The sequence below is a fragment of the Homo sapiens genome, chromosome 17 (assembly GCF_000001405.40).
Source record: "Homo sapiens chromosome 17, GRCh38.p14 Primary Assembly".
NCBI lineage: Eukaryota > Metazoa > Chordata > Mammalia > Primates > Hominidae > Homo > Homo sapiens.
In genome coordinates, this window is record NC_000017.11 from 76,653,585 (window position 1) to 76,927,053 (window position 273,469).

Here is a 273,469-nt window from a genome sequence, read left to right on the forward strand (position 1 = left end):
CAATGTCCATCTAGTTGCCAACATAAAGAAATGGCATCACATTTCACGTGTTATGTCTAGATCCAATTTATCCAAACCTAGGAGCAATATGAGGTTTTTACTATTGCAAAATTTAGTTTAATTTAATTTTTTAAATTTTTGTAGAGACAGAGTCTCAGTATGTTTCCCGAGCTTGTCTGGAGCTCCTGGGCTCAAACAGTCCTCATGCCTTGGCGTCCCAAAGTGCTGGGATTACGAGTGTGAGCTACCACGCATAGCCGCAAAATATTCTTTAGAACTGTGACAAATATTGCACTGATTTGGGAGTACCTCCAGAATCAGGAACTGGACAATCAATACAAGTGGGAAAATGTGGCCGGTCATGGTAGCTCACGCCTGTAATTCCAGCACTTTGGGAGGCCGAGGTGGGCAGATCACCTGAGGTCAGGAGTTCAAGACCAGCCTGGCCAACATGGTGAAACCCCATCTCTACTAAAAATACAAAATTAGCTGGACGTGGTGGCGCAGGCCTGTAATCCCATCTACTTGGGAGGCTGAGGCAGGAGAATTGCTTAAACCCAGGAGGCGGAGGTTGCGGTGAGCCGAGATTGCGCCATTGCACTCCAGCCTGGGCAACAAGAGCAAAACTCTGTCTCAAAAAAAAAAAAAAAAAGTAGCCGGGCATGGTAGCAGGCACCTGTAATCTCAGCAACTTGGGAGGCTGAGGCAGGAGAATTGCTTGAAACCGGGTGGCAGAGGTTGCAGTGAGCTGAGATCGTGCCATCGCACTCCAGCCTGGGCAACAGAGCGAGACTCTGTCTCAAAAAAAAAAAAAAAAGAGTAGGGAAATGTGTTTTGTTATGCAAAAATCAATTGTATTTCTGCTCTCTGAAAGTAGGAATTGACAAGCTAATTAATTAGTCCTTTTTGTTACCAAGCACCTCTGCTGCTCAAATTCTTCCTGTATCTTGAGTCACTGCTTGCCTCTGAAGAACCCACAAATCTAGATAGCATCCAGACACTGTCATCTTTGATTTTGAAGACACAGGGCAAGTGATGTGGAGAAGCCTTTCTCTGGGGCCTGAACAGTGTGAGTCAGAAATGCCAGTGTTGAAGGCTCTAGATTGTGCTGCATTATCACTGTTCACCAGATCCAAGCAACATAAATGCCTGTTGTTCTTTTTTTATTTTTTATTTTTTTGAGACGGAGTCTTGCTCTTTCATCCAGGCTGGAGTGCAGTGGCGCGATCTCGGCTCACTGTAAGCTCCGCCTCTCGGGTTCACGCCATCCTCCTGCCTCAGCCTCCCGAGTAGCTGGGACTACAGGCATCCGCCACCACACCCAGCTAATTTTTTGTATTTTTAGTAGAGACGGGGTTTCACCGTGTTAGCCAGGATGGTCTCGATCTCCTGACCTCGTGACCTGCCCGCCTCGGCCTCCCAAAGTGCTGGGATTACAGGCGTGAGCCGCCGCGCCCGGCCCAACAGCTGTTCTTTCAGGCAGCTGAAAAAATCAGATAGGCCCTAATAGACTTGTTTGACAACATTTCTTTGGTCTCTGAATACAACTGCCATATTTCTTGTTCTCCTAAGGCTCTAATAATGACCAAAGAACCCTAGTTCATTTTCTTTTTTTTTTTTTTGAGACGGAGTCTTGCTCTGTCACCCAGGCTGGAGTGCAGTGGCATGATCTCAGCTCACTGCAACCTCCACCTCCTGGGTTCAAGCGATTCTTCTGCCTCAGCCTCCCAAGGAGCTGGGACTACAGGCACATGCCACTATGCCTGACTAATTTTTGTATTTTTGGTAGAGACGGGGTTTCACTATATTAGCAAGGCTGGTCTTGAACTCCTGACCTCAGGTGATCCGCCCACCTCAGCTTCCCAAAGTGCTGGGATTACAGGCATGAGCCACGACGCCTGGCCTCATTTTCTTTTTTTTGAGACAGAAGTCTCGCTCTGTTGCCCAGGCTGGAGTGCAGTGGTGCCATCTTGGCTCACTGCAACCTCTGCCTCTTGAGTTCAAGCAATTCTCATGTCTTAGCCTCCCAAATACCTGGGATTACAGGCATGCACCACCACGCCCAGCCAATTTTTGTATTTTTAGTAGAGAAGAGGTTTCACCATATTGGCCAGGCTGGTCTCGAACTCCTGACCTCAGGTGATCCACCCAGCTTGGCCTCCCAAAGAGCTGGGATTACAGGCATGAGCCACCATGCCCGGGCCCTAGTTCATTCTCTAAGATTATAGCCAACCATTTCCTGGGACATGGGAAGTCCTTCCACCTTCCCATGTACTCTCCTTTTGGAGGAATGAGTTTGATAGCAAGGGAGGCCTACACCACAGCCCAGTATTGTGGTAACAGGTGCAATCTAAAAGAAATGTGACACAAACTCAAAGGTTTTGCCTGTGAATTAATTCAGTTCACATTTCCTAAGAGTTTACTATATACTGACTCCTGGGGTAAGTACTGTAAACTGTCGTGTCAATGAGTGACAGAAAACACACGGGGCCAATAGAGAGACACAGAGGAGGGGCACTTGGCCAGCTCAAGTACTGGAAGGTTCCCTATCCAGTGTTCCCTACCTGACCAGTGAGGCTCACGGAGTAACACAGGGCATCAGCACACAAAAGGCAGAGGATGAGATTCTAGCAGGAAAACGCTACCCTGGCCACCAGTCCCCAGAAAGGAAGGGTTGAAAATTAATGGCCACATTGCACTTAGTCAGGCTGCAATATTAATAACCTGTGCTGTGCCTGCTTCAGCAGCAGATATACTAAAATTGGAACGATACAGAGAAAATTAGCATGACCCCTGTGCAAGGATGACACGCAAATTTGTGAAGTGCTCCATATATAAAGGTAGTAACAATACTAGCTGTTGTGCTGAAGGCGCCTTTGTGGAGAAGTTTTCTGGAGTAGCAGGAGACTTATTTTTAATGATTATTTCTCCAGCACCAGGCTCTATTGGTGCCGTGGACATAGTGATGAGCAAAATATAGCAGTCCTGCCTTCATTGAGGTAAGCTCCTAGAACAGAGACAGTGGAGAATCAATTAAACAGATAATAATCCATGCTATGAAGAAAAATGTGGCAGGGCGCCAAGGCTCACGCCTGTAATCCCAGGACTTTGGGAGGCCGAGGCAGGAAGATCGCTTGAGTCCAGGAGTTTGAGACTAGCCTGGCCAACACAGTAAGACCCTATCTGTACATAAAATTTTAAAAATTGGTTGGGTGTGGTGGCTCGTGCCTGTGGTCCCAGTTGCTGGGGAGGCTGAGGCAGGAGGATTGCTTGAGCTGAGGAGTTGGAGGCTGCAGTGAGCTATAATTGAACCATTGCACTCCAGCCTGGGCGAGAGAGTGGGACTCTGTCTAAATAAATAAATAAACAAATAAAAATGAAGCATAGAGTAAGAGCTGTGGTCAGGGAAGGCCTCTCTGAGGAAGTGACCAGGTAAAAGGAGGAAGTAAGCCATGAGAAATTTATAAAGGCTGGGAAATGTATAAAGAAAAGAGGTTTAATTTGCTCATGGTTCTGCAGACCGTACAGGACCACCATGACTCAGGTGGCTTACAGTCATGGCGTAAGGCAAAGGGGAACAGGCGCATCACATGCAGAAAGCAGGAGTGAGAGAAGGGGGAGGTCCCAGACTCTTAAACAACCAGATTTCTTTTCTCTTTTTTTTTTGAAACGGAGTCTCACTCTATCGCCCAGGCTGGAGTGCAGTGGCGCGATCTCGGCTCACAGCAACCTCCACCTCCTGGGTTCAAGTGATTCTTCTGCCTCAGCCTCCCGAGCAGCTGTGACTATAGGTGCCTGCCACCATGCCTGGCTAATTTTTGTATTTTTAGTAGAGACAGGGTTTCGCCATGTTGCCCAGGCTGGCCTCGAACTCCTGACCTCAGGTGATCTGCCCACCTCGGCCTCCCAAAGTGCTGTGATTACAGGCGTGAGCCACTGTGCCTGGCCAAAACATGTGTTTTGAGGCCCCTAGTTTGCTATTGTCCTGGACATACTAGCGTTCTTACTGATTTTAAAAGGGGTATAAATGATTTGGTGTGTCTTGATAGGTCTCATTCTATTTTGCTTCAAAGGCCACAAGCTATAATTATCATTGATTTTTGTTCTGTTGAAAATGTCTTTGTCAATATTCCCGGAGATATACAGCTTGTGAAAATCGTCCAAGATGAAAAGAATGTCTGCCCCCTTGATATTTGCTTAGGGAGTGAGGATAATGATCTCTTTGCAACTGATATTCTGCTTCAGAATATCATTTCTACCCAAATCAGACCAAAAAATCATTTGTTTTTTTCTTCAGGCTTTCCATCTGGGCTCTTTGTACCCACCTCTTTTTCTATGAGACGATTTGCCAGTAGAATACTCCATTTCAACAAACAGGTCTATGGAAAGAAGCAAACTAATTACATGCAGCTTCTTTTATGCTTGTGGCCCAGATTTAAGAGTTCCAGACCAGCCTGGGAAACAGATTTAGAAATGGAATCAAGTATTGACAGTGCTGTGATTGCTGAAGGCGGTCTACCTCTCCACCAGCACTGCCCATATGCTGGCAGGGTTCGAAAACCTTGTCTGAGTTGAGGAACAAGAAGAGGGCACCCCCAGGCCATCTCCCATGACCTTTGGAAGGTGCAGAAAAGCCTCGATGTCTCCATAGGAGGAAGCACAAAGTTGAGAGGAAGGGCAGGGCTCACACGCTGTCCAGGTGGCCTCTGAAGCAAATAATAGGGCCCTCCCTCTGGAGATTGGAAAGTGGATTTCCTGGTGGGGCCAGGGAAGACTAGGCTGGGTTTTCTGAGCAGGGCTTCGTTAAAGAGGGGACACCATCTATGCAGAGTCTACCCTATCCTCAGAGGTCAGCAGCAATAGATGGAACCAAGTCCAGCTGGATCTGGGGCCTCCTCACCTTGGACCTATAGTCAGCTACATTAAGACACCTCTGCTGTCTTCTTCCGTGTCCTGACCACTTCCATTTCCTGCTCTCCACACGAGGGCAGCTAGGAAGCGAGGCCTTGTAAAGAGAGGAGGCAGCAGGTATCACAGAACTAGACCAGGCCCACTCCCCAATCTCCTCATTCTCCCAGCAAGCAGTGTGAGTGCCCAGCTTGTGCTGGGAAGAGGAGGTGAAGCACTGTGAACCAGATATGCGAGTGGGGCTTGAAACAGGGCTGGCCTGAGCTTTACCAGGCTAAAGTGATGAATCTGCCCAAGATATTGCTAAGGGACTGAAGGGAGTTGGCATAGAGTGGAAGCAGTGATTAGAAAATAGAAAATGGGCTGGGCACCATGGCTCATGCCTGGAATCCCAGCACTTTGAGAGGCCAAGGAAGGCAGATCGCTTGAGCACAGGAGTTCAAGACAAGCCTGGGAAACATGGCAAAACTCCATCTCTTGTTTTTTTTTTTTTTTCTTTTTTGAGACAGCGTCTCACTCCAATGCCCAGGCTGGAGTGCAATGGTGTGATCTTGGCTCACTGCAACCTCTACCTCCTGAGTTCCAGCGATTCTCCTGCCTCAGCCTCTGGAGTAGCTGAGATTACAGGTGCCTGCCATCATGCCCGGCTAATTTTTATGTGTTTAGTAGAGATGGGATTTCACCACATTGGACAGGCTGGCCTTGAACTCCTGACCTGAAGTGATCTGCCCACCTCAGCCTCCCAAAGTGCTGGGATTACAGGGGTGAGCCCCCATGTCCGGCCAAAACCCCATCTCTACAAATACAAAAATTAGCCAGGCATGGTGGTGTGTGCCTTACTACAGGTACTCGGGAGGCTGAGGTGGGAGGATGGCTTAAGCCCAGGAGGCGGAGGTTGCAGTGAACCAAGATCACCCCACTGCACTCCAGCCTGGGCAACACAGCCAGACCTCATCTCAAAAAAAAAAAAAAAGAAAAAAGAAAAAGAAAATGGTTTCATGTTGATACCTCAATGAGGTGAGGCTTCTCAAGAAAACAACTGCACTTACACTCCTGTCTGGATACATTTCCCCCTCTCCTTTGATGTCCCCAGTCTGCCTCTTCTCTGACACTGGCAGTTCTGCCCTGAGGCCCTCTTCTCAGACAGCCCTGCAGCACTTTCTGCTACCCTTCTGTTTGGAACACTCAGAAGCCAAAGGTGCAACAACCTGTTGTTGACCTTTTCCTGCAGACTCCCCATTTCCTTGGGAGCTGTAGCCCAGGAATCCCGTAGTGGTAGGAGTCTAGCCCCAAGACTGTAGATCACTTAGGAGTTTCTTCTGTGAGAACATTCACAAAAATCAGAGGGAGGATTTTGCCAGTGAGTGCAGCCATTCCCTGCGAGTCAGTAACCCTCTGCCCTGCATCCATCCCTGCAGGAAGGACCGGCCAAGAACAATCGCCTCCATGGATGAGCAGCCACCCGCACCGCCCGGGACAGGGCAAGTCCTCTGCGGCACGGTGCATTCACCATGTAATTAGAGTCTGAGTTGTTTTGCTGAGTCACCCTATGTTTATCACATATTTTGACACTTCCTTGACAGCAAGCAGATGCCCCAAATTTTGTGTTTGCCCTGCTGGCGGTTACAGTAAATCAATAATAGTAGATAAGAAAAACAAGTAAACATCTCAAGCCCTAAAATGCAATAAAATCTGTCATTAAAAAAAACGGCTAGGAGGAAATTTGAGGGTTATCCTGCATGAGCCACACCCAGAGCCATGCAGGGAACGAAGTCTGCAGGTCCCCCGCTCTACCTTGGTGTCACCCAGGCATCTGAGAAACTCATCCACAGAGTCCAGCCCGAAGTTGCCATTCCCCAGAATGAGGAGTCTCCAGGGCTGGAGGAGAGGCAGTCCCAGGATGCTCAGCTGGTTGCAACCCCTGTCCCCACTTGCATCTCACCCCAATCAATAGCACTATCATCAGGATTCACGTCCCTTTTTTTTTTTTTTTTATTGAGACAGTGTCTTGCTCTGTCACCCAGGCTGGAGTGCAGTGGTGTGATCTCAGCTCATTGCAACCTCACCTCCCAGGTTCAAGCTATTCTCCAGCCTCAGCCTCCTGAGTGGCTGGGATTACAGGTGCCTGCCACCACGCCCAGCTAGTTTTTGTATTTTTAGTAGAGACAGGGTTTCATCATGTTGGCCAAGCTGGTCTCAAACTCCTGACTTCAGGTGATCCGCCCACCTCAGCCTCCTGAAATGCTGGGATTACAGGTGTGAATCACCTTGCCTGGCCTCAGGTCCCATTTCTTTCCCATGCAAGAAATGGTGTCGAGAATCAGGACCAGGAAATGTATATGGGTGTGGGCATCCTGTTTTGTCAGAAAGCAACGAAATTATCAAAGACAAATTTGTTCCAAGTTCACAGATCCTATTAAATAACTGGCCTGTACTCTTAGGAAATGTCAAGGTCACAAAAGACAAAGAGACTGAGGAGCTATTCCACATTAAGTGACACTATAGAGACAGAGGTAAATGCAGTGTTTAATCATGGATTAGATCCTGGAACAGACTTTTTTTTTTTTTTACATTAAAAACATTGTCGGTCAACTGGCAAAGTATGAATACACTCATAGATTAAATAATAGAATTGTATGAATATAAGTTTCCTAATATTGATCATTGCTCGCGATTATTTAACAGTATGTTCTGTTCTTTACTACAATATTTACAGGAAAAGGACACTGTGATTCATTCTCAAGTGGCTAAAACGATATATATATGTATGCCTATATATGAGAGAGAAAAATAATTAAACAAATGTGGTAAAATGCTAACTACTGGGGAATCCGGGTGAAGGGCAGATGGGAGTCTGTTGTACTAGCCTTGCAACTTTTCTGTAAGTCTTATTTCAAACTAAAGAAAAATTACCAAAGGAGGCTGAGCGTGGTGGCTTACGCCTGTAATCCCAGCACTTGGGAGGCTGAGGCAGGCGGATCACCTGAGGTCAGGAGTTCGAGACCAGCCTAGCCAACATGGTGAAACCCCATCTCTACTAAAAATACAAAAATTAGCTGGGTGTGGTGGTACATGCCTGTAATCTCAGCTACTCAGGAGGCCAAGGCAGGAGAATTGCTTGAACCTGGGAGGTGAACTTTGCAGTAAGCTGAGATCGTGCCATTGCACTCCAGCCTGGGTGACAGAGTGAGACTCCAATTCAAAAAAAAAAAAAAAAATCCAAAGGAAAAAGAAGTTCCCAGGAGCCAACACAAAAGCTCCCCTTTCCATACAAACTATATTTTAGTGAAACCACATAACCAATGAGGGAAAGTTCTTTATAGAATTTATACAGTTCATTGCAAGAGGAATAATAGAATCAGAAAACCATCATTTTACGAACTCCTACGACAATGATCATAAATGAACACTAAGACCTTGAGGCAGAAGCTCAGGTTGATGGAGGGAACAGGCTGACTTCATTGGCCAATCCCAGTGTCATCAAACTTGGGGTGACAGATATAGCCCTGGGAAGAATTCTGGTCACAAATTTGAATGCATTTGCATACAGTCCAGCCTTTAGAGCTCAGCGCAGGAAGTGCATCGCATACCCCCTCAGCCAAATCCAGGTGAATATTCTGTAAGACCTGGCTTCTCTAGCAAATCAATGTCAGTTTTTAAAAAAGATGAGAAGACTTAGCTGGGCGCGGTGGCTCACGTCTGTAATCCCAGCACTTTGGGAGGCTGAGGTGGGCGGATCACCTCTGGTCAGGAGTTCGAGACCAGCCTGACCAACATGAAGAAATCCCATCTCTACTAAAAATACAAAATTAGCCGGGCATGGTGGTGCGTGCCTGTAATCCCAGCTACTCGGGAAGGCTGAGGCAGGAGAATCGCTTGAACCCGGTAGGCGGAGGTTGCGGTGAGCTGAGATCGCACCATTGCACTCCAGCCTGGGCGACAAGAGCAAAACTCCGTCTCAAAAAAAAAAAAAAAAAAAAAAAAGATGAGGAGACTGTTGTGGAATAAAAGAGACTTGGGGGCACAACTAATTGCAGTGGGTGGCTCTTGTTTGGATTCTGATTTGAACAAACCAACTAATTTCTTATTTTTTAAATTAAAAATTTTTTTTTTCAGACTGTCTCACTCTGTCACCCAGGCTGGAGTGCAGTGGTGCAGTCTCAGCTCACTGCAACCTCTGCCTCCCACGTTCAGGCGATACTTATGCCCCAGACTCCCAAGTAGCTGGGACTACAGGCACGCGCCACCATACCTGGCTAATTTTTGTATTTTTAATAGAGGCAGGGTTTTGCCATGCTGCCCAGGCTGGTCTCGAACTCCTGAGCTCAAGTGCTGGGATTACAGGTGTAAACCACTGCGCCCTAAACCAAGCAATTTCAATAATCGGATATTAAATAACATTAAGGAATTATTACATGTATTAAAGGTGACAGTGATATGGTGATTATGTTTTTTTAAAATGTTCTTATTTTAGAAACAGGGTCTCACTCTGTCACCCAGGTTGGAGTGCAATGGCTTAATCATAGCTCACTGCAGCCTCAAACTCTTGGGCTGAAACAATCCTTCCCCCTCAGCCTCCTGAATAGCTGGAACTACAGCAACGCCACAACGTCCAGCTAAATTGTTTATTTTTTGTAGAGATGAAGTCTCACTTCATTACCCAGGCTGGTCTCAAACTCCTCTGCTCAAGTGATCCTTCTGCCATAGGCGTGAGCCACCGCAATTTAGATTATCTTATTTCCTTTTTTTTTTTTTTTTTTTTGAGACAGAGTCTTACTCTGTTGCCCAGGCTGGAGTGCAATGGCGTGATCTCAGCTCACTGCAACCTCCACCTCCCGGGTTCAAGCGATTCTCCTGCCTCAGCCTCCCGAGTAGCTGAGATTACAGGCCTGTGCCACCACGCCTGGCTAATTTTTGCAGTTTTTAGTAGAGATGGGGTTGCATCATGTTGGCCAGATCTTGAACTCCTAACCTCAAGTGATTTGCGTGCCTTGGCCCCCCAAAGTGCTGGGATTACAGGCATGAGCCACTGCGCCCAGTCTAAATTCTCTTATTTCCAAACACGAATTCGTTCCCTTTTTTCCCACCAGTCAAGGCTTTAGAAAATACGGCTGTCATGTCCTTCTTGTCCTTGCCTGGTGGTCTGGTGTCTGCTTTGACCCCCACCACCCCGCCAAACCTCATCACCTGCCCTTCAACAAAAAGTAACTCAATATGTGGCCAAGACCTCCAGCTTATATAGCATGGTCAAAAAAGACCAATAAAGTTGTAGGTAAGAGATAGGACAAAAGTAAGTGGCTGTAGGCTTTTAAGGGTGGGAAACTGGGAGAACACTAAAGGAGGAAGGAAGGTTTGTAGATTCCTCTGGTGCCCTCTCTGGGCTGGTAAGTCTCGAGTGGTCTCCAGTAAAGCAGAATTTCTATGCCTGCCTTTAGGCAAAAAAGGGGAAGGGTAGAGAAAGCTTTTCCTGTGTTTGCTGCTTTTGTTTTTGTTTTTGTTTGGAGATGGAGTCTCACTCTGTCGCCCAGGCTGGAATGCAGTGGCGCCATCTCGGCTCACCGCAAACTCCACCTCCTGGGTTCAAGTGATTCTCCTGCCTCAGCCTCCCGAGTACCTAGGATTACAGGTGCCCACCACCACGACCAGCTAAATTTTTTGTATTTTTAGTAGGGATGGGGTTTCACCATGTTGACCAGGCTGGTCTCGAACTCCTGACCTCGGGTGATCCACCTGCCTCAGCCTCCCAAAATGCTGGGATTACAGGCGTGAGCCACCACACCCAGCCTGTTTGCTATTTTTAAATTGCCTTTAGCTCAAAATAATTTTTATGCCACAGTGGCATATTTTGGGGCATAATATTCTGGTTTCTTACACTTGCAAGTGTCGTTCCCAAGTGCATGCCCCACTAAACTGCTTGTGCACAAATCTCCATAGGACCTGTTTCCAGGTGACTCAAGCTCAGGCAATCAGTCCCAGGAGTGGTCCTAACAAACAGACTCTAACATGGGATTTGAAGCTGGATCACCCTCTGACAGTGAGGACCCCATCACTAACCTATGTAGGGTACTGATAGCCCAAAGTTGTCAAAACTTTCCCTGAAGGTAGCCTGGATGGAATCATGGTGGAACAGAACCGACTATCTCCAAGGCCTCCAACAGGAGAGGGTCATTTTATACCTCCTTATGCGCCAGTGTGGAGTGGAAGAGTCAGGACACATTCCAGGGTAGGGGGAGAGGACACGGTACCCTTGAAATTTGTTTATTTTGATGACTGAAGGAAGACAGGATTTATATTCTCAGGGCAAAAAGTTCAAACATTAGAGATAAAGCTAAAGCCTTTTCCTTCTCTCCCTCCTTCCCTCCTTTCTTTTCTTTTCTTTCTTCTTTCTTTTTCTTCTTTTTGAGACAGGGTCTTATTCTGTTTCCCAAGCTGGAGTGCAGTAGTGCAAACAGGGCTCACTGCAGCCTCAACCTCCTGGGCTCAAGGGATTCTCGCACCTCAGCCCCCTGAGTAGCTGAGACTATAGGTGTGCACCACCACACCTGGCTAATTTTTAAATTTTTCTTTAATTTTTACTTTATTTATTTATTTATTTATTTATTCGTATAGAGATAAGGTCTTGCTATGTTACCCAGGCTGTTTTTGAGCTCCTGAGCTCAAGTGATACTCCCATCTCAGCCTCCCAAAGTGCTGGGATTACAGGCATGAGCTACTGAATCTGGCCTTCTGATTTTTCTGTAGAGACGAGTCTCACCATGTTGCTGAGGCTGGTCTCAAACTCATGGATTCAATCAATCCTCCCACTTTTGTTGCGGTAAACTGAGGAACGGAGAGACCAATATGGCCTCCCAAAGTTTAAAGTCTTTCTTTACTATCACACTTGTCTTTAAGGGCGGAGGGGAGAGCCTTTCTTGGCAACCATTTCAACCCCACTGTTAGTAGTATGTTATATACCCCTCTCTATAGAACTCTCTAGGTAATATTTATGAGGGTGTAACATAAATGAGATCATATTACACCACTGCTGTGCAATTGCTTGTTTTACTTAACCATGTGTCTTTTTTCTTTTTCTTTTCTTTTCTTTTTTTTTTTTTGAGACAGAGTCTTGCTCTGTCGCCCAGGCTGGGGTGCAGTGGCACGATCTCAGCTCACTGCAACCTCCGTCTCCTGGGTTCAAGAGATTCTCCTGCCTCAGCCTCCTGAGTAGCTGGACTTACAGGCACCCGCCACCACACCCAGCTAATTTTTGTATTTTTAGTAGAGATGGGGTTTCACCATGTTAGCTAGGCTGCTCTCAAACTCCTGACCTTTGGATCTGCCCACCTCGGCCTCCCATAGTGCTGGGATTACAAGCATGAGCCATTGCGCCCGGCCGACCATGTGTCTTAAGGATCTTTCCTTGTAGGTAGGTAGCATGGCTTCATCCCTTTTAACTGCTGCTAACTGCTGCATAATAGCCTGTAAGTTAGGCTGTTCCCAATTTTTCTTATCACACAGATGTTGTTGTAAACATCCCTGGACATATTTCCGTGGACTCCAAAATGTTTCTCTAGGGCAGATATATGTAGGATTATTCCATCATAGCGTATCTTGTTTACATTTTAATAAATTATATAAAATTGCTTGACCATTTATTAAAGTTAATACAATTTTAATAATTATATCATATTACTATTAGCAGAGTGTAATATGACTTTCCCTATACCCTTGACAAAATATGACATTATCAACCTTTCAATATTTTGGTGCTCTGGTAGTTTAAGAATTTTTTTAAAAGATTATTGCTTTCATTTGCATTTGTCTGATTACTGAGGTTGAGCATCTTTTTTCATATTTATTGACCACTTGCTTCAATGAATTTTCATACCCTTTGCTATGTTCTTTTCTTTCTCTGCAATTTAAAATAGAAAATAAAACACCCAGGTAAACAAAACCTAGACATTCTTGTGTGTGTATAATTTTTTTTTCCCGTTGTGATAAACTGCAACTGCAGTTTCTCAAATGCCTTCAACCTGAAATAATCAATTTACTAAATCTGCATTTTTCTTTTTTGAGACAGGGTCTCGCTCTGTCACTCAAGCTGGAGTGCAACTGATCATGGCTCACTGCAGCTGTGTCCTCCTGGGCTCAAGCAATCCTTCCACTTCAGCCTTCCCAGGTAGCTGACACTACAAGCACGCGCCACCACGCTCAGCTAATTTAAAAAAAAATTTTTTTTTGTAGATTTGGGGTCCCTCTATTGCTCAGGCTGGTTTTGAACTCCTGGGCTCAAGTAATCCTACCACTTCAGCCTCCCAAAGTCTTGGGATTACAGGCATGAGCCCTGCACCTGGCCCCAATCTGCATATTTTCAGGTTGATCATCCTTAATTCCTTCAGTGGCTAACATACATTCACATTGTTGTGCAACCATTGCCACCATCCATCTCCAGAACTTTTTCATCTTCCCCAACTGAAACTCTGTAGCCATTAGACAATAACTCTCCAGGCCAGGTGCGGTGGCTCATGCCTGTAATCCCAGCACTTTGGGAGGCCGAGGTGGATGGATCACTTGAAGTCAGGAATTTGAGACCAGCCTGGCCAACATGTTGAAACCCCATCTCTACTAAAAATACAAAAATTAGCCAGGCGTGTTGGCACGTGCCTGGAATCCCAGCTACTCTGGAGCTTGAGGCACGAGAATGGCTTGAACGCGGGAGGCGGGGATTGCAGTGAACCGAGATCACACCACTGCACTCCAGCCTGGGCAACAGAGCAAGACTGTGTCTCAAAAAAAAAAAAAAAAAAAGGATAATAACTCTCCAGTTTCCCCTCCTCTCAACCCCTGACAATCACCCTTTAACTTTCTGTCTGTATGAATTTGTCCAGTCTAGATACCTTGTATGAGTGGAATCACAGAATATCTGTCCTCTTGTGTCTGGTTTATGTCGCTGAGCGTAAGATGAGGGCTGCTTGCTTTTTGGCATGTCCAAAGCCTTGTGGGTTGTGGAGGATCCACTGGCCTGATACCTCTAGGAAGTGGGCAGTTGTCCCAACCGGGCCATGCTCCAGGGACCCCTCACTCCCAGCTGTGCAGCCCCCGTGGAGGGGGCAGTCCTCTTCAGTATGCCTGGACAGGGGTTCCCTTCTTCATGCCTCTCAAGGACTCCTCAGGGTGGAAGCAGTACAGCCTCAAAGCTAAGAGCCCCCAGTTCTGCACCAGGCAGAGTGGATTTGAATGCCTCCTGCTTCTTATTCACTAAGTTGGGCTAGTTACTTAGCTTCTCTGTGCTTGGATTTTCTCACCTGTAAAATGCAGAGGTCGGGTGTGGTGGTTCATAACTGTAATCGCAGCACTTTGGGAGGCCGAGGTGGGAGAATGACTTGAGCCAAGGAGACTGAGGCTGCCGTGAGCTGTGATGACGCCACTGAACTGTAGCCTGGGCGGTAGAACAAGGTCCTGCCTACAAAAAAAAAAAAAAAGGCAGATGCCAGCACTAATAATCATAGTGGATACTTTGCTGTGCTACCCTTATCTCTCATTAGGAATGAAGGATCTTTAAGGATCTTTCCCCCAGTTCTTGGAGTGCTGCTGCCGTCAAAAAGCCTCCACTGTCATCATGTATGGGGGTGGGGGTGCTACTTCACTGGGGAGAGTAGCTTCACAACTACTCCCCACAGTGTCTGCTCAGCCTCTACTGAGACTGCATCACAGCTCTCCCTCCTCCCTGCGCTGAGTCCTCTCCCTTTCCTCCTCCTCCTGCAGGTCTTGACCTGGGAGCACCCCTAACAAACCTCTTACGTGCCGACCTCCACCTCCATTGGCTTCCTGGAGACTCAACCTGCCACGTATCATGTTTCTCACAAGGACTAAATTGCATAGAACATAAAGTTCTAAGCTGGGCGCTGTGGCTCACGCCTGTAATCCCAACACTTTGGGAGGCAGAGGTGGACAGATCACTTGAGGGCAGGAGTTCGAGACCAGCCTGGCCAACATGGTGAAACCCTGTTTCTACTAAAAATACAAAAATTAGCCAGGCATGCCTGTAATCCCAGCTATTTGGGAAGAGGATGCATGAAAATTGTTTGAATCCTGGAAGGCAGAGGTTGCAGTGAGCCAAGATTGCACCACTGCACTCCAGCCTGGGCGACAGAGAGAGACTTCATCTCAAAAAAAAAAAAAGAACATAAAAGTTTTTATCCCAGAGCTAGACACAGCGAACAATAAACATTAGTTGGTATCATTATACTTTCTTTTCTCTAATGGTTACAAATGAAAAAATAAATAAAATTCCTCTCAAAAGGCCAAAGGGGGCTGGGTATGATGACTCATGCCTGTAATCCTAGCACTTTGGGAGGTGAAGGCAGAAGGATCACTTGAGGTCAGGAGTTTGAGACCAGCCTGGCCAACACAGTGAAACCCTGTCTCTACAAAAAATACAAAAATTAGCCGGGTGTGGTGGCACGTGCCTGTAATCCCAGCTACCAAGGAGGCTGAGGCTGGAGAATCGCTTGAACCCGGGAGGCGGAGGTTGCAGTGAGGGGAGATCACACCACTGCACTCCAGCCTGGGTGACAGAGCGAGACTCTATTTCAAAACAAAAACAAAAAGTCCCAAGGAGAGACCACAATATGTGCTCATGGTGCCATTCTGACTGGGATCTTTTATCTTCAATGCTATATATATATACATAGGTATATACATGCTTTATTGAGATATAATTAACATACCATACAATTCATCTATTTAAAGCATACAATTCAATGGCTTTTTGTACATTCAGAGTTGTGCAACCATCACTAATCATTTTAGAACATTTTCATTACGTGTCCTCCCCCACCAAAAACCCCTGTACCCATCAGCAGTCACTTCTCTTCCCTCCTCCCCACCCCCAGCCTCTGGCAACCATAAATCTACTTTCTGTCTCTATAGATTTGGCTATCCTGGACATTTCATGTAAATGGAATCATACACTATGTGGTCTTTGTGTCTGACTTCTGTCACTTAGCGTGATGTTTTCAGAGTTCATCCAAGTTGCAGAATGTATCAGTACTTCATTCCTTGTTACTGTTGAATATTCCGTGATGTGGATAGATCACATTTTGTTTATCCATGCATCCAGTTGATGGATGTTCTTTCCACCTTTTAGCTTTTTTTTTTTTGAGACAGAGCCTCCATCTGTCACCCAGGCTGGAGTGCGGCGGCGCAATTTTGGCTCACTGCAACCTCTGCCTCCTGGGTTCAAGTGATTCTCCTGCTTCAGTCTCTGCAGTGGCTGGGATTACGGGCATACCATCACGCCCAGCTAGTTTTATTTTTATTTTTGTATTTTTGTATTTTTTTAGTAGAGAAGGAGTTTCATCACGTTGGCCAGGCTGGTCTTGAACTCCTTACCTCAGGTGATCTGCCCACCTTGGCCTCCCAAAGTGCTGGGATGACAGGCGTGAACCACTGCACCTGACCACCTTTTAGCTATTATTTCCGCTTTTTGGCTATCATGAATAATGCTGCTCCAAGCATCCATGTACAAGTTTTTACGTGGACATATGTTTTCATAGGCATATGCCTAAGAGTACGTACATATTCTTTCGGTTATACACCTAAGAACGGAATCGCTGCGTCATTTGGTATCACTTTAATATTGGGAGAAACTGCCAGTTTTCCAAAGCAGCTGCACCATTTTGCATTTCCATGAAGAGTGTGTGAGGGTTCCAATTCCTCCACTTCCCCACCACTTGTTATTATCTGTCTTTTTTATTATAGCCATCCTCGTGATGTAAAGCGGTGTCTTGTTGTTGCAGTTTTTGATTTGCATTTGATTGACATGTTGAGCATCTTTTCATGTGCTTATAGGTTATTTGTGTATCTTTTCTGGGAAAATGTCTATTTAGATCTTTTGCTTATTTATTGAGTCTTATTCAATGTTTTGAGTTTTGTTTTCTTCATCTGTAAAAGAATGTTACAGCCTTCATAGAGCAGTGATTAATGAGAACATTTATTTGCAAGGCACACAGCACAGTGCTCTGCAGGGCACTTGGCATGCACTCCAAAAAGTTATCAAAACTTCCTGTCACCTTGCCTTGCAAGTAGAAACCAAGTGGAGTTCGTTCTGCATTACGTCACCTACCATAGTGTTTTGCATGAAGACAGGCTCAATAAATGTCTGAGAGTAAATGGACCAATTCACAACATTCAATATTCAAATCTGAATCCTCTGTGCTTTGCCCCCTTTCTCCCATTTCTCTCATTGAACCTTTTCTTCCTGGAACAATTTTCTTAATTTTATTCCCCTTGCCAGCTGCCTCCTCTTCTGAAATTTAACTTGCAGTATCATTGAAGCTGAGTACAAAGAGAACCAAAGACACCACCTGTGGCAGTCCCGAGGTGAATGTGATAAACCATTGAAGGAGCTGAGCGTCTGACAGCCTGTGAGCATAGCCTGTCCCATCTTAGTAAGAGCCACAAAAAGTAATTAAAGTACTGAAAAGAATGAGAAAAGGGAGATTTTCAAAAACGCTGATTGCAGACTGAGTTATTTAACACGGTTCAGCAACCGTGGTCTGAGGAATTTTCACTTGTAGAGGACTCAGGCCGCCATCAGGCCCGAAGAGTCCAGGTTGGTGGGGCCACTCCCCGCGGTGTGGAGCCTGCAGGGGGCCACGACTGGGTGCAGAAAAGGAATGTGATCATTCAGCCGAGTGGTAAGTCCAACCCATTTCACGCGCACTCAGCCTGCACTCTACGTGCTCTGGTAAAGCCCAGCTGAGGTGCCTGGGGCAGGACTTGAAAGGGCAAGCACAGGTGAGGGAAGGTGTGACTGTCAGCCCAGTACCAGACACCACGGTGAGATGTGAAGCTGGGTGTGTACGGAACTGCTGGTTTTACCTTAGGCCTGGGACAATAGGGAATGTGAAAAGCAAGGGTGTGTGTGTGTGTGTGTGTGTGTGTCTTGGCGCCAGCTGCAGTACCGCCGTCTGAAACCCCCTGAAACCCTGGGCCACCCTCTGAATCTGCTGCTCGAGGGCAAGCCTGGGAGCGTCAGGGGGAGGAAGGTGGAGACACAGGTGTCCCAGAGGGCAGGGACTGGTTTCAGCTCATCTTGGTATTCCCGGGCCCAGCTTGGTGCCCAAGGACCGTTCGTGGAGCTCATGAAATGCTCCCCCAGGCCCGGCACGGTGGCTCACGCCTGTAATCCCAGGCCGGGCTGGGCCGCATTCTCATTGGACGATGGCCTTTGTCAATCACTGAGGGAAATAGATCTTGAGTGTGGCCGGACATCCGGGGCTTTCCACCCTCGGCGTGGGGCGGGCTTGAGGTGGGGAAGATGGAAGGATGCGATACCCAATGGGGATCAAGGCCTTTGGCTTCGCGGCAGATTGGCAGGTGCTTGAACCACTGAAATGCCGCAGAGGGATACCGGCGCTATGGCAGTGATTGGTTCACTTCGCGGGTGGGTGGTTTTCTCCGTGCGTTGGTCCCTACAGTAGATAAAACGGGCACAGTAGCTAAAATTAACGCCTAAGTAAAACCGCTGCCGGTGAGTTTTGGGAGTATTTTCGCTTTTTTGAAAGTTAGTATTTTGGCTCTCACAAAGCCTCCTGATTTTAGTAGGCTTTCCCTGGAATGACCCAGATTCCTTTTCGTTACCTTAGTTAAGGCACCCCCTCCCCGTGCAGGGTCAGGGTTGGAAAACTACCGCGCTGAGCCCAAATTACCGCGAAGATCGTCGGAAATGTGCGCAACTCAGCTAAAGCGGAGATTTAATGGATGGTATTCAGTAGAAAATGGGACAAGACATGAATGGACAGTTTACAGGAAAAAAAAATGCAAGGGGCCCCTAAACATTTAAGTGGGTGCTCAGCCTTTTTCATAATCAGAAGAATGCAAACGAAAACCTCACTGAGCTAAGGCTTCTGATCCATCAGATTGTCAAAAATCCAAAAGTTTAACAAGCGAGGTACGCTGTTAAGGACAATACAGGAACCTGATCTGTCCTGCATTGTTGGGAGGGAGTGCAAATTTACCTTTGACCCGCAATCCACCTCTAGAATCTACTCTGAAAGTAAACTTGCACAAATATGAAAACAGCATACGCGCAAGGTTTTATTTGTAGTGGCACTGTATGAATTTGCAAGACTGGAAACCATGCAGATGTCCATGAGAGGGGGAGTGGCTGAGTAAACTGGTACATCCGGGCTGGTACTACAGCCCAGCTGACTCTGTGGCGTTAAGAAAAATGAGGAAAACTACAATATTTTCTATGGCGTGATTTGTCTCCAGAGATGATGTATATTGGCTGCTACCGTTAGCAAAAAGAAGCACTGAAACGATAAAACCAAAACTGATAAAATTGATAGCGTAAATGGTGGAGAATCCGGTGGAAGCCCTAGAGGGGTTCCACCAAAAGAAAAATAAGGTGACAATAATAATAGTAAAAAGAATCTGTGGCAGTAGGAATCTGCCAGGCTTCCTGTTCTGGAACCCAGCACTAGACCCGGAAAGGCATGTTTGGCTGGGTGGGCCTCAAGTTACTTATAATTGGTGGCCATGCTATAGCCTGAGTGAAGGATTTCTGGTACCCTGCCGCTCTCCAAAAAGACGTCTCTTTGGGAACTCTAGAACTGGAATGGTCCATCAGCACCTGCCTTTTGGCAGAGAGGGCAGGCCTTTGTACCCCACTAGTGACTTGGTTTGGAGGTGGGCTGCCCCCAGAACAGGATGTAATCTTGGGCAAGGCAGCTGCTGTCAGGCTGGGCACAACCTCCCCCTCAAGGCTGTGAGGAGGGAAGAAAGGAAACAACTTCTACTTTCTTTAAAGTAGGAAACCTCCTCATCTGCCACCTCTCCTGCAGTGAGAAGTAGAGACTAGACGTGGATACTCCCACATAGGATACTGGGGCCTAATGGATGACTGTGGGCCTCCACCAGGCGCAGGTGACCCTGCAGATATGATTCAGAGGCAGCCTCTCGCTGCTGTTCATCAGCAGCCTGATTCCATGTGGACTATACTGTTGCTTTCAGAAATCATGGTCTGCCTGGACCTAGCCAGGCTCACTGTTGAAGTCTTGTTGTGTGCTCTTCCTTCCAGGCCCAGAGAGCTGCCCAGTAGATCAACTTGGGCTTTCTATCAGGCTCTAAGTACAGGCAGGTCCTTAGGACAAATTAGAATAAAACAATCTCAGAGTGATCTGGTCTTAGTATAATTACTTACATTTTCAAATTAAAAAAAAAAAAGGAAAACCAGTAACAAATCAGCCACGGCAGAGAGGGGTACTGGGAGTTGATAGAAAATTTGTCCTCAGTTGTAGGTTACTCTTAAAGCAGCTTAGATTGCATGTTTTCTTCAGGGTCATTGGAAAAGGTGGTTACCGTCAGTCCAGGAAGTGGGGAGCCAGCTAATTGTATCCAGATGGAGGTACAGTGGACGCTTTGAGGGAAGGAGGCCCTGAAACGTCTCTAGCAAGCAGGCTTTGGTAAACAGAACTGCAGATACTGATGAGTGACAGTCCACTGCTATTTGTGTCATGTAGGCAGGCCAGCCTGGGGCAGGGTTCTCAGCAGTGATGGAGGGCAGGGGAGAGATGTAAAGGCTTTGAGACTGGTTCCCATCGCTGGAAAGAGGCTCTGTGCAGCTGAATGCTTTAGGTTCTCTCAACCCCCACACCCAGAGAGAGTTCCATTGGGATTGGCTTCTGTAGGCCTCTGTGGCTCTTAGGTTCTTGGTGGCAGTGACATACATACTGGTGATTCTCTGACATGGCTGCCAGGTAGACATCTTTCTCTCGGTGTTTGCGCTCTTTCTCCCACACTGCTGTTTCTTTCTGCCCTCCTTTATGCTTTTTAGCTTAGATTTGGTTCATTCACTGAAATGAATCTCTGTGAGCTGATGAGAACAATCTCAGATGAGGTAGCAGAAATGGTGTCAACAGAGGCCAGCACTTACGGGGAATAGATAGGAGCCACCCAACACCACAGCAAATCAGCAGTGTTTCCATGAAGTGTCCAAGGCCAGGGGTGGGGCCTGGGCGGTGGACACCCACCACCGAGGAAGAGGAGGATGCTGAGCACTTCAGACACTGGCTTCCGAGTGCCCACCAAGCCCTGTCCTGGACCTCATAGGAAACCCAACTGGAACAGGTGTCTCCCCAACACCCATGCTCCCTTTTATCACAGATCCCCAGTGAAATTCAGTTACCTTCTCCTCCAGATGGCCATGTATTCAGGGGATGCTGGGCCCAGCCCCAGGCTCCAGGGGTCTAGGCCAATCATGCTGGTCCCATGTCCTTGCCCATGATTGGTTGAAACATGGGCACGTGCCATATTCTGGCCAATTGGGATCTGAAGGGATGTGGGGCGGGGACATCTGGACCAGTTCCCTTACGCCTAGAGACGCAAGCAAGACATGCCCTTTTCTTGCTTCTGGATGAGATACCTGAACTCCTGCAGCCATCTTGCCACCATGAGGAGAGCTAGTCTCCAATAAAAGCCCACAGTACGAGGAAGACTGAGCTAAGAGAACTGCAGCTTGAGCTCCGACCATTCTGGGCCTGGAGTTGTTCTAACTCTTGGCTTCTCACGTGAGAGAGCCCTGTTCTTGTTTAAGCCAGTTGAGCTGGAGTTTTCTGTCGTTGCAGTCAGAACATCTTAGCTGGTACAAGTGTACAAAAATTCCTTCAGTTTACTTTTCCCAATGCCATCAGGATTTTGACTCAAGTACACGAGTCATTCCTGTTTGGTATAATCAGAAAAGAAAGGAGAGGGAGAAGAAAGTGGGCAATGGAAACACAGGAGCTTTGCAGTGCAGCCTTGGGAGGGATAAGGGCACCTACGGGTTTGCCCTGCCCACCGATGTGCATTTAGGGGACAGAGACATTAGCTGAGGTAAGGGGTCCCTAAGACCTGAGACAGAACAAATAATTTTTTTTTTTTTTTTTTTTTTTTTTTGAGACAGAGTCTTGCTCTGTCACCCAGGCTAGAGTGCAGTGGCGCGATGGCTCACTGGAACCTCCGCCTTCTGAGTTCAAGCGATTCTCCTGCCTCAGTCTCCTGAGTAGCTGGGATTACAGGCGTGCGCTACCACGCCTGGCTAATTTTTGTATTTGTAGTAGAGACAGGGTTTTGCCATATTGGCCAGGCTGGTCTTGAACTCCTGACCTCAAGTGAACAGAGAATTCTTAAATCATAACATGGTTAAATGCTTTTGACAAAACACATTAAAACAATTTCAAGAAGGAAAAAAGCACTGACCACAAAAAGAAAGAAAAACACTCGTATTTGGATCCAACAACAGACACAGAGAGTGAATGGTCAGCAAGAAACAAAAGGAATCAGAGTGGAACAGAGAGGGGCTCCCGAAAAACCCCTGGCAGGCAAGAGGCGACGGCGGGAAGTTAACCTCATGATGGTGAGCATGAGGCATGGAAATGCCACTGCTCCACTTTTTTTTTAAGGTAGTGTGTTGATTGAGCTTTATTTCAGCAAACAAAAAATATTTCTAAGAACTTGCATAGGTTCTGTCGTTAGCATACCCTCCCTAACTCAGTTTGCTCAAGAACTGTGAATTGTCCTGCCAGTGGGGTGATCAGAAATGGGACCTGCATGGTATGAGGACCAGTTATCCCCATCATTGTATGTTCACTCACAAAGACAGAACAATCCCCTCCGGTGTCACAGGCACTGTTCTGTAAGATCACTTTGGCATTTTATTGAATACTTTCTGGTGAGGTTCTCTTTCCCTGCACACAGGCTTTTCTTCCCTAAAGGCCTCTAACCTGCTGGAAGATAGGGACCAAGTTGAGTATTTTATTTCTTCTGTCTACAGCATCCAGCATAGTTCTAATTAAATACAATTAGGCAAGTACTCAAATAAGTCTTGCCTAATTATATTTAAAGTAAGTATCCTGCTTAAGTGAGAGAAATTCTTGGCAGATCTTACCTCTAGTACTATTGTTTAGTGCCAGGATGGAAGGTGAGTCTCTGAATTAGACTTTTTGCTGAAAGAACGCTCCCAGCTGGGCATGGTGGCTCACGCCTGTAATCCTAGCACTTTGGGAGGCCGAGGCAGGTGGATCACCTGAGGTCAGGAGTTCGAGACCAGCCTGGCCAACATGGTGAAACTCCATCTCTACTAAAAATACAGAAATTAGCTGGGTATGGTGGTGCATGCCTGTAATCCCAGCTACTAGGGAGGCTGAGGCAGGAGAATCACTTGAACCCAGAAGGTGAAGGGCACAGTGACCAGGCGCCAGAGTGAGACTCTGTCTCAAAAAGAAAAAGAAAAAAACGCTCTCCTTTAGCTGGATGTAGTGGTACACACCTGTAGTCCCAGTTACTCAGGCTGAGAGGAGGATTTTGTGCGCCTGGGAGGTCAAGGCTGCAGTGAGTCATGATGGCACCACTGCACTCCAGCCTGGGTGACAGTGAGACCTCGTCTCAAAAACAAAAACAAAACAAAAAAACCATGCTCCCCTACAGCTTTCTTCCCTACAGTTACAGAAGCTTCCAGAAATCCTCGTAAGGCAGAATAAGAGTGTAGTATTGGCCGGGCATGGTGGCTCACGCGTGTAATCCCAGCACTTTGGGAGGCCAAGGTGGGCGGATCACCTGAGGTCAGGAGTTCGAGACGAGCCTGGCCAGCATGGCAAAACGCTGTCTCTACTGAAAATACAAAATTAGCCAGGTGTGATGGTGCATGCCTGCAATCCCAGCTACTCGGGAGGCTGAGGCAGGAGAGTCGCTTGAATCAGGGAGGTGGAGGTTGCAGTGAGCCAAGATCACGCCACTGCACTCCAGCCTGGGAGACAGAGTGAGACTCCATCTCAAACAAACAAAAAAAGATTTGGATCAGGAGAGGGCCTCAGAGCCCAATAACAGCTGGAACCTCACCAGCAAGCAGAAACCAGAGGGGTCAGGGACTTTGTCTTCTGAATAAAACAATTTTGATTCCTGCAAAGTAATATACACACTGCAAGAACTCGGCAAGTACCTATAGAATGTACGCCTGCATCTATGTTTATAAGGGAAAATTAGGCCTACAGAAGTCTGGAAAGAACAAGGGCATGGGGCAAGGGTGGGGACAGCATCAGGCATGGCCGCTGTGCATCCCGTGGGCGCAGTCTACATGTCGTAGAGCCGGAGCTGCTCCTGCACGTCGCCGTCGGACATCTCGCCAAACGTCTCCTTGTTGTCTTTCATGAGCTTGAAGATGGCAGCCAGCTGTTCCTTCTGAACTCTGTCGAGAAGAAAGGACAAAGAGGAAGAAGGTGCTCCTAGCCCACTGGGGAGAGAGGGAGCCTGTGTGCAGCCGGCGGAGTTGGGACTCTCCTCTCTCTTGTGTGACTGCGGTTGCTTTTCAGAACAAGAAGAAAATGAAAATAAAACCCACTTAGAACATCGGAGCTGGTTGGGTCTGACACACGCAACTTTTGAGGGCTCTAAAAACTGGGATGCGAAATCTCAGGTTTGCCGGGGAGGTTTGGGGACCCCAGGTATCACTTAGGTGCTCTGTGCCTCAGTTTCCCTTTGGGCCTCATTTGATTGTTGACTGCATGTCCCACAGTGATGTAATGAGGAAGAAGATAGGCTCCATGAAGCAGCTTGAGGTAGTGCTATGAAGAAGTAGGTTAGAAACAGCCTTCGTTGAGAGGAATGAGCCGAAAGTGGAGAAAGAAAAAACATTATCAGCTGGGAAATCAGGGAGCATACAAGTGTGTGCAAGACGGTGCTTGGCAAAGGAGCGGGGAGGGAAGCCTGTGGGGTTTCACTGGCCAGAGAAAGGGGGGTGCCTTTTCCTAATTTGCACAAGATACCCTATGGCAGGTGGCGGCCCTGCCCCTTTTATCAAGGGATGGGTGTGGAGGAAGACTGGCCTAAATGTTTGCTCCACGCGGGTTCTGTGCTGGGAGCAATGTCTTGTTATCTTTATGAGGCTCAGCTACACCATCTGACCAGCACAGGACAACTTCTGCAGCACAAACACCTCAGGTGGGGCGAGGCGGCTGCCGAACCCAGGGAGCCATATGTTTGTTGTTTGCTCCACTCTGGTGCCCTGTGCTCCTCAGCCCAGCCGGGCACTGCATCCTGGCTGCATCTCACTCTTCTGGTTTCTGCAGTTCCTGCCCCCCACACACCACGGGCTCAGTGCCTTCAGAGAACGTAAACCACATCACAGTGTCGGACCTCTCAGCCCTGCTCTGCAGCTGGGTCGGCTGTAAGCACGTTACAGGCTCTGCAACCGCAGGACCTCAGCATAGCCCTGGGCCACTGGCATCCCCCACACTGCCTGGAGGGGTGGTCTCCACGTTCGCTCCCATACTTTTGCTACCATATTCCTTTGCTTCACCCTTCCCTCCTCTCCTCAGCCCCGCATCTTCCATCCTGCAAAATTTTCTGTCTAGAGCAGCATCTAGTAGTTGAAATACTGAAGTCCCACTTCCCAGCCTCCCTTGTCCCCTGGGAAAGCTGTGTCTACAGTCGGTTCCCCTGTCTGGTGAAGCAGCAGCCTATGATGTGTGCTTTGTGCCCTCCTGTAAGAAGAAAGAGGGTCAGGTGCAGTGGCTCATGCCTGTAATCCTAGAACTTTAGGAGGCCAAGATGGGAAGATCACTTGAGCCCAGGAGTTCAAGACCAGCCTGAGCAACATAGTCAGACTCTGTCTCTATAAAACAATTAGCCAGGTGTGGTGGTGAGCACCTGTAGTCCCAGCTACCTGGGAGGCTGAGACGGGAGGATCACTTAAGCCCACGAGGTCCAGGCCACAGTGAGCTGTGATTGCACCACTGCACTCCAGCTTGGGCAACAGAGGGAGGCCCTGTCTCAAAAAAAAAAAAAAAAAGAAGAAGAAGAGGAATTCCCGTGAACAGAAAGGATGTGCTGAGCTCTGTGGATGGAAGCACAATCCATATGTCCCTGAGTGAACACAGATCATGTCATGTGGTTTTGACAGCCATGGTGACTGCATATTTTTTAACAGGGTGGATGTATGGCTTTGTACTCTGCTGCAGAGTAAGAGGCATCAAAATGAAAGAAAGGTCAAACTTCAATGGGTTCAAAAGGGATTTTGTTTTAAAACAAAGCAAACTGAAAAAACACACAGTAATTGAGATCATCTACTCAAAGTTTATTGGACTGAACAAAGGCTGAATACAGAGATCCAAGCCATGAGGAGTACATGAGGTGTGGTGCCTATAAGCCAGGGTCGGAAACTTTCCAGACAAACCTAGATAGCTCTACTAGGAGGGAGTCAACGACCTATTGTGTCAATTAGATCCCAGCCTGGACAAGGGCATGACTATTGCTGTTTGGGGACACGTGGCTCTGTGTTGAAGGCAATGACTGTGTGGCTGTTGCCATGTGGCCTGTTCTCCCCTAAGCCCTGAACCAAAGGTTCCAGGCCCAGATGAGAAGGCCCCTGGGAATGCATGCCATAGGGGTTGATGCTGGACATTCCCCAGCCTTCCATTAAATGAAAACATTTTCTATAAACTTACTGCTTTAAAAAAATGTTTTAACCAACAAACCTAAGAACTGCAAATGAGTTTGGTATAGTATAAATATTGTCAAATATAAAATTCCAAGAAACCCATTTGAGACTGATCTGATGATCTGAAGTTCTAACTAATCTATCAAACTTTCTAAGAAAAGGCATAGGTCAAGAAATCTTTTTAAAGCAAACATTATTGCTTCTGCTATAGCAGAGTGGAGATTTGGCTGAGCTGGTAAGAACCTCAGTGAAAAGGTGTCTTAGCAATGAAAGGGCTGAATCCGAGATTCCTCTAGATGAAAAATAAGGGGAATGGTCAAGTAAATTCCTGGTACTGGTTCTTTGCTGCCCTGTAATCAATATGGCATCTCACCCCCGACAACCAAGCCAGCCACAGAGAGAAGTGGGGTTCCCAGGGAAAGGGGTCGGCTGACCACCCTGACGGAGCTGGTGAGCACAGGTGAGCTCTACCTCATTTGTCTCTCATTCCTCAAAGTCTTCTGTGGTTTGGCTTCAGTGAGGGCAAAAGAGGGGAGACTGGAGTGAAAGTGAACTCTGCTTTTAAAATGTTCTTTTTATCTAAGGTGTGCAGGGTGTGTGGATAGCAAGTTTGAGTGGTAAGAAAAATCCCAGTCCAGGGTCTGAGCTCTACCTCTTAAAACTCTTCAGCTTAACAAAGTGACCCACAGGAACAGACATGAACATCTCTACACAGGGCAGGGCCAAAGGTGTTCCCAGGATCCTGCTAGCCAAGGGACAAGTCCTGATTGAGGGTCTAGAGCTCAGCAGATTTATGGAGGCAGCATGCACCCTGGGAGCCTGCCCAGACTCCTCTCTGGGGTTTCCGTTTTATCTCTCAAGCTTTTAAGATGCCAAAAGGAAAAGCCTTTAGGAGGACGCTAAGGATAACTTCGTTATTCTTCAGTTCTGTAAAGAGAAATGGGGAGAAAAAGATAATTTATTTTACTCATTCCATCCTGCACCATGGGCAAGGAAAGGGGGAAATGGGGACGAGGAAGGAGAATGTTTGGAATTGCAGAAGCTGCGCTAGACTCTGGTTTCTCAAACCACTGCTGATTTGCTTCTCATCGCTTGCAGCAAGACAGTCTGTGCCGCCAAGCCGGCCAGAGCTTGCAGAGCTCCCCTTGATCCCGCACAGAACCTGGCAGCCCACAGACCCTGTTCAGCCTCTGCAGGGTACTTAAGGAAGGAACTTGGGCATTTGAGTTGCCAAGGGCCTTTCTGATCTTGGGTTGTGTGGTTGTGCTGACAATATTCCTATCACCCTAGATAATTTCCCATTCCCGCTGGCTGAGTTTTGTCCCCTCGGGGGATACTGGCACCCTAGGATGCACGCTTCCAGATGGAGCCAACTGCATGCCCGTCTTTTATGAACCAAGACACACTGCCAGCCCTGGGACCACTGAGAACCCAGCAGGTCTGATCTTGTCCCTCTGACGCCCTCTCCTGGTGGTCACAGTCAGCACGCATTTCCAGCCTGAGCTGGAAATTCACACTGGCAGGTCTATTGTCTGTAGTTTCTTGCATACATCAGATGGAAGAACCAGAACTACCCCACAGCTGGGGTTCCTTGGCCTCCTCCTCCCCTTCCCTGTTTTACCACACTAGCACCTTCCTCTAGAGTCATGTCCATTTCCAGAGGAGTCAAGACAGCCCTGCAGACCTCAAATGGAGGGGTGGGTCCTGATCTATCAGAGCCAGCCCAGTCTATAGCCTGGGTTCATTTTCCCTCTGAGACCACAAGGTGGGAAGAAGTGATGGAGAGGAGCTGACAGCCGCGCCTGTTCTTTCTCCTGCCAAGCTGTGAAGCCAGCCAAGCCCTGCCAGCTTCCCTAGCTCTGGGGGAGGAGGAGGAGGCCTCTTGCTCAGGGGAGCTGTCACCAGCCTGCAAGCCCACTGTCCTAGCCACACTGTGAAACTGGAGGTGGCACTTCCCACAGCAGCTTCAGCGGAACCCAGGGACGCCACCAGAGGCATGAAGTGTGTGAAACTCCGGCCCGAGGGGAGAGCTGAGGAGGCGGGCAGACAGTGGCAAGCAGGATCTTAAGCAGCAGCTGCCTCTGGATTTACAGACCTGACCGCTTTCTGGCCCCAGGCGGAAGGAATTTGATCTGTGAGTAGTTCAAGGATGAGACTGACCACTTCAGCATGTCGGGGAACTAATTGGGGGCCTTCTGCTTCCAGTCCCACTTCCTAATTGTCATGAGAGCCTGTGAACTGAAGCTCCTGGGGAGTGCTGGAACTGGCAACCACTAAAGCTTCAGGTTCTAGATGCAGATCTGTTGGCTGAGCTAGTAAATTTAAAGTTAGGGGACGTGCAGCTTGTAGCTGCAACTCGACTGGACCCTGAGAGCTGGGAAAGGCATCAGAGGCATGGAGGCCGGGAGGGTGGAACCTGACAGGCGGAGAGAGAGCACCCTGCTAGCTGGCCTGTGGTTTTAGTGGTTTGATAACAACAGGCATGTTATTTTTCATACTGATGATTCTAGGGCGGTTCCCTGGACTTGGCTGGGACCAGAACTGTCTCACAGCTGCCAGCGCTCCCCACCCCCATGAGAACCATCGTGCTGAAGATGAAGAGCCAAAGCCAAACTGACCAGCCTCTGCAACCCCAAGCATCACCGTGTGAGGACAGCGTGATGTGGAGCCGCGGAGACCCCACGCAGTGCTGCGAGGGGCAACCACATGCAGGGGGGCAGAGGTGTGGGGGAGCAAGCAGATGCCACCGGCATGCCTAGGAGCCACAGGGAGCATGCGGGCTGGGCAGTGATGGGAATGAACGTGAACTCCAGTCCTGCCCCAAGAAGTCCTCCGGCCCCTCCTTCTCAATTCAGGGCACAAAGTGGTAACTGCAGCATGCAGAGGAGTCGAGGAGTCTTCCCTCGTCCCAGGAGCAGCACCTCGGGCACAGTCTCGGTCCCACAGAACAGCCAAGTGTGGGTTGGTGGTCTAGAGACCTCCAAAGATCCAGTGGGGGAAGGATGGGCAGCAGAGGGTCTACTCTCTGAAAATAAGGGGAAGGGATTTTCCCTCCCCACTGCCAAGGTCCCAGCTCTGGACGTGGGTGGCAGTGGCAGTTTCACCCCCAGCCGGAGGCCTGGTCTTTCTTGTTCTAAGAGGCCCTCCAGATCCATCTGCCTGAGCAGCCTCTGTCCCCAGGGACCTTCAAGGGCTGGCAGTTGTGTCCAGCCCCCTCTAGCCTCTGTCCAGGGACTGCAACCTTTTTCTGCAAACAGCCAGATACTACTTAGATTTGGGGGGCTGTGTGGTCTCTGCTGCAGTGACTCACCTCGGCCACTGCGGCACAAAGAGGCACAGACCACAGGAAAATGGGTGAGTGTTGCTACTACTGCCACGCTGGATTGGCACAGGCAGGTGGGGGATCAGATGTGGCCCGGCCGTTGTCTGCTAACCCTTGCCCTGATCCTAAGAACCTGCCTGTCTCACAGCTTGGGAGCACGGACCGTTCTCAGAGTATCTGCTGTGCACTGTGCAGAAGCTGCCTCATCTTCTCAGGGTGAGACCCAAGGCTGCAGGGTGACGACATCCACATTTCCGAAGCCTGAGGTCCCAGGGTGACAGTTCCCCCAGCCTTGCGAGGGGGCGCTAGCACCCCAACCTGCCGGCCCATTAGGCCCCCTCCAGGAACTCAGGGACTTAACTCCCCTCCAGGAACCTCTGCCCCCAGACGGGGCCTCTTCTGCCAGAGATTCCTCGTGCTTGAGAAGAATGAGAAGGGCTCAGGTGGGAAATGTATTAATCGGTTATGAAGGCGATGGAGGAGGGGAGGTTGAGGCCGCGTCAGTTGTTTGGGGGCACGTTAGCACGCAGTAGAAGGGGAGCACCACTAGTCTAAGAAATCAGTGTCCTTACCAAAAGGATTTGCAAGAATATTTGTGGCTCAGGACCTAAGGAACTTGCTACAGGGAAGTGAGGTCAGAGGTCAGCTCAATCCTGAAATATAAATGCAGCAAACCTGGTCATGCCAAGCGGCAGCATCCTCAGCACCTGAGGACTCGGGGCTCCTGCCAGGGCTCTTCCTCCTGGCTGTGCTTACACTGCCCGCCCCCCACCCACCCAGGGTGAAGAGCTTTCCTGCTGAGGGTCGAGAGCGCTGATGCCAGCAGCGGGAGGGGAGACAGGGCCTGTCACCGGCAGAGCAGCTGTGAGGTTAGAGGGCTGCCCGGCGGGTGGCTTGGCATGCAGCCATGAGAGGGCAGTTGAGTTCTGATTCCAAAATCATAAACCACCCCTCCTGCTCGGACCCTAGACCGCTGGTTTCTGCTGACAAGTAGGGGGTGATTCCCACAAGCTGCTCTGGGTCGCCAGGCTTGGAAAATGGCACAGCTACCACCTAGACTTCTGCTTTAACCAAAGGACTCCAGGCCACGCTGCAGAAGGGCAGCAGTGTGGGTGAGCACCAGGAGCCTGCTGCGCCTGGTGCAAAGGACTGTCCCTCTGCTGAGACCTCCCCAGCTGTCCCACTGTGCCCAGCGCACCCCTTCCCCGCCCAGCAGGATGGTGTGGAGGGAAAAGGTGGCGGGGTGCCCAGTGGCTGTGCAGGGGGTGTCCAAATGGGAAGGGGGAGCCAATTCCAACAACGAGAAGCCATAGCTGCACTGCCCGGAGCTACAAGGCGCTGCTGCAGGCGCCGGCCTGGGAGGCCGCTGAAGGATGAGCACCAAGAATCCGCTGTGTCCCGAAGGAGAAATGGAGAAATCAGCTCTGTTGGGGACTGTGTGTGTGAGTGACAGCCAGGTCTGCTCCAGGCTCTTTCCTGGCATCTCATTTCTTTAGATGGGGGCAGTGGGGTGTGGAGGGGGTGGGGGGGTGCAGTAAATGGGCTCTGTATCCCCCATCACCAGTGGCCTCCTTCTGGTCAGTGCCAGGGAGGGGTGCCAGGGGTGTGCGAGCCTGGCTGACCAGGGCAGGAAAGAACTCCTAAACTGGGAAGGTGGGGCGGTGGTTGGGCAGAGCGTGTAGGAGCCCCACCTCCTTTCTGGGCCCTTCTGCCAAGGGGCAGGAACATGAAGGGCTCAGAGGGGCACCCCCCTCCCCCAAGAGCCCGCCAGGCGCCAGCGAAGGGGCTGCAGCCTACCTCTGCTCCTCCTCCAGCTCCTCTTTGGTCATCATCTTCTTGTACTGGTTTCCCCTCAGCTTCCCGGGGCTGTATTTGAAGGAGAAGCCTTCTCCTGTGGAGGGGGGACCCAGTAAGTGCCAGGAGTGCTGTAGAGGCTGGCCCCACAAACCCCGGCCCCCTTTCCCTAGGTTTAAAAAGAAACACCTCAAGCAGAGGCCACATCTGGCTATCAGAGACATCTCACCCCAGCGCCTATACCCCCTCTCGTTCCATAGCTTTCCCTTAAATCCTACAACGAGACAGCCAGAGAGAAAGCAGTCCTACTCCTAGTCCACAGCTGTCTCCAGATGCCACATCCCTCCCAACATCTGCAGTGCTCTGCCTTGCCCTGGCCCTGCCCAGCAGGTCCTCTCGGCTACTGAGCTCAGAGGCGACAACTCCGGCAAGCAGAGCACAGCTCATCTTGGGACACACACCACGCCTGCCTGGGCTTGGGGAGGCTTGTGTCATCCCCCCACCCCCTGTGGCTATTGGAAATCTGAAAACACGCATCCAGGCAGCCCACAGTGGCCAGGCCAGGGATGCGGGATTTGCTGCAGCAGGTTTGACGTGTGTACCGCTGAAGAGGCAGAGCCCGATTTGCCAGTCCCCGAGGGGAGACCCCCCATTGCTGCCTGCAAAAAACGGACAGATCTCGAGGCCTGAAGAGGGCACATGGATGGGTAGGTGGTGGGCACAGAGGAAGCCAGGACCTGTGGCCTGGAGTGGACACAGGCTCCGGGCACATGAGCCACGGTGAGGAGAGAAAAGCTGAGCTTCCAGAGGGAAAAGCCCCATGGGGGAGCAACCTCTTGGTTCCTGAATCCAGCAGGTGTCGGGCAGAGCTGGCTGGCCTCTTATCGACCTCCACTAACTAAAGGACCCAGTGAGGGAGGCATAGAGAGATCCTCAGCTGCTATTCTGGAAGTGCTGCCCTCTCTGTCCCTCCATATCCTGTCCAGCAGCCCGAAAAGCCAGGCCCCTCCCCTCTAGCTTGCAGCCTTCATGCTACCGGATAGGCTGATGTGGACCGATGGGGAGGCGGGGGGGCTCTCAGGGTGAAAGGAAGAAGGTTCTAGATGCGAATTCAGAACCCAAACATCTGGTTGGGTGTGGTGGCTCATGCCTGTAATCCCAGCACCTTGGGAGGCCAAGGCAGGTGGATCACTTGAGGCCAGGAGTTCGAGACCAACCTGGCCAATGTGGCAAAACCCCGTCTCTACTAAAAATACAAAAAATTAGCCGGGCGTGGTGGCAGGCGCCTGTAATCCCAGCTACTCAGGAGGCTGAGGCAGGAGAATCGCTTGAACCCGGGAGGCAGAGGTTGCAGTGAGCCGAGATCGCGCCACTGTACTCCAGCCTGGGCAATAGAGTAAGATTCCAGTATCCCCCTACCCCCCAAAAAAAGAAAACATACAAAATCCTGCCTTGGTCCCAGTCTTAGGTTTCAATTTATGGGGCAAGTCTGATTAGTTTTGTTTTCTGAGCCAGACAGAACAAACGACTTGAAAAGGATTTCGCTCAGTCACATGCAGTGCACCAGGCAGCGCATCCAGTTTTGCTAGACCAGAATTCAACGTGACAGCCTCCGAGGGACGGGGGAGGTTTCTTCCTCCAGTCTCCTGTGAATTCACCTAGTCGCTCAGGGAAGTCATTTTAGCGACACTAATAATTAACCTCTGAGGCTGCCTCGTACTGCAGAGGGGCTGGAGGTGCTCACACATTCTTCCAACAGCTGGAGCCATAAACCTTTCCTTTCCCTGCCTTGCTAGAGATGGCAGGAGGCTAAGATGGCAGGAGGCGCTGGGGGTGGGGGATGTTCAGGAGCAGCGGTGCAGATAAGGGGGGAGGCTGGTGACAGTGCTGGGGGACTGTGCCCTCTGGCAGCTATGCCAGGGAGAGGGGTCTGCGAGCCTCTCTCCTTGTCCTTGCCAAAGGGCCTCCCTCCCGTGTCCCCAAGTCACTAACAGGATCCCTGCATCCCTTCAGCTGTCTCAGGCCACATGGCAGGGACAGATGCCAGGGCCATGGCTGCGGTGAGTCCCCAGTCCCCAAAAGCAGGGAGCAAGGGTCCTTCCTGGTAAGGGACTAATGTCCCCACCTGCAGCCCACCGCCTGCACCCAAGCTTCATTCTCCCCTCCTGCTTCAGGCTGTGCTGATGGAAACCAAGGCACTGCCTCAGGGGAAGCTCTGCACCCCAGCCCAGCCTGCCCGCAGGAGCTGGTTCCTACATTCCTGAAACCTTCTCTTTCCACTGCTCCTGCCAGCAGCCGACTTAACATCACAAAAGCAGACTTGCTTTTTTAAAATTATGAAATATTTCAAACATACAAAAATGCAGAAAGCACTAATCCTCCCTGTGCTTGCCACACAGAGCCAACAAACGCTGACATCTTGCATGTCTGCCTCCGCTTTCTTTTTTAGAGAAATAAGTGGATGGACCCAGCAGAAGCCACTCCATGTTTGGTTCCGCCTCTGTCTGTCCTGGCCGGGTCCGATCTGGCAGTGTCTCCCCTGTTCTCGGTCACTCCCTTTCTCCTCTCAGTCTCATGGCTGGGGCCTGTGGCCAGTCAGCCAGAGCTGCTTAGAAAGCAGGCGTGTGCCCTCCTGGGGCCTTCGTTCTGAAGAAGGCACGGGGGAGGCCGTGTGAGTGGTTTTCGTCTCAGTAAAATAGGTCAGAGATGTTTGGAGAGAATCGTGAAATGTACAGCGCGGTCACAAAAGGGGAGTTAGGAGGCAGCGCAGGACAGAGCCAGGCAGGGCGTGTAGTGTGTTCCCAAGAGGGGCCCCGGGATGGGAAAGCCAAGCCCCAAAGTGCAATGGGGGTGAGGGAGGGCTACAGGCAGGCCAGGGCAGGACATCCATGGCGCCAGACTCTACCTCTCATGCCCCACTCAGGCCACTGTCCCACCCCATCCCTCCCCTCGGCACTCGAACCCCAGCTCCTGTGATCCCCAGCAGGACACAGACCACCCCCGACACTGTCAGGCCCCCTCATGAGCGCAGAGGTCCCACTCACCGTCCTCCTCCTCAGGCCCTTCCGATGATGGCCCCTTCTCACCATCCAAGTCCTGCTCCTCTTCCTGCAAGACAAGGACAGGGTCAGTGCCCTTGGCACAGACTGGGTGATGGGAAGTGGTGGGGGGGCAGAAGGTAGGGGAGACAGAGGAGGCCCTCGAAGGTCCAGCCTGCCCACGCCCTGTGGCAGCGCCTGCCCTGTGGTCATGGTCAACCAGCAGGTGGGGGCTGTGTACAAACGATGGGCCAAAGTGACTCGGCTCACAAATGCTGAGCTGAGGCGTGTTCTTGACTGTGCACCCCAAGCCCTCGGCCTTGGCCTTTCCCAGGTGGGTGCCTGTTGAGGCTTCTGTGTGCCATTTGGAGAAGTGGGCCCAGGACTCCCACTGCGACGCTGCGGCCAGCAGACAAAGGGTGCAAGAGGAAAGCTGGCTGGGGTGTCTGTCTGGGACCAGGGCCAGGCAGCATGGCCATCGCAGCCTCTGGCTTTGCTTCCTTCTATGTTGTTTTCCATCCCCAACTCTCTCAGTGTCCATGTTCCCAAAACTGGAGCCCCACCTCTTCAGCCAGTTCTCTCCCACACAGAGACACAATAAACAGATGATCAGAGGAATGGCCCGGGATGGCCTTGGTGGAAGGAAGAAGTGACTTCAGCTTGCAGGAATGTCAGAGGATGAGAGCGACGTGCCGTGCCCATGGGCTCTGTGGGATTGAAGGTCATGGGGAGGGGACATGGGAGCCCCAGGAACTTCAACTTGGAAGCCCAGTGGGTAGATGTGGAAATGAATGAATGAGCAGCCCCAGCTGATCCCATGGAGCCCAGCCAGCGTCGGCCGCTCACGGGAGGCTCCCTAACAAAACACTGAGCTGTGCCGGGAGGCAAAGTTTTTACAAGCCCCACAGCGGGTCGGAAGTGGCAAACCCAGAGGGGCCTTGAGCTCCTCTGAGTGACTTTTTGTTTGTTTGGTTTCTGTTTTTTTCTGAGTGTGTTTCTGAGACAGAGTTTTGGCTCTTGTTGCCCAGGCTGGCGTGCAGTGGCGCGATCTCGGCTCACTGCAACGTCTGCCTCCTGGGTTTAAGCGATTCTCCTGCCTCAGCCTCCCGAGTAGCTGGGATTACGGGCGCCCGCCACCCAAGCCCAGCTAATTTTTTTGTGTTTTCAGTAGAGATGGCATGTCACCATGTTGGCCGGGCTGGTCTCGAACCCCTGACCTCAGGTGATCCGCCTGCCTCGGCCTCCCAGAGTGTTGGGATTACAGGAGTGAGCCACTGTGCCTGGCCTGAGGGACTTCCTTGACTACACAAAATGCTGCCTGGGGGGAGCTGCGCAGGCAACACAGCGTCTTCCCTGTTGGGCACTTTGTACACACAGACTTAGTGCTATCTATGGCGAAGTGGTGCCTGTGTGTCCTGACGTTTCCCAAATTTTGCACAGCAAAGTATCTCTATGGCTGAGGTCGGAGTGGGCAGGCCTCTTCCGGGGGCAGGAAGAGGAGCCGCTCCATTTGACACAGCAAACCCACTTCTAGGGATCTGCTCCAGACTGGAGAAATGTCCATCAGGATTTTTATATAATGACTCTGACCGCGTGCAGTTGAAAAGACAGAACTGGGGACCGGGTGCGGTCGCTCACGCCTGTAATCCCAGAATTTTGGGAGGCCTAGGTGGGTGGATCAGCTGAGGTTGGGAATTCGAGACCAGCCTGGCCAACATGGCAAAACCCCGTCTCTACTAAAAATACAAAAAAAAATTAGCCGAGTGTTGTGGCAGGTGCCTTTAATCCCAGCTACTCAGGAGGTTGAGGCAGGAGAATCGCTTGAACCCGGGAGGTGGAGGTTGCAGTAAGCCAAGATTGCGCCATTGCACTCCAGCCTAGTGACACAGCAAGACTGCATCTTAAAAAAAGAAAAAAAAAAAAAAAGGAGGCGTTGATAGGTGCTGACATGAAAAGTACATCAAGATAAATCGAGGGAAAAATGCAAGCAGCAGCCCCACGTGAGCAGCGCAGTCATCTTGCTGTAAATGGCAAAGTGGAAATGCACGCATGTGCTCGAAAATGCAGAGAAAAGGTTTGTTTTTTGGAAGGGCCCACGAGAAACTGTCAGCAGTGGCTACCTCTTGGGAAAGGAGCTTGGGGGGCAGCTTTTCCTTTCCGTCTTATAGAGTTCAGTATAATTTGGACTTTCCATTAATATGCATGAATGACTAAATATATTTTTTAAATGCTAATGGTGTCTTTGGACAGTCAGATCCAAAGACCCCATTTTTTCTTTATTTATTTTCTTATATATTCTAAAAAAGAAAAAAAAAGTAAGAGGCCAGGTGTGGTGGCTCATGCCTGCAATCTCAGCACTTTGGGAGGCTGAGGTGGGAGGGCTGCTTGAGCCCAGAAGTTCAAGACCAGCCTGGCAACATAGTGCACACCTCGCCTCTACTGAAAATTTAAAAATTAGCTGTGCATGGTGGCACGCACCTGTGATCCCACCTACTTAGAAGGCTGAGGCAGAAGGATCACTTGGAAAAAAAAAAGTAGAAAGAATGTAACATCCTAAATATATATATATTTGGTTTCGGCCCCCAGTTCTTGACACAGTTTTTATTTTGTTTGTTTTTTGAGACAGGATCTTGCTCTGTTGCCCAGACTGGAGTGCAGTGGTGCAATCACGGCTCACTGCAGTCTTGACCTCCAGGGCTCAAGCGATCCTCCTGCCTCAGCCTCTGGAATAGCTGGGATCACAGGTGCATGCCACCATGCCCAGCCCTGACACTGAGCTCCTAAGTCCCTTGAATTTCCTAAGTTACAGGGGTGCTAGCAGCATGTTTTGTTCTAACATTTGGTTTTGATCCCAGTCCCTGGCACAGAGCTCCTAAGTCCGTTGGAATTTCCCGGGTGACAGGAGTGTCTTTTGTTCTAATGAGGTAACTCCTGGGTGGGCTGATCACCAGAGAGATCAAGCTGCAATGAGGAGCTTGGAACTTTCAGCCCCACCACCCCCCAGCTTCCTCCAGAGACTGGAGAGGAGCTGGAGATTGAGTTAAGAATCGATGACGCCTATGTGATGAGGCCTCCGTCAACATCCCGATAGGGTTTGGAGAGCTTCCAGGCTGCTGAATGCATTCCCGTGCGCAGGGGGTAGCGTACCCCAACTCCATGGGGACGGAAGCTCCTGCATTCAGGACCCTACTGGACCTTACTCTACTTAGGTACCTCCATCTGGCTGTTCATCTGTAGCCTTTATCACTTCCTTTCTAATAAACCAGTTAACATAAGTGCTTCCCTGAGCTCCGTAAGACGCTGTAGCAAATTACTCAACTTGAGGAGGGGTTCATGGAACCCTTGATTTGTAGGCAAGTAGGACCAAAGTGTGGGGAACGAGGGGACCTGATACTTGTGATTGGCCCCTGAAGTAGGGGGCAGTCTGTGGGACTGGGCCCTAACCTGTGGGGTCTGCACTGATTCCAGGCAGTTAATGTCAGAGTTGAACGGGAGGACACCCACTTGGTGTCTGGGTGGCTGGAGAAGGTGTTGGTTGCAGGGGTGGGGCTGGCTGCATATTTGGTATCAGAAGTGAAGGGTTCTGTGGAGTGTTGTGTGCATGGACAGAAAAACAGTTGGTTTTTCTCATGGTTGATGTCTCTCTTTAATGACAGGCAAACAGTCACTGACCTATTCAGGGCACGGCCCCGGAACTAAGCCCAATATCAAGAATAGACAGGAGGCCAGTTCTCCTATTATGTGCAAAGGACACAAAGATTAAATGAAAAACAACAGCAACAATGAGCACAGTCCCTGCCTTACGGAGCTCGTGGTCCAGTAGGAAAGACAAACAAATAATTGCACTCCAGGGCGAGGAGTCCATGAGCCAGGGCAGATCCGTATCCCCAAAGGACCCAGTATCAGCTGACGTGCCCAAGCCCTCCTGAGCACAGAGAGGCTGGTACACATTTAGATTCTGGGCCAGGCACAGTGGCTCACACCTGTAATCACAGCACATTGGGAGGCCGAGGCAGGTGCGTCGCTTGAGCCCAAGAGGTTGAGGCTGTAGTAAGCCATGGGGGTGCCACTGCATTCCAGCCTGGGCAAGAGTAAGACCCTGTCACCAAAAGAAAAAAAAAATTGTACTTGACTTTGGAAGTCTGATTTTTTCTTTTTTTTTTTTTGAGACAGTTTCACTCTTGTTGCCCAGGTTGGAGTGCAATGGTACGATCTTGCCTCACTGCAGCCTCCACCTCCCAGGTTCAAGCGACTCTCCTGCCTCAGCCTCCCGAGTAGCTGGGACTATGGGCATGTGCCACCACACCTGGCTAATTTTGTATTTTTAGTAGAGATGGGGTTTCTCCATGTTGGTCAGGCTGGTCTCGAACTCCCGACCTCAGGTGATCCGCCCGTCTCGGCCTCCCAAACTGCTGGGATTACAGGTGTGGGCCACCGCGCCCGGCCTGGAAGTCTGATTTTTAAAAAGCTGTGGTCATGACCCATTGATGGGTCAGGAAAGCAAATGAGAAGGCCTTACTAGTATTGTTAAAAAAAAAAAAAAATGGGCGACCAAAGTCTTGGTGAAGTTTGAGGCTTTAATAACTTCAGAAGTATAGATACTACAAATGTACCAAAAAATGACATTTGAAAGGTTATTTACATTTAAAATACCTTGATATCTCTCACTCAGATTCTTACAGTACCCCCTCTAGTGCTATACATGGCTCTAGTTGTTCAAACTTCGAAAAACCTTTTATCGACTGTTGGTCAGTGACGGGAAAAGATTGCACTGGTGATTCCAGCTTCACCAGGTTCCAAAGAACTGGATTTTGTGCACACGTGACCTCAAGGGAGGTCAATTCAGCCCAGGAAAGGGGTCCTTTGCCTGCCTGTCCCTCCAGACACTAGCACATGCGGAGAATTAAAATGAAAAAATCTAGCACTTGACTGTCAGGAAACTAAGTGGAAAAGAAATTTAAATAAGTAAATATTCAACTGATGTTTTGTAGGTTTGTACATTTAAACATCTGAAGTTATTTATTAAAACTGCACTAAGACTCTGGGGACACCCCTGTATCCCAGAATGAAATAAAAGACAAGGCTGGGCGCGGTGGCTCATGCCTGTAATCCCAGCACTTTGGGAGGCCGAGGCGGATGGATCACGAGGTCATTAGTTCGAGACCAGTCTGGCCAACATGGGGAAATCCCGTCTCTACTAAAAATACAAAAATTAGTTGGGTGTGGTGGTGCACGACTGCTTCAGCTACTTGGGAGGCTGAGGCAGGAGAATCGTTGGACCCTGGGAGGCGGAAGTTGCAATGAGCTGAGATCACGCCACTGCAATCCAGCCTGGGCAACAGACTGGATTTTTTTTTGAGATCTGTCTCAAAAAAAAAAAAAAAAAAGAAAAAGAAATTAAAGACAAACAGTGTTTTGTGTGTGGTAGAGTTAGATACTGGTTTATAAAACTTCTGGGGCCAGGTGAGGTGGCTCACGCCTGTAATCCCAGCACTTTGGGAGGCTGAGGCAAGTGGACTGCTTGAGCCCAGGAGTTTGAGACCGCCCTGGGCAACATGTCAAACCTCATTTCTACAAAAAAATTACAAAAATTAGCTGGGCATGGTGGGATGTGCCTGTAGTCCCAGCTGAGGCTGAGGTGGGAGGATCACTTGAGCCCAGGAGGTCAAGGCTGCAGTGAGCCGAGATCACACCACTACACTCCAGCCTAGGTGAAAGAGTGAAAGCCTGTCTCAAACAAAAGAAAACAAAACAACAACACAACAAAAAACTTCTGGTGTAGCTGTGTGACTTTATATACAGGATGTAATTTAAAATTTCTTTCTTATTGTGACACCTAATTAAAAAAAGCTTGAAAACACTGCTCAATTGGCCATTTATTTTGTTGTCTGTGCAGAAATCCCCTGTTCTTTTGGAAGTTGTCCCTTGAATCCCGTGGCCCCAGTTGGGGCGGTCAAACCCTCCCCCTTCCATCTACTTATCTGGATGGGCGGGGGCATAGGCCCAGGAGCCCAATTTCTGCTTGGGGGACAAGGACCCTCTGGGACCAGAGCAGTGAGCTGCCTAGAGTGGGCCCGGGTGGAGAGACTCGTTGGAGAGCCCCCTCCCCTACCATGTGCTTGTCCTGAGGCCATTCCACCCTGCCTTTCCCTGCCTGAGAACCGCTCCATTCCAACTCCCACAGCCCCTGGACCACGGTGTCCGCCATCCACTGACACCTCTCCTGTCCACCACTCACCACACTCAGACTTTGCAGGCCAAGAACATCTCAAATTTGCCTGCATCAAATCTCAGCTCTGCTGAAGTCAAGGGTTGGATAGCCATGGAATGTTTTTTTGAGTGGTTATCAAACTGCACCTCATAGAGGCATCCCAGGGCCTCACACCTGGGCTTCTACTGGAAATAACATCCTCACTTTTATCTGGGTAACTTGTTAGGCTTTTAAAGAATATACTAATAATAATTGAATGAATTCCAATTATTATTATTGTTATTATTGAGACAGGGTCTTACTGTCACCCAGGCTGTTGGTAGAGTGATGCGATCTCGGCTCACTGCATCCTTGCCCTTCCAGGCTCCGTCAATCCTCCTACCACAGCTTCCCTAGTACCTGGGACTACAGACATGGGCCACGAGGCTTGGCTAATTTGTGTATTTTTGGTATAGATGAGGTTTTGCCATGTTGCCCAGGCTGGGCTTGAACTCCTGGGCCCAAGGGATCTGCCTGCCTCAGCCTCCCTGCTTCTGGCTGTGGTGTTTTACTTTTTTAAAAAATAACGGGGGCCGGGGGCCTGTAATCCCAGCACTTTGGGAGGCTGAGGTGGGTGGATCACCTGAGGTCAGCAGTTCGAGACCAGCCTGGACAACATAGTGAAACCCTGGGTCTACTAAAAAATAAAAAAAATTAGCTGGGCATGGTGGCAGGCACCTGTAATCCCAGCTACTTGGGAGGCTGAGTCAGGAGAATCGCTTGAACCCGGGAGGTGGGGGTTGCAGTGAGCCAAGATCAAGCCATTGCACTCCAGCCTGGGCAACAAGAGCGAAACTCCGTCTCAAAAACAAAACAAAACAAAATAAAACAATAAAACCACCAGTGTTGACTGCATTTTGCCCTGATTTTATAAAAGTGTGGACACAACAGAAAAGTGAAAGTGCTGACTCCAGTAGTAAGAAGTGCCGGTTTCAGACACAGTGCAATGGAGACAAAGACACAAACCCTTCTGCAAGGGGTGGCTCTTTAGCTTCAGGTGTGTGTGTGTGTGTGTGTGTGTGCAACGGGATGGGAAGGGATAAAGCAAAACCTTGTGCGAAATACCAGAGCTCCATCGTCTAAGGCTGTGCTCAACAGAGAGCTGGCACTAAGGATTTTACCTTCGTGCCTCCCTCATAGCACGCCCATCTTTCCTTCCGCTTTGGCACAATCAAATTTGCAGCTATGTTTTCAGGAGTGTGCACGGTGGGGGCCTGGAGGAAAGGGAGCTCAGCTGTGTCTGCAGGGAGCAAAGAAGGCCTCAGAGTGGATGAGAAAGCCACGCTGGGTCCGAGATGGGCTTGCCAGGCAGATGTAGAGAGAAGGGCATCTGGGCAGAGTGCACAGCCCATGTAAAGGCATGGAGGCACGGAACACCTCGGCTCTTCCAGTGGCTCTACAGACTTGGGTATGATTGCAGGGTGGGTGTGACACAGTCAGAAATAGTGTGCAGAGGCTGGGTGTTGTGGCTTATGCCTGTAATCCCAGCACTTTGGGAGGTTAAGGCAGGTGGATCATTTGAGGCCAGGAGTTCAAGACCAGCTTGGCCAACACGGTGAGACCCCCTCTCTACTAAAAAAATACAAAAATTAGCTAGGTGTGGTGGCGGGTGCCTGTAATCCCAGCTACTTGGGAGGCTGAGGGAGGAGAATCTCTTGAACCCAGGAGGCGGAGGTTGCAGTAAGCCGAGATCGCACCACTGCACTCCAGCCTGGGTGACAGAGCGTGACTCTATCTCAAAAAGAAAAAAAGAAAGAAAGAAACAGTGTGCAGAAATGCAGGGTCTGCAACCACAGAGATCATATACAGGACACTAAAGCGTTTGGTTTCATTCCTCAGGAAGTGAGAAGCCACCTGAAACTTTCAAACAGGGATAAACAAGGCTGGGCGCGGTGGCTCACACCTGTAATGCCAGTACTTTGGGAGGCCATGGTGGGAGGGCTGCTTGATGCCAGGGGTTTGAGACCAACCTGGGCAATGAAGTGAGACCCCCATCTCTATAAAAAATTAACAAATTAGCCGGGGGTGGTGGCATGTGCTTGTAGCCCCAGATACTTCGGAGGCTGAGGTGGGAGGATCGCTTGAGTCCAGGAGTTTGAGGCTGCAGTGAGCTATGATGATGTTACTGTACTCCAACTGAGTGACAGTGGGAGACCCTGCCTCTAAAAAAATAAATAAAAATAAAAAATAAACAGGTGTCAATACAAATTTTTTAAACGAAAAAAATAAACACGGACAAACAGAGTGAGAGCTGCACTTGGGAGGCTGAGGTGGGAGGATTGCAATGGGGCAAGAGAAGAGGCAGGAGGAACTATGAGAAGAGGGTACAGAGCTCAGGGGAGAGATGATAAAGGCCCAAACTGCGATGCTAAAGGCACCTGGCCTTCAGCTCAGCGTTGAATGAATCCGTGAAGGTGCGGCCAGCCAAAGGCAATCTCTCCAGGGTCTCATGGTCTGAGTCCTCCCCACCATCAGGCAGCTGTGCCATGGTGGGTGCGACCAGGATCATTTCCTGGAGGCGGCACGAACCCAACAGAGTACGCAGCTGATTCTTCCTGAGGTCTCAAAGGAAACGGAACAGAGCAGCTGCTCGAGCGCTGACTCAAACCTCACCCAAGGCCATCATCACCGCGGAGTTCCTGTCCATGCCCTTGGTCCCAGGAGTGTTCAGGCTACTCGGCTCATGGGCTGAACTGTGTTCCACGCCCCAATTCATATGCTGAAGCCTTGGCCCCAACTACCTCTCAGCCTGACTCTATTTGGAAACAGGGCCTTTAAAGAGGTGATTAAGTTAAAATGAAGCCATTAGGGTGGGCCCTAACCCAAGGACTGCTGTCCTTATAAGAGGAAACTCGGACACACACAGAGACATGAGAGTTGTGAGTGCACAGAGGAAAGACCATGTGAGGAGGCGGAGAAGGCGGCCAACTGCAAGCCAGCGAGACAGGGCTTAGGAGGACCCGAACCTGCGGACACCCTGAACTTGGCCCTCCAGTCTGCAGAACTCTGGGAAAAGAAACGTCTGTTGCTGAAGGTGCCCGGTCTGTGGTGTTTTGTTATAGCAGCCCTGGCAAATGAATACATCATGTTTCTGATGAAAGTCAATCAATTTCATGGAAACAGTGAATTGAGACAGGCAGCTGGCGTCACCCTGGCTGGTCCCCAGGGCAGGCTGGGCTGAGCCCAAGCTCCATCACTTCACTGATCAGAGTCTCAGCATTTTATGACTGAATAGAGACCACATTTTAATGTCATGTTCTGGGATAATTTTCTAATTCAGCTTTTCCCTCCAATGGAGGAGGTGGAGGCGGGAGGGGGAAGGCAAACGGGACGTGCCTCCTGACAGCCTCCCCAGTGCTAGGAGCCTAGGACCAGGGTGCCCCGGAGGCCAAGCTGAGGGGCCCGGCCAGGCTGCAGTAGCTGGGAGACACAGTGAACCAAGCTCACGCCCTGCAGGCTGCACGCTGCCATTTATGGCTGCCCTGGCTGATTCAAGCTAATTCAAGCGTGATGCAAAGTGCTGAAGTCGGGAGAGGGAGAGAGGGGAGGGGAGAGAAGAGAGGGATAGATAAGGCGGGGGGAGGGGAGAGAGAGAGAACACTAACAGAGGGAGAGAGAGTGATAGAGACAGATTTCTGCCTGCGTGTCTGCTGCCCAAGGAGATGGTTCTGCTGTGGGGCAGTGCAAAGAAGGTCTCTTGTGGCCCTGTGGCCACCAGAGCTGCCGCATGCTGTGACTGCACCAATCCCACTGGCTAATCCAGAATGACTTTAGAGGACAGCGGCTCCAGGAGGCAGGCCGTTCCTAACTCCCAAGGGGACACCTGTCCCTCCCCTGCCTGCAGCAGGCAAGGATGGAGATAACAGGAAGGCGACAAGGGGCCTGCCCAGGCCCCCCAACCCCAGAATGGGCCGGGCCCAGGGCTGCCTCCACAGTGCCTGACAATGCTCTCACTCCTTCCAGAAGGACTCCATTAGCCAATCAGCTGCTCATCTTTTGCAATGGGCGGGGGGGGAGCAGCAAAGCCCAGCTGGCGCCAGCTCCGGGGGCTTGGTGGTGGGCAGGGAGGGCAGGCTGGGGCAGGGGTCACCTCTGTTCCTCCATACCCGGCAAAACAACTCAGCCATCTCCCCCTCCAAACTACAGCTCCAGGCTGGGGACACGCAGGCTCCACTCTCTAAATCCGTATTTGCAACTGGATGAGGCATGTCCCAGGAACTTCTGTCCAGAACCTAGTAACCCAAGTCTCAAACTGTCCCCCTCTCACTTGTCCAGTTTTTCTTGGCAGCCACAGCATCTCTGACACCTTAACATGGCCTGGGAATGTTGATTCCAACCTGACTTCCTTCCTTTCTGTTTTTTTTTTTTTTTTTTTTTTTTTTTGAGATAAGAGTCTTGCTCTGTTGCCCAGGCTGGGATGCAATGGTGGGATCTCTGCTCACTGCAACCTCCGCCTCCCGGGTTCAAGAGATTCTTCTGCCTCAGCCTCCCGAGTAGCTGGAATTACATGTGCATGCCAGCATCCCCGGCTAATTTTTGTATTTTTAGTAGACAGGGTTTCACCATGTTGGCCAGGCTGGTCTTGAACTCCTGACTTCAAGTGATCCGCCCACCTCAGCCTCCCAAAGTGCTGGGATTACAGGCGTGAGTCACCGCGCCCAGCCCTGACTTCCTTTCTATTCTGAATTCTAGAGTCTCCCCTTCACTCCAACAGGCTTCTGGCTTCACCCCTTTGTTCTCCTGCTACAACCATTCAATGCCTTCAGGTGGCACCTACATCTGCTCTCCTCCAATTCATCCTTTTTGGGGAGACGGACTCATTCTGTAGCCCAGGCTGGAGTGCAGTGGTGCAATCATGGCTCACTGCAGCCTCAACCTCCCTGGGCTTAAGCAACCCTCCCCCCTCAGCCTCCTAAGTAGCTGGGATCACAGGAGTGTGCCACAACACCCAGCTAGTTTTCTTATTTTTTGTAGAGATTGGGTCTCACTATGTTGCTCAGAGTGGTCTCAAACTCCTGGGGTCAAGCCATTCTCCTGCCTCAACTTCCCAAAGTGCTGGGATTACAGGCAGAAGCCACCACACCCAGCCCTCATCCAGCTTTAAGAACATCTTCAAATGCCAACTTCATAATGTGTTTCCTGCTCAAAACCCATGCCACCTGCCTACATTGCCTGACCTTGTTCAATTTCAATAATCTCTGTTTCTCCAAGTTCTACTTCCAGATTCTCCTGCCATCAGATTGGGTGAGGTCTCTCTCCTCGATGGCTAAGAACCGAGGGTGCCACTGGGTAGGGGTGGTGGGCTGGGACTTGGGGTGCTCTTTGCACCATGGCCTCAGGAATGTGATCTGTCCTTCCACATTCACCTCTGCACACACCCCTCTCCTTCCTCTGTCTGGGCAGGGGTCCCCCAGGGTCATAGGACCTGATTTGGAGGCCCTTTAATTCTACCCTAGGTTTGCAGAGACTGCTGCAAGGAGGAGGGGACAGAGTAAAAGGGGCCTAGACTGCCACCCAGAGCAGCTCTGTTTTTGCTTTATGTCCTGGGCTTCCATAAGACACTGAAGAGGCAAGAAGGGATCCAGTGTTTTATTATTATCATTTTTTATTTATTTACTTTTGAGACTGGGTCTCACTCTGTCACCCAGGTTGGAGTGCAGTGGCACAATCTCGGCTCACTGCAACCTCCACCTCCTGGGTTCAAGCGATTCTCCTGCCTCAGCCTCCCAAGTAGCTGATTAGTCCCAAGTAGGGATTACAGGCATGCGCCACCACACCTGGCTTTTTGTATTTTTAGTACAGACTGGGTTTTGCCACGTTGGCCAGGCTGGTCTCGAACTCCTGACCTCAGGTGATCTGCTCGCCTCAGCCTCCCAAAGTGCTGGGATTACAGGCGTGAGCCACCGGACACAGCCAGGATCCAGTGTTTTAGAAAATGTTAGAAAACCACTGATCTAGTGTGGCTTCCGCCTAAGGAAAAACAGTCGCTGATGGAAACTTGGATGAACTGCTGGTATCCCGTCTCTGTCTGAACGCTTCTGGCACAGGAAACTCACTACCTTACAGAGCAGTCTTCCTCTCTGGGGCATAACATAACAGCACGAGGGCAAGAACTGCAGGCGGCTGTGCAGGGCGCTGGGCTACAGGCCTGGGCAGGGACAGAAACAAGATACCTTCCTGCTGCCCCAGGTGGGAGACAAAGAGACAGGACCTGCCTCTAGGCAGGAGCCCACAGCGATTTCTGTTCTTTCTTTTTGTGGCATTGTGGCGTATTTATTCAACAGGTGCCTACTGCGTGCGGGCCTGTTGCAGGAGCTGGGATGTGGCGGGCAAGGGCCCTGCTCTCCGGAACAGGCGTTCCACTGCGGCAGACAAGCCACACTGAAATAAAAGATGACCTCAGACCGGATGAAGTGCTATGAAGAAAGCCAAACGTGATGATACACTGGAGAGAGAGAGAGAGTGGGCGGGCGGCAGGCGGGGGACTTTACATCTGCTCACGGGGGCAAGGACATAGAGAGGAGAGAGGTGAGGACCGACTGCGCGGAGGCTCAGGCAGGGAGGGGTGTGCTGGGCAGGGTCCTGATGTGGGCGCAGGGCTGGCAGGTCTAAGCACCAGAAAGGAGTCTGTGGCTGTGGGGGGCTGGGAGCAGATGCCGAGTAGGCAGGGTGCTCCTGGACCTGGGGCTGTGGGAAGTTTGGAATTGCACGCGGAGGGCTGTGAGCAGGGGCCGGGGGGTGTGCTCTCTGCGCTAGGAAGGTCATGCTGGTTGCTGGAAGAGCCTGGCAGGGGTGGGGAGGACGGGAAACAGGGAGACCAGTGAGGAGGTCACTGAACAGCCACCGAAGCAGGAGCCAGAAAGATGAGAGGAGGGAGGGCTGCTCTCGGAACACACTCTGGAGAGAGGTGACCAGAATTGCAGACAGCAGGTCTTCAGGGCGTGAGGGAGGCGGGGACAACAAGGACATGTCTGGGCTTTTGGTCTGAGCAGCTGAGCGTCGGGGGGGTGGATCCGGGATGAGATGAGGAATGCCGGGTGGAGGGGCAGCAGAAATGAGGCACTTGTCAGCGTGTTGGGCTGAGGTGCACGTAGACAACCCACAGGCCAGGGAGCTCAGGGGAGGCGAGAGCTGGGCGTATAGATGTGGGCACCATCAGCTATTGATCAGGGGGATGGGGGCGGCAGGTGTGTTCTGGAAGGCAGCAAGGCAGGCCTGGTCCAGGAGTCCTGCAGTTGATATTATGGGCATGAGCTCTTCCAGCAGGGCAAAGAGCAGAGGGAGTGTGCTGGGTAAGCCGCAGACAAGGAGGGAGTATGTTGTGGGTGGGGGGTGTCTGGGGAGAGACAGGATCACTGTTCCTGCGAGGAGCCGACCCCATCCGGGCCCCAACCCCTGCCCAGGGCCGACTGCTGCGTTCCAATGTCCAGACCAAAAGCATCGTCCTGCATTCCAACCTCACATCCCGATCAAGGGCACATTCACAAGCCCTAAACAAACTCTTGCTCAGATGACTGGAGCATGCCAGATTCAATCCTATCAGATTTAACAGTTTCTGGCAAGTTCCTACAAAGAGGATTTAGAGGACACCAAAAGCTTCATTTAAAAAACAAAAAAGGAAAACAACAATAACAACAAAACACTCTTGGGCAGCAATCTGTACTCTCCGCAACCCCTATCAGGGAATATCAGGTCGAATTCTAGGTGCTACATTTTGAGATAGAGAAAATATAGGACAGAGAAGAAAACTAAGAGATGAATAAAATCTGATGGAAGAGGGTTGAAGAAAGTGACTTAATTTTATGGGGGAAAACCAGGTTGAACAATTTTGACCATGACCAGCTTGAAATATAGTAATAGAAGATAAGGGCTGGGCACAGCAATTCACATCTGTAATCACACAGCCTCAGGAGGCAGAGGCAGGAGGTTGGATTGAGGCCAGGAGTTCGAGACCAGGCCTAGGCAACATAGCAAGACACCATCTCTACAAAAAGTTTAACAATTAGCTGGCTGTGGTGGTGTGCACCTGTAGTCCCAGCTACTTAGGAGGCCGAGGCATGAGGATCCCTTGAGCCCAAGAGGTCAAGGCTGCAGTGAGCTATGATTGTGCCAATGCACCCCAGCCTGGTTCTCTAAATAAATAAGTAAATAAATAAATAAAAGAAGAAGAAGAAGAAGAAGACAAGTGGTCAGTTTTTAAAATCTCTTGAGGGCCGGGCGCAGTGGCTTATGCCTGTAATCCCAGTACTTTGGGAGGCCAAGGCGAATGCATTGCTTGAGGGCAGGAGTTTGAGGCCAGCCTGGCCTGTAACACGCGAAACTTCATCTCTACTAAAAATACAAAAATTAGCTGGGTGTGGTGGTAGGTGCCTGTAATCCCAACTATTTGGGAGCCTGAGGCAAGAGAATCGCTGGAACCTGGGAGGGGTAGGTTGCAGTGAGCCAAGATCGCGCCACTGCACTCCAGCCAGGGTGACAGAGCGAGACTACCTCTTAAAATAAATATATATATATACGTATATATATATATATATCTTGAGGAGGCCTCACCATAGGAAGAACTTCCTGAAAGGCTAACGGCTGACTTGACTATGGAGTAGGGTTTCCTGCTGATCTCCAGCAGAACACCACTGGGCTGGGGGCATTTTCTTCTCTTGAAGTGGGAGGATGGCTTGAGCCCAGGAGGTGGAGGTTGCAGTGAGCTGAGATTGCACCACTGCACTGCAGCTTGGGTGACAGAACCAGACCTTGTCTCAAAACAGCAAGATTTATCTCAGACTCTGAGTCCTCAGCAAATAAGAATCAGGCCAGGAGAAAAACGATGAATACCAAGGACATCACACAAGAAGGCCCTTGCTGAGAATCTGCCAGGGTTGTCTCACCCAGAGGTCAGGTTGGTCAGCGGGTTATAAATGTGCGCAAGGAGTTCTCACTTGAAAACATTAAATACACACATACACAGGCCACAAAACTGGAGCTGAAGGGTTGGGCACAGTGGCTCGCACCTGTAATCCCAGCATTTTGGGAGGCAGCGGCTGGCAGACTGCTTGAGCTCAGCAGTTTGAGACCAACCTGCAACATGGCGAAACTCCATCTCTACAAAAAATACAAAACTTATCCAGGCATAGTGGTGCGTGCCTGTGGTCCCAGCTACTCGGGCGGCTGAGGTAGGAGGATGGCTTGAGCCTAGCAGGCAGAGGTTGCAGTGAACTGAGATTGTGCCACTGCACTCCAGCCTGGGCGACAAAGTGAGACTCTGTTTTGTTTTTTGTTTTTTAAAGCCAGTTAACTTTAGCAGTAGGGGGTTGTATATCAAGTTTAGTGACACTAATGTTAACAAGTTCTGATAACCCAACACCATTGGACCAGCTGAGGTCCTAGCTCAAAAAAAAAAGAATACATTGAAAAAAACAAAAAACTGGAGCTGATGCCTGGAAAGTGGACAATCACTTCTGTAAGTTCTATGGCAATTCAGAGGCAACATTTGAAGATAAACAACTTCCGTGAGTCCTGCAATGGGTTTTCTCTGGGCCATCAAATCTCATGCAGACATTGTTTTAGCCAATGTAACCCTGTGTCCAGAAAACAGCATCATAGCCGGGCGTGGTGGTGGCCACCTGTAATCCCAGCTACTCAGGAGGCTGAGGCAAGCAGAAGAATCACTTGAACCCGGGAGGCGGAGGTTGCGGTGAGCTAAGATTGTGCCACTGCGCTCCAGCCTGGGCGACAGAGGGAGACTGTCTCCAAAAAAAGAGAAAAAGAAGATAGCATTGCTTCTACCACCCCGCAGCAGGGAATAGAATGACTAGAATGACTGCTGCAGCACCCTCCAGCTTCCTTCAGATTTTTTTTTTTTTTTTTTTTTTTGAGACGGAGTCTCACTCTGTCGCCCAGGCTGGAGTGCAGTGGTGCGATCTCAGCTCACTGCAAGCTCCACCTCCCGGGTTCACGCCATCCTCCTGCCTCAGCCTCTCGAGTAGCTGGGACTACAGGTGCCCGCCACCACGCCCGGCTAATTTTTTGTATTTTTAGTAGAGATGGGGTTTCACTGTGTTAGCCAGGATGGTCTCGATCTCCTGACCTCGTGATCCGCCCGCCTCGGCCTCCCAAAGTGCTAGGTTTACAGTCGTGAGCCACCGCGCCCGGCCAGCTTTTTTTTTTTTCATGCCTGTAATCCCAGCACTTTGGGAGGCCGAGGCAGGCTGATCATTTGAGGCCAGGAGTTCAAGACCACCCTGGCCAACATGGCGAAACCCCGCCTCTACTAAAAATACAAAAATTAGCCAAGCATAGTGGTGCATGACTGTAATCCCAGCTATTTGGGAGGCTGAGGCAGGAATACTGCTTGAACCCAGGAGGTGGAGGTTGCAGTGAGCTGAGATTGCGCCACTGCACTCCTGGGCGACAAGAGCAAAACTCCGTCTCAAAAAAAAAAAAAAAAAAAAGAATGCTGGAAACAGTTCTGCATGAGGTCCCCTTAGAGAAGGGGCTTCTGAACCTGACCTCCTCATCCTGTTCCATACATCTGTCCTTAACAGTGGCAAGCCCAGTGTGGCCAAACGCAGGTTGTTCCAGAAATACTCCTAACCATCAGGGATCTGGCATTTCTCTGGAAGACGGTTTACCAGAGGCCCAAGCTGGTCTCCCTCCTCCCACAGTGTGGTTTGAGCCGAGTGGGAAAGAGCGGGGCTACAAAAAGGAAACTGTCTGCATGCTCACCATTTCATTTCTAGCTCTCCAAAGCTAGGTGGCTTTTTTTCTCAAGACATATTCTTTAAAAACATACTCCTTCTTGCTAAGCAGAAAATTCTAGCTGACATTAGTCTGTAACCAAGGCTCTTTCTCTCTGAAAGAACAAAGTTTATCTATTAGGAAAGCCCCTGGACTTCTTTCATATATGGAAAAAAATTAAGTTAGGCACTCAAACAACTTTACAAAAAAATACCCACTGGAACTACTGAACAGGGAACTCTACTTACAGCCCTCCAAGGCATCTTCTATTCAGTTGCTCTATATCGTTATAGTTATTGTGAATACAATATTTTATGTTCTACCTTTTTACTTATTTCATACTAATTTGCTAATGAATCCAATGTGCTAATTAATGAACATTTGGATTATTTCTAGTTTTTTCCCCAGTAAGTCACTGGGCCTGTTCTGGACTAAATATTTGTGTCCCCTGCAAATCTATCTGTTGAAGTCTTAACCCCCAGTGTGATGGTATCTGGAGGTGGGGGTCTTTGGGAGGTGAGATTTAGACGAGGTCACGATGGTGGAGTCCCTACAATGCTATGAGGGCCCTGATAAGAAGAGGAAGAGACATCCCTCTCTCTCTGGCATGTGAAAGTACAGCAAGAAGGTGGCTGTCTGCAGGCCAAAAAGAGAGCCCTCACCAAAACCAGAATCTGCCAACACCTCCATCTTGGACTTCCCAGCCTCCAAAAGTGTAGGAAATAATGCCTGTTGTTTAAGCAACCCAGTCTGTGGTATTTTGATATATCAGCCTAAGCTGCTTAAAGACAAGGACCTAAAGTGATATAAACAACTGGCAAATATCTACTTGGCCCTCCACTACTTGGCTTCTGAGATTTTGCTAAGAGAACAGAAAGTAGGACCACACTGCCATCACAAAGGCCCACACTGCCATCACAGAGGACCACACTGCCATCACGAAGGCCCACTCTGCTATCACAAAGGACCACACTGCCATCACAGAGGACCACACTGCCATCACAAAGGCCCACGCTGCCATCACAAAGGCCCACGCTGCCATCACAAAGGACCACACTGCCGTCACAGAGGCCCACGCTGCCGTCACAGAGGCCCACGCTGCCATCACAGAGGCCCACGCTGCCATCACAAAGGCCCACTCTGCCGTCACAGAGGCCCACTCTGCCATCACAGAGGCCCACGCTGCCGTCACAGAGGCCCACGCTGCCGTCACAGAGGCCCACGCTGCCATCACAAAGGACCACGCTGCCATCACAGAGGCCCACTCTGCCATCACAGAGGCCCACGCTGCCGTCACAGAGGCCCACGCTGCCGTCACAGAGGCCCACACTGCCATCACAAAGGACCACACTGCCATCAAAAAGGACCACACTGCCATCAAAAAGGACCACACTGCCATCAAAAAGGACCACACTGCCATCACAAAGGCAGGAGAGATGATGGGGAAGTTCACCTGCTCCTGGGTCATTCTGGGAAGGCTGGGGTCTCTGTAGCTTCCAGAGCCCACACCTATGGTGAACAGGTTGGTGAGGGCAGAGGACACAGGTGGACCTGACAGCAGGGTGACTTCAGGGGAACCAGGGCCAAGTCACATGGTTAAGACAGACAGATGAAGGCTGTGCTACCCACTCAGACCACCACCTCCAGAGTGTCTGAAAAACCAACCCCTTTCCCAAGAAATTTCCCAAAGAAGAATGTTGGCTTCTTTGTTCCAACATTCTCTTTTGAAAAATTCCAAACCTACAGAAAAGTTGAAATAATAATACAATGAATACCATACACCCTTCACCTAGATTCACCAATGGTTAACATTTTGCCATCTTTGCATTCTCTCTCTATACACACACACACTGTGTGTGTGTGTGCATGTAACTATTTGAATCATGACATGTCATCCCAAAATGTTTCAGCCTGCATCTTCCTAAGGATAAGGACATTGTTTACACAGCCATCTGCCGGTATCGTACACAAAAAATTCAGCGTTGATTCAATAAGCTTACCTAACACAGCCATTCATTTAAAAAATGTCTCAATTATCTCCAGTATGTCCTTTATAGCTCCCTTCTCTGATGGAGAATCCAATCAAGGATCAAGATTGTATTTATTTGTCATATTGCTTTAATCTCCTAAATCCCAATTAAATCTAGAAGAGTCTCTGTGTGCTTCATGACACCGGCCCACTGCCTTGCAGGAAGTCCCTACTCTTTTTTTTTTTTTTTTTTTTTTTTTTTTTTTGAGATGGAGTCTCGTTCTGTTGCCCAGGCTGAAGTGCAGTGGCACGATCTTGGCTCAACTGCAACCTCAGCCTCCTGGGTTCAAGTGATTCTCCTGCCTCAGTTTCCTGAGTAGATGGGATGACGTGCACGCCACCATGCCTGGCTAATTTCTGTATTTTTAGTAGAGACGGGGTTTCGCCATGTTGGCCAGGTTGGTCTCGAACTCCTGACCTCAGGTGATCCTCCTGCCTCGGCCTCCCAAAGTGCTGGGATTACAGGTGTGAGCCATCGCGCCCGGGCTCTAGTCTGTCTATGAGCAGAGCTAGGCCCCAAGTACCGAGATACTTGAGTCCTGGCACAGACAAGAAATTTAACTCTAGTGCTATTCAAATGACCCTTGACGCTTTGCCAATTACCAATGTTTGGGAATCCGACCATCCAGCCTTGCTCCAATCCACAAGTCCATTAGGTAAGAGGCCTGGCAATCCTAAAACCCCAACCTACACAGGAGCACCAAGAAAGCCCTGAGTCCTGGCCTGAAAAGAGGCCGGCTCCTGTTCTTGACTTCGTTGGCTCATGATTCTTTGCGTGAACAGGCCTTGCCTATAATGCTTCCTCACAGCCCACCCTGTGCTAATCCTTAGGAGAGAAAAGAGGTTCTAGCAGTATCATTCCGCTTCTCCTCAGCCTCCCTGCCCTGGCCTGTGCTGCCCTGGGGAAGCAAGAGCTGCACTGATCTCATCCCCATTTCTTTGGTCCATTTCCAGGGTCTCGGCCTATAGTAGCCCCTCCCCACTACTTTGTCCTTGGCCAAAGAGGGCACCGTGCACTAGGGGACGCTCCTGAGCGATCCCCAATAGCAGCTGAAGGCTGCTTCCCGGGGCGAGAGATCCTTCTCAATAATCAGCTTTGTAGTCAGAGGCAGCAGCTGCCCCAGCCCGCCCAGGCCTCCCTGGGAAGGGAGAGGACTGGATTAGAAAGGAGGCAGTTAATGGAAAATGAAGAGGGAGGGGAGAGGTGAGTTACACGCTGCTCCCCAGGGCAGTGACTTCCGAGCTAACAGCAGGTGGAGTTGCCCTCCTCCCTCGCTGTTGGTGGGGTTCGCTTAGGGACGGAGGGAGAAGGAGGCTGGCAGAGGGCATAGCCCCACTTCCCAACCCTGATTTGAGTTATCTTCCCCAGGGGGCCTTTCTCCCTATCTGTCCTCCAAGCCCCAGCAGTGTGATCATCAGAAGAAAGCACTGGAAGCTCTTGGAAACGCTGGAGTCCACTTCAGGACAATTTGTTTTCCTTTCTTTTTTTTCTTGTCACTGACTCGAAGCTCATCAAGACAATTTCTAAGCAGCTTCTTAGGTTAATGCCACCACTGGGAGTGGGTGGGATGACACAATATCTGTGTCCCCACAGCACCTGGCTTAATGTTTGCAGGCAGGAGTTTTGGGGGAGCTTTGGCCAGCTCAGGAAGGCCTGGGGACTTGAACCCAAAGGGGAAGGGCACTGACTTCAATTGAATTCTCCTGTGGGGTGGGTTCTCTCTGGAGGGTGCCTTAGCGGGAGGACAGACACAAGCCTCAAGTCATCCTCACTGGCACCTATGTCATGGGGGCTGCCTGGCACGCGAACCCCCATACTGCCTTGTCCTTCAGAGCACCCATTCAGCTTCAGAGGACGTGCATTCACCCAGACAGTGGCAAATTATGCGAGTGGCCCTATTTAAACACCACTGAACCTATTCCTGTAGGTACCATGTGCTGAGAGCCGAAAGCCTTGTAGAAAGTTCTTTAAGCGCTGTGCCCCACAGGATTGAGCTAAGACAGGGCGCCGCTAAAGGACATTTTGCACTTCAGTCCAGAGCCTGGTGTGGGTGATAAAGGGCCAGCCCTGTAAGGCCAGGACTGACTGAGTGTGCATGACGGCTCCAGAACTGTCTAAAGGCCTCTCCTGCTCCCGCGAGACCTCGATGGAGGCAGGAATCCCAAATATGGGAGCAAACACAACAGATCAGCACATGTCCAAACCGCGCCCCCTCCACCATCACCGCGTGAGGTCTGGAAGCCCACCCCAAGCAAGAACGGCAGGGCCTGCCCCTGCTCCACCCCATTAAATGTGGCTGGTTAGAATCCTCTCTAATGACACAATTAGTCACCCACTTGTCAAGCAAAGCGCCTGCTCAGAGGGGGTCTGGCGCACTTACTCAGCAAAGAGAAATGCCTCTGAGCACAGCCTGGCTGCCTCCTCCTCCCCCGAAGGGCTTCTCTCCAGGGTAAACCATTGTGTCCAGCACAGGACAGAGTGGGCACGCAGACACGCAGGCACGCTGACAATGCGCATCCCGGCTCTCCTCCCTTCCAAGAAAAGGAGCTCAGGGGTAAGAACAAGGGATTACAATCCGACTCGGAGACCCTGGCGGTGGCCTGGACCGGCCAAGCGTGGTGAACTCCAGGGAACATGGGCACACAGTGTAGGGGCTGGGATGAGTGGATGAGGGAAATCCGACTCCTCTCAGATATCCACAGGCAGGACAAGGTGGCCAAGGCCGAGCTGATGGACAGCATGGCGGGAGGCCTGGGGCAGAGGCAGGGAGGGCCGCTTTGGGGTGCTCACTGGTGCTCCAGGAGGGCTTTATCCTGCATCTTCACTCCATCCAGGCCCAGCTTACCTACAACCCGGGGGAGTGGGGGTAGGAGGGTGTTAGATGTGTAGCTTGAAAACGACAATAAAAAGGACTGCTGGGATCGGGTGCCTTTTCTTTCAGTCCCAGCCCACGGGCTTCACAAAACGCCACAGCACTGACTCTGAAATCTGGACTTCAAATTGGCTGAAAAAGAAAAGCCAGCTTTCCTCCCTCGCCCCCCGAAAGTCCTACTTTTTAAACATCAAGATAACTCTCATGGCAGGCCTGGAAATAAGCCACAGGCACGTGGATTTGGGAACCGGTGGGCGGGAGGGGTCAGAAGTGGGTGAGGAGCAAAATTCCAAGCCCTGGTCCCGAGGCCTGGGAGCCAGCAGCTGCGGAGCACGCCCTGGGCTGGGAGAGGCCGAGGGGAGGGGAGAGCAAAACACCTCCAAACAAACTCCTTCGGGCTCGCCCCTCGCCACACTTTCTGGGGGAGGGCGGCGAGTTTGCGGGGCTGCGGCTTAGCATGGCGGGACCTGCATTTCCTGCGGGCCGCGGGTTCTGCGCTTCCTGGGGGCAGCCTGGGCTGGAGGCCGCGGCCCCGCTCCCTGGCTCGGCGGGGAACGGCAGCGGCAGCCGGAGCCCCGGGGGTGGGGAGGGGGCCGCGAGGGCCCCGGTGCGTACCTGCCTCGCCTCCACCGCCTGCTCCTCCGCCTCCGCTGGCGCCGCCGCGGGATCCCCTGGCCCTTCGGGCTCCCCCGGTCCCGCAGGCTCCCCGAGCTCCCCCAGCCCCGCGGGCTCTCCAGGCTCCTCCGGCCCCGCGGGCGAGGCCGCCGGCTCGGGGGCGCAGGGGCGGGACGGCGCCGGGGCCCCGGTGGCCTCGGCCGGGGGCGCGGGTTCCGGGGGCGCGCGGGCAGGCTCCGGGCTCGCGGCCGCCCCACGCCGCACCAGTAGCCAGGCGAGCAGAAGGGCCAGCGCGGTGGCCAGCGCAGGCAGCGCGGCCAGTAGCTCGGCCGGCGCCTCCATCGCGCCGCGGCCGCCGAGTGCGGGCCAGCTGGGACCCCGAGGGAGCCCGCCGCGCCCCGTCGCCGCGCCCGGTCGCCGCGCCCCGCCTCGGGGCGGAGCCCCCATCGCCGCGCCCCGCCCCCGCCCCCTCCGGCCCCGGGAGGGTGACGCACAGGCTGCGGGCGGGGGTGTTGAGGGGGCAGAGCCCTGACCACCTGGGAGGCACAGGAGGGCCAACCCCTGCCCGGCCTGGGCAGCCTTGACGCTTTGGGGCACAATTTAGCTCAGGTTCAATTTGAAATACTGTATGAGGTGCCCTTAGGTTGTCATCTTTGGCCTTAGTACGGCGGTTCGTCTTAGAGCATTTTGGAAATGTGGGAATGCAGAGAGACAAGCAAACCCGGGAAGCTTCATGGAAACGGCAGCCTGGATTGGCTTGTAAAGCAATCATAATGCCGGATTACGTTCAGCCACTGCCGTTTTTATAGGCATGTCAGGAGTTGCTTTTAATCCTCAGGGTTGCCTTAATGCACTTTCACAGAGGACATCTCCAGATCCCGGCCAGTGAATGCTCCCTTCGGAGCTGAGGCCAGCAGCCTTCAACACAGGCCTCCCTGTTAACAGTAACATGGCTCCCCCGCCCCTAGACCTGAAATTCAGCTGCAGGTCCTTGGTCAACGCTATTCCTCTTACCAGACTTTCTTCTTTGCACAATTCCAGAATGCATGCAGGGTGGGAGGGTACAATGAAGGAAATGAAGGCTATTGTTTTTGTTTCTCCAGATCCTCCCAGGCCTCTGTTGCTGAACAGTGGATTTTGAGATAAACACGTTGTAACCAAAAACATACTTTCCTACCACTCCCCACCCACTCTTTAGTTATTTTAAATAAACACAGGACGGGCATGTCAGGTATCACGCCAAACATAAGGCCTAATGTTAAAAAAAACACGGTTCCAGTTTTTGCTGAGGATGCCTTTAATACTTTTTTGGGAATATTACAGTGCCTGAGCTGATCTGTGATATAAACCAGATATTAGATGGAGTGCTTCTTTTTAAATGAAGATACACAAACGAGACCCCTCAGCAACAGGGAGAGCTGAATTCTGCTGCACTGCACGATATTAAGCGGGCCATGCACTTCCTTTTAGTGGTGGTTGATGAAAAGAGCCTATAAACTATAAAATGTGAAATAGGCTTTATCTACGGGCGACTAGCTTTTAACCACTGTGGAAGTTTCAGCCAGTGTATGGGCCTATTTTTTTTCTTTTGAGATGGAGTCTTATTCTGTTGCCCAGGCTGGAGTGCAGTGGCGCAATCGCGGCTCACTGCAACCTCCACCTCCCGGGTTCAAGCGAAACTCCCACCTCAGCCTCCTGAGTAGCTGGGATTACAGGCGCCCACCACCATGCCCGGCTAATTTTTTTCTGTTTTTAGTAGACAGGGTTTCACCGTGTTGGCCAGACTGGTCTTGAACTCCTGACCTCAGGCAATCTGCCTGCCTCAGCCTCCCAAAGTGTTGGGATTACAGGCGTGAGCCTCCGCGCCCAGCCAATTTTTTTTTTTTTTTTTTAAAGAGACAGGGTCTTTCTTTCTTTTTTTTTTTTTAAAGAGACAGGGTCTCACTATGTTGCCCAGGCTGGAGTGCAGTGGCTATTCACAGGCATGATCATAGCTTTCTGCAGCCTCGACATCCTGGGCTCAAGTGATCCTCCTGCCTTAGCCTCTTGGGCAGCTGGGATTACAGGTGTGCATCAATGCTCCTGGCCCAGGGCCTTAATTTTGTGCTCCATCCCATTGTTTTAAAGTGTAAATACATTTTTTTAAAGTCCTGTTCTGCTGACAAAGTACATTGTTGACTTTCAAATGAGTAAGAAAGAAAATAAGGACAAAACAATGCCAAAAACACAACTCCAAATCATGTTGCTTTATTTAAAATGATGAACAAGTTTCACCCAAGTGAAAGTTTAAAATACCAACCCAATAGCAGATCCACAGGCTTTCATGGCAGACCCCATGGCTAGACGGACGCAGAACTAGGAGACTGCTCAGTGTTCTGACAACTCCAGGAGGCACGAGTGTGCAGAAGACAGTCCCAGTTCTTCTGTAGCATCCAGTCACTTTGGAGACAGCTGGCCAGGGCTAGCTCTCCTCCCAGGAGGTTCACTGGGGCTTAGATGACATTTCTTTTTTTTTAAAGACAGAGTCTCGGTCTGTCACCCAGGCTGGAGTGGCTTGATCTCAGCTCACTGCAACCTCTGCCTCCTGGGTTCAAGTGATTCTCCTGCCTGAGTTGACCAAGTAGCTGGGACTACAGGCATGTGCCACCACACCTGGCTAATTTTTGTATTTTTAGTAGAGACGGGGTTTCACCGTGTTGGCCAGGCTGGTCTTGAACTCCTGACCTCAAGTGATCCACCTGCCATGGCCTCCCAAAGTGCTGGGATTACAGGGGTGAGCTACGGCGCCTGGCCGAAATTTCTGAACAATGAGACAAAGTTGAGAGCCACCGCCTGGGGGTGCAAGCTCACCTAGTTTTGCTGCATAGGATGTCACATCTTGACACAAGCTAGTGGGAGGGGAGTGTGGAAGAAGCCGCCAGACTCCACTTCAAATCTACCAGCAATACCAGTACACACATCAAAAACAACTTACTCGTGGAAATACTACAGACAATCTAAAGAACCTACAGCTGGGGCATCCTTATACGCCTTCCTCCTACACAGCATTTTTTACATTTACTGCAAAAATTTTGTTCCATCCTATACTCGTCTAAAGTCCTAAATCCAAGGCTCAGTCTCTAGTAAGCTTATAAAGCATTTGCACCAGCAACCTTCCCACAGATCCTTAGTTTTGCTACTTTATGAAGAAGCTGTTACTACCTTAAGTATACATTGGTGTTAATTATGCTCTTTCATGTAGATCCGTTACACCTGCATTTAAGAAGGTCTGCACTTTCTTCTACCTGCCCTCACCAGCGGCCCTGTGAACAGCCGCAACAGCCGCACATTCACTGTCCATTAAGCTTGTGGAGCTTGTCAGGGACCTGGGCTTGTCACCGTTATCTCCAGCACCTCAAGAGCAGTGCCTGGCCCTCAAACACCTATTGAACGCTTGAATTATTAAGACACGGACAGCTGCAAGAATACAGCAAAATGTGAATGTCCCTCTTTTCAGTGGCTCTCCCCTCAAGGATGTCACCCTAAACATCCCAGTACCACTAATGGCAGAGGCATGTGTGTGAAGCATGGATTCTTCCAGCTGATGGTGAAGCCTCATCCCCAAAGACCCAGGGTCCTCCTGATGTTCTAGGTCCCCAACTCTTCTCTCTCCCACTCTGGTCCTTCCATCAGAAGTTAATAATCCAAGATCCCTTCTTCCAGGACCCAGCTCTTTGGTTTTAAGATCTGCTGTCATCTTGGAGAATCATCCCTGAAAATAATCTAACATTATCTCCTTCACTTTACTGTTGTTGGCACCATTCAATGGAGTAGCTCACGCCAGATGGGAAGAGGAGTTAACTTCTGAACAAGTGGTCTCTGGGTACCCACTCTTCCTAGTCTACCTTGGCCACCCGCCACCACTCCACTCCTTTTCCACACACGGTTTCCCCACCTTGCCCCTGTTGTGCTTACATAACGGACAGCCTGGCTAGCCCACAGAGACAGTAACGGGGGTTGGGGAATAGGGCTGCTGAATCCCTGGCCTGGCAGGAATAAACAAAGCATGTCCCAGGAGCACAGAATCTGTACTATCCAGACACTGTACTATCCAGAGCTGACTTGGGCCTATCAGATATGTTATTCCCCTCATTTCTGGAATACTGTTATCAAACAGGAATCAACTTTAGCATCTGGAGAAAGAAAACTGGGTGGCTAATCTTTATTTTCTAGATTATTATTTTTTTGAGAGATGGGATCTCACTATGTTGCCCAGACTGGTCTTGAACTCCTGGACTCAAGCAATCCCCCTGCCTCAGCTTCCCAAAGTGCTGGGATTACAGGTGTGAGCCACTGCACCTGGCCTTGGTGGCTAATTTTTAAAATTCAAAATTTCTGCTCCCCTATCCAGACCACTGGCAACGTGTCCTACCACGCCCCCTGGTGGCAAAGAGCCTTTTTGGGCTGTTTTTTATTTTAAACTGAAGTTTAGAGGAGTTGTTGATAGAAAACTGAAAGGAAGGTAAGGAAAAAGGGCAAGCGTGGCAGCACAGGAGCAATGCTGGGAAAAAGAAAAAAGCTTTTTATAGATGGCAAGAAAAGTCTTTTTAAAAAGCAGGAGTAGCAACACCACTCAGATATTACTACCAAGAGATTATACATTCAGAGTTTGACTTTACTCACACCCAAACACATCCTGTGCCCACCACAGAACCAAGGGGGCTGTGGGCGTGGGGGTAAGGAGGGAGAGCAGCCCCCATGGCAGGCAGGCAGCACAGTTCTACCTACCCAGCCACATACTGGGGTTGGCATTTGAGGATGCAGAAAATTGAACTAAGACAAAAATAGAGAACCAGCCTCCTAGAGTAAAGCCACATGACCCAATGTCAGGAAATGACAGTCTGTTAATAACAGTGAGCAGAGACCTGTATTTTCCTGGTTACACCTGTTTCTAGTGGATATTTTGAGAGGCAACAGCACACAATTCTAACACATCCACACACAGCCTCCCTGCCTGTGAACACTGCAGTGAGAGCTCCTTCCCACCTGCCTGCCAATGCCTCCAACGCTCCAGCCCAGGCAGTGCTTCCAAGTGCGCCCCATGGCCTTGACAACCCCTCTTATTGAAGTTTAGTTGAATTTAGGGACAAATTAAGGCAAGCAGGTGAATCAAGAGGGCAAGAGATGGCATCTGCTGGTCAATCCCCAAAAAGTCATCCAGTTAGTTATTTAGAAGTATCAACAGACTGCAAAGACTACAGGTGCCATCTCTGAATTTACTCCCCGTGTGTAACACAAGTCACCCACTTAACGTCTGTAGGTCAAACAAATGGGGAACGCTAATCTCAGAGTACCTCGCAAAGTGAGCACTTCTTATGGATCCCATGGTGCGGAAGAATGGAGCCTATTCATACTTTAAGTTCTGTGGTAAGAGCACATTGCACACCGTTCCCACTCTATGCAAACAAAAAACCCCAATGTATCACCCCCCCACAAAAAAATACACTGTACAAAAACACCCCTGAAATTTCAGTCTCTATGATGATGGAGAAAAAGATAAGGAATCCTAAGACAGACTGAGCAGTGGGTGATGGTGATGGTGCTGGGTCACTGCCACTGAATGCATTTGTGGGCTGATGATGACATACAGGAAGAAGGGCAGACTCCAAGTCCTTCCGACACATAATTGGCTCACAAAGTCCACTCACCACTCTCAGTCTCTGTGGTACACAGCTGGCTCTGTGGAAACTCCTTACCGACATCCGTGAGGTAACAGACACAAGACGTTACAAGGATCACACCCTGCCAGCCTTGTGGTTGACTGGCTCGGTTTTCAATGAGACAGCACAGAACCTTCTTACCCAACATCCCATTAGCTTCAGTGTTTCACTGAGCTGGCCGAGCTGTTAAATTTCTTGATAATCTATCCTTAGGAAGCAGTAAAAACAGCATTTGACCGAAGATAGGAGCTTGGACCAGGGAAGGAATATCCAAATTCAAAGAAGACAGAGGAGAAGGTAGGAGCAGAAGATGCGAGAACTGAGTTGGGTGGCTGCCAAAAGCTTACGCTGAAAGCACCTCAGGGAGAGTCTCTTTATCTGCTCAGGGGTGAGCCCGGCCTCCACAAGTGTCCCTAATCCTGCCAAGGAAAGCACAACTGCCTGTAATCAGCACGTAGACAGCATGCTGGGTACAAAGCTGGAAGGCAATGTTAAAAGCAGGACCCCCGGGACCCCACGTGGAAGTCATGGCAGGGCTTTCTCCAGAGTTTTCTTACAAATTACAAAGTCACAGATCAAGTGCAGATATAAATCTATAAATATGTAATAATAGAAACAATTTAAAAAGGCAGGAAGAGTCTAAGTATGGCTGTGAAAGGACATCGAGGGTTGAGAAATGCACATTCCAGTTTGATAAATTCACTTGAGTAAGTCACTTGAATTTCCCCATGGAATTTCAGCTAAACCACAGAGAATGGAGGCCACGCGATAGGAGGGCTGCGGGTCCTGCACTTCCCCCATGCATTTAAGAAAGACTGAGCTGCTGGGAGAGAAAACGTTAACAGGAATGTCACCTTCAGCAGTCAAGGGCTTCAGACATTCAAAACCCTATGAACGTCAGTATTAAAACATGTATATATATATTTTAAAGACAGGGTATCACTATATTCTCCAAGCTGGTCTTGAACTGCTGAGCTCAAGTGATCCTCCTGCCTTGGCCTCCCAAAGTGCTGGGATTACAGGCTTGAGCTACGATGCCTAGCTTCAACTTCAGTATTTTACTATCTTCCAACAACCTCTCTTAACACTTCAACCAGCACATCAAAGACCTGTGGCATTTAAAGACCCTAGACAAATGCAGAGTGAACAAATTCCATTATGAGCCTGTTACATGCCCAGGTGCTTGCAAACACGTTTAAATTTTAACTTATTTAGGTCCAATCTTGTACTTGGAGACGTGATTAAGTTTTTATAAAAGCTGGGTGAGGTGGCTCATGCTTGTTGTAATAATCCTGCTGCTTTGGGAGGCTGAGGTGGGGGGATCACTTGAGGTGAGGAGTTCAAGACCAGCCTGGGCAACACAGAGAGACTTTGTCACTACTAAAAATAATAAAAAAAATTAGCTGGCCGGGCATGGTGGCTCACATCTGTAATACCAGCACTTTGGGAGGCCAAGGTGGGCGGATCACAAGGTCAGAAGTTTGAGACAAGCCTGGCCAATATGGTGAAACCCTGTCTCTACTAAAAATAAAAAAAAATTAGCTGGGCGTGGTGGCGCATGCCTGTAATCCCAGCTACTCGGGAGGCTGAGGCAGGAAAATTGCTTGAACCTGGGAGGTAGAGGTTACAATAAGCCGAGATCGCATCACTGCACTCCAGCCTGGACAACAGAGCGAGACTCTGTCTCAAAAAAAAATAATAAAAAAAAAATAAGCTGGGCATGGTGGGGTGAATCTGTAGTCCCAGCTACTTGGGAGGCTGAGGCAGGAGGATTGCTTGAGTTTGGAAGGTTGAGGCTGCTGTGAGCCATGATCACGCCACTGCACTCCAGCATGGGCAAGAGCGAGACCCTGTCTCAAAAAAAAAAAAAAAAAAAAAGATTTGACAAATCAGAGTTTTCTGCTGCTGTCTGATTTGGCTGAGCACTCAAGCAGCAACGGCAAACTGGGAGAAAAAGCAAGAGGCCACGCCTCAGGTTCTGCAGAAGATGCCGGGTGACTTTTCCAATGGCTCTCCCTACGCTGCTGGGACGACGACTCTGTGGTCAAGGATGCACAGCAGGAGTCACTGCTTTCCCCCAAGACCACCATGAGGAGAAGAGCAATAAGGGAATGTTCTGGTATTCTCAAAGGAAAACATTTCCAAGATAGAAAATGGATTCAATTTTTATTAAATAATGTAAAGGATTTTCTTGGCACTATTCACATTCTCTTGCCTGAGTAAAACAAGCCGCGTTTATCTGCATTGGTAGCAGAGGGAAAGCTACTGGAGCAAACGCTAAGTGAATGGGTTCCCGTGCCGAGGGTGTCCTCATTCTTGGGCTCTGTCAGGCCTCCCCTTGTCTGCAGGACTGGACAGGCCACCCTCCCCAGGCCCTGCCCTTGCCGCGAGCGTGTCCTTCCATACAGACAACAGCCTTGCTGGGTCACCTGGAGGAGCTGCGCTCTTTGCTGACACAGTCGTCCTGGGAGGTGGTGTCCCCGTTTCCCACCATGCTGCACGTCCTCCTCTTCTTCCTGCGGTGCACTGTCCCATCGCCCTCGGATCCAGACTCGCACTGGACACAGGAGGACAGAAAACAAGGAGTCAACCTGGATGCAACCCACTTCTTCATTAAACAAACCTCTGACCTCGGGAGACAGCACAGATATTGGTCACTTTCTCCCAAATGCAAAGCAGTCATTATGACAGCTCCACAATGTAGCCTTCATAGCCACCTCCTTGGATGTTCCTGGCTCCCTAAGAATTTCAAACTTCCCTCAGAGGCCAAGTATCCCTCCACTGTTCTCTTAACCGTGTGGTTATCTGTCTGAATAGGATACCCATTGTAAAAATCTTTTAGTCAGAATTCTGAAAGTACATTATAAGATTTCACTCTACCAACAGAGCTTGATATATGAAAGAAGTAGGTATAGCACTGAACATTCCCAGAGCCTGTTCCCCGCCTGACGAGAAAAGACTCAATCAGTAGACTGTGTGAAAAGACAGAATTTTTTTTTTTTTGAGACAAAGTCTTACTCTGTCGCCCAGGCTGGAGTGCAGTGGTATGATCTTGGCTCACCGTAGCCTTCGCCTCCTGGGTTCAAGTGATTCTCCCACCTCAGCCTCCTGAGTAGCTGGGATTACAGGTGTGCACCACCACACCCAACTAATTTTTGTGTTTTTAGTAGACATGGGATTTCATCATGTTGGCCAGGCTGGTCTTGAACTCCTGACCTCAAGTAATCTACCCACTTTAGCCTCCCAAAGTGTTGGGTTAACAGGCGTGAGCCACTGCGCCAGGCTGAGATAGAAATTTCATCTGTTAAAGGTGCAGGGCCCTCTCACCCAGTATTACTGTCAGCTTCAAGTTTAAGGTTACTGGATTTGCTGAATTTCCAGGCTTACAATTCACCATCCATGGGGGAAATTCTTCATATGAGCTTTGAGGTCAGAAGGATGAGTTTGAAATCTGACACTGCTGCTTCATCTTGAGCCATTTACTTCACTAAATCCCCAAATACCCCTGATACCTCGAGGCTATTTTAACAATTCTTAGCCGGGCGCTGTGGCTCATGCCTGTAATCCCAGCACTTTGGGAGGCTGAGGCGGGTGGATCACCTGAAGTCAGGAGTTCGAGACCAGCCTGGTCAACACAGTGAAGCCCTACTGAAGTATACAGAGTTTATAGTCTCTACTAAAAATACAAAAAATTAGCTGGGTGTGGTGGCATGCGCCTGTAATCCCAGCTACCAGGGAGGCTGAGGCAGGAGAATCGCTTGAACTTGGGAGGCAGAGGTTACAGTGAGCCGAGATCGCGCCATTGCACTCCAGCCTGGGCAACAAGAGCGAAACTCAGTCTCCAAACAAACAAAAATTCATGCACATGTGCAAAGCTGTAAAATGGGCAAGATACACCACTCAGCAGGAATGGTGACAACTGTGTAACCCTTAGAACAACGTGGAAAAACTTTCATATCCTTCTCCTGGATAGGAGGAGGAAGAGTCACACCTGGTTATGACTGAGTTACATGAGCCTTGGAGGCTCCAGGAGTCAGCCAGAGAGCAAGGCCTCACCTCTGAGTCGGAGTCTGACGAACTGGAGCTGGAGGAGCTGGAAGAGTCGCTGGAGCTGTCGGAAGCTATCCCTGTGGACTCCTGAAGGTCAACCGAGTCTGCGAGGACTGCCAACTCGGGGTGCTCTTGCTTCAAAATCCTGAGAGGCAAGAAGTGTTGTTCTCAGTGCACTGACAGCCATACCCACTCACAAAGACTCACTCAGAGTCGAGGCCTGTGTCTCTCAGAAACACCTGGGAATGCCAGGTGTGTCCGTTCAGAATGGATACTGTACAATGGTGAGGACAAAACCCCAGGCTGGGAACAAGAGAAACCCAATACGGTGCCCATGTTTTTCTGCAAGGAAAATTATACTAACTACACACAATTTACTACCACCTGCATAAATGAGCCAGCCGTGCCACCAATACACGAGGCACAATTTTCCTTAAGTTAGTCTTAGTTTTATTCCCTTAGGACAAAAAGTTTCTCTTCCTAGTTTTACTTCCTGAACCCTTCCCAGTTGATTTTTAAAAAAATCTTTCCTTTCCACAGCACAGCACATAATGATCAGAGTTGCATTGGTTAGATTCTATTTCTAAGAGTAGAAACAATTAGATTTGTAAGAAATACGAGGTGTCAAATAACAGAGATGGTCCCCCCTCACTGGGAGCGTAAAACTGAACTGAAGAGCAGCAGCCCTCCCCTTCAGAAACCTTATCTGGCATCCACTGTATCCAGTGACAAAAGACCTGTTGTATCATAAGGCCTGCGGTGTGACCAAATCACAGCACGCAGTGGCCTACGGGGCGGGGTAAGTGGGCCTCAGATGCCCAAGAGTCCAGGGAGAACAGAAGCCACCACCCTTACTGGCCCTCTCAGCAGGGAGGCTGAGCATGGAACAAGCCAGAATCCCTCTCTTACCCCGAGAGCTGGTCCCTCCAGGTCAGGGTTGGGACACAGTGGCACGGGGTGGCTGTGGGTGGCTTGCACTGCCGCTGCCCGTGCTGTATCTGTTCTGTGGATAAACAGAGGAGCTAAGTCTCCAGGGCAGTCACCTCACTCACAAGAACTGAAGGTATTAAGTTCAAATGGGAATAATGCTTCTAGGTAAGAAAAAGAAACAACCCAAATAAAACCCAAATAAAATGATTTTAGCTAGCGCTAGCTTTGAAAAACAAAACACAAAACAAAACGAGAAACAATCCCAATTATGACGTCTTGACTGAGTGGCTTGGATTCAACATGCAGAGTCTCACCCTGCCACCTCGAGGCTGGCGAACACCCTGAGGACTTGCCCTGACCTTGGCCCCTCTCTCCTCTACCCAGAGGGTCGGCAGCCCCAGCTTTGCCCAGGCCTGTGTACGATCAGCACACATCATCGCAGCAGTGGACTAGCCATTTTATCTCTGGGGTCGAAATTGAAACCAAGCAGAAATAAGAAAAAAATGACTCTCACCTATACCATTTCCTTGATAACTTTGGTCTCCCTCTTACCGTCTTGTGCCATACCACAGGGAAGTTGGTGCTGCTGGCAAAATTTTGGGTGATGGCGATAGTAGTGTCGAGATTGAGGACAACATGCCACCAGCCTCCTGAAATCCAACAAATAAACAGTTAAACAAGGTTTGATCCTATACCTAATTACTGTATAACACACACACCAGAAATTGGGAACTCCTACCCATAAGGGAGAGCCTACAGAGACATGATACAGGGTAGTTCCTTCTGATCCAGGGATTGCAAACAACTTGTTTGTGTAAATCAAGTTTTATCGGAGCACAGCCATGCCCACCTGGTGACGGATTGTCTAGGGCTGCTTTCCAGCTACAAGGCCAGAGTTGAGCAGTTGTGACAGTCTGGCTTACCTAAAATATTGACTCCCCGGCCCTTTATAGAAAAAGTTTGTTTACTCCTGTTAATCCAAAGCTATGACCAAAAGTGCAAAAGCATAAAGTTCTTCAGCCTCTACGAAGAGGACACCTACTTTAAATACACTTACCTTACTTTCCTTCACTTATCAAAGCGCAGTTGTCTGGTGTGGGATTTCCTGACTCAACACGGACAGTGCTATACTGCATCAAAAACCCAATTTAGGCTGCGCTTGGTGGTTCACACCTGCAATCCCAGCACTTTGGGAGGCTGAGGCAGGAGGCTTGTTTGAACCAAGGAGGCCAGCCTGGGTAACAGTGAGACCTCCAATTCAATTTACAGAATTAAACCCTGGCCGGGGGTGGTGGCTCACGCCTGTAATCCTAGCACTTTGGGAGGCTGAGACGGGTGGGTTGCCTGAGCTCAAGAGTTCAAGACCAGCCTGGGCAACATGATGAAACCCCGTCTCTACTAAAATACAAAAAATTAGCTGGGTGTGGCGGCATGTGCCTGTATTCCCAGCTACTTGGGAGGCTGAGACAAGAGAATCGCTTGAACCTGGGAGGAGGAGGTTGTAGTGGGCTGAGATTGTGCCATTGTGCTCCAGCCTGGGTGACAGAGCGAGACTTGGTCTCAAAAAAAAAAAAAAAAAAAAAAAAGAATTAAACCCCAATTTACAGAAACACAAACAAGCCGCTACACATACACAAACAAAGAAAAGTTGTATCTTTACATACAATTTTTTTTTTTTTTTGAAATGGAGTTTTGCTCTGTCACCCAGGCTGGAGTGCAGTGACACAATCTCAGCTCACTGCAGCCTCCTCTTCCGGATTCAAGTGATTCTCCTGCCTCAGCCTCCTGAGTAGCTGGGATTACAGGCGCCCGCCACCACGCCTGATTAATTTTTGTATTATTAGTAGAGACAGGGTTTCACCATGTTGGCCAGGCTGATCTTGAACTCCCGACCTCAAGTGATCCACCCACTTCGGCCTCCCAAAGTGCTGATATTACAGGTGTGAGCCACCGCACCGGGCCTGCATACAGTTTATCAGGTTTTATAGCCATATAAAATGTGAACAAGAGCTCCCAAAGTATGTGACACTATAGCTACATGTTACTGTCAGAGGTGAGTACCAGTTCATTTACCAGGCAGCATCCAAAGGATTTTTTGGACTCACTCTCTAACAGTTCTGCTCCAAAATGACAAAATATTGAAATCAAAGAATGTACTTTCTTTTTTTTTTTTTTGAGATGGAGTCTTACTCTGTCACCCTGGCTGGAGTGCAGTGGCACGATCTAGACTCACTGCAACCTTCGCCACCTGGGTTCACGTGATTCTCCTGCCTCAGCCTCCCGAGTGGCTGGGACTATAGGCGCCCACCACCACGCCCGGCTAATTTTTTTGTATTTTTAGTAGAGACGGGGTTTCACCGTGTTAGCAAGGATGGTCTCGATCTCCTGACCTCGTGATCTGCCCGCCTCAGCCTCCCAAAGTGCTGGGATTACAGGCATGAACCACCGCGCCCGGCAAAGAATGTACTTTCTTCCAGTTCATCTATACCTGGTACAAAGACAGTCTCTCCTGGTTTTTGTAAGATTTCCAGGGGTTTGAATTCAGGTGGCCAGGTTGGAAGCTGTGTCCGGGGATAAATAACATTAAACCAGGTAATAGCTTCGTCTTGCTGGTTCCCTCCTTCGTCTCGGGTCACTTTGATGAGTTCCCTGGGAGTGCTGGTAGGAAACAGGCACCAGCGCTTGTGGCCCTGAACTAAGGCATTCCAGGCACTGGTTCCCAGAGGGTCGATGTGAATCCCAGTTCCGGAGCGTGGTGGCCCCATCACAAACCACCTACAGAATGGAGATATCCAAGATGTGAAGTGTAATTTACTTACACACATACCACACAAAACAATAAGTTTTTAGTTTTTCTTTGAGAGTCTTGCTCTATCACCCAGGCTGGAATGCAGTGGCGTGATCTTGGCTGACAGTAACCTCTGCTTCCCCAGGTTCATGTGATTCTCCTGCCTTAGCCTCCTGAGTAGCTGGGATTACCGACGCACACCACCACGCCTGGCTAATTTTTGTATTTTTAGTAGAGACAGGGTTTCACCATGTTGCCTAGGCTGGTCTCGAACTCCTGGCCTCAAGTGATCACCTGCCTCGGCCTCCCAAAGTGCTGGAATAACAGGCTTGAGCCACCGCACCTGGCCAGGTTTTAATTTTATGTGATATGTCATCTTTATTTCAGAGATTATATAAATTCTGGTACACAGAAACACTGGGTGCATTGTTCATGGACTGATTCCTAACAAAATAAGAAAAATCAGCTGGGGCGGTAGCTCACGCCTGTAATCCCAGCACTTTGGGAGGCAGAGGTGGGTGCATCACCTGAGGTCAGGAGTTCAAGACCAGCCTGACCAATACGGTGAAACCCCATCTCTACTGAAAATACAAAAATTAGCCGGGTGTGGTGGTGGGCACCTGTAATCCCAGCTACTCAGGAGGCTGAGACAGGAGGATTGCTTGAACCCGGGAGGCGGAGGCTGCAGTGAGCTGAGATTGCGCCACTGCACTCCAGCTTGGACGACAGAGGGAGACTCCATCTCAATGAAGAAAAAAAAAAGAAAAAAAAAGAAAAATCACTAATGTGGTTTATTGCTGGACTTTATTAAAACCTCCCTTAGAGATCAGTGCTTCAACCATAGCTGCACATTCAAGTCACCTGAAGAGCTTTCAGAAATTCTGATGCGCAGGCATCACCCGAATTAAATCAGTCTCCCCAGTAGGGCCCAGGCAGGCCTCAGGAGCCCCCTAAATGAGTTCAATGTACAGCCGAGGGAGTACTCACTGTTTCCAAAAAAGATTAGCAACTGAACTCAGCGAGCAAATGCTGTTGTAGATAAGATTTTAACCACAGGCCGGGCGCGGTGGCTCACACCTGCAATCGCAGCACTTTGGGAGGCCGAGGCGGGCAGATCACCTGAAGTCGGGAGTTCGAGACCAGCCTGACCAACATGGTGAAACCCCGTCTCTACTAAAAATACAAAATTAGCTGGGTGTGGTGGCGCATGCCTGTAATCCCAGTTACAGGAGGCTGAGGCAGGAGAAGCGCTTGAACTCGGGAGATGGAGGTTGCTGTGAGCCGAGATCGCACCACGGCACTGCAGCCTGGGCTACAAGAGTGACGCTCTGTCTCAAAAAAAAAAAAAAAAAAAAAAGAAAAGGATTTTAACCACTTAGCTGCAGAATACTTTACCTGTAAGGGGGCCTGCGCTTCTCCCCAGCATACTGGAAAAGGTCATCAGTGAAAAACTTTGGCACCTTGTAGTCTTCCAAAAGTTTCCTTCTTTTAGGGTGTTCACCATAGCTGCTGTCAAAGATGTAAAGGGGACTATCATCTCGAGTGCTCTCCATGTACTCGATGTAGTATTTCATCTTCATCTTCACTGAGTAGCCATCGTTATCCTCACCACACTTGAACTTCTGGTTCCGATATTTCCTTTTTAGGCGCTCCAGAGTCCATTTCTCCTGCGCAGACCAGCCCTCTTGCGCATTCAACAAAACCACGGGCTTGTAAGGTCTTTCATACCGCTCCACAAATTCTTCCACAGACAGCTGTAAAGCATCTGCCCTTTCCACGTTATCCTGAGGGAATTAAAAAAGACCTGTCCAGTTAAAAAAAAAAAAAAAGTCCAGTGGCAGATAAGGGTGTCCCCAAGGCCAACTGGTAATGACAAACCGAAGGAAGTTGACTCTCGTCTGGCTCCTCCGGGGTGGGGGCAGGGCGCGTGCGTGAGGCCACGTCGTTCCTAGAGCCACCCCCCATGAGCCTTGACAGCCAGGTCCCCTAGGGGACCCGCCGCCCAAAGGAGTCAGGGACGACGGGCCTTCTAGTTGAGAGCGCCACAGGCGTGGGACTCCCGTCGTCCGCCAGAGCAGACGGGCGGCCACAGCACGGGAGGAAGCAGACCCGCCCCGGAATCCGCGCCTCGGGGACCCCAAACTCCGCGGGGTGCGGGTGAGCCTCTACGAGGTCCCGGGCGCTCGGGGCGAGGGCAGCCTCGGGCCCAGAGAAAGGTGCGTAGCGGCTGGAGGTGCCGATGCCCGGCCTGGCCACCCCCGCCCGACCCGCTCACCGCCACGGCCGCCGGGCTCAGCGAGAAGCTCTCGTAGTAGTTGTGCCGGGTCCAATCCAGCGAGTCCTTGAGCTCCGGCCGCGCACTCCGCTTGGCCTCGCGGATGCGCTTCTTGCTCTTGTGGTTCATTCTGCGGGGTCGCCAGCTGGTTCCGCTACGACCTCGGCGCAGCCCGCTTCCTGACACTAACGCACCCCTCCCCGGCCTGGGCGGCGGCGACGGCAGTACCCAAACGCCCTTCGCTCAGTCCCGGCGCCTTTAAAGTCGCCTTCCAGAAAATTCACTCCCCAGCCACCTCCCGAGCCTCGGGTTGGGCAAGCGGCCGCCGTCTTCCCCGCCCCGACGCCTCTCGCGGTTTTCCATTGGCTTTGGCTCCCCTGGGGTACTCCTTCACATACGGCGGGCCTCCGCCATGTTGGGAAGGTCACGTCGGCTGCGTCACCGCCCCGCCCCGCCCCGCCCCTCCCCTCCCGCGCTGCCGCTGTGCCCATCACTTCCGGTCGCGCCAGCCGCCCGTTGCCAGTTCTGCGCGTGTGAGTCTCTTTCGCCTTGCTCCGGGCTTTCTTCGCTCGCAGCGCGGCAGGGTTATCACCAGATCTGGGCTTTCCCCTTCTTGCCGTCAGGTGCTACGGCCACGTGGCCCGCGGCTTCCCGCTCGCGCAGTCTGGCAGCCCGGAGCCTTCCGCGGTCCCCCGCCCGCCCGGGGCCCAACGACGCCCTACTGGGCGAGCACGATTTCCGAGGACAGGGGGTCCGGGCCCAGCGCTTTCGATTCTCGGAGGAGCCGGGTCCGGGGGCCGACGGGGCTGTCCTGGAGGTCCACGTCCCGCAGGTGCGTGCAGCAGCACCCGCCAGGAGGCGCCTGAGGTCAGGAGCGGATGTCGGCTGACTTGGCTGGGTTCCTGAGGGACCGGGGGTGCGGACGCTCAGCTGCGCAGCTTCCTGCTTTAGGTTGACCCCCGGAGCAAAAACGTCGGATATGAAGCCCTTCGGTGCATTAAATGTCTCTCAGTAAGAATTTTGGAGACCCTGCCAAGAAGTGACCCTGGTCACTATGTTGGTCAGGCTGGTCTCGAACTGTAAGCTTAAGTGATCCTCCTGCCTCGGCCTCCCAAAGTGCTAGGATTACAGGCATGAGCCACTGCGCCGGGCCGGCTTTCTCCACATCGAATCTTTCCTGCCAGGAAAGTGACATTCTTGACTGACCTCTAATGCTTCTTTTGATCTTGTCCAAGGGTTTCTTGATTCATCCTTATCTCTCACTTTTGTGTGAGTTTTGGGATCAGGGTTTCCAGTTTTATTTGGTGCCCAAAGTGTTTCTTGGGTTGGACCTCGCTTCTTCCTCTAAGCTCACAGCTACAACAAAACTCTCAATAATAATTCTTTTTCTTTTCTTTTTTTTGAGACACTGTCTCGCTCTGGCGCCCAGGCTGGAGCGCAGTGGCGCGATCACAGCTCACTGCAACCTCCAACTCCCGGATTCAAGTGATCCTCCCGCCTGCCTAAGTGCTGGGATTGCAGGAGTGAGCCACCATGCCCTGCCTGTCTTCGGTTTTTCAAAGCACTTTCACTTTGCAGTATTTCATTTGGTTTTAACACCAGCCTGTGAGGCATGTCCCATGCTAAAGAAACAGCTTTAGAGAAGTTAAATGGGAGGCGGAGGCGGGAGGATCGCTTGGGACCAGGAGTTCCAGACCAGCCTGGGCAATATAGTGATACTACGTCTCTACAAAAAGTAGAAAAATTAGGCATCGTGGCTTGTGCCTGTAGCCCCAGCTACTCCGGAGGGTGAGGTGGGAGGATTGCTTGAGCCCGAGAGGTCGAGGCTGCTGTGAGCTATGATCAGGCCACTGCACTCAGGCATGAGCAACAGAGCAAGACATTGTCAAGAAGAAAAAAAAAAAAAAAGACTGGAGTGGAGGCTATTTCTGATTGTTTCCAAACAGCTTCACTTTTTTTTGCTAACTGCAACCTCAACCTCTGGGCTCAAGTGATCCTCCCACCTCAGCCTTTCAAGTAACTGAGACTACAGGCATTGGCCACCACACCCAATCTGGCTTCACGGATTTTTTTTTTTTTTTTTGGAGATGGAGTCTCGCTCTGTCACCCAGACGAGTGCAGTGGCACAATCTCAGCTCACTGCAACCTCCGCCTCGTGGGTTCAAGTGATTCTCCTGCCTCAGCCTCCCAAGTAGCTGGGATTATAGGCGCCCACCACCATGCCTGGCTAATTTTTGTATTTTTAGTAGAGACGGGGTTTTGCCATGTTGGCCAAGCTGATCTTGAACTCCTGACCTCAGGTGATGCACCTGCCTCGGCCTACCAAAGTGCTGGGATTACAGGTGTAAGCCACCGCTCCCGGCTGGCTTCACGTTTAAATACACTTGCATTTCTTCCTAAATGTAGGGGGTGATGATATTGCCTGTGAGAATAGAAGCCTCTTTCCTTTTTTTTTTTTTTTTTTGGAGTTGGAGTCTTGCTCTGTCGCCCAGGCTGGAGTGCAGTCGCGAGATCTCTGCTCACTGCAAGCTCTGCCTCCCGGGTTCACGCCATTTTCCTGTCTCAGCCTCCGGAGTAGCTGGGACTACAGGTGCCCACCACCATGTCCGGCTAATTTTTTTGTATTTTTAGTGGAGTAGAGACGGGGTTTCACCGCGTTAGCCAGGATGGTCTCGATCTCCTGACCTGATGATCCACCCACCTCGGCCTCCCAAAGTGCTGGGATTACAGGCGTGACCCACCACGCCCGGCCATTTTTTTTTGAAACGTAGTCTCACTATGTTGCCCAGGCTGGAGTGCAGTGGCGCAGTCTCGGCTCACTGCAACCTCCGCCTCCCGTGTTCAAGCGATTTTCCCGCCTCAGCTGGGATTACAGGCACGTGCCACCATGCCCGGCTAATTTTTTGTATTTTTAGTAGAGACAGGGGTTTCACCATGTTAGCCAGGCTGGTCTCAAACTCCTGACCTCAGGTGATCCGCCCGCCTCATCCTCCCAAAGTGCTGGGATGACAGGCCTGAGTCACCGTGCCCGGCCCCTGACTAGAAATATCTTATTTGCTTGCTCGTTGCCTCTCTACAGTAGGATATGTGCTCAGGGAGAGCTATATCCCCAGTCTGAGAATGATCCCTGATACTGTGACACTAGAAGCACTTGTTGAATAAACAGTGCTATCAAGAGTTTCTATCACATTGCATTGCAGTTTTATATCCCCAAAGGTCGTGGATTGGTGAACAGGGCTGCCATTTTTGTAATGGATGCCAATGCCTGACAGAAATTGCTGTATGAATGATTCCAACTTCCAGCAGCTAAATTATTTATGGCACACAAAAACATTCTTTTCAGGTCCTGCATCTCCAGTATGGAATGTATGTTTGGCCCTGTGCTGTGGTCCTGGCCCAGTACCTTTGGTTTCACAGAAGATCTCTGCCAGGCAAGGCCATCTTAGAGGTACAAATGCCCCTGAAGTTTCCAGAGTTCTAGGTTATGTTCAGATGTGTTAAGTTGACATGTGTATATTGCTTGTTTTTAGCTTTTGTTAAATATTTTTAAATCGGGTAATTTAGCTAGTTTGTAAGGTCTGTGAGCTAAGAATGTTGTTTTGTTTTTGTCTTAAGGTACAGAGATTATCCTGGAACTTTTTTTCATTTAAAAAGTGGTTTTTCGGCTGGGCATGGTGGCTCACGCCTGTAATCCCAGCATTTTGGGAGGCTGAGGCGGGTGCATCATTTGAGGTCAGGAGTTCGAGACCAGCCTGGCCAATGTGGTGAAACCCCATCTCTACTAAAAATACAAAAAGTAGCCGGGCCTGGTGGTGCACGCCTGTAATCCCAGCTACTCGGGAGGCTGAAACAGAATTGCTTGAACCCTGGAGGCGGAGGTTACAGTGAGCAAAGATCGCACCATTGCCCTCCAGCCTGGGCAACAGAGCGAGACTCCATCTCAAAAAAAAAAAAAAGTGGTTTTTTAAAGAAGATACTGGGTGTGATGGCTCACACCTGTAATCCCAGTACTTTGGAAGGTCGAGGTGGGAAGATGACTTGAGCCCAGGAGTTTGATACCAGCCTGGTCAACATAGTGAGACGCTGTCTCTAAGAAAAAAGAAAAGTGTGACAGAGATGATAGGTGGACCACAAAGCCTAAAATATTGACTCTCTAGCCCTTTAGTTTGCTGACCGCTATTCTAGATGAAGCCCCTGAACTGCCTTCCACGGCCGTGGCAGTCTTTAAGGCCATTGTTTTAGGTGTCCCAGCAGTGTCATGCAGCCTTTTTATATTCAGGTTGCTGTAACAAAATACCATAAACTGGGTGGCTTACAAATAACAGAAATTTATGTCTCTTGCCGGGCGCTGTGGCCCATGCCTGTAATCCCAGCACTTTGGGAGGCCAAGGCGGGCGGATTGCCTGAGGTCAGGAGTTCAAGACCAGCCTGGCCAACATGGTGAAACCCCGTCTCTACTATAAATAGAAAAAATTGGCTGGGCGTGGTGGCTCATGCCTGTAATCCCAGCACTTTGGGAGGCTGAGGCGGGCGGATCACGAGGTCAGGAGATCGAGACCATCCTGGCTAACACGGTGAAACCCCGTCTCTACTAAAAATACAAAAAAAATTAGCCGGGCCTGGTGGCGGGCGCCTGTAGTCCCAGCTACTCGGGAGGCTGAGGCAGGAGAATGGTGGGTGAACCCGGGAGGCGGAGCTTGCAGTGAGCCGAGATCGCACCACTGCACTCCAGCCTGGGCGACAGAGCGAGACTCCATCTCAAAAAAAAAAAAGATAAAATTAGCCAGGCCTGGTGGCACATGCCTGTAGTCCCAGCTACTCAGGAGGCTGAGGTAGGAGAATCGCCTGAACCCAGGAGGTGGAGGCTGCAGTCAGCTGAGATTGTGCCACTGCACTCCAGCCTGGGCAACAGAGCGAGACTGCATCTCAAAAGAATAAAGAAATTTGGGTATCAGTTCTGGAGGCAGTGAAGTCCCAGGATGAAAGTCCTTACAGGTTCAGTGTCTGGTGAGGGCCAGAATTCTGGTTCAGACAGTGTCCTCTGTGTTCTTAAGTGTCTTGTACCTTAAGAAGCAAAGCAACTCTCCAGGGCATTTTATAAGGGCACTAATCATGAGAACTCTGCCTTTATGTAATTGCCTCCCAAGGCCCACATCAGATGGGTAATTAGGATTTGAACATATGAATTTTGGGTGAACACATTCAGACCGTAGTGTAGCCCTTTCTGTTTTTGGAAATGTTGAGATTAGTGTAAAAATGTATCCCATTCTCTTTCTAACCTCACTACCTGGCCTCAGACTGGTGAAGGCTTGGAAAAACCAATTTTATCACATTTGCAGAAATAGACTTTCACACCATACTTAAGACCAAAGGCTAAATAGACAAACCAGAAGCTTAATATTAACATCCCACTCTTAACTTTTACTACACCAAGTAAATGAAATTAGGGGTAGGATTTGGCACACACCTCTGGTCCTAGTTGTAATTGCTGGGCACTCACAATAATTCTATCTCTGTGTCCTTCCTTGAACTGGAAAATGGGAAGCTTGTGTTTATGCTAATACTTATGAAGGCATTCCCTGGTATTATTTCTTAGTGTCTGCAAAGCATCTTGCCGCTTTGAAGGCCCAACTGGAAAATCTTTACTAGAAAGCCATGTTGCAGACCTGTTAGGTTTTAGCTACAGAAAAGCAATCAACTATAGAACATGCTAACAGAAGTGAAAATTAGGCTGAGTGCTGTGGCTCATGCCTGTAATCCCAGCACTTTGGGAGACTGAGGCTGGTGGATCACTTGAGGTCAGGAGTTCAAGACCAGCCTGGCCAACATGGTGAAACCCAGTCCCTACTAAAAAATACAAAATACTAGCCGAGTGGCTGGGCACGGTGGCTCATGCCTGTAATCCTAGCACTTTGGGAGGCCGAGACAGGTGGATCACCTGTCGGGAGTTCAAGACCAGCCTGACCAACAGGGAGAAACCCTGTCTCTACTAAAGAAATACAAAATTAGCTGGGCTTGGTGGTGCACGCCTGTAATCCCAGCTACTTGGGAGGCTGAGGCAGAATTGCTTGAACCCGGGAGGCGGGGGTTGCAGTGAGCCAAGATTGCACCATTGTACTCCAGCCTGAGCAACAAGAGCCAAACGCTCTCAAAAAAAAAAAATTAGCTGGGCTTGGTGGCCAGTTACTCAGGAGGCTGAGGCAGGAGAATCACTGGAACCCGGGAAGCAGAGGTTGCAGTGAGCCGATATTGCACCACTGCACTCCAGCCTGGAGAACAGAGCAAGACTCCGTCTCAAAAAAATAAAACAAAACTGAAAATCATGGCAGAGGAATCAAGTGCCCCAAAACTACTTCTGTGTGCATAGCAATTAACTGCCAGTTACGATACATGGCCCTTTAATATTGAAATTGAAGGTTAAGCTTTTACCTTTTAGCAGAGTAGATTCATAAGGAATGTACTTTTGTCATGTTTATAGTAATGTTCAGTTACGGTACATTTTATACAAACCCAGAAAGACTGACTCTATGCTTATTTAAAAATGCAAGAATATAATGAAAAAGTACTAAGATTCCCAATTATTTGCAGTTCCAAGTATAATTGTGAAATGCCATCTTTCATAACTTATTAGATTGGAGCTGGAGTGAGCCTTCCAGGAATTTTGGCTGCCAAATGTGGTGCAGAAGTAATACTGTCAGACAGCTCAGAACTGCCTCACTGTCTGGAAGTCTGTCGGCAAAGCTGCCAAATGAATAACCTGCCACATCTGCAGGTGGTAGGACTAACATGGGGTCATATATCTTGGGATCTTCTGGCTCTACCACCACAAGATATTATCCTTGCATCTGATGTGTTCTTTGAACCAGAAGGTAAGCTTTTTTGGCTCAATAGTACATTTGGCCAGTGATGCTATATGAAAATCTATTCATAAATCCTTTCTCCTCAGATTTTGAAGACATTTTGGCTACAATATATTTTTTGATGCACAAGAATCCCAAGGTCCAATTGTGGTCTACTTATCAAGTTAGGAGGCAAGTATGGATGACCCTTACTTTTTATATGTAACTTAAGCCTTACTCTACCCTACCCATGCGATACATAATTTAAGAATAGAATACATCTGAAGCAAAACAGAAAAGGCATGACTTTAAAAGAACAACTTTTTTTTTTTAAGTGCTGACTGGTCACTTGAAGCTTTACTCTACAAATGGGATATGAAATGTGTCCACATTCCTCTTGAGTCTTTTGATGCAGACAAAGAAGATATAGCAGAATCTACCCTTCCAGGAAGACATACAGTTGAAATGCTGGTCATTTCCTTTGCAAAGGACAGTCTCTGAATTATACCTACAACCTGTTCTGGGACAGTATCAATACTGATGAGCAACCTGGCACACAAACTATGAGCAGACCACTTCAGCTTGAGAATGCAGTGGGTCTGAAGATGGTCAAGTCTGTTTGCCTTAGATTTTGATGTCACCTAGACAACACTTAAACTCATATGAAACAAAAATTAAAATACGTATTACAAGTACTTGGATTGTTCCTTAGTCATTAAATAGGATATAAATTAGGTTGAGAAGGGGGTATCACAACCTCAAGAAAAGTGCCACTTAAAGCATTGCTTTTAGGTGTTCAACTGGCATTTCCACTTTAACTTAGGAAATGATAGGCACTAAACATTCCACTTCCATACTATGCAGTCAGCCACAATCACAAAATTGAATAGGTCCTTCAAATAAATGGGGGAAAAAAAGACCGAGACATATTCTGAGAAAAGCTAACACCAAGAAAATGTTTTAATTAAACTACAGAAACAATGGTTATAATACAGAATATTCATAAGCAAAAAGATACACCATGTTATAAGTACTTACAAAGTTACAACCATTTGCTTCCTTAACATTTTCCATGTTAAGTTCATACATGTAGATATGATCAGATTTACCATTTTTAGGGGGAAGAGGGAAAAAAAGGTGTATTTATCATCAGCTAGATGTGCTCACTGTATGCTCCGTTATTTATATGCAAGGCCCGGGTGACTGGAAGTGCAGTTGTCAGGCATTTTAATAAACTGGACAGCCATTTGTTTCTGCACGACAAGGCATCTTTACACAGGAGCAATCGGGAGAAAACAGGAAACAGCCAAGCACTCTGCACTGCAACACGCCACCTTAACAGCTAACCAGCATTACTCAACTGCTACACAACTGCGCCTAGTGCACAAAAATACATAAGAGAAGAGATTAGAATTGTGTTTGATAAACAATCCTTTCAAAAAATCAAGTCTTTTCACCTGAAAAGTCTTTATACAAATTTGGGTTCAGATTACCATTTAGATCTGAAGGTAAATAACATATACAAATTTACACCAACTTTTGTAGGTTTTTAATTTTAAGGAATGAAGGCAATGCTGAGTCAATCTCTTGACAGCTTTAGGCTGTGTGTAATGGCTGCACACGTTTTCCTTAAAAGTCAGGAGGCCACAAATTAGGTTACCAATCTGTTTAATTTCAAACAAAAAAAGTCAGCACTATATAACAAAATGAAATTTTACCTCAAATATCCAAATCCAATAATGAAATCTGAAGTCGTTCACCTCACTAAATTACAAGAAATTTGAATAACAGCAACAAAATGGCACATAAAATGAAGTTTGCCAACTGAGGCAAAGCTTAAACAAGTAAAAAGTTAGACAAATGTTACAAAATAACCTTTTCAATAGCCAGTTGCTTGTTCCAAGGACTCTTCTTCGATGGACTATGTGGTCCTTTTTCCCCAAGTCCTCCGTTTACACTGCTTGCCGATACATCTAGGTTTGAAAAGAAAGAAGTTCAGCTTACCTTCCATTAAAGTGCACATGGTTTCAGTTTCAGGCACGTACTTACTAAGGCTCTGGTCAAACCAGTAGGGTACAGAAATGTTCCACCCAGCCATGTTTTTAAAAGGCCCAATTAGGAAAATTTCACAAAGGCTACCATCAGCATGTACAAGTTTGAATTTACGTATTCCTGGCCAAATAACCAAGGTGAAGAAAGGTAAGGGGAAGAAAAAAAAAGAAAAAAAAAAGGGCTGTATCCAAACAAAAACAACTCGAGATCAGAGAATTGGTCTATATTTCATTAAGATAAATTGTTTCAAATGAAACATTTGGTAATTGAGAATACTACTTTAATATCTGAGCTACTTAGGGCCCTTTCCTTTTTAAAAAATAGGACCAAACAATTTAAGAGTTAAAGACACACTATCCTTTCCCCACCCAGTGCAATACCTGTAACTTTCTTTTGGGGTTCCAAATGTTCACTGCTTCTTATTGCAATTCTTTTGCCACATCCATTAGAATATGAAGTCCCAGTCAGTACAACAATAGTTGAACTGATTGTTTCTCTAAGAGGATAGTGCATCTTTAACATTTAAAGACAAACCTGCTCCAATACACGCCCACAGAAACTGGTCCCTGGAGGATCAGCCAAATCAGTTAAAATCTGCAATACTGGCCAATATTCTTTTATCAAACAGGAGACCGCAGCTTTAAAGGGGGAAAATGCAGACGTTGGATAAAAACAGCAAGAAATAGTCATTTTCATTAATAGGTCTCAAACAGTTTACGAAACAGCCATTATTATCTAAGCTTCATACACATCCTTTCTGCAGACCCCTCTCTTCAGTATTACTCCCAAAGGTGAGTAACCTCCGAGCAGCACTCCTAATGATAGGAGTCATTCTTACATTAACACGACTCAAAAAGACCTACCCCAAATCCCATTTATGAATTAGGGTTATGTGTCTCGGATTCCCAGACATTACCATTTTCTTAAGAGGACACCGCTCCTTCCTCTTCAGGAGACTTGGGGGGACTCTTCGATCGCGACCTGGATTTGGATTCCCTCTTGGACACTGGGGGAGGACTCCTGGACCGAGACCGGGACCTGGACCGCGAACGAGATCTGGAGACCGACGAGGACTTGGACTTGGACCTTCGTGCGGATCTGGACTTGGAGGTCGACCGAGATCGAGAACGAGTGCGGGACCGAGACTTCGAGCGGCTGTAGCGAGATCGGCTGCGAGACCTGGAACGACTCCGACTCCGGGATCGGCTGCGGCGACGCCGCCTAGGGCTGCGGGCGGGACGAGCAAGCACAGCGGGGTTAATTCCAGGCAGCGGGGCCGGCCCCGCCCGCGCGCTCCCGCCCAGGCCGCCATTATCTCGCCGCCAGACGCCATTTCCCCAGTCGCGAGGCGGGGTCCTCCGCCCCGCGCCGCCCACACCCCGGCCACTCCCGGGTCGCAGACGGCGGAAGCTCGCGGGGTGGCCGGAGGGTCGCGAGACGCGGCGTGCACCCCCGCCCCGTCCGGGCCCGCACCACGTGCTTCGCCGCGGACCTTTGTGAGGTCGCCCGGGCCTCCCGCGCGCCCCGCCCCGCCTCCCGCGGTCCCCTCAGCCCCGTTTACCTGCGGCTCCGGCGTCCGTAGCCACCGCCCCCGTACCTGCGGGGTGGCGGTCCCCGGCGGCTGTGGTGTGAGTCCGGGGGGCGGCCGTAGCGCGCCATTTGCACCCGCAGCTCGCGGCCGTCCAGCACGGCCCCGTCCATGGCATCCATAGCGTCCTCAGCGTCGCGCTTGTCGTGAAAGCGAACGAAGGCGAAGCCGCGGGACTCCTTGGTGTAGCGGTCCCGCGGGATGTACACGTCGCCGACGCGCCCGTACTTCTCGAAGACGCGCCTCAGCGTGTCGGGCGAGGTGCGGTAGGTCAGGTTGTCCACCTTGAGGGAGGTCATACCCTCCACATCGGGAGGGGGGCGGCCGTAGCTCATAGCTCTGAGTGGCGGCCCGGAGCCCCGCGAACTGGCGCCGGCTTCCTCAGCTCTGGGCGGTGCGACGCCGCGCCTCTCAGGCAGTTGCCTTCCGCGTGGGGACACTGGGAAAGGCCTTGCCGCAGAACAGCACGGACGGGCTCCGCAGGCTAGCGCACCTGAGTAACAACTGGGCGGGCAGCCGGCCTCTGCGCCCGTTTATATCGCTCCTCACAAAATGGCGCCCGCGCCACCCGGAAATGAAACCTTCTGATTGGCCCACCGCGCCCCGCTTCGTAACGACCCTGCCGCGCGCCCCGCCCCTACCCGAAGCGCCTGCGCACAGCCCGGCGGGCGGGCCAAAAAGCGCGGAGTCACGGCTGGAGGGAGGGGGAGCGGAATTAGCGGGCAGTTGGAAAGCCCGCGAAACGCTTTTTCCGCCTGGGAGGCCGGACGATCGCGATTGGGCAGGAGGAAGAGGAGGTGCTCCCCATCTGGGCCCCCACCTTTTTTTCATGCCAATACTCCAAGTTCACGCCCCTTTTTTGCTCAGCCGTCAGCCCCGTCTCCGTCTGAAGAGTGCTTCTGCCCTCATTTGCCTCTCCCTGTGACCCCGGCCCCCTCAGACTCCGCTGCGTCGTCTCTCGGCCCCGTCCAGCCGTTCCTGACTGCTCTTCGCCGGAGTCCGCTTCCCAACCCCCTTTCGCCAGAGCCCGAGAGCTCCGTCGGCTCTGCGTCCTGGCGGTGGGGACTCCCCGCGGAGCGCTTGCGCGTGCCAGGCCACCCGGGACTACGTTTCCCAGCGGGCCGAGCGGCCGGCGCCGCGGCTGCGGTCAGGTGACCCGGTCGCCTGGCCGCAGTGAGTCAGGCTGGGAGGGCGGGGCCGCGCCGGCTGCTGCGGCTGGCACTTGGCCCTTTAATCCCCTTCGTGGGCCCCTCAACCTGGAGCGGATAAATTCTTGGCGCTTCTCCGGGGGTTGTGCTCTTCCGTACTCGGATCGCTTCTTAGGAGTATCCTAACTGCCGGTGGGGAGAACTTCGCCCTAAACCTGGGGTTCCGATCCAGGAACTGGAAGTTGACAGCTTGGCTGCCTGGCTCCTGCATCTGCCTTCTCCACTCACCATCTCATTTCTTTCTCCAGGATTGTCAGTGGCTTCGCCCCGAGGAGAGCTGACTGCCCTGGGCTGCTGCCTCCGGCAGAGCTGAGCCAAAATGTCCCCGGAATCTAAAAAGCTTTTCAACATCATTATTTTAGGAGTTGCCTTTATGTTTATGTTCACTGCCTTTCAAACTTGTGGAAATGTGGCGGTGAGTTGGAATCTGTCCTCCCTCCTTTGAAGTGCCCATCATAATGCAGTCCAGAAATGAAAATAAACGTTCATTATATCTAATAGCGCGCTTTAATTGCATCTTTCATTTTTCCCACCCAGACTTCCTCATTTTTTATGATTAGGTTTGATTTCTTGTGTCAGACATTTCTCATGGGGGCGTTAAGCATTATCGTTTAATCTGATTTGATTAGGGGTTTGGATGTTAACCTGGTTATTTTGTTTCTCGTCTGTATTAAGCGCTTCCTTAGTACTTGGATGGTTACAGCTGCTTTTCCTCCCCCCTCCCTGTCATTGGTTTGCCTTCTGCAGTTCTGTTGTCCTTTTTCTTTTCTCATAATGGACTTCAGTATTAAGTACATTATGAACTTTTACTTTATTCTCTTGCTGAGTACTTGGAGTCACACTTCCCAAGGGTGGGAGGGAGACTGCAAAACATTTTCGTTGATTAGTTTTATCTTCCACACAGCAAACTGTCATCAGGAGCTTAAATAGGACAGATTTTCACGGCAGTGGATATACCAGGTATTGTACCGTATGATTGATTTTGCTTTATATTTGACAGTAGTTGCTTAAATCTCATCAGAATCACCAGCAATAGAATATTGTGATTGAATAAGTGGTGATGGCATTTTCTCTTCTCAGTGCCTAGACTGAGAGAACATAATAGAATAAAGCTGATGAGTTTAGGTTTCCTGTGGAATTAGGCACTAGGTTTGAAATCCTGACTCTACAAGGTATTTATTGCATTGTTATCTTAGGTAAGTGTTTCCGTGAGCCTAATTTCCTAGTTCAGACAATGCATGTAAAGCACTTGGCACAGTGCATGGCATTGAATAAGCACTCTAGTATTGTCATGATTAGAATTCCCAGTCCTATAGAAGATGTTGTGATTCTTGAAACATTTGGTCCTTCTGTTTTTGTAATTCATGACGATTAATATACGTATGTCAGGAGCTTTTAGATTTTTGTTAAGGTGATTAGTCCCAATTTTACAGATGGGTAAAATGAAAAGACCTTCACAAGTCACTAGAACCTTGTGATTGGACCTGAGAATGTAATATGTACAGGTATATATACACAAACAGGTTTTTCTTTTTTAAAATTAGATTTGTTAATTGACAAATGAAAATTGCCTGTTATTTATTGTGTACAACATGTTTTGAAATATGTGCCATGGAATGGCTACATTGAGCTGTAGAAACAGTTTCTTAATTTCTCTAGAGTTAGAGATTGGATCGTGGCACTCCCCCGCCCCCCACAAACCCATAACTCATACTTGGTTCTTTTTCCCTATCCTAAGCCTTGTATGTAATATTTGAGAATGAAGGGATGTTACTGTTCATTTTTGTAAGTGATTAGTAGCACAGCTTTTTCTACTTTTTTGTCTTCATGTGTATTCTAAAGAACAAATGCGGCCGGGTGCGGGGGCTCACGCCTGTAATCCCAGCGCTTTGGGAGGCGGAGGTGGGCGGATCACGAGGTCAGGAGATCTAGACCATCGTGGCTAACACGGTGAAACCCCGTCTGTACTAAAAATACAAAAAAAAAAAAAATTAGCCAGGCATGGTGGTGGGCGCCTGTAATCCCAGCTACTCGGGAGGCTGAGGCAAGAGAATGGCGTGAACCCGGGAAGGGGAGCTTGCAGTGAGCAGAGATTGTGCCACTGGACTCCAGCCTGGGCGACAGAGCGAGGCTCCGTCTCAAAAAAAAAAAAAAAAAAAAGAACAAATGCAAAAACACATTTGATATTTGAGAGATTCATAAAAGCCAAAGAATAATTTACTTTGGATTTATGAATAGTATCTAGTAAATGAATTCAGGGCCTTTGAAATGGTTTTAACCACACTTCGTACAAGACATATGTACTAGGGCTGGGTCAATAGTAACTGAGTAATAATGTTCAAGTGAGACCATTAGGTTGAGTTAAATAAATTCTGGCTTAAGCAAGTTGTAGCTCTGCGCTTGTTATTTATAGCAGAGAAATGTCATGACGCTGCCAGAGTTGTAGGCTAAGTTTGTAGGGCAGATTGGTGGACTGGGGCCTCTGGAGTCATGCAGTCCTGGCTCGACATTCACCAGCCACCCAGCTGGACTTTTGGCAAATTACTTAATCCCACTGTATTTCCTTTTTCTTTTCTTTCACATGAGGATAATAACAATATCTTTCTCCTAGTGCTGTTAGGATTAGAAGAGAAAATCTGTATAAGGTACTTGGCACAGTTCCTGTTACTATGACTTACCAGTATGTAAAAAATGTATTGTAGGCAGACTGATCCCAAGGCACAGTTGGTGGGCTTCAATATTTTGTACAAATGAAAACTTTTATATGGTATTGAATTGAATGATATAACTATCATAAATTCTGACTAAATAATATGAGTGTTTATTGTAAAATCTATAAACAAATGGATTTTAAACAGTGACACAGCATATAAGGGCTTTGTTCTTTTTTTTTTTTTTTTCCGTTTGTGTATTATGTGTGCAGCATGGCTATTATCTATGGAGTGTTCTCTGCTTCAAATTTGATTACACCGTCAGTGGTTGCCATTGTAGGACCTCAACTCTCTATGTTTGCCAGTGGTTTATTTTACAGGTAAGTAGTGTAATCTTGCACTTATTTAATCAGAACACTTGTCAGGATCTTTCAAGTAGATAGTAAACTTCACAATAATTTATAGACTTGGACTGAATAGAATATAGGTGGTATTTTACGAATTTTGGCTCAGTACTTGTTGCTCAGGGATATCATATTCTAATGTGATAGGATGTATCTATATCTGCTTTTGTTTTATTGTTAATAAAAATAGTATCCAAAAGTCTCTATGAGGGTTGAAAAGAACATTCTATGAAATAATCTTATTTTCTGTCAATTGACTGAAAATATGTGGGGATTCAAATGAAATAACTAAATCTTTCTCTGAACTCTAGAACTATAGTTCCATGATGTGCTAAGCTTTTGGCAAAGAACACTGCAAACCTGTAAAATGTCTGATTTTGCAAATCTGAAATAATAAATTATGGGCCAGGCACAGTGGCTCACACCTGTAAATCCCAACACTTTGGGAGGCCGAGGTATTGCTTGAGCCAAGGATCACTTGGGTCCAGGAGTTCGAGACCAGCCTGGGCAACATGGTGAAACCCTTGTCTCTACCAAAAATAAAAAAAAATTAGCCGGGCTTGGTGGCACATGCCTGTAGTCCCAGCTACTTAGGAGGCTGAGGTGGGAGGATGGCTTGAGCCCAGGAGGTGGAGGTTGCAGTGAGCTGTGATGGTACCACTGCACTCCAGCCTAGGCAATGGAGTGAGACCCTGTCTCAAAAAAATTAATTAATTAAGAAATGAGAAAGTTGATTGTGTCCCTTTTTTCAAAACTGGAGCGATCCTTTACAGGTTGAGTTTTAAAAGAAGAGAATGTCAGAACTGATTCCTAGAAGGCATAATTGGCATTCTATTTCAGGTATCGTTTGACTGTAATACCTTGACCTGTTATATTTTAGCATGTACATTGCCGTTTTCATCCAGCCTTTCCCGTGGTCCTTCTACACAGCCTCTGTTTTCATTGGAATTGCTGCTGCTGGTAAGCATTTTGATTTTTAACTTCTCTGCTTTCTTTTCTGGGGCCTATCTAAGGGTATTATTTATGTGTTTAGTATGTGACTCTAAGTGAATTTCTTTCCCTTGATAAACTTTTGGGTTGAATTTTAGTGCTTTGGACAGCACAAGGAAACTGCCTGACAATCAATTCGGATGAGCACAGCATTGGGAGAAACAGTGGGATTTTCTGGGCACTTCTGCAGTCTAGGTAATTATCCTTTTGAGGTTCAGTCTTTCCTTTTCTTTCTTTTTTTTCTGTCATACCATTTTTTAGGTCTTTGGTTGACAATTTGGATCTTCCATGTTACGTGACTTAAGTTCTAGCTAAATGTGACGTGATTCCAATTTTATAGAATCACTTGTAATAATGGCTGAGTATGGTGGCTCACTAGCTACTCAGGACTATTTATACCAATACTGAATATAGCATACTAACTTTTTTTTTTTTTTTAAATGAGACGGTGTCTCACACTGTCACCTGGGCTGGAGTGCAATGGCACGATCTCGGCTTACTGCAAGCTCTGCCTCCTGGATTCAAGCAATTCTCCTGCCTTAGCCTCCTGAGTAGCTGGGATTACAGGCGCCCACCACCACGCCCGGCTAATTTTTTTTGTATTTTTAGTAGAGACGGAGTTTCACTATGTTGGCCAGGCTGGTCTCGAACTCCTGACCTTGTGATCCGCCCGCCTTGGGCTCCCAGAGTGTTGGGATTACAGGCGTGAACCACCGTGCCTGGCCTTAACATTTTTCTTAAGAAGAAAGCAAAACAGCTATTCTGCTCTTGACTGTTGGATTTCTGGAATCTCTTCTGAGGAATCACCCTCATGAATCGCGCCTAAAATTTTGGCCTTGACAAGGCTTAACAAATGCAAATGTTACATTTTAAAGAGTTGTATATTAAGAAACTAGTGTGTAAGTGAATGATTTTTCAGGAAAGTATGCTAAAGAAAGTATTTGATTAGATGCAGATAACTAAATCATGGATTTTTAGAAACAGATTCTTTAAAATTTAGCTTAAGCTTATTTCCAGGGAGTCATTTCCAGAGTTGCAATAAATCACATGTTTCAAAGTGAGTCAATTCTTCTTTGAAGGGTGCCTCTGAATCAGGTTACTGTCACATGGAAGGAGACTGAATTCCATCTGGGGCAGTTAAGTTTATCAGAGTCCAGATGAAGCTGATACTTTTAAATGACCCAGGACAGGTAGATACTTTAAAAATGATGTCCTTCTCTCTCCCTCTCTTACAACAAATAATGGGAATAATTATTTTTAAAAAACTATAAATATTAAAATAATTACCCAACATCCTATCCTCCCTTTTCTTCCCCCAGCTTGTTCTTTGGAAATCTCTACATATATTTTGCCTGGCAAGGGAAAACTCAGATATCAGGTTTGTTTTATTCGCGTTGCTTTATTCAGATATGTTCAAAGCATAATAGGAGTTATATAGAAATACCCATTATTGCTTTATTCAAGCATCGTTCTCATGAACCCCGACACCTCAAGTTCTCGCAGATTTTAGCTTTTAGTAAGACTTTTCCTTGGTTTATATTATTATTATTATTTTGAGATGGAGTTTCACTCTTGTTACCCAGGCTGGAATGCAATGGTGCCATCTTGGCTCACCGCAACCTCCGCCTCCCGGGTTCAAACAGTTCTCCTGCTTCAGCCTCCCAAGTAGCTGGGATTACAGGCCTGCACCACCACGCCCAGCTAATTTTGTATTTTTAGTAGAGATGGGTTTCTCCATGTTGTTCAGGCTGGTCTCAAACTCCTGACCTCAGGTGATCCGCCCTCCTCAGCCTCCCAAATTGGTGGTATTACAGGCCTGAGCCATCCCTCCCAGCCTGGTTTCTATTACTAAACTAGGATTATAGTTTATGACTATGCTTTAAGGGGCTTCTCAGGGTCTAAGGGAAGGTTATGCTGTGCACGAGCTTACGAGAATACTGCGCACGAGTATGTGGTTCTCAGAAGACTTCTGAATGCTCAGTTGTTTTCTCTGGACCCTTCTTTGATTAAAAGAAGGCGATTAAGCCCTTGTGCTGTTTTTCTTTGGCTTATTCATATTTCTCTAACTGAAAGACAAAGGTGAAGGTATCCTATTTGTCTCCTTTTCCTAGGTTTTTACTGATGCATTAAAGTAAAAATGTAACGAGGAAGTGTGTTGACAGTTGTAAGCAGCCCTTGTACCGTGATACTAATTCTGGAATTGTTTGGTCGATACTATCTTGTTTCTTCTTTTTTCTCCGTAGAGAGTGACCGAAGAACAGTGTTTATTGCCCTAACGGTGATTAGCCTTGTGGGGACAGTTCTATTCTTTCTCATTCGGAAACCAGATTCTGAAAATGTCCTAGGAGAAGATGAGTCTTCTGATGACCAGGACATGGAAGTCAACGAGTAAGATGTTGGAAACATTCTATTTTATTTTAAAATAGATTTTGAGTAGATCTAGTCTAGAGATTACCAACCCGTTTAGCCCTAACTGATGTCCAGTACTCTCTGTAGGTTACCACAGGCAAGAAAAGGAAGAAAATAAAGGAGGAGCTGCGAGGGAGGAAGAAAAAAAAGGTCACCAGAGGAAGGGAGGTGGTGAAAAGGTGCACAGGGAAGTTGAGTCTGTTCCTGGCCTTGCCACTGATGTGTGTGACCCTGGACAGTGGCAGCAATTCCTTTCATGTCTCCAGGCCTCAGCTTTCTCACTCAATCCATATGTTTCCATGGGCAAGGAAATAGAAGGCAGTGTTGACCTTGGTTACTGTTTCTGTGATCCAGCTCTAAAGCTTTCCTGTTCTTGTGGTGTGAGTGAGTGGCAGGGCCAGTGATGGTTGTCACAGATGAACCTTGGTTATCACTAGGCTCTTGCTTATGGTGTCCGGCTCTTGCACTAACTTACATAGGCGGTTTTCCCCAGAGTGGTCCAAATAGGGGAATGAGTATACAACCCTGTGTTTTGTAAAAATTGTAAATTACCTAAGCACATTTCAGTTTCAGGTGACACTATTTAAGCATGACAGGCTAGTGATCTGCAGTATCATTTAGATTTGAGGAAGGAGAGATGAGAAATTAATCTCTGCCACCCTTGTTTTGCTTTGTTTGTGATACATTGTGAAGATTGCCTTATAGCATTTTATATATTGTTAAAACTTTCGCATTGAGCATCCCATGCTGACTTTGTAATCCAGAAAGGGCCTAAAATTGTCCAGTCATAGGAGCATTAGATGCTCCAGATTTGCAGTAAGTTTGTGTAAAGCAGAAGCAAGGCAGCGCTTTGGTCTGGATATGCTGCCATGCCCTGCTTTCTTGCTCTTTATTGTGCTTCACAGACACTGGGTTTTTTACAAATTGAAGGCTTGTGGCAACCCTGCATCGAGTAAGTCTTTCTCTCCATACCACTTTTCCAACAGCGTGTGGTCACTTTGTGTCTCTCTGTCACATTTTGGTAATTCTCACAATACTTCAAACATTTCATTCTTATGACATCTGTTATAAGATGTGATCGGTAATCTTTGATGTTACTATTGCAATTGTTTTGGGGCACCACAAACCAGATCCATATAAGGTGGTGAACTTAATTGATAAATGTTGTGTGTGTTCTGACTGTTCCACTGCAGGCCATCCCCCATCTCCCTCCCTCTTCTCCTGAGACACAGCAATATTGAAATTAGGCCAGTTAATGACCCTACAATAGCCTCTATGTGTTAAAGTGAAAGGAAGACATGCATGTCTCTCACTTTATTATTTACTTATTTATTTATTTATTTATTTATTTATTTTTTGAGACGGAGTCTCGCTCTGTCACCCAAGCTGGAGTGCAGTGGCATGATCTCGGCTCACTGCAGCCTCTGCCTCAGCCTCCCAAGTAGCTGGGATTACAGGCATGCACCACCACACCCGGCTAATGACTAATCAAGAAATGACTAAGCTTAGCAAGGAAGACATGTAGAAAGCTGAGACAGGCTGAAAGCTATGCCTCTTGTGCCAAACAGCCAAGTTGTGAATGCAAAGGAAAAGTTTTTGAAGGGACTCAAAAGAGCTACTCCAGGGAACACACGAATGATAAGAAAGTGAAACAGCCTTATTGCTGATACGGAGAAAGTTTTAGTGGTCTGGATAGAAGATCAACCCAGCCACAACATTCTCTGAAGCCTAATCCAGAGCAAGTCCCTCTCTTCAATTCTGTGAAGGCTGAGAGACGTGAGGAATCTTTAGAAGAAAAATTTGAAGCTAGCAGAGGTTGGTTCGTGAGGATCAAGGAAAGAAACCATCTCCATGACATAAAAGTGCAAGGTGAAACAGCAAGTGCTGCTGGAGAAGCTGCAGCAAGTTATCCAGAAGATCTGGCCATTATAATTGACAAACGTAGCTGCACTAAACAACAGGTTTTCAATGTAGACCAAACAGTCTTACATTAAAAGATGCCATCTAGGAATTTTATAGCTAGAGAGAAGTTAATGCCGGGCTTTAAACCTTCAAAGAACAGGCCGACTCTTGTTAGGGGATAATGCAGCTAATGACTTGAAGTTGAAGCCAGTGCTCATTTACCATTCCAGAAACCCTATGACCCTTAAGAATCATGCTTAATCTACTCTGCCTGGGCTCTAGAAATGCAGTGACAAAGCCTGGATGGTAGCACATTTGTTTACGGCATGGCTTATTGACTATTTTAAGCCCACTGTTGAGACCTACTGCTCAGAAGAAAAGGTTCCTCTCAAAATATTACTGCTTATTGACAATGTACCTGATCAGCCAAGTGCTTTGTTGGAGGTGTACAAGGAGATGAATGTTGTTTTCATGCCTTCTAACAACATGTGTTCTGCAGCCCCTGGATCAAGGAGTAATTTCCATTTTTTTTTTTTTGAGACAAAGTCTTGCTCTGTCACCCAGGCTGGAGTGCAGTGGCGGGATCTCGGCTCACTGCAACCTCTGCCTCCCGGGTTCAAGAGATTCCTCCTGCCTCAGCCTCCTCAGTAACTGGCATTACAGGCGTGCACCACCATGCCTGGCTAATTTCAACTTTCAAGTCTTATTATTTAAGAAATACATTTCATGAGGATATAGCTGCCATAGATAATGATTCTTCAGATCTAAGCAAAGTAAATTGTAAACCTTTTGAGAAGGAGTCATCATTCTAGGTAGGTCACATTAAGAACATCTGTGCCTGGGGCTGGGTACAGTGGCTCACGCCTGTAATCCCAGCACTTTGGGAGGCTGAGGCAGGTGGATTGTTTGGGCTTAGGAGTTTGAGACCAGACGGGGCAACATGGTGAAACTTTTTTTTTTTTTGAGATGGAGTCTCACTTTTTCACCCAGGCTGGAGTGCAATGGCGTAGTCTTGGCTCACTGCAACCTCTGCTTCCCAGGTTCAAGTGATTCTTCCGCCTCAGCCTCCCGAGTAGCTGGGACTACAGGCACATGCCACCATACCCAGCTAATTTTTGTATTTTTAGTAGAGACGGGGCTTCACTATGTTGGGCAGGCTGGTCTCGAACTCCTGACCTCGTGATCCACCCGCCTTGGCCTCCCAAAGTGCTGGGATTACAGGCGTGAGCCACCGCGCCTGGCAAAACATTTTGTTTTAAAGCACAAACCAGTAGTTACTGGAGAAGGAGTCTGTGAAAGTGAATACCACAAATTCAATGAAAACTGACCCCCCCATTCAGCCAGCACATGTTTGGTGTTGGTCCTAGAGGACAAATGCCGCCCATCCCTGTTTTTAAGGAACTGCCAAGTTGGGGAGGTGGATGAGGGGTTCTGTAACTGTGAGCTGGCGTTCTTCTAGAAATACTGCTCAGCCTTTGTAGCATTCTCTCTTCCTGAATCGTCTCCTAAATTTGGAGCTTCTGTGTCTTTGTTCTACAAATAGCACAGACTTGTGGCAGCCCTCTTCTATGCCTGAGGGATATAGGCGTGAACAAGACAGATAAGTCCTTGTTCTTACGGGACTTAATTTTAGAGGGGGTGGTAGACAATGCACGTGTAAGAAAATAGCAAAGTGAGTGTTAGGAAGACTGTGAAAGAGGGGGAGAGTGGGGGGGAGGGGGGAGAGTGGGGTGGCTCCCTGAGACGTGGCTGGTGAGACATGAAGGTCAGCGGGTGGCCTTTGCCAAAGCCAGGCAGTGGGAAGGGCGTGGTGGGCTCTGGTCTCCAAGAAGGAAGAAGTGGAAGCAGTAGACAGGGTCAGATTATGTAAGCCAAGATAGGAGGTTTGTGTTTTCTTCTTAGTGTGATTAGAAGCTGTTGAGGGTATAAGTAGAATTCTGTTTTAAAGGTTCCCACCTAAAGGCCTCACAGAAAAAGATTTGAAGAGGTCCAAAGAGACAGCTCTGTCTGTCTTCTGGCTGGGCACAGTGGCTCCTGCCTGTAATCCCAGCACCTTGGGAGGCTGAGGCAAGAAGATCGCTTGAGCCCTGTTTGAAATCAGCCTGGGCAACATAGCAAGACCTAGTCTCTACTTAAAAAAAAAAAAAATGAGCCAGGTGTGGTGGTGCACGCCTGTAGTCCCAGCTACTTGAGAGGCCGAGGTAGGGGGAAGCTTCAGCAAAGGGATTCAAGGTTGCAGTGAGCTGTGGTCACGCCGCTGCACTCCAGCATGGGCAACAGAGCAAGACCCTGTCTTAAAAAAAAAAAATCTGTCCTCTATCTCAAGTGCGTAATTTGCATCTCTGAGGACTTATTAGCTGGGTGATCTCTGGGTGTTTCTTCATTGGCAGTTACTTCTATCCTCCTTCTCCCCTCCTCCCTGTATTCTTTCCTTCCTCTCTTCTTTCCTCCCTCTATCCTTTCACTTCTTACCTTCCTGCATTCATCCTTTCTTTCCCTTCCCTCTCTCCCACCCTCCCTTCCTCTCTCCCTTCTTTTCTTCCTTCCCCTATATTTGAGGTTCTCTGATATTCCAAGCATTGTGCTAAATAAAACAGAAGTTTGTGCATTCATGGAGCTTACTTTCTAGTTGGTGACAGAGAGAAAAGAAACAGGCAGGTTTTAAAAATAGCTTTATTGAGATATAACTCATATACTATATAATTCACCCATCTAAAGTATACACTTCAGTGCTTTTGAGTATATTCACAGAGTTGTGCGTCCATCATTGAAACCAATTTTAGAATATTTTATGAATACTTTTATTACCCCAAAAAGGAGCCACAGGATGAATGTGATGGCCCATGCTTGGCCTGTGGTTCCTTTTCCAGGTAATAAAAATCATAGCACTTTGGGAGGCCGAGACAGGCGGATTGCTTGAACCCAGGAATTTGAGATTAGCCTGAGCAACATGGCGAAACACCATCTCTACCAAAAAAAAAATACAAAAATTAATCAGGCATGGTGGCGCATGTCTGTGCTCCCAGCTACTTGAGAGACTGAGGTGGGAGAATCGCTTACGCCCAGGACGCGGAGGTTGCAGTGAGCCAAGATAATCACACCACCACACTCCAGCCTGGGTGACAGGGAGAGAGCCTGTCTCAAAAAAAAAAAGAAGAAGAAGGAACAATGTATGCTGTAGCCTATCTCCATATGGTTCTTGAAATAAAAAAATAAAGCAGGCTGGGCACGGTGACTTAAACCTGTAATTCCAGCACTTTGGGAGGCCGAGGTGGGCGGATCACGAGGTCAGGAGATCGAGACCATCCTGGCCAACATGGTGAAACTCCGTCTCTACTAAAAATACAAAAATTAGCCTGGTGTGGTGGTGTGTGCCTGTAATCCCAGCTACTCAGGAGGCTGAGGTAGGAGAATCGCTTGAACCAGGGAGTTGGAGGTGGCAGTGAGCCAAGATTGCACCGCAGCACTCCAGCCTGGGCGATAGAGTGAGACTCCTTCTCAAAAAAAAAAAAAAAAAGCAGAGAAGCAATAGAGAAATATGAGGGTGGGAGGTGGAAGGGGAGCTGTTGCAGTTACAGAGTTGGGAAGGCTGAGAAAGTAACATTTAAGTCAGGGCCTGAAAGAGGTGAGCCAGGTGTGGCTTTTACCTGGAGTGGGATGGTAAGCCATTGGAGGGTTCGAGAGAGGACTGACAGTGGTCTAACTTAAATGGTAAATAACTCACTGAATTAAATTGGAAGTGATTTGCAGCTGAATTATTGTATTTTAGTCGTCTGTAGAGTATAAATCAGTTAATTGGGGCCTGAAGGGTAAAATATTGGAATCCTACATGGGATCCTATCCAAGTATAAAATGAGGGTACTACCAAATGATGGCATCTAAATAGTATTTGCTTCCGGGCAAGGCATGAGTTTTATGATGAGGAAAAAAGTTTTCTTGCTGGTTAGAGCACACTATTTTTTTGTGTGTTAGTAATTTTTTTTTTTTTTTTTTTTTTGAGACAGAGTCTCACTCTGTCGCCCAGGCTGGAGTGCAGTGGCGCAAACTCGGCTCCGCCTCCCGGGTGCACGCCATTCTCCTGTCTCAGCCTCCTGAGTAGCTGGGACTACAGGCTCCTGCCACACGCCCGGCTAATTTTTTGTATTTTTAGTAGAGACTGAGTTTCACTGTGTTAGCCAGGATGGTCTCGATCTCCTGACCTCGTGATCCGCCCACCTCAGCCTCCCAAAGTGCTGGGATTACAGGCGTGAGCCACCGCGCCTGGCCGAGCTTTAGAAATTTTTTAACTTAATTGGATCACCATTAGATTCCTTTTATTTCTTAAGTTAACAAGATCTTCTTTACATTACTTTTTTTTGGTAAAAATGCCATTTAGAGATATAGGAGTAGACTTGGCTATTAGGATAGGAAATGTAATCTTTTTTTTTTTTTTGATACGGAGTCTCGCTCTCTCACCCAGGCTGGAGTGCAGTGACACGGTCTAGGCTCACTGAAACCTCCGCCTTCCATGTTCAAGTGATTCTGCTGCCTCGGCCTCCCAAGTAGCTGGGATTACAGGCACCTGCCACACCTGGCTAATTTTTGTATTTTTAGTAGAGGTGGGGTTTCACCATGTTGGCCAGGCTGGTCTCAAACTCCTTACCTCAAGTGATCCACCCGCCTTGGCCTCCCAGAGTGCTGGGATTACAGGATAGAAATGTAATCTTTTAAAAATCTTTTGGCTGGGTGCAGTGGCTCACACCTGTAATCCCAGCACTTTGGGAGGCCGAGGCGGGCGGGTCACGAGGTCAGGAGATCGAGACTATCCTGGCTAACACGGTGAAACCCATCTCTACTAAAAATACAAAAAAATTAGCCAGGCGTAGTGGCAGGCGCCTGTAGTCCCAGCTACTTGGGAGGCTGAGGCAGGAGAATGGCGTGAACCTGGGAGGTGGAGATTGCAGTGAGCTGAGATCGTGCCACTGCACTCCAGTCTGGGTGACAGAGCGAGACATTGTCTTAAGAAAAAAAAAAATCTTTCTAGGATGGGTGTGGTGGTTCACACCTGTAATCCCAACACTTTGGGAGGCTGAAGTCAGAGGATCACTGAGCCCAGAGTTCCAGACCAGCCTGGCAACCTTGTGGAATACTGTCTCTGCAAAAATTTAAAAATCATGCCTGTCTCTACAGGCATGGTGGTGCATGCCTGTAGTCCCAGTTACTCAGGAGGCTGAGGCAGGAGGATCACTTGAGCCCAGGAGGTCAAGGCTACACTGAGCCATGATTGTGCCAGTGCATTCCAGCCTGATGACAGAGCAAGACTCGGTCTCAAAAAAAAAAAAAAGGAAAAAGAAAAATCTTTAAAAATTAAGGAAAAAATATTTTTTAAAAACTTTCTTATAATCTTATTAACAATTATGCTTAACTTGCATTATCTTATTTAATTCCCATGGGTAAGTCGTAGCATCCCTATTTGATGAATGAGGAAATAATACTTGGAGAAATGAAGTCACTTGTCTAAAATCACACAACTAATTAGCAGCAAAGCCAGGCCTCTGACTCCAAAGCCCTTGTTTCAATCAGTAGATCATTGTGCGTCCCAGCCATGTCACAAGGAGGGCATTCATGATTCTGAAGAGTGTTATTGAATATGATTCTAGTATAATTAAAAACTTATTTCTCCAAAGGAATCATAGAAGGAAATGTCTGCTTTGTGAAAATTGCAGATTAATGAAAGCAAATGGTATCAATAAGAACTCTGCCATCCTCAGTATTATAGCTCAGGCGTGTTGTTGCTCAGTCCTCAGACAGCTGCAGTTGCTCTGTGTATCACCTTATATAACCCACTTCCGTTTCCCATTGAAGAGAAAATGAGGCATAGGATGTACAATGATCTAATGTTAGGCACTTCCTTGACTTCATCAATCTTGGTGGATGAATAAGAAAAATACGTTTTAAGCTTTGGAGCATGATTTCAAGCACTCAGTAGTGTTTCGGCAGTAGTCTTGGTAAACTGGAAAAGTCAGGGATTTTTTTTTTTTTTTTTGAGATGGAGTCTTGCTCTGTTGCCCAGGCTGGAGTGAAGTGGCGTGATCTCAGTTTCTGGGTTCAAGCGATTCTCATGTCAGCCTCCTGAGTAGCTGGGATTACAGGGGTGCACCACCACACCCTGCTAAATTTTTTTGTATTTTTAGTAGAGATAGGGTTTCGCCATGTTGGCCAGGCTGATCTGAAACTCCTGACCTCAAGTAATCCACCCTCAAGTGATCAGCCTGCCTTGGCCTCCCAAAGTGCTGGGGTTCCAGGCGTGAGCCACCACACCCTGCCCAAGTCTGTGATTTGACCTGCCTTGTATGGATAAATAAAATTGCAGGTTGCGACGAAGACCCACCTCTCTCAGCAGGGCAGGAGATAGGCATGAATCCTTGCCTTGGTAATCTTCCTGAGGTAAATATTAGTACAGATTTTAAAATAACCTTCCCTTTTAAAACCTGAGATTTGATGACACTGTTGGTATAGAAACATATAACATATAAAAATCTTGTGCTCACTTCGGCAGCACAAATACTAAAATTGGAACAATACAGAGATTAGCATGGCCCCTGCGCAAGGATGACATGCAAATTTGTGAAGTGTTCCATATTTAAAAAAAAAAATCTTGTTCCATAAAAAAAAAAAATCTTGTCACATGTTGGTTACAGTTCCCAAAAACACTTCATCAGAAAGCACATAGCAGTCGTCACCTGTCAGTGCTTGAATTTTGATGTGAAGCCAATCGAGAGTACAGTACCTGTCAAAGTCTCTTGGTTCTCGATACCCAAACAGTCATAGCAGCAAGGAGATGAATGAAAGCTAACTTCAAGAAAGCCTTCATGATACCACATCCAAAGTAACCACCTCAGGATGCAGAAAATAACAAAAGTCTCTGACGGGTTTTAATGCCAAAGAACTTATTTTTCATAGTAAGGGCGGTAGAAAATTGAGTACTCACAGATTATTTTCAGTTTGAAGGTAACAGGATAGGCCGGGTGTGGTGGCTCATGCCTGGAATCCCAGCACTTCAGGATGCTGAGGCAGGTGGATCACTTGAGCTCAGAAGTTCAAGACCAGTCTGGCAACATGGTGAGACCCCGTCTCTACCAAAACTACAAAAAATTATCTGGGTGTGGTGGGACCCACCTGTAATCCCAGCTACTCAAGAGGCTGAGGTGGGAGGATGGCTGGTGGGAGGATCACCTGAGCCTGCGAGGTGGGGGTTGCAGTGAGCTGAGATTGCATCACAGCACTCCAGCCTGGGAGGTGGAGTGCGACCCTGTCTCAAAAAAAAAAAAAAAAGAAAGAAAGAAAGAAAGTGAAAGTAACAGGATAGAAGGTATTTCTGTACTGCCTGAAGTATCATTTCTGAGAAAGACGTGCATAAACATGTACAATAAGTGTAATCTGAAAGAATAGTCTTCCAATAGTTGATAGAGAGGTGCCCAGGTGGGACTTTAAAAACCTGAAGCGAGGGTGTGGCCATGAGGGACACCCTGAGGCAAGGAGCATTCGAGTCACTGGGAATGCATCTCAGACCTGGTATAGGACAGGGTTTTTACGAACGTAAATGAAAATGTGATCGTATGTTTGTTCTTTTATTTTCAAAAAGAAAAAACTTATTTTTTACATTTTATTTTCTCAGGTCTGCCCAGAACAATCTGACAAAGGCAGTAGATGCTTTTAGTAAGTATTTTCTGTATCTGAAATGCAAGAACTGTTCAGGAACAACTCGGCATTTGCCTTTCCCCTATTCCCTGGTAACTTTGGATTGATGACACCCCAGGGTTTGCATTTTTCCAGGTATGCTGCTCTGAAATATATTGATCTTCCTTATCAACATCTCTCTAACATGGGGGTTGTGAGGGATGGATGATGGTATGACTGCCCACCTGCCCAGGTGTGTGAGGGAAGTGGAAAGAGGCTGCATAGCACTCAGGTTCTCCCTGAAGTTGAGAGTCTTCCTGGGATTTTTGCAGGGTAATTAAGAGCAGATTGTGGCTGCGCGCAGTGACTCGCGCCTGTAATCTCAGCACTTTGGGAGTCCAAGGCAGGCGGATCACCTGAGGTCGGGAGTTCAAGACCAGCCTGGCCAACATGGCGAAACCTCTTCTCTACTAAAAATATAAAAAATTTGCCGGGCGTGGTGGCATGCACCTGTAGTCCCAGCTACTCAGGAGGCTGAGGCAGGAGAATTGCTTGAACCTGGGAGGTGGAGGTTGTAGTGAGCCGAGATTGCCCCACTGCACTTCAGCCTGGGTGGCAGAGGGAGACTCCATCTCAAAAAAAAAAAAAAAAGAGCAGATTGCTTGCTACTTCTTGGAGCAAAGCAGTAGCTCCAGTGACCCAGAAGGTAGTAAGAATAATCATGTTCATGCATTGAGAAGTCTTCCTGGCCAAAGACTCTGCTGAATTCTTTGTTTTTTACTCTATGTAATTCTCACAATTCTACGAGTATTATATAATACACACCTATCATTGTCTCAGTTTAACAGAACAGAAAACTGAGGCTTAGAGAAATTAAATAATTTAAGGGCCAGGCATGGTGGCTCACACCTGTAATGCCAGCACTTTGGGAGGTCATGGTGAGTGGATCACTTGAGGTCAGGAGTTTGAGACCAGCCAGGCCAACATGGCGAAACCCCATCTCTACTAAAAATACAAAATTAGTCGGGTGTGGTGGCGGGCGCCTGTGGTCCCAGCTATTTGGGAGACTGAGGCAAGAGAATTGCTTGAACCCAGGAGGTGGAGGTTGCACTGAGCTGATATCACGCCACTGCACTCCAGCCTGGGCAGCTGTGAGACTGTCTCAAAAAAAAAAAAAAATTAAATAATTTACCCAAGATCAACCAGTTAGTAGGTGGCTGAATTGGGATTTGAGCCAGATTCTCTTAATTTCCTTCAGAAACTTCCAGTGAGTCCCTTTTGCTTCTGCCTATGGCTCTCTCAGCTTCTTTGTCTTCTCAGGAGAGGGAATCTGACTGGGGCAGTTATTCTCAAGAAGAGAGCAGCCTTTTGAGACCATGTATATTCATTAAGCCTATTGTAGGCCACAGGGCGTTAATGACATGTGGCCCTTATGGCCCTTGAGTACTTATGATTAGTTTCTAGGTTGCCTTGGGCTGGAGTGCAGATTCTTGATCTAATCAGCCATGGCCTGGCTCAGATGACACAAAGCTTGTTAACTCTTGGCCAGAAATGCCTGTAGCTTGTTTTTTTAGAAAAGGTCTATGAGCATGGGAGTCTGAGCCTTCTATACGTAGTATATTGTTTCAGGAATATATTCATAGTTTTTTACATATATATATGTGTATATATATGTGTATATGTATATATATGTATATATATGTGTATATGTATATATGTACGTGTGTGTGTGTGTGTGTATACATATATATATATATATATATATTTTTTTTTTTTTTTTTTTTTTTTTTTTGAGATGGAGTTTTGCTCTTGTGGCCCAGGCTGGAATGCAATGGTGCGATCTCAGCTCACCACAACCTCCACCTCCTGGGTTCAAGCGATTCTCCTGCCTCAGCCTCCCAAGTAGCTGGGATTACTGGCATGTGCCACCACACCTGGCTAATTTTTGTATTTTTAGTAGAGATGGGATTTCTCCACGTTGGTTAGGCTGGTCTCAAACTCCCGACCTCAGGTGATCCACCCGCCTTGGCCTCCCAAACTGCTGGGATTACAGGCATGAGCCACTGCACCCAGATTTTTTTTTTTTTTTTTTGAAACAGAGTCATGCTCTGTTGCCCAGGCTGGAGTGCACTGGCACCATCTTGGCTCACTGCAACCTCTGCCTCCCGGATTCAAGTGATTCTCCTGCCTCAGCCTACTGAGTAACTGGGACTACAGGCACGTGCCACCACGCCCAGCTAATTTTTGCATTTTTTAGTAGAGACAGGGTTTCTCCATTTTGGCCAGGCTGTTCTCAAACTCCTGACCTCAAGTGATCCACCCGCCTCGGCCTCCCAGAGTGCTGGGATTATAGGCGTGAGCCACCACACCTGGCTCGGGAATGCATTTATAATTATAAATTGAGCCACACGTGATAATTAAAAGGATTATACTCTGACTCCCTTAGCAAGGTAGGAGGTCAATCACTGTCAAAAGTTTGGCTTTCATCTTTGCAGGCCTAGAAACTTGTCTGTCAGAATACCCATTATTAGGCCGGGTGCAGTGGCTCATGCCTATAATGCCATCACTTTGGGAGGCTGAGGTGGGAGGATCACTTGAGGTCCGGCATTCAAGACCAGCCTGGCCAACATGGTGAAACCCATCTCTACTGAAAATACAAAAATTAGCCAGGCATGGTGGCGGATGCCTGTAATCCCAGCTACTCAGGAGGCTGAGGCTGGAGAATTGCTTGAGCCTAGGAGGCGGAGGTTGCAGTGAGCCGAGATTGCGCCACTGCACTCCAGCCTGGGCGACAGAGTGAGACTCCATCTCAGAAAAAAAAAAAAAAAAGAATACCCATTATTGATCACAGAGGCCAGAGGGGAAAAGGACTCAAGCTAAACTCATAGAAATGGCAATTTAACCATTTTTGATGGCACTTGACATTTCTTAGTGAGCCCTTTCATGGATATTTCCTTCTTGTTGTCAGCAGGCTAGAAAGCCACATTGGCTTACTTGGTGAGATCGGAGTCGTTAAAGGGAGGTAGATGACCTGGCTTATGGGATGGTGTCCCCAGCCATGGTGAAGCTGCTCCATCATAGATCCCCCTCTGGCTGTCTGTTAATGTTAACCAGATTCAGGACATCTCACCTAGACAGTTGGACAGACTTTGCCTCAACTCTGTCTGTAAAAGGAGGCACTGACACATTTTGGGCCACATGCTTTGCATTACGGAGCTTGTCAGTTACTTGATAGGATTGATTTATCATAGGATATTGGGCTGTCAGGTTTGAAGAGGGAGAAGGTATGGCACGTAGGGTGCTGCAGGGAAAGTAGACTCAGGGGCCAGTTCCTGGGCAATTGGGGCACAACAGGAAGTCGTGAGGTGGCAAGGGAGCCAGAGGCATAGGGAGAGAGGGAGAATGAATGGCAAGGCTTCATGTGGCCTGTGTGTGGCCAGTGCTTCATTTATTAATTAATCATGACATTCCTGTGGTTGGGGCTGTGATGAATGTTGTACAGAGAAGGTTCCTACATACTATCTAAAATCACTTACTTCCCAGACTGAATTTATACGTTTAGTGTGCTTCTAAAATATGTTCGTAAAGTTTTTAAACATTGATTTTTTGATCTTGAGGAAACAATGCTAAAGTTCTTCTACTAGGATGAATGTCTGAAAACAGCCAAGAAAATGTTCTCAGGCCGGGCACGGTGGCTCATGCCTGTAATCCCAGTACTTTGGGAGGTCAAGGCAGGTGGATCACGAGGTCAGGAGTTCAAGACCAACCTGGCCAGGATGGTGAAACCCTGTCTCTACTAAAAATACAAAAAAATTAGCCAGGCATGGTGGTGGGTGCCTGTAATCTCAGCTATTTGGGAGGCTGAGGCAGAGAATTGCTTGAACCCAAGAGGCGGAGGTTGCAGTGAGCCAAGATTGCACCACTGTACTCCAGCCTGGGTGACAGAGCGAGACTGTGTCTCAAAAAAAAAACAAAAAATGTTCTCAAAGAAGGCAAGAGACTTATCCTAGTAAACACTAAAACCTATTGCAGATTCATTTGCAAACATCAGAATAGCAAGACCAATAAAACAAAGTCTAGAATCAAGCCCATGCTCATAGAGGAATATAGGATACAATAAAAGTGGGTCTTAAGCAAGGTTAGATAGCTGACTGCATAGAAAAATAATATAGATCCATACTTCACTTTATATTAAAACTTTTAGTAGATTAAAGGTTAAATATAAAAATGAAACTATAAAAGTAATTGAGGCTGGGCACAGTGGTTCATGCCTGTAATACCAGCACTTTGGGAAGCCAAGGTGATGGGGGGATTGCTTGAGCCCAGGAGTTTGAGAGTAGTCTGGGCAACATGATGCACCTCTCTCTCTACAAAAGGTACAAAAATTAGCTGGGTTTTGGGGCATGCACTTGCAGCCCCAGCTACTTGGGAGGCTGAGGTGGAAGGATTGCTTGGGCCCTGGAGGTCAAGGCTGCAGTAAACAGTGATGGCGCCACTGCACTCCAGCATGGGCACAGAGCGAGACCAGGTCTCAAAAAAAAAAAAAAAAAAAAAGTGATTGAAGAAAATAAATGTAAAACTTCAGTCAACACAACCTAACAAACTTGAAACGGCAAGGAAAATCTGGGGAAAATATTTGCAATATGTGATAAAGAGCTGTTATGAACCAATAAGAAAAGTATAAACACTCCAGTAGAAAAGAGGCATTTTACAAATATGGAAAAAATTGTTACAACTTAAGTATAATTGACCCTTGAACAGCGTGGGGCATGGACACTCCATTCCACACACCCCTACCCCCCACACACAGTTGAAAATACACATATAACTTTTGACTCCCTCAATACTTAACTAAGGTCACTGTTCACCGGAAGCCTTACTGATAACATAAACAGTTGATTAACACAAATTTTGAGTCAGGCACAGTGGCTCACACCTGTAATACCAGCACTTTGGGAGGCCAAAGTTGGGAGGATAACTTGAGCTCAGGAGTTCGAGACCAGCCTAAGCAACATAGTGAGACCTTATCTCTACTAAAAATAAAAAAATAAAATAAAAATTAGCTGGGAATGGTGGCACGTCCCAGCTATTAATACTTGGAGGGCTGAGGCAGGAGCATCAGTTGAGCCTGGGAGATTGAGGCTGCAGAGAATTATGATCACACCACTGCATTCCAGCCTGGGTGACAGAGCAAGAACTTGTCCCAAAAAAATAAAATACAATAAAATATATTTCTTTTTCTTTTTTTTTTTGAGATGGACTGGCACTCTGTCACCCAGGCTGGAGTGCAGTGGTTCTATCTCAGCTCACTACAATCTCCGCCTCCTGGGTTCAAGTGATTCTCCTGCCTCAATCCCCTGAGTAGCTGGGATTACAGGTGCCTGACACCACACCTAGCTAAATTTTTTGTATTTTTCTTTTTTTGAGATGGAGTCTGGCTCTGTCACCCAGGCTGGAGTGCAGTGGCGCGATCTCAGCTCACTGCAACCTCCGCCCCGCAGGTTTAAGCGATTCTCCTGCCTCAGCCTCCTGAGTAGCAGGGACTGCAGGTATGTAACACCATGCCTGGCTAATGTTTTTTTGTATTTTTGCTAGAGATGGGGTTTCACTGTGTTAACCAGGATGGTCTCGATCTCCTGATCTCGTGATCTGCCTACCTTGGCCTCCCAAAGTGCTGGGATTACAGGTGTGAGCCACCGTGACCGGCCTTTTTTTTTTTTTTTTTTTTTTTTTTTTTTGTATTTTTAGTAGAGATGGAGTTTCACCATGTTGGCCAGACTGGTTTTGAACTCCTGACCTCAAGTGATCCACCCACCCGGCCTCCCAAAGTGCTGGGATTACAGGCATAAGCCACACATATTTTCTATACGTATTATATACTGTAGACTTATAATAAAGTCAGCTAGAGAAAAGAAAATATTAAGAAAATCGTAAGGAGACTGGGCCTGGTGGCTCATTCCTGTAATTTCAGCACTTTGGGAGGCTGAGGCTGGCAGATCACCTAAGGTCAGGAGTTCGAGACCAGCCTGGCCAGCATGGCGAAACTCCGTCTCTACTAAAAATACAAAAATTAGCCAGGCGTGGTGGCTGGCGCCTATAATCCCAGCTCCTCGGGAGGCTGAGGCAGGAGAATTGCTTGAACCCTGGGGTGGGGGTGGTGGCGGGGCAGAGGTTGCAGTGAGCCATGCCACTTCACTCCAGCCTGGGCAAAAGAGCTAAACTCTGTCTCAAAAAAAAAAAAAAAGAAAATTGTAAGGAAGAGAAACTATATTTACTGTTTGTTGAGTGGAAGTGGATCATCTGGATCTTCATCCTCATCATCACATTGAGAAGGAGGAGGAGGGAGGGGGTTGGTCTTGCTGTCTTGGTTGGCAGAGGCAGAAGAAAGTCCGCACAGAAGTGGACCCCTGAAGTTCAAACCCATGTTGTTCAAGGGTCAACTGTGTAAGTAAAGTGCAAATTAGAAGCAGTTTTCTTTCTTTTTTTTTTTTAAACGGAGTGTCGGGAGTTTCGCTCTTGTCACCCAGGCTGGAGTGCAGTGGCGCGATCTCGGCTCACTGCAACCTCCACCTCTTGGGTTCAAGGGATTCTCCTGCCTCAGGCTCCTGAGTAGCTGGGATTACAGGTGAATGCCACCACACCTGGCTAATTTTTGTATTTTTAGTAGAAGTGGGGTTTTGTTATGTTGGCCAGGCTAGTCTTGAACTCCTGACCTCAGGTGATCTGTTCACCTTCGCCTCCCAAAGTTCTGGGTTATAGGCGTGAGCCACTGTGCCTGGCCAGGAGCAGTTTCTATCGGATTTCAAAAGATAAAACATAATTCTCAATATTATGGGCGGGGGGACAGGTAATTATATGCATAAGACTACATTGCTGGCCGGGCGCAGTGGCTCATGCCTGTAATCCCAGCACTTTGAGAGGCCGAGGTGGGCGGATCATGAGGTCAGGAGTTCGAGACCAGCCTAGCCAACATGGCAAAACCCCATCTCTACTAAAAATAACAAAAATTAGCCGCACACGGTGGTGAGTGCCTGTAATCCCAACTACTCAGGAGGCTGAGGCGGGAGAATTGCTTGAACCTGGGAGACAGAGATTGCAGTGAGCCGAGATCGTGCTGTTGTGCTGCAGCCTGGGTGACAAGAGCAAGACTCCATCTTGGGGAAGACTACATTGCTGATATATACTTGTAGTACTTTATAAAAAGTGATTTGTCATTAGGTATCAAAAGGGATAAAAATGTTTATAACCTTTGCCCCAGTGGAATAACCAATTTCACTAGTAAGATTATCCTCAGGAAATAATTAAATATTGTGGCAAGATCTAGCTACTAAGATGTTTATAGTAGTGAGATACTGGAAATAAGTATTCAACTGTTAGACATTAGTACATCTATATAATAGATTACCCTAGCCATAAAAATTATCTCTGTGAATGTTCAAAAAATTCTCCTGTATATTACGTGAAAACAAATGATAAAATGGAGAATATATAGTAGAATTTGTTTTTGTAAAAAATACATAGAAAAAGACTGGAAGAAGATTCATTAAGGTGTTAGATTCTGCCTTTTTAAATTGAGATATAATTCATATACTGGCCGGGCGCAGTGGCTCACGCCTGTAATCCCAGCACTTTGGGAGGCCGAGGCGGGCGGATCATGAGGTCAGGAGATCAACACCATCCTGGCTTACATGGTGAAACCCCATCTCTACTAAAAATACAAAAATTAGCCAGGCGTGGTGGCGGGTGCCTGTAATCCCAGCTACTTGGGAGGCTGAGGCAGGAGAATGGCGTGAACCCAGGAGGCGGAGCTTGCAGTGAGCCGAGATCACGCCACTGCACTCCAGCCTGGGCGACAGAGCTAGACTCCGTCTCAAAAAAAAAAAAAAAATTCATATACCATATGATTCACCCATTTAATCAATCTAAAGAATCCATTGCAAAGTCAGTACAATTTATTATATTCAGAGTCGTGTAACCATCACTTTACTCAATTTTAGAGCATTTTCCCTGTGCACATTAGAGTCACTTCTCATTCCAGCCTCCTAATGCAACCTCCCTAAGGCACTCCCAACTTTCTCCCCTTTCACTACTATTGCACCCATTCCTCTACTTTGTCTATAGATATGCTTATTCTGGACATTTTATGTAAATAGAATCATACAACATGTGGTCTTTAGTGCCTGGTTTCTTTTAACATAATGGTTTCAAGGCTCATTCATGTCACAATATATTATAAAATTTGAGTCATTCCTATATTTTATGTATTATGAGTTTCAGGGGTCTGTCCTGCAGACCCTGACCCAACAATGGATGAATAAAGTACACTGACACACAGATATTCTGCTTTGCCAGTTTGGCTGAGCATCCGGGCAGCTTATAGACTCCACGCAGAGTGCTGTAAACAGTTGGAGATGGAGACCATCCTGGCTAACACGGTGAAACCCCGTCTCTACTAAAAATACAAAAAAATTAGCCAGGCGTAGTGGCGGGCACCTGTAGTCCCAGGCTGAGGCAGGAGAATGGTGTGAACCGAGGAGGTGGAGCTTGCAGTGAGCCGAGATCGCGCCACTGCACTCCAGCCTGGGCGACTGAGCGAGACTCCGTCTCCAAAAAAAAAAAAAAAAAAAAGCGGCCTTGACCAGCTAGTGAGACTCACATTTATTCAGTAAATATTAATTGACAAAGGCTTGAGTCAACACCACTAGAGGGTAATTGACATCGTGGACTTCCCGAGTAGAAAGCAATTAAGCACCGGCGGGAAATCAAAGGTTAGCCTTAGGACCACAAGAGTAAACAAGCTATTTAGATAAACTCCCCACATTCCTTTTTTTTTTTTTTAAACTCCCCACATTCCTTTGTTTCTACTGTAATTTATTTAACTAAGGGGACAAGGCTGCCTTCAGCTAAGTTTATCACTGGAGCTTATGCAAACGCCCCAGGCCTTCCAAGAAGGTTTGCGTCTTATAATTTTCCCCACCATCCTGACTGAACTCCCCCAATGGTAATACATAAAGTTCGTGTACAAGTTTTTGTGTGGATGTGTTTTCAGATCTCTTTGATGCACACCTAGGAATGGTGGAATTGCTGGGTCATGTGGTATCTGACTGCTTAGCCTGTGGGGGAACTGCCAGATTGTTATACCACTTTACATTTCTACTAGCAGAGGATGAGTTTGTCAGTGTTTCCACGTGCTTGCAGTTATTTTCTGTTTTTTTGTTTTTTGTTTTTTTTTTTGAGGTGGAGTATTGCTCTGCCACCCAGGCTGGAGTGCAGTAGCACAATCTCGACTCACTGCAACCTCCACCTCCCAGGTTCAAGTGATTCTCCTGTCTCAGCCTCCCTAGTAGCGGGATTACAGGTGCATGCTACCCCTCCCGGCTAACTGTTATATTTTTTGTAGAGATGGGATTTCACCATGTTGGCCTGGCTGATCTTGAATTCCTGATCTCAAGTGATCCACCCGCCTCAGCCTCCCAAAGTGCTGGGATTACAGGCGTGAGCCACCGTGCCCGGCCCTAGTTAGATCCTTTGCCCATTTTTAAATTGGATTCTGTTTTTATTAATGAGTTGTAAGAGTTCTTTATATATTCTAGATAAAAGTTCTATATATATGATTTACAAATATTTTCTCCCATTTTGTTTCAGCAAACGCTCTAGGAAAACAAACAAATGTTTTCTCCCGTTCTATAGATTGACTTTTCATTTTCTTGATAGTATCTTTTGAAGCACAAAACTTAAAAAAAAAAAATTCCCCCAACTTTATCGAGGTATAACTTACAAAAATTGTATATATTTATGAGGTACAACATGTTTTTGTTTTTGTTTTTTTTTTGAGGCAGAATCTTGCTCTGTCACCCAGGCTGGAGTACAGTGGCATGATCTCAGCTCACTGCAGCCTCCTCCTCCTGGGTTCAGGCAATTCTGGTGCCTCAGCCTCCCGAGTAGCTGGGATTACAGGGGTATACCACCATGCCCAGCTAATTTTTTTGTATTTTTAATAGAGATGGGGTTTTACCATGTTGGCCCAGCTAATCTTGAACTCTGGGCCTCAAGCAATTCGCCTGCCTCCCGAAGTGCTGGGATTACAGGCGTGGGCCCTAGCACTCGGCCACGTGTTTTGATATATGTATACATTGTGAAATGATGGTCACACTCAAGCTAGTTAACATATCCATCACCTCACATAGTTATCTTTTTTTTGCATGTGTAATGAGAACATTTAAGATCTACTTTCCAACCAAATTTCAAGTATACAATAGAGTGTTATTAACTGTCAACACCAAGTTGTACATTAGATCCTCAGCACTCACTCATCCTGCCTAACGAAAACTTTGTACTCTTTAACCAACGTCTCCCTATTTCCCCCACCCTCCAGCCCCGGCAACCACTATGCTACTCTCTGCTTCTATGAGTTTGACTTTTTAATATTCCCCATATAAGTAAGATCATGCAGTATTTGTCTTTCTGTGTCTGGCTTATTTCACTTAGCGTAATGCTCTTCAGGTTCATCCACGTTGCCCTAAATGGCAGGATTTCCTTTTGTAAGGCTGAATAATATACCATTGTATATACCACATTTTCTTTATTCATCCGTTTAAGGACACTTAGTTGTTTCCATGTCTTTGCTATATAATTAATACACACACACACACACACATATACATATAATAGTGCTGTAATGAACATGGGAGTGCAGCTATCACTTTGAGATACTGCTTTCATTTCCTTTGGATATATGCCCAGAGGTAGAATTGCTGGATCATAACATGTTTTTAGTATTTTGAGGACCTTCCATATTGTTTTCCATGTTCGCTGTACCAATTTACATCCTCACCAATAGCGTACAAGGGTTGTCTTTCCTCCACATCCTCACCAACACTTGTTACCTTTTGTCTTTTTGATAATAGCCATCCCAACAGGTGTGAGGGGATGTCTTACTGTGGCTTTGATAAAGTTTTTAATTTTGATGTAGTCAATTTGTTTAGTTTTTCTTCTGTTGTGTGTGCTTTTGATGTCCTAAGATTTTGCTTCACCCCAGGTCCTGAAAATTTACTCCTATATTTTCTTTTAAAAGTTTTTTTAGTTTTAGCTCTTACATTTAGGTCTGTGATTCATTTTCAGTTAATTTTTACATATGGTTTGAGATGGAAATCCAGCTTTATTCTTTTGCATGTCAATATCCTGTTGTAGTCACGCCATTTGCTGAAAAGTCTGTTTTTTTGTCACTCTTGTCAAAAATCAATTGACTGTAGATATAAACATTTATCTCTAGATAGATAGATATATTCTTATGCCAGTACCATGCTGTGTTGAATCTTGTATATTTTGAAATTGGAAAGTGTGAATCCTCCAACTTTGTTACTTTTCAATATTATTTTGGCTATTGTGGGTCCCTTGAATTTCCTTTTTTTTTTTTTTTTTTTTTTTTTTTTGAGACAGGGTGTTGCTCTGCCGCCTAGGGCGGAGTACAGTGGCTTGATCAGAGCTCACTGCAGCCTCAACCTCCCAGGCTCAAGCGATCCTCCCATCTTAGCCTTCCAAGTAGCTGGGACTATAGGTGTGCACCACCATGCCTGGCTAATTTTTGTAGTGTTTTGTAGAGACAGGATTTCGCCATGTTGCCCAAGCTGGTCTTGGCTCAAGCGATTCTCCCAAGTCAGCCTCCCAAATTGTTGGGATTATAGGCATGAGCCACCAGGTCTGGCCATGAATTTTAGGATCAATCTATTTCTGCAAATAGATTGATGGGTTTTTTAATAGACTTTATTTTTTAGATCATTTTATGCTCATAACAAAACTGGGCAGAAAGTAGAGTTCCCATGTGGCCCCTATACCACATGTATGGAACTTCCCTCTGTTATTAATGTTCCCCACCAGAGCACATTTGTTATAATGAGCCTACACTGACATGTCGTTATCACCTAAAGACCATGGTTTACGTTAGGATTCACTCTTGGTGTGGTACCTTTTATGGGTTTGTACAAATATATAATGACATGCATTCATCATGATAGGATCATACTAGATAATCTTTTAGAATTTCTTTTTGTTAGCTAAGTCTTCTGATTTTTCTAAAATGAACATGTGGCCAGGAGTGATGGCTCACGTCTGTGATCCTAGCACTTTGGGAGGCCGAGGTGGGTGGATCACCTGAGGTCAGGAGTTCGAGACCAGCCTGGCCAACATGGCAGAACCCCTTCTCTACTAAAAGTACAAAATAATTAGCCGGGCATGGTGGTATGGGCCTATAATCCCAGCTACTCAGGAGGCTGAGGCAGGAGAATCGCTTGAACCCTAGAGGGGGAGGCTGCAGTGAGCCAAGATCGCGCCACTCTACTCCAGCCTGGGTGACAAAGTGAGACTCTGTCTCAAAAAAAAAAAAAAAAAAGAAAGAAACCTAAATAAATAAATAAAATAAAATGAACATGCTTTGCTAGTAGTTTTTTAAGTTAAAAGTATTGTTTTAAACTTTGCACTGGTTGTGTATTTTTTTGCTGGAAATACTTGAAAATGATTGGTACAAAATGTCTTCTTATATTTATTCTTAGTATAGTTCAGTGAAATTAGAGAAAAAAGTATCCTTTCTTACATATGGAGAGATTTAGGCCAGTGTTTGTGACTTAGGTAAGTTTCGTGGCCAGCAGATATATCACAATTAAAATCTGGATCCACTGTTAGTTTTGTGTACTAGAGTAGTGGTCCTTAAATTATGAAATGTGAATAGGTTCCAAAAAAGTCAGTTAAATGTGGAGTTTTTAGAAATGCATTATCCATTGCAGATTTCAACTAAATAAACAGTGTAAAAGCAAACATTAAAGTGACTAGAAACAAATATGCACAATGCAAGTTTCAGTCCTCAGAGCTACAGAGTCAGAATCTTGGGAAGTGGTGCCCAGCTTCTGTATGGCCAAAAAGCTGCCCTGTGATTCTGATCTTGAGTCCACTCTTAAAGCTGCTCCATGATAATTCTTTAGGGAAGTCAGTGCTTTGCTGATTGTTGACTCTCTCAAGAGCCTAACGGTTAATCATGCCTTTTGAAGTACTTTGTTGTTTTGTTTGATTCTATTTTTTTTCTTCCTTTTCATGTTTTTGTTATAAGAGCTGGAAAATGTGCTGAGGAAATGCATCTGTAGAATGTATTTAAGCACTTGAAATAAACGTTTTATTTATAGGGCAAATGTAGTTCATGCCTTAAGCATTTTAATCTGAAAGTTATATCCCAAAGTGTTCGTTTACTGGCATTATTGACAAGGGGTGTTTTGGTTGAAGGAAGTTTTAGAATGTTTGTTTTATTAACTAAAATCTAATTAAGTACTCTTAAATTTTTGTGTTTACAGAAAAGTCTTTTAAGTTATGTGTCACCAAGGAGATGCTCCTTCTTAGTATTACAACTGCTTATACAGGTAATGGAATTACTGTTCTTATTTTCTCTTGCTGCATAATGACAATAAGGAGTTGAAAACGAGCCACGTTATTATTTCTCACAATTCTGTGCAGTGACTGGACTCAGTGAATGGTTCTTCTCATGGTGTCACTTGGGGTCTCTTGTGGCTGGTTTCCTTCACGTGTCGCCTTCACTGTGGTCAGATGATAGGCTGAATATCTCTCTTTTTGTGTAGTCTCAGAGCTGCTCTCCATCTCCACGACCCCCTCCATAAGATCACCTTGTGATCTGGCAGGATAGCCAGACACCTTAGTTAATGGACTGATGGCTCCAAAAAAGGCAACAGGAAAGAATACCAGACCTTCTTAAAGCTCAGGCTTCAGTCTAGCCCAGCATCACTTCTACTGGATTCTGTTGGTGACAGCAAATCACAGGGTTGGCCCAAATTCAGTGTGGAAGGATTCCACACAAGGTTCAGAAAAACCAGGACACGTGGCTCTTTGGGACCAGTGGTTTTAGGCAATGCAGAGCGCTACAGAAAATAACCATGAAGAAATCTGTAACTTTATATGGATTAAAATCATTTCTGGACAGGTGCAGTGGCTCACGCCTGTAATCCCAGCACTTTGGGAGGCTGAGGCGGGTGGATTGCTTGAGCCCAGGAGTTCAAGACCAGCCTGGGCAACATGGCAAAACCCCATCTCTACTAAAAATACAAAAAATTAGCCGAGTATGGTGGTGCATGCCTGTAGCCCCAGCCACTCAGGAGGCCGAGGTGGGAGAATCACCTGAGCTCAGTAAGTCAAGGTTGCATGATCCAAGATGGCACCACTATACTCCAGCCTGGGCCACGGGAGTAAAGACCTCCGTCTCAAAAAAAAAAAAAAAAAAAGTCATTTCTAATGAAATAGAAGCATGTCATAATGTGGTATGATAGCAGGCGGGGTACCCTTAAGTCAAGAATGATAAAGAAATTTGTTTTCTTTTAAAAAATGCTGTAATTTGCTAGTTAATCTTTTCCCTTATGTGCCTCATAGATACAACATATTTTTAGGTGAAATAGAATAAACATTAAACATCTTTAAAATTCACAGTTAAGGTTTTGTAGCATTAGGGAATCAAGGTCCCCTACTGATTTACTCTAATTTTTTAATCTTTGGAATTTTCTTTTCCTAGAAAAAGGGGTTTAATTAAAACATTATGGTGCTTTTAAGACACATTGTATAGTATGTATTGGCTTTCCATTACAGTAAGAATATAATTGAATAGGGGCTGGGCACAGTGGCTCATGTCTGTAATCCCAGCACTTTGGGAGGCCGAGGTGGGTGGATCACCTGGGGTCAGGAGTTCGAGACCAGCCTGGCCAAAATGGTGAAACCCCGTCTCTACTAAAAATACATAAATTACCCGGGTGTGGTGGTGCATGCCTGTAATCCCAGCTACTTGGGAGGCTGAGGCAAGGAGAATTGCTTGAACCTGGGAGGCAGAGGTTGCAGTGAGTTGAGATAGCGCCACTGCACTCCAGCCTGGGCAACAGAGCAAGACTCTCTCTCAAAAAAAAAAAAAAAAAAGAATGTTCCTGTTTCTTTGGAAAGCTACTAACAAGGTTAATGAGCATGTTAGTCTTCACTGTTACAAAGTTATGTTAATTATCACCTCTGCCCATCTCCGCCTGCATGGAGAGTGATAGGTTTTAACATAAGGATATCTGTTCATTTGAGTTGTATACTTTTACCTGAAATATATGGCAGATGCCGTCTTGTGGTATCTTAATTTTAGCTGCTATAACAAATTTCCATAGACTGTGTGGCTTAAACAACAGACACTTATTTCTCACAGTTCTGGAGGCTGGGAAGTCTGAGAGCAGGATGCCACCATGCGCAGCTTGTGGTGTGGGCTGTTCCTGGTTGTAGACAGCTGCCTTCTTGCTGTGTCCTCCCATGGCAGAGAGCAGACAGGAAGCAAGCTTTTTGTTGTCTCTATTTATAAGGGCACTAATCACATCGAGAGGGCTCCACCCTCATGGCCTAATTGCCTCCAAAAGGCCCCATCTCCAAATACCATCATGTTTTGGGGAATTTGAGTTTCAATATGTGAATCTGGGGAGGACACAAACATTTAGTCCATAGCATGAAGCTAATTCCATTTCATCAGTTACATCACATTATGCTCTGCTTGGGGATTAATATTTCAGTCTCTGTGAGTTTTATGTGTTTTACTACGCAAGTATTCTTTCGTCAGATACTACTAGATGGGAAGATAAACAAAAATGTGAATATATAAATGACATCTGTTTTTTTTCTTTAACTAAAGGTCTGGAATTAACTTTCTTCTCTGGTGTATATGGAACCTGTATTGGTGCTACAAATAAATTTGGAGCAGAAGAGAAAAGCCTTATTGGACTTTCTGGCATTTTCATCGGCATTGGAGAAATTTTAGGTTGGTTTTAAAAAAAAGCGTTTGCATTAAAAATATCAGTTTATTATAGGTAAAATAGAAATTTTAAGTGTGCTTCACCTTTGTCCTTGAATTTCTGTTTTTTCTACTTATTTTTACCCAAACGTGTGTTTTTATTTTTCTATTATTGCTATTCTTTTTCTTTTTTTTTTTTTTTTTCCAGACAGAGTCTCGCTCTGTCGCCGAGGCTAGAGTTGGAGTGCAGTGGTGCGATCTCAGCTCACTGCAAGCTCCGCCTCCCGGGTTCACGCCATTCTTCTGCCTCAGCCTCCCGAGTAGCTGGGACTACAGGCGCCCGCCACTATGCCCGGCTAATTTTTTTGTATTTTTAGTAGAGACGGGGTTTCACCGCATTAGCCAGGATGGTCTCGATCTCCTGACCTCATGATCCGCCCACCTCGGCCTCCCAAAGTGCTGGGATTACAGGTGTGAGCCACCATGCCCGGCCTATTATTGCTATTCTAATATAACTAAATTATAAAACATTTGCAAAATAATTCACAGATGGAAACCCTGTGTAAGAAAACATACAATGTCTCCCGACTTTTCCTCCTAAAATATTTAGAAAGTCTTGGAATTCCTGACTCTGGTTCTCTGATTCCCTGTCACCAACTGGGTGTCCAACAGCTCAATCCTGTTCTAACACTTAACTCTCCAAAGTTAGTGTCAGATTCCACAGGTTTAAGGGTTCAGTCCTACAGACAGACAGTCTGGGTCCATAGGCCTCTCAGGCACACCTCTCTGACTTGGGTACAAATTTGGAGGTTCCCATAGCCCTCTTCCCCCTTCATGTTTGATAATTTGCTAGAGCAACTCACAGAACTCAGGAAAATGCTCTCCTGACTATTAGAGTTTATTATAAAGGATACAGATGAGCAGCCTGATGAGGAGGTGCAAAGGGTGGGGTCTGAAAGGGTCCCTAAGTGCAGGAGCCTCTGTCTCCATGGATTTTGGGCTCACCACTCCAGAAGCTCCTCCAACCCTGTTTAGGGGGATTTATGGAGATCCTGTTACATAGGCATGCTTGATTAAATCATTGGCCACATGGCCGGGTGCAGTGGCTCATTCACTTTGGGAGGCCGAGGTGGGAGGATCACTTGAGCCCAGGAGTTCGAGATCAGCCTGGACAACATAAGGAGACCCTGTCTCTAACAACAACAAAAAAACAATCATTGGCCATTGGTGATTGATTTAATCTCCAGCCTTCCCTCCCTGAAGTGGGAGTGAAAGGGGCCTGGAAGTTCTAGCCCTCAGGGCTTGGTCTTTCTGGGAACCAGCCTCATCCTGAAGCTCTATCCTAGGCCAACCCCTCTCTCCCCAAGGGTTGCCCCCTTAGCGTAAACTTCAGTATGGTTGAAAGTGGCTCTTTCTGAATAACTAATGTCCCTCGTATCACTGAGGAAATTCCAGGCCTTTTAGGATTTCTGTGCCAAGAACTAGCAGCAAAGACCAAATATGTATTTTTATTATGCTCCACGAGTTATTCTTTGTTCAACAAAGATTTGTTCAGCACTTGCAGTATATTGAATATTGTGTTAGATATGAGGAACTTCAACAAAGGTTTATTGTAATCTGTCATGTCAACAAAATAGACAAAAATACCTGCCCATATAGAGCTTATATTCTTGAGGAAGAATACAGACAATAAAAACAGAAATCTTTGTATGTCAGGCAGTGGTAAGCACCATGGGTAAAGCGGACTTTGGAGGGTTTGTTTGTTTTTGCTTTTTGGCCCCTGCCTTATTGCCAACACCTGGAGCAGGACAAGGTCTATATTGGGCATCCAATAAATGAGTTAAATGTGTTGAATGAATAATGAGAACATGGTTTCAGCAGAACTTAGTAACCAGTTGCGTGGTGGTGTGAGGAGAGATGTCTAGAATGATGACCAGGTTGATCAGAGTAACCTGGGCAGAGAGAATGCTGTAGGAGATGGGGTTTGAGGAAATCTGCTGAATGGGATTTTGAACACCTCTAAGTACCAGAGAGGCACCCAAGTAGAGAAGTGTCCAGTGGGAAATGCAGGCTGATGCTCAGGAGGGACTCGTGGGCTGGAGGTTGATGTTGGGAGTTATGGGTATGTAAATGGCGGGCGAAGCTTAGCCATGGTGAGTCAGTGCAGGGTTGTCTTCTCTGGTAAGTGCTTGTTTAGTGTCTGCCTGTAGACTACCTGGGAAGAAACTCACTTTCTGTAGGCAACCTGCTTTTTTGAAAAAAATAATTTCAAATTGATAAGAAATTGCGAAAATAGGCCAGGCACAGTGCTCACGCCTATAATTCTAGCACTTTGGGGAGCTGAGGTGGGCAGATCGCTTGAGTTCAGGAGTTTGAGACCAGCCTGGGCAACATGGCAAAACCCCATCTCTACAAAAAAAGTACAAAAAAATTAGCCAGGTGTAGTGGCGTATGCCTGTCGTCCCAGCTACTTGGGAGGCTGAAGTGGGAGGTTGCAGTGAATCCAGATCACACCACTGCACTCCAGCCTGGGCCACAGAGCAAGATTCTGTCTCAAAAAAACCAAAAAACCAAAACAAAAAAAGAAATTGCAAAAATAAAAATAGTACAATGAACATCTGAATATCCTTTAACAGGATTCATCTATTGTTAACGCTCTACCTTAGTAACTTTTTTTTTTTTTTTTTTTTAAGGACAGAGTCTTGCTCTGTTGCCCAGGCTGGGGTGCAGTGGCTCGATCTTGGCTCACTGCAACCTTCGCTGCTGGGATTCAAGCAATTCTTCTGCCTCAGCCTCCCAAGTAGCTGGGACTACAGGCAACCGCTACCACGCCTGGCTAATTTTTGTATTTTTAGTAGAGATGGGGTTTCACCATGTTGGCCAGGCTGGTCTCAATCTCCTGACCTCTTGATCCACCCACCTCGGCCTCCCAAAGTGCTGGAATTACAGGCATGAGCCACTGCACCTGGCCCTCCTGTCAGTATTTTTGAGCTTTGTTCTTAGATGTAGTTCATTTAATTGAAAACAGCATACCTTTTAAGATTTGTTGGGCAGGACTGGAGCATTACTCAGTCTAGGGCTAATTATTTCCTGCTTCTAAGGGAAGACCCTTCTGTGTGCTCCACCCAGTTCCTGTGAATCATAAGCTTTTAAGTGGCTGGTGGGACCAGACACTATACCCAGCTGAGGGCGGGGCCCTAATACCACTAATCCTCTTGGCTGGTTCTTTCCCAGACTTCTGCTAATTTGCTCACTTTATGTACTGATCAGTCCTCAGCTGAAGACTCAGGGGGACTGTCTGCAGCTCTCTGGAATTGTTTTTCTGTGTAGCTTTCCTTTCTGATACCGTTGTCTGTGAACTCTGGTCACCCTGATATCCCTAGAGTCACATCCCCGTCTCTTCAATCCATGGGGGCTGCTGGCCTCCGCCTGGGTTCTTTCTCCCTCTGCTGCCTACTCTTGAGAGGAACTGCCAGATATTTTCCAGAGTGGCTGTACCAGCAATGTGTGAGTGATTCCGTTTTTCTGAATCCTTGCCAGCACTTGGTGTTATCACTGTTTTTGATGTTAGCGATTGTGATAGATGTGTAGTCATGTTTCATTGTGGTTTTACTTTGTCTTTAATGGGTAATGATGTTGAGCATCTTTTCATGTGTGTATTTACCCTCTTTATATCTTCTTTGGTGACGTGTATGTGCATATCTTTTGCCCATTTTCTAGGCAGGGTTTTTTTGTTTTGTTTTGTTTTTACTGTTAACCTTCACTTTTTAAATTTTTTTTTTCCAGACGGAGTCTCGCTCAGTTGCCAGGCGGAGTGCAGTGGCGCAATCTTGGCTCATTGCAACCTCCACCTCCTGGGTTCAAGCGATTCTCCTGCTTCAGCCTCCTGAGTAGCTGGGACTACAGGCGCACGCCACCACGCCCAGCTAATTTTTGTATTTTTAGTAGAGACAGGGTTTCACCATGTTGGTCAGGATGGTCTTGATCTCTTGACCTCGTGATCTGCCCACCTTGACCTCCCAAAGTGCTGGGATTACAGGCGTGAGCCACCATGCCCAGCAACTTTCTAAATTTTTTTAAATTATTTTTTTATTTTTTTGAGACAGAGTCTTGCTCTGTCACCCGTGCTGGAGTGCAATGACATGATCTTGGTTCACTGCAACATCTGCCCCCTGGGTTCAAGTGATTCTCCTGCCTCTGCCTCTTAAGTAGCTGGGACTACAGGCATGTGCCACCACACCTGGCTAATTTTTGTATTTTTACTAGAGACAGGGTTTCACCATGTTGGCCAGGCTGGTCTCGAACTCCTGACCTCGGGTGATCTGCCCGCCTTGGCCTCCCAAAGGGCTGGGATTACAGGTGTAAGCCACTGTACCTGGCCCACTTTTTAAAAAATATATATACAATTTTTTCTTTCTTTTTTTAAAAAAGACAGCGTCTTGCTATGTTGCTGAGGCTGGTTTGGAACTCCTGGCCTCAAGCAATTCTCCCACCTTGGCCTCCCAAAGTGCTGGGATTACAGGCATGAGACCCTGCACCCAGCCATCCTTCACTTTTGATATATAGGTTTGCTGGTATCGATTTCTGGGGTAGAAATCACTTAAAAATTATAAAGGTCTTCTTCCTTTCAGTTACAGAGTTCTCCTCTTCTCACTCTTGAGGATTCTCCTCTCAGCTTTTGAGATATCCTAGCTGTTCTGGCTGCTGACTCTTCCTAGGCCTCTCTGACTCCCCTTCGGAGCTCACACATAATTCTCAGAATCCATAGTGACTGCCTTTCAGTGTGATACCTTGGCTTGTTTGGCTATGATTGCAACAAAAACGTGGTCATAATGACAAGTTGTGTCCTTATTTTATTTCTGTTATAAGCTACAGGTCAAAGGGGATAGCTTGTGGGGTACAATAATTCACAGAGAAGAAATACAAGAATGTTCCTGGATAGAAATGCAAGTCATTTTGATACCTTACTTTTTTGTTCTAATAGTTGATGCTTGGTCATCATTATCATTGTCTGCAAGTGCTGAGGTGTTGGGTTTTTTGAAGAAATTTAACAAGTGAGAATGTTTATTCCTTGGCTCCTTGGTGGTAACTCAGGCCTGGGTATGTGATGTTTCGGCAACATTAGTGACGTTTCTGCCATCTTGACTTATAGGTGGAAGCCTCTTCGGCCTGCTGAGCAAGAACAATCGTTTTGGTAGAAATCCAGTTGTGCTGTTGGGCATCCTGGTGCACTTCATAGCTTTTTATCTAATATTTCTCAACATGCCTGGAGATGCCCCGATTGCTCCTGTTAAAGGAACTGACAGCAGTGCTTACATCAAATCCAGGTATAGTGGCTGTCATTTCTCTAGTCGCTTGAGTACGGGTGGGAGGTAACGGATGGCTAGATACTGAAAGTGGAGCAGTTAATCCTCTTCAGAGAGCCTGGTGTCTCTCTAAGGTCATCTGTCAAGTGTTCATGGAGTCAGACTGAGTTTAAATAGGAATCCTTAGAGAATCCTAAGTTATTTTTGTAATAGTTGGTTTTAACCTTTTCCCCCACTAAATCTTTTTCTTGATCCTTGAAGGAGCACGTAAGTATCTGATTTGAATTTTTTATCTCTGCTTCTTAAGCAGTGAAATATCCAGACATTAGGGCCTGGAGGAAGAACAAAGAGGAGCGAGGGAGAACCTGGCAACCGGGGAGGCCATTCAGTCCTTCCAGAGCAGTTTATATAACGTTTGAGGATATCGGTTTAGTGCACTCAACTCTCAAGTTCATTATAAACGCAGACATTTATGTCCAGCTCCACAAATCCAAGGGGAGCCCAGCCCAAAAAACTATACAAACTGAGTATATCGCATCTGAAAATCTGAAACTTTTCAAGGGCCAACATGATGCTCAAAGGGAAGTGTTATTAGAACATTTCAGGTTACAGATTTTCAGATTAAAAATACCTAACTGGTCAGTGTAATGCAGATGTTCCAAAATCTGAAAAGAAAATTTGAAACACTTCTGGTCTTGATAAGGGATACTCAACCTGCATTTTCTTCACAAATGGTTGAGACCAGAGTTTGTTAGAATGTAAAGGTGTGTGCATTTGAGCAAAAATTCTTACTTTGTAAATTCTAGTCTTTATGTTTTATTTTTATTTATTTATTTATTTATTTTGAGACAGAGTCTCACTCTGTCTGCCAGCCTAGAATGCAAGTGGCGTGATCTCCGCTCACTGCAACCTCCACCTCCGGGGTTCAAGTGATTCTCGTGTCTCAGCCTCCCGAGTAGCTGGGATTACAGGCACGCGCCACTATGCCCAGCTAATTTTTATATTTTTAGTAGAGATGGGGTTTTGCCATGTTGGCCAGGCTGGTCTCAAACTCCTGTCTTCAAGTGATCTGCCCACCTCAGCCTCCCAAAGTGCTGGGATTCCAGGTGTGAGCCACCGCACCAGCTTTGTCTTTATTTTTGTTTCATAGTGTTTACAACTTGCAGGTAGAATTCTTTTGTGGGTGGGTTGCTTGTATATTTTAAATGGCTCTAGCAGATATTGCTCATACTAAATTGATTTTTATTTTCTTCAGCAAAGAAGTTGCCATTCTCTGCAGTTTTCTGTTGGGCCTTGGAGACAGCTGCTTTAATACCCAGCTGCTTAGTATCTTGGGCTTTCTGTATTCTGAAGACAGCGCCCCAGCATTTGCCATCTTCAAGTTTGTTCAGGTAACCTCTTCAGATTGTGATTGTGTTTGACATAGGGCTCTTCCCTTTGTGTATTGCCTTGTTTTCCTTGGTTACTTGTATTGTGGTTTTAATTTTTATTTATTTATTTTTATTTTTTTGATAGAGTCTCTCTCTGTCACTCAGGCTGGAGTGCAGTAGCGCAATCTTGACTCGCTGCAACCTCCGCCTCCCGGGTTCAAGCAATTCTCCTGCCTTAGCCTCCTGAGTAGCTGAGATTACAGGTGCACACCACCATGCCTGGCTAATTTTTGTATTTTTTTTTTCTTTTTAGCAGAGGCAGGGTTTCACCACGTTGGTTAGGCTGGTCTCAAACTTCTGACCTCAGGTGATCCACCTGCCTTGGCCTCCCAAAGTGCTGGGGATTATATGCGTGAGCCACCGCACCTGGTCTATTTTTTTATTTTATTTTTTTTTAAAGACAAAGTCGGCCCGCCGCGGCTCACACTTGTAATCCCAGCACTTTGGGAGGCCAAGGTGGGCGGATCACGAGGTCACAAGATGGAGACCATCCTGGCTAACACGGTGAAACCCTGTCTCTACTAAAAATACAAAAAAATTAGCCGGGCGTGGTGGCACGTGCCTGTAGTCCCAGCTACTTGGGTGGCTGAGGCAGGAGAATGGTGTGAACCCGGGAGGCGGAGCTTGCGGTGAGCCCAGACCGCGCCACTGCACTTCAGCCTGGGCCACAGAGCGAGACTCCGTCTCAAAAAAAAAAAAAAAAAAAAGACAGTCTCACTCTGTAGTCCAGACTGGAGTGCAGTGGCACGATCTTGGCTCAGTGCAATCTCTGCCTCCCAAGTAGGTGGGATTACAGGAGTGCACTACCATGTTCAGCTAAGTTTTTATATTTTTAGTAGAGATGAGGTTTTGCCATTTTGGCCAGGCTGGTCACAAACTACTGGCCTCAAGTGATCCGCCCGCTTGGGCCCCACAAAGTGCTGGGATTATAAACATGAGCCACCGCCCCGGCTATATTGTGTTTCTTATTTTATTTTATTTTTTTGTTTCCTCTTTTTTTTTCCTTTTTTTGCTTTTGTCTTGTATTGTGTTTTTTAAATGAAAGTTGGGGACATCCTTTAAGAGGATTTATGACTAGAATTAGGAAGCAATGAGCAGTAAGATTTTTTGTGTAACAGATTTTATGTTCTGGTCTCTATGGCTCTGATTAGAGATTTCCTTCCTTAGATACCAGAATTCTATTCATTTGTAATACAGACAAGTGTATTTCTTACTCTGTACATTCTTGTTACTCCAGTTTTCCACAAAATGCTATTTTTGTTTCATTTTATTTTATTTTGTAGAGATGGGGTCTTGCTATGTTGTGCAGGCTGGTCTTGAACTCCTGGGCTCAAGCATTTCTCCCACCTTGGCCTCCCAAAGTGTTGGGTGGCATGAACCCCCACACCTGGCCAAAATGCTATTTTAAATACCAGGAACTGTGGCAGGAGTTTATGGTGCATGTTTGTGAGTCAGTGACTGAGGAAGTCATACCTTGATGCAGAAAGAATAGAAAGCACTGTGAGTTCCAGGTGTCCTTGGGGCAGGATAGGAGTGGGGCTAGGGGCTAACTGTGGCTCAGTGTGGCCCCCGGTGCGCCCGTTGTGATTTGTTTTGTTTGTTCTTAGTCTATTTGCGCAGCCGTGGCATTTTTCTACAGCAACTACCTTCTCCTTCACTGGCAACTCCTGGTCATGGTGATATTTGGGTTTTTTGGAACAATTTCTTTCTTCACTGTGGAATGGGAAGCTGCCGCCTTTGTAGCCCGCGGCTCTGACTACCGAAGTATCTGATCTGGTGTCCGTGAGGGGACACGTATGACCTCAGAAACACAGCTGGACACAGAGCTTGGTGGAAGAAGTCGCCTTTGATCTTCACTATATATTGGGTGATGTTCAGTATGGAAAATCAAGGGATTAAGACTGTTAAATCAGCCAGAGTTGGTGTTCAAGTTTACAGATATGAGTTATTTAAAGCAAGTAGAATAAGGGAAAGCTGTTCTGTCAACTGTAATTGTTCAAAGATGTTGTTTTTCATTTCATCTATCTCAATTCTTATAATCATGTTATAGAATGTAAATGTTTTCTTCTCTCTCCTGCTCTTGTTGGAAGATCCTGCCTTGATTTAGAATACTAGGCCATATGTCATATAAATATTTTTTCTGGATATGGAGTATGTTTTGCCATGTAATAATGGGAAGCATATGTCATTCCCCATATGTGTTGGAGAATGACATTTAAATAAATAGCAAAGCTGGGTGTGGTGTTGCACCGCTATACTCCCAGCTGTTGGGGAGGCTGAGACAGAAGGATCACTTCAGCCCAGGAGATTGAGGCTGCGGTGAGCTATGATCACACCACTGCACTCCAGGCTGGGCAACAGAGTGAGACCCTGTCTTGAAAATAATAATAGGCTGGTCACAGTGGCTCATGCCTGTAATCCCAACACTTTGGGAGGCTGAGGTGGGTGGATCACCTGAGGTCAGGAGTTTGAGACCAGCCTGGCCAACATGGTGAAACCTCATCTCTACTAAAAATACAAAAATGTGTTGGGTTTGGTGGTGCATGCCTGTAATCCTAGCTACTAGGGAGGCTGAGGTAAGAGAATTCGCTTGAACCTGGGAGGCGGAGGTTGCAGTGAGCCGAGATCGTGCCATTGCACTCCAGCCTGGATGACAAGAGTGAAACTCCATCTCAAAAAAAAAAAAAAAAAAAAGAAAAGAAAATAATAATGATAATTTTTTAAAATAATGAAAAATAAATAACAAGATGCTGAAATGAAATATTGATTTTGAAAAGATGTCTTCCTCTGTAAATGTTTCATTTGATAAGTTTTCTTACCTTGTAGCTCATAGCAAGGAGTGGCCAGTTAAGTATTATGAAATAAGGTAAAAATTGTCATAAGTCTTTTTTAAAATTTATTTATTATTTATTTATTTATTTAGAGACGGAGTCTCACTCTGTCGCCTAGGCTAGAGTGCAGTGGCGTGATCTCAGCTCACTGCAACCTCTGCCTCCCGGGTTCAAGCAATTCTCATTCTTTAGCCTCCCAACTAGCTAGGATTACAGGCATGTGCCACCACACCTGGCTAATTTTTGTATTTTTAGTAGAGATGGGGTTTCACCATGTTGGCCAGGCTGGTCTGGAACTCCTGACCTCAGGTGATTCACCTGCCTCGGCCTCCCAAAGTGCTGGGATTGCAGGGGTGAGCCACCATGCCCGGTCCTTTAAGTCTTAAGAACAGGGATCTAACATCTGTAACAACAAAAACATTGAAAAAGACAAACATATTTACTGAGGGAGGACTTTTGCTAGCAATTTTCCTGGAAGATGCAATGCAGAAACCCCCAAACAAACCTGGAATGAGATCTGAGCTGCGTCATCAGGCCAGTGTCACACCGTCATTTATGTGTCCTCCTCGAGCAGTGCAAGTCTATCATCCTGGGTGCGGGAATGGAACATAACTATTTGGGGAGATGTTAAATGGAAGTGTTAGCTTCCCTCCATAAGAGCTCACTTAAATTTTTTTTTTAAATTGAAATCAAATCCAGAAACCATAAAAATGTCCCATTTTAAAGTGTACATTCACAAGGTTGCATAACCACCACAATGATCTAATTCCAGGACATTTTATCACCCCAAAAAGTAGTCGCTGCCTGTCAGCAGTCATTCTTTCTCATCTGGCATGGCAACCACGAATCTACTTTCTGTCTCTATAGATTTGCTTATTTTGAACATTTCATGTAAATGAGACAGCTCAGTTTTGTTTTTTTTTTCTTTTCAAATTTTTAGTAGAGACAGAGTCTCCCTATGTTGCTCAGGCTGGTCTTGAACTCCTGGGCTTAAGTGATCTTCTTGCCATGGCCTCGCAAAGTGCTGGGGGGATTACAAACAAGAGCCACCGTGCCTAGGAAGAGCTCACTTTTGTTGTTGTTGTCTTTTGGTTGTTGTGTATGTGTTTTTTTTTTTTTTTCAAGACAGCGTCTCACTCTGTTGCCCAGGCTAGAGTGCAGTGGCGCAATCTTGGCTCACTGCAACCTCCGCCTCCCAGGTTAAAGCGATTCTCCTGCCTCAGCCTCCTGAGTAGCTGGGATTACAGGCATGCACCACCCCGCCTGGCTAATTTTTGTATTTTCAGTAGAGACGGGGTTTCACCATGTTGGTCAGGCTGGTCTCGAACTCTTGACCTCATGATCCGCCTGCCTCAGCCTCCCAAAGTGCTGGGATTACAGGCGTGAGCCACTGCGCCCAGCGGCTCCAGATTTTGAAGTTCTGGTTTTCCTTTTTGAAGCTGATATAACCTCCATTGGCTTAGTTGATCCTATATAAATAATTTACAAATGCCCTTTTAGACTTAACAGTAGTGATTTATTATCTCTTTAAGCACATTATTTATCAAGGTGTATTAGTTTTCTAATGTGCCATAACAAATTACCTCAAAACGTAGCCACTTAAAATAACACACATCTATTTCATCACAGTTTCTGTGGGTCGGGAATCTGCGCATGGCTGAGCTGAGTCCTGAGCGTCTCTCCAGGCTGCAGTCCATGTCTCTGCAGGCTGCAGTGAAGGTGTGTTCCAGGCTTCACTGGGGGAGGGCCTGCTTCCCTGCTCACTCGTATAGTTGTTGCAGGAGTCAGTTCCTCACAGACTGTCAGGCTAAGTAAGGATCTTGGTTTCTTATGGCTATTGGCTAAAGATCGCCCTCTGCCCTTCATCATGCTACGGAGTAGTCCTCAGGGCAGCCTACGACATGGCAGCTGTCTCCATCAAAGGTCACAAGCAAGGACAGCTGGAGAGAACGAGAGCAAGACAAAAGCCGCAGTCTCTCATAACTTCATCACTGTTGCACTCTGTCTGTTAGGTGCCAGTCACTAGTTCCAGCCTATTCTCAGGGAGGGAATTGGTGGGGAGCATCTTACAAGGCTGCCCACCTTGTCACCTGTCACACTGAGACTTACATGGAAGGTGACAACTGGGTCCTGTATTCCCAAGCCTCGCATTCTCCAGGCCCTTGCTCTGTTTGCTCATAATGGATCTGTACAACCCTGCTGGCAGAAGGAGGTGAAGCCACCTCTGTTAATGACACTGAGAATTTTAATCTGAGGAAGCCATGGCATCTTGTCACCCCTAGGATTCCTGGTGATTATTGTCAAAAGGGAAAGGAAATGAAGTGAAGTGCTGTGTGCAGTATGGCAGGAACCCAGCTTTTCCTAGGCTGCCTCCTACTGGCTTTGTGCTATGGTATTCATTTTCAGTTTCGTACTCACTTTTTTGTTAGAGACAGGGTCTTGCTTTGTTGCCCAGGCTGGATCACAGTGGCACAGTCATGGCTCACTGCAGCTTTGACGTCTTGGGCTCAAGCAATATTCCGGCCTCAGTCTCCCAAGTAGCTAGGACCACAGGCATGTACCACCATGCCTGGATAATTTTTTTTTTTTTTTTGTAAAGGCAGTGTCTTATCTTGCCCAGGCTAGCCTTGAACTCCTGGACTCCAGTGATCCTCCTGCCTCGGCCTTCCAAAATGCTGGGATTACAGGAATGAGCTACTATGCTTTTTTTTCTCCCCCGCCCCCGGCCCCTGTGGGGAGTTTGTTGCGCTTTTATTCAGTTCTTTTTTATTTTTATTTTTTGAGATGGAATTTCACTCTTGTTGCCCAGGCTGGAGTGCAATGGCGCGATCTCGGCTCACTGCAACCTCTGCCTCCTGGGTTCAAGCGATTCTCCTGCCTCAGCTTCCCAAGTAGCTGGGATTACAGGCATGTGCCACCATGCCCAGCTAATTTTGTATTTATAATAGAGACAGGGTTTCCTCATGTTGGTCAGGCTGGTCTTGAACTCCCAACCTCAAGTGATCCACCCGTCTCAGCCTCCCAAAGTGCTGGGATTACAGGCGTGAGCCACCGCGCCCAGGCTTTTTTTTTTTTTTTTTTTTTTGAGACAGAGTCTTGCTCTGTCACCCAGGCTATAATGCAGTGGCGCAATCTCGGCTCACTGCAACCTCCACATCCCGGGTTCAAGCAGTTCTCCTGCCTCAGCCTCCCGAGTAGCTGGGACTACAGGTGCACACCACCATGCCCGGCTAATTTTTGTATTTTTTAGTAGAGATGGGGCTTCACCATGTTGGCCAGGCTGGTCTCGAACTCTTGACCTCATGATCCACCCACCTCAGCTTCCCAAAGTGCCGGGATTACAGGCTTGAGCCCACCACGCGGGGCTGCTTTTATTCAGTTCTTGTGTCTATAGTTTTGATCTTGGTTGACTCTTTAGATGACTGGATAACATTAAGGTCATCTTTTAAATTCTTTGCATTACTTGAGTTAAAGATGAAATGTGGGGCCAGGCACGGTGGCTCACGCCTATAATCATAGCACTTTGGGAGGCCAAGGCAGGCAGATCACAAGGTCAAGAGTTCGAGACCAGCCTGGCCAATATGGTGAAACCCCATCTCTACTAAGAATACAAAAATTAGCCAAGTGTGGTGGCAGGAGCCTGTAATCCCAGCTACTCAGGAAGTTGAGGCAGGAGAATTGCTTGAACCCGGGAGGCAGAGGTTGCAGTGAGCCAAGATCACGCCACTGCACTCCAGCTCCAAAAAAAAAAAAAAAGAAATGTGACAATGAAATAAATAGTTTAATTTTTATGCTTGTCTTATATATGCTGTTCAAAACTTTTGTCTTCATACTTGTAGCTAAGTAAATGCTGTAGCTGGGTCTCCCATGGGTGTTTGTTTGTGTGTGTGGATGTCCCGCTCTTTTATTGCAAGTTTCATATTGTCTATATTTAGATTTGGCTTAGACCTTGAGCAACGTTTATTGAACCACAGGTGTTTTTCTCTGTGAGTATGAAAACATTCTCCCCTCCCCTCCCGAGTTTTCCCATACCCCAACTTGAACGCCTTTAAACCAGGGCTTCGGCTGCCCACACAGGATTTCTTTCCTCTAGGAGTTTTTGTTGGTTGGTTGGTTTGTTGTTTGTTGACTTATAGTAAGTCCCTTGGGGGTCTTTTGTTTTTTGAGACGGAGTTTTGCTCTTGATGCCCAGGCTGGAGTGCAATGGCACAGTCTTGGCTCACTGCAACCTCTGCCTCCCAGGTACAAGCGGTTCTCCTGCCTCAGCCTCCCGAGTAGCTGGGATTACAGATGCCTGCCACCACGCCCAGCCTATTTATTTTTTGTATTTTTAGTAGAGACGGGATTTCACCATGTTGGCCAGACTGGTCTCGAACTCCTGAGCTCAGGTGATCTGCCTGCCTTGGCCTCCCAAAATGCTGGGATTACAGGCATGAGCCCCCACTCCTGACCCCCTTGGGAGTTTTTAAGTTCTCCAAGTACAAATAAGTCCCCATTAATAGTCATTTTTTTTGGATCTTCACACCCATTGGGATGGCTGCTACCCAGAAAAAAAAAAAAAGAAAAAAGGAAGGTGTTGGCAAGGATGTGGAGAAATTGAAACCCTTGTGCACTGTGTGTGGAAATGTACAATGGTGAAGCTGCTGGGAAAACAGTATGGCAGTTCCTCAAAAACTAGAAATACCATGTGATCCAATAATTTCACTTGTGGGTATATACATAAAAGAGTTAAAAGCAGACTTGAAGCAATATTTGTACACCCATATTCATAGCTGCATTATTCACAATAGCCAAAAAGTCAAAACAACTCAAGTTATTCATCCATAGAAGAATGGATAAACAGGCCAGGCACAGTGGCTCAAGCCTGTAATCCCAGCACTTTGGGAGGCTGAGGCAGGCAGATCATGAGGTCAAGAGATCGAGACCATCCTGGCCAACACAGTGAAACCCCATCTCTACTAAAAGTACAAAAATTAGCTGGGCATGGTGGCGCTGCCTGTAGTCCCAGCTACTTGGGAGGCTGAGGCAGGAGAATCGCTTGAACCTGGGAGGCAGAGGTTGCAGTGAGCTGAGATCGTGCCACTGCACTCCAGCCTGGCGACAGAGTGAGACTCCATCTCAAAAAAAAAAGAATGGATAAACAAAATGTGGTTTCTCCATACGATGGAATGGCATTCAGCATTAAAAGACAGTTATCCTCAGGCCGGGTATGGTGGCTCACACCTGTAATTCCAGCACTTTGGGAGGCTGAGGTGGGTGGATCACTTGAGGTCAGGAGTTCGAGACCAGCCTGGCTGGCCAACATGGTATAACCCTGTCTCTACTAAAAATACAAAAATTAGTTGGGTATGGTGGCATGTGCCTGTAATCCTAGCTAATCAGGAGGCTAACGCAGGATAATCGCTGGAACCCAGGAGACAGAGGTTACATCAAGCAGAGATCATACTACTGCACTCCAGCCTGGGCAACAGAGTGAGACTCCGTCTCAAAAACAAAACAAAACAAAAAAACTTATTCTCAACAAACTAAAAATAGAATTACATATGATCCAGTAATTTCACTCTGGGCATATACACAAAATAGTTGAAAAGGTCTCAGAGATATTTGTTCACCCACATTCACTGCAGCATTATTCACAATTACCTAACAGTGGGAAAATAAATCTTCATCAGTGAATGGAACAAAATGTACGTCTATACAATGAAGTATGATTCAGCCTTTAAAGGAAGGAAATTTGGGCACATGCTACAACATAGATGGACCTGGAGGACATTATCGTGCTGAGTGAGATAAGCCAGTCACACAAAGACAAATACTGCTTGATTTCATTTATTATATGAAGTACCTAGAGTAGACAAATTCATGGAGTCAGATGTAGAATGGTGGGCTGGTGGGGACGGAAGAGTGGGAAGGTAGTGTTTATTGTCTTCATTTTTTATTTTTGAGGCAGGGTCTTGCTCTGTCACCCAGGCTGGAGTGCAGTGGCACAAACATAGCTCACTGCAACCTCCAACTCCTGGCCTCAAGCGGTCCTCCCACCTCAGCCTTCCGAGTAGCTTGGGACCACAAGCGCATCCCACCACACTCAGGTAATTTTTTTGTATTTTTTGTAAAGACAGGGTTTCACCATGCTGCCAGGCTGGTCCTGAACACCTAGACTCAAGCGGTCCACCCACCTCAGCCTCCCAAAGTGCTGGGATTACAGACATGAGCCACTGTGCCTGGCCTAGTATTTAATGAGTACAAAGTTTCTGTTGTGCAAGATGAGTTCTGGAGATGGGCAGTGGTGATGGTTGCACAGCATTATAATGTATTTAATACCACTGAACTGCACACTTCAAAATGGTTAAGATGGTAAATTTTATGAGTATTTTTATCACAATTAATGGCTAGGCATGGTGGCTCATGCCTAAAATCCCAGCGCTTTGGGAGGCCAAGGCAGGTGGATCACCTGAGGTCAGGAGTTTGAGACCAGCCTGGCCAACGTGCTGAAATCTTGTTTCTTAAAAATACAAAAATTAGCTGGGCATGGTGGTGGGCACCTGTAATCCTACTTGGGAGGCTGAGGCACGAGCATCACTTGAACCAGGAAGGCAGAGGTTGCAGTGAGCCGAGATCGAGCCACCGCACTCCAGCATAGGCAACAGAGCAAGACTCCATCTCAAAAAAAAAAAAAAAAAACAGAGGTGTTCCTTGAGTACCTGAGACACAAGCACTCCTGGAGCTCTTCTAATTTTTTTTTTTTTTTTTTGAGACGGAGTGTTGCTCTGTCACCCAGGCTGGAGTGTAGTGGTGTGATCTCGGCTCACTGCAACCTCTGCCTCCTGGGTTCAAACGATTCTCCTGCCTCAGCCTCCCAAGTAGCTGGGATTACAGACATGCACCACCATGCCCTGCTAATTTTTGTATTTTTAGTAGAGACAGGGTTTCGCCATGTTGGCCAGGCTGGTCTCGAACTGACCTCAAGTGATCTGCCCGCCTCGGCCTCCCAAAGTGCTGGGATTACAGGCATAAGCCACCACACCTGGCTGAGGACCACCTCTTAACTTGGGGATTCACTAGGACTCACAGGACTCAGCACGTGTTGAACTCAACAGTGACGCAGTCAGAATGCGCAGCTGGGTCTTAAGGAAAAGGACTCAGCAGAGCATACAGGAATCCAGACACAGGCTTCCTATGCTCTCTCCAGCCCGAGGAGTCACACAGAACACACTCTTACCCCAGCAACAAAGATGCAGAAACACAGGCATGTGCCATATTTCTGTCCAGGAAAGCCCACTAGAGACACAGCACCAAAGGTTTTTACTGAAGTCTGGTCACATAGGCAGCCTCTGCCCAGCTGGTACCAAAATTCCGTACTCCAGAAGGAAAGCAGGTGTTTATTTAGCATTAGCCACAATGTTTCTTGTTTTTTTGTTTTTTGACACGGAGTCTCGCTCTGTCACCCAGGCTGGAGTGCAGTGGCGCGATATTGGCTCACTGCAGCCTCTGCCTCCCAGGTTCAAGCAATTCTCCCACCTCAGCCTCCGGAGTAGCTGGGATTTACAGGCCCACCACCATGCCCGGCTAATTTTTGCATTTTTAATAGAGATGGGGTTTCATGCAGGCTTTGTATCAATACAACAAAAATGTTCTCAAGGGTTCTCATGTCTCTCGAACCTCTATTTCTAGGCATGACTCTCAGAAACAGATATCAAAGGATAACAGGATGTGAGTGATTTCTTTTTTTTTTTTTTTTTTTGAGACAGAGTTTCGCTCTTGTCGCCCAGGCTGGAGTGCGGTGGTGTGATCTCGACTCACCGCAACCTCCGCCTCCTGGGTTCAAGCGATTTTCCTGCCTCAGGCTCCCGAGTAGCTGGGATTACAGGCGCCCGCCACCACGCCCAGCTAATTTTTTGTATTTTTAGTAGAGACGGGGTTTCGCCATGTTGGCCAGGCTGGTCTTGAACTCCTGACCTCAGGTGATCCACCCACCTTGGCCTCCCAAAGTGCTGGGATTACAGGCATGAGCCACCGCACCCGACCAGATGTGAGTGATTTCAGTAGAACACGGACATCCTTCCTTATTTTCTCAAACTGAGAGATTCATTATGTAATTGAAAGAAAATATTCTTTGCAATATGGCCTAAGTGTCTAGTTCTGTTACTTTTGGTCCTCCAAGAAAATGAAAGGCTTGATCAAGCTGGATCAAATTCCAGCCATATGGTTGGGTAAATATAATACTATGAGCTTTTGTTATATAATCAGCAGTGAAATGATTGAAAACCAAAAATAAAACCCTAACCCCCCAACCCCAAACTGACTGAACAGACCCCTTAATGGGCCAAGAGGATGCTAGAGAAACCTCAAAACAATTCCCAGCCATGACCGGGGAAAAAAGGTCAGCTGCCTTATTATACCCACCTTTTTCGGAGTTTAGGCACAACTGACCAGCATGAACATTAAAATAGCAATCATAAAACTGACAGAACAGACTCTGTAGCAATAAGATACCAAATTCCAACCTAACTCTGGCATAGCATCACATGACAGATAGGAGACCTGAGGGAAATACAAATATTTTACCCCCAAATACATGGTTTTGCTTTTTTTGTTGTTTGTTTGTTTGTGGTTTTTTTTTTGAGACAGAGTCTCACTCTGTCACCCTGGGTGGAGTGAAGTGGCCTGTCACCAGGCTGGAATGCAGTGGCATGATCTCAGCTCACTGCAAGCTCCGCCTCCTGGGTTCAAGAGATTCTCATGCCTCAGCCTCCTGTGTAGCTGGATTTACAGTTGCACGCTGCCACACCTGGCTAATTTTTTGTATTTTTAGTAGAGACAGGGTGTTGCCATGTTGTCCAGGCTGGTTTCAAACTCCTGAGCTCAGGCAATCCAACCACCTCAGCCTCCCAACATGCTAGGATTACAGGTGTGAGACACCATGCCCAGCCCAAAATATATATGTATATATTTTGTTGTTTTGTTGTTGTTTTGAGACAGAGTCTCGCTGTGTTATCCAAGCTGGAGTGCAATGGCATGATCTTGGCTCACTGCAACCACCGCCTACCAAGTTCAAGCAATTCTCCTGCCTCAACCTCCCAAGTAGCTGGGATTACAGGTGCCTGCCACCACGCCCGGCTAATTTTTGTATTTTTAGTAGAGACGGGGTTTCACAGCCTCGGTAGAGGCTGAGATTCATGCCTGTAATCTCAGCACTTTGGGAGGCCGAGGCAGGTGGATCATGAGGTCAGGAGTTCGAGACCAGCCTGGCCAACATGGCAAAACCCCATCTCTACTAAAAACAAGAAAAAAATTAGCCAGGCTTGGTGGCACGCGCCTGTAGTCCCAGTTACTTGGGAGGCTGAGGCAGGAGAATCACTTGAACCTGGGAGAAGGATTGCACCACTGCTCTCCAGCCTGGGCGACAGGACGAGACTCCGTCTCAATCAATAAATCAATCAATAAATAAGATCGGACGTGGTGGCTCATGCCTGTAAGCCCAGCACTTTGGGAGGCTGAGGCGGGCGCATCACCTGAGGTCAGAAGTTCGAGACCAGCCTGGCCAACATGGTGAAACCCCATCTCTACTAAAAATATAAAAATTAGCTGGGCATAGTAATGCACACCTGTAATCCCAGCTACTGGGGAGGCTGAGGCAGGAGAATCGCTTGAACCCAGGGGGCGGAGGTTGCAGTGAGCTGAGATCACACCATTGCACTCCAGCCTGGGTGACAGAGTGAGACTTCATCTCAAAAAAATAAAAAATAAAAAAGTTTTAGAGCAGGAATGAAAGGAAGCAAAGTACACTTGGAAGAGGGTCAAGTGGGCAACATAAGAGATCCAAGTGCCCTGTTCAGCCTTGGGCTTGGGGTTTTATACATTGGCATGGTTCCGGGGTTTGTGTTTTTCTTCCCTTAATTTTCCCCTTGGGGCAGGCTGTCTGCATGCACAGTGACCTGCCAGCACTTGGGAGGGGCCGCATGTGCAGTGCGTTTACTGAAGTTGTGTGTATGCTCGTTTGAGGCATTTTTCTCTTACCAGTCAAGCATTCCCAGAGGAAGGTCATATACCAGTTAAACTCCCATTTTGCCTCTTAGTGCACATGTTTGAACCGACTCGCCTAGCTCCTGAGATCTTATCAGGAAGCTGCTGATCACTAGCTCCAGGTATTTTCTATCTACTGGGAGACTGCAGGTCCCTGGAACCAGCTGCAACCAATTATCATTTTAGCGACACAGTTTAACAACTGCCTGACCATCACCTGATGGTTGCCTGACGACCTGATAGGGGCCCTCTCCTGCCCTGCTCAGTTCTGCCTAACTGCCTACTCTAACATACTGATTTATGTCTTGGCCTGCAACTTCTGTCTCCCTAAATGTGTAAAACCAAGCTGTAACTGACCACACTTTCTCAGGACCTCTTGGGATTGTTCTCCCAGCCATGGTCACTCATATTGGCTCAGAATAAACCTCTTTAAATATCTTGCAGAGTTTGGTTTTGTTCATCAACATGGTTGTGAATATGGATTGTGTTTATTGGTTAAGAGATAATTAACTTTGAAAAGTTAATGTCTCATTAAAATAAAACATAATTACTTTGGCTTGTTTGTTTGGGTTATTTTGGTTGGGTTTCCAGCATGTAAAATAATTAGACAACTCTTTTCTCTACAACTCACATTTCTTTTCTTTTTTTTTTTTTTCTTTTTTTTTGAGACAGAGTCTCACTCTGTTGCCCAGGCTAGAGTGCAGTGGCGTGATCTTGGCTCACTGCAACCTCTGCCTCCTGGGTTCAAGTGATCCTCCTGGCTCAGCCTCTTGACGCATGAGCCACCACGCCCAGCTAATTTTTGTATTTTTAGTAGAGACAGGGTTTCACCATGTTGGCCAGTCTGGTCTCAAATTCCTGACCTCAGGCATGAGCCACCATGCTCGGCCTCGGCCTCATATTTCTTTCTTTCTTTTTTTTTTTTGAGACACCATCTCACTCTGTTGCCCAGGCTGGAGGGCAGTGGCGTGATCACAACTTACTGCAACCTCTGCCTCCTGGGTTCAAGCAATTCTCGTGCCTCAGCCTCCCGAGTAGCTGGAATTACAGGTGCGCGCCACCATACCCACCACAGGTTTTGCCGTGTTGGCCAGGCTGGTCTTGAACTCCTGGGCTCAAGCAATCCACCTGCTTCAGCTTCCCAAAGTGCTGGGATTACAGGCGTGAGCCACCGTGCCCGGCCTAAAACTCATATTTCTTGATAAATATTGGAAACATATTCCCTAGAAATAGTCTAACTCGGCCGGGCGTGGTGGCTCACGCCTATAATCCTAGCACTTTGGGATCACGAGGTCAAGAGGTCGAAACCATCCTGGCCAAAATGGTGAAACCCCATCTCTACTAAAAATACAAAAATTAGCCGGGCGTGGTGGCACACACCTTGTAGTCCCAGCTCCTCGGGAGGCTGAGGCAGTAGAATTCCTTGAACCTAGGAGGTGGAGGTTGCAGTGAGCCAAGATCACACCACTGCACTCCAGCCTGGGCGACAGAGCCAGACTCCATCTCAAAAAAAAAAAAAAGAAATATTCTAACTTGACATTTTGTGTGTTTTGTGTGTTTTTTGGTCCTTGATCAACAATATACTAAATCTTAATACTAGGATGTATATTTGTGTGAAGGTAGAAGGTCAAACTTGACCTTCTTTTTAACTTTGTGTGCAAATAGTGTGAATGTGCCCTGGACACCTCCCTGCAGCATTGGGCTATGATTTACTGGTTTTCTGAGCTGCTATTAAATCTGGAAGTTTTGATGTTCTTATCAAGAGTAGTTCTGCCCTATTTCTGTGTGATAATTTAGAGAACAAGCAGATTGCAGCTTTAGAGAAGTCTAGTCCAGAGGAGGCTCCTTTGAGCATTTATTTTTGACTTCGTTTCAATTCACAGGTCCTCTTTCTTTTACTTCCTGAAAATGTTGTCAGATATTTCCAATTCTTCAGTCTTTTTTGTTTACATTCTAAGCCTGTTTAACTTTTTTTTTTAAATTGGTTTAGTTTTCTCAGTTTTATATCTTAGAAAGGGATCTTTTGGGATAATTGTCACTGAACCGAAAGCAATTTGATGACTCATATTGTAGACACTGTGAGAACATGTTGAGGAAAAAACAGATGTTTTCTTCTCTACTTCTTTGTGGTTGGCGCGCTGGGGAGGTAGCCTGCTGAATCCATGTGCCGTGGGGGAGCCGCACGGGGTGTCTGGGCTGGCTCTCCTCCCACAGGTGGCTGCCCCCCAAGCTGTACCCTATTCTGCAGGAAATGATTTGTTTGGCAGCCAGAGCTTGCTTTCCACTAAAGAACATTGCCTTGGCTCTGGCAAACCCTTTGACTTAGGAACCATTTTGGCCTGTCCCATTATTTTGCAGAATGAAGCGCTTTGGGTTTGCTATACAGCTGGTTTTGGTTTTTTGCTTGTTTTTTTTTTTTCTTTTTTCTTTGTGTTCCCCCCCGCCCCGAGAGATCAACTCTTTCATTTTATCCCTTTCTGGATCAGAAACCATTGAAACCAGTGAAAGAAGAATAGCCCAGTGCAGGGCACTCACGTCTATTCAACACTGAATCCTTAATATGCTAGATGAGCCCAGCACATTTCATACAGTGCCATGGTGCCCTCCACGGCCTGACCTTCCAAAGCGAATTTTCTCTGCTAGAGACATCACTAATATATATTGAGTGCTTACCTACATACCAGGCACCCTTTTTTTTTTTTGAGACAGAGTCTCACTATATTGCCCAGGCAGGAGTGCAGTGGCACTATCTTGGCTCACTGCAACCTCTGCCTCTAGGGTTCAAGCAATTCTCCTGCCTCAGCCTCTTGAGTAGCTGGGATTACAGGTCTGCATCACCACATCCAGCTAATTTTTGTATTTTTAGTAGAGAGGGGGTTTCACTATGTTGTCCAGGCTGGTCTCGAGCTCCTGACTTCAAGTGATCCACCCATCTCAGCCTCCCAAAGTGTTAGGATTACAGGCATGAGCCACTGCACCCGGTGTAGGCGTTCTTTTATTTTTCTTTTCTTTCTTTTTTTTTTTTCCGGGCTCTCTTTAAAGCATGTTACAAGTAATTATCAACTAGAAACCATTATCCCCATTTTATAGATGAGAAAACCAAGGCACAGAGAGATCAAGTAACATATCCAAGATGGCAGAGCAGGTAAGTGCAGATAAGGACCCGCCTAAATTTGTCCATGTCCTGATTGCTGGAACCTGTGAATATGTTAGTTCCATGGTAACGGGGAATTGAGGTTGCAGGTGCAATTAAGGCTGCTAATCAGCTCACCTTGAGATGGGGAGATTATCTGGAATTAGCTGAATGGGCCCAATATAATGTCAGGTCCTTAAAGTGGAAGATTATCAGGGAACCTGCCCCCAATAGTCATGTAGGTTCTTTTCTATTTTCCCTAAGCATCCGCCGGGTTGAGAAATAAAGGGACAGAGTACAAAAGAGAGAAATTTTAAAGCTGGGCATCTGGGGGAGACATCACATGTCGGTAGGTTCCTTGATGTCCCACAAGCTGCAAAACCAGCAAGTTTTTATTAGTGATTTTCAAAGGGGAGGGAGTGTATGAATAGGGTGTGGGTCAAAGAGATCACATGCTTCACAAGGTAATAGAATATCACAAGGCAAATGGAGGCAGGGCGAGATCACAGGATGGGCGAAATTAAAATTGCTAATGAAGTTTCGGGCACGCATTGTCATTGATAACATCTTATCAGGAGACAGGGTTTGAGAGCAGACAACCAGTCTGATCAAAAATTTATTAGGCGGGAATTTCCTCGTCCTAATAAGCCTGGGAGCACTATGGGAGACTGGGGCTTATTTCATCCCTACAGTTTCGACCATAGAAGATGGCCACACCCAAGGGGGCCATTTTAGAGGCCTACCCTCAGGGCCGCATTCTCTTTCAGGGCTGTTCCTTGCTGAGAAAAATAATTCAGCAATATTTCTCCCATTTGCTTTTGAAAAAAGAGAAATATGGCTCTGTTCCGCCCGGCTCACCAGCGGTCAGAGTTTAAGGTTATCTGTCTTGTTCCCTGAACATTGCTGTTATCCTGTTCTTTTTTCAAGGTGCCCAGATTTCATATTGTTCAAACACACATGCTCTACAATTTGTGCAGTTAACGCAATCATCACGGGGTCCTGAGGCGACATACATCCTCCTCAGTTTACGAGATGACAGGATTGAGATTAAAGTAAAGACAGGCATAGGAAATCACAAGGGTATTGATTGGGGAAGTGATAAGTGTCCATGAAATCTTCACAATTTATGTTCAGAGATTGCAGTAAAGACAGGCATAAGAAATTATAAAAGTGTTAATTTGGGGATCTAATAAATGTCCATGAAATCTTCACAATCCGTGTTCTTCTGCCATGGCTTCAGCCGGTCCCTCCATTCGGGGTCCCTGACTTCCCACAACAGAAGATGGAGGCAGGAGGGTCAGGGTCAGAGTCAAAGTGATGCATTGGGACAAAGATTCAGTCTGCTGTTGCTGGCATTGAAGACAGTGGAAGGGACCACAAGCCATAGAATCTAGGTGGCCACTAGGAGGTGGAAGAGGCAAAGGAACAGTTTCTCCCCTAGAGCCTCCAGGAACAATGCAGCAGCCTTGCTGACACCTTACTTTTAGCCCCAGGAGACCCGTCTTGCACTTCTGACCTCCAGAAGTGTAAGATAATAAAATTGTGTTGCCTTTAAGCCACTCAATGTGATAATTTGCTATAGCAGCAGTAGCAAGCTAATACAAGGAGAGATGGATTTTTAAAAATCTCATCTGGGCTGGGTGTGGTGGCTCACACCTGTAATCCCAGCACTTTGGGAGGCTGAGGTGGGTGGATTACCTGAGGTCAGGAGTTCGAGACCAGCCTGGCCAACATGGTGAAACCCCGTCTCTACTAAAAAATTAGCCGGGCGTGGTGGAGCGCACCTGTAATCCCAGCCACTCAGAAGACTGAGGCAGGAGAATTGCTTGAACCCAGGAGGTGGAGGTTGCAGTGAGCCTAGATCACGCCACTGCACTCCAGCCTGGGTGAAAGAGCGAGACTCCGTCTCAAAGAAAAAAAAAAAATTAGCCAGGCGTGGTGGCAGGCACCTGTAATCCCAGCTATTTAGGAGGCTGAGGCAGGAGAATCACTTGAACCTGGTAAGCAGAGGTTGCAGTGAGCCAAGATCATGCCATTGCACTTCAACCTTGGCGACAGAGCAAAACTCTGTCTCAAAAAAAAAAAAAAAAAAAATCTGAAGAAGATGTACTCTTTTTTTTTTTTTTTTTTTTTTTTTTGTTTTGAGATGGAGTGTCACTCTGTCACTCAGGCTGGAGTGCAGTGGTGTGATCTGGGCTCACTGCAACTTCCACCTCCCAGGTTCAAGCGATTCTCCTGCCTCAGTCTCCCAAGTAGCTGGGATTACAGGTGCCCGTCACCATGCCCAGCTAATTTTTTTTGTATTTTTAGTAGAGACGGGGTTTCACCATCCTGGCCAGGCTGGTCTCGAGCTCCTGACCTCGTGATCCACCTGCCTCGGCCTTCAAAAGTGATGGGATTACAGGCATGAGCCACCACACCCAGCCGAAAATGTACTCTTAACCACAGTCAGTCCTCCATAACCATTTTGTATTGTAGGTTCAAACAACCATGGATCGAAAATATGGGGAAAAAAATTGTATCTGTACTGAACATGTGCAGACTTTTTTTCTTATGAGTCCCTAAACAATGGTGTATAACAACTATTTACATAGCATTTACATTGTATTAGGTATTGTAAGTAATCTAGAATTGTAGTAATTACGGGCTCATGCCTGTAATCCCAGCACTTTGGGAGGCTGAGGCGGGCGGATCACCCAAGGTCAGGAGTTCGAGACCAGCCTGGCCAACATGGCGAAAACCTGTTTCTACCAAAAAAAAAAAAAAAAAAAATTAGCCAGACGTGGTGGCGTGAGCCTGTAATCCCAACTACTTGGGAGGCTGAGTCAGGAGAATTGCTTGAACCTGGGAGATGGAGGTTGCAGTGAGCTGAGATTGCACCACTGTACTCCAGCCTGGGTGACAGAACGAGACTCCATCTCCCAAAAAAAAAAAATTATAAAGTATGCAGGAAGATGTGTGTAGGTTATATGCAAATACTATGCTATTTTATATCAAGGACTTGAGCATCTGCAGGTTTTGGTATCTGAGGGATGACTGGGATGACTACACATCTTTCATGATGTTGACAATCAGTGGAAGATGAGGGATGTTGTAATTTTGATTAAATTTCTCCATTCAGAAAATGGTGGTGCTTTCTAATTTCCTACCAGATCAGCTCACTGCAAGCTCCACCTCCCGGGTTTACACCATTCTCCTGCTTCAGCCTCCTGAGTAGCTGGGACTACAGGTGCCCGCCACCACGCCCGGCTAATTTTTTTTTTTTTTTTGTATTTTTTTAGTAGAGACGGGGTTTCACCATGTTGGCCAGGATGGTCTCGATCTCCTGACCTCGTGATCCACCTGTCTCAGACTCCCAGAGTGCTGGGATTACAGGTGTGAGCCACCACGCCTGGCCGATCAGGCCCATACTTCTTTGCCTGACACTGAACAATTCCTAAAACCTCATCCTGCAAAACCATACCTGCTCCATGCAAAACCAAAACTTCAAGACTCTAAAACCATGCCAGTCTCCAAAACATACCCTTTTCTGTAGACACATTTATTTTATTCTTGTTTCATGAATACATTTTACTTCAACATCTCTGCCTTTGTTCATATTGTATTTCTTTGTGGAATGACCTCTCTTTCTCCTTCCTTCTATCCAAATCCTATTCATCTTCAGGACCTGGCATAAGTCCCACCTCCCTGTGAAGCCTTTTCGGACCACAGCAGCCTTTTCCTGACTTTAGTGAAGTTCCCACAGACTGAATCACACCTCATCTTGCATTGCTTCCTTTTCCCCCATGTGTTTTTCTTGTTCTCACAACTATATTAACTCTTGGGGGGAAGGACTGTCATTTACAGTCTACATCGTACAGTCTACAGTCTAATATCCTCGACATTGACTAGTCTGATGACTTCCAACACCAAATCTCTGGGGGTTTCTCTTCCACACCAGCCGACTCTGCAGCACCAGCTGGGTGTTCAACAATTCAGTTCAATCCTGACACTACCAGGAGTTAGCACCGACCCTCACAGGTTAAGTAAGGTCTCAGTCCCACAAGACTACCATTACCAGAAAGGGATCCTGATGCAGACTCCAAGAGAGGGTTCTTGGATTTCACACAAGAAAGAATTCCGAGGCTGGGCACGGTGGCTCATGCCTGTAATCCCAGCACTTTGGAGGCCGAAGTGGATCTGAGGTCAAGAGTTTGAGACCAGCCTGGCCAACATGGTGAAACCCCATCTCTACTAAAAATACCAAAAAAAAAAAAAAAAAAATTAGCTGGATATGGTGGCACGAGCCTGTAGCCCCAGCTACTTGGAAAGCTGAGGCTCGGTTGGGCACGGTGGCTCATGCCTGTAATTGCAGCACTTTGGGAGGCCGAGGCAGGCAGATCACGAGGTCAGGAGTTCGAGACCAGCCTGACCAACATGGTGGAAACTCATCTCTACTAAAAATACAAAAAATTAGCCAGCTGTGGTGGCAGGCGCCTGTAGTCCCAACTACTTGGGAGGCTGAGGCAGGAGAATTGCTGGAACCCAGGAGGTGGAAGTTGCAGTGAGCTGAGATCGCACCACTGTACTCCAGCATGGGCGACAGAGCGAGACTCTTCCTCAATTAAAAAAGAAAAAAGAAAAAAGAAAAGAAAGTAAAGAAACAAAAGAATGGCTACTCCATAGACAGAGTAGCCCTGAGGACTGTTGGTTTATTTTAAGGTTGTTTTTTGATCAGTTGCTAAGCAAGGGATGGATTTTTTAAGAGTTTTCTGGAAAAGGAGCGAGCAAGCCCCAGAACTGAGGGTTCCTCCCTTTTTAAGCAATATAGGGATATAGGGTAACTTCTGGGCATTGCCACGGCATTTGTAAACTGTCACGGCTCTAGTGGGAGTGTCTATTAGTATGCTAATATGTTATACTTAGCATATAATGAGGTTGAGGATGACTAAAGTTCCCTTTAGTCGCTGTGTTGGTTTTGGTGGGTTTGGGCTGGCTCTTTTTCTTTTACAGCATCCTGTTGTATTTATTATCAGGGTCTTTATGACCTGTATCTTGTGATACCAGTCCTGAGGACCTCCTGTCTCATCCTGTGACTAAGAATGCCTGACATCCTGGGAATGCGGGGCAGCAGGTCTCAGCCCCATTTTACCCAGCCCCTATTTAAGTTGGAGTTGCCCCAGTTCAAATGCCTCTGACACTACCCCCACTTACTTCAGATGCCAGTCCTAAATCCAGGCCGTCCATACTTCTTACTGACCAGCTGTAAAGGGAGGGGAGTTCCTATAATCCCCAGCTCATATTTGATAATTTGCTAGAATGGCTTGCAGAACTCAGGAAAACATTTTTTTTTTTGAAACAGGGTCTCACTTTGTTGCCCAGGCTGGAGTGCAGTGGTGCTATCATAGTTCACTGCAGCCTCAAACTCCTGGGCTCACGTGATCCTCCCACCTCAGCCTCCCGAGTAGCTGGAACCACAGGTGCGCACCACCACGCCCGGTTAATGTTTTAAATAAATTTATGTAGAGATGGGGTCTCACTATGTTGCTCAAGCTGGTCTTGAACTCCCACGCTCAAGCAATCCTCCCACCTCAGCCTCCCAAAGTGCTGGGATTACACGTCGGAGCCACCATGCCTGGCCCAGGAAAACAATTTACTTAAAATTGCCAGTTTATTGTAGAGGATACAACTCAAGAAGAGCCAAATGGAAGAGATGTGTAAGGTGAGCTTGGGGTGGGGATGCAAAGCCTCTATGCCCCGTCCAGGGATGCCACCCTCCCAGCACCCCATGTATTCACCAACCTCGAAGCTCATCACGTCTCCAGATTTGAGAGATTTTATGCAGCTTAATGGCAGCCTCCTCCCTGCCCTTTCAGGAGATCAGTGGGTGGGATGAAACGCCCAACCTTCTAATCACTTGGTCTTTCTGGTGACCAGTCATTTGTGAGACTATATGGGGACCCCACCCTTTGTCACCTCAGTACATGTGTTATCAGAGAGGCTCATAACAACCAAAGACACTCCTGTCTTTCAGGAAATTCCAAGGCTTGTAGGAGTTCTGTGCCACTGAGGACAAAGACCAAATATATTTCTTATTATATCACATCTAGTAAAGGTCTGAGCCTCAAGGTGACTCTCGGGAAGTGGTTAGCAACCAGTGAGCTGTTGCTCTATTATGATTTAGAAAATAAGGAAATGAGGCAGGGCATGGTGGCTCATGCCTGTAATCCCAACACTTTGGGAGGCTGAGGCAGGAGGATCACCTGAGGTCAGGAGTTCGAGACCAGCCTGACCAACGTGGCAAAGCCCCGTCTCTACGAAAAATACAAAATTAGCCAGGCATGGTGGCACATGCCTGTAATCCCAGCTACTCGGGAGGCTGAGGCGGGAGAATTGCTTGAACCCAGGAGGCGGAGGTTGCAGTGAGCCAAGATCGCACCAGTGTACTCCAGCCTAGGCAACAAGAGTGAAACTCCATCTCAAAAAAAAAAAAAAAAAAAGAAAATATGGAAATGCAATAGATTCAGAATCATAAGATGTAGACACAGAAGGAATCTTGGAGAACATTTAAAACTTAGGGAACTCTTGAGACAAAATCTCACTCTGTCACCCAGGCTGGAGTGCATTGTCACGATCTTGGCTCACTGTAACCCCTGCCTCCCAGTTCAAGCAACTCTCGTGCCTCAGCCTCCCAAGTAGCTGGGATTATAGGTGCCCACCACAATGCCTGGCTAATTTTTGTAGTTTTAGTAGAGATGGGCTTTCACCATGTTGGCCAGGCTGGTCTCGAACTCCTGACCTCAAGTGATCCACACACCTCAGCCTCCCAAAGTGCTGGGATTACAGGTGTGAGCCACCACGTCCTGCCTTATTATTATTTTTGAGACACAGTCTTGCTCTGTCACGCAGGCTGGAGCCATGTCAGCTCAATGCAACCTCTGCCCCCCTGGATTCAAGCAGTTCTCCTGCCTTGGCCTCCTGAGTAGCTGGGATTACAGGTATGTGTCACCACGCCCGGCTAATTTTTTGTATTTTTAGTAGAGACTGGGTTTCCTGACCTCAAGTGATCCACCCACCTCGGCCTCCCAAAGTGCTGCGATTACAGGCGTGAGCCACTGCGCTGGGCTCATGGTTCCTAATTATATCGCAGAACCACACCTCTGTGTCCCAAACATTATTGCAAAGCATTTCTCTTCTCCCACCTTGTTCCCACCCCCAACCTTGCCCAAAGCTTAAAGCTTACAAGTCACCTAAATATTCTATTAGGGGAAAAAAACTCCAGCATGTTTTATTATCTGATCAGATGCATCATCTCATACCCCCTTTCCCCATGATTTCTCCTGCATTTCTTCTTGCTATTCCAGCCACTCCTATAGCCTTTTCTTCTCTTTTTTTCTTTTTCTTTTTCCTTTTTTTTTTTTTTTTTTGAGACCGAGTCTCCCTCCGTTGCCCAGGCTGAAGAACTGTGGTGTGATCTTGGCTCACTACAACCTCTGCCTCCTGGGTTCAAGTGATTTTCCTGCCTCAGCCTCCAAAGTGGCTGGGATTACGGGCACCCGCCACCACTCCCAGCTAATTTTTGTATTTTTAGTAGAGACGGGTTTCACCATGTTGGCCAGGCTGGTCTCGAACTCCTGGTGTCAAGTGATCCACCTGCCTCGGCCTCCCAAAGTGATGGGATTACAAGTGTGAGCCACTGTGCCTGGCTTAGCCTTCGGTTTTGCTATTTTCTCTTTTTACTAAGTATCTGGCTAAAAGGGTTTTCTTGGAGCTAGTACTGAAGTGGTATCCTTAAGGGAGGTAAAAAGTCCAAAAGCTGGCTTAAGTGTCCAGTAAGGAATCACTTAATTTGGCACAGAGGGAAGCATTGCCTCTGTAATGGTCACCTATGAAATCCTTTCCAATTAAACAGCCTTCTCCTTTGTGCTGTAGTCTCTTTGTATTGGTGTGGCCATTTGTCTGTGGGTAATAGCCAACTCGCAATGGATTGTTGCTGCTATTAATCTTTTTTTCAAGAAAGAAAATGACACACATAATAACCTGTTTGAAAAAGCCCTTTAATGGTACATTATTATTTGTTGTCTGGCTACAGAACAGTGAGGGCAGTGCATAGCTGTCTATACACTTTTCTTGCTGCTACAGAACTGATTGACTGCAGTAAAATAACCTTAAGATGTGTTTCTATGTTTCAGTGTAGAGGGTATACTTAGAATTTCCTGTATTTATCCTTCTATTAATACCATACTCAGACTGGGTGCAGTGGCTCACACCTGTATTCCTAGCACTTTGGGAGGCCAAGGCAGGCAGATCACCTGAGGTCAGGAGTTCAAGACCAGCCTGGGCAACATGATGAAACCCCATTTGTACCAAAAATATAAAAATCAGCTGGGCGCAGCAGCACGTGCCTGTGATCCCAGCTACTTGGGAGGTGGAGGCAGGAGAATCGCTTGAACCTGAGAGGCAGAGGTTGCAGTGAGCCGAGATGGCACACTGCACTTCAGCCTGGGCAACAGAGGGAGACTCGGTCTGAAAAAAAAAAAAGGAATAAAAGAATGGCTACTCCAGCCGGGTGTGGTGCCTCACGTCTGTAATCCCAGCACTTCGGGCGGCTGAGGAGAGTGGATCACTTGAGGCCCGGAGTTCGTGACCAGCCTGGCCAACATGGCAAAACTCCGTCTCTACAAAAAACTTAAAAAATTAGCCAAGCTTGGTAGCATGCACCTGTAGTTCCAGCTTTGAGCCCAGGAGGCAGAGGTTGCAGCGATCTGAGATCATGGCCTGCACTCCTAGCCAGGGGCACAGAGCAAGGCTCTGTCTCAAAAAAAAAAAAAAAAAAAAAAGGAAAAGAAAAGAAAAAGGAAGAAAAAGAAATAATAGCTACTGCATAGGCAGAGCAGCATTTTTTTTTTTTTTTTTTTGAGACCAAGTCTCACTCTGTCACCCAGGCTGGAGTGCAATGGCATGATCTCAGCTCACTGCAACTTCCGCCTCCCAGGTTCAAGCAATTCTCCTACCTCAGGCTCCCGAGTAGCTGGGATTACAGTCATGCACCACCACGCCTGGCTAATTTTGCATTTTTCGTAGAGACAGGATTTCACCATGTTGACCAGGCTGGTCTCAAACTCCTGACCTCAGGGATCCACCTGCCTTGGCCTCCCAAAGTGCTGGGATTACAGGTCTGAACCACCGTGCCTGGCCCAGAGGTCACTTTAGTTACCATCTTGCTTTTGGTGGGTTTGGCTGGCTTCTTTACTGCATTCTGTTTTATCAGCAGGGTCTTTAAGACTTGTATCTTGTGATACCAGTCCTGCTGACCTCCTGTCTCATCCTGTGTCTAAGAATGCCTGACCTCCTGGGAATGCAGCCCATTAGGTCTTGGCCTCATTTTACCCACCCCCTATTCAAGATAGAGTCGCTCTGGTTTCAGATGCCTCTGAGGCAATTACTGGGCTGGGCACGGTGGCTCACACTTAGCACTTTGGGAGGCCAAGGTGAGCGGATCACTTTAGGTCAGGAGTTCAAGACCAGCCTCGCCAACTTGGTGAAAGCCCATCTCTACTAAAATACAAAAAAAATTAGCCAGGTGTGGTAGTGGGCACCTGTAATCCCAGCTTCTCGGAAGGCTAAAGCAGGAGAATCGCTTGAAGCCAGGAGGCAGAAGTTGCAGTGAGTCCCGATTGTGCCACTGCACTCCAGCCTGAGTGACAGAGCAGAACTCTGTCTCAAAAACAACAACAACAAAAACAATTACTGTCATAAAAATGATAATAACAAGTATTGATGAAGATTTGGAGAAACTGGAACCCTCACATATGGCTAACAAGAATGTAAAATGGTACATCTATTTTGGAAAACAATTTGGCAGTTTCTCAAAATATTACACATAAACCGACCATACAACTCAGCAACTCTAACTCTTAGAAATTTACTTTCACAAAGTCATGCACTTGAGTGTTCCGAGCAGCGTTATTTATAATAGTCAAAAACTAGAAACAGTTGACATGCCATCCACGTGTAAATGTATAAAATGTGGTTTATCCGTACAGTGGAGGGCTGGGCACATGGCTCACACTTGTAATCCCAGCACTTCGGGAGGCCGAGGCAGGCAAATCACTTAAGGTCAGGAGTTCAAGACCAGCCTAGCCAACATGGTGAAACCCTCTGTCTACTAAAAATACAAAAATTAGCTGGGCATGGTGGCATGCACCTGTAATCCCAGCTACCGCATGAGTACACTCAGACAATTGCAAAGGAGTTCCACTCCTCTCACCTTGGGGTCAGCACCTACCCCCATTACACCCATGATCAGCAGGAAGAAGTTAGAGCAGTCTTCACCCTTTTTCCATATTCATTAGCCAACACCTTAAGATTAAGGTGTTATAAAACCCAAAGCGAGGCCAGGAGATCGAGTCCATCCTGGCTAACACGGTGAAACCCCATCTCTACTAAAAATACAAAAAATTAGCCGGGCGTGGTGGCAGGCACCTGTAGTCCCAGCTACTCGAGAGGCTGAGGAAGGGGATGGTGTGAACCCGGGAGGCAGAGGTTGCAAGGAGGTGAGATCGTGCCACTGCACTCCAGCCTGGGTGACAGAGTGAGACTCCGTCTCAAAAAAACAAAAACAAAAACAAAACAAACAAAAAAAAACCCAAAGCAAGAGATTGAAAGTGCCATGGCAAAATTATAACTGAGACAGTGAAAGAGATCTGACCTAACCAACTCCATCTTGCTTTGCATCTCCAAGCTGTTCTTATTCATTCCTGGGCACAGACCGAACTAACTTTGGAAGGAACTTGGTTTATAGTTTAAAACAATGACGATAACAGCCCTTTACCAAAACAAAGTTCCTTCTTGCCTGGAGACTAGACTGCCTTTGTCGGACTAACAAATTAGCCACAAGATTAGAATTTATGGTTTAGGAGTCATGCAGCTGGAGGATACAAGATTCTGACCCTCCTTAAACTGCTCCTAAGATCAGTGTTTGAGATGTTTTGCAGACCCTGCACTCGATGGATCATCTGGCACCACCCAGATCGATAAAATGGCCCATCTGATCTTATGGCCCCTGACCTGGGAATTGACTCCAGCACAAAAGGACAGCTTCAGTTCTGCATGATTTCATCTCTGACCCAACAGTCAGCACTCTTGACTCAATGGCCTTCCCTCCCACCCCCACCAAATTATCCTGAATTAAAAACTGTGATCCCAGAATGCTCAGGGAGACTGATTTGAGTAATAATAAAACTTTGGTTTCCCACACAGCCGGCTCTGCCTGAATTACACTGTCTGTATTGCAAATTCCCCTGTCTTGATAAATTGGCTCTGTCTAGGCCGTGGGCAAGGTGAGCCCGTTGGTCAGTTACAACCATGCTCAGCTAATTTTTTGTATTTTTTGTAGAGATGGGGTTTTGCTGTGTAGCCCAGGCTGGTCTTGAACTCTGGGCTTAAGGGATCCCCCCATCTCAGCCTCCCAAAGTCCTGGGATTACAGATGTGAGCTACCATGCCCCGCCTAACTGAGTAGCTTTACTTATTTATTTAAAAAAATTAGTTTTATTTTTTATATCGTAAGCCTTACTTGCAAAATGAGTAGCTTTCAATAGATGATCTTTCTCTCTTTTTTTTTTTTTGAGATGCAGTCTTGCTCTGTCAACCAGGTTGGAGTGCAGCGGCGCAATCTTGGCTCACTGCAACCTCTGCCTCCCGGGTTCAAGTGATTCTCCTGCCTCAGCCTCCCAAGCAGCTGGTATTACAGGTGCCCGCCACCACGCCCAGCTAATTTTTGTATTTTTAGGAGAGACAGAGTTTCACCATCTCGGACAGACTGGTCTTGAACTCCTGACCTCGTGATCCACCTGCCTTGGCCTCCCAAAGTGCTGGGAAATGACAGGTATGAGCCACTGCGCCTGGCCAGTGATCTCTTCTTACTGCACTCTGTGACTTGCCTTGAATTCCTTCCTGCACAAGATCCAGGAACCCTCCCTTAGGGTCTGGGTAGGGACCCCTTTTTCTGGCAACAGAGACTTTAAATACTTTTATGACTGCCTCTGATAGATTGTTCTACACATCTGTCCTTTTTGTTAACATGATTATAGGAAATGTAATTTAGGGCACCAAGAGAAGATCTATTCACGGAACACAGGAGTGAATACACACTGCCTCTGTATTGATGGAACTCATGCTGGGCCATTAAGTATTTATCCATGTATGCAAATGAGCATTGTTTTCAAGATATTGAGCCTCTCCTACCTTTCCTTCTAACTGATCCAAATCAGAATAACCTGATTGGTGAGCTGAGCTTCACCTCTAACTTGACTTGTTGTTGTGCTGCTATTGGTAATGAGGTGATACTAAGGGACTTTTTATGTTGATAGTGTGAGCGTCTCACATGCATGGGATAGGTAGGGTATGTGGGCCCTGGGTTTTGACTAGGTGAGATGCGAGGAAATACTTTTTTCTCTTTTTTTTTTTTTTTTTTTGAGATAGAGTTTCGTTCTTGTTGCCCAGGCTGGAGTGCAATGGTGCGATCTCAGCTCACTGCAGCTTCCACTTCCTGGGTTTAAGCGATTCTCCTGCCTCAGCCTCCTGAGTAGCTGAGATTACAGGCACCTGCCACCACTCCCGGCTAATTTTTTGTATTTTTAGTAGAAACAGGGTTTCACCATTTTGGACAGGCTGGTCTCAAACTCCTGGCCTCTGGTGATCTGCCTGCCTTGGCCTCGCAAAGTGCTGGGATTACAGGCATGAGCCACTGTGCCTGGCCTTTTTTTTTTTTTTCACCATTTTTTGAGACGGGGTTTCACTCTGGCCCAGGGTGGAGTGCAGTGGGACTACAGGCATATGCCACCATGCCCGGCTAAATTTTGTATTTTTTAGTAGAGATGGGGTTTCACCATGTTAGCTAGGCTGATCTCGAACTTCTGACCTCATGCGACTCACCAGCCTCGGCCTCTCAAAGTGCTGGGATTACAGGCATGAGCCACCACGCCTTGCCAGATATGAGGAAATACTACCCACTTTGGCAGAGTGCTTTATCCTTGCTAAAATACCTTACCCCAAATGCAAGAAACAAATCTTATTCCTGTTTGTTTTTTGAGACGGAGTTTGCTCTTGTTGCCCAGACTGGAGTGCAACTGCGTGATCTCAGCTCACCGCAACCTCTGCCTCCTGGTTTCAAACCATTCTCCCACCTCAGCCTCCCGAGTAGCTGGGATTACAGGCATGCTCCAGCATGCCTGGCTAATTTTATATTTTTAGTAGAGACGGGGTTTCTCCATGTTGGTCAGGCTGGTCTCGAACTCCCGACATCAGGTGATCCGCCTGCCTTGGCCTCCCAAAGTGCTGAGATTACAGGTGTGAGCCACCACGCCCGGCCCTTATTCCTGTTATTATGTGCAGATATTGAGAGGTGACAGCGTGCTGGGAGCCCTCTCAGCCCTCGCTCGCTCTTGGAGCCTCCTTGGCCTCGCTGCCCACTCTGGCCACGCTTGAGGAGCCCTTCAGCCCACCGCTGCACTGTGGGAGCCCCTTTCTGGGCTGGCCAAGGCTGAAGCCAGCTCCCTCAGCTTGCGGGAGGTGTGGCGGGGGAGGTATGGAGGGGGATGCGCAGGCGGAACCGGGGCTGCGCGTGGTGCTTGCGGGCCAGGGCAAGTTCCGGGTGGGTGTGGGCACGGGCGGCCCCGCACTCGGAGCTGCCCGCCAGCCCCCCGGCCCCGCCGCCCCGCCGGCACGGGCAGTGAGAGGCTTAGCACCTGGGCCAGCAGCTGCTGTGCTCAATTTCTCGCCCGGCCTTAGCTGCCTCCCTGCGGGGCAGGGCTCCGGACCTGCAGCCTGCTATGTCTGAGCCTCCCCGCCCCCGCCGTGGGCTCCTGCCCTGCCCGAGCCTCCCCAATGAGCGCCGCCACCTGCTCCAGGGCACCCAGTCCCATCGACCACCCAAGGGCTGAGGAGTGCAGGCGCATGGCGCGGGACTGGCAGGCAGCTCCACTTGCGGCCCAGTGTGGGATCCACTGGGTGAAGCCAGCTGGGCTCCTGAGTCTGGTGGGGACTTGGAGAATCTTTATGTCTAGCTAATGGATTGTAAACACACCAATCAGCACTCTGTATCTAGCTCAAGGTTTGTAAACTCACCAATCAGCACCTTGTGTCTAGTTTAGGGTTGGTGAATGCACCAGTTGGCGCTCTGTATCTAGTTAATCTGGTGGGGACTTGGAGAATCTTTATGTCTAGCTAAGGGTTTGTGAATGCACCAATTGGCACTCTGTATCTAGCTCAAGGTTTGTAAATGCACCAATCAGCACTCTGTGTCTAGCTCAGGGTTTGTAAATACACCAATCGACACTCTGTATCTAGCTAATCTAGTGGGGACCTGGAGAACTTTTGTGTCTAGCTCAGGGATTGTAAACGCACCAATCAGCACTCTGTCAAAATGGACCAATCAGCTGTCTGTAAAACAGACCAATCGGCTCTCTGTAAAATGGACCAATCAGTAGGATGTGGGTGGGGCCAAATAAGAGAATAAAAGCAGGCTGCCCGATGCTGCAGTGGCAACCACCTCAAGTCTTTTGGAAGCTGTGTTCTTTTGCTGTTTGTGGTATTGCTGCTGTCTGCTCTTTGGGTCCATACTGCTTTTATGAGTTATAGTACCACAAAGGTTTGCAGCTTCACTCCTGAAGTCAGGGAGAGCTGGAACCCACAGGGGGGAACGAACAACTCTAGAAGTGCTGCCTTAAGAGCTGTAACTCTCACCGCAAAGGCCTGCAGCTTCACTACTGAGCTAGTGAGACCACGAACCCACCAGAATGAAAAAACTCTGAACACGTCTGAATATCAGAAGGAACAAACTCTGGACACGCTGCCTTTAAGAACTGTAACGCTCATCGCGGGGGTCTGTGGCTTCATTCTCGTAGTCAGTGAGATGAAGAACCCACTAATTCCGGACACAATATGATACGGAGGTGGTTAAATTACGTGGCCCAATCAAGGGTGGGTCAGCCGAACTGCAGTGAGGACTTGGGTCAGCTTGGTGAAGTTCACGTTTGGGCTTTATCCTCTCCCTGGAATTTTGTGTCTCCCAGGCAATTTCTGTTGCCTGTGCTTTTGAGTGAAAGGTAAGTCTCCTCCCACAGCCTTGCTCTGTAGAATAAGATGGCATTTGTAGAATCTGACTTTTCAGAGTCCTTTCAAGTATATCCTTACTTTGAGCCTCCCAGTTAGGAGATGGATTCGTATCCTCATGTGATGGCTCAGGAACGGAGCTCAGAGAGGTGGGGAACCTGCCTGAGAGAACAGGTGCGTGGCACAGTCAGCTCCAGAATGGGCTTCCTTGCCCTGCACTTGTGTTCAGTTGCCTCTCCACAGAGCCTTTTCCCAGGTGTTTACTAAATACAGTCGGACGAACTAGAATTTCAGAAGTTGAATTAAGCATACGACACTGTAAACTAAAAACCCTAAGCCCCTCACCAAACGAGAACACCCCCAGTTGACCAAGAGGACCCTAGATAAACATTTAAAATTGAGTTCCTGGCCACGCGTGATGGCTCACAACTGTAATCCCAGCACTTTGGGAGGTCGAGGCGGGCAGATCACTTGAGGTCATCAGTTTGAGACCAGCCTGGTCAACATGGTGAAACCCCATCTTTACTAAAAATACAACAATTAGCTGGGCATGGTGGCAGGTACCTATAATCCCAGCCACTCAGAAGGCTGAGGCAGGAGAATCGCTTGAACCTGGGAGGTGGAGGCTGTAGTGAGCCGAGATGCCACCACTGCATTCCAGCCTGGGCGACAGACCGAGAGTGTCTCAAATAAATAAAATGGAGTTCCTGGCTATGACGGGAAGGGAGGTTGGACACACTTTGTTATATCTCCTCTCTTTTGGAGCCACAACTTACCAACATTAACAATAAAATAGAGATCGGGAGGCTGACAAAACAGCCTCTTTGTGGCAATAAGACACCAAATTATAAACAAGATATAAAGCCATGGCAGGCAAGGGGATGCCTGAAGGCCATCCAGCACATTGTAATCTCATCATATTGTGCAGGTCATATTGTGGTTGACTGCTTAAAGTGGACATTCCTTTCTGCTAACTCCCAAGTTTTATTTATTTATTTATTATTTATTTTTATTGAGATGGAGTCTTGCCCTGTCACCCAGGCTGGAGTGCAGTAGTGTGATTTTAGTTCACTGCAACCTCCATCTCCCAGGTTCAAGTGATCCTTTCACCTTAGCCTCCTAAGTAGCTGGGACTACAGGTGTTTGCCACCACGCCCCAGTTAATTTTTGTATTTTGAGTAGAGACAAGCTTCCACCGTTTTGACCAGGCTGGTCTCGAACTCCTGACCTCAAGTGATCCGCTCTCCTCGGCCTCCCTTAAAGTGCTGGGATTACAGGTGTGAGCCACCGTGCCTGGCCTTTGCTAACTCCAAGTTTTTAGACAAAGTTATGTTCCTTTAACCAATTGCAGATTAAAGAATCTCTGAGTAGGCCAGGTGTGGTGGCTCATGCCTGTAATCCCAGCACTTTGGGAGGCAGAGGTAGGCAGATCACTTGAGGTCAGGAGTTTGAGACCAGCCTGGTCAACAGGGTGAAACCCCATCTCTACTAAAAATACAAAAATTAGCCAGGCGTGGTGGTGTGTGCCTATGGTCCCAGTTACTAGGGAGTCTGAGGCAGAAGAATCACTTGAACCCAGGAGATGGAGGTTGCAGTGAGTTGAGATCGTGTCACTGCACTCCAGCCTGGGCGACAGAGTGAGACTCTGTCTTAAAAAAAAAAAAAAAGAATCTTTGAAGCTGGACAAGGTGGCTCACACCTATAATCCCAGTACTTTAGGAGGCCAAGGTAGGAAAATCGCTTGAGCTGAAGAGTCGGAGACCAGCCAGGACAACATGGCAAGACCCCATTTCTGCAAAAAATTTAAAAATTAGCTGGGTGTGGTGACGTGCTCCTATAGTCTCAGCTACTTGGGAGGCTGAGACAGGAGGATTGCTTGAGCGTGGGAAATCAAGGCTGTAGTGAGCTATGATTGTGACACTGCACTCCAGGCTGGGTGACAGACTCTGCCTCAAAAAAAAAAAAAAAAACCAAAAAAAAAAACTCTGAATCTGCTTATGATTTGTAAGCCCCTACTTCAAGGTATCCCACCTTTTTGGACTAAACCAATGTGTATCTTCCATGTATAAAATCAAACTGTAGGCCGGGGACAGTGGCTCACGCCTGTAATCCCAGAATTTTGGGAGGCCGAGGCAGGTGGATCACTTGAGGTCAGTAGTTCTAGACCAACCTGGCTAACATGGTGAAACCCCATCTCTTCCAAAAATATAAAATATCAGCTGGGTGTGGTGGCACGTGCCTATAATCCCAGCTACTCGGGAGGCTGAGGCAGGAGAATCACTTGAACCCAGGAGGTAAAAGTTTCAGTGAGCCGGGATCGTGTCACTGCACTCTAGCCTGGGTGACAGAACGAGACTCTGTCTCAGAAAACAAACAAACAAAAAAACCAACTGTATGTAGCCCAACCACTTCTGGTGCGCTTTCTTAAGCCTTTTTGAGACTGTTACCCCAGGCCACAGGCACTCCTATTGGCTCAGAATAAACCTCTTTAAAACATTTTACAGAGTTTGGTTTTTCGTTAACTATCTTTTTTTTCTCCCCTCTTTGGGTACAGGGTCCTGCTCTGTTGCCCAGGCTGGAGTACAGTGGCATGATCTCACTGCAGCCTTGATTTCCGGGCGCTCAAGTGATCCTTCTACCTCAGCCTCCTGAGTAGCTGGGATCACAGGTGTGGACCACCATGCCTGGTTAATTTTGTTTGTTTTTTGTACGGACAAGGTCTCTCACGATGTTGCCCAGGCTGGTCTTGAACTCATAGGTTCAAGCCATTCTCCTGCCTCGGCCTCCCAAAGTGCTGGGATTACAGGTGTGAGCCACCACACCCCGCTGTCCTGTGCAGATTTTTTTTTTTTACCACTTGTCTCTCTGTGTTGGAAACTGCAAGGTATTCACAGTAAAGCCAATTTTTTTTTTTTTTTTTTTTGAGACAGATTCTCGCTCTGTTGCCCAGGCTGGAGTGCAGTGGCGCGATCTCAGCTCACTGCAACCTCTGCCTCCCGGGTTCAAGGGATTCTCCTGCCTCAGCCTCCCGAGTAGCTGGGATTACAGGCATCCGCCACCACACCTGGCTAATTTTTATATTTTTAATAGATACAGGGTTTCACCATGTTGACCAGGCTGATCTCAAACTCCTGACCTTGTGATCCGCCCGCCTCGGCCTCCCAAAGTGTTGGGATTACAGGCAGGAGCCAAGGCGCCTGGCCGGTAAAGCCAATTTAAACTCAGTGGAGCCTGCAAGCATTAATTAACACTTCTGTTTGAAAATGGTAAAGTGACAGAGCCTGCCAAAGAAAGGCCTCAGAGCTCTCTTTACCAGAGTTGCCGGGAGTGAAGAGATGAAAAATGACCTTGGGGGAGCTTCAGAATTAATTTCATTTCATGCAAAGAAAAACAAGGTTAAAAACATTTCAAGGCAATAAAGTATCTTCAAGTGCCAGCACTGGGCAAATAAACCAGCAGTCCCAGGTGGTGGGGGAGAAGTGATCAATGGAGCAGGGTGTGTGCCAAGCAGGGGACTTCAGTGTCAGTGCCGCTCTATGCTGTCTAAGAAGGGGGAGGTGGGAGTTACACAGTCAGTGTGTCTTCAGGGTCAGAGAGATGCACTCTCGGAGTCCCTGTCACTGGTTTTTAGGCTGCTGGTTGATCTGAAGGCACATGTTTTCAATTCTGCAGCAGCTGCGGGCCTTCCTAGTTCCTGGAGCCTTGCTCTTTTTCTTTCTTTCTTTGTTTCTTTTTTTCTTTTTTATTTTTTTTGACATGGAGTCTAGCTTTGTCGCCAGGCTGGAGTGCAGTGGTGCGATCTCAGCTCATTGCAACCTCCACCTCCCAGGTTCAAGCCATTCTCCTGCCTCAGCCTCCCACATAGCTGGGACTATAGACGCACACTACCACGCCTGGCTAATTTTTGTCTTTTTAGTAGAGATGGGGTTTCATCATATTGGTTAGGCTGCTCTCAAACTCCTGACCTCAGGTGATCCACCTGCTTTGGCCTCCCAAAGTGCTAGGATTCTTTTTTTTTTTTTTTTTTTTTTTTTTGAGACAGAGTATCACTCTTGTCCAGGCTGGAGTGCAATGATGCCATCTCGGTTCACCACAACCTTCGCCTCCCAGGTTCAAGCGATTCTCCTGCCTCAGCCTCCTGAGTAGCTGGGGGTACAGGCATTTGCCACCATGACCAGCTAATTTTGTATTTTTAGTACAGATGGAGTTTTTCCATGTTGGTCAGGCTGGTCTTGAACTCCCGACCTCAGGTGATCCCTCCACTGCAGACTCCCAAAGTGCTGGGATTACAGGAGTGAGCCACCACGTCCAGCCGGGATTCTTTTTAGGAGATGGGGTCTTGCACTGCTGCCCAGGCTGAAGTGCAGTGGTGCAATTATAACTCACTGCAGCCACCAACTCCTAGGCTCAAACGATCTTCCTGCCTCAGCCTCTCAAGTAGCTGGGACTAGTAGTATGTGCCACCATGTCTGGCTAATTTTTTTTTCTTTTTTGTAGAGGTGGGATCTTGCTTTGTTGCCCAGGCTGGTCTTGAACTCCTCAAGCCATCCTCATGCCTCGGTCTCCCACAATGCTGGGATTGCAGGTGTGAGCTACAGCGCTCCCTGGACAATCCTCTCTCTATTCTCAGAAGGGTTTCTCAGCCCAGCCCCTTTGACATTCAGAGTTCATCATTTTTTGTGGTTGTGTATGGCGTCGTGGGGGGCTGTCCTGTGTATTGCAGGATGTTGAGCAGTGCTCCCAGCCTCTGTCCAGTAGATATCAGGAGCTCTCCCTCCTGAAGTTATGACAACCGGAACCACCCCAGGTGTTGTGAAGTATCTCCTGGGAGCAAAACTGTCTCCCTGGCTCCCTGAGAAGCACTGTTGTGGGGAGTGGCAAGAGTTAGCTGAGTCTGAAGACTTCTGAGGCACTCAGAATTGAAAAGGGACTGCTGCGGTTTGGAATGGGTCAAGTTTATCTCTTTGAGTAAAACTGTCTCCATGGGCTGGGTGTCTGACGCCTGTAATTCCAGCACTTTGGGAGGCCAGGGCAGGTGGATCGCTTGAGCTCAGGAATTCAAGACCAGCCTGGACAACATGGTGAAACCCCATCTCTACGAAAAAAAAATTAGCGTGCGTGGTGGTGGGCGCCTGTAATCCCAGCTACTCGGGGGGCTGAGGTACAAGAATTGCTTGAACCCAGGAGGGCGGAGGTTGCAGTGAGCCGAGAGTGTGCCCCTGCACTCCAGCCTGGGCAACAGAGTGACCCTATCTCCAAAAAATAAAAAAAAAGTTTTCACATAATTTAGCACTTAATTGTTTGGTGGGTGTGGTGGAAAGAATCATGAGTGCCCAAAGATGCCCATGTCCTAATACACAGAGCCTGTTACCTTATATGGCTGTGATGAAGTTAATGATTTTGAGAAGGGGATTGTCCTCGATTATCTGGGTGGGCCCAGTGTCATCATGGGGCTCTTGTAAGAGGGAAGCAGGAGGGTCAGAGTCACAGAAGGAGACGTGATGATGTCATGTCAGAAGCAGAAACAAGAAACCCGGCACGGTGGCTCACACCTGTAATCTCACACTTTGGGAGGCTGAGGTGGGCAGATCATTTGAGCCCAGGAGTTCCAGACCAGCCTGGGCAACATAGTGGGACCCCATCTCTATAAAACAATACAAAAATTAGCCAGGCACACACTGCCTGTTGTTCCAGCTACTTGGGAGGCTGAGGTGGAAGGTTTGCTTGAGCTCAGGAGGTCAAGACTGCAGTGAGCTGAGTTTATGCCACTGCACTCCAGCCTGGGCAACAGAGAGAGAACCTGTCTCAAAAAAAAATTTTTTTTTAAAGAGACATTATTTTTTAGAGCATGTGTAGGTTCACAGCAAAATTGAGCAGAAAGCATAGAGTGCCCACATATCCCCTATTCCTCCTCCCCCACCCATAACCCCCCGACTATCAACGTCCTCCATAGAGTGGGTTTGTTACAACTGATGAACCCACATTAACACATCACCATCTCCCCAAGTCCCTAGTTCACACGAGGGTTCACTCTTGATTCTATGGATTTTGACGAATCTATATGGCATGTGTCCACCATTATAGTGGCACATAGAATAGTTTCACCAAAATTTTACCTTTTTTTTTTTTTTTGAGAAAGGGTCTCACTCTGTTGTCCTAGGCTGGTGCACAGTGGTGTGACCCTTGGCTCACTGCAACTTCACTGCAGCCTGAGACCTCCCAGGCTCAAGTGATCCTCCCACCTCAGCCTGTGGCTACAGGCACACACCATCACACCCGGCTAATTTTTGAATTTTTTGTAGAAACAGGGTTTTGCCAGGCCTGGCGCAGTGGCTCATGCCTGTAATCCAAGCACTTTGGGAGGCCGAGGTGGGCAGATCAGGAGGTCAGGAGTTCGAGACCAGCCTGGCCAACATGGTGAAACTTCGTTTCTACTAAAAATACAAAGAATTGGCTGGGGGTGGTGGTGCACGCCTGTAATCCCAGCTACTTCAGAGGCTGAGACAGGAGCATCACTTAAACCCGGGAGGCGGAAGTTGCAGTGAGCTGAGATCACGCCATTGCACTCCAGCCTGAGCGACAGAGCAAGACTCCATCTCGGAAAAAAAAGAGTTTTGCCATGTTGCCCGGGTTGGTAACCCCTGAGCTCAAGCAATTTGCCCACATGGTCCTCCCGAAGTCCTGAAATGACAGGTGTGAGCCGCTGTGCTGGGCAAAATTTTATTTTTTATTTTTTTTATTTTTTGTGAGACAAAGTCTTGCTTTGTTGCCCAAGCTGGAGTGCAGTGGTGTGATCTTGGCTCACTGCAACCTCTGCCTCCCAGGCTCAAGCGATCTTCCCACATCAGCCTCCCAAGAAGCTGGGACTACAGGTGTGCACCATCATGCCAGTTAATTTTTGTATTTTTTGTGGAGACAAGGTTTCATCATGTTGCCCAGGCTGGTCTTGAACTCCCGGCCTTAAGGAATCCACCTGCCTCAGTCTCCTGAAGTGCTGGGATTACAAGCGTGAGCCACTACACCCCAGCAAAATTTTACTTTTAATGAAGACTGCGGACCACAAGAAATGCTAGCATTGTCAGTATTGGCTCACTCAGTAGGTACCCAGTGTCATTCCCAGACAGCTTCACCTAGCACCTATAACTTTGGCCAGTTGTCTACTAAATTATTTGTTATAAGGAGGAGCAGGCAAGAAAGATCAGTGTAAAAATCACCCCAACTGTATGAAAAATGTTTAAAGCATGCCTCCTTATTGGGATAAATTCTGCAAATCCCCAGCTCCTACTGTAGGGTAGAGGAAAGGAATACACCAGAGAGCAAAAGCCACAGAGCTGTGCCCTCCCAGAACCTCCAATCCAACACAGCATCACACAGAGCTTCAGCAACACTGGCTGTGCACAGTCTGCACACCCGGAACAAGCCAGGATTTGCCCGGATAAAACAACACAACTTTCTTATGAGACATTCGAGCTGGGCTTTCAGCTCCTAGCAAAGTCCTATGTCAAACAAGGCCAGGCCAAGCTCCAGGATGCCCGACCCCTGGGCAGGTTTTCTCTCCCAAGGTTTCCTCTTTCCTCCAGTTTGTTGCTTGCCCTGTCAGGGTCTGAGGAAGGATGACAACAGAGAAACCTAGATTCTGGTCCCATGTGGGCATCTGCAGGCAAGTCATAGACACTCTGGACCAAATATCCTCATCTGAAAATAAAGGTTTGGCCATGATGGCTTCCAGGGTGTCTGTTAGTCAAGAAATATTCTGGGCCTGGTGTGGTGGCTCACATCTGTAATCCCAGAACTTTGGGAGGCAAAAGCGGGAGGATTGCTTGAGGCCAGGAGTTCAAGACCAGCCTGAGCAACATAGCAAGACCCCCATCTCTACAAAAAATAAAATAAAAATTAGCTGGGCATGGTGGCATGCACCTGTAGTCCCAGCTACCCAGGAGGTTGAGATGGGAGGATTGCTTGAGCCTAGGAGTTCAAGGTTACAGTGAGTTATGATTGTGCCACTGCACTCCAGCCTGGGCAGCAGAACAAGATCCATCCCAGCACTTTGGAAGGCCGAGGTGGGTGGATCGTGAGGTCAGGAGTTCGAGACCAGCCTGGCCAACATGGTGAAACCCTGTCTCTACTAAAAAAAATACAAAAATTAGTTGGGCATGGTGGTGCGCGCCTGTAATCCCAGCTACTCGGGAGGCTGAGGCAGGAGAATGGCTTGAACCTGGGAGGCGGAGGTTGCAGTGAGCCGAGATTGTGCCAGTGCACTCCAGCCTGGGCGACAGAGCAAAACTCCATCTCAAAAAAAAAGAAGGGAGGAAGGGAAGGGAGGGAGGGAAGGAGAGAAGGAAGGAAAAGAAAGAAAAGGAAGACAGGAAGGAAGGAAGGGAGGGAGAGAGGGAGAGAAGGAAGAAGGAAGGAAGACAGAAAAAGAAAGGAAGGAAGGAAAATGCTCTCATTCGGCTGGGTGCAGTGGCTCACGCCTGTACTCCCAGCACTTTGGGAGGCCAAGGTGGGCGGATCACCTGAGGTTGGGAGTTCGAGACCAGCCTGACCAACATGGAGAAACCCAGTCTGTACAAAAAATACAAAATCAGCTGGGCATGGTGGCACATGCCTGTAATCCCAGCTACTAGGGAGGCTGAGGCAGGAGAATCACTTGAACCTGGGAGGCAGAGGTTGCAGTGAGCTGAGATCGCGCCATTGCACTCCAGCCCGGGCAACAGAGCAAAACGCTGTCTGAAAAAAAAAAAAGAAAAGAAAATGCTCTGATTCTCACCCAGGTGGAGTCCCTGCAGGACCCATGCTCACCACTGTTTCTATGTCCCTAGTCAACCAAACACCACCAACCCTTAGCTAGTAGCTTCAGATGAATTCCAAATGCCTAGGCAAAAGTTTTAGCCATGGCCCTCTGGCCTTCTAATCCTTCATGGCTTACCAAATTAACAAATTCCAGGCGGAAATGGTCTCTTGAAGTGTGTAGGAATCACTGTGCTGTTTTTGAAGTCTTGCATGAAAGAAACCTCAGGGCTCGGAGACCAGGCTCACATCCTTTCGTGCCCTGCAGAGGGCGACCCGCTCTTGCAATCGGATTTTCTGTATTGTGAGGGAGTTACTGTGAAGTGTGCCTCCTTTTTGTGTGGCTAACCCCCAGGGCTGGGACGGAAGAGGAATTGAACTGGCATAGTAAATTAAAATGCAATTTGAACTTCAATGCAGCCTTTCAAATGAGGCTCTGCTGCGCTCTCCTGACACCCCTCCTCAATTCTTCTCTGGGGTGGCATGGAGGTATCTGATGTTCCTATTTAAATCCCTGAGTTCATACACTGTCCTTATCTGTCATTTCCTCTTTGAAAGGCACTGAGAACTCAATTCAGGGAAAATTGAAAACCTTTCCAGATATTACTGTTTTGAAAGTGGTTTTGCCAAAAAATATAACAGCAAATAAACTCTAGTAAGAATGAGATTCATTTAGCTCTTGTTGCCTTTGACCTCAGAAGAAAACATCTAACAGGAAGCCTAGAAAGTCACAGTTAAATATATAAATTCATTTTGAACTAAGAGTCCTTTTTTTTTTCTTCAGCACTAGAATTCCTGCAGTAGAACAGGTATATATATATGTATATACATTTTTTTACATCAAAACCACTTAGACCAGGTGCGGTGGCTCATGCCTATAATCCCAGCAATTTGGGAGGCCAAGGCAGGTGGATCACCAGAGGTCAGGAGTTTGAGACCAGCCTGGCCAACATGGTGAAACCCCGTCTCTACTAAAAATACAAAAATTAGCCGGGTGTGGTGGCGCATGCCTGTAATCCCAGCTACTCGAGAGGCTGAGGCAGGAGAATCGCTTGAACCTGGGAGGTGGAGGTTGCAGTGAGCTGAAAATACGCCACTGCACTCCAGCCTGGATGACAGAGCAAGACTCCGTCTCAACAACAACAACACTTAATGCTGCCTCAGGTTGCTAAGAGGAGCCTGGAGAGTGGAAAGTTGTGTGCACAGGAGAGACTTTAGTCCACTGTCATTTGTGCCTTTACCATTGTCGTCTTTTCAGTGGCCCTTATTATTGGGGAGTTTTGCTGCTTGTAGTCATTCAATGACATTTTCCTCTAGCCCTCAGTGACTGCTGCAATCCCCTTTTCTTTTCTCTTTCTTTTTTTTTTTTTTTGAGATAGGGTCTTGCTTATTGTCCAGGCTGGAGTGCACTGGTGCAATCACAGCTCGCTGTAGCCTCGATCTCTGTATTAGTCCATTCTCACACTGCTATAAAGAAATACCTGCAACTGTGTAATTTATAAAGAAAACAGGTTTAATTGGCTCACGGTTCTGCAGGCTGTACAGAAGGCATGGCTGGGAAGGCCTCAGGAAACTTACAATCATGGTGGAAGTTGAAGTTCCATATCTGGAGCAGGAGGAAGAGAGGGGGGAGGGGCTACATACTTTTAAACAACCAGATCTCATGAAAACTCACTGGCACAACAACAGCCAGGAGGAAGTCCACCCCCATGACCCAGTCACCTCACACCAGGCCCCTCCCTCAACACTGGGGATTATAGTTCTACAGGAGATTTGGGTGGGGACAGAAATCCAAACCATATCAACCTCCCAGGCTCAAGCAATTATCCCACCTCAGTATCCCAAGTTGCTGAGACTGCAGGTGTGCCAGGTGTGCACCACCATGCACAGCTAATTATATATATATATATATATATATATATATATATATATATATATATTTTTTTTTTTTTTTTTTTTTTTTTTTTTTTAAGAAATGGGTTCTCACTATGTTGCCCAGGCTGATCTCGAACTCCTGAGCTCAAGTCATCCTTCTGCCTCGGCTTCTCAAATTGCAAGAATCACATGCAAGAGCCATTGAGTCCAGCCCCTTTGCTTTTCTACGTGAACTTAGTATGGGAGTTATCAGGTTGATTCTGGAGGTCATTTGTCCCTCACCTGCATTCAAGGAATAGATTCTCCCATCCTCAGTGTTTGCCATCAGAAAGACGTAGCTGCCATCCAACTTAAGCTGCCCTTGCTGGAATTTAGATGAATTTTCCTGTTATCTTTATAGGGTGAGTCGGTTACCCTTCTGTAGTGGGTGAAGTCGTGTCCCCCAGAAAAATATGTCCAAGTCCTAACCATCGGTACTTGTGAACTTAACCTTATTTGGAAATAGGGTCTTTGCAGATGTCATTAAGTTGAGGATCCCCAGAGGAGATCATTCTAGATTCAGAGTACCTACTACATCTAATGACTGGCATCCTTATAAGAGAAAGGAGAGGGAGATTTGAGACACAGAGACGCATAGGGAAAGGTGACATGAAGATGAAGGCAGAGGCCAGACATGGCAACTCACACCTATAACCCCAGCACTTTGGGAGGCCAAGGTGGGTGGATCCCTTGAAGCCAGGAGTTTGAAACCAGCCTGGCCAACATGGCAAAACCCCATCTCTACTAAAAATACAAAAATTAGCTGGGTGTGGTGGTGTGCACCTGTAATCCCAACTACTTGGGAGGCTGAGGCAGGAGAATCACTTGAACCTGGGAGGTGGAGGTTGTGGCGAGCCGAGATCATGCCACTTCACTCCAACCTGGGTGACAGAGTAAGACTCGGTCTCAAAAAAAAAAAAAAAAAAAAAAAGATGAAGGCAGAGATGGGAGCGACGCGTCGACAAGCCAAGGAACTCCAGCTATTGCTGGGAGAGGGCGTGGAATGGATTCTTCCTTGGAGGCTCCAGAAGGAACCAGTCCTGCCAACACTTCGATTTCAGATTTCTGGCTTCCAAACTGTGAGAAAATACCTGTCTGGTGTTTTAAGCCACCCAGCTTGTGATAGTTTGTTATGGTGACCCGAGGAAAGTAATACGCCTTCTCTCCAGGGCATTAACATTTGGGCAAGGGTGTGTAATGATTCTCTCATTTTTAACTTCCAGTTAAATAATCCTGTTTTTGAATAATTTATGTTCTAAGACTTCCATTTTTAGATGCTTTCCTTCTGTGCCCCCTTCCCTTGGGCCACTGCAGACTTCCCTTGGCACTTCTTCTTCTCCCAGAGGTCACCTCCCAGCAGGCTCTGCTCCGGGGATGCCTGGTGGGTGGAGGGCTGCCTCTTCCCCCACTTCACTGGGGTGGGCTGCTTACATCTTGAGGCTCAATCACATGCATCAGAAGCTGCAAAGTCCCAGAAGGCAGATATTGTTTTCTCCTACCTTGTCCTCAGTTTGCTGTTGATTTCCTAAAAATAGACTTTACCTTTTAATAACTTCCTAGCTTGCCATAATTGCCAGGTCCCATGCTGTTGGATAGATGGGACAGGCAAGAGCTCGGCAGCCACTGTGAGTCCCTCCTGTAGGGGAGGGCAAATGGCAAGGGTTGTCCCAGAGGGCCCCAGAGTGCTTGGCCCAGGTGAGCCCTGCTCTGAAAGGAGAGACTTGGATCCCCTTTGCCCTAACCTGGGGCCAAGCTCTGAAAGGACAGAGGTTCCCTTCTGCTCTGAGCTGCCTCCTCTGGGCTTGCAGGAGAGGGGATAGCAAAGGCTCTACCCAACCTCAGCAGCTGGGGGAGTCCAGAGGCCTCTGGAGTGCTCTGCAGGTGGGCAGCCTGGGGCTCTCCACAGTGTCTCAAGGGACAGCTTCCCCTGGGGCACCACAGTGGGAAAGATGCCAGGCAGAGAAGTTCCCTTTTTCCTCCGGGCTGTGTTGAAAGGTGGTTACTGGAACCACTTACTCTGTTAACAAAAATCAACTGTCTGTCCTTAGGTTATGAAGGGTGGGGGATGGAGGGCGCAGTGTGGGGAGGGAAAGTTGGAGTCGGGGGTGCATAAAGGGAATTGACTTTGCAGTCCCAACTCTTCTTTTCTAGAATCCAAGATTCAGTCTCCCCTTGGATGACAGCGTCTCTCTCTATGTCTAGTTTTGTAGGATGGGGATCCAATTTTATTAAGGTAGAGAGGGCAGGTCCTTGCCATGCAGGAGGCAATCAGGAGGAAATCACTCCAGAGCAGTTGGCATGCTCTCAGGTCCATCTGGCACCTGCCCCAGGGCTGCCTTGCTAGCAGAAACCATTCTGCCCTTAACCTCCGGTACCCTGCCAAGGAGGTCGCCATTCCTGGGGCATCTGCTGCTATTGGGAGCAGGCTTCCTGGCCAGGGGCCAGCTGTGAGGGCCCCTTTTCTAGGAGCAGAGTAGGAAGCCATGCGGTGTGGGCACAGGCTGCCAACATGATGATCCTCTCCCTATGCTGCCGAGAGGGGCCTTGGGGACAGAGAAGCTTGGGTTCACATTACATCCCCCCACTTCTTAGATGTCACCCTGAGCAAAGGTGTAACTTTTCCAGGCCTCGATTTCACTGCAGCACTCAAGAAATGGCTACTTCATGGGGTTAAGGTGAGCATCATTTAGGGGGTGCTCAAATGGTCCTTTGATTAGGTATAAATAAGGAGTGAGACCACTTTGCACAGAGGAGACCCTCAATAAATTCAGTGAATCAGAAACATCACAATTATCCCCTTCTCCTGAGAGAAGGAGCATGTGGACCAATGCCAGCCTAGATCAAAATGCTGGTCGTCCTTTTTTTTTTTTCTTTTTTTTTTCCTTGAGACAGACTCTTGCTTTGTTGCCCAGGCTGGAGTGCAGTGGCATGATCCCCACTCATTGCAACCTCCGCCTCTTGGGTTCAAGCAATTCTCTGGCCTCAGCCTCCAGAGGAGCTAGGACTACAGGTGCATGCCACCACACCCAGCTAATTTTTGTATTTTTAGTAGAGATGGGATTTCACCATATTGACCAGGCTGATCTTGAACTCCTGACGTCAAGTGATCCACCTGCCTGGGCCTCCCAAACCGCTTGGATTACAGGCGTGAGCCACCGTGCCTGGCCATCTTTTATTTATTTATTTATTTATTTTGAGATGGAGTCTCACTCTGTCACCCAGGCTAAAGTGCAGTGGCGTGATCTCAGCTCACTGCAACCTTCGCCTCCCAAGTTCAAGCAGTTCTCTGCCTCAGCCTCCCAAGTAGCTGGGATTACAGGCTCCCGCCACCATGCCCAGCTAATTTTTGTATTTTTAGTAGAGACGGGGTTTCACTATCTTAGCCAGGCTGGTCTTGAACTCCTGAGCTCTTGAACTCAGCTCAAGTGATCCACCCGCCTCGGCCTCCCAAAGTGCTGGGATTACAAGCGTGAGCCACCGCACCTGGCCCATGTTTTCTTTTTTTTTTTCTTTTTCTTTTTCTTTTTTTTTTTGAGATGGAGTCTTGCTCTGTTTCCCAGGCTGGAGTGCAATGGCGCAATCTTGGCTTACTGCAACCTCCACCTCCCGGGTTCAAGCGATTCTCCTGCCTCAGCCTCCTGAGTAGCTGGAATTACAGGCGCCTGCCACCTCGTCCAGCTAATTTTTGTATTTTTTAGTAGAGATGGGGTTTCGCCATGTTGGCCAGGCTGGTCTCGAACTCCTGACCTCAGGTGATCCACCTGCCTCAGCCTCCCATAGTGTTGGGATTACAGGCATGAGCCACCATGCCCGGCCCACCTTTTCCTTTTAAACAATGGATTTTGCCACTTGATCTGGAGCTGGGGTCCTGGAGGCCTGGGTCAGGATGGGAAAGGGGGTGGGGTCAGCCCTGGCTGTGGCAGAGAGGCTCCGAAGCTCTGGACCCGGCAGAGTGGAGTGCAGGAGGCTCTGTTCCTCTTCTGGCACGGGGCCAGTGGATGCTGGCCTCCACTCAGCATCACTTCATGGTGACATCAAGCCCGTGATCTTCAAGGCACTTTGTCAGTGTACAGCCAGCAGCATTATGTTGGAGCTGTCCCTCATCTTTGCAATCATCTAGTTCAAGCTCCTCTCTTCTGCAGCTAAAAACGTGGGTGCTCATGCTGAGATCACCCACAAGCACTGCCCAGCTGTCACTTGGGCCTCTGAAGGAGGCCAGTGAGGAGGAGGAGTGTGTGGGGCCACTGGGCCTAGCACCCTCTGGGTATGAGCCTGGGCTTTAGAATGAGGTGGAAGGTGGAGGAGGTGGGTATTGGGAAGCGGCAGGAGGGCTTTTGGGAAACTTGGAATTCCCACTCTCAGTGACGTGTCTTAGGAGCCCCCTGGAACATTTCTATTTCAACTGAGTTGATCTGAGGAACTCTGACCACCATTTTCACCCAGTGGCATTCAAGGTAAGGAAAAGCGAATATTTTTTCTTGTTGTTGTTTGAGACAGGGTCTCGTCTGTCACCCAGGCTGGAGTCCAGTGGCACGATCACAGCTCACTGCAGCCTCAACCAACCAGGCTCAAGCAATCCTCCTACCTCAGCCTCCCGAGTAGCTGGGACTAACAGGTAGGCACCATCATGCTCGGCTACTTTTTGTATTTTCTTTTTTATAGAGGTGGGGTTTTGCCATGTTGCCCAGGCTGGTCGCAAACTCCTGGACTCAAGTGATCTTTCTGCCTCAGCCTCTCAAAGTGTTGGGATTACAGGCGTGAGCCACCGCACCCGGCCATAATTATTTTAAATAGAGTTGAAGTCTCACTGTGTTGCCCAGGCTGGTCTCAAACTCCTGAGCTCAAGTGATCCTCTGGCTTTGGCTTCCCAAAGTACTAGGATTACGGGCATGAGCCAGGGTGCTTTGCCTAATTTTTAATTTTTTTGTGGAGACAGGGTCTTGCTATGTTACTCAGGCAGATCTTGAACTTCTAGCCTCAAGCAATCCTCCTGCCTCAGCCTCCCAAAGCGCTGGGTTTACAGGCGTAAGTCACTGCTTTTGGCCTCCTCTAACCTTGATTCTGTATTCCCCTCTCCTGGGTGCCTGTGCACACATACACACACACATTCACCCGCTTATACATTTGCACATGCACCTGTACACTTGCACACTCTCCCTCATAAACTTTTTTTTTTTTTTTTTGAGACAGAGTCTCGCTCTTGTCACCCAAGCTGGAGTGCAATGGCATGATCTTGGCTCACTGCAACCTCTGCCTCCTGGGTTCAAGCGATTCTCTTGCCTCAGCCTCCCGTGTAGCTGGGATTACAGGCATGTGCCACCACGCCCGGCTAATTTTTGTATTTTTAGTAGAGACAGGGTTTCACCATGTTGACCAAGCTGGTCTCAAACTCCTGACCTCAAGTGATCCACGCACCTCGGCCTCCCAAAGTGCTGGGATTACAGGCATGAGCCACCGCGCCGGGCCCCTCATAAAGTCTTGCACACACTCAAACGCTCACCCACCACACCTACACACACCACACACACTCCCTGTCCTGCACACCTCTGCACACACGCACCTGCCCAGAGCACCTTGCTGGTTCCCCCGCTCCTGCTCTTGGATGGTTGAGCTTTGCCGAGACACGTCTGGAAGTGGAGTTGATCTGCTCACCCTCCGTTTTGCTCCCCCGACCCCAGCCCTTCCTGGGCTGTGTCTCCTCTTGACTGTCCTTCAGCTGCCCGCAGCCTTGCCTTCAGCATCCTTCCACCCACCTTGAGTGTTCCACCGTAAACCTACCCCCTGCTCTGGGATTCGCCTCATGCTTTCCTGAGCTCAGTGCCATCCTGCATTTCCCTCTTCAGCTCCTCTCCTCACGGTCAGCCGGGCTGAATAGGGTCCCTCCCTCCCTGCCATTTGATGGCCCATCGGTTGACTGATTCCTGTCCTCTCATGCGGCTGAGCATAGCCGGGGTGTTAGTTTCTTGTGGCTGCTGTGATGAATGACCACAAACCGGATGTCTGGACAGCAGGTATTTTTTCTCTCTTTATTTCTGAGACAGAGTCTTACTCTGTCGCCCAGGCTGGAGTGCAGCGGCACGATCTCAGCTCACTGCAAGCTCTGCCTCCCGAGTTCATGCCATTCTCCTGCCTCAGCCTCCAGAGTAGCTGGGACTACAGACGCCCGCCCCTACACCCGGCTAATTTTTTGTATTTTCGGTAGAGACAGGGTTTCACTGTGTTAGCCAGGATGGTCTCGATCTCCTGACCTCGTGATCCTCCCGCCTTGGCCTCCCAAAGTACTGGGATTACAGGCGTGAGCCACCGCGCCCGGCTGACAGCAGGTATTTATTTCAGTTCTAGAAGGCAGACATCCAAAATCAAGGTGTGGGAGAGCCGTGTTCCCTCCGAAGGCTCGAGGGTAGGGTCCGTTTCTTGCCTCCTCCAGCATCTGGGGGCTCCAGGCACTCCTTGGCTTGTGGCTGCATCACTGCAGTCTCTGCCTCGGTCTTCACGTGGCCTCCTCCTCCTTTCTCCTGCATTTTCCAGGAGGAGCTTAACTCCAATGACAAGTGTCCTTATAAGAGAAAATGGGCCGGGCGCGGTAGCTCACGTCTGTAATCCCAGCACTTTGGGAGGCTGAGGCGGGCAGATCACCTGAGGTCAGGAGTTCTAGACCAGCCTGACCAACATGGAGAAACCCTGTCTCTGCTAAAAATAAAAAAAATTAGCCGGGCGTGATGGCGCACGCCTGTAGTCCCAGCTACTCGGGAGGCTGAGGCAGGAGAATCACTTGAACCCGGGAGGCAGAGGTTATGGTGAGCTGAGATCGTGCCATTGGGCAACAAGAGTGAAACTCCGTTTCAAAAAAAAAAGAGAAAATGTTCATTTTCCAATGAAAATCCAGGCGGATTTTCTTAAATCTCTAGGCCCCTAATTTAATTACTTCGGCAAATAATGTTTTTCCAAGTAAGGCCTCATTCACAGATTCTGGAATGTGGATGTAGCTTTTTGGGGGTCACTATTCAACCCACTGCAGAGGAGGTGCGTGTGCATTGGGTGCAGTGGCAGCTGTGTTTCTGAGCTGTCCTTCCCTCCAGGGGCTCTCTACAAGTGGGGCTGCAACGTCCTAGGGCAGCCTCTCTCTCCTGTCTCCCTCTCTCCAGCACCTTTGCCTCACTTTATAAACGCTTTCCCTCTTGAACATATTAACAAACTAAAGACCATTTTTATTTTTTTAAAATTTGAGGTGGAGTCTCGCTCTGTTGCCCAGGCTGGAGTGCTGTGGCTCGATCTCCACTCACTACCTCCTCCGCCTCCTGGGTTCAAGTGATTCTCCTGCCTCAGCCTCCCGAGTAGCTGGGATTACAGGTGCCCACCACCACGCCCAGCTAATTTTTGTATTTTTAGTAGAGATGGGGTTTTGCCATGTTGGCCAGGCTGGTCTCGAACTCCTGAACTCAAGTGATCCGCCCACCTCGGCTTCCCAAAGTGCTGGGATTATAGGCATGAGCCACCACACCCAGCCAAAAGACCATTTTTCTTAAGACCATGACCCCTTGAACTCCATTCATCCAATTTTCCTTAGCTCCCAGACTGCCTATCAAAGCCATTCACATTCCTTGTGTCACCACCGTGGGCCCTGTCCTCTTTACTCTGTGCCATCTGCCAGGCAGCCTGCTTTCCCAGGGGCACCCACAGCCCCCTGGTAGGTACATGGAGTCTCTCTTCCTGGACTCGGCATCCTCTGTCTCTTTCCTGTGTTTTGTGTAGTGGGAGTTGGCGGAGGGATTCCCTCCCTCAGCCTCATGACCCTCCCCAGTTTAGCATCCATGGACCCACTGGGGGTCGAGCACCAGCAGTGAACAGACCTGGGGTCTCAGTTTGACCCCTTCGTAGCTATGTGACAGTGTTGAGGGAGGCACCTCTTCGCTGGGTCCTGGTGTACTCGGCTGTACCACACAGGCCCTCAAGGCACCGTGGAGGGCAGGACTGGACAGAGCAGTGGCAGGTGCCCGTGAGCGGAAGGGGAGCATTGAGGTGGAGGTAGCCAATTCTGTTTCTCCCTGCGCTGGTCCCTGTGAGTGAGTGTGTGTAACTTCCACATGCAAGGGCGGCTGCTGTCCAACATGAGGCAAGCAGGACTTCTCTCCCCCACTCTGCGCTGAGGATGGGCTGGGGAGGAAACGAGGCCTGAAGGCGTCCAGGCTCCGGGATGTCTCCCTCTGCACCGGTCTCATCATTTCGGTGCAGATTGAGGTTTCTTCTTGTGAAGGCTGTTAACAACCAAGTGAGAGCCGGGCTATCAAATGCCGAGTAATAAGATGCCTGTACCTGCTGCTTCCTGGCCGGAGTGATGGTGCATTTCTGCTGCTGAAATTGCATGTGGATTAATTAAAACGGGAGTAAGTATTTCTCCTGAATTATTCACCAGCTTCCAGGAGATGGAACCATCACTGTGGCGTCTTGTTACAGGAGTGCTGTGGCCTCTCCTCTGGTGGAGCACCGGAAGTGGAAGGCACGCTCCCGGGGCTGGGGCGTGCATGTAGGGGGTGCGGTGAAGCTGATCAGTTCTGTGGCTTTGAATCCTTGCATATCCGGAAGTCACAGAGAATTGGAAATGCCCTGCACGGGAGAGGCCAGCGGAATAACCCTCTAGAAAGTTCTCCTGCAGAGAAGTAGGAGCCTCCTCTTCCTTCCTTTTTTCCACTGACGAGGGCCTGCACTCCGCAGGGAGGCCTCAGGAGACTCGGTTTCCATCCTGCCTCTGGTCGGGGCAGTGGCCTCTCCATGCCTGATGGCAGGTCTGGGCTGAGCAAGGGGCCCCTAGGTGTCCCAGTGGTGCTTGTGGGCTGTTCTTGTATCTGACTGTGGAGTGTCAGAGTGTGTGTTCCATGCCCGCCTGGCCCTTGTGTGGGTATTTGTGGGTGCCTCTGTGTGCTGTGTATGAGGGTGCCACTGGAACGGGGCTGACCAAGCTCTTGGCCAATGATCCCATCCACCTTTGGTCCCTTGTGCTAGTGGGAAGGGCTGAGGGTGCTGGTCTGAGCCTTCTGGATGACCCCTCAGTCCTGACACTGGTTCTTCAGATGAGGTTGGCTGTCCCTTCCCCACGTGGTGGCTCTTTTTATTTTTATTTTTTTGAGATAGGATCTCACTCTGTTGCCCAGGCTGGAGTACAGTGGCATGATCTTGGCTCACTGCAACCTTGACCTCCCCGGGCTCAGGTGATCCTCTCACCTCAGCCTCCCCAGTAGCTGAGACCACAGGTGCGTGCCACCATGCCCAGCTAATTTTAACAACTTTTAGTACAGATGAGGTTTCACCATGTTGCCCAGGCTGGTCTTGAACTCCTGAGCTCAAGCAATCTGCCCACCTCAGCCTCCCAACGTGGGTGGTTCTTGATCAGTCCCCACAGATAATTTTTCTCTTGGGCCACCTTGACTGGAGACGCCTCATCTGCATGGGCCCTTTGCCGTGCCGTGCCGTGCCGTGCCATGCCGTGCTCATCCCGTTTCTCTTTCCAGGCCACAGGTCCACCCTGCTCCGGCCCCAGTGTCTTCTTACTCACTCTCCCTTCCCCTTGGGCCAATTTCCAAGCTGCCTCTGCGACTGGAGTTTAGCCAAGGCGAGCTCAGTTACACATACCTGAGCATGCACCCCAGCAGGCCTTTCCTGGGGCACTAGAGCTCTTTCTTTTCTTTCTTTTTTTTTTTTCTGAGACGGAGTCTTGCTCTGTCGCCCAGGCTAGAGTGCAGTGGTGCGATCTCGGCTCATTGCAACCTCTGCCTCCTGGGTTCAAGCGATTCTCCTGCCTCAGCCTCCCGAATAGCTGGGATTACAGGCACCTGCCACTGCACCTGGCTAATTTTTGTATTTTTAGTAGAGATGGGGTTTCACCATCTTGACCAGGCTGATCTCGAACTCCTGACCTCGTGATCCACCCACGTTGGCCTCTCAAAGTGCTGGGATTACAGGCGTGAGCCACCGTGCCCAGCCTAGAGCTCTTTCTAAGATAGACTCTCTTTTAATAAATGACTTTCAGGAAGATGGATGCTTATGTGTATCCTGCAGCAAGAGGATGAGTCAGTAGGACATGTCAGGGGTGTGGAGGGAATCTTTGAAGCTAGCGGGGCCTGGCACAGGGTATTGGCATTGGATCTGGGCAGAGCCAAGGAGTCCAGGCTGCCTCTCTCCATGGGGACACCTGCACCCTCCTGGCCGAGGGAAGGCAGGCAGCCAGCAGGGTACTTCGGCTGGGATCTGAGTGTAATGAAATATCGAGCAGTCTATTTTATGGATGGATTCTTCTCATACGTTCAAGATATTAAAATAAAAATTATTCTTAAAAGCTTGAATTGGAATAGAAGTAATGTCCCACAGTAAGCAAGGTAGATACCCCTTTGGCTGGCACTAAATTTTCTCCGAAATAGGCTGTTTTTTATGTAGAAGAGGGAGAGAGAGTCATCGTAGGTAAGTCAGACAAACTGAGCTTCTTAGCTTCAGAAACCTGAAAACAGGCTGGGCATGGTTGCTCACACCTGTATTCCCAGCAGTTTGGGAGCCTGAGAAGGGAGGATCACTTGAGGCCATGAGTTCAAGACCAGCCTGAGCAACATAGTGAGACTCTGTCTCTCCCAAAAAAAAAAAAAAAAAAAAAAATAGCCAGGCATGGTGGCACATGCCTGTAGTCCCAGCTACTTGGGAGGCTGAGGTGGGAGGATCGTTTGAGCTCAGGAGGTTGAGGCTGCAGTGAGCTGTGATTGTGCCACTGCACTCCAGCCTGAGTGATAGAGCAAGACCTTGACTCAAAAAAGAAGAAAGAAATCTGAAAACAAAAGCTGTCTGCCTCTCCTGCCCCACTTCCTCCTGCCTCAGGGTTAGTGGATTGCTTTGACTTTGGAAGAATTTGGAAAGTTTATATATGAAAATGACAATAATAGCTGGGGTGTGGTGGTGTGCACCTGTGGCCCCAGCTACACAGGAGACTGAGGCAGGAGGATCACTTGAGCCCAGGACGTCATGGCTATAGTGAGCTGTGTTTGACCTGCTGCACTCCAGCCTGGTAAATAGAGCAAGACCCTGTCTGAAAACAAAAAAGGCCAGGCGTGGTGGCTCACGCCTGTAATCTCAGCACTTTGGGAGGCCGAGGCAGGTGGATCACCTGAGGTCAGGAGTTCCAGACCAGCCTGGCCAACATGGTGAAACCCCATCTGTACTAAAATATAAAAATTAGCCGGGCATGATGGTGGGTGCCTGTAGTTCCAGCTACTCAGGAGGCTGAGGCAGAACTGCTTGAACCCAGGAGGCGGAGGTTGCAGTGAGCTGAGATCGTGCCACTGCACTCCAGCCTGGGCAACAGAGCAAGACTCCGTCTCAAAAACAAAACAAAACACAAAAAAACCCCAACCAACCAACCAAAAAAACTACAATAATACAACATGCAACCTTGAAGGTTTGATATAGAAATCTGTGCTCACGTTTTTCTGGCTGTACCTCTTATTTGTGACTATGTGTGTAAGAACTGATGTGAGACTTGGTAATTGTCCGTATAGCATGTGTGTATGTCTGTGTATCCGGGAGCTATTGCTGTGTAACTCAGCGCCTCAACACACAGAGGCCTATAACAGCAAACATGTATTGTCTCATTTATTACTATGGGTCAGAATTTGGGCACAGCTTAGCTGGGTGCCTCTGCCTCCAGGTCTCTCAAGAAGCCTGTGGTTAGGGAGTTGGCTGGGGTCTATTGTGATCAGATGGCTCCACTGGGGAACGATCAAATTCTAAGCTTGCTCCCTGGTTGCTGGCAGAACTTTCTTTGCTGGCTGTTGATCAAGGACTGCCCTCAGTTTCCTGCTGCAGAAGCCTCTTTGTAAAGCAGCTATGGCAGGAAGAGTCACCCTCAGAGCCGGCGAGAGAGAGAGGGGTGAGTGGACAGAAGCCACCATTTATTTCTCTTTTCCTTTTTGTTTTGAGACAGGGTCTGATTCCATTGCCCAGGCTGGAGTGCAGTGGTGTGATCACAGCCCACTGCAACCTCCACCTCCCAGGCTCAAGTGATCCTCCTGACTCAGCCTCCTGAGTAGCTGGGACTATGGGCATTTGCCACCACGCCTGGCTAATTCTTGTATTTTTTGTAGAGTTGGGGTTTTGCCATGTTGCCCAGGCTGGTCACTAACTCCTGGGCTCAAGTGATCCTCCCCCCTTGGCTTCCCAAAGTGCTGGGATTACAGGTGTGAGCCACCACACTGGCCCATGGTTTCTTTTTGTAACCTGGAAGTGACATCTTATCATTTCTGTGTTATATTTGTTGGAAGCAGGTCCAGCCCACACCCAAGGGAAGGAGATTCCGCAAGGGCATGGATACCAGGAGGTAAGGACCATTGGGGCCATGCGGGAGGCTGCTGCCTCGTCTCTACTGGTTAGGGGAGTGTACACATGCTGGCAAGAGAGACATGGGATTTTGGTTTTGCAGGTGCTTTTTTTTTTTTGTGATGGAGTCTCTGCTGTATGCAATGGCTTGATCTCAGCTCACTGCAACCTCTGCTTCCCGGGTTCAAGCAATTCTCCTGCCGCTGCCTCCCAAGTAGCTGGGATTACAGGCGCCCGCCACCATGCCCGGCTAATCTTTGTATTTTTAGTAGAGATGGGGTTTCACCATGTTGTCCAGGCTGGTCTGAAACTCCTGACCTCAGGTGATCCACCTGCCTTGGCCTCCCAGAGTGCTGGGATTACAGGCGTGAGCCACTGTGCCTGGCCTGCAGATGCTATTAATATCTGCAGATTTATAGATCAGGAGCATTCTCTAGGCTATCAAGGAGAGCCTCGTTTAATGGTCCATTAATTTATTTGACTTGTATGTTTTGCAAACAACTTGCTCCTGCCTATGATAGAACATCCGGTTGAAATCCACAAATTACAGATACGTGTGACAGCAGGCAGCTGCACATACATGAAAACATCAGTTATAAAATGTCCGCATGAAAAGATGTTTTGCCAAAGATCGTAGGCTTCTAGATGGGGGCTCTGCCTGAAAGGTGGGCGAGAGTTTATCCTTCAGGGCAGCTGGGTAGATCTGCATTAATGAATCCACAGGCTGGTGCTTGTCCTGAACACCAAGGTCCTCAGGCGGTGAGTTCCCTCTCATTCTGCTGCTGGTGAGAATGACTTGGCAAGCCTCATCTGACCCCACTGAGCAGGCTGGGCCAGCTCCTTAGTAACTGGGCCGAGTACTTGGGGAGGGCAAGCAGTGCCAGGCTACTCTCTTGCTTTCCAGAACAAAAACATATTTTATTTTTTATTTTTATTTATTTATTTTTTTTGAGTCAGAGTCTTGCTCTGTCACCCAGGCTGGAGTGCAGTGGCGTGAACTCGGCTCACTGCAAGCTCCGCCTTCCGGGTTCACGCCATTCTCCTGCCTCAGCCTCCCTAGTAGCTGGGACTACAGGTGCCTGCCACCACGCCTGGCTAATTTTTTTGTATTTTTTTAGTAGAGACGGGGTTTCACCATGTTAGCCAGGATGGTCTTGAACTCCCGACCTCAGGTGATCCACCAGCCTTGGCCTCCCAAAGTGCTGGGATTACAAGCGTGAACCACTGTGTCCTGACAAAAGCATATTTTAAAGCAACTCAGAGTCCTGGGAATGTTCAGGGTAGGTCTTGGGCGTGTTGTCCCATTCCATTTAACTAAAGGGGATGTATTGGTCAGGGATCTCTAGAGGGACAGAACTAATAGGATAGATGTATATATGAAGGGGAGTTTATTAGGAGAATTGATTCACACAGTCACAAGGTGAAGTCCCACAATAGGCCTTCTGCAAACTGAGGAGCAGCGAAGACAGCCTGAGTCCCAAAACTTCAAAAGTAGGGAAGCTGACAGTGTAGTCTTTACTCTGTGTCTGAAGGCCTGAGAGCCCCTGGCAAATCACTGGTGTAGGTCCAAGAGTCCAAAAGCTGAAGAATTTTGAGTCTGATGTTTGAGGGCAGGAAGCATCCAGCACGGGAGAAAGAAGAAGGCCGGAAGATCCAGAGAGTGTCCTTATTCTACGTTCCTCTGCCTGCTTTATTCTAGCCACGTTGGCAGCTGATTAGATGGTGCCCACCCAGATTGCAGGTGGTTCTGCCTCTCCCAGTCCACTGATTCAAATGTTAATCTCTTTTGGCAACACCTTCATAGACACACACAGGAACAATACTTTGTATCCTTCAATCCAATCAAGTTGACACTCAATATTAACCATCACGGGACATCCCAAGAGTGACCACCTTACGTCAGCACCGTCGGGCAGACATGACTTCTGCTTCTGTACCCCATCCCTTCCTCCATCATCTTCTGCACTTTGTGGGAGGCCCCGCTTAGCCTGGGGGGAGCTTCCAGTTATTCTGAAAGTGTGGTGTGGTGGAAAGTGAATGACTTGGCCGGGCGCGGTGGCTCTCACCTGTAATCCCAGCACTTTGGGAGGCCAAGGCGGGTGGATCACCTGAGGTCAGGAGTTTGAGACCAGCCTGACCAACATGGTGAAACCCTATCTCTACTAAAAATACAAAAATTAGCTGGGCATAGTGGCAGGCACCTGTAATCCCAGCTACTTGGGAGGCTGAGGCAGGAGAATCGCTTGAAGTCGGGAGGCAGAGGTTGCAGTGAGCCGAGATCTCACCATTGCATTCCAGCCTGGGTGACAGAGCAAGACTCCATCTCAAAAAGAAAGTGAGTAACTTTGGGACTGGATAGACCCTTGAGGATCCTGGCCTCCGGACTCCCCAGCTGTGAGAACTTAGATTTCCCCTCTGTAAAATGGGGATAATGCCACCTATTTCGTCAGACGTGTGAGGATGAGATGATGCATATATACAAAGTCCCTGCCAGAACCACAGATATATTAGGGTCACATGACTCTTCAATTCTCTCCTCGTCCCTCCCCAAAACAAAGCCTCTCTTCTGATATTGAATGCTGACTTTCCATGTGGAGCTTGTTGCAGAAGGACATTCCTTTTTGTGTGGGAAGTAAGGAAGGTGGAAAGAGTGTATGCATTTGCAGGGGCTGGGAGGGTGGCCCAATGGAGACAGGGAGCACAGAGCATTGTGTCTCCCTGCAAATGATCACGCTGTCCTGGGCGGGGCCTCCTGTTGCATGACAGATGATGGTACTCATCCAGCCCCTCCCCAGGACAGCCCAGTCAATTCCTCTGCAGTGAGTTCTATGGCTGAGTCTTTGGTGAGGAGTTGGGGGGATGGTAGAGGGTCCATTGTGAGGGGTTCGGGGTATAATGGAGGGTCCCTTGTGAGGGGTTGGGGGGATGGTGGAGGGTCCCTTGTGAGGGGTTGGGATGGTGGAGGGTCTGTTGTGAGGGGTTCAGGATATAATGGAGGATCCCTTGTGAGGGGTTGGGGGGATAGTGGAGGGTCCCTTGTGAAGAGTTGCGGTGGGGGATGGTGGAGTAGCCATAGAGAATGCTCTAGACTGAATATTGTATCTCCCTGACAATCACTATGTTGAAACCATAGCTGTCAGTATGGTGGTATTAGGAGACGGGCCTTAGGAGGTGATTAGGTTAGATAAGGCATGAGGGTGGGGCCCTCTCCATGGGATTAGTGCTCTTGTATGAAGAGACCCAGAGAGCTTGCGCGTGAATTCTCTCTGCCATGTGAGGACACAGCAAGGAGGTGGCCATCTGCAAGCCAGGAAGAGAGGCTTCCCTGAGAACAAAATCTGCCAACACCTTGATCTTGGACTTCCCAGCCTCCAGCACCATGAGACACAAATGCCTGTGATGAGGCCTCCCAGTCTGTGGTTTGCAATGGTAGCCGGAGCCCACTAGGACAGAGAGGCTTCCCAGCAGCCCCTCCTGAGCCTTGCTGCTGGCAGCTCCCATACGGCATAGTTATGGGATGTCTCTTTCTGCTGGAGGCTGGGACCCAGAAGCATAGGAGGGGAGTGAAGCCACTCTTCTTGGGAAAAGGTTGCTTATTGTTCAGCAGAGGAGGGAATGGCAGGGGGGGACAGTAAGGCATGGCTGGGAACCCCTGATATTGAGTGGCCTCTCATAATTGAGAGAAAGGTATATGGGTAGTAAGCTGGGGCAAAGTTAAGTAGGTATCTTAGAGCAGTGATTAGATTATGTTCGTCCAGTGGCCGGCTGCAAATTCCATTACTACAGAGTCTGTGAGAGGCTCTTTGGGGTCCTCTCCAGCCTGATACCTGCAGCTTTGGTAAGGACGTCCACAGAGTGGTCTCTCTGATTTCAGCTGGTGCCTTCAGGTCCCCTTGTGCACCCCACATCAGGGCAGATGCTCCACGACCCAAGCCTCTGTCATCCAGGGACTTCGTGGACTCAGGGGCCAGGCAGACCCCAGCAGGCTGTGCCTCGGGGGAAGTTGCTCCCCACCCCGACGGGGCTGCATCAGCTCGAAAGCTTCCCTAAAAGATGTTCCTTTTGTTGTTAAACTTATTTTCGTCTTGTCTGCACAGAATCATGCTTATTTCTCTCCATCATTTGTCTATGAACAGGGACGAAGAAGAGGGACAAAAAGGGAAAACGATTTGCTGTCATTGTATCCACAAAGTGCACATTTTCTTTGTACGGCTGAAATGTCTGTGCGTCTGAGAGCTTGCAAGCTTGTCTGAAATGGTCTAATTGCCTGATCTCAATCCTGGCTGGGTGCCTTGCATCTGGCTTTTCATGGATTTGAATTGGGAGGGGCCGTTGGGGGAGACTCTCCTAACTCAGGGATATTTTTAGGAAATCAAAGTTTGCTTTTCTGGGTCGATTCTATCCTCTGTCATCGCCACCTCCCAAGCTGCCTCCGCGGCTCTTGTCACTTGCCATTGTCCCTGGGCTCTGGTGGGAGGCCAGTCCTGTGCTGCTGAATTGGAATCAGGACCAGAACAGTCCTGACTGTCCCTATGGGACCCAGGCCGGGGGTACCCCACCCAGCCCTGTGCCAGGGGCTTTGTGTAAGTCAGCAGTTCTCAAAGTGGGGCCCTCTGAGACCCAAGGAGTTATTTTATTTTATTTTTTGAGACAGAGTCTCACTCTGTCTCCTAGGCTGGAGTGCAATGGCATGATCTCAGCTCACTGCAACCTCCACCTCCCGAGTTCAAGCAGTTCTCCTGCCTCAGCCTTCCAAGTAGCTGGGATTACAGGCGTCCACCAAACACCCAGCTAATTTTTTGTATTTTTAGTAGAGACGGCATTTTGCCATGTTGGCCAGGCTGTTCTTGAACTCCTGACCTCAGGTGATCCACCTGCCTTGTGCTCCCAAAATGCTGGGATTCCAGGCATGAGCCTCCGCGCCTGGCCTCGAGGAGGTTTTCGTTCTTCTCAATCAAAACAACATATCACAATGGCCAGAATGTAGAAGCAGACAGAAGAGTCCACTTGCTTCTTTCCACTAAGCCAGACATTAAAGAGATCTGCACTACTTTATTTATTGAGACAGAATTTCATTCTCTTGCCCAGACTGGAGTGCAGTGGTGTGATCTCGGCTCACTGCAACCTCCTTCTCCTGGGTTTGAGCAATTCTCCCGCTTCAGCCTCCCGAGTAGCTGGGAATACAGGTGTGCACCATGGCGCCTGGGTAATTTTTGTATTTTTAGGAGAGACGGGGTTTCGCCATGTTGGCCAGGCTGGTCTTGAACTCCTGACCTCAAGTGATCTGCCCACCTCGGCCTCCCAAAGTGTTGGGATTACAGGTGTGAGCCGCCGTGCCTGGACTTGCACTACTTTAAAACAGCACCTTCTGACTAACATTGTGTTGTTTTAAAAGAGGTTTTTTTTTTCATAAAAAGATGTGATTTATGTTAACATGTAGTGGTTTATTGTTGCTATTTTAAGGGAGTTAAATAAAATTTAAAATTTCTGTTTTAATTTCTAATACAATAAATATTGATGAGTAACATGCATAGAAACAAAACACTTTGAGGCTTCAATAATTTTTAGGAGAGTAAAGGGATTCTATAGCCAATAAGTTAGAAAATCACTGATATAAGTTGTGTCATTTAATCCTTCAACTTCCTTTATGGGAGGCAGCATAAGCCCAATTTCAGATGAAATCTGAAAGAGATGGAGAAGGGAAACCTTTCAGAAGGAATTTGTCCTGGATTTTACATTAAGCAGCTGAGTTGGGATTTAAAAAGCATGTCTTGGCCGGGTGCAGTGGCTCACGCCTGTAATCCCAGCACTTTGGGAGGCTGAGGTGGGCGGATTACTTGAGGCCAGACCAGCCCGGCCAACGTGGTGAAGCCCCCGTCTCTACTAAAAATACAAAAATTAGCCGGGCATGGTGACGCATGCCTGTAATCCCAGCTACTTGGGAGGCTGAGGCAGGAGAATGGCTTGAGCCCCAGAGGTGGAGGTTGCAGGGAGCCAAGATTGTGCCACTGCACTCCAGCCTGGGGTACAGAGTGAGAATCTGTCTCAAAAAAAAAAAATAATTTGTCCATGATTTTACAGTAAGCAGCTGAATTGGGATTTTTAAAAACATTTCTTTGTTAAAAACAACAGTTAGGGCTGGGCACGGTGGCTCATGCCTGTAATCCCAGCACTTTGGGAGGCCGAGGTGGGCAGATCACGAGGTCAGGAGATGGAGGCCATCCTGGCTAACGCTGTGAAACCCCGTCTCTACTAAAAATACAAAAAATTAGCCGGGCGTGGTGGCGGGCGCCTGTAGTCCCAGCTACTCAGGAGGCTGAGGCAGGAGAATGGTGTGAACCCAGGAGGCGGAGCTTGCAGTGAGCCAAGATCGTGCCACTGCACTCCAGCCTGGTGACAGAGCGAGACTCCGTCTCAAAAAACAAAAAAACAGTTAATACATACTATACAAAAAAATGGAAAATGAAAAAATTTAATCTGCCCATATAAGCCTGCCATTTAATCTTTTAGAATATTTGCTTTGTCTTCATATTTAATTTCCATAACCTGAGTCGTATTGTCTGTGCAGTTTTATATTCTAAAGCAGGATTTGAACCCAGAGCTCAGACAGAGCCAGGCCAAGTGGGGAAGGGGGCTTGTGCCTTTTTATCTCTTCACATTCTGACAGTGTCCTGGAATAGGACCTGAGGTTGTGTGTGAGGGGCTGATTTGCCTCTCTCAAAAAAAAATTCATGATGAAAGTTGGGCCTGGTGGTATGCACCTGTAGTCCCAGCTACTCAGGAGGCTGAGTGGGAGGATCGCCTGAGCACAAGAGTTTGAGGCCAGCCTGGCCAACATAGTAAAATCTCATCTCTTAAAAAAAAAACTAACTCATAGTGAATCCCTAACCCCTGTACTTCAGAATGTGAGTGTATTTAAAGATGCGGCCTTTAAAGAGGTGATTAAGTTAAAATGAGGCTCAGCGGGCAATAATCCAGTCTCACTGGTGTCCTTATAAAAAGAGGAAATTCAGGCCAGGCATGGTGGCTCACGCCTGTAATCCCAGCACTTTGGGAGGCCGAGGTGGGTGGATCACCTGAGGTCAGGAGTTCCAGACCAGCGTGGCCAACATGGTGAAACCCCGTCTCTACTAAAAATACAAAAATTAGCCGGGCGTGGTGGCACGTGCCTGTAATCCCAGATACTCGAGAGGCTGAGACAGAATTGCTTGAACCTGGGAGGCGGAGTTTCCAGTGAGCTGAGATCACGCCACTACTCTCCAGCCTGGGCAACAGAGTGAGATTCTGTTTCAAAAAAAAAAAAAGGAAAGAAAAGAAGAGGAAATTCAGACACACAAAGAGACAGCAGGGAAGGGGCACAGAGGAAAGACGTAGGAGGCCACCCAAAGAATGCCCGGGCCCTGTCTGGGGCTGTCCACCTTCGCCCTGAGCACACGGTGGAAGGAAGTGGCTCAGAGCCTTGTCACAGGGCCCTGGAGTGGGAGCCCTTTGCTTCTGGGGTCTGCTCTGGGCTGAGAAGGCTTGACCCTGTTGAAATGGCTCTGCTGGCCTGGACCCCCTGAGACAGGTTCCATTTCAGCTGGTGAGCTCAGGGCCTGGCCTTGGACATGGCCAGCGCCAGTGAAACTGGATCTAGAATAAGCAGAAAGACAGCTCAGTGCCATCTTTAACTCACAGTGCAGGGAGTGAGCCCAGGCTTCAGGGCAGAGTGCTCCCTCCGCTTGCTGACTCTCAGCCTGGGCTCTGTCCTCTGGGCTCCGGCTGTTGTAGGACATCCTGAGAAAGGGGTCAGCCAGGCCGTGAACAGTCAATGGCATAGAGGCCTGAAGACTCCAGTCCTTCCTCCTGTGATGATGACACGTCCTAGGTGACCACCCTTGAGCTGATGCTTCTTTTTTTTTTTTTTTCCCTTCGAGACAGAGTCTTGCTCTGTTGCCCAGACTGGACTGCAGTGGCACCATCTCGGCTTACTGCAACCTCCACCTCCTGGGTTCAAGTGATTTTCCTGCGCCGAGGGGCTGGGACTACAGGTACGCGCCACTGCACCTGGATAATTTTTGTATTTTTACTAGAGACGGGGTTTCGCATGTTGGCCAGGCTGGTCTCGAACTCCTGACCTCTTGATCTGCCTGCCTTAGCCTCCCAAAGTGCTGGGATTACAGGCATGAGCCACAGCGCCCGGCCTGATGCTTATTTCTTTCCTCTCATGGTCTACACTTCCTCCCCTCCGCTCACTTCAGTCCTCTCCGCTCTTCACTGAACTGGCCTTTGACAAGGTCTCTGATGAGCGACGTCACCTCTCAGCTCCAGGCCCCCCAGACAGCACATTTTTCAGGTGTCGTTTCTGAGCACTCAATGCTGGCCTGTGCCTGGCTCAGCTCTTGGCTGTCTTTTCTATCTTAGCATGGTCCAACAGAGGTGCTTTTTTTTTTGTTTTTGAGACAGGGTCTTGCTCTGTCATCCAGGCTGGAGTGCGGTGGCACAGTTACTGCTCACTGATGCCTCAACCTCCTGAGCAGCTGGGACTGCAAGCATGCACCACTGTGTTGGGCTAATTTTTTATTTTTTGTAGAGATGGGGGTCTCAGTATGTTGCCCAGGCTGGTCTCAAACTCTTGGGCTGAAGTGATCTGCCTGCCTCCGCCTCCCAACGTGTTGGGATTATAGGCGTGAGCCACCATGCCCGGCCCCAACAGATTTTTCTGCCATGTTGGAGATGTTCTCTCTGTGCTGTGCAACACAGTAGCCATGAGCCACGTGCAAGGTGGTCAGTGTGACTGAGAAACCGGTTTCCTTTTTTTTCCTTTCTTTTTTTTTTTTTTGAGATGGAGTGTCTCCCTCTGTCACCCAGGCTGTAGTGTAGTGGTATGATCTCGGCTCACTGCTACCTCTGCCTCCTGGGTTCAAGCAATTCTCCCCTGCCCCAGCCTCCTGAGTAGCTGGGATTACAGGTGCATGCCACCATGTCCAGCTAATTTTTGTATTTTTAGTAGAGACAGTTTCACCATGTTGGCCAGGCTGGTCTCTAACTCCTGACCTCAGATGATCCACCCACCTCGGCCTCTCAAAGTGCTGGGATTACAGGCTTGAGCCACTGCATCCGGCCTGAGGTTTCCTTTTAGTTTCATTTTAATGAATTTAAATGTAAATAGCCACAGTGGCTGCTGGCTGCTGGCTGCGGTGTTGGACAGCGCCTCCTAGGAGGCTGTTAATACCTGTGCCGTGCCTTTGTAGAGCATCTGCCGCTGTCTTCTGCATTTCTGTTCCCTGCGCTGACACCTCCCCTGAGCCCCCATGAGATCCATCTCTTCTTGACACCTCTCCTGGGTGCCTCATAGGCACATGGATTGAGCACGTGAAAATTCTCTGATCCCACCTTCCCCATCGCAGAGAACGGCACCTGCCACTGCTCAGCCTCCAGATTCAGGAGTTGCATTTGTTTCCTTCTTTCTCCTGCCCTGAGCCAGTCACCTGGGCTCGTCCCTCCAGACATATCCCAACCTACACTTCCCTCCACCCCCACTGCCTCAGCCCACTCCGGATCAGGCTGGCCCTCCCAGCTCTCTGCCTCCCCACTCCTGTCCCGTGTCCCCCAGCCCAGCAGCCAGAGTGACCCGGCTACAGCACAAATCCCAGCACCTCGCTCCCTGCACCCCTAACTGCAACCAGAATCCATCCCAGCTGCTCTGTGGTCTGGCCTGCCCAGCCCTCCCACCCCATCTCCTCCTTCCCCTTCTAGTTGCCCAGTGCTGACCCCTCCCAGGGCTCCTGCATTTGCTGCTTGGAACTACCTCCCTGGCACCTTTGTGTCTCCTCCTCACTCCAGTCTGAATTCAGTGTTACCTCCTCAAAGAGGTCTTGTCCCAACACTCACTAGCACAGCACGTCGTCTTCCTTGTAGAGAGCACGCAGCCCCTCCAGACCAGAGCTGGACTTCCACAGGGAGCATCAGCCCCTCCAGACCAGAGCTCTGTTCTCATCACTGTGTTCCTGGTAAAACAGTCTTGTTGGCCTCCCTGAGCCAAGCTCTCTGTCCCTTCCTCCCTCTCTTCTTTTCTACCTCCCTCTCTCCCCACCTGTCTCTTCCTCTCTCTCCTTTTCTCCCTCTTTCTCTCCCTGACTCCCTCTGTTCCCTCAGTCAGTCTCTTTCTCTCCTCTCCCCGCCCTCTTGTTCCCTCTCTGTCTCTCTCTATTTCTGTCTCTTTTCTCCTCTCTCCCTCTGTTTCTCCCCCGACTCTCTCTCTGCCTCTCTGTCTCTCCCACTCTCTGCTTCTCTCTCTCTCTCTCTGCCTCTCTTTCTCTGCCTCTCTGTCCCTCCCTCTCTCTCTCTGTCCCTCCCTCTCTCTCTCTGTCCCTCTCCCTGTCTCTCTCTCCCTCTCTGTCTCTATCTCTCTCTGCCTCTCTTTCCTCTCTCTCTCTCTCCGCCTCTCTGTCTCTCCCTCTTTCTCCCTCTCTCTTTTCCTCTCTCTCTCTGCCTCTCTCTCCCTCCCCCCACCTCTCTCTGCCTCTCTGTCTCTCCCTCTTTGCCTCTCCCTCCCTCTCTCTCTGCATCTCTGTCTCTCCCTCTCTCTCCCTCTCTCTCTCTGCCTCTCTATCCCTCTCTATCTCTCCCTCTCTTTCTCCCTCTCTGTCTCTCTCTCCCTCTTTCTCTGCCTCTCTGTCTCTCCCTCCCCCCACCCCACCTCTCTGTCTCTCCCTCTCTCTTTGCCTCTCCCTCCCTTTCTCTCTCTCTCTCTGCCTCTCAGTCTCTCCCCCTCTCTCTCTCCTTTTGTTCCCCCCACCCACCCATGTCTGTGGAGGGCTGTGTCTCCCTTTGCCCCAGGACACTCCCTTTTTTTCTCCCCCGGTTCCGGTCTTTTGGGTGAAGGGTAGAAGGAAGACAAAAGCTGGAATTCCTGAGCAAGGGAAGTCATCACTACCCCCACGCTGGAGTTGTGACTGCCCATGCTGTGGCCCCTGGGTGGCCTCTGATGCAGCCACGCAAGGGGGTTCCACTCTGCTCCTTACTGGACCTGACCCCACCCCCTCCAGCAGCGTCCTCCGGAAGGGACTAGTTTCCCCTTGTACCCAGTGGGTCCAGGGCACCTGGATCAGTCCTTCAGTACCTTCATGTTTCAAACAAACACCTCTTGTAGCTCAGGCAGCAAATTGCGCTGTTCGTGGGGAGAGGGGCCGAGTGCCCTGACCAGTCGGAGCTGGACCGGCCAGTGCTCCTCTGGTAGAGGGTGGGGGGATCACTTGGGGTGGGCTTTGGCTGGGGGAACCTGGAGGCTTGCAGGCTGGGCTCCCAGAGACCTTAGGATGGTCTCATGCATACCCAGGTCTATTCTGAGCCATGCACCAAGCACCTTGGCTGGAGTCAGCTCACTTCCTCCCCTTATTACAGGTCCCAGCAGCCGCAAACCCAAACTTCCCCGGAGCACCAGCACACTCCCCATTAATGATAAGGCAGGAGAGCTCCTGCTCTTTCCAGCCGGGACTTTAATTTCTCTAATTATAGCTGAGGCTTGGAGCAGTCCCTCCCACTTAATCTACTTAATGCAGACACACACTCCCCCCAGCTCTCCACCCCTACCCGGCTTCTGCCTTTAACCCTTTTGCTGCTGGGTGGCAGTTCTCTGAGTGGGCACCTTTTAAGAGCTGAATTGCATTCATCTCACCAAATTCGTATGTTAGAACCCCAAACCCTGTAGCTCAGAATGTGACCATTGGAGACAGGGTCTTTAAAGAGGTAATTAGGGCCAGGCACTGTGGCTCACACCTGTAATCTCAGCACTTTGGGAGGCTGAGGTGGGGGTATCAGTTCAAGACAAGCCTGGCCAACATGGTGAAACTCTGTCTCTACTAAAAATACAGAAATTAGCCAGGCATGGTGGCATGTGCCTGTAATCCCAGCTACTCGGGAGGCAGGAGAATCGCTTGAACCCAGGAGGTGGAGGTTGCAGTGAGCTGAGATCACACACCACTGCACTGCAGCCTGGGCAACAGAGGGCTACTCCATCTCAAAAAAAAAGAAAAAAGAGGTAATTAGGTTAGGTGCAGTGGCTCATGCCTGTAATCCCAGCACTTTGGGAGGCCAAGGCAGGTGGATCACCTGAGGTCAGGAGTTTGAGACCAGCCTGGCCAACAGTTGAAACTCCGTCTCTAGTAAAAATACAAAATTAGCCGGGCATGGTGGTGGCACCTGTAATCCCAGCTACTTGGGAGGCTGAGGCAAGATAATCGCTTGAACCTGGGAGGCGGAGGTTGCAGTGAGCCGAGATTGCACCACTGCACTCCAGCCTGGGCGACAAGAGTGAAACTCCGTCTCAAAATAAAATAAAAATTAAGTGAAAATGGGCCCTATCCAACATGATGGGTGTCCTTACAAGAAGAGGGACACAGACACAGGGAAGACCAGGTGAAGGTCATGCAAGCCAACGTAGGAGGCGTGAACAAAAACCCAACCCTGCTAACACCTTGAACTTGGACTTCTAGGTTTCAGAATTGTGGAAAAATTGCTGGGCTAGGTGGTTCTTGCCTGTAATCCCAGCACTTTTGGAGGCCAAGGTAGAAGGATCATTTGAGGCCAGGAGTTTGAGACCAACCTGGGCAACATAGTGAGACCCCATCTTTTTTTTTTTTTTTTTTGAGACAGAGTCTCGCCGTCGCTCAGGCAGAGTGCAGTGGCATGATCTTGGCTCACTGCAACCTCCACCTCCTGGGTTCAAACGATTCTCCTGCCTCAGACTCCCAGGTAGCTGAGACTACAGGTGTGCGCCACCACACCCGGCTAATTTTTGTATTTTTAGTAGAGACAGGGTTTCAGCCTGTTGGTCAGGCTGTTCTCGAACTCCTGACCTCAGATGATCCACCAGCCTGAGCCTCCCAAAGTGTGGGATTACAGGCATGAGCCACCACACCCAGCTGAGACCCCATCTTTTAAAAAAAAACAAATTAGTTGGGCATGGTGGCATGCACCTGTGGTCCCAGCTACTCCGGATGCTGAGGAGGGAGGATAGCTTGAGATCAGGAGATTGAGGCTGCAGTGAGCCGTGATTGCACCACTGCACTCCAGCCTGAGCAACAGAGCGAGACTCTGTTTCTAAAAGAAGAAAAGAAAAATTGTGAAATAATAGATTTCTGCTGGTTGAGGCACATGGTCTGTGGCTCTTTAGCATCCTCGGCTGTGAGGGAGCCATGTGGCTGCTGTCTGGGAGGCAGGAAGCACTTCTGCCTCTGAGGAAGCCCCTCCAGGAACCCAGCTCCAGGACCAGCAGTCGGGGTGGTCAAATGAAGGTGGGCCCCTTTGCTGGCCTGACCCTGGAGGTGGGGACATCTGGTGGCCTCCTGGGGAAGGGGACTCAGTTGCATCACAGCCAGTCGACCCATGCAGGTGCCAGGTGTGCACATGGGAACGTGTCTGTGTGCTTGTGTGTGTTCAAACAGGAGAGACTGGTCAGGCTTAGCGATTAAGCTTACACCCCTTCCCCAGCCCACAGAGCACACAGTGCACCATTTCTACAAGGATCTCAGAAAATCAATAGGTGTCCCATCAGGGCAGGAGCAGCTGAGTTCAGCTTGTGTTTCCTGGAGTGTGCCTGTCCCCAGATCATCTGTTCTGTGATGCCAGAGGCAGGAGTGGAGCTTGTGCAGAGCTTCTGATGACTCCCGGCCCCTCTGGAACTCTGAGTCATACTCTTGCCATAACCTCCATGGTCACAGTCGTGCCTGCTAGGCACTCTTATTGTAGAGACCTTCTGAAGGTCACTGCAAAATCGTGATGCCCTAAATGCATTGTGGACCAAGACCAGAGGCAGGTGGGGCTCCTCTTTGACAGGCCCCAGGCCCGGGAGATTTGCTGTTAGGAGGAATCACTGATGACTGAACGTATTCTGGGGAAGAGAGAAGGGGGACGGATATGGAGACAAGTCACCAGGAAGACCCCCTGCGGGACAGATTGGAATCACAGCCCTGGAAAAGGGCCATGACATGAGCAGGGATGGCCTGGAGTGGGGGATGTGGTCAGGCTGCTGTGGGGTGCTCCTGTCTTAACAGTGAAGAATGGCTGGTGGTCCCCAAACAGCAGACAGTACAGCCCTGCTGGACCTGTGACCTGGGATGCTGGGCAGTTCTGTGAGGGCTCGACTCCCTGCAATGCCTCTCCTAGGTCCTCTTCTGCATTCTCTCACCACGAACCTCACCCAGGCCAGTCTTTCATGACTGCTCTGCTAAGCCCACAGGGGTTCTAAATTTTTTGACTATTCGTAACCAAGGCAACCCATAAATATAGCACAAACCGATTCTTGATTCCTGAGACAGTTTTTGTAGATTGCTACTCAGTTTCCATCTTTCCTTTTGGTCCTGGTTGTGGCGGTCCCTGGGACGGCCCACACACTTGGTGATTTGCCAGAAGGGCTCATGGGACCCAGTGGAGTCTGCAGCATTCTGTTACAGCCATCAGGGGCTTCCTCCTTCCCTCGAGGGCGCTCACAGAGCATGCTCCTTCCCCAGCCGAGAGAAACACATGTGCAATATGTCTGCCCAGGGATACCCCTTAGAGACTCAGAACCCAAGGTTTTTACTGAGGGCTGGTCACATAGGCAATCCCTACTGAGCAACTTTAAAAAAAAACTCTCCCATAAGAAAAGCAGGTGTTGGGCCAGGTTCAATGGCTCATGCCTGTAATCCTAGCACTTTGGGAGGTTGAGGCAGGAGGCTTGCTTAAGCTCAGGAGTTCTAGACCAGCCTGGGTAACATAACAAGACCCAATCTGTACAAAAATAAAATAAAAAAATTAGCCCAGGATGGGGGCATGCACCTGTGGTCCCAGCTACTCAGGAGGTGGAGGATCACTTGAGCCTGGGAGGTGGAGGTTGCAGTGAGCCAAGATTACACCACTGCACTCCAGCCTGGGCAACAGAGCAAGACCCTGTCTCAAAAATAAATAAATAAATGAAGAAAAGAAAAAAAGCAGTTATTTATCCTAACCCATATTGTTTGCATACACAGGCTAGGCACAGTGAGTCACCCTTATCAGCCAGGGAATGGAGGAGTGGTTCAAGTGCCAAGTTCCCAGAAGCCAGCTCAGAGCTGACCTCACGGGTGGACTGTTTTAAAGATAGCAGCACTGGGCCTCAAGTCCATGAGGTCTTTTCTCAGTCAGGACCTGGCCCGGCTCTCCCAAATAAATGATCAGCTATGGGGTTGCTTTCCTCTTAGCTCACTTTTCTTCCAGCTGCGACCCTTGGCTTCCTCCCTCCCTCCCGTGGGGACCTCCCATCGTACTTAAGGCACAGCTGTTGAGTGGGGCTCTCCGTGCCTGTTTTGAAGAGCCTCTCCCTCTGCTAATTAGTCTTTGCATCTTTACAACTGACTTAATTTATTTTATTTTTATTTTTTTGAGATGGAGTTTCGCTCTTTGTTGCCCAGGCTGGAGTGCAGTGGCACAATCTCGGCTCACTGCAACCTCTGCCTCCTGGGTTTAAGTGATTCTCCTGTCTCAGCCTCCCAAATAGCTGGGATTATAGGCACCCACCACAATGCCTGGCTAATTTTTGTATTTTTAGTAGAGACAGGGTTTCACCATGTTGGCCAGGCTGGTCTTGAACTCCGACCTCAGATGATCCACCTACCTCCGCCTCCCAAAGTGCTGGGATTACAGGCATGAGCCACTGAGCCTGGCCACAACTGACTCTTAATTTATTGCTGTGTTCATACCATTTCTACCACTCTGGATAAATTTTCCTAACACCTCCATAATGGGTCTTAACTTGAGGCTTGGATTGTTTCTTGAGGGGGGGTTCTAGCCAGGGAGAGAATGAACTCTTTCTAACTGAACAGCTCTTCCAGATGCTTTCCACAACCATTCAACCCACAGAGCAGGAAGTGCCTGTGTTAGTGTCTGTTGCCGCACATTACAAACAGTACTAAGGATACAGGAAGGTACAAGAAACTGGTGCCAAGGTTGACTCCATGGAGGGGAACTGGATGGCTGTGAGGGGCAGGTGTGGAAAAGAGACAATTCACCATATGCTCTGTGAGAGCCCTTTAAATTTTGTACTGTGTACAAGTATTACTTTTTCAAACAAAATTATTTTTCTATTATTTTTTAAGACAGGGTCTCACTCTGTCGCTCAGGCTGGAGTGCAATGGTGTGATCGAAGCTCACTGCAGCCTCAACCTCCCAGGCTCAAGTGATCCTCCCACCTCAGCCTCCTCAGTAGCTGTGACTACAGTCACATGCTACTATGCCTGGCTAAGTTTTAGAGTTTTTGTAGAGATGGGAGTCTCACTACATTGCCCAGGCTGGTCTTGAGCTCCTGGGCTCAAGCAATCTTCCCACCTCTGCCTCCTGAAGTGCTGGGATTACAAATGAGCTATTTAACCCAGCCAAAATTTTTAACTAAAAGAAGAAGAGGAGGAAGAGGAAGGAGATGAGGAGGAAGAGGAAGGAGATGAGGACGAGGGAGAGAAATAAGAATAATCATAAGAAGGAGAAGGAGAAAAATGAAGAGGAGGAGGAGGAGAACAAGGGGAGGAGGGGGAGGAGAAGGAGTAGGTGGTGGTGGAGAATCAGGGCATCATTATTCACAGTAGTCAAAAGGTGGAAACAACCCAAATGTCCATCATCTGATGAATGGATAAACAAAATGTGGTGTAGCCATACCATGAAATATTTAGTCATAAAAAGGAATGAAGTTCTAATATCTGTTACGATGTAGATGAACCTTTACAACATTACACAAAAGGCCGGGCATGGGTGGCTCATGTCTGTAATCCCATCATATTGGAAGGCCAAGGAAGGATTGCTGGAGCTCAAGAGTTTGAGACCAGCCTGGGCAACATAGGAAAACCTCGTCTTTCCAAAAAAAAAAAAAAAAAAAATTAGCCAGGCTGGATGGTGGATGCCTGTGGTCCCAACTACTTGGGAGGCTGGGGTAGGAGGATCATTTGCACCCAGGAGGTGAAGGCTGCAGTGAGCCGTGATCATGCCATTGTACTCCAGCATGGATGACAGAGCAAGACCCTGTCTCAAAGAAAAAAAGAAGAAAACTGCATAAAAGAGCGCATATTTTATAATCTCATGTATGTGAGATATCCCAAATTGGTAAATCATAGAGACAGAAAGCAGGTTAGTGGTCCCCAGGGGCTTGGGGGAGGGGAGAATGAGGGGTGGCTGCTTAGTGGGAATGGAGTCTTCCTCTGGGGTGATGAAATGTTTTGGAGATAGAAGTGGTGGTTGCACAAAAAAAAGTGAATGTACTAAATGCTACTGAATTGTATATTTTATTTAATTTATTTTTTTCAAGACGGACTTTCGCTCTTTCTCCCAGGCTGGAGTGAAGTAGGCGTGATCTCGATTTGCTGTAACCTCCACCCCGGGGTTCAAGTGATTCTCCCGCCTCAGCCTCCTGAATAGCTGGGATACAGGTGCATGTCACCACGCCTGGCTAATTTTTGTATTTTTAGTAGAGACAGGGTTTCACCATGTTGGCCAGGCTGGTCTCGAACTCCTGACCTGAGGTGATCCACCCGCCTCGGCCTCCCAAAGTGCTGGGATTACAGGTGTGAGCCACTGCCCCTGGCCGAATTGTATATTTTTAAATGGTTAATTTTATGTTATGTGAATTTCTCCTTGATTTTTTTTTTTAAACAAGAAATAGAGTATGCTCTGGTAAGGTTCAGCTCGGGGAAGTTCCCTGTCCATAATTACCGTGAGCTCTAGAGGGACTGGAGTTCTAGGTGCCCTGGCCAAGCGCACACTGGGGCTCCATGTCTCCACTCATTGACCTGGTTGGTCCCTGGCTTTCCCAGGTTCCAGACATCAAAGGGGGTACGTCAACAGTGCGCACCATCATGCCAATTAAATGCCGTGATGCACCATATATACGCCTAACCAGCAATCAACCAAAATAGCACTTAGGGGCAAACTCCCACCCGTGTCTTACAAATAACTGCAGTTGTAGAATGTACAAGGAAATGACAGAGTCTGCCATTAACCTCAGGCCTGCAGCATCTCCAGACTGCGCTGCTCACAGATGGCTTGCACTGAGGGAAGCATCAGTGTCACCCGGGGAGCCAACTGCAAGCCCATCTACTTCGGGTCCCTCCAGGCAGTGTCTGCTTTCTCTAAGAAACAGGAATGAAGAATATTCTTATCTCTACCCATTAGGCCTGAGGACGACTCTGGACTTGGTTGATAAAACAACCAAATTAGAAGGAGAAGCGGGGCCTCAGCACCCGGAGGACAGATCTTGGTGGCTGTCAAGCCTTTGGTTTTAGCTGAGGAGGAAGAGAGAAGGCGCCAGAGCCTTGGGGCTCCCCTGTGAGATATTAATCCTGAAAGCTATATGTGCAGGCCCCGCTGAGTGCCCCACAGTCCTCACCGTGGCCCGAGGGGGGAGATACTTTTTTTTTTTTGAGATGGAGTTTTGCTCTGTCACCCAAACTGGAGTGCAATGGCGCGATCTCGGCTCACTGCAACCTCCGCCTCCCAGGTTCAAGAAATTCTCCTGCCTCAGCCAGGCTTACAGGCATCCGCCACCACGCCCAGCTAATTTTTGTATTTTTAGTAGAGATTGAGTTTCTCCATGTTGGTCAGCCTGGTCTTGAACTCCTGACCTCAGGTGATCTGCCCACCTCGGCCTCTTAAAGTGCTGGGATTATAGGTGTGAGCCACCGCGCCCGGCTGGAGGATGTGATCTTATGACATCATTCATTTACTTATTTAGAGACAGAGTCTTGCTCCATCACCCAGGCTGGAGTGCAGTGGCACAATCATGGCTCACTGCAGTCTCGAAGTCCTGCAGTGAGTCTCAAGTGATCCTCCCACCTCAGCCTCCCTAGGAACTGGGACCACAGGTGCACGCCACCACACCTGGCTAATTTTTGTATTTTTTATTTTGCCATGTTGCCCAGGGTGGTCTCGAATGCCTGGATTCCAGCGATCTTCCCACCTTGGCCTTCCAAAGTGCTGAGATTCCAAGTGTGAGCAGCTGAGCCCAGCCTTATGATGTATGTCATCTATATGGTTGAGGAGGCCAAGCCCAGCCAGGCAGGAGAGGTGCTCCAGCCCAGGCAATCTGTAAGCGGCAGTGCTGAGATGTGCACCCAGGGCTGTCTGATCCAAAGTCTGTGCTTTTACATAAGATAATACGCTGGGGAATCATTTTTTTTTTTTTTTTTTTTTGAGACAGAGTCTTGCTCTGTTGCCCAGGCTGGAGTGCAGTGGCGTGATCTCAGCTCACTGCAACCTCCCCGCTATGCTGGGGAGTCTTAGGGTTAGCTCAGGGCTATGGCTGAAATGTTTGCCTTCTGCCCCTGCCAAGTTCATATGTTGAAACCTCAACTGGTGTGACGGTATTTGAATATGGGGCCTTGGGGAGGTAATTAGGTCAAAAGGGTGGAGCCCGTGTAGATGGATGAAAGCCCCTATAAAAAGACAAGAGAGAGCTTGCTTCCGCTCCGCTCTCCACCAGTAAGGATACAACAAGGAGAGGCCGCCTACAAGCCAGGAAGACAATCGTTCAGTAGCCTTCAGATCCGCCAACACCTTGATCCTGGGCTTGCGGCTGCCAGACCTGTGAGAAAGCGATGCCCATTGTTTAAGCCCCTGGTCTTTGATCTGTTACCGCAGCGCGAGCTGACCACGCACTCAGTGTGAGGCGATGACCTTTTTCTCAACCATGCGCAAGTGGTATTTCTGCGTGCTTCAAATATCACAGGCCGGATTGTCAGGAAACCAAGGAGGGGCCTTTTGGAAGAGAATGATGCTGAGCATCCGGGTCCCTGGACAGCCAGCAGCCCTGAGGCAGACAGAAGTTTGGACAACTCAGGACAGGGAGCTTGGAGGGCAGCCCCTACATGTCGGAGTGGTCCCTACCTGTGTTGCCTCAACTCTTCCTTCAAGGCAAGAGCCGCTAAGGACAGTCAGGACATCCTACCGCCCAAGGCTGTTGAGCTCGGCCGGCCAAGGGTAAGTCTAGGGCTGGACGAGCTATGCCTGGGGCTCAGGTGCCCCCGGTGGGGCTGAGCACAGCCCAGGAGCTGGGCCTGGCTTCTCTGAGACTTGCAAGTCACACAAAATGCCTTCTACTCCATGGAGTGAGAGAGTGGAACTAAGAGGGGGGCAGTTTTAGAAGCTGAGTGAGGAGGTGGGAGAGGCACCTGATAAGAACTTGGGCTTGGCAGTTAGAGGAACAGGCAGAGGGGTTGGGGCCAGGTGCGGAGGCGGGGGATGGGCCACAAGGTGGGGTAGGTGGGGGGAAGGTGCAGAGAGGAGGGGCGGGGTGGGCATTATGGGGTTCTGTAAGAGTTTGGGGGCAGGGGCCAGGCGCAGTGGCTCATACCTGTAATCCCAGCACTTTGGGAGGCTGAGGCGGGCAGATCACCTGAGGTCTGGAGTTCAAGACCAACCTGGCCAACATGGTGAAATCCCATCTCTATTAAAAATACAAAAATTAGGCTGGGTGCGGTGGCTCATGCCTGTAATCCCAGCACTTTGGGAGGCTGAGGTGGGTGGGTCACCTGAGGTCAGGAGTTCGAGACCAGCCTGACCAATATGGTGAAACCCCGTCTCTACTAAAAATACAAAAATTAGCTAGGCGTGGTGGCGGGCGCCTGTAGTCCCAGCTACTCGGGAGGCTGAGACAGGAGAATTACTTGAACCTGGGAGGCAGAGGTTGCAGTGAGCCGAGATCACGCCACTGCACTCCAGCCTGGGCGACAGCGTGAGACTCTGTCTCAAAAACAACAACAAAAAACAAACAAACAAAAACAAAAATTAGTCGGGTGTGGTGGCGGGTGCCTGTAATCCCAGCTACTCAGGAGGCTGAGGCAGGAGAATCAATTGAACCCAGGAGGTGGAGGTTGCAGTGAGCTGAGATCGCACCATTGCACTTCAGCCTGGGCGACAGAGCGAAACTCTGTCTCAAGAAAAAAATTTAAAAAGAGAGAGAGAGAGTTCGGGAGAACGGGAGCAGAGGTCCCTGGAGATGTTCCCATTTCCTGGGTCTCCAGCAGCCCCCACTGACATCTCACTGAGTCCCTGTGTTCTCTGATATTCCTGAACAAGACCCAATTCATTATCATCCTAAAAATTGACTTAGGGAAAAAAAAAGTAGAGCCTTCAGCTCAAAGAACTGCTGAGATCTGGGATGATGGATGGCTTTATTAGCATGCTTCAATTTTATATTTATCAAATTAAACCAGCAGCCAAGGGACACTTAATTAAGATTCTTTGTCATCAGTCAGAGGAGAGAAGATGGGGGAGAGAAAGGGCTTATGACCCATATTCTAGAAGGAAAGGTTTAAGTGCCCAAAATAATATGTCAGAGGCCCTTGGGAGGGTTTGGTGGCTTGCAGTAATGAGGGCTGTCTTCACCGTGGGAATCCGAGGATGGGTTCGAGTCTTTCTTCCTTAAGTGTTTTCTCTTTATTAAGCTCTCATCAGAGATGCGACATTTATTCAGTGCTGGTCCTCCATGTTAACAAACACACCATGTCTGTAAGATATCAGAGCACAGGGCAGCCAGGGAGTCTGGGTTCAAATCCCGACTCTCCTTACTAATTGCATAATCATGGGCAAGTTACTTCATTAAAAAAAAAAAAAAACTGGGATATAATTCACATAAAATTCACCCCTTTAGAGTGTACAATTCAGTAGTTTTTAGTATATTTATAAATTCTTAGTATATTCACCATTGTGCAAACGTCACTTTCCAGTTAAAACATTTCCATCACCCCTGCATTAGTCCGTTTTCACCCTGCTGATAAAGACATACCTGAGACTGGGCAATTTACAAAAGAAAGAGGTTTATTGGACTTACAGTTCCACATGGCTGGGGAGGCCTCACAGCCATGGTGGAAGACTAGGAGGAGCAAGCCACATCTTACGTGGATGGCAGCAGGCAAAGAGAGAGCTTGTGCAAGGAAACTCCTCTTTTTAAAACCAACAGATTGGCCTGGCGTGGTGGCGTATGCCTATAATCCCAGCACTTTGGGAGGCTGAGGTGAGCGGATCACCTGAGGTCAGGAGTTTGAGACCAGTCTGGCCAACATGGTGAAACCCAGTCTCTACTAAAAATACAAAAAAATTAGCCCATTGTGATGGTGTATGTTTGTAATCCCAGCTACTCAGGAGGCTGAAGCAGGAGAATCACTTGAACCTGGGAGGAAGAGGTTACAGTGAGCTGAGATCATGCCACTGCATTCCAGCCTGGGCAAAAAGAGCAAAATTCCATCTCAAAATAATTAAAAATAAAAAATAAAACCATCAGATCTTGTGAGACTCATTCACTATCACGAGAACAGCACGGGAAAGACCCGCCCCCGTGATTCAATCACCTCCTACTGGATTCGTCCCACGACACGTGGGAATTGTGGGAGTTACAATTCAAGATGAAATCTGGGTGGGACACAGCCAAACCATATGAATCCCCAAGAGAAACCCCGTACCCTTTAGTGGTTATCCTCCATTCCCCCTGCCCCTAGGCCCTGGAACCATGAATCTGCTTTCAGGTTCTATGGCTTTGCCTATCTGGACATTTCATGTAGATGGAATCTGCAATATTTGCCCTTTTGTGTTTGACTTCTTTCACCCCGCGTAATGTTTTCAAGATTCATTCACATTGTAGCACATATTAGTATTTCATTCCTTTAAAAATTTAAATGTGGCAAAATACACGTAAGATAAAATTACCATCTTAATTTTTTTTTTTTTTTTTTTTTTTAAGATGTGGTCTTGCTCTGTCACCCAGGCTGGAGTGCAGTGGTGCCATCATGGCTCACTGCAGCCTCAAACTCCTGGGCTCAAGCCATCCTCCCACCTCCACCTCCCGAGTAGCTGGGACAACAGCCACCATGCCTGGCTAATTTTTAAAAATTTTTTGTAGAGATGGGGTCTCCCTCTGCTGTCCAGGCTGATCTCCTGCCTGAGCCTCCCAAAGTGCTGGGATTATAGGCATGAGCCACCGTGCCCAGCCATCTTAATCTTTTTTTTTTTTTTTTAAGTTGCAGTTTTGCTCTTGTCTCCCAGGCTGGGGTGCAATGAAGTGGTCTTGGCTCACTGCAACCCCCGCCTCCCTGGTGCAAGCGATTCTCCTGCCTCAGCCTCCTGGGTAGCTGGGATTATAGGCTTGTGCCACCATGCCCGGCTAATTTTTGCATTTTTAGTAGAGATGGGGTTTTACCATGTTGGTCAGGCTGGTCTCAAACTTCTGACCTTAGGGTATCCACCCACCTCAGCCTCCCAAAGTGCTGGGATTACAGGTGTGAGCCACTGTGGCTGGCCTCATCTTAATCATTTTTGTGTGTACAGTTTAGTAGTGTTAAGTACTAAATATTACTATGTGATCATCACCACCATCCATCTTCATAACTCTTTCATCTCGTAAAACCGGGCTGGGCACCGTGACTCATGCTTGTAATGCCAGCATTTTGGGAAGCTGAAGTGGGAGGATCACTTGAGTCCAGGAGTTGGAGAGCAGCCTGGGCAATATAAAGAGACCCCTCTAAAAATTTTTTTAAAAACATTAGCTGAGCATGATGGTGCATGCCTGTAGCCCCAGCTACTTGAGAGGCTAAGGAAGGAGGATAGCTTGAGCCCAGAAGTTCAAGGCTACAGTGAGCTGTGATCATGCCATTTGCACTCCAACCTGGGCAACAGAGAGAGAGAGAGAGAGACCCTGTCTCAAAACAAAACAAAATGAAAAAACCCCACAAAACTCTATACCCAACAAACCACTCTGCATTCTCTCCTCCCTCTAGCCCTTGGGAACCCTCGTTCTACTTTCTTTCTCCCTGAGTTTGACTATTTTGGAACCTCATATAAGTGGAATCCCATAGTATTTGTCTTTTTGTGCATGACTTATTTCACTCAGCATAATGTCTTCAAGGTTTGAAGGTTTGTCTATGTTGCAGCATGTGTCAGAAATTCCCTTTTTTTTTTTTGAGGCAGAGACATGGTCTCGCTCTGTCGCCCAGGCTTGAGTGCAGTGGCACAATATGGACTCAACTGCAACCTCCGCCTCCCTGGTTCAAGCAATTCTCCTGTCTCAGCCTCCTGTGTAGCTGGGACTACAGGTGCACTCCAGCACACCTGGCTAATTTTTGTATTTTTAGTACAGACAGGGTTTCACCATATTGGTCAGGCTGGTCTCGAACTACTGACCTCAGGTGATCTGCCTGCCTTGGCCTCCTAAAGTGCTAAAGTGCTGGAATTACAGGCATGAGCCACCGCACCCAGACATAAATTCCTTCCTTTTTTTTTTTTTTTTGAGATGGAGTCTCACTCTGTTGCCCAGGCTGGAATGCAGTGGTGTGATCTTGGCTTATTGCAACCTCTACCTTCTGGGTTCAAGCAATTCTCCTGCCTCAGCCTCCCGAGTAGCTGGGATTACAGGCGTGTGCCACCATGCCCAGCTAATTTTTTGTATTTTTAGTAGAGACAGGGTTTCACCATGTTAGCCAGGATGTTCTTGATCTCCTGACCTTGGGATCCACCTGCCTTGGTCTCCCAAAGTGTTGGGATTACAGGCGTGAGCCACCATGCCCGGCCAAATTCCTTCCTTTTTAAGGCTGAATAATATTCCACTGTAGGGACATACCACAGTTTGTTTATTTCTTCATTTGCTGATGGACACTTGGGTTGTTTCCCCCTTTGGCTGTTGTGAGTAACGCTGTATGAACATGGGTGAAGAGATACCTCTTTGAGACTCTAGTTGCAACTCTTTTGGGTTTATACCTAGAAGTAGAATTGCTGAATCATATGGTAATTCTATTTTAGTTTTTTTGAGAATAATTCCTTTTTAAGGCTGAATAATATTTCATCACATGGATAAATCACGTTTTGTTTATTCATGCATCCATTGATGAAAAACTTGAATTACTTCCACTTTTTGGTTAAGAGTTGTGATGCTGGCCCGGCGCGGTGGCTCATGCCTGTAATCCCAGCACTTTGGGAGGCTGAGGCGGGCGGATCACCTGAGGTCAGGACTTCAAGACCACCTGACCAACATGGAGAAACCCCGTTTCTACTAGAAATACAAAATTAGCCGGGCATGGTGGCACATGCCTGTAATCCCAGCTACTTGGGAGGCTGAGGCAGGAGAATCACTTGAACCCGGGAGGCAGAGGTTGCAGTGAGCAGAGATCATGCCATTGCACTCCAGCCTGGGCAAAAGAGCAAAACTCCATCTAAAAAAAAAGAAAAAAAGAGAGAGTCATGCTGCTATGAACATGCATGTACAAGCTCCTATGTGGATATGTGTTTTCATTTCTCTTGGAGATGCACTTAGCCGTGAAGTTACTTCATTTTTTGGGCCTCAGTGTTTGCCTATAAGACAGGATCAGGCTCTCACATGGTTATTTGTATGAACTGATGAGATGTTTGCCTGGTACAAGGTGGGTGTTAAAGAAATGGAAGCTAATGATAAAATGATTTTGTTTCTCTGTGCCTGAATCTCGTCCTCAGGAGCTTATAATTTAGTAGACACATAAGCCACAAACAGAAGCCAGCTCTGTGTCAGGCCCCATGAGAAGTCCGCAGGTGCGATCTTCAATTTGGAGGTGAGGAAACTGAGGCTTGGAGGGTGATTTGCCAAGGTCTGGATCGGGAAGGGGAGGCAGGACTCAAGGCCCATTGGGCTCCGGGGTCTCACAGTGAGCGAGGAAGCTGAGAAGAGCCTGGCCCATCTTGCAGGCACCGCTGTGCTTCCAGGGTTGCCCAGGCGAGACCCTCACCCCATGTGCTACCTGTCCCTGACAGGCAGGGAAAGGGGCTGGGCCGGCCCTGGGGGTGGCTGTGTGGATGAACACCTAGTGGATGATGAAATGCAGGCTGAGAAGAGTCTGAGATGAATCGGGAAGTTTCGGGAAGCTGCCCCTACGGTGATGTTCAGTGTCAGGGAGCTGCACAGAGGAGCCGGTGGAGGAACATGGAGAGTAGGAGGCGGTGTGAGGCAGACACTCTTTGCCTGGCATGGGCTGGAGGTGTGGGGTGAATGGTTCACGAGAAGAGGGGGCATGCACAGTGCAGTGGGCACAGAGGGCAAGGTGGAAGGAAACAGCCTTGGCTGACCACCATGTCGGGCTGGGCTTAGGGACTGGGGTCCTTTGAATCCCCACCGTCCCCTGCCTCGTCCCCACACTCATTCATCCATTCAGTGAAAACCCCTCTGTCAAATGCGGCTCATGTCACATGCGGCTCATGTTAGATGCTGTTTGGGACACTTGGGAGGCCTCAGTGGGCAATAGATTAAATTCCTCCTCCTAGCTTGAGGGGGTGCATGTGTCCATCCCCACCTTCTCCTCAAATCTCTCAGAGGACAAAGCAGGGGCCACGGCTCTCCCACGGCATCCTCTATACAGCCATGGAGGCTGGAGCAGAGATGGACCAACAAAGGGGTCCATCTGCCACACCCCCCATCTACTTCCCTTCTGTTGAAGATGGGAAGGTCATGGCTGTCTCAGTGTGGCAAGCTCCCACCTGGAACTGGACACCATAAAATCTTGCTAGACAGGGACGGATTTCAAGGTGGTCTTGGGAGGCACCTCCGCCACGGCCTGAGATCCTGCAGCACCCTCGCCCGGATCACAACCAGAGCAGGAGGTGTCTTTGGGCCACCGCTCTTTTGAGACGATCCGGGGGCGTTCAGGGAGCAGGAGGAGGAAACCGAGGCAGCTGGGTGGAGAAGCACCTCTGTGCCTGGTGGCCTGCTGTGTCAGCCCCTCCTCATGTGGCACCTGCATCTCTGGGAGGGAGCCCTTTTCCTGGGGCCTGAACTTCCCAGGGCCATGCCTGCTCATGCCTGCCCCTGGGACTCCTGGCCCAGGGTTTTGAGTCCAGCAAGGGACAGAAGGTAAGTTCGTGGGCTCTGAGGTCTACTGGGCCTGAGTTTGCATTTGGATCAGTGGTGAGCCCTTGGACAAGATGTTTCACCGCTCCGAGCCTCAGTTTCCCTCATCTGTTAATGGGGATATGAGCTCACACATGGGGAGCACTGGGCGTCACAGTGCCTGGACACAGCAGCTCTAACAGGATTGCATGTGTCAGTTTCCTATGCCTGCTGTCACCACACACTTCACAGCTTAAAACAACACGGATTTATCATCTTACAGTTCTGGAGGTTGGAGGTCCAAAATGGTCCCTTGAAGGTGTAAATCAAAAATAAAATTCTGGCTGGGCGCGGTGGCTCACACCTGTAATCTCAGCACTTTGGGAGGCCGAGGTGGGCGGATCACGAGGTCAGGAGATCGAGACCATTGTGGCAAACACGGTGAAACCCTGTCTCTACTAAAAATAGAAAAAATTAGCCAGGCGTGGTAGCGGCGCTACTTGGGAGCTGAGGCAGGCGAATGGCATGAACCCAGGAGGCGGAGCTTGCAGTGAGCTGAGATCGCACCACTGCACTCCAGCCTGGGCGACACAGCGAGACTCCATCTCAAAAAAACAAAAACAAAAACAAAAATTAATAAAATAAAATTCGAAGATCCCCCCAACCATCTGAATGGACTCCCTCCTCTTGGCCAGGGCACTCCTCATTATGACCTCCTCCCTTTTGGAATTCAGGAAAAGCTGACTAACATTGAACATCAACACAGACTTCATCTGATAAGAAACATTCATGATCTACTCTCTATGAAGCCTGCTACCTGGAGGTATCATCTGCATGATAAAACTCTGGTCTCTACAACTTCTTACCATAACCCAGACACTCCTTTCTACGGATAATAACTCTTTCAACCAATTGCCAATCAGAAACATTTTATTTCTTAATTTATTATTTTACTATTATTATTTTTTTCTGAGAGGGAGTCTCGCTCTGTTGTCTAGGCTGGAGTGCAATGGCGTGATCTCGGCTCATTGCACCCTCCACCTCCTGGGTTCAAGCGATTCTCCTCCCTTGGCCTCCTGAGTAACCGGGATTACAGGCATGCACCACCACACCTAGCTAATTTTTTGTATTTTTAGTAGGGATGGGGTTTCACCATATTGGCCAGGTTGGTCTCGAACTCCTGACTTCAGGTGATCCTCCCACCTCGGCCTCCCAAAGTGCTGGGATTACAGGCATGAGCCACCATGCTGGGCCGAGAAACAATTTAAATCTACCTATATCCTGGAAGCCCTCCCCTCCCACTGCTTCAAGTCATCCCGCCTTGTGAACTGATCCAATGTATATTTTAAGTGTATCTGATTGATGTCTCATGTCTCCCTAAAATGTATAAAACCACGCTGTGCCCTGACCTCCTTGGGCACATGTCGTCAGGACTTCCTGAGGCTGTGTGATGAGCACATTCTTAACCTTGGCAAAATGAACTTTCTAAATGGATTGAGACCTGTCTTGGATCCTTCTGGGCTCGCAGAGGCTAAAGTCAATGTGTTGGCCGGGCTGCGTTCCTTCCAGAGGCTCTAGGGGAGAACCTACCTCCTTTCCTTTTCCAGCTTTTGGAGGCTGCCTGGATCCCCCGGCTTGTGGCCTCTTCCTCCGCCTTCAAAGCCAGCGAAATGGCTGGTGGAGTCTTTCTGGTGCTGTCTCACTCTGACACTCTTGTTTTGTCTCCCTCTTCTATATATAAGGATCCTTGTGTAGGAGTGACAGAACCTTCTCTCTCTCTCCTGGAGGTTCAGTATTCGAGCCTGAAAAATGCACTCAGCAGGAGACAGATGAGCAGGAGGAAAGACACACATTTATGAGGTGCATGTGCACAGGGGTCACACAGGGTAGGCGCCTCCAAGAAGGACCGGATGGTTGAAGCTTAAATAGCATTTTGAGCTACAGAAAGAATTAGGGGCTTACAGGCTCCTGGAGGGTGGTGGCGACCAGCAATGGAGGGTGAGGGCAGGAGCTGCACTGGGAACAAAGGCATTAGTCTCTCCTCTGGTTAGTGTGGGTTCCGGGGCCAAGACAATTGCATTCCTTCTGGAGGAACTTCCCTTAGATAAGGGAAGCTTCAGGAAAGCCCCTCCCTGTGCTTTGGGAAAGAAAGGATGGAGACACAGGATGGAGACTGGAGAAGGGCAGAGAGACCTTCGTTCTGAGGCTGCTGCTTCAGTTCAAAATACAGCCCTCTGCATCGGTGCATTCCACATCTGCAGATTCAACCAATTGCTAATGGAAAACATTAAAAAACAATCATAACAATACAACATTTACAAATAATACTGGCTAGGCATGGCAGCTCATGCCTGTAATCCCAGCACTTTGGGAGGCTGAGGCGAGTGGATCAGTCGAGGTCAGGAGTTTGAGATCAGCCTGGCCAACATGGTGAAACCTCGTCTCTACTAAAAATACAAAAATTAGCCAGGCCTGGTGGTGCCTGGCTGTAATCCCAGCTACTTGGGAAGCTGAGGCAGGAGAATCTCTTGAACTCGGGAGGCAGAGGTTGCAGTGAGCTGGGCGACAGAGCGAGACTCGGTCTCCAAAAAAAAAACACACATTTAAAAATTAACTATTTACATAGCATTTATGTTGTGTTAGGTATTATAAGTAATCTAGCGATGCTGTAAGGTATATGGGAGGATATGTACAGATAACATGCAAATATGATATAAGGAAATTAAGCATCCTTAGATTTTGGTACCTGCAGGGGTGCTGGAACCAATCCTGCATGGATACTGAGGGATGACTGTACTTAGCATGTCAAAGCGCCATATTTTGAGGTGTCATTTTCTGACTTCCAGCACTTGAGGTTACATTAGGCCTGTAACAGTGAAGAAGCAAAGAACAAACATCACTCCCTCCATTTGTGTTTAAGAGGCCTTTACTCATTCCTGCACGTCTGCTAGGATAATTTTAGAGCACTGAGACAAAATGCAAAACAGCAATCATGTAGTTTTTGAAACTCTGGGATTAAAGGCGAAGTCTGTAAACAACTAGCTATGTTTTATTGACAGTTTACAGGCACACTGTGACCGGACCAAGGACAAATAAGTTCTCAACCTCTTCTGACCCTCACTGATGTTCAGATGTCTGTGGTCCTTCATCACCTCTAGATCCCAATGCCCTCCTCTTCCCCATATCCCCTTGCCACAAAAACCCTCTGGCTAGCCTAAAAAATTGGAGTTGTTACTTTTGAACACTAGTTCACCATCTTCCTGGTTTTGCTGGCTTCCTGAATAAACCTGCTTTTCCTCTGTCCAACCTTACTGCTCATGTCTGGCTTTTGGGTGGCAAGCAGCTGAACCTGGGTTCGGTTGAAGGCCCACCCAGATAATCTAGGATAACCTCTGCATTTTTTTTTTTTTTTTTGAGACAGAGTTTTGCTCTTGCCCAGGCTGGAGTGCAATGGCATGATCTCGGCTCACTGCCACCTCCGCCTCCTGGGTTCAACTGATTCTCCTGCCTCAGTCTCCTGAGTAGCTGGGATTACAGGTATGCGCCACCATGCCTGGCTAATTTTTGTATTTTTAGTAGAGATGGGGTTTCTCCATGTTGGTCAGGCTGGTCTCGAACTCCTGACCTCAGGTGATCCGCCCACCTAAGCCTCCCAAAGTGTTGGGATGACAGGCGTGAGCCACCACTCCTGACCTAATCTCTGCATTTTAAACTCAGTTGGTTAGCAACCTAATTCTCACAGGTTCTGAGGATTAAGAGGTGGACATCTTTGGGGACTGATTCTGCTGATCCCATATTTCTGCAGTGATCTGTGATCTAACCAGAGAAACTGTTCAGAAAGAAAGGGGGTCTGTATTCGTCCTTTCTCACGTTGCTATAAAGAAACACTGGAGACTGAGTAATTTATAAAGAAAAGAGGTTTAATTGGCTCACTATTCCACAGACTACAGGAAGGATGGCTGGGGAGGCCTCAGGAAACTTACAGTCACAGCGGAAGGCAAAGAGGAAGCAGGCAGCGGCTTCGTGGCAGGAGCAGGAGGAAGGCGGTGGGGAGGTGCTACATACTTTTAAACAACTGGATCTTGTGAGAACTCACTATCACGAGAACAGCAAGGGGGAATTCTGCGCCCTGATCCAGTCACCTCCCACCAGGCTCCTCCTCCAACAGTGGGGATTACAATTCGACATGAGATTTGAGTGGGGACACAGATCCAAACCATATCAGTGTCATTAAAAAAATAGTTGCCCTGCTAACTTTTTTAATCCCCTGTAACTCTAAATAAAATAATGATGTGAACATAACACATTTAGAGTCCCTGGTTCATTTCCTGGCTGTATTAGTCTGTTTTCACACTGGTATAAAGATACTACCTGAGACTGGGTAATTCAGGAAGGAAAGAAGTTTAATTGATTCACAGTTCCATGTGGCTGGGGAGGCCTCAGGAAACTTACAATTAGGGCGGAAGGGGAAGCAGCCATCTTCTTCACAAGGTGGCAGGAGAGAGAAGAATGAGGAATGAGGGGGAAGAGCCTCTTATAAAACCATCACATCTCATGAGAACGCACTCGCTATCTCGAAAACAGCATGAGGGAAATCACCTCCATGATCCAATCACCTCCCACGGGGTTCCTCCCTCAACACGGTGAGGATTATGGGGATTACAATTCCAGATGAGATTTGGGTAGGGACAGAGAGTCAAACCGTATCACTGGCATATAGTAGATGCTCAATAAGTGGAATCTCCTGATCATGATAAAGTGTTCGCCTGTGTTTCCAGCACTGGGATGGGGCCTATGTGGAGGAGGAGGGCTGCCTGTCTGGTTGGTGCCTGCTTGGCTGGCCACACACACCCCAGACACAGTGGTTACCTTTCCTGCAGAACAGGGCAAGTACAATAGCTCTGCTCGCAGCTCCCACAAGCTGTGCGGTAGAATGGCCTTCTGTCATAAATAAAAATAAATCCTAGACGCTGCCTTTCAATCAGAGGATTAGTCTAAATGTTGTGAAACAGAAAGCATAAAATATGCATTGGAGAAGCAGCTCTCCCCACCTCGTGGCCTCTGCACTCGAGGTGGCTAGTGTGTGAGGGCCAGTTGTCCCCGCGCAGTGCCACTGTTGCTGATTTGTACGCGGTGTCAGTAAATGCTGTTATGACATTATTAATGCTGCACACTACGGCAAAGGACAATGGCCTATTGCCTCGTAATGTGCTGTGTGCTGCTGCAGTCGGAGCACATTAAATGGGGATTTCAAACATGGTAAATGGCTTGTTTCTCTTCTCCCTCTACACACCCCAGGCCCCGTCTATGAGCTCTAAAAACAACCTTGAAGCCTTCAGAAGGTAGGAGTGGCAGTCGAGCCTCTGATGCCCAGTGAGGCTCCAGCGGGACCAGTGAGGGGGTCCAGGGGTCCCTAGGAAGCAGCCCAGCCTTCCCACCCCCAGAGTGCACCTAGGACTGTTGACTTTCCTCGCTGGGGCAGGCAGGTGTCTGGGCAGCTTGGCCTGAGGCTTGAGGGTGGTGGGGTAGTTCAGGGAAGCTGGACTTGCCAGGTGGGTGGGCTGGTGGGCTCACTGCTCTGCCCTCCAGTGACACGCGCAGGGGGCCCAGATGGTAGGCCTTCCGGTGGATTTTATTGGTCTTGCACAATGTTCTAAAAATACTGAGCCTACATTTTAAAATTATGCGACTTCACAGGAGAAGCCCAGATTTCTGGCTTCTCTTGAAATAACTGGGCCCACAGTCACACAATGCAATGGTGACGTGTCCCCTTCGGGGGCTGCAGCCCTTGACGGTCTTTAGCCACACTGGTCATTTGAACTAGGTCCCCGTAGTGGGTTAAACAGTTTCTTCCCCAATCCATGTCTTCCCAGAACCTCAGACTCTGACCTTATTGGGAAATAGAGTCTTTGCAGATTTAACTAGTTAAGATGAGGTCCTGTAGGATTAGGGTGGGCCCTAAATCAATGAGTAGTGTCCTTACCAGAGGAGGGATTTTCAGGCACACAGAGATACGCCCAGAGAAGGCCAGATGGAGATAAGGCAGAGACTAGAGTGAGGTAGCTACAAGCCAAGGGCTGCCTGGGGCTACCAGGAGCTGGGAGAAAAGCCTGGGGTGGTTTATCTCTCAGAGCCTGGAAGAAATGGACCGTATCAACACCTTGATTTCAGACTTCTGGACTTCAGGAAGCTGAGGCAGGAGGATCGCTTGAGCCCAGGAGATCGAGGCCGCAGTGAGCTATGAGTGCACCACCGCACTCCAGCCTGTGTGACAGTGCGATGCCCTTTCTTATAAAATAACAAATAGATAAACAAGGACTGGCATCAGGTGTCCCTGTTTCCAAACCCCATCCCTTTTCACTGTTTCTTGAGGCTATCAACAGACCCACAACCAGCCAAATGCAGAGCAGGAGGCACATTCGCCCAGGTGCCCTAAATATAGCACTTCCAGCCCCTCCCCTTGAGCAGGGTGAATGTGAAGAAATAAATTCCAGTTGCCTTAAACCACGCAGGTTGTTGTGGTTTGTTGCGATTGCCTGGGAAACACCCCACTCCCCTTCCCTTGTTTTCTGGCCCACCCTGTCAGTATTTTGAGTTTGGACCTCTGAATGGCAGGACTTACCTCACTGCACCCTTCCCGAGTCCTCTGCCTGTTTGGACACAGGCCTCCACTGCCTGGCCAGGGAATTCTGCTGACTGTGGGCTTCTTCTGACCCCTCCAGCCAGGCCAGCAGGACCCAGGGGCAGGGGGAGGGGCTGGAAATGCTTTTTTTTATTATTGTTGTTGTTTTTTGAGACGGAGTCTTGCACCGTTGCCTGGGCTGGAGTGCAGTGGCACAATCTCGGCTCACTGCAACCTCTGCCTCCCAGGTTCAAGCGATTCTCCTGCCTCAGCCTCCTGAGTAGCTGGGATTATTGTATTAGTAGAGACGGGGTTTCACCATGTTGGTCAGGCTAGTCTCGAACTCCTGACCTCATGATCTGCCCACCTCGGCCTCCTAAAGTGCTGGGATTATAGGCGTGAGCCACCGCACCTGGCTTTTTTTTTTTTTTTTTTTTTTTTTGAGACGGAGTCTTGCACTGTGGTCCAGGCTAGAGTGCAGTGGTGTGATCTCAGCTCACTGCAGCCTCCATCTCCCAGGTTCAAGCGATTCTCCTGCCTCAGTCTCCTGAGTAGCTGGGATTACAGTCACCCGCCACCAGACCCAACTAATTTTTTGTATTTTTAGTAGAGACGGGGTTTCACTATGTTAGCCAGGCTGGTCTCGAATGCCTGACCTTGTGATCCACTCGCCTTGGCCTCCCAAAGTGGTGAGATTACAGGCATGAGCCACCGCGCCCTGCCAGGAACTGCTATATTTAGGGCACCCGGGTGAATGTGCATCCTGCTCTGCATTTGGCTGGTTGTGGGTCTGTTGATAGCTTCAGGAGAGAAACAGTGAAGAGGGATGGGGTTTGGAAATGGGTACACCTGATGTCAGTCCTTATTTATTTATTATTTTATAAGAGACAGGGCGTCGCACTGTCACACAGGCTGGAGTGCGGTGGTGCGCTCATAGCTTACTGCGGCCTCGATCTCCTGGGCTCAAGTGATCCTCCTGCCTCAGCTTCCTGCGTAGCTGGGACTACAGGTGCATGACACCACACCTGGATAAGTTTTAAAGTTTTTGGTAGAGATGGGGTCTCACTATGTTGCTCAGGCTGGTTGTCTCAAGCTCTTGGCTTAGGCATTCCTTCTGCCTTAGACTCCCAAAGTGCTGGGATTACGGGCGTGAGTCACGGCGCCTGGCCCACCGTCAGTCCTTGGCCGGGCCCTGCAGCAGGTGCCGCCGTTCCTACTCCCCTGTTCTCTGGCTTGCTTCCAGAGACTTTCCTTTCTCCTCAGGAGGCCACAAGTATTTGTCTAGAACAGTGCTTCCCCACCTTGCCTGTGTCGGCATAACCTGTGGCATCAATGCACCAGCGTGCCCAGGCTGCACCTCAGGTACTGGATCAGAATAAGGACAATTTTGCTAAATTCTGCAGGTGATTCTGCTGGAATCTGGGCTGAGAACCACCAGTCGATGAGGCAGGATCTTGGGATCTTGGTGTGGGTCCCCCAGAAACAGATGCTCAGAATAGGATTCTGCAAGTGGTTTATTTGGATGGTGACCCCAGGAACATTGACCGGGGAGTGGAATGAGACAGGAGGGAAGGGAGTGAACACAGGGGCATCACAGGGCTGGCTACACCACGGGTGACTGGAGCTCAAACTTGCTGGGAACCTGGGGAGCCACGGGGTAACACGCCGCGGAGTATCCCCCTTAGGAAGAGGGAGTGGGGGTGTCTATCCACTGCTTGAGGGCTGCTGCCAGGGTGTTGATCCTTTGTCCAGGGTCCTTTCTTCTTGCCCTTTTGTGTTCTAGCATATTCCCACAGCCATTAAAAAAAAGTCCTCAGGCAGAGAGTTGAAGGTGTTCTCAGTCATCTGCCTCTTAGCTTGCAGAGGTGACTGCAGTGGGAACCAGGACTGGGCACAAACAGCATCTGTTCCTGACGGACAGTAACAACCATCAGAACCACCATGCTTGAAAGGCTCAGGAGGTCCTGGCAACGGGCTACTTACCTGCATTAAGCGGCTCAATCCTCAGAACAGCTCTATGAAGCAGGTTATAAGGAGCCCCACTTATAGTTGAGGAAACTGAGGCATGAAGAGGTTATACCCAAGACTGCATGATGTGGGATTCACAGTTTTTCTCCTAATGCCTACAGCACAGTGGAGAGCAAGCAGGACTGTTTACACTGAACTTTACTGCAGACAAGAGGCCAAAAAAAGGGGACAGACTTCAAAAGGGACAGGCAGCTGGACAATCTGGCTTGCAAAATGCCACTGGCTGGCCCAGCATAGTGGCTCATGCCTGTAATACCAGCACTTTGGGAGGCCGAGGCAAGCGGATCACTTGAGGTCAGGAGTTTGAGAGCAGCCTGGCCAACATGGCGAAACCTGTCTCTACTAAAAATACAAAAATTTTGCATTTTTATAGGCATTTATTACAGGTATCGTGGCACGTGCCTGTAATCCCAGCTACTCAAGAGGCTGAGGCAGAAGAATCTCTTGAACCCAAAAGGCGGAGTTTGCAGTGAGCCGAGATTGCGCCACTGTACTCCAGCCTGGGAAACAGAGCGAGACTCCATCTCAAAAAAAAAAAAAAAAAAAAAAAAAAGTCACTGGCTGTCCTCTGCTTGCTTCCCTCCCTGGCCCAAGCCAGCCGTCAAATGGCAGAGAGGCTTTCCCGCTCCAACTTCAAAGTCCAGATCTAAGGGTGTGTGGCCCAGGGGAAGAGGGGAGTACCTTCCCCTACCTTCTAAATTCTGGCTTCTGTGGAGGGTAGGCCACCTCCCCAGATGACCCACACCAGAGGTGGCCATGCCTTCTAGGGAACCCCATCTCCACCACTGAGGAAGAGGCTTCCCCTTTGGCCTAAAATGGCAACCAGATATAAATGCCACCCCCTAAGCCTACTCAATCAGAAGAACCCCCAATCAGAAGAGAGACACCTAATCAGAAGGACCATTTCATTCCTTAGTGTAGATATGGCTTATTGCCAGGATTTGTGGCAGATGTAGGCACCCAGGCATGAGATGTGATTTACAGGCCTGGCAGAGACCTCTGCCCTCCAACATCTCCTTAGCCAGCCTGCCACGATGCCCAAATTTCCGGCCACCATTCATCACTCTTCTGCACAAAGGCACGGTCAGCATGTCCTTGTTCAATGCAAATTTGTTACCTAGCCTGTGTAACACATTATATCTGCTAACACCAATTTATCACCCATTTTCACATTAGCAGAGAGCAAGGCAGTGAGATAATGGAACTCAGCACCGGTAAATTTTGATGAAGAAGGAGCAGCAAAGCAGAGAGCGTGAGTCATGGCCAGTGAGTAATGGCCCAGGAAGGGGGCCGGGAGGTGGGCAGGGCAGGCAGCAAGGGGCCTGGGTATGGGGGATTGGAGGGGACCAGGCCCAGCTGGAGGAAAATAAAGTCTCCTCCTCGCATAAGCCAGGCTGCAGCATCGTGGCCTGAGCTGGGAAGACCCTCAGAGTCATTTGACACATGACTGAGGCTTTGGGCACTTCCCAGGGTGGGGTGGTCAGATATGACCTCGGGAAGTGCTTTTGAAGCCGGAGAGCTTTCTTCAGGCTGGCTCTGCGAGCTCCCAGGAGTCTCTGTCTCTGCAACTGCAAACACATCTCCAGAGCCAGGAAGTACGAGGAGGGGGAGGGGAGGACGCCTAGATGCTAAGAGACGACATGAGATCCTACATGCTTTAGGGTTGCAAGGGACCTTGGTGAGCTTCTGGTCACTATCATTTCATAATGGAGACTCTGAGACGTGCACACTTGATCGCCCACTGGCTAGTGGAGGATCTGGGGCTACAACTCAGTACGCCCCTGCGCCTGGCTCTGTGAGCGGGCCCCAGCACCACAGGCCGAGTTTATACTCAGATCAGTAAGCAAAGAGGAGCCACGGGAGTTTCTGACCAGGGAGGGGCAGAAGATAGGCATGTGTTGCCAAGCGAAATCGTGGGAAGCGGCTGATGAGGAAGCCCACGGAGGCACCTGGCAGAAGAGAAGGGTCTCCGCTGGGTGCGCATCTCTTCTGTGCTCTGCGGGAGCCAAAGCAGCTTTCGGCCCTCGGGGCTGGTGGCGCCCTGGGAAGCTGCTTGGCTCAGGGGAAGGAGCAGGGACCCCCGCCCGCCCGTCCTCGAAGCTGGTCCTCGGCGTCCCAGCCCCGCACGGCCCCGGGCAGGGCGCACAGCGGGGCTGCGGCCACGAGGTGGCGCCGGCGCGCCTTGGAAGCGCAGCTGCAGCTCCCGGGCCGCCCCAGCGCCGCTCGGCCGCCTCCTCCGAGGAACAATGCGGCGCCTCCGGGCGTAGCGTCGCGCGGGGCCGGACGCCGGACACCAGAGCGCGGGCGGCGGAGCCAGCGGGCGAGAGAGCGCGCGGCGGGCGCGGGTTGCCCTCGTCGAGAGCCATGGGCGCGGCGCGGCGCGGGGCTGAGGATCGGCGCGGCCCGGAGGCGCTGGGGACCGGGGCGCGGGCCCGGGGCCGCCTTTAGCCGGCACCGAGGGCGCGGGGCCGGGGATGAGGGCGCCCGCCGCGGGGAGCCCGTCTGCGCGCCGCGGCACCTTCCCGCCCAGCGAGCGAGCCCGAGCAGGCAGACGCGCGGCCGGCGGTCTGGGGGCGCGCCGCCTCCCGGTCCCCAAAATGTGAAGCGGGGAGGGCGGAGACGCAGAGACGGCCCGGCCGGGCGCCCTCGCCGCCCTCCGGCAGCCGCGCCGCTCCCTCCGCTGCACGCCCAGGCCTGAGCAGCGAGGCCACCGGGCCGCGCGCTCCCAGCTTCGCTCGGACGCGGCTTCGGCCCGCAGAGGGTTCGTGGCCCGGACGCGGCGAGAGCTGGGCCCAGGACGGTGCGTCCGGCCTCGCCCGCGGCTGCTCGCACCAACAAGTTTGAACAATGATCACCGTCAACCCCGATGGGAAGATAATGGTCAGAAGATGCCTGGTCACCCTGAGACCCTTTCGGTAAAGTTCCCTCCTGGTTGGTTTTTTCCCCAGGGGGGCGCCGGGTGGAGGTGGGCGAGGTCGGTTCCTGCGAACGTTCAAGTCCTGGTGGCAGAGGGGGCGGTTCACACTTCAACCCCTGGTGATGACCAGTGGGGCTGGGCTGGGGGAACGGATGGCGTTGGGGTTCGGGGTGCGGATGGGGAGGGTTGTGTTATTCGGGGACCTGTCCCGAGTTGGGCAGGGTTGGAGAGGACTCGGGGTGCAGAGGTAAGAATGGGGGCAGAAAACCCCCAGGTCGTGGTCCTGGGCCCAGAAAGTTGCCCCAGCCTGCGCGCCCCTTCCCAGCCCCTCAGGGTCCTTCCTCACCCCGCGGACGGTCCCATCCGGGTGGCAAAGTTAGTGTGCGGCGCCTTGGAGCTCCCCCTCCGGTCCCTCCCGTCCCGCCCGTCTGCCCCTAGGTCGGCTACCCCCCAACCCCTCCGCCTGTGCCACCCTCTCCCCAGCCTTTGGTGGCACTGCTCTCCTCCCCGCGGGGCTCGGGCCTGGCTCCGACGAGAGGGTCCCGAGATTAGAGCGAGGACTCGCTCATCCCAGGATTCGCCCCCGATCGCAGGCGTCGGAGAGGCGGGGGCAGGGGCGGCGCTGCAGGGCTACGGGGCGGCTGGAGCCGAGGCTGCGGCGGAGCGTGGTGGGCGGGCGGTGGCGAAGGCGACACGCTTCGGGCGGCCAACACCTGGGGGCCCAGGCCAGGCAGGGCTGGGGCCGCGCGGGACTCACTGGACCCAGCCAGGGGCCCCCAGGGCCCAGCGGTGCCGGGGCAGCCCCCTCTCCTCCCAGGCATCCGCGGAACCGGCCCGCAGCGGGGTGGGGAGGGGGCGCTGCCCAGTGGACGCCCGGCGGGGCCCGAGTGTCACCCCGTGGGTAGCTGGGCAGCGAGGAAGCTGGGGGAGTGACCGCCCCGGCGCGGGGGCCGGACTCGGGACGTGGCCACAGGTGGGCTCCGGGCGCGGGAAGGAGCCCGAGAAGGCGGAGCTTGCAGGGGCCCTGAACTCTTGCCCTCCAGGTCTCGGCCCAGCCCCACTGTGGTCCCCCTGCCGGCTCCAGACGGGGATGGGGGCGGGGAGACGGTGGCTCACCTGGAGCCCGCCTCCCAGCACACCGGGCCTGTCTGCTGGGCCGAGGAGGCAACCCCAGGGGACGGCAGGGGTCAGGCTGGACCTCTGCGGTCCGGGGGTCCGGGAGGCCCGGAGAGCTGGTGCAGGCCGTGGGTGGTGATGGGGGCGTCGGGAGCCCATGGGAAGCAGGGCGGGAAGCAGGCGTCTCTGGAAAGGGCCTTGCTCCTCCAGGGAAGGCCTTGAATCCCTGGCCTGACTGGGAACGCTGGAGGGTCCTCGCCCCTTCCGACCCCATCCCTGTCCCGCCCTCCGGGCCGCTGGGTGTTTCCTGGCGCGATTGGAAGCAGCCGCGAGACCCCAGCACCACGGACAGTGCTCGCGACCCAGGGCTGCTTCCCTGTCTGGTCCTGCCCTGGTTTTCTTTCAGGCCCTTATCTGAAGGCAGGATTGGGGGTGGAGGTGCATGGGTCCCCAAAGTTGTGTAACTTCACCCCAGGGTCTCCCTGGGCTGCCCGGAGACCCGCAGCCATCAGTGAGTCCCTTCAGTTGAGGTGGGGGGCAGGCTGCAATCATAGCACCCCAGCTTATTCATCCTCAAAGGCAGGCTGGGGTCCTGTTCCCTGTGGTTTTCCCAGGGCTGCTGGCAGGGTCTTTATTCCATAGGTGCCCCTGGAATGTTGCTTGAGTGGATACATGGATGGCTGAAGCCATTTTAACTTGAATCCACTCCAAATGGCCCCCAGCTGCCTTGGGGGACATTGAACCCCAGGATGGGGTTCTGGCAGAGGGAGATGCAGATGAGGTGTGTTAGGGGGCTTCAGGTTCTGGGCTGAAGGGGGTAGACACCTTTCTCATAGCAGGGTTGTTGGATCCTGGCAGGCAGCCCAGGTCCCCAGCTCTAAATACAACTCCTTCACTCCCCTGGCCTCTTCTCCAGGGACTAGAGACATGAGTGGGGGAAGTCCGTCCTTGTCCTCAGACTGGGAGGACAAATAGCTGATTTCCCCTGGGATCTCCCTGAGCATGGGACAGCACCTCTCCTGTGCCATGGCCGTGGCTGTTGTCTCCAGAGCCACCTGACTTCCTCTGAGGGACCCCAAGATCTGAGCCCCACCCCCAGGCTTGGTGGAATTCCGTGAGGCGTCCCTCTGCGCTAAGGAAAGTGTCCCTTGCGCGGTCTTGCCTACTGAATCATGTCTCCTGTCCTTCCTGCTGGGGGTGTGGTCTTCGAGTCTCTCCTTGGAGCTCCCAAGCCCCTCTCTGCTTTGGGGTTCTCCTCTTCTCTGCCCAAATCTCTAACAGCTTCCTTTAAATATGGGCTGGGAATTTTGTTGTGCTTTTTATTTCCTTCTGCAATTATATGTTTTCTTTAATGGACCAAATTTTAATTAAATACTGCTCTGCCAGTTTCAAATAATGAAGATTAAAATGCATAAAGCAAGTCTTGCATAAAGACACAAACAAGCATGGAACTTGAGGGCGGGGAGTGGAGGGGCAAGGCCCGGAGGTCTCTGGCATGACGTGGGGCTCTCTCCAGGGAGCCTGACTCCACACAAGATGGGGTTCCTCACCCTGATCTGGGGTTGGTGGGAGGGCGCCCCTCTCAGCTCTACCAGTTCATCAAGTCCTCTGATAGGTTCAAGTTCCCAGAAGAGCCCCAAGGCTGTGCTGGTGAGCTCAGCTTGCCTGTTTGGGGCCTAGGATTGATGAGGGAAGCAGCAGGACCCTGGGTCTGGACTTGAGGAAGGAAGGGTTCTGTGCCTTGTTCCCTGCTGTCCCCCTGGGGTTACCCCAGAGCCTGGCTCCTGCTGGATAATCAATAACTACATGTTGAAGGCAGGAACAGGAGTCCTGTTCTGACCAGCCCTCCCTCCCACCCAGTGTGACAGCACACACACCTATATGACACCCCTTGCACAGGTATGAGGACACCCTGGCCAGTCCGTGGTGCAGGCTGATGACCCTGGGCGTGCCTGCCTAGGGGAGATGTGTGTTGGGGGGAGCCTGGGCATGGGCCGTGTGGCTCTGCCCTGGACATCTTACCATCTAGTGGTGGAAGTGGAGGGGGGTGTTCAAACAAGCTCATGACTGCTGCAGCAAGGCCTCTGCACACTGCACCAAGGCTGGCCTGAGTGATTGATGGGGTCTGGCTGGCCTCAGGCCCTGCTGTGTCCATCACTGGTTCTCAAACTTTAGCATGCAGTGGAATCTTCAGGAGACTTTGCTAAAACAGCTTGCTTGCTCCACCCCAGAGTATCTGATTCAGTAATTTGGGGTCTGGGCCCGGCATTGGCATTTCTAAGGAGTCTCAGGTGATGCTGACTGCTCGTCTGGGGACTGCACTTTCAGGACTGCAGCTGTTAATGAACCAGCTCTGCCTGGAGGCTAGAGCCCGCCTGCCTCATGCCTAAGTGTGCGTCATTCTGCCTTGTGGTTTCTCGTGTGGCTCGAGGCCAGCATCTTGTAGTTGAGCTCTCTTTATCCTATAGTGGGGGGGCCCTCCTGGGTCTGGAGCTCAGCCCCCATCCTTTCATTCTCCCTTGCTTCCTTCACTCATGCACTCATTCGTAAAACATTTGTGCAGCCGGTACGTGGTGGAGCGTCAGGGCACGATGGCCCTTCCTGCCCTCCTGACCCGCCTCCTTCCTCTCCGCAGGCTTTTTGTCCTGGGCATCGGCTTCTTCACTCTCTGCTTCCTGATGACGTCTCTGGGAGGCCAGTTCTCGGCCCGGCGCCTGGGGGACTCGCCATTCACCATCCGCACAGAAGGTACCTTGGTGGGGCAAGGGGAGTGTGAGATGAGTGAGGGCGTTTGTGGGTCAAAGAGGAAGTGCCTCTGAGCCTAGCCCTGTACCTGGCTTTCTGGCCGCCCTGTAGGTGGATGTGAGTGGAGGGGGCCTGGGCTTGGGCCGTATGACCCTCCATGCACTTTGGCTCTGGTCTGGCTGTGGTCATCAGGTTTCCTCTGGCCTGGATTCTCAGGCCAGGCTAGGGCCTTTAAGCCAGGGTCTTCCAGGCCTCAGAAGAGGCTGCCAGTGTTGCTTCTTTAGTTGGGTGTCAGGGGTGAGAGGTCTCTGGATATGACACTTGTCTCCTTGAGGCACACATTTCCTTGCCTTTGGCCCAGGCTGTGGCCATGTGGGAACGGGCCTGGCCATGGGCTTAAATGTCTTATCTCTGAGCTCTTGGGACACAGCTCCCTCCCAGGCCCCATCACTCCTTGCCCACACGATATTTGCAAGGCAGTGGAATGGAGATCAGAGCATGGGCTTTGGGCGTCTGGTGGGTCTGGGCTTGCATCCTTGTCATCACCTACCAGCTGTGTGCCTTTGGCTGAGTCACCTGGCTTCCCTACAGAGAAGGACAGCAGTGACCTTCTGCAGAGGTTGGATTGAAGGGGCTCACACGTGGACATTACCCAGCATGGTTGGTGCCACATGGCACAAGAGTGACCAGCTGGGAGCCCTCCTCCTGAAGCTGGGCCCAGCCCCACCTCATCTCACCTAAGGAGGGGTGGGGGTCAGAACTGAGCCCTGCTCACTGTATCATGGGGGTTCTTTTGGTCACTGGTCAAAAGGAGGGACATGGGGTAGTGGGGAAACTGAGGCAAGTAGGTTTCTGGAACTGTTCGAGGGTTGGCTCTGTGAGATTCCCCTGCCCCTCTGGGGAAGTCTCTCCTTGAAGTCCACCTTCTTGAACTTGCAGGGCTTGGCTTTCTGGCTCCCCTGTTCTGAGTGATGAATATTGTAGACATCCCAAGTTAAATAGGTTGTCATCTGGGTGGGTGCTGAGGGGCTCTTATTATGCCATCTGTCATCTCATCATTAGATTCATTCCTCTGGTTTCACATGCACTTCTTTAAACTTGCAAAAGCCCTCAGAAGGAATCTCACGCTTATTAGTCATTCAAGCCTGAGTGTAAGTTAATTTATCCCGTCTCTGACTTGCAGAGATTCCTCAATCTCTGAGCCTCCAAATTTTCCTCTGGTAAATGGGGATGGTAATACCCACTTCCCAGGCTCGTTGCGAGGCTGTGCAAAGATAAAGCAAGGGAAGGGGCCTCAGCAGCATCTGTCAAACGGCGAGCACTCCATCAATACTTAATGGATGTGTCGAGTCTGAAATGGGGGCACTGCAGCAAAGCGTGTTTATGAAAGAGGACCAAGGAGGTGCTGGAGTGTCTGTGTGGGAGAGGCTGAGGATTGAGGTGGGTGGGGATGGGAGGGAGCAGTCGTGAAGGTGAACCGGAAGGGTGGCTTGGGGAAGGGCTGGTGGGAAAAGTGGTGCATGGGAAGATGGGGTGTAGACAGAGATTCATAAACTACCTGGCTGCCACCCCTGGAAAGGAGGTGTGCCTATCTGGGTGGGCTGCTACAGAGGCCTTGAGGAAGTTGAACCTCCAGAAAGGTCAGGGGTCTAAGAGGTGGGAATTAGGGATGGGGGAGAGGAGGGGTTTTTGGCCGGGCTCTGGTTTTTATGCCTATCTCCCTAAGGGGGTTAGAGAGTCAAGGTAACTCACCTACCCCATGGCTCTTGCCCCATCTGGGCAGGATCAGACTCAGTGCCCCAGAGTGCAAGGGGTGTAGGAGCCCTGCTGTGCTCGGTGCTATGCAGTTTTGCCTGGGTATGGGGGTGGGGGTCCAACCCCAGCTGCAGGTCTGGGTCTAAAGATGGATGGAACCACATAGGAGAGCACTTGCCCAAGGTCATACAATTGGACTAGAGGTGTGTGTGCATTCGTGTGTACATGTGCATGTGTGTGCATGTGTGTGTGCGTGTACGTGGTCTTAAACTTTTTAATGGGGTATCATATACACAAATGAACAATCCATGCAACTAACAACCCAGAGCAAGGACCAGAACGTGATCAGTCCCCAAGTGTCCCCATGCCACTTCACAGTCATTACTCACCCAAGGATAGTCACGACTTGACTTCTGATCACATAGAAGAGTTCTGCCTGTTTTTTGGACTTTGTGAGCATGGAATCGTTTCAGGAGTTGATATGGTTTGGCTGTATCCCCACCCAAATCTCATCTTGAATCGTAGTTCCCATAATCTCCACCTCTTGTGGGATAGACCCTGTGGGAGGTAATTGATTCATGGGGGTGGTTTACCTTGGTGCTGTTCTTGTGATGGTCAGTGAGTTCCCACAAGATCTGATGGTTTTATAAGGGGCTTTTTCCCTTTTGCTCGGTACTTCCCCTTCCTGCTGCCATGTGAAGAAGGACATGTTTGCTTCCCCTTCCACCATGATTGTAAGTTTCCTGAGGCCTCCCCAGCCATGCTGGACTCTGAGTCAATTCAACCTTTTTCATCTATAAATTACCCAGTCTCAGGTATGTCTTTAGTAGCAACGTTGAGAATGAACTAATAGAGGAGTAGTCTTTTGTGTGTGTCTTTTCTCTCAGTAGTACATGTGTGAGACTCACTATCTTGTATGCGGTTGTAGTCACTTGCACTTTTTTTTTTTTTTTTTTTTTTTTTGCTGTGTAGCCTTCCATTGTGTGAGTACACCACCATATTTTTATCCATCCGACCATTGGTGGGCATTTGGTCGTTTCCAGTTTTGGGCTTTTGCGAACAGTGCTGCTATGAATATTTCAGTGCACGTCTTTTGGTAAACATACGTAGGCATTTCTGTTGGGTATACCTAGGAGTGGAGATTCTACGTGTTGTAACATTAGTTCTCAGACCAAGTTTATCCAAGCCAGTCTTTTCACATTTCCCAGGCCTCAGAAGCTGAGTGCCTGGAATACAGAACTGAAGTCCGGGAGAAGGAGGAGACAGACAAGAAAAGGGCCGCTGAGAACCCAGGAGAGCTGACCCTGATTCACTTTAGATCCCGACTCGCATTGTCCTCCATGATTTCTTTCATACCCTTGGATCAAGCTAATCTGCTTGGGCAGACCCAAGGCAGGGACTCAGGCCGGGAAAGCAGTGTGCAATGTGGGTTTAACATCCTGATCCTGCAAGAGAAGCCCCTCAAACTACATCCCCACGCAGTGCCTGGGGCAGCCCTGCAGAAAACCTAGGAGGTACCAGCATTTCCACTTAGGAGATGCCTGAGGGAAGGATTAGGGCTTCACGGGGAGGTGCTTGGCAAATTGCTTGGCTGAATCAGGCCTGGGGAGGGATCTTGGAAGTCCTGGGCCAAGGTTGGATTGTTGGATAATGCACGTTTTGTTACCCAAAAGAAATCTGCGGAGTCTAGACAACCCCAGAGCAGAATCAGGAGAAGGAAACCCTCTAAGGCCCTGCTATTTAGAAAAAAAAAAAAAAAATTGCATTGGTCAACAAAACAATCTGTGTACAAATGGGAAAAACAATCTCTCCTCCCCTGTCAAACCGGTGACAGAAGTGGGGTCCCACATGGACTGTGGCTGCGAAGGGAGAGGGAGGAGAAGGCTTTTCTCGAAAAGAAGAGGAGGGCGTCATTCAGCCTCTTGTGGACTGTGGTCTATGTGTGGGGCCTCCAAATTCTCCTCTGTGCCTGTTTATACTTCATGATAAACTGCGTACTTTGGGGATGAAATGTGACTGACATCTCATTCTGTATTCTGCACACTCATCTTAAAGATTCAAGAGAGGAGGCTGCATGGGGAATCATGACCCGGAGGAGATCTGACTTCTTTCCCTCTTGCTGCATTTGGGCTGGGCCTGGGCTCTGGGGAGGGCTTTCCGGCATTGCCCCCTCCCAGGCAGCTCTGCCCCACTTCCCACCCCAGGTCCTCCTCCTGTTTCCTGCCCTTCCAGCCCTTCTCGCCTAGGCCTCCTTCCCCATGTGGCTGCAGATAGTGCTGTGAGGCTGTTTCCTGCCCTCTGACTTGTCTTGAAGAAGCAGTGGTAGGAGGCTGGGTGTGGTGGCTCACGCCTGTAATCCCAACACTTTGGGAGGCTGAGGCAGGTGGATCACCTGAGGTCAGGAGTTCGAGACCAGCCTGGCCAGCGTGGTGAAACCCCATCTCTACTAAAAATACAAAAATTAGCAGGGTGTGGTGGCACGTGCTGTCATCTCAGCTCCTCGGGAGGCTGAGGCAGGAGAATTGCTTGAACCAGGGAGGAGGAGGTTGCAGTGAACTGAGATTGCGCCACTGCACTCCAGCCTGGGTGACAGAGCAAGACTCTGTCTCGGCTTAAAAAAAAAAAAAAAAAAAAAAGTAGTGGTAGGAGGCTATCTTTTGGGAGGGGTCTGTAGGCTGAAGGTCCATGGCACAGCTGCATGTGTCTACTGGGCCCTGCCAGACCTCCCAGGCCTCCACCAGGGATTGAACCTGGGGAAGGCTACCTGGCTCTGTGGATGGCTCTGGCTCTGGCTCTGGCCCTTGGTACTAAGGGGCCCTGGGGCTCTTCTCTCAGGCTTGATGGATGGGGGACCGGGGCCCGGAGGTCTGAGGAAGAGCCTGGTGTGGCCTCCCACGGCCTGTCCTTGTCTTCTCTGCTGCCCGGAGCCCAGAGCTCCCGTGGCCTCAGCTGGTTTCTGCGGTGAGCGAGTACAGAGAGATAAATGTGCGCATTTCTCCAGCTGCACGAACACCCAGTCACAGTTCCCTTCTCAGTGCCAGGGAGGTCTCTGCTTTCTGGAGAGATGGGGGCTCATTCAATTTCCAATGGTAAAGGGTGGGGATGGGGACAAGAAAAGGGGGACGAAGGAGGATGAGAGAGACAGAGAGAGACGAAGAGCGTCTGGGGAGGAGACGGGGCCTCGGTGGGTAATAAACACATCCCGTCTGTAAATGAGAGGATCTATTTGTATCTCCCAGCGTCCCAGCTTTCCTTATTTATATGGAAATATGGAGGGAACGTGTGCCTGTTCTGAGTTGTATCACTGGGGCCTCACATTAGATATATTTCAATTTAGCTGATGCCAAGAGTGGTGAAGTGACTCTGGGGAAGCGATGTCAGCTTGCTCTGCTGACAGTCCCGGGGCCAGTGGTGGCTTTTAGGGGAGTGGGTCACTGGGGGAGAGTCGGCCTGACCTGCTTCCCTCCTGGGTACCCACCCCCTGCCTAGTCTTTGGGCATTTCCAGAGCACAAAATGTGCCTGGTACCCCGAGGGCTCATTGGGAAGGGGTAGGGGCTGTCTCCCCAGGTCTCAGGGGTTTCTGGAGTTCCATGCCATCTGCAGAAGATGGGAGCAGCTCCTGAGCCCCTGGCACGGGGGGACTTGGTCCAGTCTGATGGGGTGGGGCTTGAAGAACTACAGAAGGGGCATCTGGTTCCGCAGGCATGGTCATCGTGAAACCCAGGCTGCAATGACCCATGCCTCTGTATGTCCTCAGGGTTTTTGTTTGTTTGTTTGAGAGAGGGTCTCGCTCTGTTGCCCAGGCTGGAGTGCAGTGGTGCAATCGTGGCTCACTGCAGCCTCAATCTCATGGGCTCCAGCAATCCTCCCACCTCAGCCCTGAAAGTAGCTGGGATTACAGGCACATGCCACCATGCCCAGCTAATTTTTGTATTTTTTATTGAAAAGGGGTTTTGCCATGTTGCCCAGGCTGGTCTTGAACTCCCGAGCTCAACCAATCCATCCACCTTGGCCTCCCCAAGTGCTGAGATTATGGGCATGAGCCACTGCACCTGGCCTGCTGCCAGTTTTTATAGGAGCGTTTCTTTCTTTTCCCATTTCTCTAATCTCCGGAGGCAATTAGGGGAAGACACAGAAACAGAAGTCAGGGCGATAGAGACTCAGAGCTCAATGAGCCCAGCCCCCTCATTTTACATGAGGGTAAATTGAGGCCAAGAGAAGGACGGTGACCTGCTCACCTGTCTGGTCCGCAGCAGAGCGGGCCTGGAGTCCAGGCTTCTGCCCCATCCCCCTTGACTGGGCCCATGCCACCATGCTGCTGCTGCAGCCTCCACTTTGTTGACTTTCAGGGGCCTCTGCAGCTCTAGGCCAGCCCTCATAGTTTTTGGCCCATCATCTGTTTTTCAGCCTGCTCAATGGGACTGGGAGCGTGGGGTGTGGGTAGGGAGCTGTGACCGTGAGGTTTCTGGGAGGGGGCTCAGGCGATAGGCAGGGGCAGAGGAAGCTTGGGGTGGGCTTGGAGAGTGGGACCAGTAGTGCAGCAGGCAGGGTGCCAGGCCTAAGGCGCTCCAGGGAACACAGCGTCACCCCAAAAGCCACGCTGTGGGCTCAGCACCACTGGGGTGCTGCGTCTGCAGGAACGAGCTGCTGACCAGGCTCTGTGGTCAGTCAGGCCTGAGTGCTCTGGCCACGGCACCGCTATGGTGTCCCAGCTGTGAGACACCTTATGGGATGAAACATTCCTTTTTTCATCTCAGTCCTTTGGGGAAGGGACTACTCCAGCCCGAGCTATGAGCGACAGCCCACCAGGGCTGCCCAGTGAGGCCACGCAGGCTGTGCGCTGCACGACTCCACGACAGACACCCTTTAGGCGGCCACAATACCAGTGGTGTCCTGTGGAGTTGTAGAAAGCAGTGGCCAGGCAGGTCATCTGATGTCCTCCAGTTTTTTTAGCTGAAATGATGGAAATCTCTTCATCTACTCTGTGCTACAAGCACTGGTTGCAAGCTCGGTATTGAATTTGGATGATGGGCTTGGGCAGACATCTCTGAAACGAGAGTGATCTGAAAAAGTAAACCGTTGCCCCCGCCTCTGGGAAGCTGAAAGAGAGAGGGAGCTATCTATATCCTGTTTTCTCCCACTCCTTTGGAGAAGGACTACTCCAGCCCAAGTTATGAGCGATGGCTCACCAGGGCTGCCCAGATTAACCGATTGAGTGTGTGAGTGCGTGGGGAGGGCCTGAGAGGCTGGAGAGACCTGAGTTAGTGTCATCTAACGCTAGTATGAAATTTCCCGGTCCCAGCTGAGTTTTTGAAAATCCACTCTGTTTTCCGTAGAGGGACTTGTGGGGAGGTCCTTTGCTGCTTCAGCTCTTGGGGTGGGGAGGAAATATGCCCATTTTCTCCAATACCCGACCCCCTCCGTGAGCCTTCCTGGGCATCTCTGCCTCTCTCTCCTCCTTTTCTTCTGCCCGCCACATCCCCCCTGCTCCCATTCATGCCTGTTCTTCAGAGCCAGGAGCCCTGTGTCTTTAAGGAAATCGCAGCTTCTCCTGTTTTGCAGCCCTAGCCTGGCCGGCATTTCCAAGGTGTGTGAGTGGTCCCGCCCCAGCTCCTGTGGCCTCCCTTCTGACCTCAGGCGGGTTCACCTGGCAGGGGAGCCCAGCCAGGGGGTGACTTATATCAGGGTGGGAACGTGGCAGCAGTGGCTGGGCCAGCCAGAGCCAGGGAAGAAGGGCAGAACCAAAGCAGAGGTGTGAGAGCAGCCCCGGTGATGCAGAAGCCGCTGGCTGCCCCTGCTCCGCCCACTGCCTCTAGCTCCCTCTCTCCTTTCCCTGTTCTGCCTCTTCTCAGTGGCCTCTCTCGTCACCTTCCTGGTCCTGTGGTCTGCAGACGGGGCCTGTTATTCTTGCCTTGAGACGGGGATGCTGAAGCTCAGAGCCATTCAATGACTGCCCTGGTCACACAGGGGTCAGCGGGCAGAGGCCCCAGTCCCCTTGCCCCTCCCCAGGTGGGGAGACTGCAGTGTGTTCTACATGGTCTCAGGGCTCCCCAGCAGGGCTAAGGTTGGGCGCCCGGGTGGTAATATTCTCGGCAGTGCAGCTTTCCACAGCTTCCCCGTCTCTCTTCCTCACTCTCCTGCTGGGGTTTCCATTAGCTCCCGGTTAAACTACTCACCCTCAAACCCTTGTCCCAGGCTCTGCTTCTGGGGAGCCCAACCCACGGCATCCTCCATTGGGCCCCTGGACTGGCAGCCTGGGAGCATCGAAGGTTCATGTTCCCAGGTGACTTGGCTCGTTTTGGGGGAGTGATTTCAAGCCTGATCCATAGGGGTTTGGGAGGAGCTGAGTTGCGGATTTTAGTGCCTGGAGCCCAGCACCCTATGGACTGTGTGGAGGGGCAATGTGAAGCCTTCAGATTTAATTAAAAAGGAAGGCGAGAACTCGCTCCCGCACACTGGCACGTGCAGCGCTAATGATCGGGAATGATTAGAAAGGAAGCCGTGGAGGACTGCAGGCTGGCTGATGGGATCTTGGTCGAAGTGCCTCATTTTCATGTAATTTTCTTCTTCATAAGGTCTCCCCTCCCCAGGCTGGGAGCAGAGGGAAGAGCAGCCGCCTCAGCCCCAGGGAACCTGCCCTTGTCAGTTGATCTTTGGAAATCCAAAGACCAGCTTGAGATTCAGAACACATGCATTATGGTTTCCAACAGGAGGGTCCAGGGAAGAGGGATGGGGAAGAGATGGAGTTAGGGCCCAGAGGCCGGGCAGGAGAAGGAGGGCTGGGGAAGCAACAGGGCCCTGGGGCCCTGAACACAGGCTCCCAACTTCCCTGCATGTCCGGATCCATGGGGAGCAAGGAAAGTGCAGATTCCCGGGCCCCGGGTCCTAGAGAGTTGAATGGGCAAATCTAGACCAAGGCCCAGAAATCTGAATTTTAACAGCCTGGCCAGAAGATTCAGATGCTGCTGGGTGATTGGCCACACTTCTAGGAACCCTGATCTAGAAGTCCTGCCTGGAGCTTACCGTTTGGGGGCTCTGGGGCTTCTTTCCCAGTGCTGGGCCTTTTCTGCCATCTCACGGACATGAGGGTTGTTGGGCCCCAGAGCACCTCAAAGGTTACATCTAAAGTTCCTTTTTATGGTTGACAAAATTGAGGCCCAGAGGGCTTAGGAAATGATCCCAATGTCACATGGCTAGTGGGCAACGGGGCTGCCCAGGGCTCTGCACTCCGCCACGATGCTGTTCTCTGCACCGCAAAGCAATGCAGCAAAAGGGTCAGCAGTGCCTGGGAAGATGGAGCTGAGGCTGGGGTCTGGTGTTGGTTGGTGCTGGGGGACTTTGGGGCCAGCTTTGTCTGAGCTGCCCCAGCTCGGACACCAGGTGGCCTCCAGGCTGCTCGGGCCTCCCCTAACCATACCCACACTCTGCCCACAGTGATGGGGGGCCCCGAGTCCCGCGGCGTCCTGCGCAAGATGAGCGACCTGCTGGAGCTGATGGTGAAGCGCATGGACGCACTGGCCAGGCTGGAGAACAGCAGTGAGCTGCACCGGGCCGGCGGCGACCTGCACTTTCCCGCAGACAGGTGAGGGGACGTGGGGAGGAGGCACACGGAGCAGGGGAGCGGTGGCACCTGCCACTCCATCCGGGGTGCTGTCCGTCATCTCCTTTTGTGAATCTGGAGAAGATTTGGACCACACTGTGGTACAGCCCAGAGTGCATTTCTACCACCCAAATTTAACAACCGTTAACATTTGGTCACATTTGTGGCCTGTTTTCCTCTTTAAATAAAACGTCACAGATGAAAACTAAAAGGCCTTTTAATGACTTCTCCCTAGAGACAAGTGCCTCCCTGAATTTGCTGTAAGTTTTTCCAGTCCATTCCGAGCACATTTGCACATATGTTTAACACACACACATTATAAATTCATAGTGTGTGATTTTAACAAATTCCATGTAAGTGGCATCTCACAGCACATATTCCACTGCCCCTTTTTTTTTTTTTTTTTTTTTTTGACACAGAGCCTGGTTGACTCTGTCACCCAGGCTGGAGTGCAGTGGCACAGTCTCAGCTCACTGCAACCTCTGTCTCCTGGGTTCAAGCGATCCTCCCACCCCAGCCTCCTGAGTAGCTGGGACTACAGGCGCCCACCACCACACCTCGGTAATTTTTGTGTTTTTAGAAGAGACAGGGTTTTACTATGTTGGCCAGGCTAGTCTCAAACTGCTGACCTCATGATCCACCCGTTTGGCCTTCCAAAGTGCTGGGATTACATCTTTGCCTTTTAAATTAAAAAAAAAATTTTTTTTTGAGACACTCTTACTCTGGGCTGGAGTGAAGTGGCACGATCTTGGCTCACTGCAACCTCTGCCTCCCAGGTTCAAGTGATTCTCGTGCCTCAGCCTCCTGAGTAGCTGGGATTATAGGAGAGCACCACCACGCCAGTTAATTTTTCTGTTCTTTTTAGTAGAGATGGGGTTTCACCATGTTGGCCAGGCTGGTCTCGAACTCCTGACCTCAGGTGATCCAACCGTCTCAGCCACCCAAAGTGCTGGGATTACAGGCATGAGCCACCCCGCCTTTTTTAAAAAAATCTTTTCATGATGATTTTGAACTCTGTGTTGAGGGGCATGTGTGGATACTATGTACCCCTGGCCATTTTTGCCAAGTAGAACTTTCTGGTTTATTTCTTCTAAATATTCTCCTGCTTCGGCCAGGATGTCTGAGAGCCCAGAGTCTGTGCTGCTATCCTACAAGCCCCAGGGACACATGAGGTGTGACATCCAAATCATGTGTCCTAGGTATATAAGGCATCTCCTGGACCTCAGAGAACAGGAGTGCGGGAGGTCAGGCTGTCCCAACTGGCCCCTAGAGGTGGATGTGGAAGGAGGGGCTTTGACCCCACCCTATTCCAGGGAGACGAGCTCCACTTTCCCTCTTTTATATATTGGGGTTCTTTGTGAAATTGATTTGCTAAATGTATTCTAGCTGCTAAAAATTAAGCTTGAAACGCACTTTTAGACAATTTGCAGAAAAGCTATTTCTCAGCCAGCGTGTGTGATGGAAAAGCCAAAGCTCTAGGCATTTCTAAAGTACGGAGTTGGGTGAAACAGAAGAAAATGATGACCCACAGGAGGTCACTGTGCCCGTGGGAGGGTTGGAGGGATGCCTGCCTGAGTCAGGCCTGAAACACAGTGCGCCCATGTGGACTGGTGTGGGATCCGTTGCCATGTAGCCTGCTGGTGCTGGGCTGCTGGCCATGGGGCCAACCTCTAACTGGCCTTGCCGATTGAGTGAACGTCCTGGATGCCTGGTAGGCCAGCCTGGTGTGAGCATCATTACCCTCATATTAGCTGACATTTACTCAAAACACACTAAGCACCTGGCATGGTTCTTACTGCATAAGCTTAAGATAGGTAAGATAAGATAGATCTTACCTACCTCACAACCATCTTATGGTTTAATCTTTAAAGATTTAATTAAATCTTTACTCTCCCAGAGGAGGAAGCTTTAATCTCCCAGAGGAAGAAACTGAGGCACAGAGAAGTTCAGAAACTCACCCAAAGTTGCACAGCTGTAAGAGGCTGGACTTGGCTTTGGGTTCAGGCTAACTGGCTCCACAGCCCACATTTCTAAGCACTGTGCTCTTGATGATTGATTCAATATGTGGTTATATGTGGTTTGGTTTTTGTCCCTTTCTAAGAGGTTTTATTTATTTATTTATTTATTTTTTTGAGATGGAGGCTTGCTCTGTTGCCCAGGCTGGAGACCAGCAGTGGCACGGTCTCGGGTCACTGCAACCTCCGCCTCCTGGGTTCGAGCAATTCTTCTGCCTCAGCCTCCTGAGTAGCTGGGATTACAGGTGTGTGTGCCACCATGCCCAGCTAATTTTTTTTTTTTTTTTTTTGAGACAAAGTCTCGCACTGTTGCCCAGGCTGGAGTGCAGTGGCATGATCTCGGCTCACTGCAAGCTCTGCCTCCCGGGTTCAAGCGATTCTCCTGCCTCAGTCTCCTGAGTAGCTGGGATTACAGGCACATGCCACCACACCCAGCTAATTTTTGTATCTTTAGTAGAGACGGGGTTTCACCATGTTGGCCAGGATGGTCTTGATCTCTTGACCTCGTGATCCACCTGCCTCGGCTTCCCAAAGTGCTGGGATTATAGGTGTGAGCCACTGCGCCCGGCCTAAGTTTTGTATTTTTAGTAGAGACTGGGTTTTGCCCTGTTGCCTAGGTTGGTCTCGAACTCCTGACCTCAGGTGATCCGCCCATCTCGGCCTCCCAAAGTGCTGGGATTATAGGTGTGAGCCACTGTGCCTGGGCTACTGGATTTATTTTTTAAAAAGATCATTCTGACTGCTGTGTGAAAACTGGATAAACAGGGTGGCAGGAGGGGAAGCAGTGAGGCCGTGGTGGAGATGGGGAGTGCCTGCAAAGGGATCTGAGCTTCCTTGGAAATCCCCCTGAGGCATGAGGCCGTTTTCCTCTCTGTGTGCATGGATCCTTCTTCTCTGACACTGTCTGTGTGCCCTCGGATCCAGCCCCTGCCCCCCAGCTCCATCTTTCTCCCTCAGATCCAGTCCTTTGCCCCTCTTTCATTCTTTTCTGCTTTCCTGTCTGCCTCCAGCGGTGCCTCTGATGCAGCCTCTGTCCGCAGGCCTGTTCCCCAGGTCAGGAGCAGGCCTTTTTGGTCTCTGTTGAGGATATTGCTGCAGGCAGCAGAGCTGAAGGTCCAGTGGACCCCTGGACTCCAGGTCTGCCTTCTTGGGCTGGGGGTGGTACTGCTGGCGCATCCAGTGTTTCTCTGATTTTTTTCCGGTCCTGGCCTGTGCCTCCCTCCCCTGCCCTGCCCTTTGTCTCCTCCTGGGGAAGGAGGGAACTTGTAGGGGGAGGGGGAATATGCGCCACCTCCCAGCTCCCTCCTGGGAAATAGCAACCATCCATCACGACCGGCAGAGCCCATCACACCCACAGGCAGAGCCATCAATTTCAGGGACACTGTGGTTGCTGGTTTCAGGGAGAGAAATGGTGGGTGTGTCCCGGGCCTGTGAAAGCCGCCTGCTCACACGCTCCCGTGCACAAACACTGCTGCCCCCTCCGCACCCTGAACCTGACTCCAGGTTAACCAACCTGCAGCTAGACCGGCAAGAATCCTGCAGGAGTGCCTGCTGCTGCATTTCCAGAAAACTCTCAGGTGCCTGCACTTGGATTCCCCACTTAGAAATTTCCTGTGGCTTAAAAAAAACACGTCCCCTGTTCTTCCTCAGCCCTTTTGGAAGCTTCTGGGCTGCCGCCTTCCACTCATGGCTGGTGTTTCCTCAGGGAAAGTAAATTTGCAATTTTAGCCTAGGAAAACATAATTAGAGAGGCAGATTTGCTTCAAATGGCATCGTATTATGTATCCTCAAGCCAAATAGTAATGATCTTTGAATTTTCCATAAGGCCATAAAACCACCGAAATTTGAGGCTGTCTGGATTGAAGAGGTCAGTCCGTATTTGTTGAATGCCTAGTGTGTGCAGAGTCTGGGCTGGAGGTTTGAGAGCAGGTGGAGGGGACACAAAAAAGATGGAATTCCACTGCATGCCCGGTGCCCAGCCTGGCCAGTGGCCCCTCAGAGTGGGGCAGACCTGGGCGGCCTTGGGCTCTGCGAGCCTCAGGTTCTTCACGTGTGTGTTAGAGATGATGCTGATGGGAGGCCTGGGCCCTGTGCTTGGCGCTCAGAAGAATAGTTTGTCTCCTTTCCTTTCCTTGTACCGTGAGGGTCCAGAGAAGGGGGTGACCCAACCACTCTTTGGGAGGCTTAGAATCACCAAGTCCCCATGGCACAGGGGAGTTTGGGATAGCCTTGAAGGAGAGACATTTTGACTGGGGAGACAGCCAGCACTCTGGACAGCGGGAAGGAGCAGATGGCTGAGGTGGCTGAGCCCGAGGGAGGTGGACCAGGGAGGAGGGGCCACCTGGGAGCACTGTGGCCGGAGGACCTGGTGAGTGAGGGGCAGTGGTGGGCTTGAACCCTGAACTTTGATGGCTCTAAAGACCACCTTCAGGCTGGGTGTGGTGGCTCACAGCTGTAATCCCAGCACTTTGAGAGGCCGAGGTGGTCGGATCACTTGAGGTCAGGAGTTCGAGACCAGCCTGGCCAACATGATGAAACCCCGTCTCTACTAAAAGTACAAAAATTAGCCAGGCGTGGTGGCACATGCCTGTAGTCTCAGCTACTTGGGAGGCTAAGGCAGGAGAATCGCTTGAAGCTGAGAGGCGGAGGCTGCACTGAGCTGAGATCGCACCATTGCACTCCAGCCTGGGTGACAGAGTGAGAGTCTGTCTCACAAAACAAAAACAAAAAAACACCGTTGTCCTCTAGACTCCCCAGTTTATGTCTTAAGCTGGCGCTGTAGCCCTGGATGCTGCTGCTCTCAGAATAGGCACCTGCTGACCCACCTGGGTGTCCTGGGAACACTCAGACGTGGGGTCTCCTGGTTGCACTCAGGATCCCCTTCTCTCCCAGCCCCCATCTCAGGCTGTATCAGTGCCATTATTGCCATGGCTCGGACCCCAACCTTGCAGTCACCCCTGGCTCTTCTCTCTCATACACTTGCCCCATCCCTCAGCAAATTCTCCCACCTTCAGAATACGCCTTAGAAGCCCACCTCTTCTCACCCCACTGACTGACCCCAACCAGCTATTCCAACTCAGCAGCCGCTAGGGTCTTTCTTTCCCTCCCTCCCTCCCTTCCTTCCTCCCTCCCTCCCTCCCTTCCTCCCTCCCTCCCTCCCTCCCTTCCTCTCTCCCTCCCTCCCTCCCTCCCTCCCTCCCTTCCTTCCTTCCTTTCTTTTTTCTTTTCTTTTTTTTTTTTTTAACAGAATCTTGCTCTGTCACCCAGGCTGGAGTGCAGTGGTATGATCTAGACTCACTGCACCCTCCGCCTCCAGGGTTCAAGCAATTCTCCCGCCTCAGCCTCCCAAGTACCTGGGATTACAGGCGTGCACCACCATGCCCGGCTAATTTTTTTTGTATTTTTAGTAGAGATGGGGTTTCGCCATATTGCCCAGGCTGGTCTCGAACTCCTGACCTCATGTGATCTGCCCGCCTTGGCCTCCCAAAGTGCTGGGATTGCAGGTGTTAGCCACCGTGTCTGGCCCAGTGGGGTCTTTCTAAGTCATCAATAAGTGTCCAGGTCCCTCCTCTACTCCCCGCTCCCTCATGGCCCCCCAGCTCACTCGAGTAAGAGCCCAGGTCCTTCCATTGGCCCCACCATGCCTGGCCCCATGTCCCTCTGGCTCCTCCTGCTGGTTCTGCCACTGTCCCTGGAGCACAGTGATCTCAGAATTTGCTTCCCCGGGCAGGTGGTAATGACACCACACACAGCCCAACCCCAGCTCTGCTCCTTTTAACAGGGGGAGTGCATGTGTGCACGGGTGTATTTATGTATTTATTTTTTTGTTTGGAAGAGAGGAGTCCTCTCTGCTCTCACTTGGGGAGGGGGCCTCCCCAGCATCAGGGTGGGGAGCTCTGGATGGGCCAAGGAGGAGCTGAAGCAGAAGAGAGCAGTGCGAATGCAAGCCAGGCTGGATGCTGGGGTGGGGGCTCCATGTCCCGTGTGGTGTGTGTGAAAGAGACAGAGGCGGACGCAGAGACATGGCGACAGAGAGGATCCGTCTCCCCTGCTCCGGCGCTCATGTTTCCAGCCGTGTGCACTCAGGTCTCCCGGTATGCGTGTCTGTAGGCACCTGTGTACGTGAGTCTCTGTGTTTTAAAAGAAAAGTGATCAGTTTCATAACAAAATAACAGCCCCAGCAAGCACCCTAGCCAGCGGCGGGGAGATCAATATCCCCGTTAATTGAATGCAACTCTCGTAAATCAGGAGAGGGAGTCAGAATTAAATCTCTTTCCTGAGGTGGCCTGGAGAGCTCGTTCTCAGGGGAAGCAGACTGGACCAGAATCAGTGATTACCTCGTGGGGCAGGGAGGAAGGGGCTGAGCCTCAGGGGCCTCTTTGAGGGACCAGCCTGAAGGGAGTTGAGGATTGGGGCCTGCGAGGAAGTAGTGACCTGCCACTGGCCACCTGCGGAACCAGAGTTCCCCACTGGAGGGCCGCGTTGGTGGTATAGTGGTGAGCATAGCTGCCTTCCAGAGTTCCCCGCTGGCCCCGGCCCATCACCCTAGGCCTCAGGTGGTGGAGGGAACAGAGCATCTGGGTCCGGCCTGTGGCCTGCAGTGTTGGCTACTCTTTGGTCCCTTGGGACAGTGCCCGGAGGCTGGCTGCACGAGGGTCGGCCTTGGGAAGAGGGGTGGGCGGTGATCAGAGGCCTCGCTTGGCATTCTTTTACTTTCCGAGTGAGAAACGATGGTTTTGGTAGAATGCCTGGGGCTTAGTATATGTGCAGAAAATATACTCAGGCCCAGGTCTCCCATGCCAGGTACACCGAGCTGTTTTGCAGATGCAGTGAGAAGATGCAGGGCTGGCGCAGGGGCAGTGTCAGCCCTGGGAGCTCGCCGTGTGACCTTGGGAAAGCCACTATATCTGCCAGACATCCTGGGACCTTGGGACCCAGGCAGGCTCTTGAGGTCACAGTGCCCATGGGAGGTGACTGAGCCCACGGGAGGTCACTGTGATGGGTTTGGGCCCACCAAGGGGTGGCTCCAGCAGGCAGGGAGGGAAGAGCTCTCAGGGAACACACCTGATAACCTGGGAAGTCACTGTCCCCTCTCCCCATCCCTGCCCAGAGCTGTCTGCAAAGCCCTCTGGTCTCAGAAGCTGTCTCGGGCCACCGTGGGTACCTTCACTGGGAGAGAGGCGTGTGGTTGGCAGGTCAGGGGCCTCTTTCAGCCAGTGCCACCCCAGGGCAGCCGTCGGCCCCCAGGGGCATGTTCTGGATTCCAACAGACTTTGCTGCAGAGCTGGCTGAAGTAATAATTATTAATCATCATAATAATTAATGATGATAATAATCAATGACAATAGCAAATAATAATAACAGCCACCCTCTATTGGGCACCAAGCTCACTAGAGCTTGGTGAGGAGGATCCCATCCAGGTCTGATCCAGGCCTGCACTGTTGTCACAGCCCCACGGTGCCGAGAGCCGGACCAACCACATGACAGCCACGTTTATTGGGGATGGGGTGTGAAAAAGTCCCAAGTTCCCAGTGCAGTCCCTGCCGGGCTGGGAGGGAGGTGGGACCCTTCAGGCTGCAAGTATGTCCTGTTGGCCCTGAGGGCTTCCTGATCATGACGAATGTCCCCAGCTTTTCTGTTGAAGGCAGGGCGGGACCAGAGACCTTCACTCCCCTACTGTTGGCCATGCCGTGGGTGGTCTCCTGGCCTGGCTTGGGAATAACCTGTCACTACAGGATCATGTGCCATGGCCTGGGCCAGACTCACTGCCACCAAGAACCCAGGCCCCACAGAGTCCTGGGTCTGAAGAGGGACAGTGAGTGGTGGATCTCAGGGTCACCCCCTCAGAAGGGGCTGCAGTCCTGTCCTCGGTCCCTCTGAGCCATTGAAACCTCGGGTGGAGCAATTTCGGGGTCGGGAGACTCACTGCTTTCTGATGTGGTCCATTCTGCTGTTGGGCAGGTCTAACTGGGACTTCATCCAGAAGGGGGTGAGACCTCACTTTGACTGAATGTCCATTACGAGTAGTGATAATAATAAAATCATTAAAACTAGGTATGTGTGCTAGGTACATCTAAGTATAGGTATACCTGTAACTACCTATAGGTCTCTTAGGAGTTCAGGCTGCAATAGCAAAGTTCCATAGCCTCGGGGGCTCATAGACAACAGACATTTCTTTCTTTCTTTTTTTGAGACAGGGTCTCCCTCTGTTGCCCAGACTGGAGTGCAGTGGCACAATCACAGCTCCCTGCAGCCTCTGCCTCTCAGGCTCAAACAGTCCTCCTGCCCTAGCCTCCTGAGTAGCTCAGCCTGCAGGTGCATGCCACCATCCCTGGCTAATTTTTATATTTTTGTAGAGATAGGGTTTCACTATGTTGCCCAGGCTGGTCTTGAACTCCTGAGCTCAAGCAATTGGGCCACCTCAGCCTCCCAGAGTACTTGGATTACAGGTGTGAGTCACCGTGCCCGGCCTCAAGCATTCATTTCTCACAGTTTTGGAGGCTGGAGGTCTGAGACCAGGGTGCCAGCATGGTCAGCTTTGGGGGAGGATCCTCTTTTGGGTTATAGATGATCAGCTTCTTGCTGTGTCTTCACACAGTGGGAAGAGGCTGAGAGAGCTCTCTGGGGGCCTTTTTTTTTTTTTTTTTTTTGGAGACTGATTCTCCCACCGTCACCCAGGCTGGAGTGCAGTGGCACAATCTCGGCTCACTGCAACCTCTGCCTCTCAGGTTCAAGCAATTCTCCTGCCTCAGCCTCCTGAGTAGCTGGGATTACAGGTGCACACCACCACACCCAGCTAATTTTTGTATTTTTGGTAGAGATGGGGTTTCACCATGTTGGACAGGCTGGTCTCAAACTCCTGACCTCAGATGATCCACCTGCCTTGGCCTCTCAAACTGCTGGGATTACAGGTGTGCACCACTGTGCCCAGTCAGGGGCCTCTTATAAGGGCACTAATGCCATTCATGAGGGCTCCACCCTCATGACCTAATCCCCCTTCAAAGGCCTCACCTCCTAATACCATCACATTGAGGGTTAGGATTTCTTTCTTTCTTTTTTGTTTCTGGAGACGGGGTCTCCCTCTGTCAACCAGTCTGGAGTGTAGTGGTACAATCTCGGCTCACTACAACCTCCGCCTTCTGGGTTCAAGCGATTCTCCTGCCTGAGCCTCCTGAGTAGCTGGGACTACAGGCATCTGCCACCACACCCAGCTAATATTTTGTATTTTAGTAGAGTCAGGGTTTCACCATGTTGCCCAGGGTGGTCTCAAACTCCTGAGCTCAGGCGATCTGCCCGCCTCGGCCTCCCAGAGTGGTGGGATTACAGGCGTGAGCCACTGCGCCCGGCCCTGGGGGTTAGGATCGCAATATACAAATTTTGTGGGGACACAGACATGGTTCATAGCAGCAGGCAAGACAAGTGCCTTCTATTGCTTACTCCTTCACGCAGCCCTCCAAGGGTTGCCTCCTTTGACAGACAAGGGAGCTGAGGCTCAGAGAGGCTTGTGGGTCTAGGACATGCAGCACGGGGCCAGCCTGGTGGCTTGGTGGCTCCAAAGTTCTCGGTGCTTCGAACACAGGGTTGTTCCTCTTCCAAGCCCTCCGTGACCCTAACAGGCCTTGAGGAGGGCAGGGGGCTTCCTGGAGTGTGTCCCCTGACCCCACTGAATAAGAAAAAGCCAGCACAGTGAGGCTGGTATGGTATCAGGGCCAGGAGGTAGGAAGTCTCTTTTTGAGACAGGGTCTCACTCTGTTGCCCAACCTGGAGTGCAGTGGCTCGATCACGGCTCACTGAAGATCTCAACCTTCTGGGCTCAAGCAATCCTCCCACCTCAGCCTCCAGAGTAGCTGGGACCACAGGCATGTGCCACCACACCTGGCTAATTTCTGTATTTTTAGGGGAGATGGGGTTTCACCATGTTGGCCAGGCTGGTCTCGAACACCTGACCTCAGGTGATCCGCCCGCCCCGGCCTCCCAAAGTGTTGGGATTACGGGCGTGAGCCACCACGCTCGGCCAGGTAGGAAGTCTTTAGAAGGAAGCTCCAGGACTGTGCTGGGCCAGTGACCTCTGCCCCGCAATGAAGCCCCAAGTGCCAGGCAAGAAGGAAACTGGCAGAGCCTGTGTGGAGAGGAGAAGGCGACCTCAGGCTGGTCCTGGGGCTCCAGATGCAGGGCACTGGCACAGAACATTTGGGATCCCCAAGGCCACCCTGAGGTCCAGTGATTTGCTAGGAGGACTCAGAACTCAGCACAGCCATGATCCTCACAGTGACAGCTTATTCCTGTGAAAGGATATGGATGAAAATCAGCCAAGGGGAGCGGCGCACGGGCGGGGCAGAGCCCTGGAGACCCGCATGGAGCACTGGTGTTCCTCTCCCAGTGAAGCTGTGACAGCGCCTGCTCTCCCAGCAACGATATGGGACAACACACATGCGTGTTGCCAGCCTTGGTGCCCAGTGATGTTATGGGGGCTCAGTCTCAGAGACATGACTGACCACTCAGGGGCTGACCTCAGTCTCTGGCCCTTCCAGAGATCAAGCTGAGGTGGCATGTCCCACCGTCAATCACAGGGAAGCACAGACTCCTGGGGGTGGCCCAAGGCCCCAGGTAGAAAAGGACACTCTTATCAGGGGACACTCCAAGGGCTGAGGGGTGAGCTCCCGGGAGCAGGTCCAGGGCAGGCCTTTCTTTCTAATGTGTGGGTGTGGACATCCCGGAGCTGCCCAGCTCACCTGTTACTGCACGCACAGTACGGGCTCTTGGTACCTGTGTGTTCTTCCCTGTGGCCCTTGAGTGGCTCAGTGATACCCTTTGATGTACCCCAGGGTCAGCCCACACAGACACACCCCAGGTTGCTCTCTCCTCTGCCCCCTCTCCCTGATAACCCCCCTCAGGGTGTCCTTGAGGCTGGGCCTGCGTTTGGTTCATCTGCGTTTGGTTCCTCTGTGCCCAGAGCCCAGCACCGAGCAGGCACATGGTAAATACGTGTGTATGCACGTGGATGATGGGGCCTCCTCTGGGGACAACCCTCCTGAGCCCTCCAGCCTCCCCTCTCCCTGACTCTCATGGGCCAGATCTTCACTGTTCATGTTCACGCTGCTCTGCCAGAAGCAGCCGGTTCAAGCTCACCTGGGTTCACAGCCTTCCTCTCTTAAAATGCATGTAACAAAGACATAAAAGAAAAGAAAGGAAAATGTACTATAAGCAGGACCAAAGGGCTCAGGGGCATCTGCACCAGCTGGAGAAAGACTGGGTGCACTTGGTGGTGGGAGTGAGGCCCAGGGGATTGTCCCCTGTCCCCCGTGCCGGGGTAGATTGAATTCAAGGTTTGTACCCTGGTAATGGATTCTTCAGGGTTAGGGTGGTTGTTGCCTGGGAAACTCCTTCTGCCAGAGCAGTTTCGGCCTTGCCTCCTGCGGGGAGTGTTGGCTGTTATCCCAGTGGAAATAGCCCTGAAAGTCCCATCCCCCAGGATGTCACTTTCTAGACTGGGGGCGGGGGGTGCCAGCCTTTTGCTCGGTCTTGGCCTTGGTCCTGATGTCCTGCCCCCACCCTGTGCATGGACCCCTTCCAGGTGAAATGGTGCATTCCTGCCTGTCTCAGAGCCCACCTGTTGGCACCACCTTCCCGGGGTGTAAGAGGTGGAAAATGGATTTTCTTCCAGCAACCCAGCGTGTCTCAGGGCAGCTTTTTCTGATTGATTGAAGCCAGTGTTCCACTTGTGGCTCCAGCCTGCTTCCTTTGCTGAGGACCAAGGCCTGGAGGCCCCTCGTAAGCTTGTGGGCACTGCACTTGTGTCCAGGCATTCATTAGGGCCACCCGGCTCCCTGTTCCCCCGCCAGGAACATCCTCTCCAGCTGTCCGTCTCCAGCCATGTTGCCTGTTCAGCAGCCTTCTGGGCTGGGCGGGGTGAACTTTGGGGCTAGGCTGCCTGGTTGGACTGATCTCTCATTTAATAACTGTGTGATCCTGAGCAAGTCACTCAGCCTTGCTGTGCCTTTGTTTCCTTCCTGATCTGTCCAATGGGAGCATTAAGAGGGACCAGGATGTTGCCATGGACATTAAATGAGATCAGAGTATAGAAAGAGCTTGGCAAGCGAGTGCTCAATGCCTGTTGGCTGTGTAACTGTCATTATCGTTAGTGGCATGGTTTTCTCGTGTCCTCCTAAAAGTCTAGGAAAAGTCCTGCCTCCCTGGGTGGCTTTATGATGTCAGGTACCTTCCTCCATAGAAAAGATTTTAGGCTGTGCGCAGTGGCTCATGCCTGTAATCCCAGCACTTTGGGAGGCCGAGGCAGGTGGATCACAAGATCAGGAGTTCAAGACCAGGCTGGCCAAGATGGTGAAACTTCCATCTCTACTAAAAATACAAAAATTAGCTGGGCGTTGTGGTGCACCTGTAAATCCCAGCTACTCAGGAGGCTGAGGCAAAGAATTCATTGAACCCAGGAGGTGGAGATTACAGTGAGCTGAGATTGCACCAGTGCACTCCAGCCTGGGTGACGGAGTGAGACTCTGTCTCAAAAAAAAAAAAGAAAAAAAGAAAAAAAAAGGCAAAAAAAAAGAACAGATTTTAAATGGCATTGATTTCCTAGGGCAGCACAAACTGATTGTGTTAAACCAGCTGTCCCCAACCCCCTGGCATGGACCGGTACCGCTCCATGGTCTGTTAGGAACCTGGCTGCACAGCAGGAAGTGGGCGGCAGGCAAGCAAGTGAGGCTTCGTCCGTATTTACGGCTGCTCCTCATCGCTCGCGTTACCACTTGAGCTCCGCCTCCTGTCAGATCAGCAGCAGCATTAGATTCTTATAGGCGTGAAAACCCTATTGTGAACTGCACATGTGAGGGATCAAGGTTGCCTTCTTCTGATGAAAATCTAATGCCTGATGATCTGTCACTGTCTCCCATCACCCCCAAATGGGACCATCTAGTTGCAGGAAAATGAGTTGCAGGGCTCCCACTGATTCTACGTGGTGGTGAGTTGTATAATTATTTCATAATAATGAAATAAAATGTACAGTCAATGTAATATACTTGAATCATCCTGAAACCATCCCCACTGCCCCTCTCCCTGGGTCCATGGAAAAATTGTCTTCCACGAAACCAGTCCTGGGTGCTAAAAAGGTTGGGAACCACTGGATTAAACAACAGAAATTGATCGTTTCACAGTTCTGGAGGCCAGAAGTCTGAGATCAAGACGTCAGCAGGCAGTGCTAGGGAAGGATCTGTTCCAGGCCCTGCTCCTGGCCTTGACTGATGGGAGCACAATTTGAGTCTTCACATGGTGTCCTCTCTGTTTGTGAGTTTCAGACCAAATTTCCCCTTTTGATAAAAACACCAGTCATATTGGATGAGAGACCCACTTCACTCCAGTATGACCTCATATAATCACTCATGACATCTGCAGTGACCCTGTTTTCAAGTAAAGTCACATGCTTAGCTATTGGGGGATAGGGCTGCAACATACGAATTTGAAGGGGGGGCATCATTTAACCCATGGCAAAAATTATATTTTATAATATATGAAAATCACATTAAAACATTTTCTTTGATCTACAAGGGGTTTTTTTGTCCCCCGATTTTTAAAGAAATTCAAACATTTTCGAGGGCCCCTAAAAGCAGCGTGGGCCCTGGCCTGCACCTCCTGGCCCTGGTGGAGAAGTCAGCGCTGGTGCTGCCTACCCCACGGTGACAACACCAAGGCCCTGGGTTCCCCACACGGTGACAACACCAAGGCCCTGTGTTCCCCAGACCACATAGGCTGAAGGCCATTGGCCACCATCCCCCCAGTCCAGCCCCTCTTTTTCTTTTCCAACCAAGCATTTCCCAGGTCATAGATCTGTTGAGGTTTGAGGCTTTACGACATCTACTTTTGTTGTCACTTTTAGAAAAACCTCTCAGGGAGAGAAGCCTAATTGTATATGATTTGAAAATAGAAAGGGCTGTGCAAATGGTAAGTCCAGTATAATAATAGTGATGCCAAATAATTGTGTTTTGAACAAGTTGAACTTGTTAAATCAGACAGATGCCATCTGCACTATTTAAAGCCTGTGCTGGCGATGGGTTTTACACAGACATGCTTGTCGCAGGAAAATTGCTGAATCCCCCAAAAAGTAAAGTGCTTTGCTTTGTAGTCGGGCGTATGATGCTTCCTCTCAGGAATGGGATGACTGCTGTCCCTGGGGAGCAAAAGCATATCAAGCATGTATTGAGCACCTCCTGTATGCTGAGTACTTTGCATTTGGCCTCACAGCTTATCCTCACCAATAACTCCATTACTCAGATTTCACAGGAGTTAAAGCCTGTGTTCAGAGAGGTTAGGTAACTTGCCTAAGGTCACACAAATGTGAAGTGCAGCCAGGATTTGAACCCAGGACCTCTGACTTCCAGGGTTTCACTCTTTCCAATACATCTCTGGCTAATGTGGAGAGTCACTGACCCAGCGCTTGAAACTCAAGGACATCCCTTGATTTCTTTCTTTCCTGTGAGAGCGGCAGGAGAATTAAAGCTTGGCCTTCAGCAAGAGCAACGTGGTTGCTGAAAAGAACTTCTTGACAGCAGGAGCATCCAGGAGAACCTAGATTTTCTCTCTCTCTCTTTTTTTTTTAAACAAAGTCTTGTTCTGTCACCCAGGCTGGAGTGCAGCAGTGTGATCATGGCTCACTGCAGCCTGGACCTCACGGGCGCAAACGATCCTCCTGCCTCAATCTGAGTAGCTGGGACCACAGGCGCACACCACCATGCCCAGCTAATTTTTAAAATTATGTATAGAGATAGGGTATCACTCTGTTGCTCAGGCTGGTCTCGAACTCCTGGGTTCAAGTGATCCTCCTGCCTTGCCCTCCCGAAGTACTGGGACTACAGGCGTGAACCTCTGGGCCTGGTCCTGGACTCTCTTTTGCGGTGGATTAAAAACCATTTCCCCTCAGTTCTGCGGATGGTGATTATCTTAGTTTCGTAGAGTTGCCGTAAAAAATGACCACAAACCAGATGTCTTAAACCAACAGAAATTTACTCTTTCCCAGTTCTGGAGACAGAAGTCTGAAATTAGGGTGTCAGCAGGGCCGTGTTCCTTCCAAAGCTCGAGGGGAGACTCCTCCCTGCCCCTTCCTGGCTGCTCCTGGTGGATGCTGGCAGTGCCTGGCCTTCTTCGTCCCACAGATGCATCACTCCGCTCTCTGCCTGCTTCGTCACATGGTCTTTTCCCCTGGGTGTCTGCATGTGGCCTTCTTAGAAGGACCCCAGTCATTGGACTTAGGGTCAGCCTGATCCAATATGACCTCACCTGAACTAATTACATCTGCAAAGACCCTATTCCCAAGTAAGGCCACTTTCTTTCTTTCTTTCTTTCTTTCTTTCTTTCTTTCTTTCTTTCTTTCTTTCTTTCTTTCTTTCTTTTTCTTTTTTTTTTTTTTTTTTGGTTTATTAAAAAATAAGTTTATTGGCCGGGCATGGTGGCTCACGCCTGTTATCCCAGCACTTTGGGAGGCCGAGGTGGGTGGATCACGTGAGGTCAGGAGTTTGAGACCAGCCTGGCCAACATGGTGAAACCCTGTCTCTACTAAAAATACAAAAATTAGCCAGGCATGGTGGCACATGCCTGTAATCCCAGCTACTCGGGAGGCTGAGGTAGGAGAATCACTTGAACCCAGGAGGCAGAGGCTGCAGTGAGCCGGGATTGTGTCATTGCACTCCAGCCTGGGCAACGAGAGTGAAACTCTGTCTCAAAAAAAAAAAGTTTATTGAGGTATATTTTTCATAAAGTACACTAATATTAAAGTTAGAACTTGATGGAGTTTTGATGGAGTTTTACATATGGACAGATTCGCCTACCAAGATTAGGTTACATAGGATATTTCTAGCACACAAGATTTCCTGTGTTCCGTCAGCGGAAGTCATTCTTAGCCCCTAAACCTAACTTCCACCCTGACTTCTATCAGCATTACTTTTGCCTGTTCTTGAACATCATATAAATGGAGTCACAGAGTACATAATCTTTTTATTTTTTTTTTTTTTTGAGACAGAGTCTTGCTCTGTCACCAGGCTGGAGTGCAGTGACGCGATCTCGGCTCACTGCAACCTCTGCCTCCCGGGTTCAAGCGATTCTCCTGCCTCAGCCTCCTGAGTAGCTGGGATTACAGGCGCGCACCACCACACCCGGCTAATTTTTTTTTTTTGGCCAGGCTGGTCTCAAACTCCTGACCTCAGGTGATCCACCCTCCTTGGCCTCCCAAAGTGCTGGGATTACAGGCGTGAGCCACTGTGCCCGGCCCATAATCTTTTTTATTTGGCTTATCATGCTCAACATTCTGACTCTGAGATTCGTCTATGTCATTGCACATAGCAGTAGCTTAGTATTTTTTTTATGTCCATAGGTTATTGGGGTACAGGTGGTATTTGGTTACATGAGTAAGTTCTTTAGTGGTGATCTGTGAGATTTTGGTGCACACATCACCCGAGCAGTATACACTGCACCCTATGTGTAGTCTTTTATCCCTCACATAAGGCCACATTCTGAAGTTCCAGCTGGATATGAATTTTGGAGACACTCTTCAGCCTAAGTGATGGAGCCCCGAGCACAGGGCCCACGCTGGCCAGCATCTGGTTCCACACAGGAAAGCCAAGTCCCTGTCCTGGAGGACTCAGGACTCCATTCGGGGTTTCAGGCTGGCCACTCACAACCACACCCACCGTGGGTCAGGGGGTTCAGAAAGTGACCTGGCTCTTGCAAGACGGATGGAGAGGAGCCTCGCTCCAGGGAGAGGTGCCTCCAGGAAGGGCTGAAACGGGTTGAGGTCCGTTCCAAAGTCTCTAGTTGACCTGGCAGGACCCCTGGCTTGGCTTGTCTTGACATAGGTTGTTTGTGCCCTGGGGTCTCTGGTTAGAAGGTAGGACAGGCGCCCAGTTTTTCTCCATTTTGCGTGCCTCCTGTCATGATGGGAGCCTTAGAGCCCGGCTCGTCTCCAGCTCTGAGCCTGCAGCAGTGGAGGTTTCCCTGCCTCTGCACTCTGTCCTTGAAATATTCATTCCAGGCTGGGTATGGTGGCTCACACCTGTAATCCCAGCACTTTCAGAGACTGAGGCGGGAGGATCACTTGAGCCCAGGAGTTGGAGACCAGCCTGGGCAATATATTTTCTACAGAAAATTAAAAAAAAATTAGCCGGACGTGGTGGCTCATGCCTATTGTCCCAGCTACTTGGGAAACTGAAGTGGGATGATGGCTTGAGCCCGGGAGGTTGAGACTGCAGTGAGCCATGATTGCGCCACTGCACTCCAGCCTCTGTCCAGGGTGGCAGAGTGAGAGCCCTTCTCTCTCTCCCTCTCTCTCTCTGTGTATATAAAAAAATATTCATTCCTGTCAAAGGAGTGTCCATCTTGCCCCTGTAGGTCAGCATGGAAAGCAGCTCCACGGGCTTCATCTGGACTGATGTCAGAGCCTGGCAGACATCAAATCGGCATGTTTCTTCTTGGAGGGAACCCAGGCATTCTCGGTGGGAGCACATCACTGCCAAAAGGGAGAACACTGGTTCTTGAAACAATCTTAGCTGTAAGAAACCTCCTAGACGGGCAATAATGAGAAAAGGTTGATGTGCCCTGGTCTAACCCAAGTCCCTGTGGCTGCTGCTTCAACCACATCAATATCAGTGCTGATCACGAATGCAAACAGTGCTGATGTCACACAGGTGCCGCTGGCCACGCACTTTACAGCTCTCTTCATTCAGTCCTCACCATGGTAGCTGCCCTTATGTCTTAAAAGATGAGACTGGTGAGCACAGAGAGGCTCGGTGACCTGCCCAGGGTCACATAGCTCATAGGGGTCTGAGCTTCCTCTCATCTCCTTGTATCATACTGGTAATGAACCTTGATGAGTTTTGGATAGATGAAAAATACTCCTACTTCCTTCTTCCTGAGGACTTTTTGAGCAAATGAAGCAGGTAGCTTTTACGTCTCTTCTCTTTCTTTGTAATCTCACAGAAGGCTGTCGTGCATTCAACTTTGTGCTCCAAAAAGCCATGTCCAAGTCCTAGCCCCAGGACCTGTGACTATGACCTCATTTGGATATAAGCTCTTTGCAGATGTAATCAAATTAAGAGGAGGTGCTACTGGATTTGGATGGGCCCTGGTTCCATGGCTGGTGTTCTTATAAAGAGAGGAAAGTGGACACAGACACACACAGGGGAGAAGGCCGTGTGAAGGCGGAGGCAGAGGTCGGGGTGGAGCAGCCACGGGCTGAGGAACACTGAGGGCTGCTGCTACCTCTGGAAGCTGGGAGGGAGGCCTGGGGGAGGCTCCCCTAGAGTCTAAAGGCGCCGGCCCTGCTGCCACCTCGCTGTCTGATTTCCAGCCTCCAGAGCTGCCAGAGGAGAAATGGGTGTGGTTTTAAGCCACCTGGTTTGTGGAAATTATTGCAGTCACCCCAGGAAACTAACACAAAAATGGTGGCATTTTTTATTTTAAGAGTTTTATGTTTGTTTGTTTTTGTCAAAGTTTGCCTTGGGCACTGAACTAGAGTGAGAGGACAGACTGGATTGTGTGTGCATGTGTGCGTGTGTGTGCATGTGTGTGCATGTGTGTGTGTGCGTGTGTACATGTGTGCGTGCGTGTTTGTGTGTGAGTGTGTGCGTGTGCACGCCTGTGTGCATGTGTGTGTGCATGTGTGTACATGGGGGGCTTGTTCCCCATTCCTGTCATCTGCCTTTTGTCCCCTCCACTTCGGTGTCTGCTTTGCTCCCACCTGTCACCCTGACTAGTCCCCCGATGTGTATGGGGCCACTGCCCTTTCTTTCCTTAGGAAAGGTGGAGGTGGGAGAGTGTGATGGCTGTAGAGGGCGGGTGGCCATTGAGGGTTCCTGCTATGCCTTCTCTAGTGGACAGCTCACTAGGCTCAGAAGAGGAGGAGAGGTGGGGTTTGCAGACCCGAACGGAGCCCAGGTTGGAAAAATCCTTCATCGAATTCCCATTATGTGCAGCCATAAAGACCAGTACCTTGTATAGGGATAAACGGAGCTTAAACTGGGCCTGCAAAGCCACGGGGTGAGGTGAGAATCAAAGGAAACCGAATTAATGTGTTAAAAAAAAAAAAAGGCAAGCAGCTTCCTGGAGAAAGACCCCCAGGGCTATCTTTGTGTGAGAAGATCTGCCAGCTGAGGGGAATCCATCTCAATAGAAGTTTGCAATGAGATAAATACTGCATATGACGGCTAATAAATGTCCCTGAGAGCTGAGTAGTAATCAACACAGGAAATAAATCCTCCAAAAATAAAAGCAACACTGGTATCGATGGTGAGGTGGAGGGCTGTGGTGGTGGCAGTCACCTCCTTTAAGATCCTGGGAAGGATTTGTTCTCAGGAAGCCAGTGATAATTTACCGGAGTTTTAATACCTGGCAAGTTCCCAGGCTTCTGCGGGTAGAATTTATTTTGGCACAATATGGCCTCTTGGGAGGAAATAGAGACAGACTCGGAGAGGCCCGGCTGTGCCTAGGAAAAGGCCTCTGTCACCTGTGTGACCCCTGGACAGAACCTAGCCAGGCTCTTGAATGGAATTCCTCTGCCTGTTTCAGCCCCATGCACTGCCCTTCAGCACACATGCAGTAATGCACGGACATGCCTGACACGTGCAGATAGGGTCACATGTGCAGATATGGGCACACGTGCCATTGTGGGCACACATGCAGATGTGGGCACATGTACAGTTGTGGCCACACATGCAAATATGATTACATGTGCAGTTATGGGTATGTGTGCAGTTGTGGGCGCACATGCAGTTGTGGGCACGTGTGCATATGTGGGGACATGTGCAGATGTGGGCACCTGTACAGTTGTGGGCACACGTGCAGTTGTGGCCACATGAAGACATGTTCTCTGACTGCTCAGGGAAGGTGGACATGAGGCCTGGGGCCGAGGGGTGGGGGATGTCCACTAAAGGGCTCTCTGCAGATATGATCACACATGCAGTTGTGGGCACAACATGCAGTTGTGACCAACATGTGCAGATATGGGCTTTCCCGTATGTCTGTAATGTGTGTACTGGATGGGGTGGGCTGCCAGCTCCATCTTCTCACCCGATTCACTCCCCACCATTTGGTCTGCTTGGGGTCAGGGTTTGGGAGCCTGGGGCATTGCAGAGCCTGCCGCCTTTGCCTGTGGGCCTTACTGGCAGGACCCTCATGGGAAGGTCACCCCGGCCGGTTCTGTGGCTCACCTCTGGCTTTTCCCACTTAGGATGCCCCCTGGGGCCGGCCTCATGGAGCGGATCCAGGCTATTGCCCAGAACGTCTCCGACATCGCTGTGAAGGTGGACCAGATCCTGCGCCACAGTCTGCTCCTGCACAGCAAGGGTGGGTGCCAGGGGGCGGGGGTACCCTCTACCCCTAGGGGGCCAATGAACTGGGTGCTGGGTGGGCCCTGGGAGGGTGGGACACTTGGGGTGTGGCCGACTTCTCCTGACAGCAGCTCTGCTGGCTCTTCGGGGCCCCAGTTTAGGCTTTCAGCAGGACAACTGGGGGTTCACTCCCTCGACCCGGCAGGAGGGCGCTGAGGACAGAGGAGGTCCCTGGAGTCTCAGCTTCTGGGGTCCACAGTTCCAGGAGTGAGGCCACCTGGGGAAGGGTCCCTCGGCGGCCCCTCCAGTCCCTGTGATGTGGGGAGCAGCGAGCTGGGGGCTGCAAACCTCATTTCTGCCTCCTCAGAAAACGCTGGGGATGCTTTCGGGTGGGTGCATGAGGTCTGCCCATCCAGGCAGCTGCTGAGTGGCTGTTCGCACCAGCTCCTCACTGCATCTGAACCCCCTGAGGAGGCCGGGGGCAACCTAGGCCCGGGTTGACCTTGTGGGTGGGTTGTGCGGCTGATGAGCTTTAAGGTGGGAAAGCCTGGCAGCGGATTGTGTGGGAAGCTGCCTCCCGCACGCAGGCCTCCCTCCCTGGGCTCCTCCTTGGACCAGGGACTTCAGCAAGGTGACCTCTCCCTACAGTGTCAGAAGGCCGGCGGGACCAGTGTGAGGCACCCAGTGACCCCAAGTTCCCTGACTGCTCAGGGAAGGTGGAGGTGAGGCCTGGGGCTGAGGGGTGGGGATGTCTACAGCTAGGGCCTCTCTGTCTGGCCCTGGCCCCTCACCCAGGCACAAGCTGGCAGAGGCCAACCTCAGGGAAACAGCTTCTCTGCTCAGTGCATCCACCCCACCCATCAATCCAAATCCCCCAGAAAGAGTCTCCCTCAGGTGTCGGTGCTTTCTCACAGCAAATGATTAAATCTCCAAGTGTCACCGCCAGCAGCCGGATTCCCCCAGAGACTCAGAGGAGTGGCCCTGGCTGCCCTGTCCCTGCTCCTCCTGGCCCAGCCAACAGCTGGACGGAGAGTCTTCCTGCCCCATTTCTGGGGCCACCACTGGCTGCATGAAGTCTGCCCTTGTAGGAGTCGTCCACAGCCGTGAAGTCAGCTCCCCACTGGTTCTGAACGCCCTAAGGGGTGGGCGGTGGTGCCGCAGACCCCTTCCTTGGTGACCATCTGGGATCACTGCAGGTGGATCCCGCCCTGGCTCCAGCCCTGGCCGCCTTGGAGGCTGCTCCCTGACCTTGGCCTCTAGCCCAATCCTGCTCTGGTAGCAGGGAGACGGGGACCAGAGGGAGAGGGAGACAGCCAGGCCTCCTGGCTCTTTGCCCCAGACCTTTGAGCCAGTGTTCTCTCCCAGTCTCTCCTCTTTCCAGACATGAGGGCTGGTGGTCCTGCCCCTGCCATCTCTGGGGTCCTTCAGGCGGGTCCTGGTTCAATCTCTTCTCTGCCCTGTCCCCTGTTGCATCAGTAGGGTGGGCCACATGGGCCCCATCCTTGACCTCAGGACCCCTGGGGGTGCACGTGCGGGGGAGTCCCCGAGGGTCAGTGGGGCTGGCGCAGCCCCCTGCCCAGCCTGGCCCTCTCTGCAGTGGATGCGTGCCCGCTGGACCTCTGACCCCTGCTACGCCTTCTTTGGGGTGGACGGCACCGAGTGCTCCTTCCTCATCTACCTCAGTGAGGTCGAGTGGTTCTGCCCCCCGCTGCCCTGGAGGAACCAGACGGCTGCCCAGAGGGCACCCAAGCCCCTCCCCAAAGTCCAGGTGGGCCTGGGAGGTGGGTGGGCCGGTGAGGGGCTGGTGTGGCTGGACATTCTTAAGGACAGTGGACAGAAACCTCTGTCCTGAGGGAATGAGACTGAGCTGCTTGCCAGGTGTGTGGGCAGGTCCGAGCCCACCCTACCGGGCAGACGGGAGGCCAGCCTGCCAAGGCCTGTCTGCCTTCTTTGAGATGCCACCAAGCTGGGCCTGTTTGCAGGGCAGGTGGGGGGCCTGGAGATGCCCCCTTAGTGGACTAGAATAGTAGTAATAGCAGCTGTCACTTATTGAGGGTTTTCTGTGTCCAGATGCTTTATTTGCACTTAAAGTTCCCAGCCATCCTTGTATGATCGTATTTGACAGACGATGCATCTGAGGTTTACAATTGAATTAATGGGTTCGAGGCGCATAGTTGCTGTGGTGGCCACGTCTGTCCCCTGCCATCGGAGTCCTGGCTATGACCACCACCCTCACTGCCTCCCTGTCATGGCTGGGAACCTGGAAACTGCTATGGTTGGCCACCTCCGTGGAAGGGCTAGGGGCCCATGGTTAGAGCTGGGCTGGGGAGGGTGTGTTGACAGGGCGGGCAGGGCTCCCTGGTTTTGGGGGCTAATGAGCCCCTTAGAAAGTGCAGGAGAAGCTGGAGCAGGCCCCAGCCTCATGGGAGGGTGCCAGCCCCTGTCCCCAGGCCAGCGGGGAATGATGGTGGCCGCAGGTTGAGGGGCAGAGAGCTGAGGTCTGGACCCCTCCAGGCAGTTTTCCGAAGCAACCTGTCCCACCTTCTGGACCTGATGGGCAGCGGGAAGGAGTCCCTGATCTTCATGAAGAAGCGGACCAAGAGGCTCACAGCCCAGTGGGCGCTGGCTGCCCAGCGCCTGGCACAGAAGCTGGGGGCCACCCAGAGGGACCAGAAGCAGGTGCGTGGCCCCTGCCCCCTCATGTGCAGGAGCTGAGAAAGCTCAGGGCCCCCACTTCTGAGTGGGCATGGAATAGGTCTTCAAACAAGCTGTAGTGGGCTTCTGAATTTGATCAGAGGGAGAGAGGGGTAGGGATGGCAGAGTCGGGATAGATGTCTGTGGTGGTGGCCCCTGGCCCTTTTCAAGGTTGGGACCAAATGACAAGCCCCCAAGAGGTCCTGCATTCTGTGTACATCTGGTTCATGTCAGGCAGAAAAGTCATGGTATTGGCCTGGAAAGTTGGGAATGTTCTGGGGAGCTTCGTTAGCTCATGCCTCCATTCTTCCTTCCCTCCTTCCTTCCCTCCCTCCCTCCCTCCACCCAGTAGATATTTACGTGGCTCTCACATTGCCCTTTTATTTCTTTCAGAGCCCTTATCATTTCATGAAATTATCTCTTGTCTGTGTTCACTGTTGTCTACCTCTTCCATCTGGAACATTAGCTCCATGAGGGCAAGCACGTGACTATCTTGTTCGCCCGTGTCCCCAGTGCCCGATCTGGTCACTCTGGTGCCGGAAAGCACCTGCTGGGGCCCAGCCTGGAGACAGGGTCTGCTGCCGGCTGGTCTCCTGGCCGGTGCCCCGGGGGGGCGGGGCTCAGAGCTGCTGCTCCTCTCTGCTGACCCTCTGTGTTCCGCCCACCCAGATCCTGGTCCACATCGGCTTCCTGACGGAGGAGTCCGGGGACGTGTTCAGCCCTCGGGTCCTGAAGGGCGGGCCCCTAGGGGAGATGGTGCAGTGGGCGGACATTCTGACTGCACTCTATGTCCTGGGCCATGGCCTGCGGGTCACAGTCTCCCTGAAGGAGCTGCAGAGGTGAGTGCTGGGGAAAGCCACTGGCATTAAGTGGGGCAGGGAGGGGATGAAGGGGAACCCCACCCCTCCCTCCCAGGGGCTGTGGGAGCACCTGCTCTGCCTGCAGGTCCCACGGCCCTGAGACCCTGGGAGACATCCTGGTGTTCCGCAGGACATCACCACTCCTAATCCCCCTCCTCCTGCCCGGTCTTGGGGGATGTGGCAGGGAAGTGTATTTGCATAGCGCTGTCTGGCCAGGGCCTGGCTCCTTCTCTGGTGTTTCTGCTCAGGGGCTGACACGTGTTGGCTTGTGGAATTGAGCCACGTCTGCACGTGGGGTCCCCTCTGCCTGCCGTCCTGGAAGGCTTGGTTTCTCTTCTGAACCTGGGCTCCTTCTTGGGTCTACTTTAGGGTCTGGAGACCAGTAAGACATGGAGGATGAAGGGGCGTGGTTGGGTGGGTGGTGCCTGTCCCTTACCCAGTGCTGGGCTTTTCACGGTCCCTTGGATGCTGTGGGAGGTGGAAGGGCAGTGATTAGAGGCTCCCCTGAGTGTTTGAGGGTAGGATGGGGGTGAGGCTGAGAGTGTGGGGATGTCAAGGGGGTAAGAGTGTGTGATTGGGTTTATTTTTAATCACTGTTTCTGTGGGATGTAGGAATACAGGAGATTCTTCTCTTTATTAATATTTATTGTAAGATATATGATGCATACAAAGTCTATGTAAAGTATGTTGTGAAACACAACAGTCAAATCACCTCCCATGTGTGACCATCCATTTAAGATCATGCTGTCACCAAGGACTCTGGGTTTGCCTGAGAGTGTCTGCCAATCTCTCTGCCTCCTCCCCAGATGAAACCTTAACTTGAACTTTGTGTATATTATTCCTTTGCTTTTTTTTTTTTTTTAATGGAGTTTCTCTCTTGTTCCCCAGGCTGGAGTGCAGTGGCGTGACCTTGGCTCACTGCAGCCTCCGCCTCCCGGGTTCAAGCGATTCTCCTGCCTCAGCTCCTGAGTAGCTGGGATTACAGGCCCACGCCGCCACGCCAGGCTAATTTTTGTGTTTTTAGTAGAGATGGGGTTTCAGCATGTTGCCCAGGCTGGTCTTGAGCTCCCAACCTCTGGTGATCCACCCGCCTCGGCCTCCCAAAGTGTTGGGATTACAGGCATGAGCCACCGCACCCAGCCTGCTTTTGTAAAAAAAGTTTTTTGTTTTTTCTTAATAGTGTATCCATAAACAGTTTATGGTTTGCTTTTGTTTTGTTCTGGTTTCAAGCTTTGAGAAAATGGCATCTACTCTATGTGGTCTCCTAACTTGCTTTCTTCAAACTCACTCTGTTTCAAAGACTCATCCATCCATGTTCTTGCATGTAGCTTTATTTCATTCATTTTCACTGCTATATAATATTCCATTGTGTGAATGTGCCATAATTATGTATCAGTTTTTCCTGTCTGCGGATATTTTTTCCTGTTTTTGAAATGGTTTTGAACGTTGCCGTGGTGGACATTCTTGGACATGTCACCTGATGTACTTGTGTAAGTTTTTCTGGGTATAGACTTAGATGCAGAATTGTTAGATCTTGGCATGGTGAAAATTCAGCTTTACAAGATAATGCCGAATTGTCTTCCAAAGTGATTGCTCCAATTCAGAGACTCACCAGTGCATGAGTTTCCGCTGGTTCACATTCTCACCTACACTTAGGGTTGTCAGACATTCTGATTGAGGCATGATGATGTCTTATTATGGCTGCAACTTGCATTTCCTGAAAGATAATGGGCTGAGCATCCTGTCCTGTGGTTCTTTCGTCTTGATGAGATGCCCATTGATATGGGCATCATATGATAAGGGTTATCATTTTCATATTGAGTTGTAAGAGCTCTTTATATATTAAGGATATAAATTCTGTGGAAGTTACATGTGTTAAAAAAGTCTTCTAATTTGTGGCTTGCCTTTTTAATTTCTTTATGGTTTTTTGGGGAGTAACAGAAATTCTTAATTTTAATGTAATAAAAGTTATCCATCTTTTTCTTTATAGTTAGCAATTTTGTGTTTTGTGGAGTTCTCTGTTCTCTCTTTTCTTTCTTTTTTTCCTTTCTTTCTCTTTCTTTCTTCTTTTTTTTTTTTTTTTTCAGATAGGGCCTCGCTCTGTTGCCCAGGCTGGAGTGCAGTGGCACAATCATGGCTCACAGCAGCCTTCCCCTCAAGCAACCCTCCCACCTCAGCCTCCTGAGTAGCTGGGATTACAGGTGTACGCTACTACGCCTGGCTAATTTCTGTATTTTTAGTGGAGACAGGGTTTCACTATGTTGCCTAGGCTGGTCTTGAACTCCTAGGCTCAAGAAATTCGCCTACCTCAGCCTCCCAAAGTGCTGGGATTACAGGCATGAGCCACCGTGCTTGGCTTTATTCCTCCTTTTCATTGACTTAAAAATGTTTCTATTGATACATAATATGTGTACATATTTATGGGGATGGGTGATATTTTGCTACATGCATCCAATGTGTAATGATCAAGTCAGGGTACTGGGGATCTATCATCTTGAGTATTTATTATTTTTATGTGTTGGGAACATTTTAAGTCCACTCTTCAAGCTATTTTGAAATCTACAATACATTGTTGTTAAGTATAGTCTCCCTACTCTGCTATCTTTTTTTTTTTTTGAGATGGAGTCTCACTCTGTCACCCAGGCTGGAGTGCAGTGGTGCGATCTCGGCTCACTGCAACCTCTGCCTCCCGGGTTCAAGCAATTCTCCTGCCTCAGCCTCCCGAGTAGCTGGGATTACAGGCGGGTGCCACCGTGCCCAGCTAATTTTTGTATTTTTAGTAGAGACAGGATTTCACCATATTGGTCATGCTGGTCTCGAACTCCTGACCTCAGGTGATCCACCTGCTTTGGCCTCCCAAAGTGCTGGAATTATAGGCATGAGCCACTGCGCCCAGCCTCTGCTATATATATATTTTAAATCTTATTTATTTTAAAATAGAGATGGGTTTCCGCCATGTTGCCCAGGCTGGTCTCAAACTCGTGGGCTCAAGTCATCTGCCTGCCTCAGCCTCCCAAAGTGCTGGGATTACAGGCATGAGCCATGTGCCCGGCCTACTCTGCTATCTAACGTAGAACTTATTCCTTCTATCTATCTATATGTTTGTACCCATTAACCAAACCAACCTCTCTTTATCCCTCCTCCCCACCACATTTGATGAGATTATTCCTCAGGGCCTTCCTTCAGGGCCCCAGAACTGTTTGCATGTGAATCAGCTTTTCTTCATTAACTTCTACACAGGTGGTTTCCTTGTGAGTCCCCACCAGAGCCTGCCTACTCTCTTGCTGGTCTGATTGGCCTTCTCTCCACTAATGCTAATGCTCTGTAGCACAGGAGTGTTGGAGAGCAGAGGATGCTGATGAGGACAGAGCCATGGCAATCTTAGGTCACTAGGGCCCAGCAAGCACCAGTCTTGGGCAGCTACTCAGTTTCTGCCTTTCTTCGCTGCAACTCAGAGTCTGCCAGTAACTCAGGTAGAACGTCTGTGACTCCGATCAGAGGGAGGAGTCTGGGCCAGCTGTATTGAGTAGTGGGAGAAGGAGGCTGGGTCTGGATTGTGTTGCTTAGGAGGCCACTAAATGACCCAGGGCTTTGAAGGTTTTCATCCCCGTGGCCTGAAATTCACAGCACTGGAGTCATCCTTTTAAGTGAATGCATTCGATGATTAGGCTTAGTAAAGAAAAAGTGTCTCCAGAGAGGAACAGCACGTGTAAGTGAGGCTATGGGGCAGAGGCAGGTTGGTGCCAGAGACTAAAGAGGCAGCTACACGCCTGTGGCTGTGTTGAGAAGCACTGTCCAAGTCGGGGGCGGGCTCTGGGGGAGGAAATTCTCACCTTGAAATAGCAGGTCCAGGAGCTGCAAGGAACCCGGCTGGGAGCTGTCCCCGAGTGCTAGTGCTGAACCCACAGATACTCCCAATGCTGGGAGAGGGAAACAGCACGTCCCTCACTCTGGCTCTCACCCTGGTGACATCTTGTTGTCAGATCCAGCTGTTCGCACTGTGCAGGCCACTTAAGAGACAAGGTGTGGGGCCCACTCGCCCGCCTGCACCCACTGCTGCACACTAAACTGTCTGCCACCGGCTCCCTCTGAACAGAGAGCCTGGAATATGCATCGATGCTGTCTGTGGAGCAGAACGCTGCAGAGGCAGTTAACATTTGCAGATTATGAAAAGAGGTGTATACACTCATGCAGCCTCCACATGCACCCATGCATACACGTGCATATCCACCACATGTGTGCACATACATGCATACTCACCCACTCACATGCACACTCATGGACACATACTCATAGCCTCTGCACCCACACATGCACACCCACTCACACACTTGAATATGCACACACTCCACATACACATGTGCAAATGCATGCTCCTGCATGTGCAGACATGATGCATCTATACAGACACACATGCACACTCTCTTGCACACACATGCATGTCCACACCCCACAGAGAATCAGTGTTTTCTACCAAGCAAGGCTCCACTTCCTCTCAAGCTCTTGCAGATCTAAAGGTGCTCCAGGGAGAGGTTGCCCCATCTCTGGTTTGCAGTTTGTTAAATGGGCAGGCCCAGGGCTGTGCTCCGATGCCCTGGCCCTTGGTCCCCTGTGGGGTGTATGTGTGAATGAACGATCTGGCTCAGACAGGGCAGAATGGTGTAAACAGCTCAGCTACCTCAGGGGATCTTAGGAAGGTGATTTCTAAATCTGCTACCAAATACAATTTAAAAACAACTAAAAGAATAAAAATAAAAGCAAAACCACCCTCCCCAGGAGAATTCCCCAGTTATGCCTACAAAAGTAACAGCATCAGCTATGGTTGGAATACATTCAGGGTGGGGGTTCTTAACCCTGGCTGCAGCAAAACCACCTGAAGCACTTTAGAAACTTACCAGTGTTTGGGCCCCTGTCTAGGCATCTCTGACTTCTTCCATCTGGGGTGGGGGCCCAGGTAACAAATTGAAGCTCCCAGTGATTCTAATGGGCACCAAAGGTTGGGAATTGGAAAAGCTTGAGGCTGTGGCTTTTCTAAGCCCCTCAGCCCAGTACACAGTCTGGCGGTGGGGTTGGGACATTGTAGAATGCATGGCTTCTTCAGAAGGCCTTGTCTGTGTCCCCAGTGCAGTCCTGGGGGATGGGATTGAGGCCCCAGGCTCAGGGCCCTAGAAAAGATGTAGAAAGAATGGGAGGATTCATCCTGAGAGCACCCAGGATACCCTTGGTTGCTAGAGTGTGGCTTAGTGGGGGGTTGGGCCACAGAGGCACCCTGTGGAGGTGGCCCAGATGGTGGGGCGTCTGGCATCATGCCCAGGGCATCACGTGGGAACCTGCTGGCCTGGAATGCACTTTGTGCCACACACTTTCTTGGATGTACTTTCTTCCTTCTTCCTTTCTAAAGTGGGGGCATTGCATTGGTCCCCATAGTTGGCGGGGTCAGTGACAGATGTGAGGCCAGGGTGGAGGCAGAACTGTGAGCTCCCAGGCACATTCCCTGCTGGGGCCTCTCTGATACATAAATGCAGGCCTTTCCTCACAGTGGAGATGTCAATACAGTTTGAGATGTGGATGAGCCTCCTAGAGCTGCCATAACAATGGAGTGCACACTGCAGGGCTTACACAGCAGGAATGAATGAACAGCAGGAATGCATGAACTGAATCCTGGCGCTGGAGCGTGCTGCAAGTCCAAGAGCCAGGTTTTGGCAGGGCAGGGCTGGGGCCTCCTGAGGCTGCAAGGGAGTCTCTGCCTCAGGCCTCTCTCTGGGTTCCTGGTGGTTTCCTAGTGAGGAACTTGGTGACCCTTGTCCTGCAGCTACATCTCTACAATCATCTCTGCCTTTGCCTGGTGGCCTCCCTGTGAGCGTGTCTGTGTCCAGATTTCCCCTCCCTATAAGGACCTATTGGATTAGGGCCCACCCTAATGCCCTCACGTTAACTCCATTACCTCTGTAAGGACCCCAACTCCAAATAAGGTCATAGCCTGAAGAACTGGGGGTTAGGACTTCAATATGTCAATGTTGGGGGTGGAGGACACAATGTAAACCCATAATAAGATGGCAACCACTGGGGGGCCCTGGGCAGAGTTCCCAGCGAGCAACCGCGAGCCCTTCAGGGAGAGGCAGAAGCACCCAGGGCCTCACCTCTCAGCCCTGGGAGCCGTTCTGTGGGAGCAGCACCAGGTTAATTTGAAAACAGGTCAATGGGATGTGAAGGTAATCTGAATTCTGAGTGTCTCAGCTTGGTTTCTGCGACAGAAATGTCTCCCTTGGCTGGCGAAATGACCTGCGTGGGAGGCGGTGGGACAAAGACGCGGCTTGTACATTTGTTGTAGTTTATTCGCAGATGTTCACGGCAGATGTCCTGGCCACTGATGGAGCAACAAGGCTGGACGGATGAGCCGGTCCCGCTCTGCTCCTCGGGTCTCGGTGTTTCAATTAACTGGCTCACTGGAGTGACGTTTGGGGCAATGTGCAGGATCTACATCTGGCTTTGCTGCTGCAAGATGCTTCCGGGGTGAGGGAGGTGGCACGAGGGAGCCGTGCGCTCTGTGATGAGACTGCAGCAAGGTGATGTCAGCCAGTCCCCGCCCGCGCCCCGCCGTGTGCGGAGGGAAGAAGCCAAACCCTAGTGCCTGCCCAGCCGCTGCATCCTGAGACGGCCTCGTGCATGTGCAGGTCCAGGGTGGGCGTTTTAAAGTTAAGCCTTTCCCTTCCTGCTTTCCTAGCATCAGCTGTGCTCATCAATTTTATTTGCACAATTTCAAGCATCATTAATAGTACATGGCATGAGAAAACATTACTGAGCTCTTTCTCCATCCATGAGTGAAATTGGGTTTAGTAGAAAATTAGTTGACTTAACTGGCAAATGATGAAAGCTTGAGAGGAGAATGTTTAAGTAAGGAGGACTAGGAGGGACAACTCCTGGCTGTCAAGCATGCAGCCAGGCTGGAAATCTGCCTCCTGCCTGGGGCCAGGTGCCCAAAGGAAAGGCTGGGGAGGATCCCCAGAGAATGACGAAGGTGGGGACTCCATCTGCTTCCTCCCGCACAATCCACTGTGACCAGCTGAGGCAGGTCTTAGGTTTGGAACCCAGAGATCAGTTCTGGATATGACTGGCACAGACTGATCTGAACCAATGCAAACTGGGCCCAGCTGCTGGAAACCAGCTTGAGCTGACCAGAACCAGGCTGACCTGGGCAGCTCAAACCAGCTCCAGGGCGGAGGATGCTGCTCTTCTCTGAGGGGAGAGGAGAAAAGCACTGGGTCTAGGGCACACATGTTGAAACAGAGGTGCCCCATGGAGGCCACTGGGTGACGGGCCCAGGGGAGGTGTGGCATGGAGACAGGGTCTTGGCCGTTGACAGTGGTTGAACACAGTGTGGTTGAAATTGTCAAAGGATGGGAAAACAGGCTTGAGGGGCACAGACTTGGGAAATATCAACACAGAAAGGCCTCTTACAGGCAAAGGAGACTGAGGAGTAGCCAAGAGCAAGCCAGATGTGGAGTCATGGGTGCCTGTGAGAAGATGCTTCTAGAAGGAGATGTGGCCAGCAACACATTGCTCATTGAAAAGCCAAGTAAGAAGGAGACTGAAAAATGTCCAAAGAATTTGGTCACATGAGGCTGGGTGGGGCGGCTCACTCCTGTAATCCCAGCACTTTGGGAGGTCACGGCGGGAGGATTGCTTGATTCCAGGAGTTGGAGACCAGCCTGGGCAAGATAGTGAGACCTGGTCTTTACCAAAAACAAAAAAATTAGCCAAGTGCGCCTGTGGTCCCAGCTACTCAGGCGACTGAGGAAGGAGGATCACTTGAGCCTGGGAAGTCGAGGCTACAGTCAGCCGTGATCATGCTACTGCACTCTAGCTTGGGTGACAAAGCAAGACTGTCTCAAAAAAAAAAGAGAAGAAGAAGAAGAAAGAAAGAAGGAAAGAAGGAAGGAAGGAGAGAGAGAAAGAAAGAGAATTTGGCCACAAAGATGTCATTGCTGACTTTGGAAAGAGCATTGTGGTGCAGTCGTGGGGACAAAGGTCCTAAACCCAGTGGGCTGTGGGAGTGTGGAAGGCGGGATGGGGAGGACACAGCAGTCGTGAGTGTCTGCACTCCTCCAAGGAGCTTGGCCAGGAGCCGGGAGGAGAAAGAGCGCAGGAGCAGGGGTTACAGAATCGCAGGCAGGTGTGTTTGCCTCCTGGGGGTGACCAGTCAAAAGACCACATGCTGGGGGGTGTAAACCACACAAATGTGTCCTCTTACAGTCCTGAAGGCTGGAAGTCTGAAATCAAGACTCCCTCTGAAGGCACTAGGGAAGCGTCAGTCCCAGCCTCTCCCCTGTCTTCTGGTAGCCGCAGGTGTTCTTAGAGGGGTAGATGGTGTTCTCCCTACGTCCACATCTCTTCCTCCCTCCATGCATGACTCTGTGTCCACATTTCTTCTTCCTCTTTTTTTTTTTTTGAGACAGAGTCTTGCCCTGTCCCCCAGCTGGAGCGCAGTGGCGCAGTCTCGGCTCACTGCATCCTCCACCTCCGGGTTCAAGTGATTCTCCTGCCTCAGCCTCCCGAGTAGCTGGGACTACAGGAATGTGCCACCATGCCCAGCTAATTTTTGTATTTTTAGTAGAGACAGGGTTTCACCATGTGGGCCAGGCTGGTCTCAAACTCCTGACCTCAGGTGTTCCACCCACCTCGGCCTCCCAAAGTGCTGGGATTACAGGCGTGAGCCACTGCCCCCGGCCACGTTTCTTCTTTTTATAAGGACACCAGTCAACTTGGATTAGGGTCTACCCTAATGCCTTCATCTTAACTTGATTACCTCTGCAAAGACCCTTTTTCCAAACAAAGTCACATTCACAGGTACGGGGATTAGGACTTCACCCTCCTTCAGCGGCCACAGTTCAGCCCACGATCAAAGGTGTGCTTGTTTATTTTTCGAGATAAGAGAGTGCACTCATGTTTAAATGTGGCTGCAAAGGAGCCAGAACAGTAGGGAGGTTGTGGACATAGGAGGGAGAGAGTATTGCTGGCAGTGGCTTCAGGGGAGGGTCCCAGGAGGAGGGACAGGGACAGCTCTTCTGCCCTGAGAGGAGAGAAGGAGAAGAGACCAGGGTATACTGTAAATGCAGCGGGGTGGGGGGCCTGGGCTGGGGGCCGGGGATCGGGCACTCCTCTCTGACGGTTTCTATTTTATCTTCGATGCCGGAGGGGAGAGCATTTCCCACAAGCCAGGTGGAGGCAGCGGGAGACGCGAGGAAGTGGACAAGACCGAAAAACAACCCTCGGGCTCTACCAGGGTTTGTAATATGCTATCCCTCGAAACAAACAGGATTCGAACCAAATATGGCAAAATGTTAAGGCTTGATGAGGCTGGGAAGTGGGCGCATTGGAGCATTATATGATTTTCTATAATTTTCTGGATGCTTGGAATATTTTGTAACTTATAAGCACACAGATTAGGAAAAGGTGGGGAAGAACCGCATCTTGGCACCTAGACTTGTGAATGGCAGCTCTCCTGCATCACCCTCCCCGTTCCAAGAGGAGGCACGAGAGGCCGACGATTACAATTCACTAAAAATCCCCGGCCCCTCTCCTGTCTCCTTTTTCCTTCCCCTTCCTTCAGTTTCAAGGAGGCATTTTAACCTCCTGGCTGAGCGGGGAGCGAGCGCAGGAGCACACATCCCAGCGGAGAGGCCTGGCAGCCAGACACCTGACCCAAGTTGGCTGGCGGTCAGAACCCTTCCCCAGGAAATTCAGACTTGGGTAGGCAGAAGACCTACCTAGACTGCGGGTAAGGGGACAGAGAGGGAGCAGGCGCCGGCATGCCGAGTGTGGCGGGGTCACGTTGAGTGCCGCCAAATGTCGTGGGCCTCTGCTGCTGGGGCCTGGGGCTGCCCTGGCCCCTGCCCTTCATCCTTCCTCGGGATCCAGGAGAGACCCTTCCTTGCAAGGCCTCGTCTCCCCTTATGCTCCACATAGCTGCACTGCCCTGGCCCCTGCCCTTCATTCTTCCTCGGGATCCAGGAGAGACCCTTCCTTGCAAGGGCCTCGCCTCCCCTCATGCTCCACGCGCTGCGCTGGCGTCACAGGGAGTCTGTTTCTTGCAAGTCAAGGCCCCCCGGCCAAGTCTGAACATTGACCAATAAGCAAGACCGATGGAGGCCGTGCCGTGTCGCCTTTCCCAGCTCTGGCCTGGCCTGTGTTGGGGAGGGCTGCAAGGGAAGACTCATGGAAATGACGTCGCTGGCCCTCATGAGAGATCCATGCACCCCAGGTGGAGTGGGGAGAACTTGGGGAGATCAGATAAGAAATGAGGACAGACCAGGCCCTCGGCTCATACCCGTAACCCCAGCACTTTGGGAGGCTGGGATTACAGGCAGATCCCTTGAGTCTAGGAGTTCAAGACCAACCTGAGCAAGGAAACCTCATCTCTACAAGAAAAAACTCAGAAAGAAATGAGGAGAAGGGCTGGCTTCTGGATGCTCCTGACGGAGGCAGGATTCATCCCTGGGGAGGAGGCATCAGGGCCTCTGTGAATCTCAGGGGTCGTGGGTTCTCGAGAAGGGATGAGGGGACCAGTGTTCTTCCTCTGCCAAGGACAGACCAAGAGAGCGTCTTGTCAGATGGTGGCTGGAGAGGAGGAAGGTGGCAGTGGACGAGCTTCAGGAACCATCTGTCAGGGAGACTGGAAGGAGCCACCCACGGGAAGGGTCAAACTCAGGGGTTCCCGCCTCTTAGAAACTGGGGCCAGGGCTGGTCTGGGGCTTTTTATTCTGGGTGAAGCCGGCAGAAGCACAGGGTGGTACGAATAACCCCCTAGCACTCTTCCCGACTACGCTGTCAGGTTTGAGTCAGCCTAGTTGTGCTAAGTCCAACGCCAGGTGGGAGGTTTCACTGTGACTCAGTGGCCAATTAAATGCTCTCAAGTCCGGGTTTAGTGTGAGGATTTTGCACACCAACCATCACTGCAAATATATTCAGCACACACAGGCCAGTGGCTCGGGATACGAGTGCGCTGACTGATGAGCCAGGCAGGTCCGAATGTTCCTCGAAGTCAGTTTCTTTGCTGTGTCTCCGGCCTCTGCAGGGCCGTCCATAGTCATTTCTCAGCTGCCCCTGGCTTCACTTTCTTGTTGGGTCTCGGGGGTGCCTTCCCACAGCAGGTATCTCGTCACCCCAGTCCAGCATACATTTATCACTTTGAAGGATCAGCAGTTTGACCGTGGGCTGAGTCACTTGTCATAAGTGACTCCATTTTGAGATTATTTAGGATCACAAAACACTATCCTATATCACCACCTGCCCCTCAAGTCAGAGTAGCTTTGGTAAAAGGAATGCATTTTCCTGCAAGCCAGACTGCTTTTTCCTCGGCATCTCTAGCGTGGAGCCAGCGGCCCTCAATATCCGAATCCAGGATGCAGGGGCTGCGTCTTAGCTTTTGGCCCTCATCTCCCACTGAGACTGCTCGAGTGGGATTGACAGCGGAGTCTTACCCCAAGGTCCCTGCACAGGTTGGTTCTCAGCAAAGGTTGGTGGAACCGGATAGAATAGCAAGAGCCCCTGGCACACAGGAGTCACCCGAGGAGCTGAAAATAATCCCCGACGCCCAGGCCCCAGCCCGGAGCAAATAGAGGGACCCTCGGGGTGGCCTGAGCACCAGGAGCTAAAGCCTGGATGAGAAAACCTGGGTTCGGGCTCAGCATTTACAGGCATTTATTCTAGAAATTGAGGCCTGTCTGTAAGGAAGAGGACTGGGAACGACCGGAGGGCCGAGTTCCCGTTCCTCTTCCTGCAGCCGTGCTGGCAGCCAGCGGGGTGAGTGTGTGGTCTCCTCCAGCTCTCCTGGGAGCATGGCCCTATTCTTAGCACTGAGTTTGCTTGCTAGGAAAGAACGCTGGGGAAGAAAGTGCCAGCTTTGGACGCCAGCCCCACTTTGGGTCTGCAGTGTTGAGGATACGCTGCTCCCTCAGTTTCCCTTTCGGAGGCTCCCCCCCAACAACTGCACGCCTTGTACCGCACCCCCACCCCCGCACCCATGCTTTGTGGTAGCTTCGGCTAAAGAGCACCCAGACTGTGCCTCCATCTGCCTTTGGACTCCCTTTTCCTCTGAGCCAGGGACCCTGAGGGGGCCTGGCAGTTCTCAGCTGTAGCCCTGAACCCTCGAGGGCACAGGGTACATGCTGGGGATGCTCAAGGGCATCGCCTTTTCAGGAGATGGGAGCTGAGGGCAGGGCCATCCCAGTGACTGCGTAAAGCAACTCTGGGCTGCTTCTGTTGGGTACAGGGAGGTCAGTCCATCCTGGGCAGGAAGAAAATGCTGCAGGACGGTGTAATTCTTTCCTCATTAGTGATCCTAACCCCTGCTTCCTAAAGCAGCTCATTAGATGTCCAGTTCAACCTCTGAGTTTCTTCTTTCTGCCCCCATCTGGTCTGTCAGGGACCAGACAGTGGCCTGTTGTGGTAATGGGCCATGGCAGGGTTGGGGGCTGCCCATGATACTTGGGAAACGGGCACTGGTCAGGTTTGGAGGATTTCAGGGCCCTGGGGAGACAGAACGTCCCAGGCTGCCCCAGCTGTGTGTTCCCCTTGAGAGGCACCCAGTGAAGTTGTGGATCCTGCCTGCACTTCAGCCCCTGGAGTCAAAGATCTCTGACTACTTTGCAAGGATTCTTTTTAATTAGGTCCCTCCCACACAAGAGAAAGAGAGAGAGAATAGTGTGTTCCACAATTTGAGCACTACCTGGAGAGATTATTTCTAGCCACAGACCAAAGGCACAGAGAGAAATAAAACCAGGGAATTTTTAGCTTAGAAGAGACCGTGGAGATTTGCCTGAGCACGTGTCCCACATGTGGAGGCGGACACCAGAGCGATGTGGTGGCTCGTGGAAGGCTACCCAGCAAATGCCTGCTGGAGCTCCTGCCCAGGGATATTTTTCATTGCCAGAATTCAGCATTTGAATTCCTAGCCGAGGGTTTCTTCTATTAAGTGAAGGTTTATTTTTCTCCTCCCTCATCCCATCTCCCCATCCTCCTCTTTGATATTTTAGCAAAGAGTGCCTGAGCCAGTCCTTCCCTGGATATTTACAGAGCCCCTATATTGTTTATGGCCAGCTGGGAGTCCCAGGCAGGTGGGGAACGTGACAGCTGGAGAAGATGGGACCTCAGCCCCTCTGGGAGGCAGAGTGCTTGGCACGGGAGCCAGGAATGTGAATGGGTTGACTTAAAAATTATTTTTAAATTATTCGTATTTTTAAGACCGGGTCTCACTCTGTTGCCCAGGCTAGAGTGCAACGGTGTGATCACAGCTCATTGCAGCCTTAACATCCCAGGTTCAAACGATTCTCCCACCTCAGCCTCCTGAGTAGCTGGAATGACAGGTGCATGCCACCATGCCCGGCTAATTTTTTGTATTTTTGGTAGAGATGGGGTTTCGCCATGTCATCCAGGCTGGTCTCAAACTGCTGGACTCAAGCGATCCTCCCACCTAGGCCACCTAAAGTGCTGGGATTATAGGCGTGAGCCGCTGTGCCGGGCTGGCTTTTTACAAACTTGTAGTAAGATGCACATAACATAAAATGTGCTGCTGTAACCACTTTGAAGTGCACAGTTCAGTGGCAAAGCACACTCGCATTGTGGTGCAACCATCGCCACCATCCATCTCCAGATTTCTTCTTGCAAAACTGAAACTCCATACCCATTAAACAATAATTTCCTATTCCTTCCTGCCCCGAGAGGGTAGCTTTTCCGGGTGGATTAATTTGGGCACAGTGCAGGGGCCAACTCTAACCAGGTGACCTGCGGAAATGCTCCATTCCCCTGGACCACCCTACCCCTACCCCTTTCCTCTTGGGATTTAGACTCCTATTCATCTGGCCTGGGGACACTCAGAAATATATTCTAACCAGCCAGTTTGGCAATTCCACACAAACTTCCCCGTCCTTCCCAAGCACTGGCTGTTGGCAGTGGGCAGATGGAGGGGTATGCAGCAGATGCATTTCAAGTTCCTTCTGCCCCTGAGGTCCTCCCCCCACCACCCTCCTATCTGTGGGGGCTGCTGAACCGTCCTCTTGACCCAGCCCTTGACTGAGAGTACAAGAGAAATGAGGACTTGGCCTTGGAGGTGCAGAAAGGTCTGGACGGGAGTGTTTTGAGTTTTCAGCAGGATTGGTGGAAATGCACAGCCGAGCCTCCCGGGCACCTTTGGTTGAAGGTTGTCGGGGGACGGCATTTTCAATTCATGTCACTGCTCCAGCCAATCACTTAGCGTAAAATTGCCCATGAAAGTAAACTTAAATTACAAGTGATAAAACTACAGCCTCCTCTCCCAGCAGCTGACCTCTCTGCTCTCCAGGGGGTGAGGCTCAGATTTCTTCTGATAAGAGCAATGAGGCCGCTGCAGACACCTCCAGGGACGTCCTGCCCTTCCATTGAAAATCCTTGTTTTCCAGGGCTGGGGACATGTGGGCTTCTCCTTAACTCCTCCTGGGAAGGGGATGCTGCTGTCTCCGGGCCGATTTGTCTCCCTCCTCTCCCGTGATGTCCTTTGAGCACGTGGAAGGCCACTGGGCTCAGGTCCAGACCCAAAGGCCAGTGAGTGACCAAGGCACCTTCACCCCTGGGCCCCTCACTCACCCATACTCTCTCTCCAGAGAGGCTTTTCTTGGCCAACTATTAAACATTGAAACCAGTTCTTCTCATCTACCACTTTGTGTATAGCTTCATAAATACAGCAGATGTTTAGTGGGTCAGGTCCTGTCCCTGGTCCTGAATGTTAAAGATGACCTGACCCTGCCCTCCTCAAAGGGGCCTCCAGGTGGGAAGAGGTGACTTGGGACATTGACCAGGTGTGTCCCAGGTATGGAGGGAGCATAGCGGGAGGGGTGTCTCAGGTAAGGCTTCCTGGAGGAGGAGGCAATATTTGAGTTAAGCACGTGGAGGTGAGAAGAGTCTTCTAGACCCAGGGAACAGTTTCTGTGAAAACAGGGCACCGTCGCAGGAGAACCTTGGTAGGATCAGAGGGGAGGGTTTGGCCGGGACCACCTTGAAATTTCTGCGGCACCTGGCCTCACGTGTGACAGGTACAGGAAGTGTCCGGTCTCACTTATCTTAGTCGCACACTGGTGACAGCTGCTGTCTTATTGTAGATTCCTTCTCCCCCATCCGTTAATATTCCTCCCTTTCTTCTGGTTTAGTCAAGACTTTGACTTCACACTGAGCAGGGTGTGCATGGGGGAAGCGATTGCTCAGCAGGGGGCCCCTTTTCCTGCCCGGCTCTGGATCTGGGTGCCAAGGTTTAGGGCTGATACTTCATGGGGTGAGGCCTGACTGCCCAAGCGGGTCCTGCATCAGGTGGGGCTCAGCGGGGGTCCACCTTCCACCCACTTCCCTGCTCCCTCCATGCACACCCAGTGGGCCTGTGCTGGAGAGGCTGCTGCAGATCCTGGGGGGCGCAGGGTGTGGTGCAGGGGCTGCAGCTGTTGCTTCCACAGGGGTTAGGTGGGGAAGCATCCTCGAAGTCCTGGCTCAGAGGCAGTGGGAAGCCTCGGAAAGGGTCAGAACCCCTGGGAGATGTGATCAAGTTTCCATTGTATAAAGACTCTGATCCCAGCTCTGCTCCTTCCTGGCTGTGTAACCTTGGGTAAGTTACTCAGCCTCTCTGTTTCCTAATCTGTAAAGATGGGAACAGGATGAGAATGGGTCTGATCTGGTAGGGTAGTTGCTAAGATGAAAGGAGCTGATGAATCAGTAAGTTGAAAGCACATGGAATGATGCTTGTGTCCAAAACGTTAGCCTTGAAGATGGCGAGGATGATGGACTCACCTTAGAACCGCAGCGTGGTGGTCTCCCAGGAGAGGGCTGTGACGTGCTACAACCCCTCTGTCCTCTCAGTGGCCCTGGTGTCTGGGACTAGGGTCAGAGGTGTGCTCAGTGATGGGGCAGCAAAAGGAAGCTCCCAGGACAGAGAGATAACATGTTGCCTGGAAACCAACCAGAGATCTGTAGGGAAGCCAGTCATGTTCCTGGTGCAGGTAGCAGCTCCTAGACCCACCTACGGTTTGTATTTTCAGGATTGTCTTAATTTTACTAGACCCAGATTCCATGTGGGAGGAGCAGCCACCCCCTTCCTGGTTTCTGCAAGGAAGGATACAGAGGGAGTGTCTTTGTGTCCTTTTGTGTGTGGTTCTCAGTTGGGTTGGGGAGGTGAGGAAGAGGGGACTTCTGGAGCCCCAGGGCAAACAAATGAAGCTTCTTTCTGGGCCATCAGTTTTACTGGAGGAGTTTTGGGAGTGAGAAAGTCCATGCTTCACAGGAAACAACAGGGATGTCTTGCAGAGTGAATGCAGAATTTGTTCAACACTTAAACCTACCACCAAATATTTCATGAAGTCTCCAGGTTGTGGGAGTTGTTCCCTGTGATGGCTCCAGACCCCTGGGGTCTGTGCTTCTTCTCCTTTGTTTTCTGGGTATTTCAGCCAAAAAGCTGAAGAGGCAGGCACTGCCTTAGAAGCCCTGGATCAGAGAATCCCGTGTGGCAGGTGGTCTGTGTTGGAAGGAGGGGAAGACAGGAAGGTTGGAGGGATGGAGGAGCCCTTGGCCATTTTTAAGTTTATAGACAAGAAATGAGGAGGAAATGGTGATTAGGTTTTCACATTCCCCTCTCACACTTAGCAGCAAAGGTTCTGACATGGCGGGGAAGCCAGTGTGGGGACAGCTCAGGAGGCTGGTGGGGGTACTAGCTGGAGGTGGGGGGCAAGGCCCAGAGAAAGCGCCTCCCCTCTTGCTGCCCTTCTCTGCAGGGCGAGGCTGACCTCTGATGGCTTAGTCCCTGTGCTGGCAGCTTCTCTCCACCTCTTTCCATCACAGCGCTGTCGGCAGGTGACCAGAAACATCATCGACACGGCACCACTTTGGACGGTGTGCTAACGGGATGGTGCGCACAGTCCCCTCCCCGAGCTTCTGAGCATGCGCAAAGCGAGCATGCACCTTTCAGGCCGGTACTTTTCCACCTGGCCTGAATGGTTTCAAGGAGCCCAGACACAGCCCAGGAAACTGACCAATCCTGGCCACTTGCCGTTAATGAGGAGGTGACCTTGTCAAAGCTCATCACCTCCCCAGCCTGACTCTGCTTATGATGTGGGTCCCTGAAGGGCCTCCCTAGTAGGAGGTGTCCTGGGCCTCCTGCAGAGCTGGCTGGCACCTGAACCCTGAATCCTGGGGAGGTGGGCATCCCCGGGAGATGGGACCCGATGGCCTGGCTGCTTCCCAGTCTGGGTTGGGAGCAAAGGATGGTCACATCCAGCCCCATGAGGTGATGCACCCACCAAGAGCTGTTGAGAGAGGAAGATGAAGACAGGGCACGTGGCCTTCTCTGCTTGGGCATCCCCCCTGCCCATCCCTCCACCAATGGGCCTCTCCTCAGGACGCCTCCACCGTGCCTCAGCACACGCTGATCAGATCTCTGCTCCAGCACCCCCAGGTGTACACACCTCACACGGCTTGTGCTCCTGGGGCTGGGGACACATCCCACGTGTCTCTGAGTTCGTGATGTGGGCAAAAGGCCTGGAACCCGACGTGCACTCAAGAAACATTTGTTAAAGAGAATTATCCTGAGGACCCAGTGGGGAGGGGGTGTTTGGGGAAGCGGGTGCCTGACCGGGTTCTGCATGCATTCTGAGCTCCCGGGCGTCCTCCTCTGGTGGAGTGGGGATGGGAACGTGGAAGGGCCGTCTCTGCGGAGGACGGTACATCCCACCTGACTCAGGGGCTCGGCATAGACTTAACTGAATGAATAAGTGACCGGATGCCTCGTCATCCCCTGCAGGGGAGAAACCGAGGCTGTGGAGTTGGAATAAGCAGGGGCTTCTGGCGGGAGGAGCTGGTTTGTACGGATGCTGGCAGGGGGGGTTGTGGGCAGAGGAATTTAAATTGGCAGCTGTGGCTGCTGGGACAGGGGGCTTTGAACCCTTCTCCAGGGAGGTGGACTGAGCAGATGTGGGGATTCTAGAGGAAGCCATGGGGTGTGGTCATGTCCTTCCATGTCCTCCTGTCCATACCCCTGGAGCTGGGGGCCTGGGGGGTCCAGCAGGAGGAGATGACCCAGCAGCTCCAGCCGGATGGGATGCCAGATGGCAGAGGGGCACCACCCCTCCTCTGGCCAAGCTGCGTCTTCCAGGTCACCAGAGGCAACCTTGTCCCAGATGAAAACCTGTGTGTAAATAACCCGGCAGGTGAAGGCAGGCAGGTCCTGTGCGGTGCCCGGGGTGGGAAGCAGGTAACCAGTGGCCTGCAGCAGCTCGCGGCCTCAGCCAGCCCTGGGCGCCAGGAGCTCAGTCAGCACTGCAAGACTGCACTTTTCTGAGGCAGGAGGTTTGGGGCCCTCATCCAGACAAACACGTAGCTGCGCTGAGGACTGCCGCCAGCATCCATGGGATTTGTGAAAGTTAGAGAAAGGCTCCCTCTCTGGGTAGCCACAGCCCTGCGGGAGCACATTTGTGTCGATGACAAAAGGTGCCCCTTCTTCCTGGCAGGTAACCCAGGCTGGGTGCACGGGAGCCCACGCTGACCTCAGTCCCACCTGCCCCTTGCTGGATTGCCTTGTGCAGTGAAAAACCTACGTTACCGTACAGGGCCATCCTGCTCACTTCCTTTCTGAGAGTCTGTGCTAAGCTCTCTGCACTTGTACAGTTCATTCTGGGCTCTAAGGAACTGGGGTGGCCGGTTGGGCAGGTGGGTTTCTTGGGGCCCAGAATCTGAAGGGCTCTTCTCTCAGTAACTTAGGGGTACCGCCAGGCCGGGGAAGCTGCCCGCTCACCATGCCCCTGCCCTTCGACCTCATCTACACCGACTACCACGGCCTGCAGCAGATGAAGCGGCACATGGGACTCTCCTTCAAGAAGTACCGGTGAGAGGGCGGCCAGAGGGTGGGCACGTGGCCCACATGCCAGGGGAGAAAGCTCCTCCTTCACGCCCTGCCCCCACGTCCCCACTCAGCCAGCTGGGCCCAGGTGGGAGAACATACTGTCCTGCATCCTGCCCTCCGCCCTCCCCTCCCCTCCCCTGCCACTTCCGTGTCTGCCTCCCGGCTAACTCAATGATATTTAATAAACCACCCAGGGAGTTGCTCCATCACCCCTCTGCTGCTTTGAGGCTGGGGGCAGGAGGCCGGGGTCATCTACATGGAGCGGAGCTGAGGAATTGAAGAGAAGAGTATAACGGAACAGGACATTAACCTGGGCTGTGACCCTGCTGTGGGGACCTTGGGGTGGGGAGAGCAGCTCAGCACACCCCTCTCTTCCTCCACCCCACCCTCTCTCCGTCTGGAGGAAGGCCAAGGCCATCGCTCCCTGTCTCACTGCAGCCAGTGGGATGTGGGGCTTAATTTAGCACAGAGAGCCCTGCTATTTATTACGTGTGCTCCAGTCCCATTGACGATCCCACATGATTTTATTAGGGAAAAAAGTGACAGGCAGTGTTATTGCTTTTATTATTAATGCGAGTTCTCTATGCACTCGGCTCTCTCCTCCCACCCCGGGCCTCTTCCCTGGGGGAAAAGTGCCAACCTCAGCACTCTGCAGACAATTCTGGGTCACCAGGAAGGACGCTGGGGTGAGGAGCTCCTTGCAGGGCCTCTGAGTCTTGGCACTTTTTTTCAGGTGCCCCTTCCAGGGAGTAGGGAGGGCAGAGGGGGTGGCTCTGGGGCTGTGGCCCATTGAGAATGGCCTCGGAGTTCGTCTGGCCCTGTGGTTGGCTTATCTATAGGGACAAGACCCCTCTGGGTTTTGAACTTGGGCCTCCACCCCTGGAGACAGCAGAGGGAGAAGGGCCCTGTGGAGCAGAGCCTCTGCCCAGCTGCAGGGTCCAGCCCTACTGGGACCAGCCTTGCAGAGGAGGCTCAGAAGCGCTGCCCTCCCAAAGACAGCCCATGGGCAGTGCCTGGGACCCTGCCTTTTGCATCCTGGCCCTATAGACTGGGCACATCCAGGGGTGTCAGGCTCCTGAGAAGAGGGGCTATGACTCCCTACCCAGGCAGATGCAAATTGTATAGAGGACCCAGGGGACACCAGAGAGGGACCCCCTCTCCAAGCAGTGCCTCCCTTCTGGGTGGCAGTAATGGCTACAATTCCTGAGTGCTAACCAAGGACCATGGGTCAGGAGCTTCCCTACAACCCTGAGACAATTGGGCTGTTGTTTTTCCCACTGGACAGATGAGGCAGCACAGAGAGGTGAAGACACTCACCTGTGGTCACACAGCAGGGCAGTGTCCTAGTCCAAGTGCTAACACACACTGTGCTACTCTGACTCCACCACTGGCTGGTGACAGTGCTCGTGGCTGGGGCAACTTCAGCCCAGGGACACACGGGGAGGTTGCTGACCCTGGTTCCTGGTCCCCTGGGGGGGCAGGTGCCGAATCAGGGTCATCGACACCTTCGGGACGGAACCTGCGTACAACCACGAGGAGTACGCCACGCTGCACGGCTACCGGACCAACTGGGGCTACTGGAACCTCAACCCCAAGCAGTTCATGACCATGTTTCGTGAGTGCCCCACAGGGCAGGGGTGGGGTCGGAGGTCCTCCTCATGGTTCTCAGAGGTGACACGAGAGGCGGCCAGGGTCTCGCTCCTCCCTCTCTTTCCTTCTCCAGCCAGTGGGGTTGGTGGGACCCAGCAAGCATCGCCTTCTCCTGCTCCATAAGTGTGTGAACCAGGAAGGAAGCCTCTGGTGCTATTTGGGGAGCAGGAAGCATGGAGGGGGTGTCCAGGGCGGGGTGACCTCCCCGACTCCAGCAGATGTAGCCTTCACCCTCCAGGAGGGAGGTTGGGCACACAGTTCCAGAACACGGGGGACTCCGCGGCCTTC

At 49.6% G+C, this 273,469-nt stretch overlaps 6 protein-coding genes, 4 long non-coding RNA genes, 1 other non-coding gene and 3 pseudogenes across 90 annotated transcripts in view, besides 42 other annotated features; 9 read left to right on the plus strand and 5 right to left on the minus strand.

Moving 5' to 3' along the window:
* On the plus strand, positions 2,732-2,834 carry RNU6-227P (RNA, U6 small nuclear 227, pseudogene; annotated as a pseudogene).
* Positions 17,189-18,146: an enhancer, noted in NCBI's record as "H3K27ac-H3K4me1 hESC enhancer chr17:74666855-74667812 (GRCh37/hg19 assembly coordinates)". NCBI's record gives its function as "activates a minimal SCP1, AML or CMV promoter by ChIP-STARR-seq in naive H9 embryonic stem cells {active_cell/tissue: H9 hESC(naive)}" and the evidence as "EXISTENCE:reporter gene assay evidence [ECO:0000049][PMID:30033119]".
* Positions 17,189-18,175: a biological region, named in NCBI's record as "H3K27ac-H3K4me1 hESC enhancer GRCh37_chr17:74666855-74667812".
* Positions 18,116-18,175: an enhancer, noted in NCBI's record as "active region_12813". NCBI's record gives its function as "activates an Ori minimal core promoter by ATAC-STARR-seq in GM12878 lymphoblastoid cells {active_cell/tissue: GM12878}" and the evidence as "EXISTENCE:reporter gene assay evidence [ECO:0000049][PMID:35858748]".
* LOC105274304 (uncharacterized) lies at positions 18,344-20,074 on the plus strand. The gene has a single exon (NR_130916.1). It is a non-coding gene; the product is annotated as an uncharacterized LOC105274304 (long non-coding RNA).
* MXRA7 (matrix remodeling associated 7) lies at positions 18,967-57,381 on the minus strand. Of its 11 annotated transcripts, none has more exons than NR_130927.2 (5): positions 35,086-35,129; positions 34,529-34,592; positions 31,488-31,581; positions 30,263-30,343; positions 25,982-27,295 (listed from the first exon to the last, which is right to left on the minus strand). NR_130927.2 is itself a non-coding variant. In NM_001008529.3 (5 exons), exons 1-4 carry the CDS (start codon positions 57,360-57,362, stop codon positions 30,310-30,312), a joined length of 534 nt encoding a protein of 177 aa, NP_001008529.1. In that variant the 5' UTR covers positions 57,363-57,381; the 3' UTR covers positions 25,982-27,295; positions 30,263-30,309. The 11 variants fall into 11 exon arrangements, 8 of the variants coding, with proteins under 8 accessions (NP_001008528.1, NP_001374207.1, NP_001374205.1 ...); NM_001008529.3 differs by lacking the exon at positions 35,086-35,129 and adding an exon at positions 57,021-57,381; NM_001008528.3 differs by lacking the exons at positions 25,982-27,295; positions 30,263-30,343; positions 35,086-35,129 and adding exons at positions 18,967-24,118; positions 57,021-57,381.
* Positions 28,845-29,391: an enhancer, noted in NCBI's record as "H3K4me1 hESC enhancer chr17:74678511-74679057 (GRCh37/hg19 assembly coordinates)". NCBI's record gives its function as "activates a minimal SCP1, AML or CMV promoter by ChIP-STARR-seq in naive H9 embryonic stem cells {active_cell/tissue: H9 hESC(naive)}" and the evidence as "EXISTENCE:reporter gene assay evidence [ECO:0000049][PMID:30033119]".
* Positions 30,485-31,029: an enhancer, noted in NCBI's record as "H3K4me1 hESC enhancer chr17:74680151-74680695 (GRCh37/hg19 assembly coordinates)". NCBI's record gives its function as "activates a minimal SCP1, AML or CMV promoter by ChIP-STARR-seq in naive H9 embryonic stem cells {active_cell/tissue: H9 hESC(naive)}" and the evidence as "EXISTENCE:reporter gene assay evidence [ECO:0000049][PMID:30033119]".
* Positions 33,012-33,807: an enhancer, noted in NCBI's record as "H3K4me1 hESC enhancer chr17:74682678-74683473 (GRCh37/hg19 assembly coordinates)". NCBI's record gives its function as "activates a minimal SCP1, AML or CMV promoter by ChIP-STARR-seq in naive H9 embryonic stem cells {active_cell/tissue: H9 hESC(naive)}" and the evidence as "EXISTENCE:reporter gene assay evidence [ECO:0000049][PMID:30033119]".
* Positions 43,569-44,122: an enhancer, noted in NCBI's record as "H3K27ac-H3K4me1 hESC enhancer chr17:74693235-74693788 (GRCh37/hg19 assembly coordinates)". NCBI's record gives its function as "activates a minimal SCP1, AML or CMV promoter by ChIP-STARR-seq in primed H9 embryonic stem cells {active_cell/tissue: H9 hESC(primed)}" and the evidence as "EXISTENCE:reporter gene assay evidence [ECO:0000049][PMID:30033119]".
* Positions 44,123-44,676: an enhancer, noted in NCBI's record as "H3K4me1 hESC enhancer chr17:74693789-74694342 (GRCh37/hg19 assembly coordinates)". NCBI's record gives its function as "activates a minimal SCP1, AML or CMV promoter by ChIP-STARR-seq in primed H9 embryonic stem cells {active_cell/tissue: H9 hESC(primed)}" and the evidence as "EXISTENCE:reporter gene assay evidence [ECO:0000049][PMID:30033119]".
* Positions 44,677-45,229: an enhancer, noted in NCBI's record as "H3K4me1 hESC enhancer chr17:74694343-74694895 (GRCh37/hg19 assembly coordinates)". NCBI's record gives its function as "activates a minimal SCP1, AML or CMV promoter by ChIP-STARR-seq in primed H9 embryonic stem cells {active_cell/tissue: H9 hESC(primed)}" and the evidence as "EXISTENCE:reporter gene assay evidence [ECO:0000049][PMID:30033119]".
* Positions 46,552-47,056: an enhancer, noted in NCBI's record as "H3K27ac-H3K4me1 hESC enhancer chr17:74696218-74696722 (GRCh37/hg19 assembly coordinates)". NCBI's record gives its function as "activates a minimal SCP1, AML or CMV promoter by ChIP-STARR-seq in naive H9 embryonic stem cells {active_cell/tissue: H9 hESC(naive)}" and the evidence as "EXISTENCE:reporter gene assay evidence [ECO:0000049][PMID:30033119]".
* Positions 47,057-47,561: an enhancer, noted in NCBI's record as "H3K27ac-H3K4me1 hESC enhancer chr17:74696723-74697227 (GRCh37/hg19 assembly coordinates)". NCBI's record gives its function as "activates a minimal SCP1, AML or CMV promoter by ChIP-STARR-seq in naive H9 embryonic stem cells {active_cell/tissue: H9 hESC(naive)}" and the evidence as "EXISTENCE:reporter gene assay evidence [ECO:0000049][PMID:30033119]".
* Positions 48,067-48,570: an enhancer, noted in NCBI's record as "H3K27ac-H3K4me1 hESC enhancer chr17:74697733-74698236 (GRCh37/hg19 assembly coordinates)". NCBI's record gives its function as "activates a minimal SCP1, AML or CMV promoter by ChIP-STARR-seq in primed H9 embryonic stem cells {active_cell/tissue: H9 hESC(primed)}" and the evidence as "EXISTENCE:reporter gene assay evidence [ECO:0000049][PMID:30033119]".
* Positions 50,048-50,143, minus strand: RNY4P36 (RNY4 pseudogene 36; annotated as a pseudogene).
* Positions 57,403-57,612: a silencer, noted in NCBI's record as "silent region_9024". NCBI's record gives its function as "represses an Ori minimal core promoter by ATAC-STARR-seq in GM12878 lymphoblastoid cells {active_cell/tissue: GM12878}" and the evidence as "EXISTENCE:reporter gene assay evidence [ECO:0000049][PMID:35858748]".
* On the minus strand, positions 59,252-73,022 carry JMJD6 (jumonji domain containing 6, arginine demethylase and lysine hydroxylase). Of its 4 annotated transcripts, NM_001081461.2 has the most exons (7): positions 72,763-73,022; positions 71,883-72,271; positions 70,188-70,474; positions 68,214-68,349; positions 66,776-66,914; positions 65,149-65,276; positions 59,252-63,138 (listed from the first exon to the last, which is right to left on the minus strand). In NM_001081461.2, the coding sequence occupies exons 1-7, from the start codon at positions 72,889-72,891 to the stop codon at positions 63,102-63,104; spliced, it is 1,245 nt and encodes a 414-aa protein (NP_001074930.1). In that variant the 5' UTR covers positions 72,892-73,022; the 3' UTR covers positions 59,252-63,101. The 4 variants fall into 4 exon arrangements, with proteins under 4 accessions (NP_001074930.1, NP_055982.2, XP_047291644.1 ...); NM_015167.3 differs by lacking the exon at positions 59,252-63,138 and having other exon boundaries at positions 64,867-65,276; XM_047435688.1 differs by lacking the exons at positions 59,252-63,138; positions 65,149-65,276 and adding an exon at positions 67,679-67,772 and having other exon boundaries at positions 66,782-66,914.
* On the plus strand, positions 72,457-80,297 carry METTL23 (methyltransferase 23, arginine). Of its 21 annotated transcripts, none has more exons than XM_047435308.1 (6): positions 73,255-73,295; positions 73,386-73,629; positions 76,106-76,193; positions 79,394-79,631; positions 79,709-79,793; positions 79,937-80,297. In XM_047435308.1, exons 3-6 carry the CDS (start codon positions 76,122-76,124, stop codon positions 80,100-80,102), a joined length of 561 nt encoding a protein of 186 aa, XP_047291264.1. In that variant the 5' UTR covers positions 73,255-73,295; positions 73,386-73,629; positions 76,106-76,121; the 3' UTR covers positions 80,103-80,297. The 21 variants fall into 21 exon arrangements, 20 of the variants coding, with proteins under 20 accessions (NP_001365278.1, NP_001365280.1, XP_047291266.1 ...); XM_047435307.1 differs by having other exon boundaries at positions 73,386-73,594; positions 76,106-76,210; NM_001302703.2 differs by having other exon boundaries at positions 76,106-76,210; positions 79,937-80,296.
* Positions 72,895-73,524: an enhancer, noted in NCBI's record as "NANOG-H3K27ac-H3K4me1 hESC enhancer chr17:74722561-74723190 (GRCh37/hg19 assembly coordinates)". NCBI's record gives its function as "activates a minimal SCP1, AML or CMV promoter by ChIP-STARR-seq in primed H9 embryonic stem cells {active_cell/tissue: H9 hESC(primed)}" and the evidence as "EXISTENCE:reporter gene assay evidence [ECO:0000049][PMID:30033119]".
* Positions 72,895-73,635: a biological region, named in NCBI's record as "NANOG-H3K27ac-H3K4me1 hESC enhancer GRCh37_chr17:74722561-74723190".
* Positions 72,946-73,075: a silencer, noted in NCBI's record as "silent region_9025". NCBI's record gives its function as "represses an Ori minimal core promoter by ATAC-STARR-seq in GM12878 lymphoblastoid cells {active_cell/tissue: GM12878}" and the evidence as "EXISTENCE:reporter gene assay evidence [ECO:0000049][PMID:35858748]".
* Positions 73,186-73,635: a silencer, noted in NCBI's record as "silent region_9026". NCBI's record gives its function as "represses an Ori minimal core promoter by ATAC-STARR-seq in GM12878 lymphoblastoid cells {active_cell/tissue: GM12878}" and the evidence as "EXISTENCE:reporter gene assay evidence [ECO:0000049][PMID:35858748]".
* Positions 74,155-74,783: an enhancer, noted in NCBI's record as "H3K4me1 hESC enhancer chr17:74723821-74724449 (GRCh37/hg19 assembly coordinates)". NCBI's record gives its function as "activates a minimal SCP1, AML or CMV promoter by ChIP-STARR-seq in primed H9 embryonic stem cells {active_cell/tissue: H9 hESC(primed)}" and the evidence as "EXISTENCE:reporter gene assay evidence [ECO:0000049][PMID:30033119]".
* Positions 75,441-76,071: an enhancer, noted in NCBI's record as "H3K4me1 hESC enhancer chr17:74725107-74725737 (GRCh37/hg19 assembly coordinates)". NCBI's record gives its function as "activates a minimal SCP1, AML or CMV promoter by ChIP-STARR-seq in naive H9 embryonic stem cells {active_cell/tissue: H9 hESC(naive)}" and the evidence as "EXISTENCE:reporter gene assay evidence [ECO:0000049][PMID:30033119]".
* On the minus strand, positions 80,531-83,827 carry SRSF2 (serine and arginine rich splicing factor 2). Of its 6 annotated transcripts, XR_429914.5 has the most exons (5): positions 83,215-83,827; positions 82,570-82,880; positions 82,188-82,291; positions 81,477-81,574; positions 80,531-80,978 (listed from the first exon to the last, which is right to left on the minus strand). XR_429914.5 is itself a non-coding variant. In NM_001195427.2 (3 exons), the coding sequence occupies exons 1-2, from the start codon at positions 83,574-83,576 to the stop codon at positions 82,577-82,579; spliced, it is 666 nt and encodes a 221-aa protein (NP_001182356.1). In that variant the 5' UTR covers positions 83,577-83,747; the 3' UTR covers positions 80,531-81,574; positions 82,570-82,576. The 6 variants fall into 6 exon arrangements, 2 of the variants coding, with proteins under 2 accessions (NP_001182356.1, NP_003007.2); XR_429913.5 differs by lacking the exon at positions 82,188-82,291; XR_002958055.2 differs by having other exon boundaries at positions 82,188-82,880.
* Positions 82,821-83,446: an enhancer, noted in NCBI's record as "NANOG-H3K27ac-H3K4me1 hESC enhancer chr17:74732487-74733112 (GRCh37/hg19 assembly coordinates)". NCBI's record gives its function as "activates a minimal SCP1, AML or CMV promoter by ChIP-STARR-seq in primed H9 embryonic stem cells {active_cell/tissue: H9 hESC(primed)}" and the evidence as "EXISTENCE:reporter gene assay evidence [ECO:0000049][PMID:30033119]".
* Positions 82,866-82,964, minus strand: MIR636 (microRNA 636). The gene has a single exon (NR_030366.1). It is a non-coding gene; the product is annotated as a microRNA 636 (primary transcript).
* Positions 82,908-83,187: a silencer, noted in NCBI's record as "silent region_9027". NCBI's record gives its function as "represses an Ori minimal core promoter by ATAC-STARR-seq in GM12878 lymphoblastoid cells {active_cell/tissue: GM12878}" and the evidence as "EXISTENCE:reporter gene assay evidence [ECO:0000049][PMID:35858748]".
* MFSD11 (major facilitator superfamily domain containing 11) lies at positions 83,050-150,221 on the plus strand. 35 transcript variants are annotated; one of them, XM_047436736.1, is made up of 16 exons: positions 84,535-84,581; positions 84,698-84,864; positions 85,354-85,409; positions 87,373-87,480; positions 88,385-88,464; positions 88,593-88,689; positions 89,814-89,872; positions 90,738-90,882; positions 100,463-100,503; positions 113,802-113,867; positions 116,162-116,287; positions 121,413-121,587; positions 122,822-122,957; positions 127,457-127,546; positions 138,941-138,995; positions 149,960-150,221. In XM_047436736.1, the coding sequence occupies exons 2-15, from the start codon at positions 84,769-84,771 to the stop codon at positions 138,971-138,973; spliced, it is 1,308 nt and encodes a 435-aa protein (XP_047292692.1). In that variant the 5' UTR covers positions 84,535-84,581; positions 84,698-84,768; the 3' UTR covers positions 138,974-138,995; positions 149,960-150,221. The 35 variants fall into 35 exon arrangements, 22 of the variants coding, with proteins under 22 accessions (XP_047292689.1, NP_001229463.1, NP_001339946.1 ...); XM_047436733.1 differs by lacking the exons at positions 84,535-84,581; positions 138,941-138,995; positions 149,960-150,221 and adding exons at positions 83,050-83,507; positions 131,778-131,991; XM_011525239.4 differs by lacking the exons at positions 84,535-84,581; positions 138,941-138,995; positions 149,960-150,221 and adding exons at positions 83,917-84,038; positions 131,778-131,991.
* Positions 83,228-83,277: a silencer, noted in NCBI's record as "silent region_9028". NCBI's record gives its function as "represses an Ori minimal core promoter by ATAC-STARR-seq in GM12878 lymphoblastoid cells {active_cell/tissue: GM12878}" and the evidence as "EXISTENCE:reporter gene assay evidence [ECO:0000049][PMID:35858748]".
* Positions 83,448-83,497: an enhancer, noted in NCBI's record as "active region_12814". NCBI's record gives its function as "activates an Ori minimal core promoter by ATAC-STARR-seq in GM12878 lymphoblastoid cells {active_cell/tissue: GM12878}" and the evidence as "EXISTENCE:reporter gene assay evidence [ECO:0000049][PMID:35858748]".
* Positions 86,790-86,987: a silencer, noted in NCBI's record as "fragment chr17:74736456-74736653 (GRCh37/hg19 assembly coordinates)". NCBI's record gives its function as "represses an EF-1alpha promoter that drives an FKBP-Casp9 reporter gene in an ReSE screen in HepG2 liver carcinoma cells {active_cell/tissue: HepG2}" and the evidence as "EXISTENCE:reporter gene assay evidence [ECO:0000049][PMID:32094911]".
* Positions 99,328-99,429, plus strand: RNU6-97P (RNA, U6 small nuclear 97, pseudogene; annotated as a pseudogene).
* Positions 102,013-102,514: an enhancer, noted in NCBI's record as "H3K4me1 hESC enhancer chr17:74751679-74752180 (GRCh37/hg19 assembly coordinates)". NCBI's record gives its function as "activates a minimal SCP1, AML or CMV promoter by ChIP-STARR-seq in primed H9 embryonic stem cells {active_cell/tissue: H9 hESC(primed)}" and the evidence as "EXISTENCE:reporter gene assay evidence [ECO:0000049][PMID:30033119]".
* Positions 102,515-103,014: an enhancer, noted in NCBI's record as "H3K4me1 hESC enhancer chr17:74752181-74752680 (GRCh37/hg19 assembly coordinates)". NCBI's record gives its function as "activates a minimal SCP1, AML or CMV promoter by ChIP-STARR-seq in primed H9 embryonic stem cells {active_cell/tissue: H9 hESC(primed)}" and the evidence as "EXISTENCE:reporter gene assay evidence [ECO:0000049][PMID:30033119]".
* LINC02080 (long intergenic non-protein coding RNA 2080) lies at positions 145,460-153,518 on the plus strand. Its single transcript, NR_110837.1, has 3 exons — positions 145,460-145,960; positions 150,601-152,369; positions 152,704-153,518. It is a non-coding gene; the product is annotated as a long intergenic non-protein coding RNA 2080 (long non-coding RNA).
* Positions 150,892-151,415: an enhancer, noted in NCBI's record as "OCT4-NANOG hESC enhancer chr17:74800558-74801081 (GRCh37/hg19 assembly coordinates)". NCBI's record gives its function as "activates a minimal SCP1, AML or CMV promoter by ChIP-STARR-seq in primed H9 embryonic stem cells {active_cell/tissue: H9 hESC(primed)}" and the evidence as "EXISTENCE:reporter gene assay evidence [ECO:0000049][PMID:30033119]".
* Positions 158,809-159,009: a silencer, noted in NCBI's record as "peak3011 fragment used in MPRA reporter construct". NCBI's record gives its function as "represses an SCP1 promoter by STARR-seq MPRAs in K562 erythroleukemia cells {active_cell/tissue: K562}" and the evidence as "EXISTENCE:reporter gene assay evidence [ECO:0000049][PMID:32103011]".
* Positions 169,356-181,743, plus strand: LOC107985089 (uncharacterized). The gene is made up of 4 exons (XR_001753021.2): positions 169,356-169,397; positions 176,572-176,687; positions 177,082-177,134; positions 181,270-181,743. It is a non-coding gene; the product is annotated as an uncharacterized LOC107985089 (long non-coding RNA).
* Positions 172,350-173,166: an enhancer, noted in NCBI's record as "H3K4me1 hESC enhancer chr17:74822016-74822832 (GRCh37/hg19 assembly coordinates)". NCBI's record gives its function as "activates a minimal SCP1, AML or CMV promoter by ChIP-STARR-seq in naive H9 embryonic stem cells {active_cell/tissue: H9 hESC(naive)}" and the evidence as "EXISTENCE:reporter gene assay evidence [ECO:0000049][PMID:30033119]".
* Positions 184,568-185,292: an enhancer, noted in NCBI's record as "H3K4me1 hESC enhancer chr17:74834234-74834958 (GRCh37/hg19 assembly coordinates)". NCBI's record gives its function as "activates a minimal SCP1, AML or CMV promoter by ChIP-STARR-seq in naive H9 embryonic stem cells {active_cell/tissue: H9 hESC(naive)}" and the evidence as "EXISTENCE:reporter gene assay evidence [ECO:0000049][PMID:30033119]".
* Positions 185,933-185,982: an enhancer, noted in NCBI's record as "active region_12815". NCBI's record gives its function as "activates an Ori minimal core promoter by ATAC-STARR-seq in GM12878 lymphoblastoid cells {active_cell/tissue: GM12878}" and the evidence as "EXISTENCE:reporter gene assay evidence [ECO:0000049][PMID:35858748]".
* Positions 186,024-186,219: a silencer, noted in NCBI's record as "fragment chr17:74835690-74835885 (GRCh37/hg19 assembly coordinates)". NCBI's record gives its function as "represses an EF-1alpha promoter that drives an FKBP-Casp9 reporter gene in an ReSE screen in HepG2 liver carcinoma cells {active_cell/tissue: HepG2}" and the evidence as "EXISTENCE:reporter gene assay evidence [ECO:0000049][PMID:32094911]".
* Positions 186,233-186,292: an enhancer, noted in NCBI's record as "active region_12816". NCBI's record gives its function as "activates an Ori minimal core promoter by ATAC-STARR-seq in GM12878 lymphoblastoid cells {active_cell/tissue: GM12878}" and the evidence as "EXISTENCE:reporter gene assay evidence [ECO:0000049][PMID:35858748]".
* Positions 186,403-186,452: an enhancer, noted in NCBI's record as "active region_12817". NCBI's record gives its function as "activates an Ori minimal core promoter by ATAC-STARR-seq in GM12878 lymphoblastoid cells {active_cell/tissue: GM12878}" and the evidence as "EXISTENCE:reporter gene assay evidence [ECO:0000049][PMID:35858748]".
* Positions 187,707-188,223: an enhancer, noted in NCBI's record as "H3K4me1 hESC enhancer chr17:74837373-74837889 (GRCh37/hg19 assembly coordinates)". NCBI's record gives its function as "activates a minimal SCP1, AML or CMV promoter by ChIP-STARR-seq in primed H9 embryonic stem cells {active_cell/tissue: H9 hESC(primed)}" and the evidence as "EXISTENCE:reporter gene assay evidence [ECO:0000049][PMID:30033119]".
* Positions 190,755-191,583: an enhancer, noted in NCBI's record as "H3K4me1 hESC enhancer chr17:74840421-74841249 (GRCh37/hg19 assembly coordinates)". NCBI's record gives its function as "activates a minimal SCP1, AML or CMV promoter by ChIP-STARR-seq in primed H9 embryonic stem cells {active_cell/tissue: H9 hESC(primed)}" and the evidence as "EXISTENCE:reporter gene assay evidence [ECO:0000049][PMID:30033119]".
* LINC00868 (long intergenic non-protein coding RNA 868) lies at positions 202,582-208,252 on the plus strand. 2 transcript variants are annotated; one of them, NR_135283.1, is made up of 3 exons: positions 202,582-202,680; positions 204,683-204,771; positions 207,892-208,252. It is a non-coding gene; the product is annotated as a long intergenic non-protein coding RNA 868 (long non-coding RNA). The 2 variants fall into 2 exon arrangements; NR_135284.1 differs by lacking the exon at positions 204,683-204,771.
* Positions 214,023-214,317: an enhancer, noted in NCBI's record as "tiled region #12785; K562 Activating DNase matched - State 8:EnhW". NCBI's record gives its function as "activates a minimal TATA promoter and a strong SV40 promoter by Sharpr-MPRA in HepG2 cells {active_cell/tissue: HepG2}" and the evidence as "EXISTENCE:reporter gene assay evidence [ECO:0000049][PMID:27701403]".
* Positions 214,655-214,964: a silencer, noted in NCBI's record as "silent region_9029". NCBI's record gives its function as "represses an Ori minimal core promoter by ATAC-STARR-seq in GM12878 lymphoblastoid cells {active_cell/tissue: GM12878}" and the evidence as "EXISTENCE:reporter gene assay evidence [ECO:0000049][PMID:35858748]".
* The window catches only part of MGAT5B (alpha-1,6-mannosylglycoprotein 6-beta-N-acetylglucosaminyltransferase B), an 81,990-nt gene continuing 23,340 nt past the window's right edge, over positions 214,820-273,469 (plus strand). For 4 of the 7 annotated variants that reach the window (NM_001199172.2, NM_144677.3, XM_011524352.3 and 1 more), the window contains exons 1-10: positions 214,820-215,513; positions 219,267-219,379; positions 228,567-228,714; positions 248,971-249,086; positions 249,719-249,792; positions 250,668-250,838; positions 251,585-251,749; positions 252,434-252,603; positions 271,382-271,513; positions 273,013-273,146. In NM_001199172.2, the coding sequence (NP_001186101.1) occupies positions 215,446-215,513; positions 219,267-219,379; positions 228,567-228,714; positions 248,971-249,086; positions 249,719-249,792; positions 250,668-250,838; positions 251,585-251,749; positions 252,434-252,603; positions 271,382-271,513; positions 273,013-273,146 (1,291 nt within the window). In that variant the 5' untranslated portion in view covers positions 214,820-215,445. Of the gene's footprint in view, positions 215,514-219,062; positions 219,380-228,566; positions 228,715-248,970; positions 249,087-249,718; positions 249,793-250,667; positions 250,839-251,584; positions 251,750-252,433; positions 252,604-258,966; positions 260,079-271,381; positions 271,514-273,012; positions 273,147-273,469 lie in introns of those variants that run through there. The other 3 variants (XM_006721707.4, XM_011524354.4, NM_198955.1) reach the window with 3 other exon arrangements.
* Positions 231,400-232,274: an enhancer, noted in NCBI's record as "H3K4me1 hESC enhancer chr17:74881066-74881940 (GRCh37/hg19 assembly coordinates)". NCBI's record gives its function as "activates a minimal SCP1, AML or CMV promoter by ChIP-STARR-seq in naive H9 embryonic stem cells {active_cell/tissue: H9 hESC(naive)}" and the evidence as "EXISTENCE:reporter gene assay evidence [ECO:0000049][PMID:30033119]".
* Positions 251,901-252,512: an enhancer, noted in NCBI's record as "H3K4me1 hESC enhancer chr17:74901567-74902178 (GRCh37/hg19 assembly coordinates)". NCBI's record gives its function as "activates a minimal SCP1, AML or CMV promoter by ChIP-STARR-seq in naive H9 embryonic stem cells {active_cell/tissue: H9 hESC(naive)}" and the evidence as "EXISTENCE:reporter gene assay evidence [ECO:0000049][PMID:30033119]".
* Positions 252,513-253,124: an enhancer, noted in NCBI's record as "H3K4me1 hESC enhancer chr17:74902179-74902790 (GRCh37/hg19 assembly coordinates)". NCBI's record gives its function as "activates a minimal SCP1, AML or CMV promoter by ChIP-STARR-seq in naive and primed H9 embryonic stem cells {active_cell/tissue: H9 hESC(naive and primed)}" and the evidence as "EXISTENCE:reporter gene assay evidence [ECO:0000049][PMID:30033119]".
* Positions 262,501-263,000: an enhancer, noted in NCBI's record as "H3K4me1 hESC enhancer chr17:74912167-74912666 (GRCh37/hg19 assembly coordinates)". NCBI's record gives its function as "activates a minimal SCP1, AML or CMV promoter by ChIP-STARR-seq in naive H9 embryonic stem cells {active_cell/tissue: H9 hESC(naive)}" and the evidence as "EXISTENCE:reporter gene assay evidence [ECO:0000049][PMID:30033119]".

Coding starts and splice junctions, on each gene's coding strand:
- MFSD11 (XM_047436733.1), top strand. CDS start 84,769: ATGTCCCCGGAATCTAAAAAGCTTTTCAACATCATTATTTTAGGAGTT. Junction 84,865..85,353: donor AAACTTGTGGAAATGTGGCG/GTGAGTTGGAAT, acceptor TCTTCCACACAG/CAAACTGTCATCAGGAGCTT. Junction 121,588..122,821: donor AGTGCTTACATCAAATCCAG/GTATAGTGGCTG, acceptor TATTTTCTTCAG/CAAAGAAGTTGCCATTCTCT.
- JMJD6 (NM_001081461.2), bottom strand. CDS start 72,891: ATGAACCACAAGAGCAAGAAGCGCATCCGCGAGGCCAAGCGGAGTGCG. Junction 70,475..71,882: donor AAGCGCAGGCCCCCTTACAG/GTAAAGTATTCT, acceptor TCCATTCTGTAG/GTGGTTTGTGATGGGGCCAC. Junction 65,277..66,775: donor CGTCAGACTCCGACTCAGAG/GTGAGGCCTTGC, acceptor TCCTGTGTCCAG/TGCGAGTCTGGATCCGAGGG.
- METTL23 (NM_001378349.1), top strand. CDS start 76,127: ATGTATGTTTGGCCCTGTGCTGTGGTCCTGGCCCAGTACCTTTGGTTT. Junction 79,632..79,708: donor TGTGTTCTTTGAACCAGAAG/GTAAGCTTTTTT, acceptor CTTTCTCCTCAG/ATTTTGAAGACATTTTGGCT. Junction 79,794..79,936: donor TCTACTTATCAAGTTAGGAG/GCAAGTATGGAT, acceptor TTTTTTTTTAAG/TGCTGACTGGTCACTTGAAG.
- SRSF2 (NM_001195427.2), bottom strand. CDS start 83,576: ATGAGCTACGGCCGCCCCCCTCCCGATGTGGAGGGTATGACCTCCCTC. Junction 82,881..83,214: donor TACGGACGCCGGAGCCGCAG/GTAAACGGGGCT, acceptor TCCCGCCCGCAG/CCCTAGGCGGCGTCGCCGCA.
- MXRA7 (NM_001387276.1), bottom strand. CDS start 35,063: ATGGACACTGAGAGAGTTGGGGATGGAAAACAACATAGAAGGAAGCAA. Junction 31,582..34,528: donor AGGGCCTGAGGAGGAGGACG/GTGAGTGGGACC, acceptor CCCCCTCCACAG/GAGAAGGCTTCTCCTTCAAA. Junction 24,119..31,487: donor GAGCTGGAGGAGGAGCAGAG/GTAGGCTGCAGC, acceptor TCTTCTCGACAG/AGTTCAGAAGGAACAGCTGG.